This window comes from Gorilla gorilla, chromosome 15, assembly GCF_029281585.2.
Source record: "Gorilla gorilla gorilla isolate KB3781 chromosome 15, NHGRI_mGorGor1-v2.1_pri, whole genome shotgun sequence".
In the NCBI taxonomy this organism is placed as follows: Eukaryota; Metazoa; Chordata; class Mammalia; order Primates; family Hominidae; genus Gorilla; species Gorilla gorilla.
Genome location: NC_073239.2, coordinates 68761903 through 69050260, shown reverse-complemented (window position 1 = coordinate 69050260; position 288358 = coordinate 68761903). Strand labels below are relative to the sequence as shown.

At 40.9% G+C, this 288358-nt stretch overlaps 3 protein-coding genes across 13 annotated transcripts; 1 reads left to right on the top strand and 2 right to left on the bottom strand.

Annotated features, from left to right (window-relative positions):
- Positions 1-28744: 28744 nt before the first annotated feature.
- Positions 28745-92564, top strand: NID2 (nidogen 2). 2 transcript variants are annotated; one of them, XM_031001694.3, is made up of 22 exons: positions 28779-29312; positions 29916-30221; positions 37112-37344; positions 43154-43455; positions 43537-43896; positions 54534-54683; positions 55114-55359; positions 56615-56815; positions 58487-58717; positions 67683-67826; positions 68521-68649; positions 70043-70186; positions 77219-77338; positions 78096-78329; positions 82101-82322; positions 82929-83098; positions 85678-85807; positions 86314-86485; positions 89395-89552; positions 90688-90811; positions 91502-91614; positions 91877-92564. In XM_031001694.3, exons 1-22 carry the CDS (start codon positions 29085-29087, stop codon positions 91885-91887), a joined length of 4128 nt encoding a protein of 1375 aa, XP_030857554.3. In that variant the 5' UTR covers positions 28779-29084; the 3' UTR covers positions 91888-92564. The 2 variants fall into 2 exon arrangements, with proteins under 2 accessions (XP_030857551.3, XP_030857554.3); XM_031001691.3 differs by having other exon boundaries at positions 28745-29312; positions 43154-43896.
- Positions 92565-92669: 105 nt separating this feature from the next.
- RTRAF (RNA transcription, translation and transport factor) lies at positions 92670-107896 on the bottom strand. The gene is made up of 8 exons (XM_031001695.3): positions 107624-107896; positions 105887-106011; positions 103508-103607; positions 98753-98839; positions 97537-97625; positions 95474-95542; positions 93120-93168; positions 92670-92997 (listed from the first exon to the last, which is right to left on the bottom strand). Exons 1-8 carry the CDS (start codon positions 107682-107684, stop codon positions 92843-92845), a joined length of 735 nt encoding a protein of 244 aa, XP_030857555.1. The 5' UTR covers positions 107685-107896; the 3' UTR covers positions 92670-92842.
- A 19680-nt stretch (positions 107897-127576) lies between these two features.
- GNG2 (G protein subunit gamma 2) lies at positions 127577-250435 on the bottom strand. Of its 10 annotated transcripts, none has more exons than XM_055361514.2 (5): positions 250201-250435; positions 223516-223725; positions 219926-219966; positions 146637-146752; positions 127577-130821 (listed from the first exon to the last, which is right to left on the bottom strand). In XM_055361514.2, exons 4-5 carry the CDS (start codon positions 146721-146723, stop codon positions 130693-130695), a joined length of 216 nt encoding a protein of 71 aa, XP_055217489.1. In that variant the 5' UTR covers positions 146724-146752; positions 219926-219966; positions 223516-223725; positions 250201-250435; the 3' UTR covers positions 127577-130692. The 10 variants fall into 10 exon arrangements, with proteins under 10 accessions (XP_055217489.1, XP_030857657.1, XP_055217486.1 ...); XM_031001797.3 differs by lacking the exon at positions 223516-223725 and adding an exon at positions 156748-156896; XM_055361511.2 differs by lacking the exons at positions 223516-223725; positions 250201-250435 and adding exons at positions 156748-156896; positions 236795-237019.
- Between the last annotated feature and the right edge of the window lie 37923 nt (positions 250436-288358).

Genomic DNA, 288358 nt, shown 5'->3' with positions numbered 1-288358 from the left:
TGCTTCTAGAGGGTTTTCAGTGAAACTTTGGGTCAGATGTACCATGGTGCAGATTGTCAGATACGAACTGAGGATCCTAAGCATGTTTACTGGGAAGCATGTGTCTACAGTGTGTGTTCTGGAACTGCAGAGTAGTATTTGTGGTTAAGAGTACCTGAAATGGCCCTTTTCAGTGTAGTTGTAAGGCTGATTTTTATTGAGGTCATTGCATTTCATGACTGGGGTCTGTTTGAATATATTTGGTCTTCTAAATTTATATCATGTAGTGAATTCAGCAAGGTACCTTTTGGAGGTGCAGCTCACATCTGTTGGATTTATGACTACGTATCCTCCTTATCATATCTGACAATACCAGAATGTTCCAAATGATATCTGATATCTGTCAGAGGGAGAGTCAAGTGTATCTCACGGGGCTATATGTAACAATTTTATACAGTGAGAATTTATGGAGATTTTGACAGATCTCATTAAAATGGAAAATGGGGACAGTTTTGATTGTAAAATACCATTAGCTCATTTTATATTTTTAGAGCTTTGGGAATAATATGTCAATGACATTTCTTGAAATATTTTAACTGTAAAGTGAGTTTTTTTTAAAAAAATACAATTTTTTTCTGTTTTATGATTATTAGAGATGAGGCAAGATTTGATCACCTATTGAATCTCTCAGCTAATTTCTTTTCCACCCATAGTTTTATAAAGTCTGAACCAATTTCACCCTGATTTTGTCACTTTTTTTGGCATGTAGGTATAAAACATAAGCCCTTGAGACAGGGCTTGGAAAGACATCAAATGGTTTGAGAAAATTTTGCAATTGTCATTATATTTATATAATGTAAATATATAAATAGTTATATATGAGTACATCTATTTATTATGAAATCACGTTGAACAGCTATAATTTAATGGCAGTAACACCATTAACAACTGTACATTTTGTGTAATACAGTTGACCCTTGAACAACAGTAGGGTTGCGGGGGGCTGACTCTCTGTGCAGTTGAAAGTCTGCATATAACCTTGGGCTCCCCCAAAACTTAACTACTAATAGTCTATTGTTGACCAGAAGACTCACCGATAATATCAACATAATTTGTATGTTACATGTATTATATACCACATTCTTAACAATAAGTTAAAGAAAATATTAAGAAAATCAAAAGAAAAAACATATTTACTATTTATTAAGTAGAAGTAGATCATTACAAAAGTCTTTATCCTCATCATTTTCGTGTTGAGCAGGCAGATGAAGAAAAGGAAGAAGAAGGGTTGGTTTTGATGTCTCAGGGGTGGCAGATGCAGAAGAAACTATGTATAAGTGGACCCATGAAGTTCAAACCATGTCATTCAAGGGTCAATTGTAGTTGGCTGGTGTATTTTCTTTTAGAATAAGCTTTAGTCTTAAGTATTGAGATTTTCTTTAGATGGTAGATTACTTCCAATAAGTAAACAATTTCCTTTAAAAATTTTTGATTGAGGTGCCCACAGAAGTTAGAAAAATCCTTTGTTTTTTTTTTAACTAATATGTCAAAATCATCAACATTAACTTAGACCTGTCTTAATTGTAGCATGCTCATGTCAGAGATACGTGAAAAGAAAAAGCTATTGGTAATAGAATATTTAGAATATATTGTTTAAACAGCACAGCATATACATTGATTATTCTTAAGGTATTAGTGACCACCAAATAGTATCATATTAGGGTTATCATTAGGGTTGAAGTGGTCAGTCAAAACAGAACAGGGCATGATTAGAGCAGATGTTGGACATTGTGAGAGTCATCTAAACTAGGAAGAGAAGTTAGGGTCTCTGGATTTAGATCAGAGCAGCATTTAATCAGTGTGTAGGAAGCAGACAACACAAAAATTTTATAGGTGACAATCAACTGGCTTATATGCGCTTGTCATTGCTAGGATTCCTGCATCAGATAAACATGGTCGATAAGCCTTAGATGAGGGCTCAAGAGGAGCAGTAAGGTAGGTGATGGGTTCATGATAAGTTTCTGGTTTTTAATAAGTACCCTTAAAATTAACATTGTCTTTAATGTACAAGTTGTGAAAAGGGGTTAGCATAGTTAGAAATAGCCAAAGTAAGGGGTTGGCCTAGTTTTCACTTAAGAAAGAAAAATGCTGACTTAGCTTCTGGATCCCCACATCAGGCATTGACATACTTATTTCAGTCATTTGCAGAGTTGATAAAGCTAACTGAAGTATGAATTTCACGAAACATACCTTATTATTTTCGTATCTCTCCTTTCATAAGGTTAGGAGATAAATCTTACTGGTTACCCTGGGACCATCTGGAAAGCCTCAAAGATAGTTTAGATGTAAAAGAATCTTAATGTTTAAAAAAATACTTACATTTTGGGCTCAAATTTAGGAAAGACAAAAATAGGGAGCTTATATGCATTGGTGGTGCTTTAGGAATAATGATACAGCATCTATATGATGATTTGTAATGGGGAAAGTCTACAGCCAAGGACGTTAGTTAGGAAAATATTGCAATGGTCTAGGCATGAGGTGATGAGGGCCTCAACAAGAATCTGGCATTGAGAATAGACAGGAAGGAGCAAATTGGCAGCAGCAAATGAAGCAAGGACTGGCCAGATTTAGTGACTTCCTGAGAGAGAAGGCAAAGGAGAAACCAAGATGACTTCTGGCTTTTTAAATCCCGGGTCATTGGGAGGAAGAGGGGAACCCTGAGCAGAAATAGGGATATAGTGTGGTAGAGCTAAAGTAGGAAAATTAAGGAGGCAAGTCAGATATAACCTGATAAAGGAGGAAATAGAAGGAAAGATATGTGTGTTTCTACTCATTCATTCATTCACCATACCACCTCATTCCATAATAAATCTGAAACCATTTATAGAATTACATAGAATATAAATAGATGAGGGAATTGGTAGATGAGAAAGATAAACATAGGAAATATCAAATCCAGATGTGATATTAGCACATAGTTTTGCACACTGTAGATTCTATATGCATGTTACTGGAGTTATGGTGTAAATTTGGCTTTAGACTTCTTAATGACCTGTGCAGACACAGAAGCACAACCCATGGAGGATTGCCAGTATTCGTAAAAATGAATCTGCTGTTCAGCAGGAGCATAGCTCTTCGTGATCCTGAAGCCTATATATTTTCCTCTGCTCACAGAAAGAGGACACAATGATGTAACAGATGATGTGCTCTCTTGTCTAACAAATCCTACAGGGATTTGTGATGGAGTAAATTTATAATATTTAATTTATGAATGTTATTTCATATATTAACCAGCCTTTCCCACCCCTCTACTCCTCAAGAGTATTTTGGCTTTGCTCACTCAGTTTCTTCTCCTCCTCCACCATTTGAAGAAAATTATGCCTTTGTGGGCTTTTTTTTTTCTGGATTTTGTTGATGACTAATTGGGAAGAAAGGGAAAGGGATTGAACTAAGGCTGGGAGAGGGGCCCCTTAAAGAGTTTTTGGAGAAGAAGTTGGCTTGGAAAAGTCAGGAGGCATGAAAAAAGTACAAGGAGAATAAAATGACTTTCAGAAACAATTATAATATTGGCTATATGTCTCTCTCCCAGTGTTTGAAAATACTCATCAGGGATTGCATTATTTTGAAATCTTAGCTGGATGCTGGAGTTTTTTCTTGGACATAGGCACCACTCTAAGACAGGAGGATGTGGGTCCTAAACTCATGATGAATATATGAGGGGGCTGAATAGCCAGGTTGAATAGTAGACCTATGGTGCCATACTCTAACTGTGTGTTAGACTTAAACCATCACTGCAGATACGACCAGACAGCATCACTTTATTCTAATGGTTAAGCCAAGAGCACAGTTGGTCTTAAAGCTTTGGAACAAGGGCCAGTCAAACTTAATACTTTATCCTTTTGGAGTTGTAAGCTAAGGGATAATACACTGGTGCATGTTCACTAAACAGAGGTTGTTTCATTAGAAAGAAAAGAAAACAAAACAAGAATTCTCATGAAATGGCTAACTTGAAATTGGTTTCCATGTTAATATATATGAATGCCTACTCTCTCAAGAGGCACAGGCCAATCCCCACTCTGCTTGGCTGGTATTGTCCCAGCAGCACATTCAATGCTAAGATATTTTTTCAAGTGTAGGACATTTCTTTGTGAGGGCTGCAAAACATAAGTGCTCTTAGTCTCTCCTTCTCCTGCCTTCACTCCTCCTCAAAGAAGATTCTGGCTTTGGCTGTTTAGTTTTTCCTCTTCCCTTGTTTTCTAGGCAGGATCCTATGGTTAGCAGACTAGTTCTTCTGGGTTTTATGATGAAGAATTGGTAGGAAAGGAGGCGGGGTGGTGTGATGGTTAATTTTACATGTCAGCGTGACCAGCTAAGGGATGCCCACATAACTGATAAAGAGTAGTTTCTGCATGTGTCTGTGGGGGTGTTTCTGGAAGAGACTGGCATTGAAATCAGCAGACTGGATGAAGAAGATCCCCTTACCAATGTAGGTAGCCATCATCCAATCCACTGAGGGACTGACGAGAAGAAAAAGGCAGAGGAAGGGTGAATTTGCTCTATCTGTCTAAACTGGGACATCCATCTTCTGCTCCCATTGGACATCAGCACTCCTGTTTCTCAGGCCTTCAGACTTGGACTGAATTACACCACTGGCTTTTCTGGTTCTCTGGCTTATAGAAAATAGATGTGGGACTTCTCAGCCTCCATAATTGCTTGAGTCAATTCTGATAATAAATCTCTCTCTCTCTCTAGCTCTCTCTCTCTTTGGTCTCTATAGAAACAGAAAAAATAGACTATCTATATCTATATCTACCTAAAAATATGGAAATTCTATTAGTTCTGTTTCTCTGGAGAGCCCTGGCTCATACAGGTGGTGAAAGAAAATGGGTGAGCAGGTTAGGACAGGTCAGGAATTATCCCAGAGATTTGGGAGTTGAGAGACTCTGAAGGAAGTGTGGTGTATGATGGTTGAACACATGTGACATTTTTTTCTGGTAGTTTCATTTATTACTTTTTACAATGTTATTGAGGTATAATTGATATACAATAAATCACACATATTTAAAGTGTATTATTTGATAAGTTTCTATAGTAGGGATTCATGAAACTATCACCACAATCAAGATAATGAATTACAGATGAGATTTTTTTCTTTTTCAACTTTTATTTTAGATTTAGAGGGCATAAGTGCAGGTTTGTTACTTGGGTATATTGCATGATGCTGAGGTTTGGGGGTACAAATGATCCCTTCACCAAGGGATTATCATACCCACCAGTAAGATTTTCAACCTGGCCCCTCTCACCCTTTCCTCTCTAGTTGTCTGCAACGTTTATTGTTGCCAACAGATAAGATTTTAAGAACTATTACTGTGTGGCTGGGCGTGGTGACTCGTGCCTCTAATCCCAGCACTTTGGGAAGCCAAGGTAGGAGGATGGCGTGAACCCATGAGTTCAAGACCAGCCTGGGCAATATAGTGAGACCCTCATCTCTACAACATTTTTTTAAAAATTAGCTGGGTGTGGTGATGCTTGCCTGCAGTCCCAGCTACTAGGGTCCTGAGGTGGAAAAACTGCTTGAGCTTAGGAGGTTAAGGTTGCAGCAAACCATGATTATGCCTGGGTGACAGAGTGAGACCCTGTCAAAAAAAAGAAAAGAAGAGAAACAGAAATATTGCTATGAAGTGTGTATTTCCTTCACTGTGCTTAAGAAACATAAGTTATATGTCTGCATTATTTTGAAATTACTTTTTAGTTGCTGAACTATGTTTCTTTTACTAGGATGCCACTCAGATTCTGGAACAGTGCTTCAGTAGGGTTACCTTCTAATACAGAATGTATATGGCTGTTTCTTTAACATTCTTTCTTTGAAAATATAACCTCAAAATGTAATTTTGTGGTTGACAGATGGCTTGGGAGGGAGAAGGAGGCATAGCTTTATAGCCATGGTTGCTAGACAGCTTGCTTGAGCCAAGGACAAAGTTGCTAATCTCCGATAGAATGAAGGATTATATGCCATTTGGCAAGCTCCATTCTTGCAGCTGAGCTTTGGCTAAGTCTTGGACTACAGAGTGTTGAAAGCTGTAATATTTAGCAAAAACTTGGAGTTGCTAATAAAAGCCAGATCCAAATGCTTTAGCAATCAATAGAGTCAAGGGTAAGATTATGATTCTTTGACTGAAATTAAGGAGCCTGACCAGAATAGTTGCCTGGATGAATGGCTACCCTATCTCTGCATGGCAGAACAAAAATAATCTTCAGGAAACATTTCTGGGTCTACTCTAATGCATAGGTATGTGAGCAATCGAGACTGTAGGATTCCAAAGTTCTATGACACAGAAGAGATTATTTAAATTGAAAATTTTTAAAAGAAGATAATATTAACTTCCCCCCAATGTTTTTGCAGAATTATAGATTGGATATTGAAAACATGTGCCAAAGATGATGAATTTCATTAAGACTCATTCTTAAGTCATTCCTTCTGGCAAAAATTTATTAGCAGGACTAATAATCTATAATCTATAGTAATCTATAAAGACTACTCCTAGTATACCACGTAAAACCATATCCTTTGCACAGAGAATATATTTCCATTCTTGATGGCAGGCTCATTTAGTTCAATCATTAAAATTTAGGTTTAAAAGAAGGAAATCTGAAACATCTCTCTTTTACAGTGCTTCAAATGGTTGGTTATCTGATCAATTAGAAGATCAGTCCTATTAGCCCTGACCTTCAAGGACCTACTGAGATGTAAGTTTTTTATGAATATGATTACCTGCATGGGGTGAGGAAAGGGTTAGTACTGAGCTCATCCAAATAAGCACTCTCTGACTTGTGACCATAGAATCACACATGAAAGAAAGGCCAATAACAGCTGTAAACAACTTTTGTCATTCCTATCTTCAGAAGGAAATGGAGGGCAGGGGAGGTGGCAGTCGTAGGTGTTATCAGACACCTTCAGCTGGTCTCACCAGGTCTTATTCAAGTCCCACTGTGGGCACCAGCACTGGCGTGGACTCAGACAGGTTTTGCACAAGCACACCCTGACAGGGCCCCATCCTCTCTACATCGTGTACCCTCTTGACCCCAGACCCACAGCCTCCTGAGTTACCCAGAGGCAGGGCAAACCCCTACTCTGTCCTCAGATAATATGCAGCCTGGAAGTGCAGAAGGCAGTAATGCCCCATGGGGTATACTTGGCCAATGGAAGATGGCAACTGATAGACAAATTCTTCACCCTCTGTCCTCATCTTAGACACAGTTTATATAATGGCTTTTTTAAAGGTCTGATGGCACAAGATTAAGGCATCAGTTGAAATCAATGTCAGAAAACTCTATAGAGAACCCAACCATTGACTTTCCTTCCTTCCCTGCATCCCTCATTCCTGAGATTACACTTCCCAACAGAGTAGTAAGATAGAATGCAGCTTCAGTCTCTGCTTTCTCTGCTGAAACAGTAGAGTGGCTAGACCTAAAATCTACTGGATCCTTGTAGAAAATAGATGTTTAAGAAGTTGAGGTTTATCATGTATAAAGAGAAAATTTACACAGAGTTTAGAATAGACATATAAGCCCAGGCAAGGCAAATTAGACCTGGAGCCAGACCCTGGGGTCCAGCCTGTGCATGGGGATAAGTGAGTCCAGATGAGGTTGATGTTGGTGGAAAATAGAAGAGGAGCAGTGTTGCCGTGTGGGAATTTGGTTCAAGTTAGCCCAAAGAAGTAGAACTGCAAAGTCAGTTCAGAGATGGAGGCTCCACGTTTAAGATCTTGGTAATGAAGAGTTCCAGTCACTGGGTGGACTGGGAAAAATTGCATTTGGGAGGAAGTAAAAAAACATCTGAGCTGCAGACATAGGCTATGCAACCTCAGAAAAAGGATTTCACCTCTTGGGGTTCTATCAGTGGAACAAATCACAATTCTAACATCCTGTCTGTCTTTCTGCTTCCATAGTAATGGGGCAGTGGTGGTGCAGCTCATGGTACGGTACCCAGGGAAATTGTATGTATGAATGAAGGGGCAGCTGCCCACAGAGAATCTTGTATTTTACCCTGCTCTGGGGTACATCAAACACATTATGTGCTCTTGGCAGTCCTTCCAGCAAAAGGAGGAGACAGATGGTAGGGATAAAGAGGAAGTGGTAGAATTTCCCCAGCACTGGAGGACCTTCCAGGGGCCATCCCTCTCACATCTTTCCTTCATCAGCTATGGGGTGTGGCTTCCAGACTCCACCATGTCTGGTCTCTTTTTTTCCTGCTGCGTATTTTGCATGGCCTGGCAATGACTGAGAAATAAATGGCTGACCCTTCCCCTAACTGCCTAGTTGGATTGCCTTGAGCTACTGCAAGGGGCCAAGGGCATCAACAGGAGATGACCAGCTACTCCCTCAATGACAAGGGAACTGAAGAGGCAACTTGGGGGTGGACAAAGAATTCAGCCCTGTGGTTGTCTGGGCTATTCCTGCCATACAGTGAGGGGGACCTCAGGCCTAGGTCCTTCATTCACAAATTTTTATATTTGAGCATTATTTATTTCTCTGTGTTCTGTGCCCTTGGATATTTTGAAGGTATTTTGAGATGTAGTTTTAGCTACATTTTTTAAAAAAAGGATGAAGGTTTTAAGATATTCAAAGGAGGAAGATTCTGTTGTTGGCGTTGTATCAGATTCTTTTCCCTAGGGGGAAGACTGCTGTTGAGGCAGGGTGGGGTGTGTTCAAAAAGTTTGTAGCATGTTCTGGCTTTGGGCCCAACATTGTTGAAAAATGCTCAGAGGAGATTCCCAGAGCACTTGAATTTTGGCTTTAAAACGGTCTTTGTTTAGATGTTCAAATTTGTTTAAATATTTTCTCAAACAGAAACAATAAAAGAACCCAAATAGAATTTTTTTCCCCACAAAACAAATTCTTTCCCAACCCAGGCAGTCAAGTTCACTGTGCAATCATATTCAGGTCTTCATCAGTACCATGCAAAAGAAGCGAAATATATAGGATGCCCCTAAGACTTAAACTACTCCAGATTGTCTAACAACAATAATAGTAACCACTGTCATCCACTATTTGACATTAATATTTGCTAGGTCCTGGTCTAAGTGTTTCAAATACCTTACACCACTTAATCTTTCCAACAGGCCTTTAAACTAAGTACCACGAGCCCCATCTTATAGTTGAGGAACTAGAGACTCAGAAGACTAGAGGAGCTTCTCTAGGGGGTACTATAAGTGTCAGAGCTTAGATGCAAACCTTGATTTGTTTGACTTTAGACCTGATCTCTATCAGTGGTGTTCTCGGGAATGTTTAACAATCAGCTCTCTGGGTAGGGAAGGGGAGGCCTGCTTTATAGTGTTTGCTGGTTTCCCATGGTGTAAATATTCCCACCATGGTTGATTCAAGCTACCAACTTGACTTCACTGAACACTGAATCGGAAAGAAATGCACAAAACTGACTCTGGCTGGTATCAGATGCTTCTAGCAAGCCACATTGTACCTTCCATATTGTCATCAAATACACTTTGGAGCCTGGAACAACTGGTGTCACCTACTGTTCGGTGGAAAGCCCACAGTCCCTCTACTATTTGTGTCTTCATACACTCGTTCTTGCAGGGTATTTTTTGGAACACTGCTGCTGAGCACTTAATCCAGTTGGGCAAAGCCTCAAAGGCTTCCCGGGCATTTCCTCACTTGATTTTCCCTACAGTCATTTTGAGGAGACAGCTCATATTTTTCTGATTTCAAAAAATGAGGAAACGCAGGCTCAGAGAGGATAAGTGATTTGATGAAGGTCACACAGCACACAAGTGAGGAAGGTCTGGCTAGACTAAGGCTAGACCTGAGTCTATGAACCCTGTAGATGATGAAATTTTCCAGAGGGACTGAGAAATGCATAGGAGTTGGAGAGAAGTAATGTTAGTCAAGTAAGATTGGAAAGATTGGAGAGAAATGAAATTTTATCTACATAATGCCAAAAAATAATACATCAGTTGCCTGTAGCTGGGTGGTAGCAAATGTCAGAGGATTAGCTGTGTTTTACTTTTTAACCTGGATATTCTGGGTAAAGCAATCACAGTACAGTAGAAAGAATATGGAGGGATCCAAAGGTCTGGATTTGAGCCCATCCTCATTCACTACATATGCATCCTCAGCCACTTGGATGTGTCACTTGACCCCTCCTGGCTTTGACTATCTCATCTCTAAAATGGTTGAACAGGCTGGGCACGGTGGCTCACACCTGTAATCCCAACACTTTGGGAGTCTGAGGCAGGAGGATTGCCTGAGCTCAGAGTTTGAGACCAGCCTAGTCAACATAGTGAGTCCCATCTCTACTAAAATAAAAAATTAGCTGGGCCTGGTGATGCACACTTGTAGTCCTAGCTACTTGAAAGGCCAAAGGGGTGATTGCTTGAGTCCAGGAGTTCGAGGTTGCAGTGAGCCGTGATCACACCACTGCACTCTAGCCTGGGTAATAGAGTGAGACTCTGTTTCTGAAAAAAAAAAAAAAAAAAGGTTGAACAACTGCCAACTGAGACAATGAGTTTATGATCCACGTGTTTGTAATATTAGGTTTTGGGGTTGAACAGACACAGCTGAATGAAAGGAACTTCTTTCCTTCACAGCCATTGAGCTTTAGAAAAAATGTTAAGAGTTCAGAATTAGCTCAATTTACTGTGTACTATGGGGGTTTATGATTTTAAAAATTATACCTGATTTTTGAAATTTTCAAGGGCTTTTCAAATGTGTCCCAAATAATTGTTTTTCATGGAACTGAGAAATTGTGAACTTTTGGATAAGTATCTGGAGTCAGTCTTCTCCAGGAGAACTTGCTCCAGCGGTTTTATTGTTTTTTAGATTTTTTTTCGTTCTTGCTGATCTTAAGGTTAAGATGGACAACTACCTGATGAACTAAAGTATTTCCCCAAGTCCCTTCTTAGTACTGTCATCTAAAATTTACTCTGCATGGAAATGGTAAGCGCATCTCGCTGCAGACTTATGAAACTTTTCTCATACGTCGACACATGCAAATCACAGGCACTATTGGGTTAAGACTTGACATTTAAGGAATTAAATCCTCTACATTCTCCTTTGACCAGAAGGAATGTTGAGAAAGAAAAATATGGTTCTGTTTCTGCATAGATGTGATAAAGTCTGAGACTCGCAAAAGAGCTTAAGTAGTACAACTTGTGTGAGAAGAATTCTTTGGGTGCAGTTAGTATAAACAAAGGGTCCTTGACACGAACAGAGAACTAAGCAGCTGCAAAAGATTTGCTTAGAACACCAAAGGATTAGATACTCTTAAGAGAAAAGAGAGAGAGGAAATACCCACTAAGGTCTCTGATATTTCTTTTTTCTTTTCTAACTCTGTATAGCCTTCTAGGATTAAATATGCTTATCTATGGCTAAAAAGACCAAAAGAATCTTCTACTTAAGAATGAACATTGTTAGTATTTTCCCTTTATCTCTAAATTTAAGTAAGCATACGGACCTAAGGTTAAGTCACTAGAAAGACATAAAATAAATATAAAAGAGGACACTGATAGTACTTTGACCCCCATGAGAATATTATGAGAGTCAATAGGAGTGATTGATGCAGAAAGAAATTGCCTTGAAATGAAATATACCAGAATCAATTTGTTTAATATGGAAAACCCGGTGGAACAATAATACATTTATGACAATAAATTTTGGGTATTCTTGCTATTTCTGATGATAAAGCAGCTACTCATATTCCAAGTTTCTTAAGATATTAACATAAAATTAACTGGAACTTACTTCCAGTAAATTCCACATAATTCCACATAATTCAACTGATCACACTTTTCTAAAATAGTCCTTATTGCTGCAACACAATTTTCAGCTCAAACCTGGGATATGTACAATGCATAATTTCATCATCAAGTTTGTACACTTCACATATTACTGGAATATACTTGAAATACAACTGCTATTACACTGAAACATATGGAATTGTCAAAATGTGACGTTTGACCTAAAAAGCAGCAAATTTATGTTCTACTGGAAAATACAATACAATAGACAATTGAATAAAGCATACAACTGAATACAGGCATACCTCATTCTACTACACTTCACTTTATTGAGCTCTGCAGATATTATGTTTTTTACAAATTGAAGGTTTGTGGCAACCCTGCATCGGGCAAGTCTATTGGTGCCATTTTTTCCAACAGCGTATGTTCATTTTGCATCTCTGTGTCACATTTTGGTAACAACCAATATTTCAAACCTTTTCATTGTTGTTATATCTGTTATAGTGGTCTATGATCAGTGAGATTTGATGTTACTACTGTAATTGTTTTGGGGTTCCACAAACTGCATACATATAAGACAGCGAAATTAATTGATAAATGTGTGTATGTTCTGGCTGCTCCACCAACAGGCCATTTCTGTTTCTCTCCCTTTCCTCCGGCCTCCCTATTCCCTGGGGCACAGGTATATTGTAATTAGGCCAATTAATAACCCTACAATGGCCTCTAATTGTTCAGGTGAAAGGAAGTGTCTCTCCCTTTAAATCAAAAGATAGAAATGGTGTAGTGAGGACGGCATGTCAAAAGCCAAGATAGGCTGAAAGCTAGATGTTTTGTGCCAAACAGCCACGTTGTGAATGCAAAGAATTGTTCTTGAAAGAAATTGAAAATGCTACCCCAGTGAACATATGAATGATAAGGATGCAAAACAACTTTATTGTCCATATGGAGAAAGTTATAGTGATCTGAATATAAGGTCAAACCAGCTACAACATTCCCCTATGCCAAAACCTAATCCAGAGAAAGATCCTAACTCTCTTCAATTCTGTGAAGTCTGAGAGAGGTGAGGAAGCTGCAAAAGAAAAGGTGGAAGCTGGCAGAGATTAGTTTATGAGGTTTAAAGAAAGAAAATGTTCCTATAACATAAAAGTGCAAGGTGAAGCAGCAAATGCTGATGTGGAAGCTGCAGCAAGTTATCCAAAAGATTTAGCTAAGATCGTTGATGATGGTGGCTACACTAAACAATAGATTTTAAGTGTAGACAAAAGAACCTTCTATTGGAAGAAGATGTCATCTAGGACTTTCCTAGCTAGTGAGGAGAAGTCAATGCCTGACTTCAAAGCTTCAAAGGGCAGGCTGATTCTCTTGTTAGGGACCAGTGCAGATGGTGACTTTATGTTGAAGCCAATGCTCCTTTAGCGTTCTCCAAATCCTAGAGCTCTTAAGAGCTATACTAAATTTACTCTGCCTGTGCTCTGTAAGTGGAACAACAAAGCCTAGGTGACAGCACATCTGTTTACAACATGGTTTACTGAATATTTTAAGCCTACTGTTGAGACCTACTGCTCAGAAAAAAGATTTGTTTCAAAATATTACTGCTCATTGACAAGGAACCTAGTCACCCAAGAGCTCTGATGAAGATGTACAAGGAAATGAATGTTGTTTTCATGCTTGCCAACACAATAGCCATTCTACAGCCCATAGATCAAGGAGAAATTTTGACTTTGAAGTCTTATTATTTAAGAAATACATTTCCTAAGGCTATAGCTGCTATATATAGTGATTCCTCTGATGGATCTGGGAAAGTAAACTTAAAACCTTCTGGAAAGTATTTACCATTTTAGATGCCATTAAGAATGTTCATGATTCATGAAAGAAGGTCAAAATATCAACATTAACAGGAGTTTGGAAGAAGTTGATTCCAACCCTCATGGATGACTTTAAAGAGCTCAAGACTTCAGTGGAGGAAGGAGCTGCAGATGTGGTAGAAATAGTAAGAGAACTAGAATTAGAAGGGGAGCCCGAAGATGTGACTGAATTGCTGAAACCTCATGATAAAACTTCAGTGAATGAGAAGTTACTTCTTATGGATGAGCAAAGAAAGTAGTTTCTTGAGATGGAATCTGATCCTGGTAAAGGTGCTGTGAATATCATTGAAAAAGGAGTTAGAATAGTCCATTAACTTAGTTGATAAATCAGTGGCAGGGTTTGAGAGGACTGACTGCAATTTCGAAAGACATTCTACTGTGGGTAAAATGCTATCAAACAGCATCTCAAGCTTCCTTTTGTGAAAGGAAGAGTCAATCAATGTGACAAACTTCATTGTTGTCATATTTTAAGAAATTGCCACACCAACTCTAACCTTCAGGAGCCATCACCTTGATTAGTCAGCAGCCCATGGAGGTAAGACCCTCCCCCCAGCAAAAAGATACAACTCACTGAAGTCTCTGATGGCTATTAGTATTTTTTAGCAATAAAGTATTTTTAAGTTAAGGTATGTACATTGTTTTTCAGGCATAATGCTATTGCACACTTAATACACTGCATTATAGTGTAAACATAACTTTTATATGTACTAGGAAACCAAAAAAATTGTGTAACTTGCTTTATTGCAGTATTCATTTTATTGCAGTGGTCTGGAACCAAACGCACAATATCTCCAAGATAGCTTATACTATAAAGTCATCAGAAAAAATGGGTGTTAATCTAAATATACAGATATGGAAAGCTATACAAGATTATTGTTAAGTGATAAAAGTAAGTTCCCATGCAGTACATGTAAAATACCACCATTTTTGCAAAAACAAATACTTTTATAAATAATAAATATTAGCATATACATGGAAAAATATGGAGGAATATACATGAAGTAGTTGCTAACAGTGGCTATATCTAGAAACTAATATAGGAAACTTTTGTGTTCTATATAACATATTTCTGTAGTATTTCAATTTTTAATAAGCATATATCATATTTGAAATAAAGACTACTTAAAAACTTTGAATACGCAGACAGCAAATAATCATATGAAAAGATGCACAAAATCATTAATAATTAGAGAAATGCAAATTAAAACCACAATGAGATACCACTACACATGGATCATTATGTCTAAAAGTAAAACATAGTGACAACCAAATGCTGGAGAGGATGTGGAGAAACCAGACCATTTACACATTGCTGATGGGAATGTAAAATTGCACAGCCACTCTGGAAAACAGCTTGGCAGTTTCTTTAACAGTTAAACATACACTTAGCATATGACCCAGCAATCCCAATCCTAGAAAAAGTGAAAGAAAAACTTATCTTCACATGAAAATCTGTACATGAATGTTTGTAGCTGATTTATTCATAAGCACTAACATCTGGAAAACAGTTCAATGTCCTTCAACCAGTGAATGGATAAACAAACTGTGGTACACCCATAAAATGGAATACTGCTCAACACTAAAAAGGAACAAGTGTCCAGGCACCATGGCTCACTCCTGTAATCCCAACACTTGGGGAGGCTGAGGTGGGAGAACAGCTTGAGCCCGGGAGTTCGAGACCAACCTGGGCAACATAGGGAGGCCCTGTCTCTACAAAAAATATAAAAATTAGCTCGGTGTGGTGGCACACGCCTGTGGTCCCAGTTATATGGGAGGCTGAGGCAGGAGGATCGCTTGAGCTCATGATCACTCCACTGCACTCCAGCGTGGGTGTCAGAGTGAAGAACAAAAAAAGGAATTCAAAAAGCTATTTGATTCTATGTATTTGACATTCTGAAAAATCACCACTATAGGGTTGGAGACCACATAGATTAGTGGCAGCCGGGGATTAGGGTGGAGTGAGGAAAGCAGAAGTACTGGTGAATATTTTAGGGTCACAGAGCCATTGTGTATCTTGATTGTGGGGTTCATTATGCATCTCTAAGTATTTGTAAAGACTCAGAATTGTACACCAAAAAATTGAATTTTAATATATATAAATCTAAAAACAAAATTTAAAAATATGCCATTGGAAGAAAAATTTAATTAATGTTTATTTTTTAAAAATGTCTCCACAAGTCTTGATTCATCCTGTACATTTTGTGGATAGAGTTGGGAGAAACTACTTTTGAATTGACAGGGGTGGTTGCCAAGTGTAAATTAACTCTGATATTCTTGCTATGTGAGGAAAGATTGGGAGTTTGGAACCATAGCTTGGAAGATCTCTATATAAATGCAAACTGTGTGTAGTGGAGGTCACGCTCAGTTACTCACCATGCATGACAGGGGGTTGTGGATGGTGTCCATCAAGGCTTGAACACCAGACAGCCCCCCCTTCACAGGTGAGGGCTCCCTTTCCCTACCCGAAGGATGGATTCATCATGTTTCTCTTAAATTCCTCAAGCTCCTCTTCCTTCTATCGAAACTGTGAATTAAAAAGGCACTTGAAGGGCAGAACCAGGGTCTCTCTCCTCTTCCAGTCTGGGGACTCTAATGCTTAGGCTCCACAAGGTAAACTGCAACGCTCATGGACAGCATGAGAATCACCTCTTTAGCAGTTAGCATCGGATTTGGCAAAATAGCCACCCTGTTCCCAATTATATTTTACCTTGCGGCAGTAAAAACAAAAGAAAACAAAAGAGGAAAAGAAAGAGGAGAAAGAAAACACACACACACACACACACACAAATAACAACACAACAGAATCTCCTGAGCCCAGGGCTGGAAAGCTGAGCTTCGCTTTGTCAAGTCCATTTTCCAGCTGAGCCTAAAAAAGAGACTGACTCTATTTATGTGGCTTATTAATGATTCAGGTCTGACAAATTTGGGTTTGTAAACAGGAGAGGCTGAATTAGACTGTCCTGTGTAAATAAGTCTTTAAAATCGCTCTGTAAGTAATGGCTGTGGTACACCAGATGTTTTTAATGAAGTGACCACTCCACAGAACAGCACCCTGAGAGTCTAAGCTGACGGGAGGGCCCTCCCCAAAGTGCCTTTTTATTGTTTTATTCCCCTTCTAGTAATAGACCAACTTTTCCCTCCTGCCAGAAAAGAACAGTGAGAAGCTGGCTTTCTGCTTTTATGAATCTACCTGTTATTCTGTTTACTGTGGCCACCAGATGCTTCAAGTAGGAGCTAAAAGGTCTTTGCAATCCCAGCTCTTAAGTTAATGCTCCCACATCTAAGTCAACTGAACAAGCGTCTATTAAGCCCTTCCTATATACTTTATGTTTGAAGAGATAATAGCCAGAGAGCTCAGAAAGAATGCATCACAAGTGCTTTGTGCTGATCTGACAGTAGGTGTTCTTCTCTCCTCTCCTCTGTTCATTCCTGGCTTAAAGTGCAACAGAAAGGGCTGGAACTCTGGCTCACTGACCACTAGCCTGTGACACCAGATATCTGGTTTTCTTCCTATTGGTGCTGTGACGCTTGAACGAGTGACTGAATCTTACTGAGTCAGAGTTTTGTCACACAAAAATGTGGAGATTAGATTACAGGATTTCTCAGGCTCCTTCCAGTACTAAAAAGCTATGAGTCTGTGAAATAAGGGAGAAAATGTAAGAAACACATTTAGGCTAAATCCATAATGATGCCCAAGGATACCTAATGCTCAGGATTCTTTCTGAGTCAACTGATAAATGTACCTGTTTATTCAATATACTGAATAAAAATTAAAGAAATGGCAAGGGGAGACAAATAACACTTGTTTTTTTTCTTTTGTTGAGACAAGGTCTCACTCTGTGGCCCAGGCTGGAATGCAGTGGTGCAATCAAAGCTCACCGTAGCCTAAAACTCCTGGGCTCAAGCGATCCTCCCTTCTCCACCTCCCAAGTAGCTGGGACTACAGTCATGTACCACCATGCTCAGCTAATTTTTTGCAAATGAAACCTTTAAATGGCAATTTAGAAAGGTGGAGATGTTCCTAAGGTTCTAGAGCATATGGCATAATGATGTTAAGTACTCAGGTTTTGAGTCAGCCCATTAAGGTTCAAATCTCAGTCTCACTACTTAGCAGCTGTGTGATCCAGCCCAGTTTCTTTCTCTGAGCTCATAAATATAAAGTGGGATAATACTACTCTCCCCAAGGAGTTGCTAGCAGGATTAAATGAAATAATGGATGCATGCCTGGGCCATGAAACATTTGATAAATGTTATATGTTACCACCACCACTACTACTACTACTATTACTACTAATACTGCTACTTATAGTGCACAGCGAATGATTACTCCAGAAGTACTTACAGCAATGGATGGTGCTGAAGGGAAGAGACAGCTGTGGTGGAGAGACCAAGGCACCTAACTTCACAACCAAAGTCCAAGGTTTTAGGTAAAGATAACACAGAAGTAAAGAATATGTTCACAATCAAAATTCCACCGTGGAAATTATATAAGGTACTGCCCCACAAAGATATTAATGCCTATCTCTTAAGGGTGTTAGAATGAGTTACATGACATAATGCCTGTGAGTCCTGCATTGTAAACCACGAACTCCTCTACAAATGTAAAGATTGTTCTAATCTAGGGAGATTATGAACCTAAACCTATAACAGCAGTCTTTCTAAAATCAGACAGCTGTTTATCTGACAGGCTGAAATACTTCACATTTTTTTTGAATGACTGGGGGTTATCTTCATGGACATCAATTACTAACAAATAGAACGTCCCTATTCATCGTGCTCTGCTGTTTTAACTTGCTTTCATGTACATGACCTCCTTTCATTCCCATGACCTGAAAGGTACAGAGGGGATTTGTCCCCATCCTGACCCTCTCCCAGTTCTTCCTTCATAGCTGCCATGATCTGGCCTTTGCTCCCATTTTTCTTTCCAAGTAGTGATTATTGGAAACAGACATAAGAATAATATCAAACACTTATCTTGAATTCTAAGTCAAAGGGTGCCTTTAGGCAAGGAAGGGGCATATTCAGGCATTTTAGAAGGCTTAATGAGCAGCAGCTGACCTCGGAGAGTCTGGAGTGTGTGGACTGAAGCAGGGATGGGTTGGAATGCAGTGGACCAGTGAGTGTCATATCATGAGAGCAAGGACGGTGAGACCTGCTTGTATTTTGGCAGTGAGAGTGAGAAGCAGGCAAGACACTCTGCAGGAAGTAAATCTATGAACTTCATTTCTTCCGCAAATGTTTATTGAACATTTACCGGGAGTCAGGTATTGTGCTAGGGGCTGGACATATATTGGGGGGGTAAAATAGACAAAATCTTGATCTCTGTGAATGTATGATTTGTGGATGTCAAGTAACTGGATGTCAACGAGATGGAAAGTGGGAAGTCAAATGGCTAATTCTAGCTTGGCTGTCAGGGGAAATAGTGGTACACTGGGCTGCACTGGAAGGCAGGAGGAAGACTGGGTTTGTGGGAAGGCTGATGCATTTGGTGTTCAGCACAATAAAGTTGAAGAACTAATATCAAAATACTTTTCTAAAATGAAATCCGTGCTGGATTAAACTAAGGTTTTGTGGCTGGCACCAAGTGACCTACATGGCGTTATACAGTGACTCAAAGTCTAATTAAAGCAGCACCCAGTCTGACTGCAAATCCACTTAGTCCTGGTCCCATATTTTAGGAGGCATTTTTCTTGCAAACCTTATATGAGAAAATTTATTGAAATAGTAGACAATGTCTTTGAGTATAGCTTTACAAGAATGTACTGAAATGTATATCAAGTTGATTTTTCTCATAAAGACCATCTATAAAAGTTGAAAGCACTACTCAGGAGGCTGAGGTAGGAGATCTACTTGAGCCCAGGAGTTCAGAACAGCCTGGACAACATAGCAAGACCCCATCTCCTAAAATAAAAAGTTGAAACTACAAAATTAAATCCTGACTCAGTCAAGGAATTTTTGGGAGTGGTAAAATAACACAATCCAAGTAAATTATTTTCTCATGATTTCACTTAATACAGAGAAGGAATATAGAGAAATGGTATGTCCCTTAGGCTGTGTCTCAACTATCAGGTGTGTCCAGGAAACCATTGTTAAGGGCTGGGTTGTGGTTAATTCCTGGCCAAATTCTCTGCCTGGTGCCTGATATAGCAATATTTAGTGTGGCTCACAGGAAGCACCGTAGGCCACAGATGTACAATAGCAGAGTTGACACATTATTGGGAAAACTTAGGAGCCTTGCTTTTTCCTTCTACTTCCCTAGAAGTAGGGCCAAGCCAGGGATCATTCTACTTCCTCACAGATGTGGGCCACAGAGTTGGTGAGATCATATTTTTCCCCCTACAAAAGTACTGAATCATTCTGACTCTTAAGGAACTTGTTTAAATGTCACTGCTTTGCCACATAAACTATGAAGACCATTTTATCTTGAAAAAATATTGAAAGTAGTTTCAACCAATCAGTACTAAAGAAAAACCCATTTATAAGGTGTCTAGAGAACAGTTGATCCCAACCTTGGCTACACTTTGAATCACCTGGGGAACTTTAAAATCTACTGATGCCTGAGTCTCACCCCTGGAATTCTGAATTAATTGGTCTGGGGTATTGTCTGGGCTTTGAGAGTTTAAAAACTTCCCCAGGTGATTCTGATCTGCAGCTATGGTCGAGAACCACAGCTGTTTCTGATGTTTGCTTAGGCTTCTTTGTGGTAAAACCATGGCATCAGCACAGAGGAGGGGACTCTTTTTCCACCTTACTTTGGCAGTGGAAATGTATCCTGTGCAACTCCTGGAGTATCTTTATCTATTAATCTTTGTGTCTGATATGAACATTCTACTTTTTGGAGGTCTGCCTATGTCAATGGAATCAAAGACTGGGGTGATTTTGTAGTCTTCACATTTCTCTTCATTTATTTGTTATCGTTGTAATTTCTGATGTTTATACTTGGAGGATTTCTGATTCATTTTGGATATCACAATCATTCTGAATGGCTAATGAACCGGGTTTCTGTACCAGAGTAATGAAGCATAACTATGTTTATGTGTGAGTGACCCCTTGGGGCCATTCATATCCTACTTCAGCTAGTACTAGTTGTTATAGCCTGAACAAGTCACTTAAATTCTCAGAATCTCATTTTCCTTATCTGATAGGTTGTTGTAAGGATTGCAAATAATATAGTGTCTACTGCATAATAAATTCTCGATAAATTATAGCTATTATTATCTCCAAATCTAGATTGCAAGCTCCTTAAGGATATGAGGTCATGTTTCCCATAAAAATTTTAGATATTTATAATTTTCTGGCATTTATGAGATGGTGTTCAATACAGATAATCCAATTCCAGCTTTATAAATGATAGAGAATACTAGACAGAACTCTTTCATCAGATTGGCAGATTTAGATGTATAGTCTAGGACCATGTTACTAAGTAAGGTAACTGGTCGATCGGAACCTCAGCTCTATAGTTTTAAGTGGTTAAGAGCCTGGGTTCTAGAATCAAACCTTGTGGCTTTGCTTTTTTGTGTGTGGTATAGAGATGGGTTCTCACTGTGTTGCCCAAGCTGGCCTTGAACTCCTAGGCTCAAGCAATCCTCCTGCATTGGCCTCCCCCAGTGCTGGGTTTATAGGAGTGAGCCACCACGCTCGGCTGACCTCCTGGGTTTGAATTCTGCCTTCCATTCTCACTGGCTTGGTTCTTGATCAAGTTACTTAATCCCCCTCAGCTTAGTTTCCTTATCTGCAAACTGGGCATGTTCCTTGGGTGAATTAAATGTTGCACATATTGCATGCACGGTGCTTAACCAGAGCACACTACATTATAAAAGTTCAATTAAGGCTTGCTATTATTATTATTGGCTTCATTCACATTGTTCTGACTCATGCATCAACTTCCAGCGGAGGTGACAGTGGCCAGCAGGTCACATGCAACAGAAATGAGGTGACACCATTTCGTAAGAAGCAAAGCATGTCTAGGAAAGAAGCACAGAAGAAGCCAAGGACAACAGCCTCTGGAAACTCAGCGGTGGCCACTACCCAATGGAGACAGCACATACTGGCGTCACTCTTGGGCAGTCACCCAACTCATTAGAAGTTGACCAGCCCTTATTTATTCAACATTGTATACGGTAGCTATTGGAGTCTTAAAGGAAGTGAAAAGTAGTACCTTTGAGGAACTACAGTCTGGGTGGGAAGAGAAGTCTTCGTGAAGAAGATGGATATTCATGTTGTATTATTAAGTGCTAAATTGTGTGATTCAGCCTGTTCTTTTAGTAGGAGTCACAAGAGGGGAGACAGCAATACTGGCCTTTCTGCACTATTCTTTCTGGAGGAAAATAATGCCATTAGCAATAACATTTTCAAACATAATTAGCAGGGAAGGTATCTCTCTGCTAACAAAAAAGTCGAACGATCTAATCCCCCTTTTTCTGCAACAATCCAAAATCTAACAAATATGTGAAGAATCAGGGAGTGGGTTATTCAGGAAATAAGTACAGGAGTTATGAAAGATTTCTTTAGAGGACTTTTTCCCTAACTCGAATCACCAAAGGTTTACTGAACAGCCCTTCTGTAACAGATAGGCACTGTGCTAAACCCATGAGATGGAGAATGAGGAAGATACAGTCCTATCCTCAAGGGGTGGCTCACATTCCAGTGACTATGTGGGACTATCAAGTCTCAGGGCATTTCTAAGGCCCTTCTCTTTTCCTGTGCTCATGGTAAAAACAGTCTGAAATAGAGAAACTGAGTAGATAAGCGGGCATAAGGAAAAAAGCAGTAAATAATGTATCATTCCATGAAAACTACCCTTGAAGACAGTGGAGGGGACAGACATAAACAGACCATTTCAGCCACATAAGTGAGGAGCTCGGACAGGGGTGTGCCCGGGTGTTGTGCATGCGCTGGGGGAGAGGTTCTCTGTGGAAGCTGGAACTGAGAGAGGCTGCCAATGTGATGTGATGTCTGAACTGAGTACTGAAGGGAATGAGAGATCATCAGAAGATGGGAAAGGTGTTCCAGGCAAGGAACAGCCTTTGCAGAGGCCCACCAGGGTCCAGCCGCTTGTGTGGGTGGTGACCTTGAAGTAGCTCATCATTGCTAAGATATAATGTGGGAAAGGGCAGAAGTTGACAGAAGCCAAGCTACAAAGGGCTTTCCCTGCTGGACAGCCTTAGCTTTCCCCAGAGGTGAGGGAGATCCATGAAAGGAACGTGTGGTGGTCAGATGTATTTTTAGACATATGTAGAGAAAGAATTGGGGGAAAGGCTCAATCGTGAGGAGTGGGTGCTGCTGCATGCAACAGTGGACTCAGCTTATAGGGATCTGTTTGCTCACATGCCAAGGAATATGGTGATGGCAGGTACTGACTGGCTTAGATACTCAGCTCCCCTCTGTGTTTTTGCTTGGCCATGCTTTTGTCCTCATTGTTGTACCTCACAGTGAGAAGATGGCTGGCCAAGCTCAAAACATCACCTCCGTGTTTAAGGTAGCAAGAATGGGGAAAGATACAACTATTCCCTTTAATCACCAACACAAAACCTTTCCAGAAACCCCCAGACTTTCATGAGATGTCTGGAAGTTAGATCAGGACTATACCAAATGGCCACCTTTGGCTGCAAGAGAGACTGAGAAAGTAATAATCTTACTTCTATAGTGATGGGGGCCAGGGAGAAGGAGGTTGGAAGTAGGGGTTGAAGAAATGAACCTATCATTTCTGCCACAAAAGCTAGCAGGTGACAGTTGGTGAGGACCTGAGATAGGCCAACGGTAATTGAGAAAGGGCAAATATTGTTGCCATGGACTAAAATGGAAAACTCAGAAATACTGAATATTGAATCTAGTTATGCTAGATGAAGACTTACGTATTGTCTCGGGGAGATGTTCAGCAGGGAGCTGGATGTTAGTTCTAAACTTAAGTGAAGGCTCAGGCCTGGGGATATATTTGAGAGTCATTAGAATATAGGTGGGAAGCTGGGCCATCAGAGGAGTCAAGACACTCCAGGACAGCATGACATGAGAAGAGCAGCAGGCCATGGTCATGCCATACATTTAGACATTGGAAGCAGAGCATGAGAAATTCACAGGAGATACTACAACAAAATGGCTGGAAAAGTCAAGGGAGTAGAGAATTTCTAGAAATGAGTGGTCAGTAGTATCAGAAGCAAAAAGGCCCAGTAAGATAAAAACAAAAACTACCTATAGGGTTTGGTAATATGATTTTGCTGTTGGTCTTTCCCTGAGCAGTTCAGTGATGGGGTTGGGAAGATTATTTTTGCAGTGGAAAGAAGGAGGCAGGAAGTATAAATTCCTTTCCAGTAGAGTTTTTGAAAGTAAGAGAAATAAAACTAAGGCAACAAATAAGTAGGGAAATTTGTTTTTTATTTTTGTGGGTAAGACTGGGCAGAGGGGATTTAGAGGCAGAGGGGAAGAGGCCAACAGGGAGGGAAGGGTTGAAGTTACAGGAGACTGTATCACCATAAGGGTGAAAGGCTTAATCATGATTGGCTTCCACCAATCTTAGGGCATCTGCCAGGGCTGAGGAAGCAACCCATCATTCCCGGGCTTATTGCACCCTTTACCTGAACAATATGGGGTTTCTAAAACCAAAAAAAAAAAAAAAAAAAAAAGAGGGGATGGCTGCTGGGAGAGGTTCCAATAGTGTCTGCCACACCAACCCTCTCTCTACTTAAAAATGTCACAGCAGAATTGCATCTGCAGTGATTCATATCAAAAGCTTGAACAGTCTTTTCATATTGCACATTTTAATTTAAATACTTTCTCACTTCATGGTTCTCCTTAGGCCTAACCTACTTTCAATTAAGCCTGAGTCTGTGAAGACATACTAACTTCTTCGAGTCTATTTTCTCTACATGCTAGCACACACACCCTGGAATTTAATGGATAGTAAAATTATGCAAAGAATCACTGTGTGCAACAAGAACTGGGACATTTTCTGCCAAGCCCACCTCCAATACAAACATGTACACACACCCATCGGTGCTATACATAGAACTTGCTCCTAAATACCGACATCCATTTGCCACACTGTGGAGCAAATATGCTTCCATTCTCATGATTAAAATAACAGGAAGTATCATCATTCTTGAAGCCTTGGTATTTATAACAACAATATAACCACAAAAAATATGTAACTGTGGAGACTCTTGCTAAGGTCTGTTGGCAAGGCATCTGGTAGCATCCTTGGCTTGATGAAAAGCCCTGTATCTAAATAATCTTACTTCTCAAGCAATGCTGTGATGTACCCTGAGGATCCAATCCAAGAAGGGTAAAAACTGCCACAGACGTCCTCTATAACCTCCAGCCTGAAAGGGGCCTCTGCCTCTTCAGCCAGTCTGGCAGGTCATGGAAATTCTACTCTTGCAAAGAGAGCTGTGGATACAAGCAAAGTATTTCTTCAGTATTTACTTTGACTGGTGAAAGAGCCACGGCAGATTTTTTTCTTTTTCCCCAAGACACAAAATGACATTTTAAAGAAGAAACCACTCTTGGTGCCATAGCGTCTTTTAAAAATAATATCAGAATAAAAGCTCAAAGGCATGTTCTCTTAAGCACAGCTGTCCAAAGCCTCCTATTTCAGGGAGAATTCAGCCACTTTATGCAGACAGGAAAACAAGACTGTTCGTTTTAGCATCTTCTCTATTGGAACTATTTTTTTGTACTCAGATTGCATCAGATTCAAAACTAGTGACATCCTCTTATGCTCTGTTTCCCCAACCAGATCATGAGCTCTTTAAGATCAGGGGCCACATTTTGTACTCCTTTATTTCTTGCAGAGTTGTGTTTGTCATGGTGTACTTTCAGGAAATTGTTGTTGAATGGATGAATGAATGAAAGAATGACAAAAATGGGAGAGCAGTGGCAGGTGAGTTGCTAGGCAGCCTGGTAAAGAGGATTACAAGAGTCAGGTCAGATTAGCAGGAAAGGTGGTGTAGGGGAAAGAATGTTGCATTCTGAGCCAGCAGACATGGGTCCTAGTCCCAGGCTGGCTTGCTTGTCTTCACTCATTCAACAAACATTTCTTACACTTCAAATGAGCCGGGCAGGCATTGCGGCAGACACTGAAGAAGGCAAAATCCCCGCCCTCCAGGTGTGGTGGTGGTGGTGGTAAGGGAAGCATGTGGAGATCAGGATTATGGGAGAGATGTGTGATAGGAGGTATGATCACGGCAAGCACAGGGCACATGGAAGCAAGGAGAAAGGGCTTCTAAATCAGACTGTGGATTCCAGGAAAGCTTCGTCCACCTGAAAGGAAAAGACAGAGGCACAAAATATAACAAAACCTTTACTTGAGCCAAAGTGAGGACAGTTGCCCGGAAGACTTAGACCCAAGTAACCCTGGATATGAGCTTCATGCCACCTTTATTACAAGCAGGTTTTTTACAGGCAGAAAAGGGGGACAGGGAGTAGGCTGATATGAAATTGTTTGTAAGGAATTCACATTGGTTTACAGAAACAGCATTGCTCACTGATTGGCTATGCACTGTTAAGCTATAGGCTATGAGTGATAGTGTCCAGTGTGACATTATTAGGTTAATGTATAGCTACTTGTGGCAATAGCAAGCAGTTTCAAGGATGAATACATAGCTCAAAAGGGGGCAGTAGTGTTACTGGAAAGGTTCCTGATCCAGACCCTAAGAGAGGGCTCCTGGATCTGGTGCAAGAAAGAATTTGGAGTGAGTCTACAAAGTAAAGTGAAAGTGACTTTATTAGATAAGTAAAGAAACAAAAGAATAGGCAGAGCAGTGGCATGGGCTGCTTGACTGATTATACTTATGGTTATTTATTGATTATAAGCTAAATGGGGTGGATTATTAATGAGATTTTTGCAAAAGATGTGGGGAATTCTTTTCTTTTCCCAGGTTCCTGAAGGAGGAGGGTTTTGATTCAAGCCTTAAAGATGAGAAGGTGTTGGCTTGAAATTGACCAAGAAATTGACCTTTTACTGTAGGTAAAAGGACTTACCTGTGAGGATGTTGTATTGGAGAATTAAAGTCTCAGCTTCAGGTGAGACTTCAGGGTGGCTGTGACGGGAGATAAATTTAGAGACATAGACGACAGCTACTTTCCAAAGGGCCTTGCTGCAATATAATTTAGTGGTTAGGAGTGGAGGTTTAGAGATCAGACAGAATTGGGTTCAAATCTCAGCTCTGGTACTTACCAGCCATGTGATAATAACTGATTTTTTTTAAATCCCATCTGAGCTTTAGTTTCCTTAACACAACGACTACCTGTTATCAGTTGTCTATTGCTGCATAACAAATTATCCCAAAATGTAATAGCTTAAAGCAACACACAGCTTCTTCAGCTTCTGAAGCTGAAGCTATAATTCTCAGTTTTGGTTGGTCTGGAATCCCACCAAAACTATAATTATAATCTAACCAAAACTATAATTCTCAGTTTTGGTGGGTCTGGAATCTGCACCTGGCTTAGCTGGGTCCTCTGCTTCAGGGTCTCTTGCAAGGCTGCAATCAAATGTCAGCCAGCGCTGAGATACCATCTCAAGACCCAACTGGGGAAGGATCCATTTCCAAGCTCACTGACATGGTTGTTGGCAGAATTCAGTTCCTTGCTGACTGTTGGCCAGAGGCTGCCCTCCTCAGTTCCTTGCTATGTGGGCCTCCCCGACATAACAGCTTGCTTCATCAAAATCAATGAGAGAGAAAGTCAACTAACAAGGGAGAAGCCACAATCTTATTTAGCCTTCTTCTCATCACTCTTGCCACACTATGTTTGTTAGAAATCACAAGGCCAGTCCACACTCCCAGGGCAGAGATTATACAGGGGAATGAACACCAAGAAATGGGGATTATTGGAGACCATCTCAGTGTTTGCTTGCCCCAAAGCTTATAGCTTAGTACCACTAAATAAATGTTAGTTATTATTATTATGCTGAATCGAGAGATAAAGTAAAACTACAGAGGGCCAGTAGTTTTATATCAGGGAGTAACTTCAGATGATGTTGGGCAAGTCAAGTCATCTGTCTTTGAACCTTCATTTCATCCTCAGTAAAATAAAAATACCTGACCCCAGAAAGAATGAGAAAATATATGTGCAAGCATAAATATATTTTTGGAACATCAAATATACAACTCTCCACTCTGAGGAAGCAAACTGCTTTGGGCCAGTTTTCCATTTTGTGTCTGCTCCATGACTCTCACAGTCTGATGTCTTCAGGTTTTTTAGCGTTTGGTCCAGTGGGCCCATAGGAATAAACACCTACAAAGAGCAGTGTGTCTCTGGAGAGTCCTTTAAGGCATTTCCAAGGATTTGCTTTTTGGTTTTTTTCTTTCTTTCGTTCTTTTTAAATATCTTTGCTTTTAAGGACCCCATGGGGGGCCTGGGAGGGAAAACAGACTATCTGGGAAATTTTAAGCTCTTGATAATAAAAATGGTAATAAAATCTCCTCCAGCTCCTGAGGCTTCGCAGAGGGGTTGTTTATGGTGGATGGGGTTCCCCTTCTCCTGCGCAGCTGGTTTCGAGGTTGTGCGGTTTCCAGTCCTGCGGAGCAGCTCAGGTTACCGCCTCCGTGGCCGCGGGGGAGGGCATCTCCGACGGCCGCAGTAATGGGCAAGAGATCAGGGTCTTCCCATCTCCGCGACTCGCCCCTTTCTGCCTGGTAACCAAGCGGGATGCCTCATCCTGCTCCCCAAACGGAGCGGATCACACACAGTAGTGTTTCATGGTCTTTCCTGCTGCGGTTTTCCCGGGGGAAGGTATTTCCAGAGGGTGGCCAAGTCTTCCCTAGCGGCCGGCCTTCGGGAGGGGGACAGAACTTAGGAGTCAGCCCTCTGCCTTCGTACAAAGGCTCGCTTCTCCTCAGGGCGTCTCTGGGTGGAGCGAAGCGGCCGAGGGGACCACGACAATGTCCCTTTGCTTCTCGGACCGATGGCCGGGCCTCCAGAGCCAGGAGCGCCCGGGACCCCAGGGCAGGGAGCAAAGCTCATACAGCAACCCCGCCACCCGCCCGCGCCCTGCCAGCCTGTTGGGGCCACAGCGCGCAGGCCAGCAGCCGCACTCGCCGCTGCGGGGTTCCCTTTGCGCTGAGCTCATCTCCTGCAACGCCGCTGCCCCAGACCTTGCGGGCCATTTGGTCCCGGGGGTGGGGCTCCTTGGGGCCGCGGGGCAGCCCGGATGAGAGGATGACCCGGGAGCTCCCTGGGGGCGGAGTGGAAGGAGCAGCTCCAGGCAGCCCTGGCCAGGAGCTTTTACCCCGCCAGCCCCGCTGCTCCAGCGGCCGCTGCCTTAGAAAACTTAACGAGAACCAGATGTGGTGGCCACTGCCGAACTTTCTCAGAGCCGGTGATTGGTCCCCAGCCGAGGGCCTCAGCCAATTAGCTTGCTGGGTGGGCCTGGAGTCCCGCCCCGCCCAGGCGCCCGCGGAGATCCAGGTTCGAGGCTGGCGCGGCGCGGAGAGTGGGCTGGAGGCCGGGGCGGGAAGCGCTGTGCAGCGGGTAAGCGCACGGCCGAGCGAGCATGGAGGGGGACCGGGTGGCCGGGCGGCCGGTGCTGTCGTCGTTACCAGTGCTACTGCTGCTGCCGTTGCTAATGTCGCGGGCCGCGGCGCTGCACCCAGACGAGCTCTTCCCACACGGGGAGTCGTGGGGGGACCAGCTCCTGCAGGAAGGCGACGACGAAAGCTCAGCCGTGGTGAAGCTGGAGAATCCCCTGCACTTCTACGAAGCCCGATTCAGCAACCTCTACGTAAGTTCAGCCCCCTCCTGGCACTTTTCCCGCAGCTTCTTCTCTGGGGTCGGTCTCACGGAAACCCTGCCTCCAGAGGGGAGAAAACAGACCCCACGCCTGGAGCCCCCCAGCACCCTTGCGGTGGTACCCGGCCAGAGAGCGATGCCGCTGCCTGCCCCGCTGCTGTAGGGGAGCAAGAATGACCTGGAGGGGAGAGCAAGAATTGTTCGCAGCCACGTACGCGTCCCAGGCAGAAAAGGTGGCGTTGCTAGGGCGGCCAGCGGGCTTTGCAGTTAGGACCGCGAGAAGGCTGTGCCCGTCTGCGGAGCTGGGGTGTTCCCTCTTCAGACCTGGAGGCTTCCTCTCCGGGGACATGGGGCTCCGGGGTTGTGAGGGGAGTGAGAAGATAGGTGAACGAGTTTTAGGGCCCCTGGACCTACTGCACCGCGGAGCTGGGACAGTCGCAAAAGTTGCGCTTGTTTCCCTGAATCCAGACTCCCTGGCCGGTGGGGAAGGAGAGAGAGGCTTTTTGCCTAAGTCAGTTCCCTTCCCTCCCTGCGCGAAAGGGTAGCGTCCTTGGGCTTGAGCGACTGTCACCTTTTTGTCCCTCTCCTCTCCCAGGTGGGCACCAACGGCATCATCTCCACTCAGGACTTCCCCAGGGAAACGCAGTATGTGGACTATGATTTCCCCACCGACTTCCCGGCCATCGCCCCTTTTCTGGCCGACATCGACACGAGCCACGGCAGAGGCCGAGTCCTGTACCGAGAGGACACCTCCCCCGCAGTGCTGGGCCTGGCCGCCCGCTATGTGCTCGCTGGCTTCCCGCGCTCTGCGCGCTTTACCCCCACCCACGCCTTCCTGGCCACCTGGGAGCAGGTGGGCGCTTACGAGGAGGTCAAGCGCGGGGCGCTGCCCTCGGGAGAGGTAAGTGACCAGGGATATTTGACTGCTGAGGAAATTGAAGGATGGGCTTAAATTCTGGGGCAGCGACCCAGGGACTGGCTCGGAGTTGTTTCTGAGCCTACTCTTGCGCTGAACCTGACGTTGGAGGCAGCAGGGCTGGAGTGGCTTGGAAGTGAGGAAAGACGTTGTCTCTAGGCATCTTCTGAGGCCCTGGCAGGTGGTCACTCCCTTGAGGAAAAAAATGCTTAGCGGATATGAGAGCGGGAGTGCAGATGTGGGAGCCCCTTTGAACATAAGGCAATTTACTGTTTGGTTGCTTATTTTTAGAACCATCTCCAAGTATACAAGTATTTCTAATTATATGTTCATTGAAGGGGAAAAAATCAGAAAATACAGATAATTTTTAAAAAGAAAACAACCACTCATTTTCCCACCACTGATAAACATTTTTCTGCGTACATTTTCAGAGTTTTTTCTTCTGCATATCTTTATTGCTATTAACCATGATGAGTTTACACTGCACATACTGTTTCATAACTTGCTTTTTTCACAGAATAGTGTATTGTAAATATGTTTCAATGTCAATACATGTATTTCTACATCATTGATAACGATGCATACTACTGTATCCTGCTACTATCTTGTATAATACAGTGGGTTTACCACAGTATGCTCAACCAGTGTTGGGCCATTAAGGCTTTTTCTGGTTTTTCATTATTATAAATAATAGCGTGAATCACTTTTTAAAAAGCTAAATCTTTGCACATGTTCTTAGATGACATTCCAGGAAGTGCAATTGGTAGGTCAGAGAGGATGCACTTTTGGTAAAGTTCTTGATAACTTCTGCCTAATTGCCTTCCAGGTGCCAGTTTACAGGTTTCTTAGTTTATAGGAGTCTCTGTCAATGTGCTTTACAGTCTCTACCTGCGGAAAGTAAAAAATCCCAGGCTCCTGGTCTTTAGTCTTGTCATCAACATTTGAAGTCCTCCAAATGGATATGAGTGGGGCCAGTGTGGCTTGGTAAATGGCAAACTGCCTCATTCCTGAAGAAAGTAAGGGCTTCCTTCTATGGAATTAGACCTGAATCTAAAATACCATACTCTAAGGGCTGAAACCATATGATTCATCTCAATTTTAACTTACGGAAATGCTTCTTCACTATAGAAGGATGGTACATGCCCCCTGTAAGAGGTGAGGTTGCTTGCCCATGTCACTGATCTCTATCTTGTAAGGATGCTGTGACATATATCTTTTGTACGGGGACTCTTTATTTTTTAATTTTTGAGAGTACATAGTAGGTGTATATATTTATGGGGTACATGGGATGTTTTGGTACAGGCATGCAATACATAATAATCACATCTTGGAGAATGGGGTATCCATCCCCCCAAGCATTTATCCTTTGTATTACACACAATCTAATTACACTCTTAGTTATTTAAAAATGTACAATTAAGTTATTATTGACTATAATAACCTGTTATCACAGGTTATAGTCACCCTGTTATGCTATCAAATGGTAGGTCTTATTCATTCCTTCTATTTTTTTTTTTGGTACCCGTTAACTGTCTCCACCTTCTCCTGACCCCTACTACCCTTCCCAGCCTCTGGTAACCATCCTGTTACTCTCTATGTTGCATAAGGACTCTTTAAATGCAAGGTTTTTGGAATTAAAACTTTTGTCTGGTCCTTTTCTGGGGTGGGGGAGGTTTAGGGTAGAAGAGATTTGTAAATTCCATCTCTCTTTTACTTTTCTAATTAAAATCCACCTGCAGACATTACCATTTGCTAGTTGGCTTCAGAATGTTTCATTAAGAAAGGAGGATCCTGTTTGGATAGGGGATGTTCTTTCAATTACCCACATTGAAGTTTCTTCCAGTATTTTAAAGAGCTCTGGGACTTGAGTTCTTGTTTTAATAGTTCTTTGGAGATAGACTTTGGCAAACAGTAATCTAATTTGCGTGAAGGACTGAGTTCTACATGGCGTTCTTAAATTTTGGCTTACTAACTTTATATTGCAAAGTTACTGGAAACTGGAAGATTCAAAGCAATGGCATCTTTGCCATTAAAAACAATTGCAGTTGGTGCCCTTTTTCTCCATGGATATTCCTGTCAGGTGTGACCAGATGTTGCACCTGATATTGCAGGAATGTCAAGGTGTAATTGTATCTGAAAAAAAAATGTGAACAAATAGTGTTTGTCAATTCAGTTAATCTGAGATTTCTTGAACTCTCATAGGTAGTTCACAGAGCAAAAAAGTTATGGTGTAGACCTTTGAAATACTTATTGATGGGAGACGTAGAGGACTAATGTTTAGCTGTGCTTTTTGTGGGGAAAGAGGAGTGGTTTTTTTTTTGTCATTTTAGAGATGGGGTTAGAGACAGCTGAGTTATACAGATCTCTGTAGTGTGGGGAATGTTTTATTTATCTGGAATTTAAGTCAGGTTGAAAGGGCTGAAAAGAATGGATATTGAGAATGAGGTATCAAGAGAGATTGTTCTGAGCAAAAACATGACCCGGGAGAAGGTTGAGAGAGCAACCTATTAGCAAAGGGGCCAGAGAAATGGATGAAGGAGTCACAGGCAGTAACATAAGACAGATGAGTGCAAGGTTGCCCGCTATGGTTGAATATTTGTCCCCTCTGAAAATCATGTTGAAACTTAATCCTCAATATGACAGTATTGAGAGGTGGGGCCTTTGAAAGGTGACTGGGTGGGTCATGAGGGCTCTGCCCTCATGAATGGATTAATTTATTCATTCATGGACTACTGGATTATCATGGAGTGGGACTGGTTGCTTTATAAGAAGAGGAATTGAGACCTGAGCTAGCACATTAGCACACTCAGCTTTGTCGCCATGTGATACCGTAAGTACCCTGGCACTCTGCAGTCACCACTAGCCAGAAGGCCCTCACCAGATGTGACCTCTCAACTTTGGACTTCTCAGCCTCCATAATTGTAAGAAATAAATTCCTTTTCTTTGTGAATTACCCAATTTCAAGTATTTTGTTGTAAACAACAGAAGACAAATTAAGACATTGCCCAATGGAGGCCTCCATGTGGGTGGAGACTGAGACATGTTGACTTGGTTCAAAGGTTGATAGTCACTGATGGAGGTGGTTGGATTTCACAGAGAAAATGAGAGGTAAAAGCAGGACTTTACTGTAGCTTTTTGACTTCTGGAGACAAGGTTTAGAAGAGGGGTGGTCTATAGCCCATCCAAGAGAGTTCAGCCTGAGTCTGAGATATCACTGTGAAGATGAAGAGAATAGAGACATATATGGAAATTGGTTAATGCTGAACCATATATGGAAATTAGAAATGCTGACGTTTTGCTGAAGAGTATCAGGAAGGATATAGTATTAGGGATGTGATAGCACTCAGCGTTTGTCTTTGAATTTTTGGCAGGATCTGTAGGATTTAGTGCAGTAAAATAAATGAGGGACAGTCCCACATGTGACAGTGTCCTACAGGCAGTGGGAGATGAAGAACTACACTAAGGAATGGAGGTTAGTGTTCACAGCAAACACTGGAGGCCAGACCCAATGATCCTAGAGCTCTAGAGGACATGTGGTCCTGAGGAAGATGACAAAGAGAACTTTGTGACCCCTATAAGAGTCACCCTAATTCTTCATTTTCATTTTCATTTTGATAAGCCTCTATAGGCAAGCCCCTTGAAGAAAAGGATGTCACTATTCTGATTTTTGGCCAGATAGCTGCAGTTAATTAAATGAATTGAAAAAATTAGAAACTCTTAGAGGGGTGTATGTTGCATGCATCAGCCTGGCTCTGATGAGTGTCACTTCAACATTGATTGGGATGTCCTGTACCTGGGAGGGAGAGTCAGGCTCTGGTTTCTGCAGAGGGCTCTGGCTTTTCTCTCTTTCTGATAACAGGGCCTGCAGCCACTCACCCTGATCCTCTCTGTGCTGCTTCTCTCCCTGTGGAGGCCCCTCTCTCCTCTCTGTGATCCTGGGGGAGCTGGGAACCAGTGACTCGTTTGTCGGGTTTGGCAGCCCATCTGAGGGCTTCTCTTTGGAGACAGAGCCTGTGCGGCTCTTGCAAAGGCTTGTATCTAGGAATGTGAGGACCTTTCCTGTTTGGAAGCCACTCAAGAAGTTTTTTGAGAGGGGGAGCCCTTCAAGACTTCATGAAGTGGGCTCTTTAGCAATTAGATGTAGAATTTTGTAGAACTGACCAAGAACTTTACAAGTGATCATTTAGTGTGTGGGTGGCTTTTAAACAGCCAAACTCTTTTGGCGTGTACTTTGGGATCATAAATTCTACTTAAAAGGAAGTTGTTTCCTTCCTCTGATATTTGCCTATTTTGGTGGAGACAAAGAAATTAAATACTTGCCACCCATAATGAGTGCTCATCTCAAGAACAGTATATAGAAGATGTTGAATAAATTTTAATTGAAATGAATTTGTTGGCTGGTTGACTGAATGAATGAATAAAATAAAGTGCTAAATGCCCAGAGTTCACAGCAAAAAGTCAGACTCTCCTCTTCACAGCTCTGTTTACTACTCTCTTCCCCCCTTCCCCATCCCCTTCAATTCTTCACAGTCTCTACAACCTCCTTATCTTATGGAATTTCTCTAAATTTAGAACCAGGATTCTCTCCTATCTCACATTTATTATGGCAGATCAATGCCAGGAGCTTTGAAAGCTTAGCTTTTTGAAATGGGGTTTTTTCTCCTTCCTCTAGTACTTTTCTTTCCCTAGTTGATTTTTCTTTATTCTGACTAATGTATAACTCTGAAGTTATTGAGTCCACATTAGTTGATGATGTAGACTATCTTATGGATGGACATGAGGCAGAACAGCCTTTGTCTATATTTGGCAGTAGTTGTGGCTTCCTAGCATTGAGAAGCTCTAAAAACATTTCTTGCTTTTTGTTTTTGGAAAAGTCAAGCTTTGCTGATGAACAATCAACAACTGGAACAATAACAAATAAACTAGGCACCTGTTACTTTGTGAATTGAATGAATGAAAAAAGCAAAGCAAGATGTTGTTTTTTCTGGATTAGAGAACTAAAAGAACTGCTGATTGTATTTTATTTTCTCTTGAAAAGTGTGTTACATCTATATTTCTTTATCCTATTAGCAAAACCTCAAAACCCTACTTTGAAATTAAACATTGAAAGGAAAAATTAACATTAGAAAAGAGCTAAAACAACTGTGGGCGTAGACTTAGAACAAAGGGAAGAGCCCATTCCTTCCTTGCTGTTTCCTTCAGTGAAATGTGATGTTCTTCTCTGTGCCCGAGTTTGTCTGTCGAGCAGAATGGAGAGGTAATGATACTTACCAGTAAATAATATTTCTAAGAGTCACATTATTTATGAAGTAAGTTGTGTTTTAAAAATACCTTCCCAGTTCCTTACTAAATTGTAAAAGTAGTGTGATTTAGTGAGAGAGAGACAGTTTCAGAGGCCTAAACATAACAGCTTTTTGAGAATCAAGCACTGTTCACAGATCTTTAGGAGGAGCGGTCGCTGAATGAAGGTAAAGGCAAAAATCTCATTTTGTTGAAAATATGAGGGTAAACAGAATGTTAAGGAGTGATCCTATAAGGACCTGGGTGTTGAATTGGCAGCTGATTCAGGCTCCTGGTCCTTCTCTGGTCTGTGTTGGCTCCTGCAGTGTTTATAACATTCACCAGCTGCCTCTGTGACACCTCCCAACCTCCACCCTGAGGTCCTGGACACACACCCCGGCTCTGTGGCCTCTACCACCTTCTCCAGTGACTCTCCTGCCATTTCAACCATGGCTGTTTCCCAGTCCTACACCGTGAGACTCTCCTGGGCAAAGCCTGTCTTTTGCTCCTTCACATCCTCAGCATCAAGCATAACATTTGGTGCTTCAGTAGACTCTTGGCTGTTTGAATTAGTGTATGAATGAATAAATGAATGGAGTTTACAAACATATAAACAACTAACCAAGCATAATGAGGTGAATGCTCACTAGAGATGCCCATAAAGGTGTTACAGAGGTTCAGAGAACAGAAATTATTCTATAAGGAATCACAAACACCTCTGAGTGGCAGCATTTGAAGGTTAGGAGGCTTTCTAGGCACAGGGAACCACGAACAAAGTGTAGAAGCATCCAAGGACATGGTACAAATGGGGACTATTAAATAGTCTGACAAAGATGCAGTGGAACTGAGCCTGGGAGGGACGTATGCAGCCAGGTTACAACTCACCTTGAATGGCATGTTGAGGAGGGGTTAAGGTGTCCTAGGGTGTGGGCTCTAGAGCTGGCTGGCCCACCACCACATACTTGCCACCTGACCTGAGGAAGACCTGTTAGCCCCTGTGTCTTTTTCTCATCTGTGAAATGAGGATAACCCTGATGCTCGTATGAAAGGGTAGATGGAAGAGGAAAGAGAGTGAGGCTGTGAGACAGTAAGGAGGCCTTTTGACCAACTAGTGCCTAACACAGTGCCTGCCCATAGTGGTCATTTAATAAATGGATGAATGAATGAATGAATGATGCAAATGAGAGATGCTGAGTGCCTAGGGTTATAAACTAGGGCAGTGACTGCAGGATGGACAAGTTAATTTTGCTGATTGCTCTTAGCTCTGAAAGAGTTTACATGGAGAGAAGTTTGAAACCTTACAAAGTATATATTTTTTAACCTATGTTTTACCAATGCGTATTTCAACTATTAATCTAAATTGACAAATGGTATTTGCAATAATAAATAATATTGCTTATGAAATTAGATTGTTAACTTGAAGAGGAAATTTTAAAGAAGGTTCTGTTTAAAAACAATTTGGAGGAATCCTGAAAAAGGGGAAATTCTTTGCACGTTATGATGCTTTGCTTGCATTCTGTTTCTTTCTTCTTTTATTTGTTTTTTACAGGATGTTTCTCTCTCTCTCTCTCTTTTTTTTTTTTTTCTCCTCACAGCTGAACACTTTCCAGGCAGTTTTGGCATCTGATGGGTCTGATAGCTACGCCCTCTTTCTTTATCCTGCCAACGGCCTGCAGTTCCTTGGAACCCGCCCCAAAGAGTCTTACAATGTCCAGCTTCAGCTTCCAGCTCGGGTGGGCTTCTGCCGAGGGGAGGCTGATGATCTGAAGTCAGAAGGACCATATTTCAGCTTGACTAGCACTGAACAGTCTGTGAAAAATCTCTATCAGTAAGTAACATTGAGCTGAAGCCCTTTCCTATTTGAATATAAGGACTTTTAGGAAGTACCTGAACACAAGTGACCATAAGACCATTACATAATATATTGGTGGCTTCTAAGTAAGGCATCAAGTCAAAACCAAGGAACTAGATTAAACCCTGGAAGGATCAAGTTCACCAAAACATAAAAGGTCCTTTATTTTGCCTGCTCTATTGGGTATAGATACTGGAAACAGAACAGTATGTGTGTGTATTTGTAGAGCCACTGAGGCTTGCTATGAAAAACATTGCTCTTGGAACCACATAAAAATATCCAGTCATAAACTGCCCAGTTTGAGGTTTTCCAGATTAATCATTTCACAGGAGGAAACATTGTGATTTAGTCTTTTGGACAGATACTGTTAAACATTAAATTGAGCAATGTAATTTGCAGGAAAAATAACTAAGATTTATAGGTTTCCAGAAGTCTGAGGATGTCTCTCTGGCTTCATTACCTAAAATGAATTGAACCCATTCCTTAGACTCATCAGTGTCTTCCCATAATGGGCATTTAATAAATAGATGGATCAATGAATGAATGATCCAGAGGGCTTACTTAGCTAGTGCAATAAGCTCTTCTGCATTTTGCCAGTACAGATAGTGCCAGTAGGATATTTATTGACTTCAGGGTTTTTTGGGGGGTGTGTGAGGGGAGGTAGGGGTGCCCTCGCTTTTATTCGTTTCCTGAATATAGAAGCCAGACAGAATACATTGGTTACTTCCTGGCCTCCTTTAACTGCTTCTTGGCTTCATTAAATCAATCCTGGGTAGGTATAGAAACACCTTACACTTTTAGCATGCCATCCACTCTGCTCGGCTACCAGAGAGAGACCACTATAGCCAGGTTTGCTTACTCAGAGCTGACATTTATTGAAAACTTACTACTTGCCAAGCATCATGCTAAACACTTTCCAGATGTTATCTTAATTAAAACTCACAAGAATTGTAGGTTAGTACTACTATTTTCCCAATTTTACAGAGGAGCTTAGGGAAGTTAAGTAAATTGCCTATGATCTCAAAGTTAAGTGGCAAAGCCAAAATCCAAGCTCAAGTCTGGAGTGCTGAACTACTTATTTTATCTTATGCTGAGTCCTTGTTTCCTTTCCCATCCTTATGATCCACATTGGGCATCTTTAGGGCTCCATCTAGGCTGCCGCTTAGTCTGGACTCTGGAGCAAACTCAGTTCCTTACTCTCCCTCCTCTGGTTCCACCCTCTCTTCTACTTGGGAGCTCATAGATTTATTATTCCATAGATTTATTATTATAGAGAGGTCACAATGGCCAAGCACATGGAATACAAAGATTTCTAAGACACTGGCCCTGCACATCAGCAGCTTGTACCCTATTAGGGTTGATAGACAAATAGATCAACAATTACAGAGCCCTGGGTAAGTGCTGGCATCTACACAGGAGACAGGAGACAGGAGACAGTGGGGCCAAAAGACCTGTGGGAAAAAGCAGTTGTGTTCCCTGAGCAGAGCCATAAAGGTCTCTTGGAACTAACATCCACAATCACATGTGACAGACAAACACACAGACAGCATTTCCACTTACCCCCTTTCATGCCTTCCCTCATTTTTATCTTTGATACTTCCCAGAAATCTCTGAATTGCTTGGCGAAAGCAGAGTAAGATATGGGGCCAAATAACTCACATATTTTTCTTTAGTGTAATCCATGCTTAATACAAATAATAAAGTACAAGCAATGCAGAATAATGTGAAATAAAAGTAAAAGTTATCCATGATCACTACTTCAAGTGATAACAAGTGTTAATGGTCCTTCTAGAATTTAGGTATATACAAAACTTTTAAAACCAAAATGGTTCTTTTGCTATGTAAGTGGTGTTTTCACATTAATGACTTCTTATAGGGGTCTTTTAGTCAGATGTCTGTCTATACTACCATTTTAAGGCTACAAAACGTTATGTCATATATGTATAAAGACAGCTTATTAATGAACATTTCATGTATTTCTGATTTTTCTTGTTATAAATATCATTGCAGTAAACAGCATAATAAACATTGCTCACATTCTCATTTCTCCCTAAAATAAATTCTTAAAAGTGGAATTGCTGAGAAAGGGTATGTGATTTAAAAGTTGTACATTTCAGATTGTCAAAGTTACTGGTCTTTTCCTTTCCGATTTTGGATCTTGTTGTTATTCTTAGGAAGAACTTCTGTACATCAAATTTATAGAAATGTCCTTCAATATAATCTTCTATTTCACTTTTCATTATTCAAAATTTCAAAAATATACAGAAAAGTGGAGAGAATAACTAGATGAACACCCAAATGTCCATCACCTAGATTTATACATTGTAAACATTTTGCCATATTCATTTTTTTGTTTGTTTACATTTTTTTCTTTTCTGTTTTTTTTTTTTTTCTTTGAGACGGAGTTTTGCTCTTGTCGCCCAGGCTGGAGTGTAGTGGTGTGATCCTGTGCTCATTGCAACCTCTGCCTCCTGGGTTCAAGCGATTCTCCTGCCTCAGCCTCCCAGTAGCTGGGATTACAGGCGCCCACCACCACACCCGGCTAATTTTTGTATTTTTAGTAGAGACTGGGTTTCATCATGTTGGCCAGGCTGGTCTAAAACTCCTGATCTCAGGTGATCCACCTGCCTCAGCCTCCCAAAGTGCAGGGATTATGGGTGTAAGCCACCATACCCGGCCTGTTTAAATGTTTTAAAGTAAGTCACAAACATCATGCCAGTTCATTGCTGAATGCCTTAGTATGCATCTCTTAAGGGTAAAGTTAGGCTGGGCAAGGTGGTTCTAATCCCAGCGCTTTGGGAGGCCAAGGTGGGAGGACTGCTTGAACTCAGGCATTCAAGGCCAGCCTGGGCAACATAGCGAGATCTAATCTCTACTAAAAATTTAAAAAATTAGCTGGGTGTGGTGGTGTGCACCCGTAGACCCAGCTACTTGGGAGGCTGAAGTGGGAGGATCACTTGAGCCCAGGGGGTTGAGGCTACAGTGAGCCATGATCACACCACTATGCTCCAGCCTGGGTGACAGAGGGAGACCCTACCTCTAAATAAATAAGTAATTAAGAGTAAAGTTATTTTCCTAGTCAGTTGTTTTCTTCCTCAAATTTGTCTCACAACTGTGAGCTCAAAGGTCATAAATTATATAGTTCATAATGTTTGTCATACTCTTCCTCTGCAAATTTAAATACGAATTCACACATGTATATTCTGAAATCATACTTTTCTATCTTCTGGAAGACAAGACAGTAGTTAATAAGTATTTATGATGTTTAGGGCCAGTGATAGGCATTTTATTTATTTATTTTTTTGAGATGGAGTCTCGTTCTGTCATCCAGGCTGGAGTGCAGTGGCATGACCTCGGTTCACTGCAACCTCTGCCTCCTGGGTTCAAGCTTTTCTTCTGCCTTAGCCTCCTGAGTAGCTGGGATTACACCAGCTACTGGCACACACCATCACACCTGGCTATTTTTTTTGTATTTATAGTGGGGTTTCACCATGTTGGCCAGGCTGGTCTTGAACTCCTAACCTCAGGTGATCCGCCCACCTTGATTTCCCAAAGTGCTGGGATTTCAGGCATGAACCACCGTACCTGGTCAGTGCTAGGCATTTTAATGTGGTTTTCTCACTTAATTCTCCTAACAACCCGGGGAGGAAGGCATTGTCATCCCATTTTGTAACCCAATTTTCCTTTCTAGAAATAAATTAAGTTCTTTCTATTACTAAGCTTTCCAAATGACCTTGGATTTTAAAATAAACTCAAATTAGTTACTTTTCCATTATGCATAATGACAAAACCCAGAAAGTGATTTATATATAATTAGAAGGTTATTTTATTTAGCTTTTATTGTCCATAATCTGTATTTTTCCACTGTTTGAAGATTTTATAGTTTCTGTTTCTAACTTCAAGAAGAAATTTCATAGTTGCACCACCTCTAATGTGATAATTAACTCAATATCCTCAGAACTTCAGGATTTTCTCCTACTGTCTTTAGTTTTCCTTATTTGCTTGCCAATAAACAGCAACATTAATTCTTATGAACTTAACAAATATGTGTAGCATATTGCACACAAAATCAGTTTTTCTTTCTATGCTTTTTTCCCTAAATTTACCACAACAGTAACCACAGCATATACATATATGTACACACATACACACACACAAACACACACAAACACACACGAGAAAGACATTTTCAAATTGTACTGAAAAATATTGTTACTATAGAAATCCACATGAACATGATGAGTACCCACCCAAATGAAGGAAGATCTTTTGTTCTTATACAATTCAGTGAAGTTTTTATTATCTTATTAGGCATGGACTGTTATTCCTCATTGACTGACTTTTGAGGAAATTCCTTTGCTTGGGAGAATGTGAGCATAGTGTTTTGTACAAATATCAGAGGAGTATACAAACAGGCATATTCAACCTAGCCAGACTCTTGTTCACTCAAGTTTTCCCATATTTTTAGAAATCATATGTAGTTGTTCTCTTTAGGGTATACCATTGACTCTAAAATAATGGGTTATTGGGATATTTGGAAACTCAATGGAGTTCATGTTCTTTTCTCATGGAGAAAACGAGAGAGCTGTTTCCAGAAGTCTTTAAAAGACTTCTAAGCTACTTTCTTATTTGCTCCTTAACTTTTTCAGTGCAAAAACACATTTTTTAGGTTTTGGCATTTGTATTTATTTGAATTTTTTTACATTGACTCACCATTCTTTGTGGATTAGGGAATTAATCAGTTTAAGTGAATAAACAATGAAATGTCTTTAATATTCTGTAGAGTAATGATAATTCAGATGCTTATTGACTGCAGTGTGTGGTATGGTTTTCTGTCATAATATAACATAGATGTGTAGAGCATGGGCTTTGGTGTTAACTGAATTCGGATCCAATTGTTTGTTATGTGACCTTCAGAAGATCAGTTAGCCTTTTAAAGCCTATTTTCTCCTCTATAAAATTGAATATGATCACCTCTATTTGCAGATTGCATTGAAGAATGTGAAACACTTGGCAAAGGGAAGGGGCATCACCAATTCCTGAAAGTATGTCGTAGTCATTTGGGTGTCAGTATTTGGTAGAGTTTTAAGCATACATTTTAAAAATGTGTTATGTTTCCAGACAAGTAGAGGAAGGATGAAACATTCCTACATTCCTTGTTTATTTTCAAATAGCCAGATTTTAGATAAACCATTTGGATTGTGGAGCAGATTGATAATTTGATGATCTGGCATTCTGTGGCATACAGCTTTGAAACATAATGTTAAATAAAAGGTAGTTCACATCAAAAGTCCAGTATGATCCCTTTAGTTACCATGTAAGTCTGCTTTTATTTGGTTTTATATACCAGTGAAAACTGAACCTGATCTTAATAGCCTTTCAGGTTTTTTGTTTTTTTGAGACAGGGTCTCACTCTGCCACACAGGCTGGGGTGCAGTGGTTGCAACCAAAGCCCACTGTAACCTGGAACTGCTGGGCTCAAGTGACCCTCCTGCCTCAGCCTACTGAGTAGCTAGAAGCACAGGCGTGTGGCACCATGCCTGGCTAATTTTTTTAGAAAAGGGTTTTGTAGAGGCAGGGTCTCACTATGTTGCCTAGACTGGTCTCAAACTCCTGGGCTTAAGTCATCCTCCTACTTTGGCCTTGCAAAGTGCTGGGATTATAAGTGTGAGCCACCATGCCCAGCTGTCTTTCCGTTTTAAAATAAGTTGTTCACCTTCTAGGAAGGTGGGTGAATGGACACTTTTGTTACATTTGTTACAATGACTGTTTCCTTTTTATTTAGACTAAGCAACCTGGGGATCCCTGGAGTGTGGGCTTTCCATATCGGCAGCACTTCCCCGTTGGACAATGTCAGGCCAGCTGCAGTTGGAGACCTTTCCGCTGCCCACTCTTCTGTTCCCCTGGGACGTTCCTTCAGCCATGCTACAGCCCTGGAAAGTGACTATAATGAGGACAATTTGGATTACTACGATGTGAATGAGGAGGAAGCTGAATACCTTCCGGGTGAACCAGAGGAGGCATTGAATGGCCACAGCAGCATTGATGTTTCCTTCCAATCCAAAGTGGATACAAAGCCTTTAGAGGGTAGGATCTCCCCTCCAGATTCTCATCTGTCCTCCCCCTTGCATCCAACACCTACTTATTGGCCATTCTATCCTGAAACAGAATCTTCCACCTTGGATCCTCACACCAAAGAAGGAACATCTCTGGGAGAGGTAGAGGGCCCAGATTTAAAAGGCCAAGTTGAGCCCTGGGATGAGAGAGGGACCAGAAGCCCAGCTCCACCAGAGGTAGACAGAGATTCACTGGCTCCTTCCTGGGAAACCCCACCACCGTACCCCGAAAACGGAAGCATCCAGCCCTACCCAGATGGAGGGCCAGTGCCTTCGGAAATGGATGTTCCCCCAGCTCATCCTGAAGAAGAAATTGTTCTTCGAAATTACCCTGCTTCAGGTCACACTACACCCCTAAGTCGAGGGACGTATGAGGTGGGACTGGAAGACAACATAGGTTCCAACACCGAGGGTGAGTGCATTAGAAAGCTGGGTGCTGAGGTTTCATCTTAACCATGCTGGTTTTGCATAGAGTTGTGATTTTTCTCTTAAGTGCGTAGGTGAAAAGTTTAGCAAAAAGAAGATTGGATCTAATTTTTAATCCCTGTGTTTCAAGAGATAGAGTAAATTTCCTTTGCCAAATAAATCTTGGCAGGCAGATTCTGTTCGGAATCTCTTGATCATTAATAATGTTTTTTTAAAATATGGGCCTCATGAAGTGAGTGGGGGAAAACTGGGTTTGTTACGCCAGCTACGCTCTCAAGTGTAATGAACTATTTCAGTTTGAAAGTTCAGCAAAGGTAAAACATTTTGCGGCTTCATACACATCCCAGTGATGGACGGGTTTGTGCTTTTTAAAGTGGTGAGTTGTGCTGGCTCAGAGGAACATGCCAGATTCATACTCTGTTGTGAGACAAGCCTAGCGCTTCCCTTGGTTGGGGAGATATGCTTGTGATGTGTGGGAGAGGAGAGCCCACAGGGAAAGAAAATGACTAAACACCTGTGTCTGTTGTCATTTCTGGTTCATGGCTATGCAGCTGTGGCATGAACCTCCCTGGAGCCTTGTCCTCATTTCATGACGCACTGATCGGACTGAGAGGCGAGGAGGGAGATGGCGAAAGCAGGCGGTGGTTAATTATCACGGACACAGGGTCTATGTCAGTCTTCTAGTCCTTGTTGAGACTTGTCATGCCAGCTGTTTCTTCCCCATCAGGCATGGAAAGATGTGAGTGGGAAACTGACTCCAGATTGTTTGTTCCAGAGACTGCTCATCTGACCTCTGATAGGAAGAAAGAGGTCAGAGGTGACTGCTTTGTTCTGAATCTCCATGTTTTTCCACCTTTTCTGTTTCCTGTCACTGTTGTGGCAAAAACATGGCTGACCTAGCAGAGAGGGCCTTCTGGGTTCTGCTCTGGTATTATCTGCAGGATATTGCATGGAGCGGTACTAATTTCAGGAGGGAAGAAAATATTTTCTGACTAATGTGGCATTGTGTAAGGATTCGAGGGGGTACATTGGTGCCGGCTTCAAGTTTGAATCCTGGCTGCCAAGCTTGCTGGGTGACCTGAAGTAACTTATGTAACCCATAAGCCTCTGATTTCTCAGGAATTACTTGGGAGGATTCAATGAGACAGCGTATGTGAAGTTCTTGGCTTCGTGTCTGCACTCACTGGTTCTTAATAAATAGTGGCTGCTGTTACTAATTTTAGAAGATTTAAAACAGTGGGAATGGGGTGGAGGATGGGTAGAGAATGAAGAATGTGCTTATTAAAGAGTTTCACAGTAATTTGTGCCTAAGGGACCACATTTCCATGAAGTTGGAGATGTAAATTTTATTGGAAGTCTTTAGAACCTTCAGATCCTTCTGAGAATCTCCAGAATTTACAGTATGAGTTTCCTCTAAATACATTTTAAGGCCAAGTATCAAAGATTTTCACAAAGGGATTTGAGGTAAAGATGCATTCCTGAATGGCCTTCTCATTTGTGGGTTGTGATTTCCTTCCCTGGGAAGAGGGTGGGAATATTAAAAAGCAGATCTATGGAGTCATGTATTAAAGGGTTAAGAAGGGACTGCACACCCTGCTTCAGGCTCTGAGAGCTTGAGATCACTGGAGTAAAGTGCAGGAGGCTTCAGGAACCAGCCATAGAGTAGAACAGAGGCACAGCTATAACCCTTGTGAGGCATGAACTATGATATTTATCAGCTGCCGGATGCAGTCTACTATAGACATCTTGGTAATGGCAAAAAACGCCTGTGAAAAAGCTGGTTAATACACATTTTGGGGGAAGAAATCTAGAAGTGTTTGAAACTTAGGCAAAAAAAATCCAGTTTTTGTTTTAAAAGAATTTAGGGGGATGTGTGAAGTATAGAAGCATGCAATTGTTAAATACTTTTGAGGGGATGCAGTGACTGTTTCTTTCACATAAAACATTGGAGGCTCAGAGGTCTGTCTGGTAAGTGTGGGCTTCCTCCGGGAAGCTGTGGGGTGGGAGTGGCAGAGACACAGAACATTGTCCGGTACTAAGTACCCAGCCATGTGGCATCTGCCTGGCTTTTTCTGCTGATGGAATAGAAAGCACATGGTTTTGGTGCTGGTTGGACTTGACCTTGACTCCCAGCTCTGCTATGTGGTTTGGGGCAAGACATATAATCTGTTTGACCCTTGGCTCTCCTCAGCTCTAAAACAGAGTTAATGAAGACCTCGTCATATACTTGCAAGAACTGAAATTGAGCTTGGGAAGCACCCTGCCCAATACATTTTAGTTTCCCTTTGAAGCTTTAGGGTAGTCATCTTGCTAAACCAAGAAATTAAGATTTAGTTAAAGGCCCAGAAAATATCACTCGTTTTTACATTTTTTTTCCCCTAGGGACTCATTTAACAGACCTTTCTTTTTGTTCAGAAGTTTAGATTTTCAGATCATATCTACACCAGGCAGGAATGTCCTGGCCACACTCGAGTTCTGTCTTCCTAGGCCACAGAACAGCAGTAGATGGATGTGCAAGCATGCTTTCTCTGAGGAGTCTTGTTTCCAGGGAGCTCTGGTCGTTTTGTTGTCAAGCCAAAAAGTTACCCAAGCACCTGCCGTGTACCTGTCTCTGACTTGGTGCTAGTGGAAGTTTTGGCTGGCATTTGCTAAGTGCAGCCTGCTGCTCTAAAGTGAGAACTTGGCATTAGATTGCATTATCACCGTTAGTCCTCAGAATTGCCCTGTGGGGAGTTCGAGACCAGCCTGGGCAACATAGGGAGACCTTGCCTCTATAAACAATTTTAAAAATTAGCCGGGTCTGGTGGTGCTCAACTGTGGTCCTAGCTACTCGGGAGGCTGAGGTGGGAGGATCACTTGAGCCCAAGAGTTCCAGGCTACAGTGAGCCATGATTGTACCACTGCGTAGCCTGAGCAACAGAGAGAAATATTGTCTGAAAAAAAAAAGTTGTCCTGTAGGGTAGGTACAATCATCCTTCCCATTTTACAGAGATGGAAACTGAGCTTGGAAATACTTAGTGACTTGTCTAGCAAGGGCAAAGACTGCAACAAAGTCATGAAGAAATTAGAGAAAGCTGTAGGGTGACAGAGAGTCAAAGGCACTGTCCAGGAGTGTCACTGCTGTTGGGGAAGTCTTTGTGAGGAAGGAGGGGCTTGAGCCAGGCCTGGGGTCAGAGTCTGAGAAGGAGAATGTGTGAAAACATTATGAACAGAGAAGTGACAAGAGCGGAGTTGCGGAGATGGGAATGAGGAGGGAGGAAGAGAGGGAGAGAGACAGAGACAAAGGTTGATTAAGGCAGTGGGGTGAGACAGTTGCCAGTGAGGGCTTCAGCTGCCTGGGACCATGGGACTGCCTGTGTTGTGAGTAGAAAGGAATGAGGTTTACCGATAGGGGTCTTAATTATTCTTAAGCCTGCTGAGGCGGTGCTATACGCAGCTTAATTTAATCTCAATCTGCATGATGAGCTAGGAGGAAGGACACCTGGCTTTCAGAAACCTCATGTAGTCCCACTCCACTTTTGGCCTTGTGAAAGGCTGCAGGAGTGTGTTGCAAGCTCAACTTCCACCCTGAGAAGAATTCAAGCAGGTTCTGCTGCCAGTGCAACCCTCCAGGTGCCAAAGACCATCCCCTGGGTGCACCTCCAGGTTGCAGAGGGTCTGTGACCAGGAGCCGCCGCCCACCCCCCCATACCTGTGAAGACACCTACATGAGGAGATTCCCTGGTAGGGCCCCTCTCCCTTCACCAGAAGTGGAGAGAGCCTGTTAGTGTCATGCCAGCAGTTGTAAAAGGCCACCCCCAGGGTCGTGATCACTGCCACCAGCATCATTACATGCCACACACATCAAAATTAAACAAACATGAAAACTGGACAAAAAAGCATTCCACTGTTTGTTATAAAGTTGGATATGGTTTTTCTAACTAGTCTGTCATTCTGAGAGATGGGAAAACTTAGAATTTTTCCTGCGGTGAAAATGACTTTTTTTTTTTGAGGTAGCAGTAAAAATTAGTAGTTGCTCCGGCTGTCCTGAGGCAGCCTTGTGCACGAAGCCTCCTGTGTCACTCTGTGTTGGCCCAGTGAACCCAGTCGACACCATGGAACCTCTCCTGTGTCTGGGCCAGGGCCTTCTGTGAAGAAGGGCAGGCCGGCCAAGGGCTGCAGACAGGTGCTTAAGTGTTTCTGGGAAAATGAAGATTGAAAGATGTCTCAGAACAAGTGCAGAGGAGAATTTTCCATTTTTGTTACGAACTCCTAGTTAGGACAAGTCTCAAGTCCTTTGGCAGGGCATTTCTTTCTTTCCTCTGATATCTCCCCACCCCATTTTTGTTTCTAATAAGGACATGAGAAAAGTTAAAAACAAACAAACAAAAAAAAAAAGAAAAAAAAGATTTAAAAAAATCTTCATGTTAAGAATCCTTTAGCAACTATCAAACCTCAGTTAACAAATCCATGACAAAATGAGTTCATTCAAACCTGGCCAGCCTCCACCCTCCTGCTGTGCCCTGAGGTGCCAGCAGACTTCTTTATGGTCTGACTCCGTGGCAGGAGCTTCCTGGCAGAGTGTGGGTCCCAGAGGAGGCCATGGACTAGAAACTGTATTTCTCAGTGTGGGCGCTCATCCACCTTCCTCTCACTCAGCTGGGAACCTGGTTAAAAACACTGATTTCCAAGCGCCTCCTCTACCTTCTGAACCAGAAACTGCATTTTTAAGCCACCTCACTCCTTCAACTCCTTCAGGCCTCTGCCCGAATGTCTCCTTCTCCCGAGGTCTTCCCTGACCATACTATTTAAAAGAGCCAGGTGCGCCTGCCCTCTCTCACCCTCTTGTCTGACCCTGCCATATTCCTCTGCACTTCAGTGATTCTGATGCCCCCTCAATTTGATGGGATTTAGAGCCAGAAGATTGTTTAATCTCTGTAGGCCTCAATTTTCTCCTTTATAAAATGGAGATATCTTCTAACTAGAATAGGAAGAAGTGCATGAAAATACACTCAAAGCCATGATAGGAAGGGACATGCAAATGACCACCGAAAAGACAAAGTGCCACTTTTCCTCGGATGTGTTCATTGCACATCTCATCTAGCTGGGATCCAGATCTTGATTCCCAGCCTTCAAGAAGTTCAGCCTCTTTGAATTTCACTGCAATTGCCACAGAAATTTGAGCAGTCACGTTGGCCGGAGGTCTGGCTTTTCTCGCCCTGGATAAATAGCTGCACGTGGGCTCAGTACCGTTCTAGCTCCAGGTCTCCCCCTTCTTCAGGGAAGGGCTATCTGGCTGCTGTGCGTCTGTATTACCTTCACTAAAGAATCTTCACGTTGTATTCTTGTGGATGGATGCCCAAGTGGGCCGTAAGCACTGAGCTCGGCTTCTCAGGTGGCCAGAAATGAGCACGAGAAATTTCCTAACATTCTACCCACCCCAGGAGCTGCTAATTGGTCAGATTAAATTTGTTAACGACATTGATGAGCAACACCTAGCTCAGAAATCCAAGGCTTGTTGTATCCCAAGCCTTCTATCAACACCAATTGGTGTGAGAATCACTTGCGGGGTGGCTAAAGTGTAGATTGCTAGGATGCACCCAGAGAGTGGAATTGGTAGGTCTAAGGTGGGCCCTCAGAATTTACATTTTTAACAGAAATCTCAGGTGATCCTGATGCAGTGGTCTCTGGAATCCACCGGGAGAAATGCAGCTCTCCGTGTGAAGGACTGCATAGTGCTGTGCTGAGGGTGTAAGTTGTTATTCACCCCTTGGTGAATTTCCTTGATGCCTCATGCTGTTGTCAGAACTGAACCCCACAAACCTGCTCCTCCTCAGTCTCCCTATCTCAGTAACTGGCAGCTCCACCCTTTTGGTTTCCCACATCAGGACTGAACGTCATCCCACATCCAATCTACCAGCAAACCCTCTCGGTTCCACCTTCAGAATATCCCAGACCTGGGCCCTTCTTATCCCCTGTACCAGCACTTCTTACCACCAAGGGACCAGCTCCTGTCTGATTTACTGTAGTTGGAGCATGTTACTCTTCTGCTCAAAACCCTTTAGTGCTTCCCATCTCACTCAGATGAAAGCTCAAATCCTTCCTGTGATCTCTGAGACCCTGCATGAATGACCCAGGCCACCTCTTCTCTCACCGTCCCTCCCACATGCCCACACACCCTTCCTGCCTGACACAGCACCGCGCCTGCTCTCATCTGTGGGGTTCACTCCCTCACCTCCTCCCGGCCTCTGCTCAGTCACCTTCTCCTGAGGTCTTCCCTGACCATGCTATTATAAAAAGAGCCATGTACACCTGCCCCCTCCCACCCTCTTGTCTTTCTGTGCTGTATTTCTTTGCACAGCTCTTACACATCCACCCCACTAAGTAATTGACTTGTTTATTGACTGCTCCTGGGGAGAACGTAAGCTTCAGGATGTGAATTTTTGTCTCTTTTGCTCCCTGCCATGTCCTCAGTTTCTAGACTAGGTACAGGTCTATAGTGAATGCTCAGTAAATATTTGTTGGATTAGTGAATGAATGAACAAAAATTGTAAGAAGCATTTACCTTTCACCTAACAAGCTGCCATTATAAATGGTAAGTGTGCAAACCTGTGTGTGCACTTGGGTATGAAGGCAGGCGTGGAAGAGGGATTATAAATGGAGGCTTGCCTTCCCCCGGATTAGGGGCTGATCCATCTTCTTTCCTTCATGTGGCTGTTATGAAGCTGAAAGAGACAGTGTGTGTTCTTGGCTCAGTAAGTACCATCCTAAAAATACAATATTCCACAAAACTGTTTAAAAAGACTCCCAGGTTAGCTTAACAGTAACTAGTTAACCCATTGTAATTACAGTTTAAGTCTCATAATAGCCTTTCATGGGAGCCTGCTCATTGTTATAACTTCTTTTTCTGTAATAGAAAAATGTAGTACAGCTTCCAATCCATTTATAAACCTTTGCATAGTTGCACTTGTAAGTTGCTGGCTGCATCGCCCTGCCTCTTTTTACTTAGATAAAAGCTATGACTCCACCTAGTTTAACTCTCCATATCTATACTGTCTCTCCTTCATCTTCTCTCTCCTTGTTTCATAATTCAGCCTTAGAATAAGAATTGGGTTGCAGAATAAGGCTTCACAAAATAACTGAAATAAGATACAATCCGAGCCTGTTATTTCCTTAATTTGTGGGCAGAACAGCGTGTAGAGTTTGGATTGATTTTTATCTGAATATTATGAAAATGGCTGCTTTATTTATTTTTTTTGAGATGGAGTCTCTCTCTGTCGCCCAGGCTGGAGTGCAGTGGTGCGATCTCGGCTCACTGCAAGCTCCACCTGCCAGATTCACGCCATTCTCCTGCCTCAGCCTCCTGAGTAGCTGGGACTACAGGCGCTCACCACCACGCCTGGCTAATTTTTTGTATTTTTAGTAGAGACGGGGTTTCACCGTGTTAGCCAGGATGGTCTCAGTCTCCTGACCTCGTGATCCGCCTGCCTCGGCCTCCCAAAGTGCTGGGATTACAGGTGTGAGCCGCTGTACCCAGCCAAATGGCTGTTCTTTAGACCTGTAGCAGATTGCCTTTTTACTTGGTGTTCAGAAGTACATTAAGAAGAAATGCGACTTCTGGCAGTGCAGGGGTGAGGAAGAGGTGTTCTGCTTATTTTAGAGATGAGGAAGCTGAAAGACACAGTTTGCACAGTTTCCACAAAGCCCCCGAGGGAGGGCTGAGGTTGAGTCCTAGAGCTTGGCGCTTTCTGCAGCCCCTCATTCCTTGAGCTCTGGGAGAAAGTCCTGATGGCCCTTAAGCCATGAGCACACTCGAGAGTGTGTGAGTCCCTCCAGTAGCTGCTTCCTTACACTTAGTTGTGAATTTCTGAGCTGGAGAAACCTGAGATTTTGACACATCCAAGTTACATTCATTTCCTTTTACTCTAAATGTTTTTTTTCCCTTTCTTAAACTAATAGACAGTGATACAGTTTTCTTCACAGCCATCTATTTTACCATGATCCATCCTGGGTTTTTTTTTTTCTGCCTTGAGTTTTATATCACTTTTCTGTTTAAGTTAAGCTTGTCACTTTCTTGTTTAAATAAAGTTGAGTCATGCCTAATTTTCTATTTTTATCAAACTGGAATTTCTTAGCCAAGTCATCAAGGCCCTATACTAAATCTTGAGTCATAACTTCATTCCTACTATGTTCTAATCAGATTTTCCACTTGAACCTACACTGTCTGTCCTGCCAACACTCAGCTTGCTGCTTTCCCAAGGATCTGCAGGCAGCACTCCAGTACCGTTCAAAAGCTAATGCCGCTGCTGCTACTCTCATTTCTTACCTGTGCTGTTTTTCAACATGCTGTAATAGTCATCTAGATAATCTTCCCTGCTTGCTTCTACCATTAAACCCAGTTTATAAAGTATGGCTCGAATTATACTTGAAGTCTGTGCTGATTAACCCCAGACACGTGATGATCCCTAATCTAGTGCTCATGATCTCCGTACTTGGATCCCATTGAAGGGGTCTTGGAGAGTAGCAGTTAAGATTCTCGAGCTAGATGTCCTAGGTTCAGTTCCCACCTTTGCCACTCACTGCCTGCGCGACTTCAGGTGCTTTAGTCTACTGTGCCTCAGCTTTATGTGCAAACAGGGGTTAAAAAATTGTCCCTGGCCAGAGTGGTGGCTCATACCTGTAATTCCAGCATTTTGGGAGGCCTAGGTGGGAAGATCACTTGAGCCCAGGAGTTCGAGACCGAGACCAACCTGGACAACACAGGGAGACCCCTCCCCCCAACCCACCCTACCAAAAAATAAAGTAGGCAGGTGTGATGCACGCTTGTGGCTGCGGCTACTCAAAAGGCTGAAATAGGAGGATCACTTGAGCCTGGGAAGTCGAGCTTGCAGTGAGCCGAGATGGCACCACTGCTCTCCAGCTTGGGTGACAGAGCCAAACCCTGTCTCAACAATAGCAACAAAAAAAGTCCCTGCTACCTAGGGTTGTTGTGCAAATTAAGAGTTGTTGGCCGGGCGGGGTGGCTCACGCCTGTAATCCCAGCACTTTGGGAGGCCGAGGCAGGTGGATCACGAGGTCAGGAGATCAGGACCATCCTGGCTAACATGGTGAAACCCTGTCTCTACTAAAAAATACAAAAAATTAGCCGGGCGTGGTGGCGGGTGCCTATAGTCCCAGCTACTCAGGAGGCTGAGGCAAGAGAATGGCGTGAACCTGGGAGGCGCAGCTTGCAGTGAGCTGAGATCGTGCCACTGCACTCCAGCCTGGGCGACAGAGCGAGACTGTTTCAAAAAAAAAAAAAAAAAAAAGGTTGTTAAATGTAAAGCTTGTATATGTTAAGCGTGATTTAAGTGTTAACTTTGTTATATTTTTATTTGCTGATGGAGGTCTTTATCTTGGTGACATTGTTACCTATAATGCTATGTCTCATTAGCTCCTTTACTTTCTGTTCTCCCTGGGAATACTGGGTAAAGATTGATCTTTGGATTTCTTCCTCCCCTCCTGTCTCCTCGTTTCCAGATAGACCTGGAACACAACTACCACTTGGTTTTTCCTAAGAGTAGGGTGGGTGTCCTCCTTCATGCCAGCATCAGTGTCTCACACTAGAATTCCATGCCATCCCTGCTCAACAGCATGCTCCTGGAGTCTCCAGCCAACTCCACCTCCTGGGGATGTGGAGGCAGAGGTGTGTGCAGCCGCTTGGCCTCCTGGTGGCCGTGCTTGGGATTGGCATATTTCCTAGTGCCCCGGAGAAAGCACCCTCCTGTCCATCCACAACCCCTGCCACACCCTACCCCCTTGGCTATTTCCTTTATGAACTATGGCATTTGCTCCAGTTTCCCCATTTCTTTGCAGCACAGATGGCCCTCTTCTTTTAATGGGCAGAATAAGTAGGAAATGGAAGAAACAGCTGCCAGAGCACTGAGTTTATCCTAGTCCTCCATAATTTCTTGGAAGATCTGCGAGTGGGGCCCAAGCTGTCTGCTATTGCGTGGAAATCATGCTTGTACCATACCCATCATAGTTAAACCCTGCCAAGGGCATAGGGCATTTTAATAGCTTGAATCCCTGTTGCTTTGCCCTCCTCTGTTCCCTTCTCCCCATGCCTTTTCTTTGAGGTAGGTGCGTGTGTTCTTTAAGACCCTTCCCTCAAAACAATCTTGGTAGCGAGACCAGCTATTATCTTTTTTAAGTTCAGTGTTACCTAAAAGAAGCATGGTTAGACATAAGACATTTGTTAGCTTCTCTATTATGTCTTCCTCTCAGGATGTGTTTAGGTTGAACCATATAAAAGTGCTGATATTTAGCCCTTTTTGACCCACAAAAATAGTGGTTTCATGAAGTTCAACCTAACATGTACTTACTGGTTTGCTTTCATTTTACTGCACTCAAACCCACGGGTGCAGCCTCATCTTAGTTCACCAACTCTGCAATGAGACCCAGCCGGGAGCAGTAAGCAATTCTTCTTGCCAGCAGACAAAGCAGGTTAATTCCCTTGGGTTGAATGTTATGCCGGTCTCTTAAACATCAAAAACTGTTTGTTATGATCTAAACTGCTTCTATGGAGCAGATGTTGTGTCCCCGATGCAGCAATGACATTGAAATCATTTAGTCCTTTTAAGGCGAGTTTGTTTTATTTTTCAGTCTTCACGTATAATGCTGCCAACAAGGAAACCTGTGAACACAACCACAGACAATGCTCCCGGCATGCCTTCTGCACGGACTATGCCACTGGCTTCTGCTGCCACTGCCAATCCAAGTTTTATGGAAATGGGAAGCACTGTCTACCTGAAGGTAATTGACTGGGGCTGGGAACTCCTGTGTGTCTATTCCTGCTGCTTACCTGTTTCCAGCTACCACTGTGAGCTCTGCTTTATGGACCAAACATCTCCACTACTTAAATCAGAGTGCTATCAACTTGCAGGTGCTCAATAAATGTGTGAGGAATGAACTGGTTTGGGCTGATTCCCAATTTGAGGATTATCCAGAAATGCTTCCTTCTGCCAGCTCATTAGAGCCAAAGTGTAGTGGAGAGAAGGAGGAGGGGAGAAAACAGACTGGAGGCAGGACTGTTTCATAGATAGATAATTGGTTGGTTAGGAAATCATTAAAGCGACTTGCTAAAGAGTGAGTTTTGGAAGTTGTCAATGGAATAATTATACCTGTGTACACCCATCTCTAGCCAGGATGATGTCCAAGCCTAACTGGATTTGCTGTCTTTTAGGGGCACCTCACCGAGTGAATGGGAAAGTGAGTGGCCACCTCCACGTGGGCCATACACCCGTGCACTTCACTGATGTGGACCTGCACGCGTATATCGTGGGCAATGATGGCAGAGCCTACACGGCCATCAGCCACATCCCACAGCCAGCAGCCCAGGCCCTCCTCCCCCTCACACCAATTGGAGGCCTGTTTGGCTGGCTCTTTGCTTTAGAAAAACCTGGCTCTGAGAACGGCTTCAGCCTCGCAGGTGAGTAGGGCCTCTGAGAAGGCCGGTAGTCAGCGTTGCTTTGGCAGTGGTGCTCCTTAGGGCAGTGTCTTTAGGCCTTTACACAGTGACAGAGGAATCACTTGTTTAATGTCCTAGAGCCACGTGTGTGTAGTTTTCTGGCCAGAGGTTGTTGGGAATGGTTTGACCTCACATCACTGATTTTTGAAAGGCAGAGATTTCGTCTAAATGTTCTCCCAGCTGTTCTGAGAAACAGGATGATTCCATTCAGAACATTTGTGTCCTCGTACCCCAATTTGTTGAAGCATATTTGTCAGGCTTTTTAAATTATGCACAGATCTGTCAAATGCAAAAATGGTACTTGGGGCACCTGGGGATGATTTTACTTCATGGGGAAGGGGTGACCTTCTCCTCCCAGCTCCACAACCTATAATAGTAAAGGCCGGTGCACCCCAGACTTGAACCTGCACACACATCACTTGGAGGTCTTGTCAAAATGTAAATTCTGGTTCAGCAGGCCTGGGGTGGGGTCTGTGATTTTGCTTTTCTACCAAGCTAGGAGGTGAGGTACCAGTGTTGCTGGAAAGGCCACCCGTTGACAACAAGGATTTAGAAGATACTTTTTGGATTCTCACCTTCCCACCTGAAAACTTGTTTGCTAGAGGTTTTATCTTTATTGCATGAAAAATAGTTTTGTGAGAAGTTATTTCTCCATCTTTAACTGCAGAGCTTGGTAGCTGTTAATAGGTTCTTGCTTTAATCAAAATTTGAATAAAACCCTTGGGTCAAAAGTAGATAAAATATGGCACACCTGGATAAATTTGTATTTCAGATAAACAATTTTCTAGTATAAGTATTACCCACATATTGCATGAGACATACTTATCTGAAATTCAGACAAAACCCTGAATGTCTTAGGTGGTAGTTTTTTTGTTTTTGTTTTTGTTGTTAGCAAAAAACAAACAAACAAACAAATAAACCTAAGTCTAGCAACCTTAGAGAAAAGTCAAGGATGTTCCCAAGAGTATTTCTCACAGAATACAAGCTTGTTCAAAGAGAAGCTGGGTGAGGTAAGGCAGGGTGAAACCATATTCTTCAATGGAAAAGTATGGGAACTTATGGAATCAACAGCTGATAGTGCTTACTCTCAGATATCAGATAATCTCCTTAGCCACGATCTCCAACAGCAGTGGAAATTGGGAGGGGGCAGTATATACTGGTAACTGTTTAAGCAAGACCTCTTTTCATCCCTGTGCTGAATGTTTTTCATCTCCAGGTGCTGCCTTTACTCATGACATGGAAGTTACATTCTACCCGGGAGAGGAGACGGTTCGTATCACTCAAACTGCTGAGGGACTTGACCCAGAGAACTACCTGAGCATTAAGACCAACATTCAAGGCCAGGTGCCTTATGTCCCAGCAAATTTCACAGCCCACATCTCTCCCTACAAGGAGCTGTACCACTACTCGGACTCCAGTATGTATAACCAGTCTTCACATCTGTAAAATGGGGATTATGCCCATCTCATGAGATAGATACAAGGCTTAAATGACTTACATGGCATGTCCTTAGAACAGTGCATGGAACATAAAATGAGCTCTATTATATTATTACTCTTATTGTTACCATGAAATATATGGTGTAAGTGAGCAGAATGGCTGCTATACACAAGAATATCTATATCCCTACCTAGTATTTTCAAATAATAAAATCAATAGCAACATTTTCCATGGGGTGGGTAGGGATGGTATAATTATATACAGTTTTTAACCATCCTACTTTCTGCAACATGGAAAAATAGTGATTATTGGAATTTATATTTATCTCAACCTTGTTTCAGCTGATGAGTTCAGGCTGCTTCAAAAAAAAAAAAAAAAATCACAGAAAGAGGCCAGGTGCAATGGCTCATGCCTGTAATCCCACCACTTTGGGAGGCCAAGGTGGGTGGATCACCTGAGGTCAGGAGTTTGAGACCAGCCTGGCCAACATGGTGAAAACCTGTTTCTACTAAAAATACAAAAATTAGCAGGGTGTGGTGGCACGCTCCTGTGATCCCAGCTACTTGGGAGGCTGAGGCAGGAGAATCATCTGAACCTGGAAAGTGGAGGTTGCAGTGAGCCGAGATTGTGCCATTGTACTCCAGCCTGGGCAACAAAGCAAGACTCCATCTCAAAAACAAAACCAAAAAACACAGAGATGCCATAATTTATTATAAAACTAATGCTAGATTTGGAGTCAAAAGATAAGAATTTATATCCTGGACTTGCCATTTAATATCTATAGGGAAAGGCCTCTTAATATCTGAGAATGTATTTTCTCATCTTTCGCATGGAACTAAAAATGCTTTTTCTATATTATGTGGTCAATGTGTGCGAAGCGTGATATGTTCTGTGAAAATACTACCTGCGTGCAGGATGCTGCCTCCATCACAGCTGCTGTTGTGCAGCCCAGCAATCTGGATTGAGTTGTGCCTTTCCTCTGACCCCTGCTGCTCCTATGCTGAGAGCTGGCAGCCTGGCAGGAGATGTAGGGAAGACAAGGGGAAGTAGAGACCTGGGCTGTGAACGAAATGGTCAGTGTCCGGATCACTGACCTGAGCTTGACTCCTAGACTCAGATGGTGAGAGAGAACCCTTTCCCTTCTCTGGAATCCTTCAGATTTACTGAAATGTGAGGTGGTGGAAGTTGTCACTTCTGTGAAATGTAGAGGATGGATTGGTTTAAAATTTAGGATGTAGAGTCAAACCAATGTGAGTTTCAGTTCCAGCTCTACCATGTAGCAGCATTGCATCTTAGGCTGCTTAACCTTTGTGAGCCTCTGATCGCATGATTTAGTGCCCACCTCACCAGGCTATTGTGAGGAATAAATGAGGCAGTATGTAGAGAGCACTGCTGGCGTGGCTGGCCCTTAGTAACACTTTTCTTTGTGTATAATAACATGGACAATTGTAGTGCCTTCTCCCTCTCAGCACTGTGGCTTTGCATCCACTCAGGTTTTTGGGATTTCCTTGCACATTTTTTCATATAAACTCAGGAAGTTCCCAAGGGAACACACTCCAAGAATTAGATGAAAAACTCTGCAGAAAAATCCACCTCACATGAAAATCTCTGTATTTAATATTTTTAAAAAATTACCAATGTGTTGCAGCTGTGACCTCTACAAGTTCCAGAGACTACTCTCTGACTTTTGGTGCAATCAACCAAACATGGTCCTACCGCATCCACCAGAACGTCACTTACCAGGTGTGCAGGCACGCCCCCAGACGCCCGTCCTTCCCCACTACCCAGCAGCTGAACGTGGACCGGGTCTTTGCCTTGTATAATGATGAAGAAAGAGTGCTTAGATTTGCTGTGACCAATCAAATTGGCCCAGTCAAAGGTAAGGTTTCCTGTTTTGTTGTTGGGTAAAAATGACATCCTTTTAAGTAGAGTTAGAATGATTCACAGAGGTTACTAAGGGTTACCTAGTGCCATGCTGTGTTACGTGCTAGGTATAAGGATGAATAGAGCAGATCCTTGCCCTTGAGTTGGAAACAGAGGCAGAAAAGAGTTTTAGGGCAGGGAACAGTGTCCCTGCCAAAGTCAGGAAATAGAGCATAGTATGTGAAGCTGGTTTATAGCAATACCCAACTGTGTGTGCCAATCAGGAATATACCTGTGAACAAGGCAGACTGGAATTAGAAGGGAGAGTGATGCTGACAAGTATTTGTTACAAGTGTGATAAGAGCAGGGCGCTGTGAGTCTAGTTTGAAGATTCAGAAAAGATGTCCCCAAGAAAGTGACATTTTAGCTAAAACAGATGAGAAGAATTTCATCCAAAACTAAGGTGGAGCAAAGAGCTAGTATCTGGAAAAACCAAACATCATAGAACTTGATGTATAACCTCCCCCTCCATGATCCCCAGAACATTATACTTAATGGTGAAAGACTGGATGCTTTTCCCTGAAGCTTAGGAACAAGACAAGGATGTCTGCTGTTGCCACTTTTATTCAATTCAGTACTAGAATTTCTAGCCAGGGTGATTAGGCAAGAACACAAAATAAAAGCCATCTAAATTGGAAAAGGACAAAGTAAAATTAGTCTCAGATGACATTTTGTGTAGAAAATCTCAGGAATTCACTAAAAAACTATTAGAACTAAAGAACAAGTTCGCAACGTTATAGGATATGCAAGATCAGTACACCAAATTGTATTTCTCTATAGTAGCAATGAGCAAACTGAAGATTAAGAAATTGTTTCAAAAAGAGATACATTTTTAAAAAGAAGTGCAGTACTTGTACATTGCATCCCACAAAACATTTTTGGAAAAAAATTTAAGACCCAGTTAAATGGGAAGATGTTCCACATTCATGGATTGGAAGACTTAATACTGTTAAGATGTGAATACTTCCCAAATTGATCTATTAATTCAACATAATCCCTATCAGAATCTCAGCTGGCTCTTTGCAGAAATTGGCAAGCTGATTCTAGAATTTATATGGAAATTCAAAGAACACAGAATAGCCAAAACAATCTTGGAAAAGAATAAAGTCAGACTTGTATTTCTCAAACTCGAAATCTAGAGTAATCAAGACAGTGTGGTCCTGGCGTAAGGATACATGTAAAGATCAAAGGAACAGAAGTGGGAACCCAGAAATACTCACATTAAAAGTCAATTGCTTTTTCAACAACAGTGCCGGGAGTGGGGAGGGATAGCATTAGGAGATATACCTAATGCTAAATGACGAGTTAATGGGTGCAGCTCACCAACATGGCACATGTATACATATGTAACAAACCTGCACGTTGTACACATGTACCCTAAAACTTAAAGTATAATAATGATAAAATTCTGATGGTTAAAAGACAAAACAAAACAAAACAAAAAACACAGTGCCAAAACAATTCAATGGAGAAAGAACAGTCTTTTAAACTATTGTTAACTATGGTGCTGGGACCACTGAGTGACCACATACAAAAGAATGAAGTTGAACCTTTTACCTCACAGCATATCCAACTCAAAATGGGCCAACAGACCTAAGTGTAAGAGTTAAAACTTTTAGAAGAAAACATATGGGTAAATTTTTGTGACTTTGAATTTGGTAATGGTTTCTTAGGTACGACACTAAAAGCACAAGCAACAGCAAAATAAACTGGGTGTCATTAAAATTTTTAACAGTTTGTGCTTCAGAGGACATTATTAACAAAGTGAAAACACAGCCCATAGAATGGGAGACAGTATTTTAAATCATGTGATATTTGTTCTAGAGTATATGAAGTACTCTTACAACTCAATAAAAAAAACAAGCTAACTAAAAGATGGGCAAAGGATCTGCAATGACCTCTCTCCAAAAAGATATACAGATACCCAATGGGCATGTGTAAAGATGCTCAGCATCATTAGTCATCAGGGAAATGCAAATCGAAACCACAATGAGATACTACTTTACATCATGTGGTCGAGTATAATCAAAAAACGGGTAATAACAAGTGTTGATGAGAACGTGGAAAATTCGGAACCCTCATACATTGCTGGTGTGATTATAAAATGATGTGGCTACTGTGAAAAACAAAATAGTGGTTTCTCAAAGTGAAACACAAAGTTACCATTTAATGGAGCAATTCTACTCCTCTATACCCAAAAGAAATGAAAACATAGATCCCCACAAAAACTTATTGGTGTATATTCATAGTGGCAGTATTCATAATAGCCAAAAGGTGGAAGCAACATACATGTCCATCAGTTGATGGACACCAAAAAACATATTAATATACTGGAATATTATTCAACCATAAAAAGGAATGAAGTACGGATACATGCTGCAACATGGATGAACTCTGAAAACCTTAAGTGAAGGTAGTCAGTGACAAAGGACAGCATACTGAATGGTTACAATTATGTGAAATATCCAAAATAGGCAAATGCACATACATAGTAAAGCATATTCATGGTTGCCCAGGGCTAAGAGATAATGAGAGCATAGGGCATTAATAGCTAAAGGGTACAGGGTTAATTTTGGGGGTGATGAAAATGTTCTGAAATTGATTGTGGTGACAGTTGTATAACACTGAATATACTAAATTGTTTAATTATGTACTTTAAATGGATGAATTGTATGGTATGTGAATTACTTCTCAACTGAAGGCCAGGCATGCTGGCTTATGCCTGTAATCCCAGCACTTTGGGAGGCTGAGGTGGGTGGATCACCTGAGGTCAGGAGTTCAAGACCAGCCTGGCCAACATGGTGAAACCCTGTCTCTACAAAATAAAACAAATATATATATATACACAAAAAAGTTTAGCCAGGTGTGGTGGCATGTGTCTGTAGTCCCAGCTACTCAGGAGGCTGAAACAGGAGAACTGATTGAACCCAGGAGGCGGAGGTTGCACTGAGCCAAGATTGTGCCATTGTATTCCAGCCTGTGCAACAGAGTGAGACTCCGTCTCAAAAAATAAAAATAAATGGAAGCAAATAGTAGTAGAAACAAAACTCTAAAACCATTCTCATCGGGCACAGTGGCTTACACCTGTAATCCCAGCTACTCTGGAGGCTGAGGTGGGAGGATCACCTGAGCCCAGGATTTTGAGGCCAGTGTTGGCCACATAACAAGACACCGTCTCAAAGTAAGCAGTGGTTCTCAAATTTCAATGACCATTAGCCTCACCTGTGAAGACTGATTTTAAAATGTTCTAGGCATATCATGTCACAGAAAGACATGCAGGAAACTTAAAAGCATGTTGCTCTGTGAAAGCAGCTAGTCTGAAAAGGCTACATACAGAATCATTCTAACCGTGACATTCTGGAAAAGGTTACACTATAGAGACAGTAAAAAGATCAGTGGTTGCCAGTGTTTCAGGAGGAGGAAGGAGAAGGATGCATAGGTGGAACATGAGATTTTCAGGGCAGTGAAACTATTCTGTATGATATTGTTATGTTGGATATAGGCCATTATGCGTTTGTCAGTCTATAGAACTGTCCAACACCAAGAGTGAGCCCTACTGCAGACTATGGGCATTAGTTAATAATGTGTCAGTATTGATTGGGGATAACAAATGCACCACACTAATGCACAATGTTAATAATAGGGGAAACTGCACATTTTGGGTGGGGGGATATGGGAGCTCTGTACTTTCTGCTCCATTTTTCTCTAAATGTAAAACCATCCTAAAAAGCAAGGTCTTTATTAAAAAATGTTTCAAGCAAGCCAGAGGATGAGCTTGTGAAGTCAGGGAACTCTACAGATGGGAAGTGGCTTTGTCAGATCAAGGGGACATTTTAATTCTGAAAACCAGGTCATGTTTTCCCCTAGAATGTAAGAGCCACACCAGGAGAAAAAAACCATCTTCCTCAATTCAGCCACTGTATTGAAACTGTTGAGCCCAGAGTTAGCTCCTCAGCGAGGTGAATCTGTAAGTGATACGCGATTCTGTGCTTTGTTATTGGAGCTGAGGGCTCTTTAAGCCTCAGCAGGCTCAGTAAAGAAGCGTTGCTTCAGCAGTATGACAAGATTAAGGTACAAGGACTAGACTCTTTTCTAGGATGCAAAAGTGACTTGTAATGAGAATCCCAAGGTGCTTTGCTTTTAAGAAACTTGGTTGGGAATGTAGGCATTAGGTGCCCAGAGATTGGATTGTAAGGTAGCAAATGAACACATGAAAATGTGAGTTGATTTTAGAGGAACATGTAAATTAGAAAGGGAAAGATTGCTGTAGTAGATTTCTCAAAGAGAGATTTAAACCTACTGGGGAGAATGGTCTTTACCTTTAAATGTCCAGGTCAGCCCTGTGTTGGGTGTAGGCATCTGATCTGTAAAAGCCACTGTTAGTGAAATAATCTCCCAGGCTATGGAGTCCCATTCAGATTCTGGAACCATTTAGGAAAAAGATGTGTCTCTGGGTATATTTTTCCTAGAGACATACCAAATGAGAGTAAGAAAGGATCAGAGAAAGCAAACTGGCAGGTACCAAGTTGCTTGTTTTCTTTAGAATTTTATGATTTTCCCTCCCACCCCAGTCAAATAATAATATCAAAGGATGGTTTACTTGGTGCCAAGTACTGTTCTAAGCACCTTACGTGAATTAACTCATTTAATCCCCACAATGACCTCTACCCACTGGTGGGGTGGGGGTGGGTTATTTGTTACCCATTTTACAGATGATGAGACTGAGGTATAGAAATGAAGTAATTTGCCTGGTCATAGTAAGTGACCTGGGTGAGCTGGGACTCAAACTCAGGCACCGGCTCCAGTACGCACACCCTTACCCCCCTCATGGCTCTGCTGTTCCACAGTGGCCTCATGACTGCCTCATAATTTAGACCAAACTTTGAAAGAGGCAGTGTGTGTCTTTTAAACCCTTTGTGTTTGAACCCTACTTCATCCACCCACAGCAGCACTGTTCATCCTACCTGAATAGGAGGGAAAAAAAGAAAAACAACAAAAAAGAAACACCCAAAAGTTTTTTCTTTCCCCTCTTGGTACACAGCAGTATCTTCCTAAGAACTGCTCAGTTTGTCCAGAGGGAACTATCATCTGGTTGGAATTCATGTGAAACAGCACAGCTGTCCACACCTGATGTGGGTGTGGTGCGACTTCCCAGGGCGAGGATGCAGAACTGGGGTGTCTTTCCCAGTGAGTAATTGGAGCCTCTGTCCCTCGGTGACTTCTCAACCAGCAGTGCCACCCCCCACCAATTGTTTGAGCTTTAAGTGTGAGTTAGCTGTTTTTTGTTGTTGTTGGTTGGTTGGTTGTTTTGTGGGGTCATAAAACACGATCCAAAAATGCTTCCTGTCCTTCCACTTCACGGGTCCTTTTGGCGAGTTGAGGAGGCTCTGGGCAGAGGGCTGTGCAGTGAAGCTGAAGGGACTGTTCCTTTAAGGAAAACCGCTCTTCCCCTTGATTAAATGAGTAAATTAGTTCCAGATCCTCTGTTAAGAGAGTCAAGCAGTTTAAGAGGGTGAGGGTGAAATAGAAAATGTCTTAAGAAGGATACTGTGTTCTTTACTTACTATAATAGGAGAAAAGCTTACAAGTCATAGAGAATGAGTCGTGAAATGGTTTTAGAAATGTATTTTAAAAATGTTTTGGGAAGCCAAGTTCAGTGAATGGGGCCCTGTGCTCAGAAGAGCTCCATGCTTGGTTTAACGCTTTGCTTTGAACCATGGGCTCCACATTTTCATTTTGCACTGGGGATTGCAAATTATGGAACTAATCCTGTCAGTGACATACATTTTAAATCAGTATTGAGTAATTAGGGACACTTTCTTCTCAATTTTAGGTAGGATAATATATCCTGTCCAAGTTTGCAAGTCAACTTTTGAGCTGAGTTTTTGTTTTTTGTTTTTTTTTTTTCTTTTAATGCCTAGCAGGGTGGTAAGCTCTTGATGTCCATGTGAACACACTAATCTTTGCTGGAATGTGCCATGGTGAAATTTTGATGCTGGAAAGTACTGAATAAGAAGGCTAAGCATTAGTATTTATAAATCAAAACATTTGACAATTACTTCCTGCTTTGGTGGGGTATGCCAGGCATTTTGTACAGAATCTTCCTAAAATGGAGAAATAATGATGGGGGATGATCACGTTCTTGTCTTACATTGGGTCCTAATGGATGAGGACATGACCTTGTCCTTAGTTATAACCTGTTGAGGACTGACTCAGGAACCTGGTCTAGGCTCAAGTTAACTCGGCAACCACAACCCCAGTGGGGTGTCTCTTTCCTGTCAGCCAAGAGATCCAGAGGAACGGACCTCCAAGGATGTCTGCATGCTTCAGGGAGCTAGGCTTATGCTGACATAGTTCATCAGGTTTAAAAAGTGCTGGAATTATTTATTGGTCCTTTGTTTTGGCAAAGATTCTGTTACTCCAGCCAACAACATTGTGGTGAACTGAGGATAAACCCATAGCCCTCCTTATTTTCAGCCAATAATACGGGAATCAATAATACGGGAATATTCCACTACAAGAATGCACTGTGGTGTTTCTTATAAAATGGGATGGAAAGAGTTTACCAGAAAACAAGGCTGTCTCAGCCAAGGCATCCCAGCTCACAGCAGGCTATGACAGGGCACTGGAAGAGCCATAATGTGGGCAGTAGGGCAGGCACGGGGGAGAATGCCAGACACCCTGAAGGACTTGGGAGTGAGTCCAGTCTATGAGGTCAGCTGCAGCAGTCAGCACTTGGGATCTAGATTAGGAGTCACTTTGGGCAAGTCTCCCCCCATAGCAGTGGGGTTGTGGTTGCCAAGTTAACTTGAGAGTATAGACCAGGTTCCTGAGTCAGCATCTGTTACAATGGAGAACAGGGTCATGTCCTCATTGAAGGCTCAGTATAAGACAAGAACCTGATTCTCTCCTGTTGTTATTTCTCCATTTTAATAGAAGATTCTGTACAAAGTGGGGTGGGAGACATGGGTCAGAAAGAGTGAAATGATAGAGAATCCAGGAGGAGGTGGTAAAATGGGTGGTACTGCCAGTGTCTGCCTACAGATGCCATGATGCTGGTGTCTGTGGGTAGTGAGAACTGGTGAGCAGGATGGGACTCAGAGGATGCTAAGCTGGCTATCAAGACAGGGCCTCAGGCACAGAAGTATGAGGCAGAAGCCTGAGTTATTACAACTTAGATGGATCTCCCTTTGTAGCAGAGATGGCTCAATGTAGAACCTGACAGGCTTAGCTGGGGCTCTGGAAATCTTTTGAGTCTAAGATTAGAGTTAATTCTAGGGACTGAGATTGAGCTAGAACCTCAAATAATGATGAACAGTGGCCCCACTGAGAAGGCAGAAGGAGTGCAGTCAGTAGAGACTGGGTAGACCTGCCAATGGGGAATTGCCTTTCAAATATGTTCTGATGGGTTTTCTTAATTTTCTTTAGCAGGATTGGCAGATGTACATATTCCTATTTCCATTTTACATGGCAGACTCGGAAGTACACAGAAGTGCCAGAGTTGATAGATTCATTCTACCTGAGCATCTGACACTCCTTCCAATACCTCTGTGCCATTGGCTTAGACTAGATAACTTCATGAAGTTCCTTCAGTGAGGGTTGCAGCAAAGCGGTGGAAAGCATGAGCTATGGAACCAGACTGCTAGACTTTTATTCCAGCTTCATCCACCTCTTCTGACTGTGTAACCCTGGGCAGGTTATTTGGCCTCTCTGTGATGCAGCAGAAGTGGAGATAGTATTTTCTTCACCATGTAGTTAGAAGGATGTAATCAGGCATCCTCCTATCTGTTTAGAACAGTGCCTCACACATAAATGCTCGATGAACATTGACTATTATGTAGAAATAAATATATGTATTTTAAGACATGGTCCTGTTCTGTCACCTAGGCTGGAGTGCAGTGGCATAATCATGGCTCACTGCAAGCTTAAGCTCCTGGGCTCAAGTCATCCTCCCGCCTCACCCTCTGGAGTAGCTGGGACTATAAGCATAGGCCACCATGCTCGGCTAATTTTCTTTGTTTTCTTTTCTTTTCCTTTTCCTTTTCTTTCTTTTTCTTTCTTTCTTTCTTTCTCTCTTTCTTTCTCTCTTTCTGTCTCTCTGTCTCTCTTTCTCTCTCTCTCTCTCTTTCTTTCTTTGAGATAAGGTCTTGGCATATTGCCCAGGCTGGTCTTGAACTCCTGGCCTCAAACTATCCTCCTACCTCAGCCTCCCAAAGTGCTGGGATTACAGGCATGAGCCACCATGCTCAGCCAAAATAGATTTCTCTAGGGAAGATTTCAGTTGTTAAGTAATCGCTACCTAGTGAGTAGATGGATCTTTGGTAAGGCTACTCCTGAAGAGTAAATACTGGGAAAGTCATTCCTGTTTAGTCTTAGAAATCTTTAAAAAGCAAGATTTTTTAAATTAATTGGATTTACCTATAAAAATTGGGAATTTTAGTAAGAGATCAACAGATTTAGAACCAGGAAGTTGGAGTCTGAGTCTTTGCTGTGCCACTTCCTGACTTTGTGAGCTTGGGCAATTTTTCCCATGTCTCACTCGATTTCCTTATCTGTGAAAATTACACATAATGGGGACAACAACTCACCACATAGAATTATCCCAAGAATCACAGGAAATAATAGAGCAAAAGCACTTTTAAACAGATGTATTGGGCGTTTTTATTCCCTGGATGCAAACCTACTGAAAGCAAGTAAAGGTACTAGTTGTCTATAGGGTAGGCAATAGGAAGCCATGCTGGAGTTTAAAACTGAAATGCAGAAAATCCACCCTAGCTTCAGATATGGATAATTTAGTAAGGTCTTCAGGTGTGTCACAAAACACAGACGTGCAGTCAGTTCCGAGGACTCCTCTATCTCCATCTGTGACATTTGCTTACCAATAGCCAGATTGTGCTTTTATTTCCCCTCTACTCATGCAGAGGATTCAGACCCCACTCCGGTGAATCCTTGCTATGATGGGAGCCACATGTGTGACACAACAGCACGGTGCCATCCAGGGACAGGTGTAGATTACACCTGTGAGTGCGCATCTGGGTACCAGGGAGATGGACGGAACTGTGTGGGTAAGAGCCATGTTCTCGTGTCTCCTTCTTGTAGCCCTTGTTTTTCCTCTGCCCTCCCCAGCCTTATGTCTGTAGAAGACAAGCATCTGTCACCTTTACAACCTCCATTGTCAATGATTTTAGCAGCTGTTAATCTGAATACAGTTATTTAAAAATTAAAGCATAGCTGTTTAGGTTTGAAAAGATGGTTTGGAGTGGAGTGGATTTTGCACCGGGGCTGTGAAAAGAAAACATCTGTTGCAGTTCCTGGATGTTTTGAGTTAAGTTTTGTAATTTTGAGCTTGTAATAAGTAGTTCTTAGACTTACCAAAAAGCACATTTTCTGATTTTCTTTAAATTTTAGACAGACATTGTGCGTCTTATATCCCCAAAAGGCAACGGTAGAAATTTCTTGATATTAAAAAAAATTGTTGGTTTTCTTCCAAGTATCCATTCTTTTTAAAACAGTTAAAGAATTCTTAGAATATTCACTTAAAAATTTATCTTCCTGTTGTGTTTACTTGAATGGCATGAAATTTTTACTATTTCTGATTATCTGCAACATGCATTCATATCTGATTTTTAAAAATTCTACATCTGCCAACCATTTGTCCCATTGAAGCATCATACTGGTGAGAAAACATTGAGTTTTTAGACCCTCCACTTCTGGGACTCTTGAATTAAGCAGAATTTTTCTCTTCTCATTTCTTCTTAGATGAAAATGAATGTGCAACTGGCTTTCATCGCTGTGGCCCCAACTCTGTATGTATCAACTTGCCTGGAAGCTACAGGTGTGAGTGCCGGAGTGGTTATGAGTTTGCAGATGACCGGCATACTTGCATCTGTGAGTTCCAAAATCATTTTCCTGTGTGGCCAAAATGGTGCTCTTTAATCTTGCTCTTTTATCTATCAGTGTTTTGACTTCTGCTATTCAGAGGCTCTGCTATATGGTTTTCTTAAGAAGACAGTTTACATCAAAATAACCCAAAGCTGGCTGGATGTGGTGGCTCACACCTGTAATCAGCGCTTTGGAAGGCTGAGGCAGGTGGATCGCTTGAGTTCAGAAGTTCGAGACCAGCCTGGGCAACATAGCAAAACCCTGTCTCTACAAACAATACAAAACATTAGCCAGGTGTGGTGGCACACGCCTGTAGTCCCAGCTACTCAGGAGGCTGAGATAGGAGGATTGCTTGAGCGCAGGAGGCAGAGGTTGCAGTGAACTGACAGCATGCTAGTGCATTCCAGCCTAGGTAATAGAGTGAGACTCTGTCTCAAAAAAACAAACAAAAAAAACAACAACAAAATCTCTCAAAGCTATGGCTCAGTTTCGGCCCTGTTTATTTTCACTGTTTTTCCCTAAATAGATATTTTTGGTGTTGAGTTATTGAAGGATGCCCACCTCAGTTGGGATTTCTGGCCCAATCATGTAACAAGATGATGAACTTCACTAGTAAACACCTCCAGCTCTTTAGATAGAGCCTGAAGTATTTTTCAAATTAGAAGAGATGGATGTATAATTCACTGATGCATGTCCTACTTGACTGGCTAAAGAGCTCCTTCTGTAACAAATTACCTCTTCTATATTTCCAGAAAATACTACAGACCTAAAAATGGATCAAAAGAACTATCCCAATTCATCCCATTGATAAAGATGGATGAGAGTAAAGAAAATGCACTCTTTAGCCAGGCATGGTGGCTCACGCCTGTAATCTCAGCTACTCAGGAGGCTGAGGCAGGAGAATCACTTGAACCAGGGAGTTGAAGCTTGCAGTGAGCCGAGATCACGCCACTGTACTCCAGCGTGGCAACAGAGTGAGACTCCATCTCAAAAAAAAAAAAAGAAAGAAAGAAAGAAAAAAGAAAATGCACTCTTTAATTCAGTGGGATGAGGGTAGAAGTGATAGGAGAAACTGCGTGTGTGTGTGTGTGTGTGTGTGTGTGTGTGTGTAGCAATTGCTCTGGAGTGTTATAAACTTTAATTGAGGACTGCTTAGGTGATGGGTTTTTGTGCTTAGTATTTTAACAGCAAATTCATACCAGTACTTGAACTTTAATAGCATACAAACCATCTAGGAATCTTGTTAAAATCCAGATTCTGAATCACTGGACCTTGGGTAGGGTCTGAGAACCTGCATTCCCTGGTCTGTTGCTGTTGGTCTGTGGATCATGCCATGAGGAGCGAGGCTCATCCTTTGCAGGCCTAAACTCTGGATGCCCTTGTCTTCTTCTCTTTTCAGTGATCACCCCACCTGCCAACCCCTGTGAGGATGGCAGTCATACCTGTGCTCCTGCTGGGCAGGCCCGGTGTGTTCACCATGGAGGCAGCACGTTCAGCTGTGCCTGCCTGCCTGGTTATGCTGGCGATGGGCACCAGTGCACTGGTGAGTAACTGCAGGTCAGCCTCAATGACTGGAAAGTTGCTTTGGATGCACATCCCCACATAGATGGAGCTCTCCCAGAAAAGACAAAGGACTTCCTTTGACTCTAACAGCCTTGTGGCTGCCAAAATAGTGAGAAAAAAGCATCCTTTGAGTTAGAAAGGGGAGCCAAGGGTGATTTCCTCTGGACTAGATGGGCGAGCATATATGGCTTCCTTGGCGGAGACGTTCCTGTAGCACTCGGGAGCTTCTAACCTTGGTTCCTTGGAGCCAGTGCAGGCTGGAGGAATTTAGGGAAAGTTGCATACCTTCCTGTTAGGCGGTCTCCACCTTAATTCAACACTTATGGTTGTGCTCTTCTGCTTTAAGTGATATTTTAAGCAATCTCTAAACACATATATAATTTCTAATTTTTCTCCTCTTTCAAAAGAGAGAACTCCACATATATAAAAAGACACATATCAAAACTTTTCTCCCAGAAATCTATCTTTAAGACTTAATGCAGTATTTTATAAAAGCACCAAACCATTTGCAAGGCTAGCCATTGGAATTTAACTTAGAAAGAATGTGTGAGGTTGTTATTTAAAGGCTAGACATAACTCTCAGTATAAATGTCCATGAAACTAGGATTAGGAGTACTTTAAAATAGAAATCATTAAATAAATCTTAAATCACAAAAGGTTTTCCAAACATACCCTGTGGTATGTGATCAGATTGAAACTCAATTTCACGTGAGTCACACACACACAGTTAGGGTAAAACGACACACTGGGGATGAGAGAATGGTGGGAAACGTGTTTAGAATGGGAAAGGGCCTGCTGGGGAACATGAACCTTAAAAGGCAGACTTTCCCCTGCTCCTGGTGTTGCTGTGTGCATCTGCCTCCATCCGCCCAGGCCCACTGAGCTGATGTGCTAAGAACAGCTTTGCAATTCCTGGGAGCTTTATACCAGATCCAAATAGCACGGGCCTCCCTCCTCCTCACCAGATGTTTGATTCTCATCCTTCTCCCATTCCTTTTTTCCCTTTGGTTTCAGCAGGATGGGCTGAGTGGACAGCAGGCTGAGGCCATGTGTTACTGACAGAACAAAGGTCACTGTGACAGCAGCTCAGCCCTCCACTTCTTTCTGGATGGGGCAAGTGCACATGGTGGTTTCTGAGCCTTATTCTTACTCTTTCCACTTGTGCTGTACAGAAGCTCTGCTGCATGGTTTTCTTGAACAATTTATGCTGAACTAACCCAAAGCCGTGGCTCAGTTCAGCCCTTTTTTTTTTCTTTCACTAAATAGATATTTTTGGTGGTGGTATTGAAAGTTGAAGCTATGGCTTGAATATTCGTCTTCTTCAAAACTCATGTTGAAACTTACATTCCCCTGTGGCAGTATTGAGAGGTGTAGGGCCTTTAAAAGGTGATTGGATCATGAGAGCTCTGCCCCTATCAATGGATTAATGGGTTATCTTGGGAATGGAACTAGAGGCTTGATAAGAAGGGAGACCTGCCTAAAATAACATGTTAGCACACTCAGCCCCCTCACCATGTGATGTCCTGCACCACCTCAGGCCTCTACTGAGAGTCCCAACCAGCAGGAAGGCCATCACCAGATTTCAACCCTTGACCTTAGACTTCTCAGCCTTTAGAACTATAAGAAATAAATTCCTTTCCTTTAGAAATTACTCAGTTTCAGATATTCTATTAATAAACAACAGGAAATTGACTAATACAGATGGTAACCCTCAGTTGGGATTCCTGTGTGTCTTGGTATTAGGCCCAGTAATGTAAGAAGACTATGGACCTCTTGAATAAACACCCCTAGCTCTAGATAAAGAGTATTTCCCAATTAGAATGAGGTAGATTTGTAATTCACAGATGTTTGTCCCACTTAACCAGCCAGGAGCTCCATCTGTCATAGATATACTGGTGAGAAAACATTGAGTATATCTATAATAGATACACTCTTTACAGATACCCTCTACAGGTATGGAGTTCAGGGTGAGGTGCCAAAGCCTGACAGTGGGAATGATGCTTTTCCTTCTTGTGGAACACATCGTTTGTTTGGTTTAACCCTAGTACCAGCTCTAAGAAATGTGAATCCACTGAGAAAAATCTTGTCTGTAGAATTTATTTAAACATCTGGCTGCTCAGATCAGCAGAGATGGTGCTTTTAAAATATTTAGTTCCTTAGCTCTCTGGTTTAAAGCAAAGAAGTTGAAATTAATTTCAGCCTACATATGATGAGTGTTAATCAGAATATTAATTTAGATTAGATGCTGCATGCTTTGATCACTTCTACAATGATTCTCTCCCTCCTTTTTTCTTCTACTTGTCCTGCAAGACTTTGATTACCTTCTGGGGTCATGTTAGGGCTCTGAAATTGACTACTTTTCCATATTGGGAATTTAAGTATTGTCATTTTTTAATTTGCCCTATTTTTGTCATTTTCAATTGCCCCTATTTTATTTCTGGTTCTCTGCTTTTAGGATTCTTTCCAAAGCCTACAAACTAAAAATATGCCAAACCCATCAGGTGCTTCCCCCAGCGTATTGGTTATCTATTGCTGTATAATAAATTACCCTAAAATGTAGCAGCTTCAAGCAATAGACATTTAATATCAGTGGTCCAGGGACCTGGGAATGGCTCAGCTGGGTCCTGTGCTTTAGGATCTCTCACAAGGCCACAGTCAAAGTGTCTGGTGGGTCAGTGGTCTCATCTGAAGGCTTAACTGGGGAAAGATCCACTCGTGGTTATGGGCAGGATTCGGTTCTTTGAGGAACATTGGATTGAAAGCCTTGGTTCCTTGCTGGTTGTTGGCTGCTTTCAGTTTCTTGCCACTTGGGCCTCTCTAACACTACAGCTTACTTTATTAATGCCAAAGAAAGTCTGCTAGCAAGATGGAAGTCATAATCACAAAAATGACATCCCTTCAATGTTGCTTTATTAATTAAAAGCAAGTTACTGAAAGGGTGGGGATTACACAAGACCATGAATACCACTAGGTAGGGACTGTTGGGGGCCATCTTAGAGGCTGCCTACCACAGCCACTTACCGTGTAGTTGTCTTCTAAACTTTCAGATTGTGGAGTAGTAGAGAATGAATGGTCATTTTCCTAAAGACCCATGCATAAATCAGGCTAGGCTAATCATGAAAGTAACTTGAAGAATAAATATAGAAATATATGTGTATGTGTGCATATTTAAAGGCATTCCATAGGGTACATGTGTCTCAGCGACCAAAGAATAGAGGCTGTATTTTGTGGGAGCTATGCATTGTTAAAGCACATGCTCTTTTACTCCATCAAACTAACAATAAGGGGGTGTGGGAGTTTTTCTCCAGCCATAGTTTGTTAAAAAACCGGCTCCCTGGAGAGGCTGCACTTGGATTTGGGTTCTCAGTCTGGTCTGAGTCACTAGCCAGGAGGCTTTTATCCAAGTAGAGTTAAATCCTCTGCAGCTTCCCTCAATCTGGAGTGATTTCAAACTTGTGTTGGTGTGAGCTGGATATTTCTCAGGCATGTTTGTCCTTTTGGATTGTTGTGACTTGGCCAGGTGCAAAAGCAGATTGTCCTGAGTTGGGACCTTCCCAGGAGGAGCAAGTGTGAGTGGAGGAAGCTGGGTTACAGATGGCCCATTACCCAGAGCCATCATTACTCAGGGGCCTGAGGGAAGATACTGACATTATTCTTTCTTGGGTTTCCTGGTGTTTTTTCTTTTCTTATTTTTAAATTTTTATTTATTTATTTTTTTTTTTAGGCAGGGTCTTACTTTATCACCCAGGCTGGAGGGCAGTGGTGTGATTACAGCTCACTGCAGCCTCAACCTTCCAGGCTCAAGTGATCCTCCCATCTCAGCCCCCCAAGTAGCATGCCCAGCTAATTTTGGTATCTCTTGTAGAGATGGGGTTTCATCATGTTGCCCAGGCTTGTCTCAAACTCCTGAGCTCGATCAATCTACCCCCCTCAGCCTCCCAAAGTGCTGGGATTACAGGCGTCAGCCACCACACCCGGCCTAGCTTCTCTCTTCTTTGATAATGAAAGCATAATCTCCATTATGTGCCTGGCCAGGTTTCCTGTTCCAAGAATGTAGGTAGATGTTGGGTATGGTATGGTAAAATCAGTGTGTTTATAGGAGGAGGCAAGGATGAAGCTTGAAAGGAAGTGGTTTATTACACTTACAGGTCTGGAGTGGGTTCACCACATGCCACACAGGGGTACAATCAGCAGGGTGCCCAATTGAACAGATTGTGCAGTAGAGAGAGAGTGGGACCTGTGGGCTGAATCCTTTATTGGGATCTGGGATGGGTTTGAGGTTAATTGATACCAAGAAATTTCACTGGGCTCAAAGGCAAGTGGGCAGTGGTGAAGGGGCGGGAGCCTGGGGGAACTCAAGGCCAGGGGTTAGGTTTATCATCCAACAGTTCCTGCTGGTTTTGCTCAGTACTGGGGCAGTGAGAAGGATGTTGAAGCATGAAAGCATGAACTCGAAGGATTTTTAACACATTTTCCAAACAGGTTCTTTACCAGCTTAATAGAGTGGAGGATTGCACTGAGATTAAGCTACCTCTCATTACCTGAGTGATAAAGGGGCTCTACGACCTCTTGAACGTTTTTGTCTTTATAGCAGTCCCTACAGACCCCTGCTAGTAATGACTAAGCATAAGCAGTGGCCTCCTTCTCCTTCTCCAATAAAGTTCCTCCCTTGCCAGGGGGCTGAAAGTCTTTCCATGTTTTCTCTCTTGACATCTGACGTCCTGTGCATGCCCAGGCCCCGGAGGGACTGGCAGGACTCTAGTCTCTATCATGGTGTGAGAGGCCCTCCAAGGAGGAGTCAGGACTGCGAATTCAGGGAGTCTCAATCTTTGGGGCAGGAATTTCTCACTTGTGATATCTTCAGTCTCTCTGGGGACTTTTTCCTCCTTGTTGGTCATTTCTAATAGTTTCTGTCTACCCAAAATTTTAGTATCTTTGATGATGCCAACAGTATCTGTGGGGAGGAAGGCTGGTCTTTCAGATTGAGTCAGAATTCTTAGGCTGAAGGTTCTAAGCACATTGGTGATTTATTTGGTAGCTCTGGGGAATCCCCTCTCTCTTTAGTTCAAAAGTAACAATAAGAAACTGCTCCATGGGCTCCAGAAATAGGCCCTGTGTCTCAGGAATTCCTGCTTCCTGTCATTGCTTGGGGTTCCTGTTACCATTAGAAGTACTTTTAGCATGCGTATTGTGAATAGCTTTAATTTCCTGCATTTGGCTGGATGTTAATTTTTACAGCTTTAGTTTTACAGCCAGTTTTACAGCCTATTCCAGGTCCAAGGTATTGGATGGTCACCAGTTTTGTCCAGCTGGGCATTTGAGTTGTCCTGTTGAAGAGGCAGAGCCAAGCTCAGGGATAATTATGATAACATTGGTTGATTTCAGGGTAACTGAGGAGCCAATCTGGTTTGTTTCTACCCTTGCAGATGAATTGATATCTGCTTTCTTGCCTTTATAGGCGAAATGATGGTATCCAGGGAGGCCAGCCACTCACCTGGGTGGAGACTCTATGGGTTGCATTGAGTTCAGAATTTTTGGGGGAGGACTCCTAGGAACTGATATATGCTGACTAAACTCCCCAGAGACAGAAGATAAGCAGAATACTTACCTTCTAATTATAACATAAGAGATTCCTCTCTAGTGAACAGAACACCTACGCTTAATGCCCAGTGTGTGTACTTAATGGTACTCGAGAAAGCACATTAGTTATTAGAGGATGACCCAGTGACAGTGTGGTCTGGACAAAGGGTGGTGCAGGTAACTCTATAAGAGGTTCCATGTGGGTCATGGGAGCCTGGGTGAGGAGCTAGCCCTGTTCCCAACCCATTCACATCAAATTTAGGGCTTCAAATATCTGTCTTCCCATGCTGATGTGTCTCTACCATGGGCTGCACCATATTGATGCAACACACTCTCATTTTCTAGGTTTCACACTGATCACACCATCCCACATTTTGGGTTTGTTTTTTTTTTTTCTATTCACACATTTTAAAGAAACTTGGTTATTACTATGGATGGAACTACTGCTTTATTTTCAGCCAAGCCTTAATCAGACCTACACCCTTTGTTTATCCTCCTTTTACTCTGAAAGACTTCCTGTCTCTTAAGGTAGCTTATCTCATCCCTTGGGCGTTAGTTTTAACTATTCAATTCTCAGAGCTGCTTTTTTTCTGCTGGGGATGGGAGGGGTGGGTGACTTGCTATTGTCGGCATATGCGGATTTCATTAAATAAAAGGAATGTAAGTTGGCTTTTGTTTGAAGTGTCAGGATTTTGTAGTTTTGAGAAATATGATGGTGAAAATTAATCCTCATGGTGCTATGTGGAGAGTGTAGGGGCCTGAATTGTTTGTACTGATATACCTGGCAAATTTAGATTTCCATTTTGTAAGTATTATTTCAAAACCCTAGATAATATTTTTTTCTTATTTCTCCTAAAAGTGGAAAGTAAAGAAAATACCTGGTTAATGGGGGTGTGGTTCTAGACAGTAAGATTCTAATTAGGCAAGACAGAATGTGCTTCTTAGCTGAAAAATATTTGGGCCTCATCTGGCTCCTTTGCATCTACAGACGAATGTTACAGGGAGATGGTGCCAACAACGAAAGAAAAAAAACCATTGTTGGATATATTTGTCTTTATTGCAGCATTGCTGAAAGGAAGTTAATGACTTATAGTCTAAAGGTTAGTTCAAAGGTAATAACTTCCTTGAATTCACTGTCAATGAAACATGCTGTAAGATGTGTTTTTTTTTCTGTGAGTGACTACCCATTTGATTTCTACACTGAACATGCTTAGTCTAGTGTGTTAACTCACATGTTCCTTGATTTTTTTTCTTCCTTTCTATTAAGCTTAGCTTTAGGTGTCAGCATTTTTCTGCTCATGCTCAAAGGTCTTCTGAAGCTGACACCTCACTGGATGTTGATCCACATATCCAAAGCCCATGCAGTCGCACAGATTGTGTGAGTGAAGTCATAGTGTTCTTTGCTTCTTTCTTCTGTTCCTGACCTCTGCAGATGTAGATGAATGCTCAGAAAACAGATGTCACCCTGCAGCTACCTGCTACAATACTCCTGGTTCCTTCTCCTGCCGTTGTCAACCCGGATATTATGGGGATGGATTTCAGTGCATACCTGGTAAGTTTCAGAGGGCCAGATTAGGCACATGAATCTCTTAGCTCCTTCAAGGATATTTTTCTATGACAGCCCACTCTTGATTTAGCCTGGTCTGGAGCCTTGGTGGATTTTCCAAGCTGTGGATTTTTTTCCTTGGTTACCTCCTGCTGCCTAGTTTACTGATAGTTCACTGATTCGTAACATTTCTGGAGGCCTGCAGGAGACGACCCACCCATCGTCCTACCTCATAGCAGCTCTGGTTAACTGCCCTAGTGATCTGCTTGACCTTGATGAGTGCAATTTGGGTGAAGTGTTGAGATCAAGCTTATTAAGCAGAGCCTTATGCGCCGGTAGCCAGGGTTAAGCCCGTGGCGACCGTGTTAGAGGAGCTTGGCTAGCTTGGTGCAGTCTCGTGAGTGCCATTGGCTTGCAGCTTCTCAGACTTAACCTGTGGGCCTCAGGGCATGAATGAGCTTTGGCTTGTTTTCTCCAGAGTCTCTTGGGATGTTGGGCAGATGCCACTGCTATCCCTCATTTTCCCCAGATGACAATAGGGAGGGGCTGGGCTGCTTTACACTTAGAGCCAGCTAGGGACCTATAGGATGAACTGGAAGAACTGGAGAGAAATGAGGTAAATAGTGGCAAGGTATTATAAAATAAGAATCTCGGGCTCCAAAATCCCAGCGCTTTTCCATGCCACGCTGTGGGGTGGTGAAGTGGATGGGTTGCAATGCCTTCTATTTCTCTTTTGTGTCTTCCTCTGCCTTGATCCTGGAAGACTCCACTTCAAGCCTGACACCCTGTGAACAACAGCAGCGCCATGCCCAGGCCCAGTATGCCTACCCTGGGGCCCGGTTCCACATCCCCCAATGCGACGAGCAGGGCAACTTCCTGCCCCTACAGTGTCATGGCAGCACTGGTTTCTGCTGGTGCGTGGACCCTGATGGTCATGAAGTTCCTGGTACCCAGACTCCACCTGGCTCCACCCCGCCTCACTGTGGACCATCACCAGGTGAGCTTAGGCCTGGGGCTCAAGAAGCAGAATGGCACTGGTGGTAGGTAGATCATAATTCCTGCCCAGACCACGCAGGCGCAGGGCCAGTCACCATCCTTCATAGCCTCTTTCCTCCTGAGAAGACTTGAATAATAATGCGTACAAATATGCATGTTTGTGTCATAAGGACATAGAGATATGCAATACATGACACATATGATCTGTTACACATTGGCCTCTTAGACCCTTGTCCAGTACAAACTGAAAGTTGAGATTGTGTATGTAGGTCAGACTGAGAACACTACCCTAGACCTGTTAGAGCAGCTTAGGGAGATCTGACAGTTAGAAGATCTGGCCAGACTGGCGTTTTGACCAGAAGGAAAACTGCCTTCCTATGTAACTATCTCGCTTACCTCTGCCTTCTGAATGGCAGGAAACAGTATGAATGCTCTGTTAGTATCAATAGGAAAAATTAGAAAAATAACACCTGCTGGTGGGTCCAGTTAGTTTTCTCTAAACTGACAATCCCAGCCCTCTGTAACCCAGCCCAACATCTCAGAGGAGGCACAGACATCTGGTTTCTGTTAGCCCATACAATCTGAGAACATGCCTGCTACCATCTAGAGCATTCCCCAGCTGGGTGGGGCATGGTGATCAAGTGCTCACAGTCGATTCCAACAGCAGGCAGATAAGGCAACTTTCTGTTCCTTGTTGAATTATTCAGGGATAGGTAAAACTTGTTTCCTTAATCATTACAGAAGAACTTTATTTAATGAAGAGCATAGGATTGGCTTGATACCGTTTTAGCCAAAATGATTCCGACACAGCTTGCTATCCAAAGATCCATTTTTACTATTGAGAAGGGTTCCATAAATACTAGTCTTGGCTTTTAATGTGTGAAAGTAAGAAGAACTGGAGAATTACCAATAGTTTTTTTCCCTTTTAATGGTGTTAACTGTTGCCCGGGTATGGTGGCTCATGCCTGTAATCCCAGCACTTTGGGAGGCCGAGGCAGGTGGATCACGAGGTCAAGAGATTGAGACCATCCTGGCCAACATAGTGAAACCCCGTCTCTACTAAAAATACAAAAATTAGCTGGGCATGGTGGCATGCACCTGTAGTCCCACCTCCTCGGGAGGCTGAGGCAGGAGAATCACTTGAATCCAGGAGGCAGAGGTTGCAGTAGGCCAAGATCATGCCACTGCCCTCCAGCCTGGCAACAGAGTGAGACTCTGTTTTTTTTTTTTTTTTTTTTAAAAAGGCCAGGTCTTGGCGGTTCTCAGATAGGTAAAAATTGGTAATGGTTTGATCCATAGTCCCTCTTTGTTTCTATTTTTAGGAAAAGATTTTAAAGGTCCAAAAAAGGTACAGAGAAATTCTATTTCCCTCATGCCTTCTCTTTGAAAATGTCTTGGTTCTAACTCCTTCTGGGATTTGAAGAAATCAGATGGTTGGGAGGTGCCTTTGGGGAATGGTTCAGAATTCGATTAAATTTATTAAGACAGGCATGTGTTAAGGACAATGATTTTAAAGGGGGAACCAAGATTTTAAATGGGGAACCAAGAGACTGAGAAGTGAATGACGAAAATAGGGTCGTGTTCTCTTGTGCGGACTTTTTCCTGCCCACACTCTCTCGGCGCTGGTTTGGCCCCAGCTGCTATCTCTGACTGGTCTCATGTTTGATGGGGTCAGCTTAAGGGGGGGTAAGGACGCTCTGTGCCCACAATTTCAAAATACTTAAACCCTTGCCAACCAGAAGCACAAGAGAAAGAAATTCATGGAGTAGCAAATAGTAATGAATGAAAGGGATGCCCATGTATGAGTGATTTGGGACACCCATTTCCCAGGAGTTAGGCACGTCTCTTTGTTTGGAATACAGACACATAGCACAGGGTGGTCCCTTAAAGCAAAAATGGATCCTTGGAGTTCTGAATGTGGAGCAGGGGTGGAATTGGGAACTTCTCCAGGGAATCCTGCAGTGTTTGAGGAAGTAGCATTTCCCTCTCTGTGTTCCTTGAGACACATTTGGCTGAAGAAGTCAGAGTCTTACCTTCTCCACAGGGTCTTAAAAAGAGCTTTGTCTTCCATGGGTCATGAGCTACAGTGACAACTAAACGGCATTCCCTTCCCCCAGTTCTGGTGAGTCAGGCAGTTGAGCTAGAGCTAGTTGGGTTTGAGCTCTGACAACTTCATTCGCAGTCTTTTGTGTTCCAAGAGGAATTGTAGGTGCTGGAACCTGATCATAATGTTCCCAGCTTTGTTCTTTAGAGTCATTGGAGGGTTTTGAGCGGAGTGACATGAAATGCCTTTATGTTTTAAATGGGCCATTCTGGCTGCTGCTAATTGAGTTTACACTGGTTTTGGAGAGAGTGAGGGCATAGAAGGGTGGAAGCAGGAAAACCAGTAGGAAGGCTGTTGCAGAAATTGCAGGGAGAGGATGAGGCTTTTTGACCAGGGTGAGGGGGTGCAGTAGTGAGAATTAAAGATATTCTAAGTGGATTCTGAAGGTACCCCTAAAAAGAGTTTTTGACATATCAAATGTGGATGGTGAGAGAAAGGAGGGTCAAGGATAATTAGGTCTGAGCAGTGGAAAAATGGAGGTGCCATTTACTCATATGGGAAAGACCAGGGGAGCAGCTGGTTTGATGGTGAAGGCAGGGGCTCAGTTTCTATTAGTTTGTGATTTCTATTATACATCTAAATGGTGGTAGCAAGTAGAGTTATTGGCTATGTGATTCTGCAGACCATATGCTTTAAGTTGCAGGAATTAAAAAGGAAGGAGAAGCACCTCCTCTTGTTTAAGTTCCTTTGGGTATTCCTAACATAAATGAACAAGTTATCTCAATAACCTTCTGCAGCAGAGTCTTCTCAGAACAACTTTGTATTTTGGACAAGCCTCAATGGCACTGTGGAAGCAGCCTGGGAGGAAACTGCTTTGCAACCAAAGCCAGCAGGACTTCAACCATGGAGTGAGCTGTGAGGGAGGGGACAAGAGGAGAGGATGCTGGAGAAAGAGGGGGAAAGGGCAACATGGCAGGAAGCTAGAACCTGCAGGAAAAGATTCAGCTTTGAGATAATCCCAGGCGCAGGGTGGCTAAAGCAATTCTGGAAACTGGGCTGTGGAAGAACCATTTTTAAGCTGTTTGCCACCATCTCTGCTATGCTTTACTACTAATTCCACTCAGTTTTACCTTTACTCCATGTAGTTTTCCAGTGGGTAGACAGAGGGCACCGTGGCGCTGGGCTTTCAGTAATACTTTCTAAGACACACACTGGCCAGTCGCAAGATGGCCCTCTCCTCAGCAGCTTCGAGCTTGAAGCTTGAAGCAAGCGGAATGAATACAAATTGACTTTAAGCATCACCTTGGCTACTGAGTCCCCAAGGATCACCTGCACAAGTGCTCTGTCAGCAGAGGCGCCCGAGGTACAGGCAGGATGGGCCTTGTGGGCCTCTCCTGGCCACAGAAGGAGATCATGCCCCTTCCCAGGCTGAGTGAGCTGCACTACTGATCTTACCTCCTCTTGTTCTTTCTTGATGTGGCTGGGCCTTGATGACAGACCCTCCTGGCAAGAAAGAAGCATCAGATGATCTATTTCTGATTCCCATGGTGGAGAAGTACTTAGAACACATTTGCTTCCCAAGTTTGGTGTCCACGGGCTTGGCTGAGACCTGGACAGTAGGAGAAGGAAGGCCAGGAGGCCAGGCATGGGGTCTCAAGCTACATTTTACATTCTGTCCTTGACTCACAATCAAAGGTTTTTCTTCTTCCCTCTTCCCCATCTGCTCAGAGCCCACCCAGAGGCCCCCGACCATCTGTGAGCGCTGGAGGGAAAACCTGCTGGAGCACTACGGTGGCACCCCCCGGGATGACCAGTACGTGCCCCAGTGCGATGACCTGGGCCACTTCATCCCCCTGCAGTGCCACGGAAAGAGCGACTTCTGCTGGTGTGTGGACAAAGATGGCAGAGAGGTGCAGGGCACCCGCTCTCAGCCAGGCACCACCCCTGCGTGTAAGCACCTGGCTGCCCCCGCTCCCCTCAGCTGTATCTAAGGCCTTTGCTAGGGATGGTGCCTGCTGTGGTGAAGTGGGGGGACATGTGGGGTCACCAGGTCTAATGAAAGAAGTCACTATGTGCTATGTTGATTTATAATCTGGTCCACACAAGATCCCAATTTGCGTTTGGTGTCTGGTTTTTGTCATTAGCAGCTTCCATAATTGGAACATCTGCAACTCGGTTCAGCAGGCAGTTACTCCCCCTCCCCAGCCCAGGGTGACAGGGGACATGTGTCACTCTGGAGTCCTAAAAGGAAGCTGACACAATGCTGGCTCTGTTTTTTTTTTTTTTCTTCTCTTGGAAAAAAAAAATCTGTTCTGCTTTGTTCTGAGGGAAGTGTTTTGCTGTCTTCTTCCCTAGTAAATGGCAGATTTACATAATTGATCCTTAAAAAAACCCTAGAAATTAGAATTTCTTTTGAAGAACATCTGGAGCACGTCTGCGTAGGGCGAAGAACTTTTGATATTTTTGGAGGCTCTGGTATGTGGTAAAGTAACTTTTCTTCCCGTCTCCCTGCCTGCCCTTGTTCCCCTTCCTGCTCTCCCACCCTCTCTCCCACAGGTATACCCACCGTCGCTCCACCCATGGTCCGGCCCACGCCCCGGCCAGATGTGACCCCTCCATCTGTGGGCACCTTTCTGCTCTATACTCAGGGCCAGCAGATTGGCTACTTACCCCTCAATGGCACCAGGCTTCAGAAGGATGCAGCTAAGACCCTGCTGTCTCTGCATGTAAAGTGGATTTCTCCTGTGGGGGGCAGGGCTGCGTGGCTTTCCCAGTGGGAGCCACCTCACAGGCCCTGTTGCAGTGAGGTGGACTGGTGCAGGGAAGTCCTGGAGGGTTTCTGAGCTGCAGCCCATCAGCATGGGCCCGATGCCACCACCATAGGACCAGGGCTCTCTCTTGCTGGGAGTCACCTGTCACTGACCAAGGCTGTGCTCTCTGGTTCCTTCATGGGGTTTCAGATAAATGGAAAAGGAACTTTAGAGTTATCAGCACATGGAGGCTGTATGGTGACCCAAGGGAAAATGGACCGACTCTTACCCTAAGTCCCCAGGGTTCTATGTCATAACATCTCCATAAAAATCCAAGTGACAGGACGACTAGTCACAAGGTATGATCTCTGCGATTTGTTGGGGACTCCAAGTGGAAGTCAGTTAATGACTGTCTCACCGTTGCAGCCCTTCCCTTTCACTTTGGTTCTGTCCCTTTGACCCACTTCTTTCCTAACCTTCCCTGACTCCATAGATGAAAACTTGAGGAGTGTGTGACGCTGGGAGAGGAGTGGATGGAGCCTTCCCCAGGGGATGTTTGATGCTTCCTGAGCCAGCAGCCTCCCTAATGCAAGGCACCCCATTTTGGGGAGCGGGTTTTCTCAAAAATGGAGGAAAAATAAGGGTGGCTGTCTCGAATGGCATCGACACAGTGGAAAATCATGATTCCATTGTTGAACTTCACACTCCAGGCACTTGCTCATCCCTAAGAAAGAATAGTACGGCATTCAAGTTTACATTTACTTCTGTTAATGAACTACACTTATTTGGTTCCAGAAAAGCTGAGAGGCAGCCAGTGTTTAGGAAGAGATGTGTTCTTTTTAAGATTCGAGTTTGTTGGGTCCTGTCCCCTCCCCCAAGAAAACTCTCACATTGTTTTGTAGAACTTTCTCTGGAAGAGGTAGAGACTAAGAAGTTGACATCACTTTAAGCTAACCCTCTTTTATTCAAGTCATAGAGCTTGATTGCCTTTCTGAACATGCCCCTGACCAGGACAGGGTGGTGATGGTAGTGGTAGTGGAACTGAAAGAAATGGGACATGGGTTATTTGCACATTTTAAGGAAATTTACTTAAACTGGGACTTTTTCTCTAACCTGAGGTTATGACATGGGTTTATCAATCCCATGATTCCCGGGTTAATGGAAGCTCATTTGAATGTGTACTCTTGCCTGGGACAAACGACCTTTCAATTTTCAAATAAAAGTGTAGTTGACCTTAGGCCCGCCCCCCATATAAGCTGCCTGTTTTTCCACTGAAGCCAAATCCCGTTTTGTACAATCTTTCTTGGCTGACTACGCTCCCAGGGGGCGTAAGTGAAGCCAAGCCCCAGGAGGCTGTTAAGCAAGGCAGGAACTTGTATGACCTCAGGGACAGCCAGCTAACCCCTGAATGTTGGCTTTGCACATCTGCTGGGCTTCTCAGAGCAGGAGCCTGGATTGGAAACTGAATGAAGCAAGTTCTGCATGGAGTTGAGGAAAAATATCAGACTCAGCATTTTTTAAATTTTTATTATTTTTTAAAAGACTTGTCATTTATTTAGCAATGAGGAGGAGAGACCTCACTAGCCAGAGGTTGGATAACCACTACTCCCTAGTTCCTTAACCCAATAAATTAGATTTTTTCCTTCAAGACAGGGTGTAGTTCTGTTGCCCAGGCTGCAGTGCAGTGGCACCATCTCGGCTTGGTGCAGCCTTGACTTCCTGGGCTCAAGCGATCCTCCCAACTCGGTCTCCTGAGTAGCTGGGACTACAGGTGCGTGCCACCGTGCCCAGTTAATTTATTTTTTGTTTTTTAGACGGGGTCTCACTATGTTGCTCAGTCTCGAACTCCTGGGCTCAAGCAATCCTCCTGCTTTGGCCTCCCAACGGACAGGGATTACAGGCGTGAGTCACTGCCTGACTACTTTCTTTAGTACAGGATATAACCAACATCTTGCCTCCTAAGAGTCAGGGGCAGGAGTATAGGTGATTGTACTTCAGGTAGAGGAAAGATCTCATTCACAGAGGAGGGGAGAGTAGATTTTGTTGGCATATAGTGGCAAATTTTATTAAGGCTCTGGGAAAAGTGCTGATGACATTGGGAAAAGATTCAGTTTTTACCCAGTAAAATACTAAAAACTTATTTTGCTTAAGGCCATGTCCTCTAATTACTGAAGGGGCTGATTTTTTTTTTTTTTAAATCATCAGTCATAATAGCACCTATTGAAGGGCTTACTGTATACCAATTACTGATTAGGACACTTTACAACCACTTATAGTATTAATTTTTATAGCAACCATATGAAGCAGGTACACTATTGGCCTCATTTTGCAAATGAGACAAACGCATAGAGGTTAAATGCCCAAAGCCACATGGCTACTAAGTGGCTGAGCCTAGATTTCACCCGAGTGCCCACATGTCCAGCTACTCTACTCTGTTGCCTGCAGGATCACAGTGCAGTGTTGCTCACTGCAGCTGTGAATGAGCAAGGCAGCTGAGTGTGAACAAAGGGGAAATGTAACCTAATTCTTCTAATTCTATGATTTGATGCACAAAGGGCTCCATAATCGTGGGAATTGATTACGACTGCCGGGAGAGGATGGTGTACTGGACAGATGTTGCTGGACGGACAATCAGCCGTGCCAGTCTAGAACTGGGAGCAGAGCCTGAGACGATCGTGAATTCAGGTCAGCAGCTTCACTCAGCAGTCTGCATTTCATTTGATTCTACAAAGTCACTTGTCTACTTTACGCCGAAGTCTCCCCTCGATTTTTCTCCACTAGGGGAGGTTAAGTTCTAGGCAAGTCATTTTATCGAGCTGTGTAAGACTAGCCCCCTCTGTAAGCAAACACCTTCATACATAAGGAATGAAATAGGTGATTCCTACTGTGCGCACTTCTTAAAAGAATTCATGGTAAGAATTCAGGGTGAGGCCTTCGTTTATTCAGCCTGGCTCTGGCACTGTGGATGCCGATTGTCATCAAACTGGTAGGTCTGCTGGTCTAGAAGCTAGAGGTAGTGGAATATGTAACAAAAGTACTTGTTTCTATATTAACCTGGTTCTTGGGGACTTAGAGACACTTGGGCTTTGTTTTCCCCTGCTGACCCCCCTGCCCACCTGACCGTTGGAGGGCTTCAGGTTTGCCCTCCATATCCTGCAAACACTCCAGTCCTGACTCTGCTTTATTTCCAGGTCTGATAAGCCCTGAAGGACTTGCCATAGACCACATCCGCAGAACAATGTACTGGACGGACAGTGTCCTGGATAAGATAGAGAGCGCCCTGCTGGATGGCTCTGAGCGCAAGGTCCTCTTCTACACAGATCTGGTGAATCCCCGTGCCATCGCTGTGGATCCAATCCGAGGGTCAGCTGGGCTTCCCTAATTCTCCTCTTACCTGTAGATCCTGATGTGAAGCCCTTGGGTTTTAAATACAATGTGGGGAAGGTCAGAACAAGAGAGTGAAAGCTCAGATGCATTCATGTAACAAAGATTTACTGAGGATCTAAGAGGTGTCAGGACCTGTTCTAGGAAAAGACAAGGTCTGTTCTTTCATGGCACTTACATTTTATTAGGAGGAAACAAGACTGGTATAAACAATATTAGTCTGTGATGTGATATGTAGAAAATTCAGATAGTGTTGTGAGAACTAGGGCTACTCTGAATCAAATGATCAGGCAAGGCCTCAGCTGACACTTAAACTGGAAGTGAAGTGGGATTCCTCTAGCAGCACATTTAGAAACCAGGGTTGACGCTCACAGTAGGGCTGACCTACATCAAGTGACATTAGCCAAAGCTCAGATACCTCTGGCTTCAGTGTTGCTGTAGCAGAAATCAAGATAAACATTTTCCCTGTCTGTATAATTGCTAAGGTCATCAAATGTGACATACAGGATTTGTTCACTGTCTCAGTACTTGTTACAATCAGGGAGAATTTTTATATCTTGAGAAACTCTTGCCATGTTTAAGTGGAGTTTCTACGAAATGAAATTCCCAGATGCCCTTCAAATCAGTAAAGAAAACCTTCAGCTTTAATTTTCAGGTAAGTGCTTTTTGACTATGAAATACTTAGTGCAGTGCCTCAAAGGTGGTTTCAAACTTTGGGTTCTACACACAGGAAAAGTACCTGTACCTTTCTCTATTCCAGTTGACTTAACAGGAATTAATAGCCCTCTTAAAAACTCTTTGCATAGGCTTGCCTTTCTGACATTTGGACATTTGGAAGGTCCTTTTTTCTTTTTTTTTTTTCTTTTTTTTGAGACAAGGTCTTGCTTTGTTGCCGAGGCTGGGGTGCAGTGGCACAGTCTCGGCTGACTACAACCTCCATCTCCCGGGTTCAAGTAATTCTCCTGCCTCAGCCTCCCAAGTAGCTGGGATTACAGGCATGTGCCACCATGCCCAGCTAATTTTTGTATTTTTAGTCGAGACAGGGTTTCGCCATTTTGGTCTCCAACTCCTGACCCTGGGTGATCCACCTGCCTTGGCCTCCCAAAGTGCTGGGATTATAGGTGTGAGCCACTGCGCCCGGCCCCTTATTCCTTCTTGGTGCTTGACCTGAAAACTGGGGAGAGCTGCCATCTTGTAGGCAATGATACTTTGGCCATGTCTCTGGAGTCTGGGGAAAAAGCATACTTTTAAGCTGAAATCCACAACACAGCCATGAGTTTAAATATGAAAGTAGAACTTTCTTATCCAGACAGCAAATATAAATGCTAAAGGACTTGAATTTTTAACAAAAAGAAAACCCACCTTGAACCAGGTTGCAATATAACACATGCAATTACATCTCCTTCAACTGTGTAACAGAATGGTTGTCAAGCCTTCCTGCATATTTCTCATTTGCTTTCTATAGATTTCACCTTTACAACTTTCTTCCTCTGGCAATCCCCAAATAATTTACACCAAATATCTGTGTGAGCTTGTTTCAGACTTATTGTTTTTGATGATATTAAATCATTTTGGGGAGGAGACTGATCAGAAGCGATGAAGCAATGATATGCATGCTATACCCTCTGGCCACCTCCACCTTAGCGCAAAGTGGAAACTGTTTTCTGGCTTTTGCTCTCAGCTTCTCTCTGCTTCATCTGTTGGGCATAAGGGATGAAATTCGCAACAGGGGAAACCTATGGTTTCTTCCTCTCCTCTCACTGAGGTTCTCTGTAGCCCAACTGATTTATTCAAAGCTTCTATAGCTTTTATAAAATAGTATTTTATAAAAAGTGCTTTCAACATTATTTCTGCTCTAACTATAAACCTGTTTGTTTCCTTATAACCTATTTCCACTTAATAGGACCATATTATTTCCTCGTTAGTATCTGTTATGAATATATTTCATTTTTAACGTGGCATTTCAAAGGTAAAGTGCTTAACTTAAAATGTTTCCATCCCTGGGTGCCAGGTACCCCTTCAAGTACCAAATTGTATTTTTGGCAGAAGAAAGAACAGTTTCCCTCTCAAATCCCTGGTCCACATCTCTTCAAGTTCCATAGTTTCTATCGAAGCCATTCCTAACAGCTGTCTTTGTTTCTATTCTAAAACCCAAGATCCAATTCAAGACTTCAACAAACGGAGGGTTTTGGGGCAGTTGAGTTAAGGGGTATCTCAGAGGCAGGGATTCTGATAGTAACTTAGTAATGACTTCTCCCACATAGTGACAATAATCAGAAAACCTTGTGATACAGGTAAAAGTGGAATATGGCTGTGTGTTAGTTACCTACTGCTGTGTAAGAAATTGCCCAAACCCTCAGCAGTGTAAGATAACATTTAGTCTCACAGTTTCTGTGAGTCAGGAATCCAAGTGTGTCTTCACTGAGCTCCTCAGGCATGGCGTCTCTCACAAGCCTGCAATCAGGTAATGGCCAAACTGCAGTGATCACAAGGCTCAGCTCGGGGAAGACACAGCCCAAGCATGCTCACATGGGCTGCAGGCACGACTAATGTCTCTGGCCAACAGCCCTCAAGGACATCAGTTCCTTGGCACACGTTCCCCTTTACAGGGTAGCTTGCAACATGGCATCCAGCTTCCCTCAAAGGGAGCAAGAGAGAGCCCCTAAGGCAGAAACCAGTTTTTTGAGACCGAATATCGGCAGTGATAGCCTATCACTTCTGCTATACTCTATGCACTAGAAGAAGCAAGACACTAATGCAGCCCAAACTCAAGGGGATTGCTTAAGGCTATAATACAGGAGGAGATGGAGATCACTGGGGGCTGCTTAGATGCTGCCTACCACAGGCTACATAGCTATTCTTTTACAATCTTGATTTTTAACTTACAGCAACTTGTACTGGACAGACTGGAATAGAGAAGCTCCTAAAATTGAAACGTCATCTTTAGATGGAGAAAACAGAAGAATTCTGATCAATACAGACATTGGATTGCCCAATGGCTTAACCTTTGACCCTTTCTCTAAACTGCTCTGCTGGGCAGATGCAGGTAATACTACTGATGGAATGCAAATAGATAACCTCTCATCACAGTGAATGTGAGCACTAACAGATTTTACTACAAAATGAAATCCCATCACTTAGATCTCCTTTCTTTGGTCTGTAAACTTTTAAGTACTATTAAATGTCTTAAAATGAACTTTCTGGGGTTTGGGTGGAGGGAAGGATATATATCAAGCAGTAAGTTTGTACTGCTTGCCTGACCATGAGTGCCTGGCATATTTTTAACAGTTAAAAGAATTAGCCATTGTTGAATTGACAAACTTAAGTGAAGTTATTCTTATGTGGGGAGAGGGTCGCTATAACTTAACTATAAACATCTGTTATAATGCTAAGGACATTCTTTGAAAAGCATTGTAGCAGGGTAGCTTCCTTCAGTAATAACATGGGTATTAGCAACCTAAATTTGTTTGCTTTTATCAGCACAACTGAAAAAATGCTGTGTGTCTAGTTCTATACTAAAGAATATGAAAAAGACTGTTCTTGAATTTGTAATCTAATAAAAGGGCCTAATGTACATAGGTCACTTTTATAACCCAGTTGTTTAAAACAAGTTACATTTCTTAAAAGGATTTGAAATTTAAATCAGGGCTCTATGAGAAATGTGAAACTTGGAAATTCTTGAATGGTTTAGCTACTGTAAAAATTTTTAAGACTGATTCCTTTATATTGAAATATGAGTTATGTTACCATTTTAGTCACTTTTTTCCTCCTACCTAGAAAATATTTTAAAAATACTAAGGATTTTGGTTAAAAGGTTGCCTCAGTAATTATAGACATAGCTTACAAAGGGCAAGTATTTACCCAGATGTTATAATTTATAAGCTAAGGCTTGAAATCACACAAATTATAAAAATAATTATGTTTAATGCCCTACTTTGGCAGAAACTTACCAGATTTCAGTAAATGCAATCCTGTCTTCCAAAAAAGGATTGAAAGTTTGAATCTCTACTAAAAACTGGAGACTAGTAATAGGACAGGTAATTTTACAGTTGCTAATCTATGACTGCAATGGAAGTAAAATATCCTATTTCCCCATTCTATTACTGTGTCACTATCACTATGTCACTATCATTTTTGGCAAAGCAGCTGAAGGACCTCATTTTCCCCCTTTGTTTTAAAAGGAACCAAAAAACTGGAGTGTACACTACCTGATGGAACTGGACGGCGTGTCATTCAAAACAACCTCAAGTACCCCTTCAGCATCGTAAGCTATGCAGATCACTTCTACCACACAGACTGGAGGAGGTGAGCCCCACAAATTCTGGACAAGCCTGAAAAGGCCAACTGTTCCAGAGGACACACCACTTGTTTTACCAAAAGTCAGTACCTGACTTGACTCATTAAGCCCTCTGAGGCTTTTGTTTCATCACCTCCTCATTTGGCAGATAAGATCCTTCAAGGATGTTTTTTTTCATCCTTTCATGTTTTTGAAATCATCCTTTTACTTTACCCAGAAATCGAATGGTATTGCTCACATATAGCTTAAAAAGTAGCAAAGGTATTTGATAATTAACTGTCTCAAAAGGGAGCATATTAATCTAAATATGTTCTTTAGAGAATAAGACTACCCTTGATACCATGAGCTATATTACAGGGCTTAAGTTGGCTTTTGACACTGTGGACATATTGTCTGAGGGACCGAAAAATACTATTTAGAGTAGTTCTCAAATGAGGAACTGTGGAACATTAAAGTCTAAGCCCTTTACACCATGCCCTACAAATTGATAGCTCATCATGTGATTCTAACATGCAGCTAGAGATGAGCAATGGATTTAGAGCAATGGTCTTCAAACTTCAGTATGGCTTTAGCATCAGCCCTTGGACAGAGAAGGCTGCCAGAAATTTTCCTCTATTGCAACTGATTTTTTGTAGCTAACTTCTTTATCTATCTAGTAAATGACTCTCCCTGAATTCACTCTTCCTTTCTGTTACCAGGGATGGTGTTGTATCAGTAAATAAACATAGTGGCCAGTTTACTGATGAGTATCTCCCAGAACAACGATCTCACCTCTACGGGATAACTGCAGTCTACCCCTACTGCCCAACAGGTAAAAAGTATGCTTTAGAAAAGTATGCTTTAGGATGCTCCTTTAAATTAGCAGGGTAGAGAAGGGATATATATGGTATTTGATTACCCCTGCTGCCTGTGACACTGCCACCATTGCCTTCTTCCTGCCCTGAGGGCCAGTCTTTACTACCTTAAATCTACCTAGTTTATACACAAAATGCAAAGATTTGCTGTTGCAACTTGGTTACAATATACTCACTACTCACCCACCACCCTGTCCCACCCCTGCTCTTCTCTCACAGGAAGAAAGTAAGTACAGTAATGTAAAGGAAGACTTGGAGTTTACAATCAGAACCTGGACCCTAAAGAACAGTGACTGCAAAGGCAAAGAAAGTAAAAAAGGAATTGGCCATTAGACGTTCCTGAGCATACAAGATGAACATTTTTTAGTGCAAAAAGACTTGTGAAAAGCTGATACCTCAATCTTTACTACTGTATTTTTAAAAATGAAGGTTGTTATTGCAAGTTTAAAAAGGTAACAGAATTTTAACTATTGCTTATTAAAGCAACTTCTTGTAAACATTTATCATTAATATTTAAAAGATCAAATTCATTCAACTAAGAATTAGAGTTTAAGACTCTAAACCTGATTTTTGCTATGGATTCTTTCTGGCCAAGAAATTAAAGCACATGTGATTAATATAAAAATACAATCCTAAACCTTGACAGTTGGAGAAGCCAATGCAGAACTGATGGGAAAGGACCAATTATTTATAGTTTCCCAACAAAAGTTCTAAGATTTTTTACCTCTGCATCGGTGCATTTCTATTTATATCAAAAGGTGCTAAAATGATTCAATTTGCATTTTCTGATCCTGTAGTGCCTCTATAGAAGTACCCACAGAAAGTATCACATTTATAAATACCAAAGATGTAACAATTTTAAAATTTTCTAGATTACTCCAATAAAATGTTTTAAGTTTTCCTATGACTTAAGGATCTATATTGTCTCTAAGACAAAGTTGGGGGTTGGCATATATGCCTTAACCACAAAGGAGAAAGGTGATTTATGCAAACATACAGTACATAATAAAAATTCTACTTTCCTAAACTTTATTAAAGAAAAAAGCAATGGTGGTAAATCTCTAGCACATACCCAATTTTCTGGGCTTCCTCCCCCGAGAATGTGACATTTTGATTTCCAAACATGCCAGAAGTGTATGGTTCCCAACTGTACTAAGTAGGTGAGAAGCTGAAGTCCTCAAGTGTTCATCTTCCAACTTTTCCCAGTCTGTGGTCTGTCTTTGGATCAGCAATAATTGCCTGAACAGCTACTATGGCTTCGTTGATTTTTGTCTGTAGCTCTCTGAGCTCCTCTATGTGCAGCAATCGCAGAATTTGAGCAGCTTCATTAAGAACTGCATCTGTTTTATGAGAAAAGAACACTGCTTCAATACATAATTTTTACATTTAAGGCCATTTATTTATTTCCTCCCAAGTATTCAGTCTGTAAAAAAATAGTTTGAATTTAAACAAAATCACTTACCTCCTGTGTCAAAACCAAGAATATGTTTGTCTAAAGCAACAGGTAAGCCCTTTAAAAAAAGACAAAATGAGAGTATTTATGGTTAAGAATAGCATCCTTTCCTCACCTGAAACTGAAAAGCACCTAGCTATTCTGGTGTCTTAACTCTTTTAGCTGCATGGGCAAGGGAACTAGGAATTTTGTTTATATTTGCTTTGGTGATGATTGTGATTAGCGAGTTTTCCCTATTTCAACCGGTTAGGGGGAAAAGTTAAGTTAACCTTTAAATGTACCAGGAAGCTCTATAGCTCATCCAATCCTTTAGCCCAGGCATACAAAACAATATATCCTTATTGCAGCAGTGCCTTGTCATTACTGCTATGGAAGGCAAGTTGAGCCAGGCTGTTACTGTCTTGTCTTATTTTGGCGACAGTAAGCAACGGTATAAATGGCAAAAATAGTACCTTATATTCCATTTCTGAGCACATTAATTTGTCTTTACAAATTGTACGAACCTTTCAGCCAGCATGGTGTTTGCCAAGATTATGTATAATTATGTATAATTTAACTTTCAAGACTTGACTTGGAAGTTACTGAAAAACTAAACCACTCAGCACCTATGGACATACTAAAGATGGTGACTATGGTGATGCCAAACTTCACAGAAACAAATTCTAAAATGAGGACAGTCTGTACTTCCTGATTATATAAAATCACTGCCAAGAAAAACACACTACCCGTACTTTCAATCTTTCAATGTTACAACCTGTTACTATTCAAATGCTTTAGTCACTGCTCAATTCTTGCCTTATCTAGTAATGTAAATCTACGTAGGCTCTGTCTGCTTTAAAACAGCTAACACATGTACGTGTGAAGAAACCAATGGGTACGAAAGCACAAGTGAGCAAAATTAAAGAGCAGAATTGTACTGAGTGGCTTTATATGTTCATCTAGTACCAGAGGCTCCACTTTTTTTTCCTTTGCCAACAGGCCACCAAGCTACCCCTGAAAACTACCATATGCCTCAAATAGTAGTTATAAATGCTTATAAGTACACTAGACTGTAAGAACTCCACTAAATTGTTATAGGCTGGTATCTTTTGAGATGACACCAAAATTAAAATTTGGAGCATTAAAAATAACACTAAATTTTACTTTACAAACAAGAGCAAAGAGATTTGGCTAAGCCTTTACTTACACTGCCTTCCAAAGCATAGTTTTGCTGAAGGAATGAATGAATGAATGAATGACTTTATTACACCAGAACAATTTACTGTCTGTTCTATAGTGTGGGTGAAATAAGCTGATCTTTAATCCAACTTCCAGTGGCTCGATTCATATACAATGAGCCAGTAAGAACCTTTAAAAGAAAACAGTGTCTTTCAGAGATACTGCCCTGGCATTAGTAACCTTTTAACACTGCTTGGCCTGCCTAAAGGGGCTGGAGGACAAAAGGCATTGGGAGATGGGGGAAGGGCACAGGGAGGACAAACAACATAGTTGTGCCCAAGGCATTCACTACAACATCATTGCTGCAGAAGGCAGGTGTTATCAGACACTGCTGCTGCTGACCTGAGGACAGTCTCTCCACCGCTGCACAGCCAATGAAACTTTAGGCATATTTGGATTTCTGATATAATCTAAAAATATTCCATATTTTCTCTTTAAGGGGAAGGTAGTCATGGGATATAGCTTTTCTCAGCCTACAAGGTAGGACTGAAAGATACCATTTCAGTCACCTGTACCTTGAACCTTACACTCCAACAGAACCCCGTCCCTTCACCTGGGCAGACTGACAAGCTCATGCAGACATCCACGCATGGACCCTTCTCCCCACCTACCGTAAGAGCACAGGCTCTCAAGTCAGACTGCCTGAGCTCAATCACTTACCAACTAGGTGACCTTAGCCAAATTACTTTCTCATGTTTTATGCCAGGAAATTGAATAAAACAAGAATTTACTCTGAAGAAATAAGAGCAAGGATAGAATTTAGATAGAAAAAGAAAACTAATTTGTAGTGAGGTGTGTTCCTTCTTCTCCAGCATGAGTCAAAATAATCCAGTAAGTTTCATATGGGTAACTCATTTTAAATAAACTTCAGCGGGCCACAAGCATGATTTGTGGACTGTGCATGAGCTATCTGTGGCTTTTTTAAGGTACAAAGTGAGAGGAACATGAAGTTTTTCACTCAAAAATGACCCCCTAGCCACTGAATACATTCAATTTGCTTTAGGAAGCACTGAAGTAAGCTATCCTTTCTCTAAGTTGTAGAACGTAGAATGGATATCTTAAACAGATACATGCAAAGTTTAAAATCATGGCCATATCAGAAGAAATGTTCATTAACAACTTATTTAGGATTTATAGAAACGTACCTCTTTTGTTTGATTTGCCTTAGCAACTGCATCCTGTGTCAGGCGCTCCTGAACCAAAATTCGAATTGCCTGAGAAACCCAAAAATATTTTTACTTTTTATAGGCTGTGTACCTGTCATCCTTTCTTCTATGAGCCCAGAGAATAAGGTTGCTCATTTTGATGAAGTCAGAATTACCTAAGTTCATTAATAAACTCCCCATTAAATTTAAAAAAACCCACTAATCTAACGTAAACTTTCACACTTCTAGTATTTTAATAATGTCGAATGGTGCTTGCAACAATTAAAACCATTTTTTGAATAGGTAATGCACATGACTGGTAAAAAACAACTTTAAATACAGCAAGACACATGGTAAAAAGTAGGTCTCCTTCCTACCTGAGCCTTGCGATCCCCTACAGATTCCTTACCCTCAATAAAACTGCGAAATGACGAGCATGCTTAGCACGAATACACATTTTTGACACAAAGGGTAGCAGATCATACATACTGTCTTACACTTGGCTTTTATCACTTCACTCTAGTAAAATATTTTCTAACCTTTCAAAGGACACCGTTGGTGGTTTTAATCACCAAGGCATTTCATTATGGTAGGCATGCATGCAAGTATCCATACACACTTAAAAATCAAATTTTAAAAAAATGGAATTTTAATTAGGAAGATGACAATTACAACTCAAAAATAAGTGTGAAAACTTAAACTATAATTTTTAAATAAAAAACCAAATGCTATCTTTGAAAAACAGAATTCAAACAATGTTTAACAGTTATTGCAGATGTTATTAAATAGTCTGGTTGCCAAACAGTTAATATACTGATGCTTGTACTTGGCAAACGTACTAAGATGTTTTCCATATTATGTTATTGTTTGAATGCCTCTTAAAATAACTCAAAAGGGACAAATGTGCAGCAGGACTAGAATTTTATAGCATTTTGTTGTAGTTGATTTATACTTTATCCCCTTGGGTTTTGAAGTCTAACAAAAGCATCCCAAATACACTATGCATTGTCTGACTCTCCTCTCACTTACTTTATGATTAAAGCTGACATGATCACTATAGAATAGTTCCAAGGCAATTTACATAATCGTCGGAATAAAGAACAAGCCTTTGAAATAGCTAAATTTCACTAAAAACATTTTTGTCTTTTGGCATGCAATCTGGATTGAGAAAATCCAAGTTAACATTCAGATTCAGTATAGAAAATTTTAATAACTTAGGAATACAACAGTCTTGTTAAAACTGACATTTAATAATAAAAATCTAAAAAGCACGGTAAATTATGGCTTAATCTCTTCTGGGTAGAGTGAAATTTATCACAAAGTAGTTTACATGCACAAGGTCTAGTTAAAAGCTTTTAATCTCTTATAAAATTTCCAAGTCTGGTATCTTAAGTACCACTCCCCTGATCCACACCACTGTACTTTCACGATTACTAGGAATAAATCTTCTGAAGTTTATGATTTCTCTCAGAAACAAGAGACCTCTTTCAGATTACTGGGATCCCTGAAGTATAGTTATGAACTGAGTGGCCTATCTAGCATCGGGGACAGAAAGATTCATTTCTCAAAGAGATTTTGGGGTTATATATTTTTGACCAAATTCACCATTACTCATTTGGCATTTTCGACCATCTTAACAAATGCAGACTATGAATCATTAAAAAGACTAACTAAACAGAAGTAGGGTAATGTGGGAAAAACAATGGACCACAGGGTTATAGTGCTTAAAATCCTGGCTCTGTCATTTTCTGTGTCATCTTAGACATTATCCTCATTGAGTCTCAGTTTCTTCATATGATATATATTTTTAAAAAGATATTAGCAGCTGTCTCTAGGATTGTTGGCAGGATTGAATGAGAACATCTTTGCAAAGGATTTAGCATAGTGCAGGCAGAAAACAGAATCCAAATCAGATAAAACCATGAAATCTACTTTATGTTTCATATTCTTCTGTGTATTTTAGTCATTCAACCATAATTTTAATATCAATAGTTAATATTTAGAAAATAAAGACTTTTTCTATGTGCACAGTTTCTGTCAAGAATCAAGAACATGAAGCTGACCTTAAGCATTACCAGGTAATCATCATGACGCTGAATCTGAAGCAGGTTAGCCAAAGCCATTACACCAGCCTTAAAATCAGGATTATTTACTATAAAAGATTAAAAACAAACAAAAACTCACAACCCTGCAAACGTATAATTACAAACATATTTGTGAACATACAAAAACATTTTTAACTTTTCGGTAGCAACAAATCTCTTAGTTTTTAAAACTGCTACTCACAAGAGAAAAAACAAAGCCCTGTAGACTATCAACAATTAAATAAATTGGTAAGATAAAATGATTTTCCTATTACTGTATGAGACAGTCCCCAACTTAGGATGGTTAGACTTGTAATTTTTTGACCTTACAATGAGTTCAGTGGGATGTAACCCTAGTGCAAGATGAGGAAAATCTGAACTTACAGTGGTTCCAACTACAATTTTTCAGCTTTACAATGGGTCTTCCGGGGTATTAAATGCATTTTTGACTTATGATATTTTCGACTTTGGGACATGATCTCATCCTAAGTCAAGGAGTATCTGTATTTCATCAGCCAAACTGAATAATCCAATAAATGACTAATTTAACTCACATTATATTTGTCCTGTAACTTTTTCTGCAAGGCTAAATTATACAGCACTTTTAATTAACACTTCTTCCCAAGGCCATTAATTTTAGTACATAGATCCCCTCAATGGATAGTTTTCCCAAAACCTTCTCTCTAAGCAGCAGCTCTGGAGTGTCCAAGAGGCTCACTCATTCAAAAGGGTTAACTCCTAAATTATAGGTCACAATGAATTAGCCAGTGAACAAATATTTTACACATCATAATTTAGGTAATTAGATTCTTCATATTTTTAAAAAGGGAAATTACTAAAAGATATCCAGGACTTAAAATAATGGAAAATTTTACCACTTGTCTGATAGAGTCATTGGATTAAAAGAAATTTATACATTCAAAAAGGCAAACAATGACCCCCATGATTAAATACAAATCAAAACTCCAAATTACTAGAAGCAAATCAAATCAACATTCAGATATTCAAATGCAAGGGGAAGGAGAAAGCACATTATAAAAACGTTATAGGGAATAAAATGTTAACATAAATGCTGTCTGCATGGATCCTTCTAAATTTACTAAAACCAAGTAAACCTGGACTTCATTCTTCAAAGAAAAAAACATTTAAGAAACCAAAAATGTTGATGTTCAATGTTATTCATTTATATACTCACCATCCAAATTGATCAATGGTTCTGCATTTTTAGTTGCATTGTCAGCAGTTTTTGAATTATCAGGTACTAAATCCTTGTATTTTTCAGCTGTAAAAACAGACAAAAATATAATTTGTAGAACTGCAACACAAGGTAAAATGACTACTGCTGTTTACCAAATTTAACTGAGCCAAAATGATTACAGGTTGAGTTTCCCTTACTGGAAATGCCAATAATTTCCAATTTTAAATTTTTTCAGACTTTGGATTATCTGCATATATAAAATGGGATATTTTGGGGATGGGACCGAAGTCTAAACACAAAATTCACTTTTATGTTCAATGTACAACTTATACACATAGCCTGAAGGTAATTTCATATAATATTTTTAATAATTTTGTGCATGAAATAAAGTTTGTGTTAAGTGCTTATGTGTGGAAATTTCTACTTGTGTCCTCATGTCGGGGCTCAAAAAGTTTTGGATTTTGGAGCATTTAGGATTTCAGATTCTCGGATTAGGGATGCTTAACCTGTATAAGCATAAAACAATTCATTCAATCAAGCTTAATTTTTGCTATAGAAAATGTAAAAAGACAATGTAACTATCTTTTTGATTAAGCTAAAGCAATTACTGGACTATGTGACACAAATATCTTTTCATTAACATTTCTAAAGGCAATCATTTCAAACATGTAAATTTTAGGAAGGTAAAAATCTGCTTTTACAGCTTCCTCTGAAATCTGGGGTAGAAGAATGGGAGGAGGGTTAAGTATAGGTTACGTAAGATTAAATACAAACTCATTAAAAAGTACGCTTTCCCCCCATCTTCTTTTGAATGCTGTACATAAAATCCAAAAACCTTGCTTTCCCCAAAAAAATCAATACATCAAATACACCATCATATACAAACCTCAAACTTATTTCATGGAAACTTGATATTCAGAATTCCAAAGGTAGATTTTATTATTTTCATTTGAAAAATAATACTTAAAAGGAATTCAAAAATAAAAACACTTATTAATAATTCACTAAACTTAATGTTCAAAATGGCATCTTAGGCTATACAGTGCTTATGGGATCTGTTAATGAAACGAGGAAAAAATAAAAGCATAAAATTTAAGTCAGAGTTAAAAAGGCTTCCACTGGCCAAATCTGGAACAGTATCAACAGCAAAATACGTGATGACAGAAAGGATTATAATCCATTGAGTAAAATAAAAATCCATATATCTATACTGATTTAAACAAGTAAATTAGAGATGGGAAAACTTACAAGAGAAAGCCAACAAATAAATGTAGAAAAAATGATGAAATTAGAGAACACCTTTTGTCAATTAACATAATAAATGATTGAGGCAAGAATCATCATATGGTTGCTAAAACTAGTGGGGGAAACTTGAGGCGCAAAAACATAATTGATACAGTCTCAAAGTACCTCCCCACAAGATATATTTATTACAAAGAGGAAAATAGTAACTTTACAGTGGAGAAACCGTAACCTAGCGATCAAAGTAACATAACTAGTAATGGGACATATCGCTATCACGTATCTCCTAATATGATGCACTAAAAAGAACACATCACTTCTGTGTTACTCCTAACAAAAGTATAAACCCCAAATCTAGTCATGAGGAAACATCATATAAATCCAAATTGAGGGACACTCTACAAAATAAATGTCAGGGTCATGAAGCACAAATAAAGACAGGAACTGTTCCAGATTTTAAGATACTAAGAGAGATGTAACAACTAATGCAGTGCATAATCCAGGATTGCTCTGGGTTATTTTTTTCTGTCGAGAGAAGTGGGGGGTTTGGTAAAATGTGAATAAATAATAGTATATCAAAGATAACTTCCTGATTTTGATCACTGTACTGTGGTTATATAAGACAAAGTTGTTTTTAGGAAATGCTCTTTAAAGTGTTTAAGAGTAAAAAGGAATCATCTATAATTTACTATCAAATGGTTTGGGAAAAAATGGTGTGTGCCTCTGTGTAGAGAGAAGGATGAAGCAAATGAGGTAACATGTTACATCTGTAGACTTGAGGTATATGAAAATCTTTGTACTATTTTGTAATTCTTCTATACATCTGAAATTATACATTTAAAAAATTTCAGTTATTAATCATGTTGACAAGCTACCAAAAGCTTCAAAAAATAGTAGAGCACAAATAATAAGAACTCACAATGGTTTCAGCAAATTTTAAAATAAGTAATAACTTAAAAGTCAAGGAGGCAACATATCAATGTAAAACCACAAAAGAACATCAGCGCCTCCTACCGATTAGAGACAGTATTATTTGACCAATTTTCAAGTCTGTTTTTGCAATTCTGAATTTTAATAAACAAAACTTGTTTTCTAGCTTAGACTTTTAATATACTTTTGATACCATTCACCTTCAAGTATATGTTGACTTCCTTTTTCAATATTGAAAAATTTACATTCCACACACAAGCTTCTTTTATTCACTAAAAGAACATGCTATTACTGAGAAATACATGTACTTACAGTCAACTGCAGGTATACATGACCATATGCATCTACCATTGAAGGTTAACGGGTTATAAAAATGGAACAAATAGAATAAAACAAATAAACTGAGATGTAAGAATTTGGGAATAAATGAAAAACACTTTTGATAAGCTACAAATTGGCTCATATACAGTTCCTACCAATCCAGAGCAGGGTAGATAAAAAGACCTTGTTAAAGGCCCTAAAATCAATACTACACTAAAGCCATAAGGCTTATGAATACATGTATTTTCTAAAGAAAAAAAAAGTTTTTTTTTTTTTAAATTAAATGGAAAAGTAAACGAAGTCTCAAATTGAGCTTTCCTTAAGATTTTTGCTATAAGGCTTCTGAAATTTAAGTCTGAGGCATCAGCAAAAAATTGGCTGATGCTCCAAATCAGTGTATGTAAACACTCACATATACTGCATTTGCCACACAATTACTGAAATTGATAAGCACCTGTTGTGTGCAAGAAACTATGTCAGGTACTGTGACAGACACAATATTGACCTGTACCCCCCAAGATGTCCGTGTCCCGATCCCTGGAACCTGTGTATGTGTTACCTTACATGGCAAGATTTGCAAATATGATAAAATTAAGGATCTTGAGATAGGGGATTATCCTGGATTATCCAGGTGGGCTCAGGAGGATCAGAGCCAGAGACAAAGTTATGACAATGGAAGCAGAATCAGATAAGAGACTGGAAAATGCTATGCTGCTAGACTTGAAGATGAAGGGGCCAGAGTCAAGGAATTCAGGCAGCCTCTAGAAGTTAAAAAAGGAAAGAAACAGATTCCCCCGAGAGCCTCCAAAACGAACCTCCCTTGCTGACAACTTGACATGAACCCAGTGGGGCTAATGTTGGCCTTCTCGTTCTAAAATAATAAATTGTGTTTTCAGTCACTGAGTTTGTAGTAATTTGTTACAGCATCAATTGGAAGCTAAGAGAGGTACCATGTAGGAATCAAAGCTGAATATCAGCTTACAAATTACTGGGACGAATAAGACATAGAAACAAAATGAAAGTGGTTAATGACTTAAAAGGTATAGGGTTAAAAGCTATGGAAGTTCAGAGGGAAATTATACTGCTGCTAAGACATAAGACAGCATATGAGATGGATCTTAAAAAGATGGGTAGGATTTAGATGTGTAGATAGAATGAAATGGTATATTAGCCAAGGGAAAAGTGTGAACAAAGAAACAGAGGGGGAAATGGGATATAAACAGGAAACACTATTATTCTAATTTAGCTGGGATGTCAAGATGTGAATACAGGTTGGTATCAGTCATCATTAACTACCATGCTAAGGAGCTTAAAATTCTTTTTATAGAAAATGGGAAATTAGTGTTTATGGATATGTATGTTTATTAATATGAATATGTAACTGGAACTGTTCTTTGGAAACAAGGAGTAAGTGGCATCCTAAAATAGATTAACGTTACAGAAAGTTAGCTTGGTTGGCCATGCAGTTAAGAACAGAAGGTGACACTAATGGGAGATATTATAATACTCCTGGCAGAAAGTGACAAGAGCCTGAATTAGGATTATGCCAATGGGAATGAAGATACAACAAACACGAGAAAAAGTCAGTGTAGGTGGGATGAAGGGAAAGGGATAAGCCAAGATATAAAAAGGCTTCCAAAGTAAATAATTAAGAGGACTGTAACTAACCGAAAAACACAAAATGCAGGGGATGCAGATAAGATAATCAAATCTTGCATTTAGATGTTGGCAGTCCTTTCAAAATGAAATGGTCTAATAAGAGAAAACACAAGTTTAAAGAAAAATTGTTTTTACTATAGGTACTAATATTCAGAAGCTTCCAACCATAGAAGTATCTGTGCTAAGACAGTAAACATAAGTAATATATTCTGGCCTATAGAGTATTAATGTATATTGGCATTAGACATGTTTCAGTCTTTTGAGAAATTACCTGCTGCAACAACACTTCAAAGTCCCATCAATTCTGGGACACTAAAAACAATTTAATTTGAAAGGCTAAGGTGCAGACCATATTATCAAAGTAGTGTTACTCTGTGAGAAGACAGTCAATTAGCCTTCTCCAGAGGGCACCATTTCCAAATTCTAAAAGAAATATATAAACACCAATGAAAGACAATAAAAGTGCTTTTAACTTGTGATAAGAATGAACCAAAGGTAAAATAGTACTAGACAAAACAAACTGCAAAGTTCCTTACATTTTCACACTCCCTTTCCCATCTTTCCTCTCTCTTTAAAATACACATTCCCCACAAAACGTACCATTATCTCCATATTCAAGTCTAACAGCTAAACCAAGAAGCCAGTCAATAGCTTCTTGTCGATCTTGAATCTTGAAAGGACAGTTAACATCTCTGAGATACTGTGAGGGGGAAGAAAAAAAAACCACCAGTTTCATTATTACCATAAAGTCACAGAAAAAAGAATGGGAGAGTTGAAAGAGACCTTAGTTTGGATCTCTAACAATTTTTTAATAACATTACTACACTTTTGATGCAATTATATAACCCAACAGAAGGGAACATTTAAGTGTATCATCTTAAGAAAAAAAATAGAATACGACAACTTCCTCATTTTATAGATGAGAAAGCTGAGGCCTAGAGATTGACACTTGCCAAGGGTTACACAGCTTACACCTGGGACTAGAATCTAAGCTTTCTGATTCCTAGTCTCAATATACATAGAGCAATTAACTAAAAAGAATAACTTTAAAAAGGATATACAATAAATCATTATCTATCTAAACCTTAACTTTCATATTATGGAAATGCCACTGAAAAGAGTAGCCATGTAACATACATGTAGGGTGTAACCAAGTAATTTAAATAAATGTCAGAAGCTGTATATTCAAATAAATGTTGCATATAATAGTATTATATGTAACATTAATTATATGTAACATAAGATTATAATAAAATCAACTTGAAGGATAATAACTGTTTAGGTTCTGATATGTTGAAATTATTCTGTCATTCCAGGTGTTTCACATCAGAAATGTGTGTGTGTATATGTATATATATACACACACATACATACATATTTCTTTTTTTTGAGACAGAGTCTTGTTCTGTTGCCCAGGCTGGAGTGCAATGGCACAATCTTGGCTCACTGCAACCTCCGCCTCCTGGGTTCAAACGATTCTCCTGGCTCAGCCCCCTGGGCAGCTGAGATTACACACATGCACCACCACACCTGGCTAATTTTGTGTTTTTAGTAGAGATGGGGTTTCGCCACGTTGGCCCAGCTGGTCTCGAACCCCTGACCTCAGGTGATCCACCCATCTTGGCTTCCCAAACTGCTAGGATTATAGGTATGAGCCACCATGCCCAGCCTAGAAAATTTTTTATATTCTCCAAATACCTTTCTACATGTTGAATTCTGTATTGTCTTGTACACATGAATAGACCATAAAATGTAATATAAACAAACATAAAATCCTAAAAATATACTTCAAAGTTTTAAGAAGTCCACTGAAAATTTTAAAAATATTTTCTAAGAGCAAAGGAAAAGAATACAGTAGTATTAATAGTAGTAGTATAGAGGCATTGGCAGTAATAAGCTTATCACACTTGCTATGCGCCAGGGACTTCTGTGAACAGTTACTCATTAAAAACAAAGCCACACTTATGAGACAGGTACCATTGTTACCCTCATTTATTGATGAGAAAATTGAGACACGGAAAGGTTAATAACAATGATGTAATTTATACAATCCCTAATTTATAAAATCACTGATTCCAGGGAGAAAGTACCTAATCACACTGCTCTAGCAAATGAAAAACTTAGCCTTTTTCAAGAAAAATATCTCACTCATCAAATATAACTGATGAAAATGTTTAATGTAAGAAATGACACTAAAAGGATTTTTATTCTAATCTGAGAATTCTTTTTTATGCAAAAGTGTTACTAAAACTAAATCAATGGGAAAATGATTCAAGGCACAAAAATATGATATACCAGAGATCATTTAAGGACTATTTCTCTAGCATACAACAAGGGATATCTGTTTACATTAAATATAAGCATAAACACGACAGTCTTAGTTTTCAAGCATCTCAATAATGTCTTTTTTTGAGACAAGGTGTCACTCTGTCGCCCAGGCTGGAGAACCTCAGCCTCCCAATTAGCTGACACTACAGACGCATGCCAGCACACCCAGATAACTTTCTATTTTCTTGTAGAGACAGGGTTTCATCATGTTGCCCAGGCTGCTGTCAGAACTCCTGGGCTCAAATGATCTGCCACCTCAGCCTCCCAAAGTGCTGGCATTATAGGTGTTAGCCATCACACCTGGCCAATGTCTTCTTTTAATATAAGAAATAGCACTGTGTTTAACAAAAATTCTGATTTGGGCCATAAAGGGAAAGCGAAATATTTACATCATTATTTATTTAAGAAACTTCATGTTTCTAGAGAAAACTATTTCTACCTAATACTGAAAGCTTGGTAGGAAGACATAAAATAATTTGCTCTAAAAGCAAAAGACACATCTAAGAAAAAAGCAAAATCCCTGAAATCCAGCTTTCCTAACACTGATCATTATCATTTTTTTCTTAAAAGAAGAAAGTAATTTTAAGCTCATCTTCATACGATTTTTCAGACAAACTCTCTGTATTTTTACTTTACTTCCTAATTCATTACCTTTTCAAAGAACTTGGGCCAGTCGCTGCTGTGGATGTTTCTTAAATTACCTCTGTCTTCAATCTTGTAGTGTCTGATTTTCTGGTCTTCAAGCCAAACGATGAAGTTTCTAAATTCTGTTTCATCTGCAATAAAAAATATCACATAAATAACTAGAAGCACTACATAAAATACCTCCTTCTCAGGTATATGTTCAGATATATGTTCTTGTGGAATTTTCTTAACTTCAAAATACTAAATTAATTGAACCAAAAGAGGGAGTTGAAAGTACAGATTCTGGAGTTGAAAGTACAGATTAACAATGATCTGTTCAAATCCTGGGTCCAGATACTGGTTGTGTGAACTTGGGATAATCACCCACATTTTCTGTGCCTCAGATTCTTCAGCTACAAAATGAGGGTGCTAAAGGAACTTACCTCATAGAGTTATGAAGATTAAAAGAAGTTGTTTTATTTAAGAAGTTTCTTAAATAAAATAAATACGGATAAAAACAGTGCCTGGCACATAGTTTTGCTATTTAAGTGTTACATATTAATATTCCAGTTCCTTTGCGGACAGAAAGGGGAAGGAGGGCAAGGTTAAATTTATAGCAAAGTAATAAAGTAAAATATATAACAAAATAATAAGTAAAAGAAATTAAATGACAAAAAAGACACTGTGACAACTCTTGTCATGGAATGTTAATTGCACATTAAGTGCATAATTGGTTCGTTTAATCCTCCCCATACCTCTTTTGAGGTAGGTAATATCCCATTTTACAGATAAGAACATTGAGACTCAAAGATTCCAATCCAGAACAAGGCTCTATTGTCACTGATACTTTTTTGTTAAAGTAGAAAAACAATAGATTATAATTTGATATGCTTCTACAGGCGATCAACAAAACACTGTCATCCTGCTTAGAAATTATTTTCAATTTGTGAGTCAAATTCAAGCTTCCATTATAAGGTCTTGAGAATTACACAATGGTCTGAGTATCACAAGTTATACTTGATCACTTTCAAACTTACCAGTCTATCACAGGCCACAACTATACAAAGGAAACGAGTAGTGGTGGGTAGCAGTTTATTTACAGTGAGTAGCAACGTTATCACTTTTTAAAATTCTAATGCTGTAAAATCCCAAATACCTTTGTATTCACAATTCAACCTTCCCACTCATCTGCTATTAACTTTTTTGCAACACCACATAACACAACTAGCCCGTTACTACACGCGCTTACACTCCCACTGTGATCGGTCCTGATTTCATTGTGTACTGTCTCAAACTGCTCAGTGGGTTCTGATTGCTTCCACCCCTCGTCCCTTTAGCTCCTGGCAGGCAGTGAACTAGTCTTCAAGTTACTCAGCACCTTCCTCAGAATCCAGCACCGCGCTGGCCCATAATTAGCAGGTGCTCAAGGTATCGCCTAATTACCCAGGGAACCATGGAGTTGAATAGTGAGTGAGAAAGACGAATGCTCTCCCTTTTATGTACAGAGAAGGTAGTTACGTGGTGCTTGGAGTTAAGCAAGTGCAGAAAGTAACATGCCGAGACAGGAGTAGGTGAGAGGGCTTTAAAGGCGGGAAGGGGCGGCGAAGAGCCGAGGTACGTGGCGACCCAGAGGAGAGGGGCCCGGAGGCTGCCGGCGGAAACCAGGCCGCCGAGGGTCCCGACGGGGAGGTGGGGTGCGGGCACTGAGGCTGGGACCTCCGCCCAGGTCAGGGACACGCGGCCGGGCCGAGGCCGCCGCCTCACCTTTGCAGTTGAAGCCGGCGGGGTTGTGGTAGTCGAGAGCCGTCAACTTGCGTCGGAACATGGTCCCCGCTTCTCGCTCTGGTCCCCCGGGCCTCGGCCGGGAGAGAAGAAGCGAGGTGGAGCGGGAGGCGCAGGCACCGGCGACGCGGCGACGCGGCGACAGGGCGGGCAGGCGCTGAGACGCTCCGAAATGACGGCGGCCTTCGCCAATCGTGGCTTAAAAGCGGTGGCCGCCGGCAAATGCCCACCAATCGCGGCTCCGGCTGGGGAGGCGGGGCCACGTCGGCGCACGTCGACGCTCAAATAAACTTTATTGTCAGCTTCCTGGTTGTACAATAGGCAGAAAACCACTGGGAAGCCACTTTCCTTTCTTTCTTGCTATAGCATGCAGAGAATAGTATATGTAGGCTTTTGGTATTCGCTGTACCTCCCGTTGGATTACAGAATTACTGTTTAGTGTTTTGAGTGCATTCATTCATTTTATTACTCCTCCTACATAACAGGTGCTCTTCTAACACTGGTAATACAAAGACTACAAAGCAAGGTCCCTATAGTAAGATGCTTTCAGACTAGTTGGGAGTGATCCACAGGTAAACATGCAATTGTTAATACGATGCGATCGTTCCAGATATCCTCAGCCAGAGTGAAATCTGAAGCCGAGATCGTCCCTCACTCCCCCTCACCCTCAGTCACAGCATCCAGTAGGTCACCAATTCCTGCCATTCTGTCTCTCCTAACTCTCAAATCCCTCACCTCCTTTCGGACCCCACTGATACAGCCACAAATCAGATCCTCATCACTTTTGCTTACTCTAATTATCTGATTGATTTCTTAGGGCCAGTCCTGCCTTCTCCAAACCATTCCTCCATAAAGCGATGAGAGAGATTTTTCTAAAGCAAAAACCTGTACATAACTTTCTCTGCTTATGTTTTAGTGGTTCCTGGTTACCCCCTAGAAGTAATCAAAACTCTTTATTGTATTTAAGATCTTTCCTGATCCAGTCTCTACTTGCTTTTCAGACAGTGGAGAGAGAGCAGTGAACAAGACAGACCAGGCCCCTATTTTCACGGAGTTTAAAAGGCTAATGAGGGAAACAATAAACAGATAAGTATAAACTAAGGCTTGAAGATGGTGAGGCATTCACCATGCAGTCAAAAGGGTAACCTAGTTTGAGGGAAGAGGATGTATAAAGGCAGGAAATGAGCAACAGCATGGCCCAGAGGGACTAGAGCTTATAGGGGCTGGAGGGTGAGAGGGAATGACAGCTGATAAGACTATAGACAAAGGCAGGGGTCTGATAAGGAAAAGCCTCTCATGGCAAGCTAAGGGAAGCTACTGAAATTCTTGGGGGTAAGCCAACTATGTATGTTTCATTTCATTTCACTAATTAAGATTTTAATTAAACACTTAGGATCTGAGGAGCATACAAATGAGTAAACTACAGGCTCTATTTTCAGGAAGTTTAAGTATAATGACAAATATAGATGTGTAAATAAATACTTATAATCTGGAGTTAGAAAGAGTAAGTGAATTACAAGAAATATAAAATGTACTACAAAGAAGTACAGGCCAGGTGCAGAGGCTCATGCCTGTAGTCCCAGCACTTTGGGAGGCTGAGGTGGGAGGATAGTTCAAGCCCAGGAGTTTGAGACTAGCCTAGGCAACATAGTGAGACTTTGTCTCTACTAAAACTAAAAAAAAAAAAAAAAAAGACAGAAAGAAAAATTAGCCTGGCATGCTGGTGCGTGCCTGTGGACCCAGCTACTCAGGAGGCTGAGGTGGGAGGATCACTTGAGCCTGCAAGGTTGAGGCTGCAGCGAGCCATGATCACACCAACCTGGGCAACATGTAAGACCCCATCTCAAAAAAAATAATAATAAAAAGAAGTACAGAGGCTAGAATACAGCTTTAGTTTTAAGGGGGCACTGTAAGATAATCTGTATTTTTCAATTAGGGTGCTTATAGAGTGAATCAAGAAAATCAGTTCAAGAGTGTCTCATTTCCAACAAAATTTGATCAAAGATGTGGCTATAATCTCATATTGTAGTGCATGCTAGTTGTATAATTAATGAAATACTAACCAAAAAATGAAAAAATGAACCAATCATGGAAGGGAAAATAATAAGTACTTACATATAAATAATAAATTAAAAAGGGGGAAAAATACAATTGAAGACCATGAATTTCTTTAAAAAAATAAGGAAAAACATCTCTTACCATTTGTTTTCTGAAATTGACCTTTCAAGGCAAAAAATGAAATTGTTTGCTCCTGGCCTAGTCTTTCCACTTCAGGGTCCCCATTGTCAGCAACTTAAGACTGTCCCTAGTCATCAGCCCTGGCCACCACCAGGAGTGGGGAGGTTGGAGGAAGATTCAGATGATGCAGAATGCTAAAGGGACTCATCAGGGGATACTTGAGCAGGGGATAAAGCAAACTTTGGGAAAGAAGTATAAAATAAATATTAATCCACTTTTTATGTTAAAACCCAGTTATCTTTTTTTTTCTCTGAATTTGAAGGAGTTCTTTGACCTATTCTGAACGGAGTGCCCAACAGTAAGTGAATCTTACATAATTCCATTTCTGAAGACCAAGCCCTCTGTATACTTCAAGAAAAGGAAACCAACTTTTTTGTGTGTGTGTTTTCATAAGTACCCAGTGTTTAGCTCCCACTTATAAGTGAGAACCTGTGGTATTTGGTTGTCTGTTCCTGTGTTAATTTGCTTAGGATAATGGCCTCCAGCTGCATCCATATTGCTGCAAATTTGGACATAATATTTGTTCTTTTTATGGCTGCATAGTATTCCATGGGGTATATGTACCATATTTTCTTTATCCAGTCAGCCTCTGATGGGCATCTAGGTTGATTCCATGTCTTTGCTATTGTGAACAGTGCTGCAATGAACATGAGAATGCATGTGTCTTTTTGGTGGAAGGATCTGGAAATCAACTTTTATTATCAAATGACCTGAACTCCAATCTAACAGTTGATCATAGGTTTGACAGGCTATTAATTCATCTGTTGAATTGTTCAGTAAAGTGTTTAGAGTGTCAATTACATGCCAGGCAATCTTGTAGGCATTTTGGAGTCATCTGAGAGCTTAAACACAACAACCCTGACCTCAGGGAGCTTATCATTGGGCAAGGGAAGACAAACAGTACAATAATAAATAAATACATTATTTACTATTCAGAAGGTTCTAAGTACTATAGGAAAATTATAACAAGGTAAGGGGGGTAACAAATAGCGGTGGGGATATAATGGGTGTTGCAGTTTTAGACAAGATGGTCAGGTTGGGCCTCATTGAGACAGTGAAGTGTAAGGAAAGCCTAGAAGGAGGTAAGGAAGTTAGCCACACAAATATCTGGGGAAAGAGATTTCTAGATGGAGTACTCAAAAAAAAAACCAAGATAAGAATGGTTTTTATATTTTTAAATGGTTGAAAAATCAAAAGAATAATAATATTTTATGACATGTGAAAGCTATATAAAATTCAAATTTCAGTGTACATAAATAAAGTTGTATTGGAACACAGCCATGCCCATTTGCTAACTGGCTGCTTTGGTGCTACAAGGGCAGAGTTGAATCAATGCAACATAGACCACATGACTCACAAAACCTAAAATATTTGCAAGGGCATATATGGTTGCAGAAACGTAGAGGTGGCATTTCAACGGTATTGCCAGGGCAACACATTATCAAGAAAGACAACCAGTCAGAGGTACAAGTTGCTCTTTGAAGGACAGTTTCACAACTTGTAACAACTTTTAAAGTCTTGGCAGTTTTACTAGAAGCCTTTGTTCAAATTAGTCTTCCGAAAACAGTGAACAGAACAAGTTGGTAATAACCAGGAATAGCCACAAAAGTCTCTACAGTGCACAGAAAAACAGGTTTTATATTCTAATGAACGTTATCAATTGAACACCCCATGAAATCAGAATTTTTGGAACAAGTTGTATAATGCAGAAAGGTCTCTCTCCCTGGGGAAGCCTCCCGATGAGCGAACATCTCCTTTATCTCTTTCTGAGACTCTTTATGTTAAATATGAAAACTTGCTGCTTTTTAAGGTCAAGCTCTGGAATTTCATGATTTAGCATTAAAAGCAAAATGGCAGGGCAGTAGAACTCAATTTTATTGGTAGAAAACGAATAGGAATGAATAGGAATTTATGTAGTCATGCAAACAGCATAAAGCATTCACCTTCCACATCTAATACTGCAGACGAAACACTTGCCGAACAGTGAAAACAACACAGAGGACAATAAAGCCAAGAAGCACAGACAGGCCATTCCCAAAAATGTCTGGTAGGGAGCTAGATGCAACTTTTCTGAGATGTGATCCAATAAAATCTATTTTATACTTGAGCCAGATTTGGTTGGGGTTTTGTAACTTACAACTGAATAGTTTTAACATGAGGACAGATCCCAGAGAGAAAGGAAAGAAAGATCCATGGACTTGGTGGGACTTAACATAGGATGGGAAGGAGGTGGATGGCTTAAAGGAGGTTTCTAGAAGGTCACCTATCAGAGATGTGATGAGCAGTGAATTCTTGCATAGAAACAGGAGCACCGGTAGAAGGGAACCAGTCTGGGGAAGCTGAAGAATTAAGTTCTGCACATGTTGAAATCGAAGTCCTGTAGATGTAGCCCATAATCACTGCTGAAATGTCAGGAATGAATGTGAGTGAGTGGATGAGATGTCCATTGAGGAGCCATCAGCATAAAGTTGTAGATGGAAACTGTTACAGTGAGCTCCCTGAGGAGACGGGGAAAGAAAAGAGGACTGAAGACTTCATCCTAGGAAAACCCAGTATTCATATTTAAGGAGTAGGAGGAAGAGTCATGGAATATGGGAAAAGTGGTTGGAAGGACTAAGAGAACAAGGAATATACAGCGTCCTAAAACGTGGAGAGGAAGGGGTTTAAGGAGGCAGGGTTGGGGGCAGAGTAACAGGGATCAACATTTGGGTGATAGGATTATGTGGATTCTTCCCCCAAAAGTGACAGAAAAGCCACCTCTGAATGCTTGAAAGCCGGTAATGAATAAGGCAGAGGTTATGGTGTCATATGATATTGACCAGCATAGAGTCAAATTTAGATCACCTACTTTACAGATCTCCCATGCATATTCCTGTTCTCTCTTCCCTTTCCCTAGTACCTCAGTGACCCCCACCAGGCAGAGTTGCTAACTGAGATGCCTGCAAAGGCCTGACCTTTCCCTTTGTTTCAAATTCTTGAGAACTAGTCTTTCTCCAAGATGCTAGGAATTAGGGGCTGCTACTGCAGGGACCTTAGAGGGCTGGGAAATCTCGTTCCTCAGAAATCCTTTGACCAACTTGTAGAAGGTATTGTCTTGACAGCTGAGTGCCAAACAGCAGGCTTTACTTTAGGTTCAGACTTGCCAGGGTTCCAAAACCACAGCACTGAGTTCAGCCTGCCCGCTGAAGAAGGGGCAGGGGATGGTGAACTCCTACAGATTTGCCCTGATCCTGCCATGGCTCTCAGACCTGTGAACATTTTAAGTAAAAGTCTCTTTTGATGAAGAATACAAGATATTCTATCTTCTACTTCAAAGTCTGACACAACTATTGTGTGTTCATGACATACGTATTAGGCCACTCACACATTGCTATAAAAATAGTTGAGATTGGGTAATTTATAAAAAAAGAAGGTTTAATTAGCTCACGGTTCTACATGTACAGGAAGCATGGTGCTGGCATCTGCTAGGCTTCTGGAGAGGCCTCAGGAAACTTACAATCATGGCAGAAGGGGAAGTGGGAGCAGGCGTGTCACATGGCCAGAACAGGAGCAAGAAAGAGAGAGAGTGGGGAGGTGGAACACACTTAAATGACCTGATCTCGTGAGAACTCACTCCACTATCATGAGGACGGTACAAAGGGGATGGTGCTAAAGCATCCACGAGAAATTTGCCCTCATGATTCAGTGGCCTCCTATCAGACCCCACCTCCAACATTGAGGATTACAATTCAACGTGAAACTTGGGCGGGGACAACATCCAAACTATATCAACATCTAAAGGCCTAGGTAGCTCACAATGAGTCAGTTAAGGAGGATGTCAGACCTGGGTAAAGAGCGAGGGTGGAGAACATTCATTCATTCATTCAGCATGTGCTATGTACCATGGTGGACACTCAGGATATAATGATGAAGACAGACATGATCCTCCCCTTCATGGAGGTTACAGCCCAACAGGGAGGCAGGAAACAGCAAGGCAAAGGAGATGGAGGTAAACAGAAAGGGACCTACGTTAGATAGGGTGGTCAGAGGAGGCCTCATGGAGGAGGTTACATCTAAGCCAGCTATCAAATATGAGCTATTACCGGATTTCCCAATGGGGAAAGGGCAGAGCATGAACAAAAGCATGAGCAAAAAGGCCCCTTGTCAGCAAGGGTTTGCTTCTGCGAAACTGAAGGAAGATCAGGGAGGTAGGAGGGTGGTGAGCCGGGGGTTGGGTGTACTGGTGTTAAGTGAGGAGGGAGGCCATGGTGTGGAGTATGGACTTTATTCCATGTGCATCAGAAAGCCACTGAAGGTTTTAAGCAGGAGTGACAAGCTGTGGCTTGGGTTGTAAGATCCTTCTGGGTACTGTGTGGAGAATACAATGGAGCTGGTGGAGAGTGAGAAGCTGGGAGACCAGTTTAGGAAGCCATTGCAGTGGTGAGGTGAGTGGGAACGGTGAATGTCAGAAGCTGTTGCATTGTCTGGTGTAGCATAATGGATTGGGGGGATTATCCTTTGCAAATTACACTTTACTCTCTTTTCAGCCATTATTGTGGGTGATTGAGACTCATCCATATGAACTATTCACCTTCGTACCGCCCGTTTACAACTAAGCATTGCTGGAAGAGCTGAACGGCCGCATGGATCATTTTTCAATTATAGAAAAATAAATTCTAAGCCTGAGAGAAAAAGTGCATAAGAAAGAAAGGGAGGAATATAGCTGCTAGCAGACAAGACATATACTTCCCAGCTCCACCACTGTGACTCTTTTAATTCAAAGAGATTTTTCAATTTTCCAGTGAGATTCTGGCCTCAATTCCTGTCCTAGGCTCAGAAAAAGCACAATAGTTTCTTTATACATCTTTTCTTTTAAAAAGCTCCCTGGAAAATATTGTAAATATGCTACTATATTGAGGTTTGATAATAAAGGGAAAAATTTTGCTCTTTATACCCATTTCTACTTGAACACCTTGTTTCTCTTTATTTCTCATGTTTGCTGGGTCATTCCTACTTTAGCGTTGGCGAGGAAGAGCAGCAGCCTCCTGGGAATTTAGTGCTTGGTATCTAATATTCAGTGCTGGGTGTGGGTGTTAGCAAATGCTAGAGAAAAGAAATCTCTGTCATCCTTCCCTTTCCAGCTGTAATCATGTAGAGTTTCCCTAGTGGCATTGGTGGAACCTGAGACCTGACCTCACTGGTCCCACTAATGACTAGGTAGGAATAAATAATTTAGATTGTTAATGAGGGTTTGAGCTATTTCCCCAATGAGCCCAACTTTCTGGCAGCCTCAGACTTTAGAGCTCAGTGGAGTATGTTTCTAAAGCTGCTGCCATTTTCACACCCTTTCCTCACAGTTGGGAAATAGTTGGAATTTGGTTTTTAAAAAAAGTATGGATCTCCTGGAGATGGGCAGTCTTTGATAGCACCCTGGGGAGTAAAGTCTGTCCTAGGCTGTTCATTCATTCCAGGCATTGCTAAAGGAAGTAATACAAAACAGAGCACACATGGGAACCTAATTTCTGATTTGAACTTCTTTTCCACACAATTTATAAGTTAAATCGCCATCAATCTGTGATGAATCCATTATGATCTCCTTTTTCAGGAGTTGTGCCTAAATTTGGGGGTACTTCTGACATTCCAAGGAATGAGTGGTAGTTAGCAGATCACTTCCATGTCCTTGTAGACCCACATTGGTGTCCCCTGGGCCATTCTCACCTCTATCCACTCTTTGGTTCTTGGTGCACAGGTTTACAGGTTCTCTGTGTCAGGGCTGTACTGCTCTTAGTCATACAGGAAAGTCCCACTGCTCCCACACTATCCAAGTGACAAGAGCTCCATCGCCTCAGGAGCCCGGGGGACACTGATCCTCTGCCACAGTGTGGCCTGTGAAGCTTGGCAGCTCAGCCTCATCTGCTTACCTAAAGGATGGCAAACATGGACCCAGCTCTCTGCACTGCAGCATTGGAGACCATGTTTTCAACACATGAACTTCTGGAGGATGTTCAAACCATAGCAACTCCTTTTGGGGATCTCATAGACCAGTGGTTCTCAATGCTGGTCCCTTGAGTGGCAGCAACAGCATCACCTGAAACTTGTTAGAATTGCACATACTCCAGCCCCAGCCCAGGCTTACTGAATCTGAAGCCGTAGGGTTAGGCCAGCAATCTGTGTTTTAACAAGCCCTACAGGTGACTCTGATGTGCTCAAGATTGAGAACAGCTGTCGCAGAGAACTTTGTGGGTTTCCTTGTGCTGACTTCTACACATGAATTCCTAACTTGGGCCCATTCCTGGGCCACTGCTCCGTCCTTCCTCCCTTCAGGACCATTCATTTGTTTCTGCTCAACCCCTGAGACCTTAGCAACAGCCCAGGCACACCCCTGCTTCTGCAGCCTGCACAGCAGGATCCCCCGAGAGGCAGCCTTCATTTGGAACAATTTCTTTCCCACTCCTGTTTCCCAACCTTTCGGGCACTGAGTTGACTAAATTCGGAGTAAGAAATAGGCCAAGTCCTCTGTTCCACAAAAACTAATTACCTTCTCTGTCCTCCTCGGTCCTACTCTGTGAGGTGGGGGAGTTCTTTTCCTTCCTTTCTCAAGCACATTCCTCTGTGTTGTCCATGGCCCTCTCTGCTGGGCAGGTGGCCCCGAGACGTTGGGACAAGCTCATGTCCCAAGATAGTTTTCTGGCTCCTCTGACAATCTCTGGCCCTAGAGAGAGAAGCATAGGAACATTGAAGCTGGCCAGCTTTCATCAACCACTGATGCTGCAGCATGAGCATCACAGTTTTCCCTAGGGGGTGTGTGTCTCTACTCTTGATTTATGCTCTTTCCTTTGGTTATTTTAGCTTTTCCAGGGATTTTCCATGCCTTCCTCTTTCTCCCTGCCTAAACATAAGTGTAAACCCACTTGTTCAATCCCCACCTCTCAGAGAAGCTCCAATTTTGCATTTCTTGGGCTAGCCCCATTCTCTACCTCACAGCCAACATGGCTAAAAGTCAATATTTCACCCTCCACAATAAACCCCCTTGTTCTCTTGCATTTCCCTTGATCCTTTCCCAGCCTAGTGAGTTCCCATCACCCTTTGAATCTCAGTTTTGACTTCAACCATGTGCAGGTTTCCCTGACTTTTCCCCACATCCAACCAAGGCTGGGCACTGTCCACTGTGCACCTTCAGTAGCTTTTTAATGTGGGCCTCTGCAGAGCTCCTCCCCAGCTGGGGCAGGATCCCAAGGGTCTGTCTCTCATTCACCTTTGCACCTTCCAGCCTAACATAGATGCTCATGTCAAACCAGTATTGTAGCAGCCTAGAAAGATCATCCCTTTTCCTAGTGGGCTACCTTATAGCTGCAGAGCTGCCATGTCCAAACATACCGAAAGAGGTATAAACACACTGAAAGAGGTATAAACACACTTCCAGTCACCCCTAACAAAGCTGGAAGCCCAGAGCGGGCCCAACATTTTGTACTAAGTCACCAGGGCAATGGCTACACTCACATCCTATTCACAATTGGCCTCCTAGATGACATTCACCATCTTATGAGGCTGAGAACCCTAACCAGCTATTTACTATTTCATCACATTGAAGACCATAACTTTACTAGTCCAGAGACTCCTGCCCTGGAAGAGCCAAGTTGCAAATCTTTATGCTTCATGGGAGAACTTTCTGGAAAGTCTCAAGTCATCAACAGACAGTTTACATTCCTAGATTCACATTCCCTTGATGTGTCCACCAATCCTAAACTATTATGTCACAATCCTTACCCAATTCTAATCCAACCTCCCTCTCCTACATTAAAAGATCTCCCTTAAACCAGACGTCAGTCTTCATAAATAAGACCTTGTTTTCCTCCTATTGAGACTTCCTTATGGTGGAAACTATGCACTCAGCTTTGCCTTATTATCAGGTAATTTGGGGAGCCAGCATGCAGCAGGGCATTGCTTACCTAGGCCTTTCCTGCTTACCTAAGGGATTGTTACTTTGCATTCAAAGGTTTGCATTCAAAGGGAGTTTTGTTCTCTCAGCGTCTTCTACAGTGAAGAAGTTCTACATCTTGACGCAGTAATGCCTATGTACTCGAAAACTCGAACAGCCATGGAGACAATAGCCAAAATGCTTTCGTCTCTAGATCAAAATGACCTTCGGCTTCTGGCTGCAAAGAGCATCTGCAGACGAAAGACGCGATGATGTGGCGCCTTCTGAGAACTGACCAGCAGAGGGCGCTCTTGAGAAAGAAGAACGATGTGCAAGATTGTTCCTGTCAGGGATGGCAAATTCCACACAGGAGGCACCACTTAGCTGTAATTATTGTAATGAATGGTAAAGGCAAGTGGACTTCCACAGAACATGAACCAGAACAGCCATGGAGTGATAGCGGTGCCAACTGCGGGAAACCCAGCGGAGAACCTTCCCAAAGTGGTATTCAGGCTAGGACTTCAAGCCTCTAGTGGGGTTTGGCCTTTTTACCAAGTCTCCTGAAATAACAGAATTTCCCCAGTAATTCTGAGCCCTGTGGCCTTTAGGACATGCCATCTTGAAGTCGTTCTGAACTACTCACTCTGTGGTTTCTGAGAAATTATTCTGAAACAGAAGGTCACTCTAAGCCAGAATTGGCAAACTTTTTCTGTAGAAGGCCAGATAATAGATATTTTCACTTTTGTAGGCCATACAGTATCTATGACAATCTTGCAAATACAAGAACTATTTGGCTGAGTAGCTGGAACTACAGACATGTGCCATTGCACTTGGCTCGGAGTTATCTCATTCTGATTCTGTGGGAACTCAGTGCCTTTCCTTGCCTTTGAGCTATTTTGTAACTGTAAATTGTAGATAACTGATAGCAATGGAACAGAATTCTTGTTTTAGACATGCAACTGAATCCTGTCTAGTGGAAGCTCAACTGACTTGTCTGCCCTTCAGTAAAGAAGCCAGTTTTGCATCCATTTGGAAATTCATTTCAGTATTCCTGATCTTTAAATGTCTCTTTTTAAATTTTTGCTTTGACCAATTGTAACATCACCCTGGTTTCCAAATCTGTTTTAGAAAGCTATCTTGGGGCATGAACCTTGTAGCTTAAAAGCAGGCACAGAAGACATGAAACTAATGGGTGTGACTGTATTCTAATGAAAATTTATAGACACTGAAATTTGAATTTCATATAATTTTCATGTCACAAAATATTTTTAAACAATTTTCCATGATTAAAACAGTAAAACCATTATTAGCTAATAGGCCATCTAAAAACCAGCCAAATTTGGCCCATAGGCTGTGGTTTGCCAGTTCCTGCTCTGAGCCAACCCTCGGCACAACTTCTCAACTCCATCTGTAATGCCCATGTCTCTCTGAGAGAATACCTTTATAAATTCTTCTTCCTAGACTGCCTAGAAATAGTTATCCACCAAGAAAGATGAAGGAACCAAAACATCTCTTTTAGGTCCTACCATGTCTATTACTAAGCAAAGTGCTGTTAAAAATTCTGACTGAGTTATGGGGTTTAATAAAAACACATGATTCTCAAGGGTCAAAATGACTGCTCTTTCTGGTGTGAATACTAACTGCATCATGCATTTCTTGCCAACGAGGAGTCCCTTTGCTGACTTCGCACCAGATTAAGGGAGAGCGTGAAGGTGGAGCTGGATCTACTGAGGTTTGGGCCCTCAAAACAACCTTACCGGTTGAGATTTTGGACATGGGACTTAACTCTCTAGCTTCTGTTTCCTATTCTGTAATGTGAGGGGATATTATTATCTGATAGGGCTTTTGGGAGGGTGTTAAGAGCCAAAACACGGTAGGCACTAAATTGATGTTAGCTTTTATTACCCAACAGATAGAGATAAGCCCTAAGAAATGCCATGTCTTTCTGTGAGAAAGAGGTGCTCTTTAGTGTTAGTGATGGGATGTAATAGGAATGGATTGTAAGATCTTGGAGAACAGGATACAAACTAAGTTCTTCTTTTTTCTGAATTACTTAGCTTAACTCAGTGCCTGGCACCTGAAGTGGTCTCAAATGTAAGGAAAAACCTGTACTTCAATAGAAAACAATGCATTGTTTACAGTATTACTCTTCCAAGTTATCTAATTCTTTTTTTCTTTCTCTTTTTTGTTTTTAGAAACAGGGTCTTGCTATGTTTCCCAGGCTGGACTGGGCTCAAACGATCCTCCCGCCTCAGCCCGATCTTCCTGCCTCAGCCTCCTGAGTAGCTGGGACTACAGGCATGAGCCTCAGCACTTGGCTCGGAATTATCTGATTCTGATTCTGTGGGAGCTCAGTGCCTTTCCTTGCCTTCGAGCTATTTCATAACTGTAAATTGTAGATAACTGATAGCAATGCAAAAGAATCCTTGTTTTAGACATGCAACTGAATCATGTCTAGTGGAGGCCTAACTGACTTGTCTCCTCCTTTGTGAAAGAGGCCAATTTTGCACCCATTTGCAAATTCATTTCAGTATTCCTGATCTTTAAATCTCTTTTATTTATTTTTGCTTTGGCCAGTGGTAACATCTGCCTTGTTTCCTTATTAATAATGAGTTACAGAAAATCTTTGACATGTGTTCATTTAATACCTATGTGAGAGTCATGATTTCACTTTTGTTTTTGTGGAAAATTGTCTTTCAATATGCTGTTTAATTATGAAATTGAATTCAGGAACGTTTTCCTAGAAAACATTCGAACACGGTCCTAGGGAATGACCTAAAACACTTCTATGCTGCCTTTTTGAATCATCTCCTCTTTCCATTTACGTTCTACTCATGACTCTGCCACTACATTTCTATATAATTTTGAATGGCACTTCAACTTTCCCATCTGGAAAGTAGGGAGTGGAACTGAAAGGCATTCTGTAAGACAGCAGTTCTCAAACTTCATGGTCTAGGGACTTCTACACTTTTGAAAATTATTGAGGACCTCCTAAAATTATCAGGGCTTTGGCTTATGTGGGTTGTGGCTCTTGTTATTTGCCATATTAGAATTAAAACTGAGAAAATTTAAAAAATATGTATTTATGAGGCTGGGCATGGCGGCTCACGCCTATAATCCCAGCACTTTGGGAGGCTGGGGTGGGTGGATCACAAAGTCAGGAGTTTGAGACCAGCCTGGCCACCATGGCGAAACCCTGTCTCTACTAAAAAAATTCAAAATAAGCTGGGCATGGTGGCCTGTGCCTGTAATCCCAGTTACTCAGGAGGCTGAGGCAGAATTGCTTGAACCCGGGAGGCAGAGGTTGCACTGAGCTGAGATCATGCCACTGCACTCCAGCCTGGGCAACAGAGCAAGACTCCATCTCAAAAAAAAATGTATTAGTTCATTGAAAATAACAATAACAAGCCCATTACATGGTAACTTAAATAACATATTCTTATGACAAATAACTATATTTTTCAAAACAAGAAAATATACAGTGGGAACAGTGGCATTGTTTTACATTTCTGCAAATTGCTTTATTGTCTGGCTTAAGAGAAGACAGATTCTTGTATGTGCATTTGCATTCAATTTGTTGTGATATCAATATGTAGCCTCTAAAATATCCAATTATGTTAATGAAAGAAGGCAAGTAAAAAAGGCAAATAACATCATAATAATATTATGAAAATGGTTTCGAACTTGCAGATTCCCTGAAAGTGGCTCAAGGCCCCTCAAGAGTTACTGGAACACTCTTTGAGAACTGCTGTTATAAAGTAAACCAAGATGACCTAGAGGTGGGAGTAGTGATTTTTTCATGATGGGCATGCCAGTACATCATGCTGGTCCCTTCTTAGAGTGACAATTGGCTTTCCTAAGCATTCCGGAACAGCCTTTCCTTGGGTGCGCACATAGGCAAGTGTGTGCATGTGTAGCAGCATCTGTTGATCTGTGCTGGGATTCTGTGTTACAAGCTTGAGTGGGACATCATATATCCCCGGAGTAGGGACAGGAAATAGATTGACGGTGGGGGAAGGAGATAAGCTCCATTCTTTTTTCCCAAAGAAGCTCTGAGTGAGTCCTTGAAACTGCATTTGCAAGGGCCTTTGTCCTAGAATTCTTTCTTGATCCTTTTCTCAAACCACGGCTTGGAGAGTGAAGTCTCTGGAAGCTTCTACTCTTACTCAGATGACCCTGCTTCTGACCCTTGGAGGAGGGTCACTGGGCTCTGAGATGACAGAGAAGCAGGTATTGGAAGAGTAGTCAGTAAAGGAAGAGAGTTTTCCTTCCTGAAAATCCTGAAGAAAAAAAAACACTCTGTGCCTTCCCTGTTAGAATCACTCTTCTTGTTCTTCCTTGCACAGGCTCCTTGATACCAGGAAATATTTTCAGTGCAAGATGAACCTGGAAGCTACTGCTGATACTTTCTAGGTACCAACTGACCACTGTGAAGAAAAGGTAAATATTGACATGAGCTCACTGATTTCTTCCTTTTAGAGAAGTAACTCAGAGATTTGAAGTTTATAAATAATCCGCTTATTCTATAAATAAGAACAGACTCAGAGCTTTTATTATCACCTCCCTTTTATGTACTTACACTCCAATTTACACCATAAGATAATAGTTAAGAATTAAATCTTTGGAATCGGGACAAACCTAGGTTTATATCCTTGGTTTGCCACTTCATGGCAATGGGAATTTAGAGAAATGTCAACCGTTCTAAACCCTAAATTCCTCATCTATAAAGTAGGGGTGAGTTACTTTGAGATCCCTGCAAAGCAGAGCCTGAGTCAAGGACCTGGATGCAGGTAGTTTATTAAAGGTAGTGTTGAGGGTGATCCCAGAAAGAAGCAATGTAGGAAGAGAGAAAATGAGGCAGATTTAAGTGAGAAAAACAATATGGCATATTATTGGGCTGGTTACTGTTGTGGCTGATTGAGGACTGAGCATCCTCTTAGGGATGCTCAGAGAAATCATATAAAATGCATCCAGAGATGTCCCTCTGAAAGGGTGGGAGCCTGAGACTTTTCTCCAGACTCATCCCTCATTGGCTGAGGATTGCCCCAGGGGCACCAATTTTCACTGGGAAGAATGAGCTTGCAGAGAACTCTCCACTGCAGCTGTGGCTGAAATCAGCAGTGGATTGTGGATGTGTCATGAGGCACAAAGCTATCTGCTACAGGAGATAAATAATGACCGTGTCCTAGAGTTAGTGTGAAAATTAGATGAAGTGCTGTCTATGAAATGTCTAGCATTGTGCCTTGCGCAAAGGTAAGTACTAAGTAAGTGTTCACTTTATTGTTGCGGCTGCTGTTGTGATCATTATGATTATTATCATTGTATGTTCATGAGTGAGAGAGATGAGTGAATATATGACTTAGAGGGTTCCAAGAATGACATGTAATCTGCAGTCTATCTCTTCTATGCCACAGCCTGTATGATGATTTACCATGACCAATGGCCAATTGTTGTGATTATTAGGGGTCATTACACTACTTTTACTTTCTCACCCTCTTTTTGATGTTTTGTCAAAATTTGGGCTCAAGGAGAAGGCATATTCTGTCAGTTGTTTGTGATGGAAAAAAGGTTGCTATTATGCTAGAGCAGCACTGTCTAATAGAACCTTCCACGGTGATGGAACTGTTCTATATCTGTGCTGTCCAAAGATAATAGCCACTAGCTGCATGTGGCTTTGGGCACTTAAAACATGGCTGGTTCAGCTGAGGAACCGAATTTTTAATTTTATTGAAAGTTGTAGTTAATTTATATCTAAATGTAAATTGCCAAATGCACACACAGGGAAGGGCAATTAGAGATAGTGTTCCCAGTAGATAGTGGAAGGGCCCCTTCCCCTGGGGCTAAAATTAAGGTGATGCAGCCAGCAATGTATTTCCTGCAGCCACTGGGCCTGAAGCCCATGAGATCTGACTTCCAGGTTGGTGCATGGTGGTATCACCCAGGCCAAAGGGCTGCTGGCTGAAGACAATGTCCCCATGATGTTGTGAAGACATGGAGCCAGTAGAGGTTGGAGGGGGAGAGGTGATGACCTCCACTCAGCTTTGGCCCATTGTTTTGTGTGCAGAGTCAATTGCCCACCCCTTTGCAGGGGAGAGCTTCATTCTCAGCTGCCCTACAATGAGGGAAAGATTAAAGAGAAGCCCATCCACCTAGTGTTGTCTACTTCCTAAAGGTTACACTACCCTAGAGACAAGATTCTTGGACGGACACGGTGGCTCATGACTGTAATCCCAGCATTTTGGGAGGCAGAGGCGGGCGGATCACCTGAGGTCAGGAGTTCGAGACCAGCCTGGCCAACATGGTGAAACCCTATCTCTACTAAAAATACAAAAATTAGCCAGGCGTGGTGGCAGGCAGCTGTAATCCCAGCTACTCAGGAGGCTGAGGCAGGAGAATCCCTTGAACCCGGGAGGCAGAGGTTGCAGTGAACTGAGATTGTGCCACTGCACTCCAGCCTGGGCAACAAGAGTGAAACTCTGCCTCAAAAAAAAAAAAAAAAAAAAAAAAAGATTCTCATTTAAGTATGATTAACTCCAGCATCACCTCCTCTGGCTGGTCATCACTTCTACCCTCCCTTTAGCTTCTGTGTCCTAGAATTGACCACTTTGGTAAATGACTATTCACTTGTCTATTTTCTCCATTAAACCACAAGCTCCGGAAGGCAGGTGCCATGCCGTCTACCCTAGCACAACGCCTCAAACACAGTCAAATACTCAACAATACTGACAGCAAGGGCAACAGGAGTGGAGAGAGGAGAAAGGTTCATATTTCCTGAAGTCATTCATAGACCTCGTGGAATTCAAGCTGAACCTTGACAGAAAAGCAAGTTTAGTTACTCAAGGAGTTGTGTAATGACATTCCAGAGGGGGTAACATCAGAAGCAAAAGGGGGGACTAGCCAGGCATAGTGGTGGGTGCCTGTAATCCCAGCTACTTGGGAGGCTGATGCAGGAGAATCACTTGAATCCAAGAAGTGGAGGTTGCAGTGAGCTGAGATCACGTCACTGCTCTCCAAACTGGGCAACAGAGCGAGACTCTGTCTAAAAAAAATGTAAAAAGCAGCAGACAGGGAAGTGGGATGAACTCACAGCACACTGAAAGAGACAGGATGAACTGGAAAAGAGGGTTTGGAAGGCAAGATGGGATTAGCCAAGTGGGGCCTCTCGAGGGCCTTGAGAGCCAGGTAGTTGAGATTGGATGTGATGTGGTTGACAAAGAGCACCATGAACCAGAGAACCTTGGGTTTCTGAACATGGTGAAAGATGAGGTAACATCAATAAATCTCTTAAGATGTGGTTGGCATCAGTTGTTTTTTGCCTTTAACTTTCAATCCTGCCTCCTGTAGCAAAAGGACTTCAATTTCCTTAGAACCACTGTTCTGCCCACGTGGCCCAGTGACTCTACCTCTATCCCTAGGTCCAGGGGTGGGCGAGCACAGGAACCAGATCTAGCCAATAGTGTCTTAGGAAGGGTTCCAGGGATATAGCCAGAGGCTTCTGCTAGAGCTGTTGTTATCTTTCTTCCTTGATCACTAAACTGTTGAGATATAAACCTGGGCCTGCTGACACCATCTTGATGCTGTGGGGCAAGAGTCTGAGAATTAAACCAGCACAGAGAAGAGCCTAGCCAAGGGATGACAGGGACATTCCATGACATCCTCTAAGCATCTGGATCCAGCTGGGCTTGAAGTGGGACCTATTTTGGGGCATTAGGTTTCTGTCACTTGCAATCAAAGAAGTCCTGACTAATGAATACTCAGGGTCAACTGGGTGAAAGTGGGAGGAGATGAGCATCAGAATGGCCATACCAGCTGGTGTGATGGGAATTCAGACATGAGACACTGAGGGTCTCAACCAGGGCGTTTGGGGGCTAGAGAGAAAGGGGGTGAGTTAAGAGGTGAGCAGGAGCTATATAGCGGTTTCCTTTCTTCGAAGGTTGCTGTCAAGTAGTGTCTAATGGTTCTTTACCACCTCTGCCTTCGTGATGCCCCTTTACCTCTTTCATTTTTCTTTTCTTTTCTTTTTTTTGAGATGGAATCACGCTCTGTCACCCAGGCTGGAGTGCAGTGGCGTGATCTTGGCTCACTACAACCTCTGCTTCCCCGATTCAAGCAATTCTCACGCCTCAGCCTCCCAAGTAGCTGGGATTACAGGTGCCCACCACCACACTTGGCTAATTTTTGTATTTTTAGTAGAGACAGGGTTTCACCATGTTGGCCAGGCTGAACTTCTGACCTCAAGTGATCCACCTGCCTCAGCCTTCCAAAGCGCTGGGATTATAGGCGTGAGCACTGTGCCCATCCTCTTTCATTTGTTTTTAACCATTTTGTGAGATAAATGAATCAGGCATTCTTGTACCCACTTTAAAGCAGGAGAGGTCAAAGGACTTGCCCAAGGTCACATGGGAGCGCTGGGGCCTAGTTCTGGTTCTCTAGTGCATGCTAATGCTTGAGCACAGTGTGGACTGAGCTCCCCAGGCCCCGTCTTTCTGTTGCTTCATTGTGGAGATGCAATACCCGACTCCCGGCTTTTCTTATGACTTCCAGAGAGAAACAGCAGTAGTTCTTGCTGAGGAAAGGCCCAGGAGCCCATGGCCTTCTTCATTAAAATAAATTCTGCCTGAGTCTCCTGGTTCTAAATAGAAGAAAATGTAGATTTGGGGCAGAACCGAAGGGAAAGGGATTTCCCTTGGCAAATTATTTGCAATTTGTGGATTGGAGCTGACCCAGCTCTAATTCCCTCTGTCATTCTAAGTGCCATCTACAATGTGACCAGCTTATTAAAGAATGAGAACTGGAGGCAGTCCTCCCACAGGGGCTCAACAAAACAGGAGCAGAGTCACAGCCCAGCGGCGTCTTCCTCAGTGTAGCATGTCTAGCTGCTGGCTAGATTCTCACCCTTCAGTTACATGTTCATGCCTAGGCAGCCACTTCTGGGGGCTGTGGGAAGAAGAGCAAGAATATTTATGAGTTGTTTGTGCCTTTCCTTTGGCAGTATGAAAAGCTAGCTGTCATAAATACTGTAGTGGTCCTCAGACTATAGCATGTAACAGAATGCATGTTCTTGAGTCACTGCCAGGGATTCTGAGTTCGTGGGTAGCTCAGGATCCGCTTTGTAAAGAGGCATTCCAGGTATTAATACTCCTGAAGCAAGTGGTCCATGGACCACAGTCTGAGAAACACTGATGTCAGTGGAGCACTAGTGTGCAGACTCCAAGTGGCCCCCTTCATCCGTGGTTTAAAGATGCTGCTGTTGCTGGCACAAGTCCCAGGAGATCCAGTGTTTCCTTCTTTACTAACAGGGTCTGTTACTGGCATAATCTGAGGAACATTCAGAAGTCTTTCTTGACTAAGAAGATCTCCAAGGAGCAGCTGCATCTAGAGTTCTAAGGACTTAGCTTCTCCTGTACTCCTTTTAAATCACAGATAGCTACAGAGAACAGCACTTCTGTTGTTCAGTTTTTATTTTTCATAAGGGAAAAAGCCCACTGTGGCATACCTGCAGCAAGTGAAAGTGTAAATACAGCTCCTCTGTCTGCATACTCCACCCTATCAGAGCCCTGGGCTCTCCTCACAGCCCCCACATTTCTCTGTCCCTAAAGGCTGTATCCAAGATGTACAGACCTAGTAAGAAATGCTTTTAGAGTGTCAAGTGAGTTTTTTCTTCTTTCGGACATCTCTATTAACAAAATCCTAAAGAAAATCAATGGATTCTTATTTCCTCATCCATTCATACCATCAGATCCTTCTCAAATTGACCACAGAATCAGTGGCCTTCACAATGAAATTGACTGCATATGAAATGAATCTGAAAATTCCATTTATTAAAACACATACATTGTCCATGTGGGATGAAAATGTGCACATCACATTCAGGTTTTCCTGCTTTAACAGTTCTGTAGTTCTCTCTTTGAAACACACACTCCACAGATCTTATATAGGAAAAATGTGAACAACTTTTGGGCTGAAAAACATTAATGCATACATAACAATTCATCATTGCCAAGAGCAGCTAGAAGCAAATATTTAGGAAGAAAGACAAAGAAGTATAAAAATTCCTAAAGACAGCATGCTTTATTTTCTCTAAATTCCATATGTGACTATGAGCGTATGGAGAAATCGTTTGATTTTTAAATTTATTGTTTTGTCCTTGGTAGGCAATCTCCTTCAAATATTATTAGCAAAATCAGACATAGATCAAAGTATTTATTTGCATCTTCTGATTGAAATTAAACAGTACTTGGTTTCAAATGTTTTAAAAATAACACTTTTTAAACTGGAGTTGATATTGAGGATCATGTAAAATTGTTCTTTATAGACTTTGCATTCTAAATATGAAGTTTATTGTTACTACTAATTAGTTAATTCCATGGCAGATTTTCATTACTATCGAATATATTATATGCAGAAACTAGGGCCTTAAATATTTAAGCTGACTTTTCCTATTAGTTATTCCTTAAGATAAAATTATGCTGGTGAAAATGACTGTTGAATTTCTCAAGAAATTAAACTCTTTAGAGGCATAAGTAATCGAAAGACTTTTTCCCCTGAATAAGTACAAATACCAAGAAGCCAAAACTCATATAAAGATTTTTGTATTATAATTCCATACTGTAAGACATAAAATTATGAAAAAGCCAAAACATTTTCCTTAAAATGCTCCCTAGAAATTGTAATTCCATCTTAATTGCTCCAAAGATCTAGATTTACATGGAAATATAAAGAGTCCTTCTGAGAAAAGGAAATGCTGTGAATAGTGGAAATCGTCTGGGCCTTCTAATGATGCCTCAGTCACCACCAAAGAGTGTTTTATTCATTCATGCTTGTTTTCATGTGACCACATACTCAATTCGTGTTTTGGCCCATGTAAAAACTGTGATATGTTTTAGCTTATTCCATAGTGTTACTAAGCTAATTGTACAATGCTGTAGTTTAATAAATACTCTGCTGTTTTTTTCACCCCTAAATCTTCATGGGCGTCCTAACTGTAACAAAAACCCCACAATTTGAACAGAAGAACAGAAGCATCTGGTTACAGAAGTGCATTCATACATTTCACAAATGTTTCAGTATCCTCTTCTCCCCGACCCCAGCATGAGCTTTAATTGGATGTATTTATTCTTTCACCAGCATGCCCATGAAGGAGCTAAGGAAAACATTTACCAAGTCTGTTTCAAAATCTGTCCTTGGCATATCAAACTTTTTCTCTTCCTTTTTCATGCTTTTTTTTTAAAAAACAGGAGAAAGCGAATAGAGAGGAAAGAGAGAATAAAATTAATTGGGAGATGGAGATGATATTTGGGGATTTGAAAGCAAACAAGATGTAAGAGAGGCCCTCTTTGACTGAAAATTACACAGAAAAAGGTGATCAAGGCTTCCAGGGCCTGCTGTTACTGATGGAGACTACAGCTACAATGAAAAATTAGTCTCACTACCATATCTTGGGGAAGGAGTGCTCTAGTTGCAAGGAATTTGTAAATAAAGGCCGAGAGACTCTAACAAACAAGATGGAGAACAGAAACAAAGATTCCATTAAAAAATTTGTTAAGTGAAAAACCAAGACCATCTCAGTGGACAAAAGAGCCAGAACTCTTCCTGGTAGAGCCGGCTGTGGGGACCGTACCTGCCGCCCAAAGAGTGGTGATTTGAGGTCCTTCTCCCTGGAGAGTGAATAGCTGGAGTTCTGAGAATGGTCACCTTCTCTGGAGCTGTGGGTTTATTTCTTCTGATACTTGAACAAAGGAGGGCCATGGTTTTCTTGTTAAGAGCACAAAAAATGTTCTTTTAATCTAGAATGTCCATGATTCAGGGAAAGAGGGAATTTACTCATACTCATGGCAAAAGCATTTCCCAGCTCATGGTGAATCCTTAACTCTCCTGCTTGGTGACAGTTGTGCTGCCCTGGGTCCTGGATAAACCAAAATGCTTTGGATTCTGGAAAACGTATTGAAGAGGCATTTATACCACTATTAACTAGGAGGTATTTTAGGTGTGGCTAAGGCTCTGAAGTAATCTCAGTTTTCAAAATACTGAGATTTTCTTTCCTCTCCAGGGTCTTTTCCCTCTCATTTCCTTTCCCAGCTTTAGAGTAAAACAACAAAACTTCTGAATGAATGTAACATAGGGACATTTTCATGCAATATTACTCAAAAATTGTCACAAATATATGAAAGCACCAGTCACAACACAGGATTTACTTTTACTTGCAGAATCAAAGCTATCATGTACACATGTTAGGAATAGTGAAAAGAGAACACAGACAACCGGCATTTTTTGTCGTTGTTACCATGAGGATACACCATGGGGAACATCTTCCTAAACATTTTGTGTGATCATTCTTAGAGTTCAATCTGATAGACCAGTCCAGCCTTATCTCCACACTACTCTAATGGGGAGGGGTGGAAGGAGGGGTGGAAGGAGGGGTAGAGGAGAAGGAAGAAAGAAAAAGAAAGGCACAGTGACTATACATCAATGCCATTAAGCTGAATTGCATCTACACGGGACAGCTCAGCTTATCAAAGGGTATTCTAAAGACAATATTCATTCCAAGAAGGTCACACATATCTTACCTCAGTACAGCTGTCTGTTTTAATTGTTATTTTTTAAAATATGAAGCAGAAACATGAGGATTTTGGGGGGGGGGACTGGGGGATAGCAGAAAAGAAGTGACACCAATTTTATTTTTATATATTCCCCTCCTCCAGGCAGTTCGTCAGAATCAGATCTCTTAACTCAGGATGTGGATCGGCTTGCATTCTCATAAAGGGGACCAGATCTTTAAACATGCATAGCCTGGATTTTCCAGAATGGTTCTCCTCGCTCTCTTCAAATGCCGTGGACTAGAAAGGTGCCCACTTTGCTAAAAACTCTACATCAATGTCCCAGGAGCCCGGAGGCTCTTCAGGCCCCTCTCAAAGACTTAAAGGATGGCACAGAAAAACTTCTTCTCCCTAAACGGGTTTTCTGAAGCCGGAACAGGGGTCAGGAGGGGGTCTTCCTTGGCATGTGCTTCACAGTAGGCCATCAAATCTGCAGCTGCCTTGGACACCTGGAAAGGGAGACAAAAACAACCAACACTGGAGTCTGGTACAGTCAGTCAAGGCCCAAGGCTTTAGAGCCCAATGTCCTGGCATCAAATCCTTGCTCCATGAAGCAAGATACTCAGCCTCTAAAAGCTTCTGCTTCCTCAGCTGCAAAGAAGAAAGTTGATGACACTGACCTCACAGGATTGTTGCCAGCAAGTCTGGGACTAGGTTAAGGTGAGTGAGGCACTTAGGGTGCAGAACCGAAGGAGGCACTCGCTGGCAGGGGCATGCAGGTGTCAACCCTGCACTTCCATAGCCCCGCAGGTGGCTGTCTCCTTCATTTTTTTTTTTTTTTTTTTTTGAGATGCAGTCTCGCTCTGTTGCCCAGGCTGGAGTGCAGTGGCTTGATCTTGGCTCACTGCAACCTCTGCCTCCTGGGTTCAAGCAATTATCTTGCCTCAGCCACCCTAGTAGCTGGGACTACAGGTGTGTGCCATGGTGCCTGGCTAATTTTTTGTACTTTTGGTAGAGACAGCGTTTCACCACGTTGGCCAGGCTGGTCTTGAACTCCTGGACTCAAGTGATTCACCTGTCTCGGCTTCTGAAAGTGCTGGGATTACAGATGTGAGCCACTGTGCCCGGCCCTCCTTCACTTTTGTGCTCCGATATCTCATTGCCCCACCCTAGTCCCAGCCCTGGTAACAAGGGTTAAATGAAAAAATCCCTGTAAATCATTTAGTGTCTGGCACATAGCAAGCTTTCCACACAGGCTAGCCATTATTATCATTTTGTAGTCGTGACTCTCTGCTTCAGGAATTGTGCTAGGGATGCCTAAAACCATGTCAATTTCCCTTTATAAGCAGATGCATCAGGAGATATATCTATGTATACACACACTATATAGAACATATTTTTATACTTCATATATATTAAAATTTATACCTGTGACTTTAACCAAGCATTGTGCCCTTTAGTGATGTTTCACTGGGAGGCCGTCACTGATTCTGGCGATGCTGTCATTTCTTACAACATATTTGTAGCTGCTTGTTACGAGTTCCCTGTAGTACCTTCCTTCAACCATCTTCACCAGAGGAAATTTTTACTACATTAGAGGGTGGATTTAGTTTCAGGAAATAAACTAAAAGTCATCTATAGCTACATCTGGGGACTAGGTAAATGATCAACCTGGGGAATGCCATTTGGGGTCAAATTTTTTTACATAAAATAACACATTTCCACGTGAAAGCAACACCACTGTACTACTATGAACGCCTTTCAAGTAACTACTGAAAGGATATCAAAGCAACTACTGAAAGGATAATCTAATTTAAGATTTGGGTGAATTATATTATTACTAAAGATAGTCACTGCCCCTTCCTACAAGAGGGACATACATGCCCACATGATGACATCAGACTTGCCCAGTGACATAAGCTTGCTCTGGCCAGAGAGATGTGAGCAGAATTTATGTGGATCAATTATGGGCAGAAACTTTAGGAGCCAATGCACAGTTTGCCATGTCCCTTCCTCTATACCACTTCGTCCGACTGAAATAATTTATGAGGAACCCTCTTAATTGATGCAGAGGTTTTAACAAATGGCATAGTGGCAATACCCTTGATTTGTTTCTTGTCCCAGGGCTGAGTTGATTAAACCTTTGTCACTCCTGCCTCAGCCTCCCGAGTAGCTGGGACTACAGGTGCATGCCACCATGCCTAGCTGGTTTTTCAAAAATTTTCTTGCTATTTTGCCCACACTGGTCTTGAACGCCTGACCTCAAGCCATCCTCCCGCCTCACCTTCCGGAGTCCTGGGATTACAGGTGTAAGTCACTGTGCCTGGCCTTTGTTACTTAAGGCTACTTCAACTTTATGATTTACTGGTTGGGTAGAGAAATCAGTTTCCTCTTCTCATCCCATAAACCGTTGAATTTTTGGGGTCTCTGTTCCCTTTGCCACAGAACAGATAGAAGCAACATTCCGGACAGAGGCTGCTCCATCTGCCAGCATCCCTGATGAAGGTGACATGATGTGGAGTGGCAGCTGATTTATGATTGACATGTGGTAGGAGTGAGAAGTGTGCCTGTGCTATTGCAAACCCCTAAGAATGAAGGGTAGGGCACCTTCTGTTACTACCACAACATCTAGCCAACCCTAATTGACATGAAGAGGTACAGGTATTGGTTTGTGTATTTGTTTCCTCTGGCTGTCTTGAACAAGTCATCACAAACTGGGTAACTTAAAACAACAGAAATTTATTCTGTTAGAGACTAGCAGTTTGAAATCAAGGCATCAGCATGGTTGGTCCCTTCTGGAGGCTCTGAGCGAGAATCTGTTCCATGCTTCTCTCCTAGTGCCTGGCGGTTGCTGGCAATCTTTGGTATCCCTTGGCTTATAGACATATCACTCCAATCTCTGTCTCTATTTTCACATGGAATTCTCTCCTGAGTGTCTGTGTCTTTATGTGGCATTCTCCTCTCTGTGTGTCCAAATTTCCCATCTCACCAGTTAGAGTTACCCTAATCCAGTATGATTCCTCTTAATTTGATTACATCTACAAATACCCTATTTCCAATTAAGGTCACATTCTAAGATTCCAGGTGGGCATAAATTTTAGGGGACACTAGTCAACCCAATACATGATACGTATGTAAAAATCAGTCTCACTTTTTAATAGACATTACAGTACTTATAAAAATATTTTTATTTTATACTTATTTTGTTCGACATTGAGTTAAATTTCCTCTTTTGATCTTCACAGTAATCCTGAGGTAAGAATTATTATCCTCTTTTTATAGATGAAAAATTGAGGCTCAGCAGATTATATAAGTTGTTCAATATCATAGAGCAAAGCACACAGCAGAAAAAGAACTTGAACTCGAATGTGTTGCCATTAAGCCACAGCCATCTGCATTATAAACTACTCAAATGTGGGCTTTGTTCCAAAGGTTGAAATTGAAATTCTTTATGAAATGCTTCTATGACAAAATGAAAGGAAACAGCCTGTTTATGTCTTAGCTCTCCCACATGAAAACAAAGGACAGACTTTCAGACTGAATTGAGATCACTTTTTTTCTTCGTTCTTTCTTCTTGTTTGAGCGATAGTCATTGTTACACCAAACAGGAGCTTAGCTGTTAGGCAGTGGAGACTGTAAATCAGTGATATCTAAAACTCATTTGTTACGAAGAGAAGCAGCACCGTTCATCCCTACCCGTTTGCAACACTCACATACAACTATGTAGCATGAATATTCAAAATCTTTTTATGATACAGGAAGTACTATACTAGGAAAATTTAATAACTTAGAGCTGCTCATATCTTTATATTTGAACATTTGATTCTGAATGGTTTCCTTCTTAAAATATATTATGTGTTTTATCTTGTTTCCTCAACAAGATTGCAATCTCCTGTGGGCAATGCTCCAACAGTGTCAGAATCCCAGCAGTAATTAGAATAATTGCTAATATTTATCAGCCCTTGCTATGTGTCAGAACTGTGCTAACCACTTTACATACGGTATCTTATTTAATCCTTACAACAACATTATGGGTCACAAGCTATTATCATTCTCATCTTAAATATGTGAAGTGGAGGCTTCATTAAGTGTTTGCCCCAGGTCCCACAGCTCCTGAGCTACTGAGTTGTGAGTCTCAATGTCCCTGACTTAATCTTCATGAACATTCCTCCTTTCTAACCTGTGGCTGTCTTCCTTGTCCTTTGCCTTATAATGAGTCACAGCAATAGTCTGCCTAGCAGATCTTTCTGCTTTCTGACAATCCCTGCTAACATTTTGCACACAGCTTCTTCTACATTCCTATGCCTACTTCTTCCATGAAGATTTCCCCAATAACTCCAGAAAATCTCTCCCTTTTCTGTCCTGTTGATTCTTCCTCCAAAGATATCTCAAATTTGGCTCCCTTCCTGTTATATCTATTGCAGCTACCCCAGTTCATACTGCAGTCTTCTCTCTTTGTGATTACTAAAATAACTTTGTAAATAAAGGCAATTAATTTGGATTACCCCAGGGTTCCACAGATCGAATTCGGGGGGTGGTATGTGAACTTCAAATAATACAAAAAATTTACATCTTTATTTTTCACTAACCTCAAATGGAAATATAACACTTCCTGTCATTATAAATATAGACAACACACTGCAGTAGCCCTAGCAGTACATGTGACTTGGCCACTGATAGATACCAGATACTTTCAATCACATTATATTCATTGTAGACACCTCAACATTGCATTTATGTTCATCCACCTTATGATTGTAGACCTATTAGATCTTACATAATCAGTTAACAAAGGAGTACCTATGTATAACTACATCACATATATTTTTAAAAATTGATATTTTAAATATTTTAAAGAATATTATTTAAAATGTTTTACAAAAATATTCTAATGACCCTCATGTCAATATAATTAGTTTCTTTTGTAATTTAAAAACATGATTCTAAGAAGGAGACCATAGGCTTGAGCAGACAGACAAATGAGTCAAGAGCACAAAAATGTTTAATTATCTCAGTTTTAAATGACTTCCTGTGTTCATAACTATGCAGGAGTAGTATTCTCCATACTGTAACTAGAAAGATATTTTAAAAATACAAGTGGATTCCTATCATTCTCCTATTTAAAACCTTCAATAACTTCTCATTGTAATTTGTAGAAAACCAAAACTTTGTAAAACAGCCTGTGGGTATTGCATGTTTTGGGCTTCCCCCTCTCTCCAATTTCATGTTGTAGCATTCTTCCCTCTCAAATATCTCCTTTACTTTTTGAAAGCTCCAAGTTCCTTTTTGCCTCAGAGTGTCACATATTCAGTATCCTAGAATATTGTTCTCTTCATCTCCTCAATGGGTTGGCTTATCGTCTTCCTTCAGAAGTCAGCAGAAATACCACCTCCTTGCAGAACCTTCACTGATCGCCTCATCCACAGTGACTTTCCTGATTATTTTCTCTCAGAGTACTTTCTCACATTCTTCTCTTTCACAGAAATTATAAATTGCTATCACAGTTTATAATTACGGACATCGTTTGTTTATTTGCCATTTAATATTTGCCTTTCCCTTTAGGCTCTGGGCTCCACGAAGGCAGGAACCACACCTGTGTTATTTACTACCGTATAATCAGTGCCTGACACATATTCAACACTCATAGTAATTGCTGAAGGAGTTCTCAAACATAATCTTCTTCGACAGATATTTCATGCAACGAATATTTACTGAGCATCAAATATGCCAGGTGTAGTCTGGATACTTGCAATAATCAGGGAACAAAATATACAAAGATGCTTGTCCCTGTAGAGTTTATACAGCATTCTATACTTCCAATTTTGGCTATGACAGAGTAATAAGGGCCAACTAAACTCTCCTGCCTTAAATTAAAAACTGGGCAGAATATATGAAGAAATAATTTTTAACTGTTAGACAATAGGCAGCACAGAGGAGTGATCCCTGAGAGAAGGGAGATAAGATAAATTCTACAGTTGCCCCAGCTTACTGCCTGCCACTGCACAGGGAGGGAGTACCCAGACAGAGTTCAGCAATCTCCCTGAGTTGAGGAGAGAATAGCAGAGAAGAAAGAATTACACTAGGGGAGAGAAAGCTCTTAAGGCCTCTGGAGGATTCATCTTGAGTCTTTAGCTGAATACTGATTGGCACATGCGTAGGAGAAAACCACTTGGGGCTATGCAAAGAATATCAGGAAGGAGCAAGTAAAACAATCCTGGAGATCACATAGGGCCAGAGTAGAAAGGCTTCCCAGCACACAAGACATTGAGTAGAGTCCTAACAAAGTTATTACTTCATTAGTGATGCCATATAGCCCCAGGTTAAATGTTGTGGACCCACCTATCGAAGTTGAAAAGTTGAAAAGTAAGTCTTGAATAGATCAAAATGTTTCCAAGTAACTTAGCTGTTATTTTAACAATTGTTAAATACTTTAACAAAAGTAACAATTGTTATTTTTAAACAATTGTTATTTTAACAATTGTTAATATCGTCCACATGATCAAGAAGGTAGAATAAATCAACACATGATAAAAAGACATACAGAAGATATAAAAAGGCACAAATCAAATATGTAGACATGAAAAAATACAATGAGATGAAAAATACAATCAATAGAATTAGCAGATTTATAGACATGAATATTGTTAAAATAACAATTGTTAATATTGTCCACATGATCAAGAAGGTAGAATAAATCAACACATGATAAAAAGACATATGGAAGATATAAAAAGGCACAAATCAAATATGTAGAGATGAAAAAATACAATGAGGTGAAAAATACAATGAATAAAATTAGCAGATTAGCCACTGTAGAAGAAAGATTAGTGAACTTGAAGATAGCAATAGAAACTATCCAAAATGAAGTGCAGAGAGAAAATAGACTGAAAAAAAAAATGAACAAAACACACTGAGATAGGAGACAACTTCAAATGACTTAATACACATATAATTGGAGTCCCTAAAGAAGCAGAGAGATATGGGGAGTGAAAGATAGAGAAAAAATATTTGAAGATATAATGGCTGAAAAATTTCCAAATTTAATGAAAACTGCAAATCCACAGGTTCAAGTAACTCAAGAAACCCCAAATGAAGAAACATAAATCAAACGACACCAATGCACAGCATAATCAAATTGCTTATATGGTATTTGAGTGGGAGAATGGTGAGAATAGGCAATGAAACATAGTGGTTATATAGAGAATGCTGGAAGGTAGTAAGTTCATAAGAAAATAAAAATGTAGATCAGGGTAAAGGGGATTGAGAGAGTGTGTTGGTGATGGTAGGGAGGGGTCTGGGGAACAGGTTGCAATAGTTAAGCTTAATTAAGAAAATAATCAATCTTTTGGTAGAAACTTACAAAATGAAAGTTACAATAAAATAAATGGTGACCCATTGACTTATATTCTAACGAAGCACTCAGAATGCTGTGTTGTGAACAGTACTCTATGGGAGTCAAGGGTAGAAGCAGAGACCACCCTGGAGGATACTGCTTTATCAAAGTGAAGGGCAACAGGGATTCAGAATAGAGTAATAGCAGTGGAGGTGGTACAAAGTAGTCTAATTCTGGATAAATAGCATTTGAATGTAGAATCACCAGGATTTTCTAATGGATTAGATGCACAGTATGAATAAAAAAGGAAAATTAAGAATAACTCTAAGTTTTTGGACCAAGCAAATGAAAAATGAACTTGCTGTCAGTTGAGCTGGGTAGGGCTATGGCAACAGACTTTTGGGGGTGAAGATCAAGAATGCAGTTTTAGACAGATTGAAACTGAAATGTCTATTAGTGAGATGTAAGATGCTGGAGTTTGAGATAAATAATTGGGCTACAGCTATACATTTGGTAATCAAGGTCCTAAAGATGGTACACTAAGCCTTGGGAACTAATAAGATCACCAAGAAAGTAGAGCTGAGTAATGAATGAACCCTAGGACCCTTGAATGTAATAAGTTGGAGAGCCTAAGACAAACCAGAGGAGAATTAAAAGGAGTAGCCTGTGAAAGTAGGCATTACTAAGAGGCAAATAAAGAAAGTGTTTCAAGGCACAATGAGTCATCAATCATGTCAAATGCTGCCAAGACATCAAATAAGATGAAAACTAGTAACTATTAAATTTAGCAGTCTGGAGTCATTGGTGATCTTGATGAGAGAAGCTTCAGTGGAATGGTGGGTGTGAAAGCCTCATTGGAATGGGTTTAAGAGTAAATGGGCCTTCTGCTCCTTCTTCTTCCTGGACAATTCAATCTTAAAATGATTAGGTAGGACCAAGCAAGTTAGGATTTTACATTAGCTCAGGGACTCATGATGGGATATCAGAGCTGAAGTAGGATAAGGAGAACATCTACGCAGGGTCCAGCCTGGTAAGGAATATAGGAACCTGAATGAATGTGCAAGGCATCCATGTGGGGAGAGGAGGCCATGGAGTGGAAGCTTGGTTCCCTACAAGACAGTGACCAAACAAGGATAAGGGGAGCCAGGTGTCTCACTGCAGGTGAAGGGAGTTATAAATACGGAAAGTAGAAAACTGGAATGAACCCTGCAGTGTAGGGTAGGAATTGGTGGTGTCAGTGAGAACTTACGGTTGCATATACACATACATACAGATATAGAAAGAAATATAAATGGAGGGGGGGATGGAAGAGAGAGAGACAGACTGATTGTATGACTGTATTTTCTAGCTCTATCCACTGAGAGGTCCTGGGGGCAGCAACACTTCAGCAGTGAGCACATTTGGCATCTAGATCTTGGTTTCTAAATACCATTCTCAAAGGAACCAGGAACCAGTGCTCTTTGGAAAAAAGGATGATTCCAGGACTGGGGCAGGGAAAACAAGGGGAGCTTAGAACATGTTTCTGTGCCAAAAACTGAGAAAGTGCTCAAAGAATGAGGGCAGCATGCCAAAAGGACACAATAACCACTTTCAGTCTGTGCCAACGGAAACATCAAAATACATGATGATAGTAGCAGACTGTACACAACTGAATGAAAGAGGAAATTCCTTCCCAAATTCCAAATACTTTTTAACTTCAAAAAGAAAACAGATAGGTTTGTGTGGAGAAATCTGGAAAACACATTAGTCAGGTAGTGAAACTTAACATTACCAGTCAGTAACAATTTGAGATAATGTCCCACCAATAGAATACAATGAAATGAATACTCCATTAGCTCTATGATATTAATGCCAAAGTTTTGTTACCTGAATTTAATTATAATTATCTGAAAAACCCAAACTGAGTGACATTCTAAAAAATAAATGGCCTCTAATCTCCAAAAGTGTCAAGGTCATGAAGGTCACGGAAGTCTAAAGAACTGTGCCAGACAGGACAACTCAATGCAATAAATGATTCTGAACTTGGTCCTCTCGCTAAAAGGGACATTACTGGGATGATTTGCATACTTAAATGGGATCTCAGGATTAGAAGGTAGTAATGGGTCAGTGTTAATTTCCTGATTCTGATGATTGTATTATGAGTATGTAGAAGAATGTCCTTACTTGTAGAAAATACACATTACAGTATTCAGAGTTGACAGGACATCTTTTGACAACTTATTCTCAACTGGCTCAGGAGAAAACAAAATTGTTTGCACCATACATGCAAATCTTCTGTAACTTTGAGATTATTTCCAGAATAAAAATGACTTTGCAAAAGAAAAGGAAAAGAGAAATTAGAGATGGTGGATATAGATATTTTTTTCAAAGTCATACTGCAAAAAATGTAAACAATTGAGGCCGTTGCTAGAAGGGGAAGTGGAGGGATTGAGAAAAAAACCAAATTTTATTTAAGATGGAGAAATAACACCATGTTTGTATGATAATGGAAATGATGTAGAGAATCAAAAACTGATGATGCAGGATAGACAGAAGGTGGAAGAATAAACTGCTGGAGGAGGTTTCTTGGTTAGAGGGTGGGATCTACTGCACAAGTGAAGGACTTCACTTTTGATCACAGCAAGGATCTCCCCAGATTAGCAATTGCTGAAATCCTACTATCCAGCATCCTCACCAAACCAGACTGGGACTGAGAACCAGGAAGTAAGGAGTTGTGGGGGTGGCGGGGCGGGGCAGGTGGTACTCTAGACAGCTTCAATGAAGGCCACCGGACTGTGAGTCTAGGCTCCAAAAAAACAGGAGAATTACTCTAGAAAGACTGCTTGACAATGCCAAGATGAAGCAGTTGTCAGTAAGGATAAAAACCAGATCCCCAAATTTAAACAGAAGGTAGAGAAATAATCCATCTTCATTACATCTGAAATTGAGACACGTCTTAAAATTGATGTTGCAAAATGCTTGCAAGCCATCAGGCAAAAAAATAAGCACAGACAGGCTGTCATTGCCTATACACACGGGAAATTGCCTGTGTATTAAGGGTATCAGTCATAAAATCATGGCTTTAGTTGGGTTGCCTGCATTAATGGAGCCATCTAAGGTTGACTTAACTTTAATTTGTGTTTTAAAAGGATTTCAAAGATTATACTGGATGGAGGCTTGAGATGGGAAGTGTGTATAGAAAAACAATCCAACTATTTCCTCCTAATCTATACTCACACCACTCTACATACTTCTTTTATGATACCAGATGTGTAGGTTTTCCCACACCAAGCAATTCTCTGGCCCACCTGTGTGTCCTACAATTTAATTCAATTCTGATACTATCTATGTGGAGATAGAAACAGATCCCACAGGTAAGAGCTTAGTCTCACAAGGCTGCCCCTGCCCCATTTCAAATACCAATAGCAAGCAGTAGGCCCCCAGGTTACTCACAAGTTCTGTCCAACTTGGCTACAAATCAGAGGTTCCCATGACTACCTCTTCAGGTTGGATAATTTGCTAGAGTAGCTCACAGAACCCAAGAAAACAGTTTACTTGCTATTTCCAACTTATTGCAAAGGATATTTTAAAGGATACAAATGAAGAGTTGGAGAAAGAGATATATAGGGTGAGGTTGGAATTGGCCTAGAAGGAGGATTGTATTCCATTTTTCCTAATAAAATTGAACACAAGCATTTTAGGGAAGGGATACTCTCAGCTCAAATGCTGGAAAAATACTTAAAATGTCCTAAACCTAGAATATATGTCCTCTTTCTAGTTCCAAGCATGGCATCTAACTGGACCATTTCTCACTACAGGGTTCCATGAAGTTCAATTTCAATCTATTATCATAATCATCATAAAGATGACTTAATCATTAGAAATGTCCATATTTGGCTCACTAATTTATACATATTTGTCCTCATTGTGAAAGTCAGTCTGTTCTTTTTATATGTTAAAGTGTTGTAAACAGAAGGCACACTATAAATGCTAGATATTATGATCATACAATGATATGAAACAATTTATCTTTCTTTAAAATGACTAATTCCATCCTTTTAAAAAATATTTAATTTGACTTCCCCATTACCACAGTTTTATTTGTCCAGTTACATTCATGCTTGGAATCTCCAAGTCCATAAATGTAACTGGGAATGTCATGGAGAATATAGTAATGTTTTGTTATATGACACTCTTAATATACAAATTTAAAGCTGTCTACTGAAAAAAGCTTTTACAAAACGCTTGTGTACCCCAGTACCATGAAAGATGCAAACAAGTAGACAACATGGTCTTTGAAAAGGACTATGTAGTCTAGGTGGAAAAATTTATTTGATGAAGATGAAACTAATTAGTAAATTGATTAGTAAATATGGTCAGAATAGAAAAAGAGATTCATGAACAAGTAGGAACTTGAGCTGACCCCTAAAGGAGGAATAAGATTGGGAGAGGCAAAGAAATAAGGGGGAAGGGTATTCTCAGTGAGAAACCCAGAATAACCAGAGAGGGGACACTTTGCATAGCACACTTTTAGAACGATAAAAGGAATCACTTGGAAAGGTCTGTTGGGAGTATATGGGAGAAATGAGACATTTTTCTGTGGGGTCAATTTACGGAGCAGCCAATTAGTTAAGAAGCAATCATTTTACCCATGCTCTTGCCTTGCATCTTATATCTTTTACTCTTAAATTGACATTATTTTTCATAATATTAATAGCATCTCCTGTCAAAGAGCATCTTTCCAGCTTACAATGATTCCCATTCCCATTCCCATTCCTCTACATGGGCAGGTTAATTCCTAGGGGCTATGTCTGTATAATGGAGTTCAATTTGAATGTCAGTTGATTGAAGCTGGAGACGGCTCACTCTTGCTGGAACAGAGATGGCACTCTAGGACTACGTGCTATGGAGACTGAAAAGGATTGAATCAAGCCATCTCTTTTTTCATGGAGCTGGAACTATGAGTTGTGATCCTGGGAACCATGGGCAGCCATCTTGTGCCTGCTATATGGACCTGGCCGCTAAAAATCCCTTCTTCCCAGGAAAAGGAAGAGGCAGACACAGAGAGAGGAGCAGAGACAGGTGACGGAGCACTCGCAGTTCTCAATGGCCTTCCAGTTCTCACTTCCACTGCCTATCTAGCCACATTTCTGCTCTTGGATTGAGACATCCTGTATCTTTTATAATCAGTACCTCTTTCTGCGTAAGCTAGCTTGGTTTAGATTCCTATTATTAGAAACTCAAAGAGTCCTAATACAATGATGAATAAACAGATTTACTGAAGCCCTGCTGTCCTTTACTTTTGTGCATGTTCCCTCCTCTTGTGCTCTAAGGACAAGGTTTCTTTCATTTTGTCTTTGGTCAGTGTTAGTGTGAGTCTATTGCTGTTTCATTCATCCAGGTGTCACAGTCCACAGCCCCTCTCTCTCCCTTCCCCTAACTCTCTTCCCAATTTCCTTTTATTTCTCTTTACCCTCTGTCCTTGAATGAAATCCTAACAAAGAAATACAAAGAGGCTGAGAGTATAATTTATATATGCCCGAGGCTTATGAACAGATAATTGGTTCACTTAGCCCAAATCTCCCAGGGTCCGTGATGTAAAGGGATAGAAAACAAGAAGGCTTAAAAAACAAACATGCTACTCATGTAACTATGTTATTCATAGAGTAGGGCTACTCTATGCAGCATAATTCATTCCGGGGGTCACATGAGGGATAAGGCCACCGCCTGCTTAAGGGACCCTCAACAATTTCAATTCCAGCTGTGTCCCCAAATCCTCCTCTTAAGAGTCCTATTCTTTGCCACCTCAGTTGCAGTAGGTTCTGCCAGACGTATATAAAGCCATTTCTATCCTTTATAGCTTGAAGAGGTCACTACTCTCACTGGAAAATCACAAGCCTGGGATCTTCAGAGAGAAGCCCCTTCCTGCTGACAGGATCATGTATGGAAAGTAGGTGGAGAAGCCTGAATGCTCAAAAGCCTTGAAAAGACTTCTAAAGGCAGATAACCAAGCCCTAAACCAGCTAGCTGATAACCGTGTCAACACAGTCAACACTTTATCCAACTGCTCAACTAAAAATAATCTGTCACTTCACCACAGCAAGCCTGCCTGGCTCTGAGGTACAGAACAAATGCTGAAATACAGGATGCTGCTGTATTTCTAACAATGTAAGGTCCAATGACATCAAGTGGGATTCAGAGATTTGAATGTGAAGATCACCTAGGAAGGCAACTACTCACACCCAGTTTATCAGGTTCATGCTTTGCTTCTTTTTTAGTATTGATTTATTTGTGTCTCTTCAAAGGGCAATCAGAGTGTGGTGTTGGCTTCTTTCTGATGACATTTGGTAACTATGCTTCTTGGATATCTTGTTTGCATCAATAATAGGCCTTGTTCAATTTTTTTGTAGTCTCCAACTAGGTCAGGGATCTTTGAGAGCAAGAATCATGTTTTTGTCTATCTCCATCTCTTTAGAACCTAACAAGCCCTTGCAATTTAGAAAGCTCTCAGTAAAGTATTTATTATATAAGTAAATGAATGAACAACTGAACAAACAGCAAAAATCCAACCTTATGATGAGGGTCTAGGAAAACTTTTTAAAGGACCTAATAATTTGATCTGAATCTTTAATGAGTCAATGCAGTTAAGTGTTAAGTAAAATAAGGTAAGTAAAGCAGCAAGATAGAGGGGCAAAGGAGACTGGATGTTCTAGGCATTTGAAATTCCCATCAAAAGAATTAAAAGTGGTTCTGTATGGCATGCAGAAAAGAGAGCAGGAATGAAGCTGAAGAGATGACAGAGGTCGCAGGAACTTTGTATACACTGCTAAAGGGCCTGAATTTTATTTTACTGGTGATGGGGAATCATGAGCTGATTTTCAATAAACAGGAATGTAATTAGATTTTCTTTTAGAACATTATATTTGGAAGGAATATGGAAGGTAATTGATGGCAGGATGGAGATGTGTTCAGATGGAATTGCAGACAGCAAATAGGAGCCCCTTGCAGTCAGTAATTCAGGTGAGGGATGATAAAAGTCTAAACTATTTCTGAAAAGCTCTATTTCTATTATCTTTCTTCTGCTGTCAGTTTTCATCACCCATGAGCACATCACATCCTCCTTCAGGAACAGTAACTGGGGATGCTGAATATTTACAGAAAACATCAACCACAGTAAAGCTTCACAAACTTTTATCATAGTTGGACCACCTCAAAAGTCAAAGTGGTATTTTCCAGAAGGCCCATGGGCAGAACCTCCTCTCCCTCAAAAAGAACTGAATGACCCTTTCTGATTTGACATTCCATGGGCCACCTTACTTCTCTCAGCAGGTATTGTGCCCACCTGTCGCTTTGTGCTTTTTCAGCAAGAGAGTGAAAAAGAAGAAGCAAGAAAAGAGAAGAGGAAGATGGCAAAGGAGCAAGGTAAGGTCGCTTTAGTGATCTCAGTCATGAAGAAAGAAGAAGAATTAAGGCTGCTGAAAGAAGAGCAGGAGCTGATTAAATCCTGTGGTCCATTACTAGGCATCAAATTTTACAAAGGAGATTTAGGATAACGGGAAAATGTCCATGGGTATTTGCTCATCTTACTTGTAGAGAAAGAAGAGCTCTCTCTTCACTCTCTAGCACATACCTGATGAGACTTAGCAGAAGTAAACTCTTTCCCATAGGACAGTGGTTCTCAACCTTGGCTATACATCGGAATGAACTGAAAAATTCTTTTTAAAAAATACTGATGCCTGAATCATACCCCAGGAGATTCTAATTTAATTGGTTTGGGTGTGGTTCGGTAATTGGTCCTTTTGTAGAGCTCTCTGGGTGTTGGGAACGCACAGATGAGCTGAGAACCATCGCTGTAGACCAGGGGTCAGTGAACTTCCTGTGAAGCACCAGAGAGTAAACATTTTAGCTTTGTGGGCCATATGGTCTCTGTTACAACCACCCTACTCTGCTGTTTTAGAGTGAAAGCAGCCATAGACAATATGTTAATGAGTGTGTTCTAATAAAACTTTCTTTATAAACATAGGCAGTGGGCTGGATTTGGCCCATGAGCCAAATTTTATTGACCCTGTCAGACTCCAAAGGACAGCTGGATTGCCCAGGTGCTGAATTAGGTATGGAGAAAATAGGAAAAATATTCTAGTTTTAAAAGGGCATTTGGAAGAAGGTTGTAGTTTTAGCTTAGTGCAATGAGATATGTTTCTGAGCTGCATTTCATAGAATTCTTGGGTAAGGCATTTTACTTCTGGGGCAGTAAAGTTTTGATGGTTAACAGAAATTTACTTTGCCACCATGCCATAGCTATCTATTAATAATGACAGCATATTGGCCAAGGTTTTCATCTGAAAACTACCAACGAAGGGTCTGAATTTAAAGTCTTGGTTCCAGATGAATTATCCCCAACTTACAGCAAAGCTGTCAGGTTAGGTCTGGGGAGGGAGAGGAAAAAAAGAAACACATAGACTATGAACTTTCATTAAACCTCTTTGTTGTTTGACTTCTTAGGGAGGCAAGGTGTGACTTTTGTGTTTGCAGGAAAAAAATTCAATAAAGTATAAAGAAGAAAAAACTTATAACGTGCAAGGATAACCAGAAGGGTTAGACCCAAAATATGGACATTTAGCCTTAGAACCTGAACCAGGACAGAAAAAATTAAAAACCAAATAAGAAAAAGGTTTCCATGAGGACAGGGAGGGGGAACTAGTGCGCTGATATATTTTATGTGTTCTCTAATTTCTCTCACTGGAATTTAACCATGAGCCTGTTTTGCTTTTTTGTTGTGTTGTGTTGTTAGTTTTTAATTCTACATGGGAAAGAGGATCTAATTTATTCTATTATTTTATGCTGGAGAAGGGAAAGACACGTTAGAAATGAACTTCTGCCTAATCTTTAAGATGCTCTCCTGTCATTACTGGTTTTATCCCTCTCTAGGAAAGAGTGGTCACATGACAGATGACTGCAAATCATGCGCCTTAGACTCACGCTAGATGAAGTGTGGGGTTAGACCATCCTCACCTTTATCCTGTCGATATTGGCTTCCATCTTAAGCTGCTCTACCAGCTTCCTGGCTTGTGCTATGCTGGCGGTGTTGTTGCTGGCCATCGGAGTGCTGGATAGATCTTTCAGAAACACTAGAAAAGAAAACAAAAAGAAGATTGTACCAGAGAATTCATGAGCCAGCAAATGTGCAAGTTCATCGTAACTAGGGGATCTCAAAGCAGTGGCTGTAGCCAGGCCTGGCTTCTCCAGCCCTCTCCATCCTTGGTCGGTATTACCTCTGACTGGCAGGCAGACCAGAGGATGAGGTTTGATTTTCCAATTCTCCCTACTTCCCCATCCCTTCTTCAGAGAAAACACACACACACACACACACAAAGAATATTACCAAATGTTCTCCCAATGGACTCAAACCCTATCCTTCTGGTTAACTGTGACCACCTCAGCGTATTATACTACAGAGACACTATAGTGGGAGGCTTGGCTTTTCAGTGTCACTTAATCCAGCATTGCTGTAAATAGCCATTCCTCCCCACTCTATTTGAAACTAAAGTTTGAGTCACAACGATCTACTTTACTCATAATTCCTCAGGGACACATCTATCATGCCAAGTGGGAGGGATTGCCATGCCTAATCTCTAAATATGACAATTAGTTCACCAGTGTTATTCTAAATGAAGTACAACAAACTTATTAACTGATTTCTTTTATAAATCTGGAACATAAACAGTTTGAGAGTAGAGTTCTTGGCTGGGCATGGTGGCCCACACCTGTAATCCCAGCACTCTGAAAGGTCAAGGTGGGAGGATCCCTTGAGGCCAGAGTTTGAGAGCAGAGTTCTGTTCCTAGGCAGATTGTGAGATGGTTTCTTTGTCTCTGCCATACCTCTTTCTCCATGTGTGCTCCCCACCCCTTTCAAATCCTATCCCACATTCATTTCTCTTCTTATCCTTTCTTGACACACCATCTCACTTTATAATTGTTGTTCATCTTGGAAAACACCTTATTTTATTCTCGATGCTGATGCCCATTTCCCCCACATTCTGAACAAATCTTACTTTGTGTCAAGGTGTCATATACAATTTTAGGACTATCTGTGTAAATATGTTCCTTGAGATCACTGATATCCTATCAGATAAAGCAAAACCTAAGTGCTTTGATTTGACTAGAGTGCATGACCCATGAAACAGAAACATTAAACACTGCCTCGTCAACACTAATGGAATCTTGTTCTGAAGATATTATATAAAAAATAATGACTTCTGCTAGTTTTGGACAATCTTTTTACCAAAGGATGAAGTAAGATCAGGTTACTTATCTTAAAAAGAAAAAGAACACACAGAAAACCTGGAAAACAAAGAATAACCCATAACAAATTCTGTACATAGATTTTTTTTAACCTACCAACTAAAATCAACAAGTAATTATTGTCTTAATGACCAAAAAGCAAAAGTCTATAAATTATCTCTTTTGGTACTTATTTCTTGATATCCAGTTCTTCAAGACAAAAGAAGAAATTAGGTATGACTCTCTGTAACATACAAATCCCTTCATGGAGAATATTATGTTAAAGAATACCACAAAATAAGCCACCCAACATCATTTACAGAATAAATTGGAGGATAATTAATTGTTCCCTCAATTTCTTTTCTTTTCTTTTTTTTTTTTTTTTGAGACGGAGTCTGCCTCTGTCGCCCAAGCTGGAGTGCAGTGGCGCGATCTCGGCTCACTGCAAGCTCCACCACCCAGGTTCATGCCATTCTCCTGCCTCAGCCTCCTGAGAAGCTGGGACTACAGGCACCCGCCACCACACCTGGCTAATTTTTTGTATTTTTAATAGAGACGGGGTTTCACCATGTTAGCCAGGATGGTCTTGATCTCCTGACCTCATGATCCGCCCACCTCGGCCTCCCAAAGTGCTGGGATTACAGGCATGAGCCACCGCGCCCGGCCATCCCTCAATTTATTTTCAAAGAGTTTGGAGACAATAAAATGGGAGGGAAGATTGAAGGAATTTTTGAAGTCACAGAGATCTCTGAACTCTACTTTTACACATTTGGAGATCAAAGGAAGGAGAATTGCATGGAAAAACAAAATAATAAAAGGAGACTTTAACAAGTATTATTTCATCAGCATGGTTAGAGACCCAATCATCGCAGCCTCACAGGGAAATTACATGCTCCACAATTAAACAAACATCTAACAGCCTAGGAAGACTTCATAGGGCCAAGATACAGCGTTGACTTATTCAGAAGGGTAGCCTAACTCTTCTATTCATCCAACATTGGATGCAGCCACAATCTACAAGCCCCTGGATGCTGTTCCGTGAAGCTAATGCTTCTGCCAAACTGGAATTCATTCATCACGCTGGAATGCAGACTATCACAGAATTACCAAATTCTTATTGGGAGATTTCAGATTCTGGCCAGTGACTCTTCTGCCCTGAATCTACACCAGATTACAGGGTGACCTGTGGCAGAGATCACAACTTGCCTTCTAATCCTTCTTCCTTTCTTCTTCATTAGTAACGACACTTTTTTTCTTAGTGGAGACCACAAGAACCCTGAATTTTAGCTAGGTGTATTTAGCTGAAAGATACATTCCAAGCCTCCCTTGCAGCTAGGTATAGTTACATAACTAAGTTTTGGCCAATGAGATATAAGCAGAAATGTTCTTGAAGGGAAGAGGTATATGCCTTGTCTCTCCTTCCTCCTGCTACTGGCCTGGGAGGCATCTGCATTGATCACAGAAGTCCATCTTGAACCTCTAGCATGACTGCTACACTAGGGTGAACAGGAAGGATCTGAGTCCTTACTGACTTTGTGGAGCCACCATGCCAACTGTGAGATGGTTACCTTTGATGTGACAGAGAAATAAGTGCCTATCTTATTGATGCCACCATTATTGAGCGGTTCTCTGTCATTAGCCAACAGACCTGCTATTAACTGAGTAAATGACCCATTATTGTCATTCAAGCATCAAGGAAAGTCTGTGTCTCAATGCCTTTTCATGCTCCCTGGGAAAAGCTGTGAGTTGCTTGAGGAGGCTGAGATAGAGAATATATTTGTTCTATTGCTGCTGTAACATATTACTACAAGTTTAGGGGCTTAAACAATAGAAATTTATTATCTTATAATTCTGGAGAGCATTAGTCTCAAATGGGTCTCACTGGGCTAAAGTCAAGGTACAAGCAGGGCTGTGTTCCTTTTTGAGGCTCTGAGAGTTCACTTTCTTTCATTTTCTAGCTTCTGGAGGCTGTCAACTTTTCTTGGCTCTTGGCCCTTTCCTCCATCTTTAAAGCTGGCAAAGGTGAGTGGAGCCCTTCTCATGTCACATCACTCTGACCTCCTCTGAAGTCACATCTTCCTCTGACTGACTTCTGCCCACCTCTTCCACTTTTAAGGACCCTTGTAACTACATTGCGCCCACCCAGATAATCCACGATAATCTATTTTTAAGTCAGCTGATTAACAACCTTAATTCCATCTGCAACTTTAATTCTTCTTTGCCATGTAACATAATGTATTTCTAGGTTCTGGGAATTGGGACATGAACATCTTTGGGGGGCTGTTATTCTGCCTATCATGGAAGAAGTCCTCTGTATAGGCAGGGAAGGGAAGTAGGGAGGTGGGAAATTGAGATGGGGGAAAGAAGAGGCATGGGGCAGTAGTCTAGAAATGCAGGAGGGGAAAACTCATTTGAAACCTCAATGGACTTAAGAGAAAAAGTAAACCTAGGCTTTGTTTTGTGCTCCTAGTTTTAGGCAGCTACACCCTGAATGTTCTTGTTTAACTGTACGAACCAGGCAGAGTCGAGCACCACTTTTAGAATCAATTAGTGCATTTTTCCCTTTTTTTCACATCCAGCTGATTTCCCGTAAAAGCAATGAAAAAATTCCCTCCTGAAGACTGAAAGAATTGTAAAGTAATAGGCCAGTGTTCCAAAGAAGTGTTTATTTTCCTAAGAGGTGACAGTGGCATTTGGGTGAAGGGTGAGATTCATGTAAAATGGATACTGGATCCATTTTGGGTTTAGAATCACGCAGTGGAGGATCTCCACAGGCCAGAAGCTAAAATAGGAGCAAAAGAACGACACCAGAGAGTAGAATCAACTGGTGAGGGAGTAGGGCTGGAGGAGACACAATGGCATCCAGTGTTGGTGAGGAGAAAAGAAGAAGATGACCGCAACTGGAAACACTGGGGTGGAGCTGGAGCAGCGTGAGGAGATTGTGAATTAAGCCATTTACACCCGTCTCTGAAACTGTACACATTTTGATGCTTCATTCCTTTCCACCCAATGGTTTTTTATTCTTTGTGATCAGTCTCTTCCTTTTTCTCTCTCTTTCAAACTGACCGCAATGTAGAATGTACATCTATATATTCATTGGAATTTGCTGAATTACCTCCTATGTTCTTAAGATATTCTCTTTCTTCCACTTTCTTCATACATCAGACAACATCTGAATATTAGTTGTTAGTTGCTTTTGATTTGCCCACATCTATTTTTCAATCCATGACCGTGGTCCACAATAGACAATCTTCCCCACCTCTACTGTGAATCACGAAATTCCAATTTTGAATACTATGTTGCTGGATCATAATTTTCTGAAGCTCATTTCCTTGTAGACTTTTTGCTCATGTTGTGACTTCTGCAGAATTTGAGGGTCAAGCAAACGAAACATTACACCCCAAGACGTTAAATGCATGCTGTTCTAGAACAAGTATTGGCTTTGTATATGTTCAAAAAGACAACATATGTGCATCCATGCTTTCTAGCTGTTTCCTGAAACACCAAGTGATGTACCTCTATTCCAGGTTTATCTGAATTTGTTCAAACCTTATAAAGCCAACTATTGCAAACAAAACAAAGAATCTTAAACAAACAAACAAACAAAAAACGCAATGTGAGAGGAAGAGGAGAAAACCCATTCCGATGTTTAAGTGTGCAAATAAGAAAGAGTTTGTCTTCTAAGCTTGAGGTATTTGGATCCTGCATCACACACACACACACATACACATACACATACATGCACACATCCCTCCATTTATGCTAAAAGAAGACCTCTACACTGATTCATTTTTCTTTTTTAAAAAATTGTGATAAAATGCACAATATAAAATTACTATCTTAACCATTTTTAAGCATATAGTTCAGTGGTATTAAATACACGTATACTGTTGTGTAATCATCACCACTATCCATCTCCAGAACTCTTTTTACCTTGCAAAACTGAAACTCTATACCCATCAAACAATAACTTCCAATTCTCCCCTCAACCCCTGGCAGCCACCATTCTACTTTCTGTCTCTATAAATTTGACTACTTTAGGTATCTCACAGAAGTGGAATCATATAGTATTCATCTTTTTGTGACTGGCTTATTTCACTTAGCATAATGTCTCTAAGGTTCATCCACACTTGAGCCTATCAGAATGTCCTTCCTTTTTAAGGCCGAATAATATTCCATTGTATGTATATACCACATTTTCTTTATCCATTCACCTCTTGATGAACACTTTGGTTGGTTCCATGTTTTAGTTACTATGACTACTGTGAATAACGGGGTCCAAACATCTTTTAAAGACCCTGCTTCCAATTTTGGGGGGTTATACCCAGAAGTTAAATTGCTGGATCATATGGTAACACTTGTTATTTTCCGTTTTTTTTTTTGTTTGTTTGTTTTGTTTTGTTTTGTTTTCATAGTAGCCATCCTAATGGGTGTGAGATAGTATCTAACTTTGGTTTTTATTTGCATTTCCCTAATGATTAATGAATTGAGCATCTTTTCATGTGTTTATTGGCCATTCATATTTCTTTGTGGAGATACCTATTCAAGTCTGTTGCCCATTTTTGCATTGGTTTTTGTTGTTATTGTTGTTGAGTTTTAAGTGTCTCATATTTAGGATATTAATTCTATATCATATAAGTGGTTTACAAATATTTACTCTTATTCTGTGGACTGTCTTTTCACTCTGTTGAACTGTCCTTTGAAGCACAAAAGTTTTACATTTTATGGAGTCCAATTTGTCTATTTTTGCTTTTGTTACCCATGTCTCTGGTGTTATATACAAATTCAATGTCATGAAGCTTTTGCCCTATGTTTTTTTTTAAGAGTTTTATAGTTTTTAGCTCTTATGTTTAGGCGTTTGATCCATTTTAAGTTCATTTTTGTTCACAGTGTTACGGCCAACTTCATTCTTTTGCCTGTGGATATCCAGTTTTTCCATCATGATTTGTTGAAAAGGTTGGTCTTTCTCCACTGAATTATGGCCTGGATGTTTGTGTCCTTTCCCACATTCACATGTGAAAGCTTAACTATTAATATAATGGTATTTGGAGGTGGAGCCCTTGGGAAGTAATTAGGTCATGAAGGTGGAGTCTGCATAAATTATATTAGTACTCTTATAAAAAGAGAAATGATTTCTTCCTCTCAGCCATGTGAGTAAACAGCAAAAAAATAGCCATTTCCAAATTAGGAAGAGAACCCTCACCAGGACCTTATCATGCTGACATCTTGATCTTGCACATTTAGCCTTTAGAACTGTGAGAGATAAATGCTTATTCTTTAAGCCACCTTGTCAATCGCATTTTTTTTTGATAGCAGCCCAAATTCAGTCAGACAAATTGTCTTGGCACCCTTCTCAAAAATCATTTGACCATATATGTAAGGGTTTATTTCTGTGCTCTTTATGCTATTCCATTGGTCTATATATATGGATTGTCCGTCTTTATGCCAGTGCTACAGTTTTGACTACCATGGCTTTGTAGTAAATTGTGAAATCAGAAAGTGTTGAGTCTTCCAACTTGTTCTGTTTCAAGAATGCTTTGGCTATTTGGGGTTCTTTGAGAACCTATATGAATTTTAAGACAGATTTTTCTATTCTTACAAAAATATTATTGGGATTTTGAAATGGATTGCAGTGAATTTGTCCATTGCTTTGGCTAGCATTGATATTTTAACAGTATTGTCTTCTAATCCATGAACATGACATGTCTTTTTCCATTTATTTATGTGTTCTTTCAGTAATTTTTTAAAAATTTTTGTTGAATAAGTCTTTTACCTTCCTGGTTAGTTCTTAAGTATTTTATTCTTTTTGATGCTACTGTTAATGGAATTTTTTCTTTATTTCCTTTTCAGCTTATTCATTGTTAGTGAATAAAGATACTACATTCACTGATTCTTACTGGAGAAGAATGCTTTTGTCTTCTACCTTCACATGAGTTTTAAAGTAACTGCATACAATAAGAAGTCTTCTTGAGGAAAGGATGTTGCACCTTGTGAACATAATGGGGTCAATAAAAAGGGTTGACAGAGTCCCATTAGATGCTTAGGCAGTTTCAACAGGGAAGTACAGACACACATCATATATTCTTTGCTAGTGTCCCTTTTTCATTTTGCATGTAACCCAAATTGTGCAGAAGTTTTTTTAAGAGAGAATAAAGGTTTGAATTCATTAACCACTGAAATGGCTTTAAAATAAATATGCTGAGAAAATCATGTAGACAAAGCTTCAAAACATACATACCTCTTAAAGACAAATGACAAAAAAAAAAAAAAAAACCTTTTGGTTAAAAAGAGGGTGATTCATTTCTACACACTACTCCCCCTCACCCCATCGGCCTAGTCTTTGGTGATGCACTGTGACTTGTGATGCCCTGGAATTTACCTTTGTAGGGCCCACACTGGCTTTGGGGCCACCAGAGGACCACCCCAGAGGCATGCCCAGCAGTAGACTTCACTTTTTCTAGGAGTTGATGGGGCAGAGGTAAATGGAGGCAGGGTAGGTTCTCTTGGGGAAAATCGATTCCTGAAATCACTTCTGGCATCTCAGAACATTTCTGGAAATCAGCTGGGGTGATGATCAAAGGTTGGATAGTGCTAGAGTGACATTCTTTGGTACAACAAGCTGTTGTGAGCCCAGTAGTTGCCAGCACCTGCCAAGTACTGGGTCACATGGCAACCATGGTATAGCATGGAATACATGTGATTACACTTCTTTAAATTTGAATGGGAAAATTTTCACACCAAAGGTTGATTCTTTAAGAATTCTATAGCCAAAATGTCTTTTAAAACTTCTAATAATCTAACCGGGTCTGGTGGCACATGCCTGTATCCCAGCTACTTGGGGGTGCTGAGAAGGGAGGATTGTTTGAGTCCAGGAGTTTGAATCCAGCCTGGGCAACACAGTGAGTCCCTGTCTCTAAAAAAAAAAAAAAAAAAAAAGAAAGAAACAAAGAAAGAAAAAGAAAAAATAAATAAAATTCTAATAATCAGAAATTCTAATAGGACTCAATCTTTTCTCAAGGTCCCATACTGGACTCACTGGCAGTGGTAACCAACCAGGAAGGTACTACCTCTTATGAGGCTTTTGGAAATGTGTGGGGTTGGTTAGGGCTATGACAATAACTGGGGGTGCTACTGGCAGTTAGTGTGCAGAAGTGGAGACTCTAATGCCTTGTAGTATGCCAGTCAACAATGAATTGTGCTGCTCAAAGGCCCATAGTACCCCCAGTGAGAAATATTAAAGGATACCTAAAAAAATAGCCATAAAGCCATCATGAAAAATCTGCTCAAAGAAAGCACTCCATGTGCAAACTTTCAACTAACTGGGTTTTTATATTCTTATGTCTTATAATCCCTATTATTTTCTCAGTGATGATGAATAAGTGTTAAGCATTCATAATTCTCAGCAATATGCTTTATGGATATCTGGTCCCGGCTTATCTAAAACAGAGCAGAGTCTCTTTTATGCAGTCTACTGACAGAATGAGATTATTCCGGGTTATATTTGCCAGTAAGCAAAAAAGATACAAATAGCAAAAATCCCTGGAACAATTATAGGAATTGTGTATAAGAGATTGATAGAATTCTGAAAGAATGCCCTAATTATCCCACCTGAATTCCAGACTGAAGAATAATACAGAAGTAATTTTATTCTTTTCAACTGATGAGAGGAGTATAGTCCCCGTCCCACCCAACCAACAAGAAACATGAAAAATAGGCCTGTTATGGAACAATAACCATTAGAGGAGATTTCATTTTCTAAAAACACATTCAGCACTTTAATTTCTTTCAGAATGAACTTTTCTGTTAAGAAACCATACATTTTCTTGTCATTTAGGCTTAGTAATAAACACACAACCCCTTATTTCTGTGGCACAAAGATAAATAAATAGTTTGTTAATGGGTGGAGAGTGTGTAGGTTAATTGTGGAGGATTCCATCCTTTTCATACTTCAATGGTGTTTTTCAAGGATGGCATCCAGACAGACTTCCCTAAGGCCTGTAATTTCCATTACAACTGTATGTTTCTCAGGACTGTGTTTTGGTATTTGCAGTAGGTGCTGAGAGATTTTGTGTATTTACAAGTTAGGATTACATTGGCAAAAAAAAAAACAATTTTTCTGTCTAGAATACAAATTGGAGGTTTATAGTCTCTCAGTCACTTAATATTTTTATTATTCTTGTTTGTCAGTCAGCCACATCTTTGGTGATTGTTTATAAGTCGCTTTTGAATTAGCAGACTAATTTCACGATGTTCCAACTTAGAATTTGTCAGAGCTTTTGCAATTAGTCATCTGGATAAATGTCTTTGTTAATTGCTCATACCATAACCCATGTTTAGTTTGGTCATTTTTGCCAGTCACTTTTTTTGATCCTTACTCTAATTTATTCTGCAGCAAGTAAGTAAACCATCATCAAATTGATATTATATATACTAACATATGCTATATTATATACTACTAAATGATGTATATATACACACAACATAAAATTGATATTTATATACATTAATTAGATTGGTATATATACTAATATTAGATAATATATACTAAAATACTGTTAATATCCATTCCTCTAAAGGGCTTTCACAAACAGAACTCTAGTGAACTTATCAATAGTGGCTGCAATGTGAATTGTGAATCAAGTAATAATTGCAAAATATCGGCCTGCCAGGTTTCAGGGTCGTTGTTTGTCAGGCACCTTTTTCTATTGCCAGTTCATCACTTTGACCTGAAAATACTAAAATAGCATATTTCAATCTCTACTAATCAGCAAACACTAATTTCTTTTGGCTTCTCAGTCACTAAGCAGATTTTAAATCAATCAAGATTTATTGGGACACTTACTGCTTTTCTCTCAACTCTTACAAGCCCCGGAGGATCTGGGTTGGAATCCACCTTGCACACTCAGTCACTCTTTCCCAGTCATGTCTTTCAACAATTGGGAAGTCACAAAGATCTTTTAGGTGTCATGATGTCCTGGTTTCCTCATTCACCTTTGTTCATTTTCGAGCAGCAATGTGGAGGTTTGAGATGAAGAACAAAAAAGGAGATGAGAATAGAGAGGGTGCGGGCAGGTGTGTGTAGGGTAGATGTCTATACCAACAGGCATGGACTAGCTTGGAGATAAAGGGTATGGAATAATCTTGAGCCCCCCAAGTTTGCATTTGAAGAGGGGAGGGCAGGGAAGGAACAGGAAGATATCCAACTGTGGATAGCCTCAGGGGGTTCACAGCGGGGCCAGACACAGAGAGCTGGACTCACTCCATGGCGCTGGCTAAGATGAAGAATGAATTTGTCAACAAAACAAAACAAAACAGGAGCCTTCCAAGTGCCTCCCCACTCCCTCTGTCCCCACTCCTCTTCTTTTTAGTGCTTCTCATTTCCAGAGATTAGATTTTACAGGCCAAAAGCTTTGTTCTTTCATGGAGGACCAGGAACTCACACTAATACGAAGATTTGCTTATGGACCAAGAGCTTGCCACATGCCAGGAACTGGGCCAAGGGCTTTAACGCATTATCTTGTTTCATTCTCACAACTCAAGGGAAGTGAGCGATGCATCCCTTGTTGAAGGAAATTGAGGCTTAGATTAGGTCAGCACATTCGTCAGAAGGGTGTTTCGGCAGCACTCTCCCCAGGGAAAGATTTTCTTTCAGTTCTTCTCAATTCACATTTTCAGAGGCACCAGACTGATCCTAATCTGGGGTCTATGGTATATTTGGCCGTTTTCACATACATAACAGCAATTTTATGGCCTGTATGGCCACAAGGAGAGCAAATGCAAATGAGGGCCAGTGTGGAAACCCCAACAACCAAACTTGCTGTGGGGGTCAAGAAGGAAGAAAATAACCCAAGGGAGCAACCTATTGACAGAGCAACCTAAAATCCACTCTGGACTATTTCCATGCGGTTTCACTGGGAAGTTGCCACTTACCAAGTGGGAGAGAGACAAAACAACGTATTTCTTCCCTCAAATCAGCATGGGAGCCGTCTATGCTGTGTGGGTGGAGAGTAAGACACAACATGGCTTCTCTGTCTCACGCAGGTGCCAGAAGCCATCATTTGAAATGACAGCTCTCTGCTTTCCAGTAAACTGCTGGTTTTGAAAACATTAACTTTACAAGATGCAGCCTTCCTCTGGGAAAGAGGGTCATTGGTTAGCTGTTTCTAACAACCCTGACAAAAAACAGAGTCCTCGAAAAATGACTTCAAAGTCATGGATTTCACAAATTTTGTAAAATGAAACGAATAGGCCATGTTGCAACTTTAAAATGACATGTAAGCTTTTAGTTTTTATCTGAGACTTGGATAAGGAAACAGCTTGTATCTATAAATGGGAGCTGGCATTCTTAGACGCTAGGTGGGCTTTGTTCACTCCAAGGAAGAAAGATTAATACTTTGAACTGTGCATGTTGGATTTTTTTTTTAATACAGAAGCCCAGATCATGAACCAGTAGGGTTCCAACAAAAGAGAAATAATGAACTAGTTTCCATAAAAATAGCTCTGTTAACCTATGGATGCCTAATACTCTGCAACAGCAGGCAAGGGGGATCTGACAGGCAGCAGCCTTCTGCCTCCTTGCAGGAAATTATCTATTGGTTAATTAATTTCTTTATTAAAACGAACCACTCACACTGCTTCCATCCTAAATCCTCAGTGTCTCTCAAACCTTAGGCAACCCCTGTAGTTCAGGGATACTACCCTGGTGGAGCTTCCTTGCCATTGCTTAGATGGTCTCTTAGGCTTCCAAAATCATAACATGAGAAATCCTTTGGTGAACAAAGGATGCTGAGCTCCCCAAATAGGAACTGGACCTCTTCCACCCCCTTGTGTGAAATTCACTGTTTGCCATCACTGTGTTATCTGGGGATATTTCTAGTGGTACAACTGACACTAGGTATAATAGTGAGAAAACATGTGCCAGGAGACAGAAGAGCTGGATTCTAGTCTGCTCTGAAACTCCCAGCTGTTTTACAGTGAGAAAATGATTTAATCTTTTTGGGCCTCAGTTGCTCAGCCTTAAAGTGGGGATAACAACTATTGGATTGTACATGCATGCCTAATGTTTGTGACAGCACATTGTTAATTATGGAGTGCTATACAAGGAGTGGGAATGAACAGAAAACAATGACCACCACTGTTTATTGAGCAACTACTAAACAGTGTGACCTAAAACATTACATGCATAATCTCCATTCCTCATAACAAAGAACATGAAGAAAGAATCATGAAAAGAATGGCAAAGGGAAAAATCTCTGGATACAACCAACTGTAACTCTATTAAGCAAGAACTTCATGAGCAATCCTAAGCGGGGGAAATTTTTTGAGGGAGGGTTGGTAAATCCTTTTTTGGAATTTCTAATTTTCATGAACAACCTATTAAAGAGATGGTGACTATTCTAAATTGTGGTTTAAAATTCATTAACAAGGATTTACTGCATGCTTAATGTGTGTGACCCAGAAGTGCATGCACATGTTACAATAAGTTTCTAAAGAAACCAGCCACTGAACGAATGTGAGAGCCTGTGCGTTACCTCACTAATTCTGGAAGACACTTTTCATTGTTCGTTAAGGCTTCCTGTGGCCACAGAATAAACTTGCAAGCCTAGCACCTGAGGCTTCCATAATTGGCTGCTCCCTTCTCCCCTTCAGGCCTGTATCTTATATGGAAAGAGTCAGCAGAGCACCTGTCTCCTTTTATCAGCTTAGTACAAGGAGGGCTGGTAACACACTTGTTTCCCAATTCACTTTTAAAAAATATTATTTCCCAATTCACTTTTTAAAATTATGTATTTCTTTTGTAAAGAAATACATAGCCATTTTCGGAAAACTGAAAAGCATAGAGATTCAGAAAACAGAAATCTTCTACAACCCTAGCACCTATAGACAACCGAGTTAATCTTTGCAACAATTTTTCAAGTGCTTTTTCCCACCTTGGAGTGCTTACATTTTTGTGTCTAATATCATGCAGGGAAGGAAATATTAACTAATATACATAATCATCTGTGGGGCCCCGCATAAATGCTGACCTTTTGGGAAGATTTCTCATGATCTACACTGCAAGATTTACCACCCTGCTCCATTTCCTTTAGAGAATGAAGTTATTTTAATTTTTCCGCATTACTCAAGTGTCAAACTTTATTTTCCATCTTTTAAGGCTATTATACATCTCTGATAATGTATAGCACAGAGCCACTTTTTAGTCTTTCAATCAATACTGTTCTTAAAATGACTTCTCTAGGTACTTAAAATAAATTGCTATGCCAATATCCCTTTGACAATAAGGAGTAGAGAGAAAATGTAAGACATTAAAGATAAAGGGACAAGCAAACTTTCCTTTTACGTGCTCACCAAGGGCATAGACAGCTATTGCCCATGCTGATAGAGAAATACCCTGGGTTGTGGGGAGGAGAACCAAGAAAAGGGCCCTTTTTACAGAATGGCTGTTTATTTGGGTGAAAGGAGCTTGTTTGAAAAGTTGACTTGATGACCAGGAGTTTATCTTACAGATATTATTTTTTAAAGTCAGTTTTATCAAGATATAATTTATATATATTAAAATTCACAGCTGGGTGTGGTGACTCACGCCTACAATCCCAGCACTTTGGGAGGCCGAGGTGAGAGGATCCCTTGTAGCCAGGTGTTCAAGACCAGCCTGGGCAAAAAGACCAACCTGTCTCTACAAAAAAAAATTAGCCAGGCATGGTGGCATGCACCCTATAGTCCTAGCTACTCCAGAGGCTGAGACAGAAGGATCACTGGAGCCAGAAGTCTGAGGCTGCAATGAGCTGTGATCATGCCACTGCGCTCCAGCCTGGGCCACAGAGTGAGGCACTATCTCTAAAAAAATAAGAACTAAAAAAAAAAAATCAATGGAGTAAAAAAAAAAAAAAAAAAGTTAGTGTGCCAATGGAAGAGGTTGACAACCGTGTATATATAGTTCCTAAGCTACCATGATTGCAGAAGCTATTGTAAGAAGCTATTTAGCCACCTCTGCTGCTCACCTTCTTCCTTTTCTAGCATACCCTCATAGAATGAACAATTTTGAGACCGGTCCCCAGGTACCAAGAGCACTTCCAAGAAAGGAAAGGCTGTGAACTTGACTGACCTTACTTAATGTATACCATGGAGTACACAGAGTTCTTAAATCTAAGTGTTTAGCAGGACCCAGAAGTATCTTGCAGAACCATCTATCCAAAACAGAAATCCCTTTTATAACCACTGATTTAATACACTTTAATCACTTGTGATACAGGTTTAGAAAATTCCTCCCAAAGCATGGAGCCCAGAGTGGCACTGTGTTTTATTTAACAAGTTTGGTCCAGTTCTGGCGGTCCCTGGAGACTCATGAGAGGAAAGACTCTCCAGGATGGGGCTTGACGATTTTTCTAGGAATTAGCAAGTTAGAAAAATGGCTCCTCTGCAAATTTATGCCACTGAGCCTTAAGGAGAGATTAAATATGAGGCATTAAAAAACCCACTGAACCATGACTCTGATTTTGCAAATAAAAAACTTAAGGGACAGAGTGATTATATGAATTGCCTCAGAAAACATAGCTCTCTCTCTCCTGCTCTCTCTCTGGCCATGTGACTTGCCTGCTCCCACTTCACCTTCCGCCATGAGTAAAAGCTCCCTGCAACCTCCCCAAAAGCCGAGCAGATGCCGGTGCCAGACTTCCTACATGGCCTGCAGAACTGTGAGCCAATTAAACCTCAAAGAAAAGAAAAGAAAGAAAAAGAAAAGAGAAAGAAAACATAGCCATAACACAGTGTCAGAACAAAGGACTTAAACCCAGGTTTAAGACACCTGGTTAGATGCACTTTTCACTGTCTTGAATGTTTCTAACATTTTGCCATCCCCCCAGATTGGGAGCATTATTAAGGTTTAGGTTTCTCACTAAGTTGCTTTTCTTCCCTTCCAAATGTAGGGTCACTACTAGAGAAACTCTGTTAGGAGAATGGATGGGTGGGAATGTGTGAAATAAAAGTAATATCCTACTGTCCCTGTTGACCCCTCCCCTCCCTATGGTGATCACTACTGATGAGGCATTCTGATGTAGTAAGCTTAAAGAAACTGGGCCGGGCCGGGCGTGGTGGCTCACGCCTGTAATCCCAGCACTTTGGGAGGCTGAGGCGGGCGGATCAGGAGGTCAGGAGATCGAGACTATCCTGACTAACACAGTGAAACCCCGTCTCTACTGAAAATACAAAAAAATTAGCGGGGCGTGGTGGCGGGCGCCTGTAGTCCCAGCTACTTGGGAGGCTGAGGCAGGAGAATGGCATGAACTTGGGAGGCAGAGCTTGCAGTGAGCCGAGATTGCGCCACTGCACTGCGGCCTGGGCGACAGAGCGAGACTCCGTCTCAAAAAAAAAAAAAAAAAAGAAACTGGGCTGGAATTTCCACCTCAGTTATTATTTTCGTGCACTGTTTTACAGAGACTAAAAAGCCTGCAAATTTGACTACAAAGGCTCCCTGATTAGTGTGTGAATAGTATTTGCTAAGAACGTCTCTGCACTTTAATAAAATAGGTTTAATATTGTACAAAGGAAGAAACAGATAATTGTGTGGATCTCCAAGGAGTTTTTTAGAGGAGAGCTCTTTTTTATAAATGTGGTATCTTGTGATGAAAATGTGAAGGGAAAGACAGAGGGGCATGGAAGTAGCAGAGACATGAAGATGCTTAATGAACTGACAGTCCTGGCACCCCGAGGTCTGAACCAATGTTCACATAGAGAACGTGGGAGTCAGTGTGGGGTAACATGGAGGGTACTGAATGCTGAGGCTGAAGGTCTGGCTTTGACTTTCAACTTTGCTGAGTGATCACGGATGAGTCATTTCCCCCCTGGGCCTCAGTTTCCCCCTCTGTAAAGTGAGAGTGCTGAGATAAACGACTGCTTGATTCCTTTCTAGTTCTTTGTGCCAGTTCAAGAGGTCGATTGTAGTTTTATTCCTATCACTGCATCAGTGAGTCCCACAGCTCTGGGACTCTCTCAGTAGAGTGAAGTTTCAGCCCATATTCCAAAATGAAATGTAAAAGGAAAGTGGATGAATATGCAGAAAAGCCCAAAGACCCCAGTTGGTTGGAAAGGGGATTTTAAGCTTTTCATTCTTGGGTGTCCATTTCCTGGCTTTCAGGATCACTCTCACTGTGACCTGACACTAGTGATTCTTTGACTCTAGCAGGACTTCCATCTACTGAGCTTACTGCCTTTTCTCCGGCCCTCAAAACCCTCATGCCCTCACGTGCTGCTTTACCAGGCCTGGAGTCCGTGGCCTATCATGGAACCACTCCCTTTAAACTCAGCAATCCTGCCTCTTTCTTTCTCCATCATACTGGCTGATAAAATCCCCAGTCCTGGTCGGATCCAACTCTAAACCTATTCCGGAGCAACTACAGTGCAAAATAAACACACATCATGAAAGCTGGTCTCATTTAAAATTCACAGATATTAACTTCAAGTGGATCCTCAGTGCTATCCAGCTTTCCTTCCACATTTCCTGAGTCACCTTCTCATGATTTTCACACCTTCCCTTCTCAGACCTGTGATACCTCCTGTCTCCTCATCCTCATTCTCAGCTGGTGAGCTCGCTGCTTCTTTCACTATAAAAATGGCAGCAACAAGAAGAGAACGCCCATATTCTCCCATGACCAACTTACCTGCATCTGCATTTCTGTCTGCATAAGCTCTGCCTTCTCTTCTCTTGTGGTAAATGAACACTCCTGCCCCTGTCTTAGGGCAGCCCCTTCACTCGAGCAGTGGCTCTCATTTTCTTTCGCTCACCAAAGGACTCGATTCTTGCAGTTTTTTCCTGGTCCTTTCTAGCATCATTAATTTTGTCTCCACCTTACTAAAGCAATGCCATTGGCATATAAACAACTAAAATATCTCCCATCTTAAAAAATAAAAAGCAATAACAACAAAAATAAAACCTGTCCCTTGATTCTGCTTCCCTGTCCTGGCCAGTATCCTATTTTTCTGCTTTCCTTTATAGACAACTTGAAAGAGTTGCCTATCCTTGCTGTGTCCACTTCCTCTTCAATTTTTCTTATATCCAGTATAAATAGTTTCCCCCAGCGCCTTTCCTGAAACGACATTTGTCCAAGTCACCAGCAAATCCAACTTCCAGTTGGCCAAATCCAATGATCACTTCTCAGTCCTAATCTTATTTGACCCCTGTCTTGGTTTGCTGTGGCTGCTGTAACAAATTCCCACAAGCTGATGGCTTCAAACAATGTAAGTTTATTCTATAACAGTTCTAGAAGCTAGAGTTCGAAATCAGCTTCACTGAGCCAAAATCAAGGTGCCAGCAGAGCCATGCTCCTGCCAGAGGCTCTAGGGAAGAGTCCATTTCTTGCCTCTTCCAGCTTCTGATGGCTACTGGCATTCTTTGACTTGTGGCCAATTCACTCCAATCTCTGCTTCTGTGGTCACGTGGCCTTTTCCTTGCCTTTTGTCATCTCCCTCTGTCCTCTCTTATGAGGATACTTAGGACTGGATTTAGGCGCCCCCACTCCACCCCCCAGGATAATCTAGAATAACTGTTCCATATCCAGAGCTTTAACTTAATCACATCTGCAAACATCCTTTTTCCTTATAGTTAACATTTATGGATTCTAAGGATTAGGACCCGATACTTTAGAGATTTATTCAGGCCACTACAACCTCCCAGCAGTATTTAACACAATGGATGGCTTCCTTTTTCTTAAACAATTTCTTCACTTGACTTCGGTGATCTGCTCTTTCTTATTTTACCAACCACAATTATTTTTATTTTATTAATTTATTTTAGAGACAGAGTCTCCCTCTGTCCCCCAGGCTGGAGTGCAGTGGTACAATTATGGCTAACTGCAGCCTTGACCTACTGGGCTCAAGTGATCCACTTCCCAAGTAGCTGGGACCACAGGTGAAAGCCACTACACCCAGCCCAGCCACAATTTTATTTCCTGTTTCTATGAGTTGTTTGACTATTTTAGATAACTCATAAAAGTGGAATCATACAGTATTTATCTTTTTCTGACTGGCTTATTTCACTTAGCATAATGTCTTCAAGGTTCACCCATGCTGTAGCATGTGAGAGGATTTCCTTCTTTTTAGGGCTAATAATCCATTGTGCATATATACCACATTTTCTTTTCTCCTTTTTTTTGAGACAGAGTCTTGCTCTGTTGCCCAGGCTGGAGTGCAGTGGTGTGATCTTGGCTCACTGCAAGCTCCACCTACCCAGTTCACACCATTCTCCTGCCTCAGCCTCCCAAGTAGCTGGGACTATAGGCGCCTGCTACCATGCCCAGCTAATTTTTTCTATTTTTTAGTAGAGACGGGGTTTCACCATGTTAGCCAGGATGGTCTCGATCTCCTGACCTCGTGATCCACCCACCTCAGCTTCCCAAAGTGCTGGGATTACAGGCGTGAGCCACCGCGCCTGGCCCACATTTTCTTTATTCATCCACTGATGGACATTTGGGTTGGTTCCACCTCCCGGCTATAGTGAATAGTGGTGCTGTGAACATGGCTATACAACTATCTCTTTGAGAGCCTGCTTTCAATTCTTTTGATACATACCCAGAAGAGGCATTGCTGAATCATATGTTCTATTTTTAACTTTTTTGAGGAAACTCCGTACTGTTTTCCAAAGCAGTTGAACCATTTTACGTTCTCACCAGCAGTTCCAATTTATCTACATCCTCACCAGTACTTGGTATTTTTTTGTTTTTGGATTCTTGTCTTGCTTTCCTGTCATTTCTTTCTCAGTCTCTCTTCTTGGTTTGATTCATCTCCCTGATCCCCAGGTCTCAGAGTGTTTGCACTTTATTCTTGTATGTTGACACTCACCCCCCTCAGTGATCTCATTCACTCTCATGGCTCTAAACGCTCTTTCCTTGCTTACATCTCCCGATTTTGTATCTTAGTTACAAATCCTGGCTCTCACCTCTAGGCCCATATATCCACTGCCTACTCACCCTCTGTATGTGAATGAGCACCTCTCACTTGACATGTCCCAAACCAAACTCTTCTTTTCCAAACCTGCTCTTCTTACAGTCTTTCCCATATAGCAGTCAATGGCAGCTCAATTTCTTCTGATTGCTCAGATTAAAAACTTTGAGAGTCTTCTTACTGCTTCCTTTTGCTTCACATCTCACCTCCAACCTACCAGCAAACCCCTGGACTCTTCCTTCAAAATATAATCAGAATCCAACCCCTTATCCTCGTTCTACTGCTGTCACACTAGCCTGGCCCCCTATATTTCTGTATTTCTTTTCTCTTTCTTTCCTGTTTTTTTGTTTTTGTTTTTGTTTTTGAGACAGAGTCTTGCTCTATCACCCAGGTTGGAGTGCACTGGCATGATCTCAGCTCACTGAAACCTCCTGGGATCCCGGGCTCAAGCAATCCTCCCACCTCAGCCTCTCTAGCAGGTGGGACTATAGGCGCATGCCACCACCATGGGTTGGTGCCATCCTCGCACTAATGAGTAAGTTCTCACTCTGAGTTCAGGTGAGATCTGGTTGTTTAAAAGAGTGTGGGGCCTCCTCTCTCTCTTCTCCTCGCTCTTTCTCTCTCTCTCTCTGATGTGCCTGCTCCCCCTTCACCTTCCACCATGATTGGAAGCTTCCTGAGCCCCTCACAAGAAGCAGATACTGGCACCATGCTTCCTTACAGCCTGCAGAACCATAAGCCAATTAAACCTCTTTTCTGTATAAATCACCCCCACTCATGCACTTCTTTACAGCAATGCAAGAATGGAACAACACAAGTGATACATTTAATAGTGAAAGGTCGCCTTCAAGGACTCATATTGTATCTTTCTGTTTTGGAGAGACACTTCTAAGGCAAACAAGAAACCGATTTTGCAGATGAAGAGACAATAGAGAGATCAGGTGACGTGACCAAGGTCAAAGATGATGACCAGGAAGCCGAGTTTTGTGTCTCTGAGAACAAGAGCTTGCACTAAGAAACCCTAGGAAACAAAGTCCTTTTTCATGCTAGTTATTTCCTGTGAAAATGACTAGTTTCGTCTGTAAAGTAGGGCCAAGGATAGAGCTCTCATCTGAAATCATTTTGCTTTGATAGTGAGTATGGATTAGTCAGGCTGCTGGTTACTATGTCCCTCCTCACCAAGAAACGTGGATGGGCCGGACAAGGCTTTTTTGTCAGTGGAATAAAGCAAAGCTGACGCTACTAAGAGAAATTAGCATGTTCAGACTATATTTGCACAGTGCATTAACCAAATATGCCAAAAGCAGCACACACAAAGGAATTGGAAGACCAGCTCATGCCTGCTTAGGGCATCGTTTGCTTGGCTGAGAGTTATTCAGTGTCACATGGCTTGAGGCTAACATGAATGGGCCACCTTACAGAGAGGGAGTGGTGATTGGTACTCTGCACAGAAACATTATGGAATTTCTAGAAATAGATGTTTTTATTACCAGTGAACTTAAAATTAAGGTGATATATTTTCTTTTCGCTGACAGGAACAGATAATGTCATCCTAGCAAATAGTTTTCTAGAGGCACTGATTCTCCTATAAACATTTTCATTTATCTGTCTAACTGACATCAGAGCAGCCTGCGCCACAACTGTTGCCAGCCTCTTCTCTCAACGCCAGCCTCATATTGTCCTTGTGTGTTCCACCCTACCAAGGGTAGACGGATCAAGAAAGCTCCTGTGGCAAACGGATTCAGTTTTATTTCATCCTAAAAAAAATACTGTAATGTCATGAAAAATCAAGCCAAAACTGAGGAGGAAGAAGAGATAGACACGACTTTTAGTTTTAACACTTGTCTATTCATTAACCCCACCCACCTCCAATCACTTTTGGCTCCGGGTACATACGGCTTATATTTATGACTAATGCCTGGTATTCTTTCTTTACCTTGGGCCTTGCTTGGAGGAGCAAATCCTGCTGGAGCTGCTAGAGGGTTCTGTGATTTATGGATACCCATTTCAGAAACCCTGTGTGTCCTGAAAGGCTGCTTAGTGCCTCTTGATTCTCAGCATCCTCGCATTCTTTTCACTTCTGCAGCAAATGTTAGATGAGTCATGCAGATATGAACTGCATCCACCATTGGGGGTAGATAGGAATGGGATGAACAGAAACAGTCCGTGGCCCCATTTCAGCAGCTATTTAAAATAGCTGGAAAGGAAACAACAAGCAGCCCTGTATCTAAGCCAGGTTACTTGCTGGCTGGCCCTTTAACTGAGGTGACTCCTGATTAAGCAAATGAGTCTGATTCATTTTACAGAGGTCTAATTAATACTTTACCATTAGAGAGTCACTTCAAATTCCCAGGATTTGGTCCTACAAACCCAAAGATCAGTAACCTCGGTTGCTTGGGAAATACTTCTTATTCCTGAGCTTCACATACAGATAAACGACAGAACAGAATCTTTAATAAAAGTCTTTAAAAATGCTTAAAGTTATAGTTCGGTGAGAACAACGAAAGCACATCATTTATTATAGACTACGGCTTAGTTCTCACTAGTTCTTGTGATGGTATGGAGGCTAGAAAATGGCAAACACCCGGCCAGGCGCGGTGGCTCATGCCTGTAAATCACAGAACCCTCTAGGCAGCTCCAGGAGAATTTGCTCCTCCAAGGAAGGCCCAAGGTAAAGAAAGAATACCAGGCATTAGTCATAAATATAAGCCGTATGTACCCGGAGCCAAAAGTGATTGGAGGTGGGTGGGGTTAATGAATAGACAAGTGTTAAAACTAAAAGTCATGTCTCTCTCTCCTTCCTCCTCAGTTTTGACTTGATTTTTCATGACATTACAGTATTTTTTTAGGATGAGATAAAACTGAATCCGTTTGCCACAGGAGCTTCCTTGATCCCTCTATCCTTGGTAGGGTGGAACACACAAGGACGATATGAGGTTGGTGTTGAGAGAAGAGGCTGGCAACAGTTGTGGCGCAGGTTGCTCTGATGCCAGTTAGATAAATGAAAATGTTTATAGGAGGCTCAGTGCCTCTAGAAAACTATTTGCTGGGATGATATTATCTGTTCTTGTCAGCCAGAAGAAAATATATCACCTTAATTTTAAGTTCACCGGTAATAAAAACATGAAATTACAGGCGTGAGCCACCGCGCCTGTAATTTCCAGCACTTTGGGAGACCAGGTGGGTGGATCACGAGGTCAGGAGTTCGAGACCAGCTTGGCCAGCATGGTGAAACCCCGTCTCTACTAAAAATACAAAAAAATTAGCCGGGCGTGGTGGTGTGCGCCTGTAATCCCAGCTATTGAGAGGCTGAGGCAGGAGAATTGCTTGATACCAGGAGGCGGAGGTTGCAGTGAGCCACGATCTTGCCACTGCAGTCGAGCCTGGATGACGGAGCGAGACTCAGTCTCCCAAAAAAAAAAAAAAAAAAAAGAGAGGGAGAGAGAAAGGCAAATACCCAATTGAGACTTCAGAGGAGACTTGGTATTTCTAGGAAGTGTTTTGGGGTCATGACAAAAACCTCAGGATTCTAATTACACAAGGGGATCAGCTCATGTTTTCTTCTCATTTGCCAAAAAAAAAAAACAAACAAACAAACCACCAGAAGACTTTATTTTTAAAATTTTCAGCCTTCCTTTACATAACAGAGCACTGTTTCTAAACATCTAGGTAGCCTTATTTAATCTAACTGGGCAATTGAACAGAAATCCTGCCAGCCCTCTGGGCCTACTTTCTTTTCAAATCTCAGTGTCATCAAACGATTTCAGGCTTGCCTATTTAATGTACCAGGCAGTGCTTGGAGCTAGGGATAAAACAGGGAACCAGGCACAGCCCCTATTTTTAGGAAGCTTACACTCTAAAGGTAAAAACAGACCCATAAATAGGGAATTTCAACATGGTGTGATTTGTACTAAGATAGGAGAAAGCCCAGGGTATGGTGGAAACACCTAGAAGAGGCATTTTTTTGTTTTTCAGAGAGAAAGAAAATTTTAGTTTATAGTACTAATGTGAAATATAGCAGTCTGTTATATCGAATAAGAATTTTTCTCCAGCTAATAAATACAAAGCTCAGTGCACTCCCTCAGTTAGCAAGGAAGTGCTATAAGTTGATTTTCGATCCTTGGCAATCTGATGAAGATAAATTGGAATCAGAATTTGAAGCAATGACATCAAGAATCAGACCTGCCTGACTTTTGAGGTCTCCTGTTATTTACTGTTATTCACCCAATGAGTCTTAATTGAAGTAGACCCACTGGCCAAATAACAGTAAATAACAGGAGACCTCAAAAGACCTGACTTTTGAGTAAATAACAGTAAATAACATGAGATCTTGACTTACAAAAGAAAACGTGAATTGGAAGAATTTTAATACTACTAAATGAGAGAATGGGATCAGAGTAAAGAAGTGTGATGACTGTAATTCAAAATGACATCAGCTTCGGATAAGTAATAGAAATTTGATCCCAGACAAAACTATTTATCATGTTGCTGGACTGACTGTCCACTTAAATGAAATTATCTTACCAAATGGAACTGCTAATGGCGAGGAAAGACAAAACATTGTTGTAGGGCTTTCTCCTTAGTTCAGCTAAAAACGGGGTCCTTGTCACACAACCATGAAAAATTAGGCTTGCAGACACTTTGAAAGGTGAGGACAGGGTGTGTTGGGTGGAAAGAAAAAAAAGGGAAACAGGGACCCTTAGCAAAGCCACAGTCCTGCTAAGAGACTTCCATTCTCACAGACTGAATCCCAGGTTCCACATCGGAAAAGGGAGAGGCCAGGCTCCTCCCCTCTGCAAAATGGCGCCAACTTCCTGAGGCTCCACCCCAGCGTGCGCTCTGCCCAGTGCGCAGGCCAGTAGGGAGTCTCTTTATGCTTGGCTGTCTCAACATGAGAAGGCAAGTGCATGTATCAGTGGTCATTTTGGGTTTCTCACCGCGTGCTGAGCACCAAAAAGGTGGCCTAGGTTCCTGGCCTTCTTACTCTGACTCCTGAAAAAAATTAGTCCAAAACTCATTCTACAGTCAGATATAAACTTTTTTTTCTTACACACGAGTCTACTTTTGTCCATAGTTTCTATGACTTGTTTAGAAGGGAAGAGATGGAATATTTGTGAAAGTTAAGATCTAAAATCTGCTTTTTGCTTTGTTCTTCATGACTTTTTTTCCCTAAATAAGCTTAAATGTGCCTTGGTGAAGCTTGGTGTTAGAAGCAAACATAAAGTCAAACTGATGATTTCAGGAGATTTCGGAAGACAGAAAAATGACATCATCAGATTGAGAACTCATTAAATACTGTTTCTTTAAAAATTAAAGTGGACAATTTTTTTAAAAATTGGACACTTTACCTTCTCAATGTCCCTAGACCTCTGTTTTCTCAGTCATTTGCTCAGCTTAAAAAAAAAGAAAGAAAGAAAGAAAAGAAAACAAATTAAACACAAAAACAACTGATCACTTCCTTGGAGCCTTTTTCTCTTTGGCCCTACTTCATCCTCACCTCTCCAAGTATATTTAAGACTTCAGGCCAGGGGCGGTGGCTCACACCTGTAATCCTAGCACTTAGGGAGGCAGAGGTTGGTGAATCACTAGAGGCCAGGAGTTTGGGACCAGCCTGGCCAACATGGTGAAACCCCATTTCTACTAAAAAAAAAAAAATTACAAAAATTAGACGGGCATAGTGATGCATGCCTATAATCCCAGCTGCTCAGGAGGCTGAGGCAAGAGAGTCACTTGAACCTGGGAGGCGGAGGTTGCAGTAAGCTGAGATGATGCCACTGCACTCCAGCCTGGGTGATGGAGTGAGACCCTGTCTCAAAAAATAATATAAAATAAAAGACTTCAATGTTAGTTCTTACATAAGAGAATTTGAGCAGCAGGCCCTCAAGAAGGCAGTATCCTCTGATTTTCAGAGGAGCAGATTCTGAGCGCTTCCTAATTTGTGCACATTTTAATTATCTTTACCTACAATGGCTATACCATGGGTTGGGAAGAGGTTGGCCTCAAAGAGGCCCAGAATCTATTCAGGTCTATTGTCACCTGAATCCTCTGCCATATACTAAGTGGTCAAGTTACTTAAACATCCAGTCTCAGTTTTTCAACTGTAAAATGGGAACATTTTTGAAAAATTTTAACTGACATATATGTTATATTGTATATGTTAATTGTATTATGTGTTATATTATTAATTACATGATTGGATATAATAATTCATGGGGTACACAGTGATATTTTCACACATGTATACAACATGCAATGATCAAATCAGGGTAATTAGCATATCCATCACCTCAAACGTTTATCATTTCTTTGCATTGTGAACATTCAAAAATCCTCTCTTGTAGCTATTTGAAAATACAAAATCAATCATTGTGAACTTTAGTTACCCTACAGTGCTATGGAACACTGGAACTTATCCCTCCTATGTAGGTGTGATTTTGAATCCTTTATAAAATGAGAGTTAAAGAATATACTTCTTAGGGTTACTGTGGGGATAAAAGATGGTTCATGTCCAGTGCTTAGAATAGTGCCCTGTACACAGTGCAAGCTTAACAACTGCTGTGTGTTATTAGGATGATGAACACAAAAGCAGAGATGACAGGCAGCATTGTCAGACGTGCACGAGGACAGGATGTTTTCTAGATGCTAAGTGAGACCAGTGTTTACTTCCAATTATTTACACTTTCAGTAGATCCTGGCTTTGGAAAATACCATGCTCAGAACTGTAATATAGTAGTACTGTGTCTCAGTCTATGTATTGCGGCTTGCCGAACAAGTTAAGATGAATCTCATCATGGAATTTTCTCCTTAGAGCAACTTAGCTTGTCAAGGGCTGTTTCTTCCTCAAGGTTCCTCTGCTGAATCTCAGAGCAGAAGTTTGTTGTGGCATTGACTCTCTTCCTTTTCCTTCTTGCCTCTGACCTGCTGTATTATACCTTCAAATAGCAAAGACCCTCACTGAGGTAACACATATGGGCCCAATCTTCCTAAATGTTTTATATTTCAAAACTACCTCTCCCATCCCATTCTTCTCTATTAACTAATCTCAACTCAAATGAATGAGCCTAATGATGTACTACTAATTTCAGGTAAAATGATTGGTAGTGATGACTGATATATAAATAGTACTTCATAATTTAATAGGGGTCTTCCATGTGTAGTATGCCATTTTGACTTCATAGCTATTCTGTGATATTTAGGTGGGTGTTATCATTCCTATTTTCAGATTAAGAAACCGGGCTCAAGTGAATTAGCTGGCTTGCTCTAGTCTACAAAACTGTTAAGGGACCTCAGTTAGGAACCCAAAGCTTCTTCTGTGGTCTGTGAAGCCAATCTCAATATGATGTTAGTTGCTTAATTTATAAGGTATGAATGACCAATAGCTTAAGCCTATCAATAAATATGCACATTTAAAAAGAGACCTGAAAAGGATCATAATTTTATAACTACAGAATGAAGACTGGGGTAGGAAGTACGAATTCCAACATCTCTGAGCAGAGAATCTTTCTGAGTTTTGTTGCCCGTTCCTGCTGACCCACATGATCAGCCCTAGGCAGAGGTGTCCCAGAGTCTGTTGAAGCTAAAGCTGAGTCCACCCCTACCCCCAGGGAATCTGGGATCCTTTCCTGTCACAAGCAAGGGTTGTATTCCATTTTTATCTTAAATTCATATACATTTTACATTCTATTCCATGTCTATATACATAGTTTTAAATAAAATAAAGTGAAACTTTTACCATATTAATCTTGGCACATGGTTGCAATTTCTCCATTTAAGAAAGTGCTAAGATAGCATGAAATCCATTTAAGGTCAGCCAAACAAATATTTATTCATTAAATCAAATGAACATATGTCTGTGTATGTGTGTGTATTGTGTGTGTGTATATATATATGTGTATATGTGTATATATATATACATATATATACACATATATACACACATACATATATTTGCCAATACAGAATATAAAATGTAAACATGTATATATATATATATATTTGTGTATGTATGGGGAAAAGTGAACACTAACCATCCAATTTCACAGTTTCAAAAAATGTGAATCTCTACACCAACCCTCTTTTAACCTCTACAGTTCAAATCCAAATCTCAAACTTTCTGATTTGAATTTGCTTATCCCTATGTAATTCTAACTTAAGACCTAAGACCAAAAGGGAATCCTCTTTGAAATGCTCCCTCTCACTCTGGGCACCATCTTGAAGGTTCCAACAGAAAGGGCAACACATCAGCTTACCATGGCAGCAATTCACCAGTCCACAACAGAAAAAAGCCTTAGACAGGCTCCAAGCATTTCCTGCTTAATGCCTATTTTCTCTGCTCAGTTGTCATTTTTAAATAACGGTATTTTGTGAAAAACAAAACCACCCTGTACGTGGGAAACCATAAAGAAAGTTATTTGCTAGAAAGAACTGCCTTGCTAACAAAACGTATGTTGGCATGTTTAAAGACAGAGCTCCTGGGGCTGCCTTGAGTAAGTCTTGCTGAAAGTGTCTGCATGGCATTATATACAAGGCTTTCCCTTCTCCTCTGCCCCACCCTGCAGCCTTGGAAATTTGCAGTTGCAATCTTTGACTGGACTCTATTGAGACTTTCCATCCCCGGCTGCTCAGGAAACACATACCAGCAAACAGAATGAAAGGGCCTTTTATAAGCAGGAGTCCGTTATGTCTTAAACAGACTCCCACAGAAAGACTTTTTTGTTTCTTACTCTTCAGGAAAAACTGAGCTCCTTCTGAAAAGTCTTTGGAGAGGGAGAAGAAACCGAAGACAGGGAGAAGGCTCAAGGGAGGAAGATAGGCTAGGGACAAAGGAGGGGCAGTGGAAATTGTCAGAGAGGTTGAACTCTACTTTTCTAAGGTAAAAGCGACAGTGTTGGATAGCCGCTGGTAGGGGTAGGGGTCAGGGTGTGGTTGTCAGGGCTAAGAGGGGAGTTGGCTGCTACTACCCCTTGGAGTCTTCCCCCTCGCCCAACTACCACCATCCCCAAAAGAGGGAGTCATCCATAGCAAAAAACACTGAGAGACTCTAGTGCTCTGGTCTCCAGAAAAGTTTCAGGAAACTAGATTTTTGCTAAGTAAACTTAATTTCTTGTCTTTTTTTCTCCTTTTCCTTTTATCTAAAAAGCTACATTTTCTGTTTTACAAGATCCACAAGCAATTTCTTTCCCATGATAGCATCCTAGTTTCTCACAGAAAAAGTAGTTTCTCTCTCTTTTATAAGAAAGCATAATCTCCATTATTTCAGACATCCCCAAATCACAGTAGTCTGAATTGTCAGAGTTTTAGCTGTCAGAAGATTACACAAACACGCATATACACACAGAAAGTGGAAGAAATGTAAAAGTCTTATTAGTTCATTCTTTATTAAACATTTAATAACCACTTATAATATAACAGAGTCCAGGTGGTATCATTTATGAAGAAAATGCTAAAGAAAATAGTGCAAAGGAACAAAATGATAGTTTCAGAGATTTGGGTGTATTAAGAAATGAAGAGAAAATGATGCTGTTTATTGCAAATCTGTATGGGTTTAATTAAAACAGAATCTCTGTGATACACTAAGTCAGCTGAAGTTAATGCTTATACATTTTTAATGAATTTTTTCATAATTTGAAAAATCCTTTTCAAGTTTAATTTATGAGGTCTCATGTTGCTTAAGTAGAGCAAAAACCCATTGGCATAAGAGCATCCACCCCTCAGCCTCTGAAGTAATGGCATTGATTTCTCCTGCTTTGTTGTCCTGGCCGCAGGTGTGAAAGCATTATGAAGTAAGCACTAGTTCAATATCCTGTGTGCACCCCATCCTCAGGGGCTTAATTACCTGCCTGTGTCCTAAGGAAGAAGAGAGTCCCTGTGGGTATGAAATAAAGCATTCTATGGTTTGGGCCTTCTTCCAACAATAAAAAGTTGTGCTTTAAAACATGCCTGACACAAAGCAAGTTTGGTAAGAATTGTGGAAATGTCAGTTATTGGTTCCCAAACACTATTTTGTTTATATGTTCACTCCGGGGTCTCGAGTATTCTGCCTCTACTGGAGTCCAGGCTTTAGAAGAGGTGACCTTCTTTCAGGGAGTAGTAATAGCAGTTAACACTTCTTACACACCATAAGGCAGGCACTAAGTACTTTACTAGACTAATTCACTGAATTCTCACAACACTATGGGGTGCATACTATTTTATCTCCCATCTTACAGTTTTGGAACGGGAGGCACAGAGAAGTTAAGAAATGTACTTAGTCACATAGCTGGTAGGTGACAGAGCTGGGATTTCAACCCTCACAATCTGGTTCCCAAGTCTGTACCTTTTTTCCCTATACAATACGGCCTTTTAGGACACTGAATATGAAAGGACCTCAGAGATGACCTCATCTTAATTCTCTAATTTTATATGAGAAAGAATGAGATTCAATGAAATTAAGTGACTTATCCAGAGGAATATGGTGAGTTCTTGGCAGTGTCTGCAGCAGAACCAAAATCACTCTAATCCTAATGAAATGTGTAAACACCACACCCTTCACCCCACCGAAAGAACCAGGTTCTCCTAAGCAGCCCAGCTCCCATGTTTCCATGGCCCCAACAGTTGCAATTTATCGGCGCTATGGAAATTCATGATGTCTTGGTTGAGAAAGATCAACATCTATACTGGCAGTAACACAGGTAAAATTCATGGTGAAGGCATCTTCCAGTGCCTACATAGAATGAAATGGAAAGAGGGAATAAGAACCATTCAAGGAACATTATTCTAAGAGCTCAAAATCTCCGATGCTCACCGAGACCTTTCCATTTATAAACGCTCTCCAAAGTCAGTCTTTCCAATTGTATCTCCTAGTTTCATGGCATTCTGTTCCTATTGTTCAGAGTACTTCTGTATCATAATTTGTAATTATATTCTGCCTTCTGTATCCGTAAAGTCAACCAACCATAGATTGAAAATATTTGGAAAAAATGGATGGTTACATCTGTACTGAATATGTACAGACTTTTTTCTTGTAATTATTTTCTAAAAATATAGTATAACTATTTACTTATATTGTATTAGGTATTATAATTATTATATTGTATTAGGTATTATAAATAATCTAGAGATGATTTAAAGTATAGGGGAGGGTTTGTATAAGTTACATGCAAAAACAGTTGTCCCTTGATATCTTCAGGGGATTGGTTTCAGGACCGCTGTGGATACCAAAATGTGAGGATGCTCAAGTCTTGCAGTCAGTCCTGCGTTAGTTCCAGATATGGTCCTCAGTATCTGCAGGTTCTACATCCCACAAATACCATATTTTTGATCCAACATTGGTTGAATTCTCAGATGCAGAACCCTCAGATACAAAGGGCCAACTCTACAATATCATTTTATACAGGGACTTGAGTATCCATGGATTATGGTCTCCAAGGGGGTTCCTAGAATCAATCCCCAACAGATACAGAGGGATAATGGTTTATATCTAATTGTGTATGTGTTTAGTTCTGCTCCCCAGCTAGACAGTACACTCCATGACAGGGGCCATATCTATTTTTATTTGCCTGTAAATACCTAGAATCTGGTACATAAACAGGTGTTTGGTTAAAATTTGTTAAATAAACTTATACCAAAGCCTCAGCAACAGAGTGTTAAAAGATGATCTCCGTTTTGCCTGATAAACATCTGTTGTTCAGTGCTCATTATCTTTATTCAGTTACTGGACCATATCCATTACTAGGGCGGAACATGTTCAAACAAACAAGTCTCAATCAGCCAAAGCTCAGCTGCCTTACAAATCTACCTTTCATTCAAGGTCCAGGAACCCACTAGCTGGGACTGGTTATGTTGTCAAACCGTAATCATCAAACTAAGGAAAAAAGACCAGTCTAAAACATCAGAACTGGGGATACATGTATTACTTTTAAATTCTGAGGGTAACTCATAGTATGTGAGCTGGATTTGCTACAAAACACTTCTTCTAGGGACCTGCTTGAAAGACTAGATGAAACAATTTTTGTTTGGCATGTGCAAAATTTATGTGTAAAGAGCTATGTTTAAAGACTTTAAAGATGTTCAAAAACAAATTATCCTTTTAACATTTTAAGCATTATTCTTACAATCTTGTTTTCACATTATTGCATTAAACACTTCCATTATTATCCACAAAGAAAAGATTTTTTGAGTAATATTAAACACCACTCCAGTCACTTCTGAAATAAAGCAAAGTGTGAATTAATAGAGTTTAAATTAATGAAGACTTTCTCTAAGTTATAAAATTTAGAGTAAAATCATTAAAAGTTTTCTAGGCCAGGCGCTGTGGCTCATGCCTGTAATGCCAGCACTTTGGGAGGCTGAGGCGGGCAGATCATCTGATGTCAGGAGTTCAAGACCAGCCTGACCAACATGGAGAAACCCCATCTTTACTACAAATACAAAATTAGCCTAGCGTGGTGGCACATGCCTGTAATCCCAGCTACTCAGGAAGGCTGAGGCAGGAGAATTGCTTGAACCTGGGAGGGGGAGGTTGCGGTGAGCTGAGATCGTGCCACTGTACTCTAGTGTGGGCAACAAGAGCAAAACTCCGTCTCAAAACAAAACAAAACAAAATTTTCTAAATTCTATTTCCTTGATGATGATACACAAGAATTTCTCCAAAAATAGTAACAACTTGTTTATTTTAACCCTTTTACAATGAAGGCAATAAGAAAACAGATGCAAGTTCGTAGTTTATTTTGTGCCTAAGTAATAAATCTGCTTTAGTTTCTATTCTGTAGCTGATCTCCAAGTATAAATTGTCTTATTTTTGTGTTATATAAGTTAGTGTATTTTTTTACTTATTTTCACAGCATTAATTATTGGAAAGAAGGCCTGCAAACACAAGGCAAGTATTCTCTCATGGAGGTCACACCATAGATGAACAACTGTTCTTTTATTTTTAGAAAATATCTTTGTGTAAGTTGGGATAAATTTATCCCAAAATTGAATCCCAAATTTGGGATAAATTTATCCCAAAATTGAATCCCAAAGGGTGGATTCAACCCTTTGCCTTATTTTATCAAGACGCAACTGTAAAATCTGCTCTTTTTTTTTTTCAAATGAAGGAGGTAAAAGTTGACTTTATTTTTTGGAAAAATGCTCTCAGCTGGGACTCATGTCTACATGAGGACAACTAAGAAGCAAAATTGGCCAGAAGCAGCTCTTTGCAGAGTGGAGACAGTGCAGCTCTTTACCACGGGCATGAAGACAGCATGGTGACATGGTCAAAGCTTGTTAGGTCAGGTCACCACCTCAGCAGGTGTCTTTGACACTGTCTAATAAAAATGCTTTTGGGATGGCTTTCAGCCCACTGTTTTGCCCCTATCGCTTCTGGTTTATTATCCTGTAGCTTTTGTCTTCACTTTTGAGGGATGTAGTGAGGCTTCTTTATCAGTTTTTTTTTTTTTTTTTGGTTTGTTTTTTGAGATGGAGTCTCTCTCTGTTGCCCAGACTAGAGTGCAGTGACACGATCTCGGCGCAGTGCAACCTCCACATCCCAAGTTCAAGCAATTCTCCTGCCTCAGCCTCCTGAGTAGCTGGGACTACAGGCGCCCGCCACCATGCCCGGCTAATTTTTGTGTTTTTAGTAGAGACAGGATTTCAACGTGTTGGCCAGGCTGGTCTCAAACCCCTCAGGTGATCCGCCCACCTTGGCCTTCCAAGGTTCTGGGATTACAGGCGTGAGCCACCACACTCGGCCATTTATCAGTTTTTAATACAGTGTTTCTGATGCTTAATAAGAAAATGATCCAAAGTTCAGATTTTCCTTTGTGATTAAAATAATCATGACCTAATATCTCAAAGGAATGATTTTAAAAAAAAGTCTGATTTTTACTTTCAGGGAACAACACATCTCCCTTGATTAATCCTAAATACCTTTAATCAGAGGTAATTCAGTGTGTGCAAGATTTATACTATTTGCTGGAAGTTAAGTGATTTAAAAAAAGACATGGTTTTAATAAACTCTGCACTAGGCTAAGGTTCCAACTCACTCCCTGGAGGATGCTACGTCTCACAGGAAGATTACAGAGGCGATTGCAGTATGAAGGCAACCAGCCATGTCGTTGCTGTCTGACAAATGGGACGCGATTTTCTTGTGCTTTACACTTGGGGCTCAGTAAGTACAGCTATGGAAAAATTGTTTCTTCCCTATCCCTCTTCGTGGCAGCGGCTGGGATTCACTGGGAAGTGTGCTGACTGGTGGATATTTTGACTCCAGAACATTTGGGGACTTTTCACTATGATGGAAGAAATTTCAGAAATGAGATATCATTTTGAAAGAGTAAGGATTAGCTTAGGATGTACTTACATGCCTAAGGGCTACCAAAGGTTTAGGGAAAGTCCATTAAATCATGTTTTTCCTAACTCCTACATCCTCCCCTCTAGCCACAGTCTTGCTTTCACCAGGCTCTGCCCACCAGTGCCCAAGCCAGCCCTGAACATGCCTGGCAGTGTAGATAAAATCAGATCTCCATCAATGGGTGAGGTCTGAAATAGATTTTGCTTCCTTAAGTCTCAGAGCCAGGGACCTAGGAAACACCTGATCACCCAGATAATGCTACCTTCATCCCACTGTTTTGGCTGGGTCTTCTGCCAGGCCTCAATCTCCAGTGGCCAGACCTTCTTCTCTGAATTTTAATAAATACTATTAGATGGGAGGCTGCTTCAAAGCTGGCAGATGGCCCTGGAACCCTCACACTATCCACTACCTGACATACCCTGTCCATCACACTGCACCCCTGGGTACCTACACCAACCTGGGTATGGTCCACAGCAGCCTGGCACTGCTCCACCGCACCACAGGCAGGTAGGCCTCCCAGCACCTGGCTCTTCTACTTCTGGCTTCCTCCCCCTCAATGGCCACTGTTGAAGCTGCGCCAGCTGCAAATCTGCTCTCCCAGGAGAGAAGTTTAATTGGATTAATTTCCATTTCTTTTTTTTTTTCAGGATTATTTTCGTGGAAAATTTTTAGCACTTTGAGATGTTGTAACACTGGCATCCTAGAGACCGAAATATGAAATAACTTAGTACAAAATAGGTCCTCGTGGGAAGCCAATGTGCACGTTTTCCCACCATATTCTGCCAACGGTGCACTATTCTCAACTACTCCATTTATCTCTAGGGGGCAAATAATGGATGTGTTCCAGCACCCACTCAATTTCTGGGTTTTCGTCTAGCTGAAATAATAATAGATGTAAAATATGGCTCTCTGTCTAAAATTAGCCTCTGGTTAGACACTATCAGCTACCACTCAACACAAGGAAATTTTACACAGACATAAAATGATTACATAGGTAGAATGATGCATGATTTCATTTACTCAATCAATAATTCTTTATTCTTTTGGTGCCTACTCTATGTAGTATGTTGTACAGTAAGGGATAAAGAAACAAACAGGAATAGGCTCCTGTTCTCAAGGAGTTTATCTTTGAGGTTGACTTTTTTATTCTTTTATAGTTTTACTGTATAACTGTAATGCCTCCCGCCCTGAAAATGACAGTTATTACAGGTTTAACTCACAGCAAATATTGTTACCTGTAACCTACCACCACAGTCTCAGAAGAACCCAGAAACCTGGATGTAGCGTTCTGCAGTGTGTCTTTGTCTGGGAACAGAGTACAGCAGCTGTTTCCTAAGTTCTAAACACAGACCCATAATTCACATATGTAGGCAAAAGTGATTCAGGCTAAGTATGTGTTCCTTTCAAAGCACTAATTTAAAGAAATACCACTTTCTTTTCCAAATAGCATTTAGTCACAAAACATTTTAGAAAAATATCAATTTTCTGTTGCGGGGAAATCGTTTAAGGGCTGGGCTGAAATTCAGAGGAAGACTTTTGTTTCTTTTTTTAAATAAAAATCACTTTATAAAAGAGAACGGATGGCTTCTAACGTATCATATTTACCCATTTCCCCTCCCTAATTTTCCATTTACCCCAAATTCGATTTGTTTCCTTGCTGCCTCTTTAAGTCCCTCCCATATCCTCAGAGCAGCTTAGGTGTTTTTCGTGAATTCATTTACGCTCTTTGTTCCATTCATCGTATTTAGGGCAGTAACAGTTTACAAGAAGCAAAACACATTATAAGTTAGTCATAATTATTACACTCAAATGCATCCTCTCCCTCATAATGTAGCAGAGGTGTAATATGACAAAATAGAAGTTTCTCAATCCAAAGCTGCCATCCTTATCTGTGAACCAGTAAACTGCCCTTCACAGAAGGCATTGGCTCTTTACCTTTAAGGATGAAGCCCTTATTCTAAGAAAAGAACAAAGAAGGTTAGTGGGAGTACAGGGAAGAGACAACTGAATTGATTCTTACACTTAAGCTCTAAACGTGGCCAACATCTCTTAGTAGCTGAAGTGAAATGGTAAATACTTTGGGTTATATAGTTTTCTGATAAAGTAAAGGCAAAGCAAACTCCTAAGTAGAAAGAAATGACCCTGAACTTTTAAACTCAAGCAAGCAGTCATGGAGTGACAGGCTCTTTGGCCTTGCATGATGACAGTGTACATGACAGAAAGGCATGATGGCAGGGCATGTATCATCTTTGTCCATTTCCCCCCAGTTGAGACCCCAATCATACCATCTTCAGGTTTCTTCCAAAGTTATGCATAAGTGAGTGACTCTGGTCAGGATCAAAGACCAGTATTTGGTCTGTATTACATTTGAAAACACAAAAAAACATAAAGAACTCTTCAAATGAAATCTGATGAAGCTAATAGCCCATGAGGATCAGTTCAACAAGTTGCATCAGCAAAGACCTCTCTTTGTTACTGGATCTACCAGATCCAGGCCGCAAAGGAGCTCCCTTAGACTGCTTTAATTAGGTATTTCACTTACAAATGAATTAATTAATTAGAGATAAGCACCTGAAAGCACATTACTCATGTGGTCTAGTTAAAGCTTTAAATAGATAAAAAACTGCTGACACCTCATTACTATTAGATAATTCTACACGGGACTTAACACCCAAGATGATTTACCAAACCTCTTGCCAAAACAGCATTTATTCTAATCCCTCCCGCACCTTGGGAACCTTAGCACAAGGATCCTTCAAGAAGATTCAGGGAGAAAGGATTAGAGCAGGAGCTATGGTTACTGTGGCCTGTGTTTCTTCATCAGTTTTTCTTTCAGACATAATGAAATGGCCTGAGACGGCAGTCCTTTTCCATTCTACCTTGGTCTGGCTTGTCCGTTTTATGTTGCCTAATAACTCCATTCAATGGCACAGTCATTTCTGGCAGCCTCCAGCTAGAATCAGAGTGGTGGCAGACATACTCAAGAGCCAATATGGAATGACTCCATTCCCCCAAAAACAAGATGATTGCAATTTCAATATCTTCTGCAAAAGTAGATAAAAAGGCAAGCAAGCAAACAAAAAACCTTGAACTTTATATTGGATACAGTGACTCCCAGTTTTAAGCACACATGGAAATTCTTACCTACAGATAAAATTTTAGTGATATTCTTCCCATTGTTTTTCATATATATGAAATGAAACATATGTATGAAAAAGGTATTTGGATATATGTAACATTTATGCATATATTATATATGCAACAGATGCATAAATTATATACATGCAACATTTTCATTGTTGGTGGTCAGTTTTAAGGGAGAATATAGAGTACTTTAATCCTAATAATAGAACTTATAAATGTAACTTAAAGGAAGTCACCCCCACTCCCACAGTAACTTCTAGTTTTACAGCAGTACTAAGAGCTCTGTGCTTATTCCTTTATCTAGAGCACAGCTTTTTGATCAGCTGCTCCTCCATACAACCTCTAGACCTCCTCTCTACATCTCTGCTTCTTCCCTGATCCCAAAGGTGATGACAATGGGGGAAAGGACCATTCATCCTGTACTGCCCTCTCATCCTATGATCCCATGGCACCTGTTCTTTCCGCTCTCCCCCATAAACTTCTTTGTTTATTTTTAGAGACAGGGTCTCACTCTGTCACCCAGACTGGAGTGCAGTGATACGACCTTAACTCACTGTAACCTCTAACTCCCAGGCTCAAGCAAGCTTCCTGCCTCATCCTCCCAAGTAGTTGGGACTACAGGCACAAGCCACCACACTGGCTAATTTTCTTTTTTAAAAATTTTTGAGAAAGGAGGTCTTGCCATGTTTCCTGTGCTGGTCTCAAACTCCTGGCCTCAAGGGAGCTTACTGCCTCAGTTTCCCAAAGTGTTGGTATTACAGGCATGAGCCACCATACCCGGCCTACTTTTTAATGCTTCTATCATCCTCCAACTTATTAACTTTTAAAAAATATAAACATACATTACAGGTGAAAGAATAAAACAAGGAACACCCACATACCAACCACCTAGAGTTAACAATGGTCACTTTTGCTTCCCCATCCCTCTGTCTCTCCTGCCATTTGAAACTAGGTAGCAGACATCATGAGACTTCATTCCTGAACACTTCACAGTATCATCCCTTTGAAAGCAGAAACATAAGCTTACAGGTTCAATTAATTAATTTCTAGCCGATTTAGTGAGCTTCAGCAGTTTTACTTAAACATTTGTTTTCATTTTTCTTGGGCTATCTTCCACCTCAAAGAAACAAAACACACACATACACACACACACCCCCACCCCCACCCCCAAAACCAAGCCAGTAGCTGAAATACACGTTGCAGCATAATATCCGATGTAAGGTTTTTATAAGGACTGCCCACACAATGTTGTTCGCCTGTGTGGTGCCTTTGGCCTCATAGTAGAATCACTGACATCTTAGAAGAAAGCATCCAGGCTGGTAACCTTGTAGGGAATAGCTCTCTCGAGAATGTCAGACTTGGTCAATTATGCAATTGTTTTGGGAATTTTACCCCTGGGCACTTCTGGTTTGTCTGAAGAAGCCCAGCAGTAATCAAAGTGGACAGGACTCCACCCACAGAGGAGTTTTGTCCTGGAGATGGTGTTAGGCATCTCTGGAAAGACCTCTGCTCAACCTTCACCAACCAGGGCAGCCGTAGCAACAGCAGGAAGTGACAGTCTCTTCCTCACCTAACTGGAATCAGTGAGGGTGTAACATTATCAGGACACATTCAATATTTAGGCTGAGCCACTAGAATTAAGGGATTTTGGGGGTTGGGGTGTGGGGATGGAAGATGGGAGCAGCTCACAGTCCTGCCTAAGGTACAAGGGAATCTTAGTGCTCTCTTCCTTTTCTGGCCATTCTTACTATATCTCCCCCATTCTTTCTTCCCCATCTCCCAAGAATAATGAAAGCTAACATTTATATATGGCTGAGAGGCAGTGCAGCAAAGTGGTCAAGAGCTTGGACTCTGGGCCACACTGCCCAAGTTTGAGTCTCAGTTCTGCCATTTACTCAATAGGTGATGCTGGGCAAGTTACTTAACCTGTGTGCCTCCATTTCCTCATCTTGAAAGTGGGGATGATAACACCACCACATATTTCCTGGGAGCTTGTGAAGAGTAAATAAGTTAATATATGTAAAGTACCTAGAACAGTGCCTGACACTATTAGCTATACTTTTTTCATTTACTAAGCAATTACTTTATATAAAGCCCTTTTCATGACTCAACTCCTTTAATCTAACAATAACAACAACAACAAAAACATAAGAAAAGGCTATCAGGACGGGCATGGTGGCTCACACCTGTAATCCCAGTGCTTTGGGAGGCCAAAGTAGGCAGATCACTTGAGGCTAGGAGTTTGGAGACCGGTCTGGGAAATATAGTGAGACCCTGTCTCTATAAATGTTTTTTAAAAAAATTAGCCAGGCTTAGTGGCATACACCTGTAGTCTTAGCTACCCAGGAGGCTGAGGTGGGAGGATTACATGAGCCCAGGAGTTAGAGGTTACAGTGAACTATGATAGCACCACCGTACCCCAACCTGGGTAATAGAGCAAGACTCTGTCTCTTAAAAAAAAAACAAAAAGGTATCATTATTCTCATTCCACAGATGAGGAAAATTAAGTTCAGATTAAGTTCACTAAATTTCCAAGATTTCCCAGTCAGTAAGTGGAGGGGGGCCACGATTTGAACTCAGGCAATGGGTCTCCAAGGTCACATCTTTGGCCAATCAGCTCTGTGGCTTCCCAAGTCAGGACACAAGAACTCCAAGTTACTGGTTAGGGACTATTTCATTCTCATAGGCCTTGATAACCATTCCCTTCCCTACCCCGTAACAGAATTTATTCATATTTTCCCACCCCAAGCACACACATACATACACATGTACATAGGGTTTTTATAAGGCTTATTCCATTAAAGCATGACACCAAGCCACATTACACTTTGTTTTGCGTTGCTGCACATGCCAAAGCCGACCAATGGTATTGACAAGCCCCTGCCCCAGCTTCCAGGGCCCTGACCACATTCCCCTCTCACCCCCCAAGTGCACCACTAGACAAATTCTGAGCTAGGAGCACAGTTCCCAACTGTACACCTCTTTGTTAAATAATGGCTCAAAACTGACGTGAGTAGCAGTGATGCATTTCGGAAGTTCAAAAACTAAAGACAAAAGGGAGGAAAGTAGGTTGTTCTGGAAGCTCTGTCAGCTAATTCCATGTAGACAGGTGACCCATATTATGTCAATTAAGTGCTGTTCTAGAGGCATTCTGCCATGGGCTTTTTACATTGAACATTTTAGGGTAATGGGGAGACAGATTAAGGTTTGCTGAATGCACCAGGGCCTTTCCTTTGTAATTCAATTAACAGAACAAGACATAGACTTTTGTTGAAATCCTCCCAGGTGGATGAAAGGCAAAGTGGGGCACAGACTTTTAAGTCCATGAGGGTAAAAGTAGGCTCGGGCAAGGCTGTTCAGCTTCTGGAGTGTGTGCCATGTGCAAAGATGGGGCACAGCAGTGTTTGCCCATGAAGCCCAGGTAGACAATGAGGAGTAAAAGGTACATGGCTAATAGAGTCTTGAGACCTCCTGCCCCAGCTGAGATCTCTCGCTTCCTGCCCAGTGGCTGTCACTTTCCCCCTTCCTTCCATCCTGGACTTTTGAACACTTCCATATCCTGAATTCCTTTTCTCAAAATGCTTCCAGGAAAATGTATTGGTCCTTTATGATTTGGCTTCCAGCTCCTTCTTCAGCCTCATTTCTTGCTGTGACTCCCTCTGACCACATTGGCCTTTTTCAGTTCCTTAGCTAGCCCCCCTCTTTCCTGCCTCAGGGCCTTTGCACACATGCCATTTGTTCATTTGTTTTCTGCCTGTCATGACTCTACCAGCAACTCTCTTAATGACCTCAAATTCATCCTGCAGATCTCCGTTTTCCTGGCTTCCTGGAATACTGCTAATTTCTAGACATAAATACAGTTTCCAAATCTATATTTGTGATTATATTATTGTATATCTTCCCCACTAGACAGGAACCTCCATGTTGGTGCCTGTCTTGGTTCACAATTACATACATAGGGCTTATCATAGCTTCCGCCCCACGCTGGGTACTAAATATTTATTCATTGTTGAATGAATCCATGAATGAATGGATCAATTCCATTCTTTCAGAGTCCTGGTCTCTCAATGCATTTCTTTTCTCAGTTTGTATGCTGCTTAAAGGATCTTGAGTCTGAGGCATCAACCAAAGCAACAGTGGGATTTTCAGAAAGGAATGGTTGTAGGCTGTTGGGAAGAACTGCAAGAAGCCAGCTTTCCACAGTCCATTTCTCTTCATTTCTGGCTTTAGTGCCTTCATCAATGCACAGACAGATGCCTGAAGATGTCAGAGTTTAGCTTATTAACAAATGAGCTACACAAACTTCCTCAGTATTCATAGTCAAGGGGGAGAAGTCAAATTTGGGCCCTGGAGCTACATGCAGCTCTGAAGGGGGTGCCTCTGCCTACGAATCAGTCACTCATGGGGTCCTTTATGCAATCCCTGATGGTTGCTATGATCTTACAGCAGGCCCTTTATTTTCCTTTTTGGTCTTAAACTCCTCTGCCAAGTACAACACCATGCCTTCCTCAAAATCACAGTAAGGTATACCCAAGTCAAATGAGGCTGATTTTAGAAGGAAGAGGTTATTGGCACTTTTGTCACCATTGGAAAGAGTGTAATTAGGTACAACATTTTTAGCAGATAATTCAGAAATATCTGTTGAATTTTTAATGTCTATACCCTTTCACTTGAAAATTCACCTTCTGAAGATTTGCCCTGAAGAATTCTCACACAGCACAAAAAGATCAAAAAGACTTATGTACAAACACGATTCATATTTTATTAAAAGCTGAAGGAAAAAGCTCAATTATCCAACAGTAGAGACTGGCTAGATAATTCTGGTAAAGTTATTCTATTTGCCAGAGTCACTCAATGGAATATTACGTAGCCAGAAAACAGAATGAATTCTATATACTGACATTGAAAGATATCCATAATATACTGTTAAGTGAAAACAATAAGATTCAGAATAGTGCAGCTCTTTATTTTATAATGATAGGTAAATATCTGTTAATAACTATGGTTATATAAGAAGTTTACATGAAAATTTTGATTTCTATATTGTACCCTAGTATTATTTACACTTTATAAGTGTATTTTACTTAAATATAACAATCAAATTTACATTATAAAAGCAAAGGTATAAAAATTGTCTTTAGGCTGGGTGAGGTGGCTCATGCCTGTAATTCCAACACTTTGGGAGGCTGAGATGGGTGGACCACTGGGTCAGGAGTTCGAGGCCAGACTGGCCAACATGGTGAAACCCCATCTCTACTAAAAAAAAAAAAAAAAAAATTAGCTGGGTGTGGTGGCGCAAGCCTGTAATCCTAGCCACTAAGGAAGCTGAGGCAGGAGAATTGCTTGAACCCAAGAGGTGGAGGCTGCAGTGAGCCGAGATTGCGCCACTGCCTTCCAGCCTGGGTGACAGAGCGAGACACTCTCTTCTCTCACTCTCTCTCTCTCTCTCTATATATATAGATAGATATATAGATAGATCTTTAAAATATGACAGATCATTTTTATTAACTTGACCAAGAGTCTGTCCTTAGACATAGCACCAGACTTAAAAGAATGAAGCTCTCCATGGTTTCTAGAAAAACTAGGCATTTGGGCCTGTGGTAGCCAGCCTCCAAGATGACCTGCAATAAACCCTGCCCTGGTATTCACATCCTGTGTGACCAACAGAATAGTGTAGAAATGATGATATGGTTCTTCTAAAATGACATTACAAAAGACTGTGGCTTCCGTCTTGGGCCCTCTTTCTTGGATTGCTTGCTCTGGGAAAAGCCAGGTCATGAGCAGTCTATGGAGAGGCCCCGGCCAAGAGAAACTGAGGCCTCCTGCCTATAGCCATATGAATGAGCTTAGAACCAGATCCTCCAGACCCACTTAAGCCTCAGATGACAGCTGCCCTGGCTAATACCTTAACTGCATCTTTGTGAGGGCGCCTGAGCCAGAACCACCCTGGACTCCAGATCCACAAAACAATTAGAAGATAGATGTTTGTTGTTTTAAGACATTAAGTTTGGGTTAATGTGTTATGTAGCTATAGATAACTAATACAGGATCCAGTCAACTCTATAATTTTTAGTGCCTATTTCCCAACCTGCACATATTAACTTTATACTCTAAGCCTAGTCTCACATTGGTTCTGTCTTTATACCAACCTAAATCGGTAAAGACCAGCAACTAAAGTTAGTGTAGGGTATTCTGTTCTCTCCTCAGGAGGATACCACTAATGATGAGGAGAGGGGGGCTGAATCCAAGGGACATCACCGGGATCACAGGATCCAGAAATCAAATTTGGTTATCAAACCTTCAAATGAAAATCCTTTGGTTTGAAAAAGACTTCTACCTTTTCTATCTGACCCAATCAAATTGTTACATTATTGAGACAGGCAGTGGTTCAAATTAAATGTCACAGAAGAACACCTTGACAATGAGAAAAGGAGAGAACACTGGGAAAAGCTGTCCATTGTTTCCTTGCTAAAGGCAATCTCTGATGAAAGAGGAATGGACTCCTTTTCAATACAGGTTTAGTTTTGCTGAACACCAAATGCAGAGAGGGAAATGAATTCTCACTGCAGAAATTCTTCTGCTATTACCGTTGTTATACTTCTACTTAAGACCCTTAATTTCAATGCTTTTGAATCCAGCCATAAATATCTGTTCAAATAGTTGTAGGATGATTTATTTTCTGTTTAAAATGGTTACATGTATTTTTATATAACTAAAAAATGTCTGAATGAATCAGCAGTTCACAAATCAATGACAGGTCAGAGGAGCATGGCCAGCATGTCTGGAAGGAACCAATTTCTCCCATAGCACCATCAATTCATTGCTAGCTCGGTCCAAGGAGACTTGGCAGTGGCTGTCAGCCTGAATAAAATCCAGGAGCCGTCATGCCTGTGCCTCCAGCGTGGCTTAGTGATAAAGTCACGGAGTCCCTGTAAAAGATTCTCCAGCAGCCGGGCGCGGTGGCTCATGCCTGTAATCCCAGCACTTTAGGAGGCCAAAGCAGGCGGATCACGAGGTCAGGAGATCGAGACCATCCTGGCTAACACGGTGAAACCCCGTCTCTACTAAAAATACAAAAAATTAGCCGGGTGTGGTGGCGGGCGCCTGTAGTCCCAGCTACTCGGGAGGCTGAGGCAGGAGAATGGCGTGAACTCTGGAGGCGGAGCTTATAGTAAACCGAGATTGCGCCACTGCACTCCAGCCTGGGCGAAAGAGCAAGACTCCGTCTCAAAAAAAAAAAAAAAAAAAAAGAGATTCTCCAGCAGGCTGCATGCAAAATATATTCTACACACATATGTTCTATTTTCATGATTATAGGGAGATGCCAGTGTGACAGATCAAATGCAAATTCATTTAAAAATACTGTGCAATTAATAGCTTTCTCAACCAATGGATATTAAAAGTACATCTCTTATCCTATAATGTATTGAGATTTATAAAATGTTTTTAAAAAGAAATCTTTTCCAATTCAAAGTGTTGGGAATTGTTGTTCTAGAGATGCCAATGCAAGGTTAAAAAATTCTTATTCTTCACTAAGATATAATGGCATTCTAATCCAGTTTTACCACTCTGTAAAAGTAAAAACTCAGTAAATTGATTAAACCAAATCATGCTTCAGGCATAAATTTACATTTGCAGAATACTAATTTTAAACAAAAAAAGAGAATAGGCTCATTATATATCAGTAAGTATGGTACATAAAATGTATCACAATGTCTTCATTCCTAGTAGGTTTTTTAAAAAAACAAAGCTTAATATGAAATAGTTAAATAAAGAAGGAGGCAGGAGGAAAGGGGCAGGACCCCTGAGGGTCAGGTGGTAGGAAAGGCAGAGAGTAAAAATTCTTGCCTCATTTGGAAAGCCCAGATTCTAGCAACTTCTGTGCAATAAAGTGATAGCAATAGTCCCCTGAGTTTATTAGCTGAGAAGGGTGAAGAAGGAAAATGCTATCTGTTTCAGTTCTCTGTTGTACCGAAGGGTACCCTGTGTATTAGTCTGTTCTCATGCTGCTAATAAAGACATACCCAAGACTGAGTAATTTATAAAGGAAATGACTCACAGTTCTGCACGGCTGGGAAGGCCTCAGGAAACTTACAATAACGGCATAAGGGGAAGCAAACACATCCTTCTTCACATGGCAGCAGCAAGGAAAAGTGCCGAGTAAAATTGGGGAAAGCCCCTTATAAAACCATCAGATCTTCTGAGAACTCACTAGCTATCATAACAACAGGATGGGGGAAACTTCCCCGATGATTCAATTATTTCCACCTGGTCCCTCCCACAACACGTGGGGATTATGGGAACTACAACTCAAGATGAGATTTGGGTGGGGACACAGCCAAACCATATCACCCTGCCAAAAAATATCCCCTCTGTTGCCATGGTTGACTTCTATGGCAAATTCAGCTTCCGCTCTTTTGGAACTTGTCTTGTCATTCAGACTGAAAGAGTAAAGGTAACTAAGGTGGATCTAATGTGCCTAAATTTATTTTTATTTTTTCACTGTTAATCTAAAGGTATGGTCAGAAAAGCTCAGCCAAACCATGTAGTGAGGTATTTAGGATGAAAATTTTATTGCAATTTTAACACAGATGATCATTTTTATTTTCAAGATACTTATCTACTGTAGTTTTCATTTATATGGTAAACAGAAAATATAAACACCCTCAAAGATTGAAAACCACAGCTATCTCACAATAAAAACGTAAAACAAATATACTTCCGCAAATAATTCTTTCAAATATTATTGAATCTTAAGTGTCTAGGAAGCAAGAATAGACTTTTCTCAAGATTGGAGCCACAGTGAAAGGTAAATAGTTATTTGGGACAAACTATTTCCAATCCCTGAGTGATGGGGTGATTCAGGAGCATGGATGCAGCGAGCCAACCAAGTCAGAAGTTGCAGAGAATATAAACTCCTCCATCTCCCACAATTCCTCACACTCACATAACAAGAAACTGACACTGAAAAATATTCAATACAATGGCAAAATAAAAAATATTTTTAAGTGTAGATATATTTCCATTTACATTTATCTGTCAAGATCTGTCAGAACCTACATATCCAAACCATAATGTTCTGTGTGTCCCCAGCTGACTGGGCAATCAGGCAGACGTAGCAACTGTTTGAAGATGTCTCATATATCAATGGGCACAAAGTGCTTTCCAAAGAATAATTTTTTAAAGAAATGAAGCTGATCGACAACTTGCTAAGACACAAATATAACACCGAAAACTCAACTTGAATCTCACAATAGGTGTGGACACAAACACCTTTAGTCTTGATGTTGCGCTTGTTTTTGGAGCATGAGTGAGTCAAAAAGCTTGAAGTTTGGTATTAAAATATTTTTAATCATTGCATCTAGTTTCCCTCTTTCTCAACACTAGAGTGAAGGTGGTATATATACAGAGTAGTTACATCAGTCTGTGAAGCCCAGGCCCCTGCACAGATCATGCTGCAGCTGCCTTAGCTGGGAGTGGGTGGGCCAGGGCAGTTCATCCCAACAACATCTCCGTATGGTGCTCTGAGTAACCCCAAGTGAATCCCTCTCTGTAAAGAATTCTAACACATCCTATGCAAGATGGTAAGGCACTTTTACTATTCTTTGCCCCTCCTTTCTCTCTCTTCCTAGGTTCTGAGGCAGAGGCTAAAATTCATTTCCCAGGCTCCCTTGCAGCTACGGTACAGGTACACACTCAGGCTCCTGCCAGACCCTGAACTGGAAGCTGGTAATGTGGAGAATCAGTGATGGTACATGTGGGTGTGATGGCAGCTACTCTGGGCTTTCAGAGACTGCTGTGGCAGCAATTCCAGTGGCAGTTTTTGAGCACCCAGGGTCAGGTGTTGGCTGTGTGAGCTGTGGTGTTTGCATCCAATAGAGGCAGGCGGGGTACCTTCTTAGGATCAGCTCTGTGGTGTGATTTGAGGAGTGGGTATTCTGTCTACCCATCCTGCATGTCTGAAGATTCTCTAGCTCTCCTGAGATTCTCTGAGCATTGCATGCCTTTTGAGAAATTCCTTCTATGGTAAAGTTCACCAAAGCTGCTGACTACTGCTTTTATAAGAATGCCCATGGTGGATACAGCTTGGGAACAGAACAAAATTCTCTGAGGTTGGAGTCCTTGTTATTTGCAGCAAAGGTTATTTGATTAGGATTTGGGTCACAGCTACCCTGTCACTGTCTGAGTTCTTCCCAAACCATAATTGGTGGTGGTTTTCATTTTCTGACCTTGCAGGGACACAAGGGAAAATATTGAGTACATCTGTGAAAGTCCCTGCCATCTTCTAAGGATTTATTGTGCAGGTCTATGCTACTCAAATAATGATATTCTTCTTGATCTTAGAGGAAAAAAGGAGAATTGAAAAACTCCAGAAAAGACTGGAAATCATAGAGGTCTGGAACTGTGTGTGTTCACTGCCATAGGGAAAGTATTTTTTTTAAATAATACAATAACCCAAAAACAGATTTCTTTCTGCCTTGCCCAAGATTTTGAACATCACCAATAATATTTGAGCAGCTGTGAGCACATAAGTCCACGCCCTTGCTCAAACCACATATTAAATACAATCAATTCTTGTTATTCATGGTAGTTATGTTCTATAAATTGCCAAAAACACAGAGCATTGCATCCAGCAAAAATATGGGGTTAGGTTGCTTGGAACCTCTGTTAAACATTTTGGTCAACCAATCAACATATAACCTTGTTTTCTGTGTGCTTCTGTTTAAAAGACATCTTATTTAATATCTATTGTTGATTCATTAACATTAAACTGGAGGTAAATATAATCACTTGAAATGATTACATATGAAATATATCATTTCAAATATAAAGCATTATATTTCACTGAACTATTCGGTATGTAAATTGCTTGTAGTTTTTACTATTATAAATAGCTGTACTGTAAACAATTTTAAAGAAAGTTTTCATTTTCTTTACTATCATTTCCTGAGGATAAATACCCCAAACAGGTTGAAGAAAGTAAGTATCCCTGATTGCTTATAATAAACTAAGTAGGTCCTTTCAGAAAGTGATGACTAGCTTTCCTGTTTCCACAATAGTTCTCCTGCATTGAATTTTTCTCCTGCATTGGATTTTATTTTATTTTTCCTGCTTTTTGAGATGAGGTCTCCCTCTGTTACCCAGGTTGGAGTACAGTGGTGCAATCATGGCTCACTGCAGCCTCGACCTGCCAGACTCAAATGATCCTCTGACCTCAGCCTCCAGAGTAGCTGAGACTACAGGTGTGCACTGCCCAGCTAATTTTTTAAATTTTTTGTACAGACAGTGTCTCTCTATGTTGTCCAGGCTGGTCTTGAACTCTTGGATTCAAGCAATCTCCCACCTTCGCCTCCCAAAGTGCTAGGATTATAGGCATGAGCCACCATGCCTAGCCTATTTCTTTAATTTTAATAAATTAATAGATATGACCATATCTCATTTTTGTTTTCATTTGCATTTACTTAATTACTGGTGAGGTTGAAGAGTTGTTCATACATTGACTCAGTTATTCATTCAATTAATTAACATTTATCAAGCTCCTACTAGGCAGACCAGGAAACCAGGCCTGTGTCAGACACTGTCCCTGCCTTTGGGGGAACCTCTCCTCCACCTGTCTTTACTTTTATACAAACTGCCTGTTAAAATTTAACTGTCTGCTTATAGGAGGCTTGTGCCATCTTTTTAGCTTGAAGAAGCACTTTATGTAATATAGAAAACAAATATGTACCTATTTTCAATATCTTCCCAGTTTACTCTTTTCTTAGTTTTGATGGTTCTGTTAAATAACTATAATTTTTATATAGCCAGAAATAAGTCATACTCAAAATGAAAATATTTAATATTTAGAAAATATTTAATAATTAGAAAGATAAAATATCCATATGTGATAAAATCAAAAATATTTAAAATCAAAATCTATTTAAAATTTCTTTTGTTTGCTGAATTAACTATATCCTAAAATATACATGCTATATTATGGAGAAAATAATTTCCAAAATATTCTAGAAATTTCCAAATCATTGGTCTTTTTTTTTTTTTTTACAGATTGTTATTGTGATCTTAGTTGATGTAGCTGTCACCTAGCTAAGTGATGCTCCTGTTCAAACCATGTTATAACCACATCAATAACTTCACTGTTATACTGACAGTCTGCTCCTGGGCACACTGCAGCCTCTGCACTACTGGGTTATTATATACCTGGACGCTAATGCCTCCCAGAGGGCATATGCTCCAACTGACTCTGCCCCTGCACCCCCATTCTCCCCAACCCCCACTTCCAAAACACTGCCACCAATGCCACCTGCTCCACTGCCCGCTTTGTCATCCCTGACAACGTAGAGCAGAGGGAGGGCACTGTGCACACCTCCACTATCACCTCCTGGACCACTCAGTGGCTACTGGGGCTGTCAATATCTATGCTGGCCGTCCTCCCATGTCCACTACCCCGCCATGGTCACTCATGGGTGGCATGATAAGATGCCTTATAATCTCAATAAAGAGATACTTTCTCAGCTGGGCGTGGTGGCTCATGTCTGTAATCTCAGCACTTTGGGAGGCCTAGGAGGCCGATTGCTTGAGCCCAGGAGTTTTGAGATCAGTCTGGGCAACAAAGTGAGACTGCTTCACTACAAAAAATAGAAAAAAAAATTAGCTGGGCATGGTGGCGCACACCTGTGGTCCCAGCTACTTTGGGAGGCCGAGCTGGGAGGATTGCTTAAGCCTGGGAGGTTGAGGCTCTGGTAAACCATGATCACACTGCACTCCAGCCTGGGCAACTTTTTCGTCTCCAGAAACAAGAAAAGAAAAAAAAAGAGATACTTTCTCTTTACCAACTGGTATGAAAACATTTCAGTATGTTAACACCCAATATAGCTCTAATGGTGCATGCCAACTCTGGATATCCCAAAACAAATGCTTTATATAAAGTGATAATTCAGAAACATAATTCTGGCAGATTTAACACTTACTTAGATAGCAAATCCTAAGCATTCTCAAATATTTTAGATGGTCAATATGGCAGGGTGTGGGAACACACTGGTATCATCCTCAAATTCTCCACATTTGAGCTTTGCATGCATAGACTGAATATCTAACCTAAATAAACAAAACCCAAAGTCAGCTGATGAAAGCATATAAAGGATGGATACATTTACACCATTACTTTTATTCAATCATGACTGTTGAGCTACTCTTTCTGGCAATTAGATGACCAATAGATCCAAAATCTCACTAAGGCCAGTTGGAAAGAACTTTAGGAAAGCAAAGTTTCTCTCTGCTCTGCCCCAGGCCCATTTCTACCCTCTTGCAGAGAACATGGAAAGAAGACACAGAATTGGTTTCTGGGAGGAAAAGTATTGAGTCTGTTAAGAAAAATGTTCCAAAGCTCAGAAAGAAGGCAGAAAGATTACTGTGTGCCCTTCAATGTCATACTAGATCCTAGGTTCATCTGACACTGTAAAAGGACGCTTATTTGAATGAAAAAATAACCCCAAAGCTTATGGTTTTATTGCCCTGTGGGACATTAACCAGTTTTGAATATAACTTGGCAATCTCATTTCCGCATTTCTTCTTTCATTGATTATATATAATTCAGTCTCGTGTATTCCTGAAACCAGGTTTTTTCACTCAGTGTTTCCTTCAATGAGTTAATCAAATCTTTTACATGTGCTTGTTACATATTTGTATGAGATTTCATGTTCTTAACTTTTTCAATAAGTATATAAAAATGCTCCAAGTCACTAATCATTAGGGAAATGCAAATAAAAATGGCAATGAGCTATCACCTCATACCTTTCAGAATTAGAATTTAAAAAACAGAAAATAACAAGTACTGGTGAGGATATGGAGAAATTGGAGCCCTTGGGTACTGTTGGGGGGAATGTAAAATGGTTCAGCTGCCGTGGAAAACAGTATGATGCTTCCTTAAAAAATTAAAAATAGAACTATCATATGATCCAACAATTTCATTTCTGAGTATATATGTGAAAGAATTAAAATCAGAGTCTTGAAGACATATTTGTACACTCGTGTTCATAGCAGCATTATCTACATTAGGTAAAAGGTGGAAGCAACCCAAGTATCCATTGATAGGTGAATGGGGAAACAAAACATGACAAATACTTCCAATGGAATATTATTCCACTGTGAAAAGAATGGAAATTCTGACACATGCTACCATGTGGATGAACTTTAAAGACGTTATGCTAAGTGAAATAAGCCAGTCATAAAAATACAAATACTGTGTGATTCCACTTATATGTATGTAGTCAAATTCGTAGAGACAGAAAGCAGAATGCTGACTGCCAGGGACTGGGGGGAGGGCAGAATAGGGAGCTATTGTTTATTTAAAACAGAGTTTCAGGTTTTTAATTTTTAAAAATTTTTTTATAGAGATGGGGGTTTCACTGTGTTGGATTTTCAGTGTTGCCAGATGAAGAGCTCTGTAGATGGATGATGATCATGGTTGAACAACAATGTGAATGCATTTAATGCCACTGAACTGTACTCTTAAAAATGGTTATGATGGTAAGTTTTATGCTACAGGTATTTTACCATACTTTAAAAAGTTTATTTTCCTTTCTGTATCCTCAATTTTGAACACAAGTCCTAATTCTGTTTAATGTCGGAACTATTATTACTTCAGTTCCATCCCAGCTAGGGATGGCCTAACCCTCAAGGGAGTAGGGCTGGCTCAGAGACTGTGGCATCAGTTAGAGAGTGGCTGGAACCTGGTGGAGGCAAAGCCAGTCAAGAGCTGATGGAGGTAGGGGCGGGGGCTGAAACAGGCAGGGAGAGGGGAAAGGATCAAGTTCTCCAAACAAGCCTTAGAGCAAACTATTTGTCAGAAAGGGGTCAGGACAAGAAATATGCTGTAGAGACAGGGTGGTGTTAAAAGGGAGAGAATCATACACCAGGACATAGGTCCTTGAAGATCAGGTCAATTCCAGAGCAGAGATGGGGGTCCCAGAAAGCTCAACAAGGCACTATCAGATAGAGAGATCTTCTCACAGCTGCTCTTTCTTTCCACTTTTTCCATCTTTCCTCACTGCTGCTGAAGGGAAATACACCAGAATCTTATGGTCTTTATTAACGAGTGGTCTGGATTACCTCACCATTTGATTTCCACCAAATCCTCATGGTATTGCAGTAGGAGCACTGAAGGGAGAATTGACAATACCCAAGTGCTGTAGCTAGCTGTCAAAGAAAGGGGACAGTGCCTTGGTTCCAGGAGCAGTTGGCTGGGAAGCTCTTCCCTATGGGTGGCAGAGACATTCCTCATCTCAGAGGTTGGAACGTTACAGAGTTCGAGGGCTCTGCAATGAGTTGCACATTTGCGTTCAGTGCACATTGTACTATTTTTAGTTATTTTTAATTCAGACAAAGAGCTTTCCCTGGTCCTTTGTGGCTGTTTGTTTGTTCCATTGGGCTTTTGCTGGAGCTGTTATTTAACAGTTTCCTCTTTCTTTCTTTAATAAGTGATCTTTTTTAGCTTTGTTTCATGTTACTTGCTTGTATCTTTCACTTTTTATTAAACAGGGATGAGGAAGCAAGGGAAGAGCTCTGAGAACCATCCCATCATTTCTCCTGGCCAGGTCTGTGGTGTGCCTTCCTACATCCATCCCAATGCTCATCAGAACCATATGTCAGATCCAGCAAAATCTAAATGCAGGGGCTACTTCTACCCTTAAAATTGTTCTTGCAAGTCATTCAAAAGAACCACTAAGAAAGGAAAAAAATAATTCTCTGTCATTTCCTGTATAATTTAAATATTTCATAATCATTTTTAAGCAATAATATTAGCCTCAAAGGCAGCTTGGGGACATGGTTGGAATAATGCCACTCCAAAATTTTTAGAAAATGAGATCTGTAAACTAGTATTCATATTCTGTAACATATGTAACCACAGGACACAGGCAATTCACTTGAGAAGCCCAGGCCATAGATGGAAAGTAAAATAAATGGGAAACAATACCCAGAGAGCATGAACCCTCTAGAGAACAGTTAGGGAGTGTTAAATACATAGCCAGAGGGTTTCTCTGCTGATAGAGCCCCTTTCATACTAGCAGGCCTCCCAGTCATCTCATTTTAAGGCAGAACTTGAAAAGAATGTTAGTACTATGCAGATATTTCCCACTAACTTGCTGTAAAACATTATTCCCTCAAAACATTGTGGGGCACACAGCTGTTATGCCCCTATGGGACCCTGGCTCCAACATGGCAGAGCCAATGACAGTCTGTCTACTTGGCCATCACATAAGTTCACATAGCCTCCCATCACATAAGTTCCTTGCCCTCCCAGAACCAGGTGAGAAGGGACCCTACACTATTTGGTAATCTACTAGGAAATGAAGGCAACATTAAACATGGGCTTATGTCCCTGGAAAGCAAATTTGATCATGGATTCACCCATTTAATAACTTTTTCATCAAACTCCTCAACTTATCTCTCCTTTTTTGAAGTTACTGCTAGAATACCAGTTCAACTGGAAATTTGGTTCCATCTGTGGGGCCTACCAAGTGACACTTCTTCATTTTAACATTATCCTTTTTACGTCACAGGTTTACTCCCATGATGCCCCCACCCTGGAATTGTCCAAGATGACAACCTGCCTCCTTAGTTATGGGGGCCATCACTTCTACAGCTGCCTGACATTACAAAGTCTCATTCTTCACCTAGATGATCAAACTAAGGAAACTCATACATTTCCTAACTGTAAGTGAATGACTTGACTCTACCGTATTCAGCCTAGATTGACCTGGACTGTCCAACTCTAGTTAGTGCTAACAAAGCAGGCAGTATACAACATATATTCCTAAATTTCCAAAGGCCAAAGTTCTTCTTCAGCCCTGAGGGCTCTTGGAATATACTCCATGGTAAGTCAACATTCACTCCTGGATTGTGGCAAAAAGGACGCCACCCAAAGAGACTGGCATCTACTCTAATATGATTCTACTGCATAGTAGCATTATTCACTTGTTCCTTTTGTTTCAACACTATTCCTCCTTTACTCACTTTATTATTTGTGATGGCTGTCATCATTATATAATTCATATATTCATCTTTTTTGGCTTTATGTTATGTTCAATAATGACACATTATTCTATTTCCTTATGATTTTAGTTCATGTATTATAATCCTGCCTTATATTCTAGTGTATGACTTTTTGTTAAAGTGCGTATCTTTTATGTGGCATTTTAAAGTTTATAGCTATAATGATTGTTATATTTTGGCCATCTATCTTTCTTATTTTCGCTATTCCTTATTTTCACTTTATAAATGCCATAGTTATTAATTAAGCACCTTAAATATACTCCCTTCTAAGTAAAATTATTTCTATGTAAATCAAATCTGCACACAAACACATACAAACACAAGTCACTAAAATTATCAAATTCATATTTTGGTGATTTCTAGTTACAGCAATAATAAAACCCAAAGCTCTTAGGCTTCTTTCTATGGGTAAAAAAGAACATTTAGGCTATTGGTTTTAGTTCTTCCTCATCTTATCTCATTCTCAATTTTTGGACTGTTATTTGGAAACTTATACTTTTCTTGGGAGTCAGAAAGACACATATTCAATTCTGACTCTACAACTTAACAAAGCAAGTCACTTAACCTCTTTGAGACTATTTTCTCATCTGAAACAAGAGGACAATACCACCAGGGTTTTTGAAGACTGAATGAAATAATGTGTTATAAAAAAACTTGATAATTATAGATGTTCTCTAAATATTAGTTCCCTTCCTCTCTTCCTTTTACATTTTAGATCACAATTTTATTCTGCAACGGGTCTATGGTCTATGCATTGATCCTCCTAGTTAATGTTTTTAGTATCCCATCTTGACAGCAGGACTTCATAAGGTGGCCACAGTGTGAAGAAATTCCTGTTCTGAATCCAAAGTGTAAGGTCATTGACTATTTAGGGTTAGTGGGTATATTAGTCTGTTTTCACACCGCTGATCAAGACATATCTGAGACTGGGCAATTTACAAGAGAAAGAGGTTTAATTGGACTTACAGTTCCACATAGCTGGGGAAGCCTCACAATCATGGTGGAAGACCAGGATGAGTAAGTCACGTCTTACGTGGATGGCAGCAGGCAAAGAGAGCATGTGCAGGACAACTCTCATTTTTAAGACCATCAGATCTTGTGGGACCCATTCACTATCACAAGAACAGCACAGGAAAGACCCGCCCCATAATTCAATCATCTCCCACTGGGTCCCTCCCACAACATGTGGGAATTATGGGAGCTACAAGATGAGATTTGGGTGGGGACACATAGCCAAACCATATCAGTGGGATATGTGAAAATCTTTCTCTAGCTTTTCCAAATGAATGACATCTTGCCTGGATAATTTTTTTCCATAAAAAGAGCTGCAGATGTTGTTTCATTTCCTTGGGGAGTTCATGGTCTTAATTTCAGCTACATCTGAAATCAGTACTTGGAATATTATCTGGCCTTTTTCCAGATGTTTAAGATTTCTTCCTCACTGAAGTTTGAAAATGTTATAAGTAAACATCTCGGCATCTTTCTCTGGATGTTAATTTCCAGATTAACTTCCTAATATGTAGGCCACATCTTTAATGAATTCTGGAAATATTGTCTACCTTAAATTGTTGATTCGTTAACATTTATGTATTCTATTAGCTCAAGTACTTTCACCTATTATTTTTAAGTTAAAACATTGTGTTCTATTCTAGAAGTGGATCATTTTGGCCTGGCATTATTTATACATGTTTATTTAAGCTATCTAATTTTTTATTTGATTCTGTAGTTAATAAATATGCTTCCCTAATTAACTATTTAGTAGTTCTCCACGTAAACTCTTCTCTTTACTAGTTCTGGAAATATTCTTAATTGTATGTAATACTGTAATTTTCACTAAATGGCTTTTTATTTCCTGGCTTTAGTTATGTCAGGCAGTTTTAAAGTTCATTTTTTTTTCCTATTCTTTTATAGTTTTGTTATTTGGAATTACAACTTTTAAAAATTAGCTGAATTATTTTAAAAGTTCTTCTTTGTTTTTTGGATACTGAGGCTATGTTATTGAAGATTTTTGTTTGAGAAAATGTCATTGGCATTTGAATGGGTTTACTATGAAGAAGGCTATCTATACTGCTACTTAGGCCATTAATTTCCCAGAAGCAACAGTATTTTTACTTTAAATTCTAGTTTTTAGAAATAAGTACAGAAGTACTGTAGGTTTTGTTAAACTAACGATAAAATTCTTCCAATAAGTGAGACTCCTCTATGTACTTTTATGTACCAATAAGCTTATATCTTGAGGTTTTATCTTCAAATAAGCCTCTGTCCAACAGATAAAATTATACTTTAAAAAAAAACTGAAATGTAAATAATTAGTTTCCTTTGTTAGGATTTTACTCTTAACATCATGACTGATCTAGAACTAAAAGAAGAAACATCCTGCCTAACCACACAGAGCTCAAAGTACTGTTTTCCTCCATAATAATAATCCACAATAATATGATCCATTGTAGCAAAGTTGGAATTAAGTCAAGTGGCGCAAAGCTCTGCTTTAACATTTCTTAAGTCAAGCTTATGACATCTGTCCCTGGAGATCTGAATTAGGAACTCCTCAGTATGTTAGTCTGAGAACAAGTTTTAGCATTAAGAAAAGAAAAGCTATTTATTTTTGTATTTATCATACACCCAGCCATTTTACCAAATTTCCAACTCCAAAAGAAGCAAAAATCTTTATATATCGAGAAATGCACTTTAAAATAAAACTACGATATATTTGAATTGAGAAGCATGTTTTCCAGATGGAAACCACAAAATATAAAAAAGTCCTTTCCAATAATACATGATTTTAATGCAGTTGTAATTGGAATCTCAATGGTTGTTTTCCCCTTTTTGCAATATAACAAAATGAGTTTAAATTTGATAAGGAAAAAATGTCAAACAATAGCAATAAATGTTTGAAAAGAAGAATAAAATGGGACCCAGTTACTTTTCTAGATATTAAAACCTGAAATCAAACTATTATAATGAAGATGGTATCATTGACATTGGAATAGAAAATAAATCCAGGAAATATAATAAAAAGCACAGAAATTGATCCAAATTGATCCAAGTATATGTGGAAACAATATATGACTAAAGTAGTGTTCCAATTCAGTAGATAAAAGAGGGTTTTTAAAGTAAATGATGTCATGGAGTTGGCTGTTTGGAGGAACATATTTATAGCTCACAGCATATACAAAATATATTCTAGATGGATTTAATACATAACATGGAGAAATGTTTTTTTAAAATATTAGAAGAATATTAGGAGGCCGAGGCGGGTGGATCACGAGGTCAGGAGATTGAGACCATCCTGGCTAACACGGTGAAACCCCGTCTCTACTAAAAATACTAAAAATGAGCCGGGCATTGTGGTGGGCGCCTGTAGTCCCAGCTACTCGGGAGGCTGAGGCAGGAGAATGGCGTGAACCCGGGAGGCGGAGCCTGCAGTGAGCCGAGATCGCGCCACTGCCCTCCAGCCTGGGCGACAGAGCGAGACTCCGTCTCAAAAAAAAAAAAAAAAAAAAAAAAAAAATATTAGAAGAATAAGGAGGATATTTATATTACCTTGGATAGAGGAAATATGCCTGAGCAAGACAAGAAGCCAAAAAACCATAAAGGAAAACAAAGACATATGTGAATAAATACTTTTTAAAAAAAGAAAGAAAAAGAAAAAGTATGGCAAAGGATACTATAAGCAAAACAGACAAATGATGGGCTGGGAAAGAAATAACTGCAGCATGTAAAGTGGACAAAGTATTACTATCACTAATAAACTAAGGGTTCTGTATAAATTGAGGGAAGAGTCAAATAACCTTATAAAAACATGGGCAAAGGATTCGAAACGACATTCGCAGAAGAGAAAATGCAAAAGATCAATGACAACATATGAAAATATGCTCAACTTCACCAGAATTCAAGGGAATGCAAATTAAAATAGAATACCATTCCTCACCTATTAGAGTGGTAATTTCCAGTGATGACTAGGAGATAGAAAACAGGCAGGCTTATATTTACTAATGGGCATCCAAATTGCTACAACCTTTTAAGAAAGAAATCTAGCAATATATTTTAAAATTTAAGAGACCTAAGTGCTTTGACTCAACAATCCCCGTTTGGGATTCCACCACAGTGAAGCACGGATGTATGACAGGTTAGTTAGAAGAAACACAACCACAACCAAGGAAGACAAAATTAACATCGCTCCACAGGTGACAGTGGAGTGAAGATGATGTAATCATTAACATGAATCTGTTAGATCCACAACTACCAGCTAGGTGAATTCTGTGACATTTGTCACATGAAAGATAGTTGCACATTAACTCTTATATTTGAAAAATTTCCAGACAACTACCTAATATGCATGCATGTGATTGAACTGTATGCAATTGCTGATTTCAACTACTTTGGCCTAATAAAATAACAATCTCATAAATTGCAACCCAGCATATGTTTATTACACATTTGTGAGCATGAAGAAAAATGTGGAATGATACACCCCAAAGCATTAACATTGGTTACATGGGGGAGGAGGGAGGCAAGGGAGAAAGGGGGAAATGAGCTTCTTCCTATAGCTTTTTACTTGTAAAAACAAGAGCATGTTACATTTGTAAATTAAAAATACCTAATAAAGAAAATAAAGAAGGCCAGGCCTGGGGGCTCACGCCTGTAATCCCAGCACTTTGGGAGTAGGCTGAGGTTGGAGGATCGCTTGAAGTGAGGAGTTCGAGACCAGCCTGGCCAACATGGCAAAACCGTCTCTATAAAAATTACAAAAATTAGCCAGTCATGGTGGCACATGACTGTAGTCCCAGCAGAGGCAAGAGAATCGCTTGAACCCAGGAGGTAGAGGTTGTAGTGCGCCAAGATCGTGCCATAGCACTCTACCCTGAGGGACCAAGTGAGACGGCATCTCAAAAAAAAAAAAAAAAAAAAAAGAAAAGAAAGAAAAAAGACTCTCAGGCTCGATATTGCTTGAAAACATATATCTACGTATGTCTACGGTAATGGCCCATTTTATCAAACATAATGAAAAACAATTTATGTCCTTATCTCTTTCACCAAGACGGTTAAAAATGAGTTGTTTAAAAAAATAGAATTCCAGAATGTATTTGCAACAAAACTAGCAAAAATTAAAATTCAGAGAACTGAATGACTGTTCTGTCCAACATTTAACTGTTGACAAGTGGAGCAAGAGGAACTCTTATACTGCTAATGAAGAATAAATTGGTATAACCACTAATGGTCAACCTAATAAGGTGAACATTTGCAATGTTCTATGCCTTAGCAACTGAACTCCAAAGTATATGTCCTAGAAAAACTCCTGGATGTGAACCAGGAGACATGAACAGAATGCACACAGCAGCATCATACATCAGAGCAAAAAGGTGGACACAACCCAAATGCCCAACATGTGTAGAATGAATAAAGTGTGTGATATTTCACACAGTGGAAGAATGATACACTAATTATTGCTAGATAGCAGTAAAAATGGGTAAACTACAGCTATGTACATCCACCTGGATGAATCTCAAAACATAATGTTGGTTAAAAATCCAAGCCAAAGAAGAAGCATGATGTCATTTATTTAAAGTTCTAAAACAGGTGAAACTAAACCATATATACAGGGAAGTGATAAATAAAATGTCCAGATTATGGCTTTCTGGGAAGGAAGAAAAAGGAGGATGGAATTGGAGAGAAGCATACAGGAGTTTTTAAAGGTGGTACTTAAAAGATGGGGAATGTATGTGGGTTTGTTCTACTAACAGTCTTTAATATATATATGTATGCACATGTATTCATTATTTTGATGTGTGATATTTTACATATGCACACATACATACACATATAGACACAGAAAGAATGCCTTTAGGTCTATGTCTAGCTTTCACAGCTTTATGCCTACGAAGCTACGAAAGACCAGAATATGCAACCCCCAAATGGGAAGGAATTGTTGATCTGAAGGCTACCAAGAAGCAGATGCAAGAAAATTCTTTACCTCCCTCTATTTGCCTTAAAGTAGGACACGGATTTATTAAAGACAAAAAGGTATCCCGCCCCGTGCTCCCCTCCTTCTCTACTGGGGAGAACGAAGGCTAATCATTGAGGACAACTTAAGACCCTTATTGGCCTGGAGATGGTATGAGAGGAATCCACATGAACAAGGATTACTAACTTGCCTTTATCTGCCATTTATTTGCCTTCCCCAAAGTTGACCCACTTAGAGACTCAAAGTTATTTTCCATTGTCTTGTCACTTCTCTAAAGAATATACTGTTCTTTGCTGAAGATGCTCTATAAGCTGGAATTCAAAGCCATCTCTTTAGGAACTACTCAATCCTTGTGTGTCTCCCATGTGTACCATGTGTATATGAAATAAACATGTTAATAAACTTGTTTGTTTTTTGCTTTTTAATCTGTCTGTTGTTACAGGGGGCCATTCCAACTAAGAACCTATAAATATTGAAGAAAAACTTATTTTTATTCCCCTACAAAGCCCATCCTCTTGAAGAAGCCACTTAACCATCTTCCAGGTATATTTTGTGTTGTAGATTCTTAATACATAACTGAATAAATATATTTCTAGAGTAATACTCAAAGGAATATTGCTGAGAGCCATATTCTTCCAGTGCCAGAGTAAAATGGAAAGTTATCTTATGGAATTTTTTGTTGTATGCCAGAACTGGAGAGAATATAACAGAAAACCCAAGCTAAACACACACTGTGACATAAATATTTCCAAGTCACCTTGGGAAAATAATTTGCCAAGTTATAGCAAAAAGCAAAGGTAACATTTCTGAGTAGAGTTACATTGGTTTTACTTTTACCCTGGGTTAAGAATACCTTTCTTTCACTTTAAGATTTAAAATAAATGACACCAAAACTCCAACCTTGGCTAGTAAGATTTTCGAGGGCAGGGGAAAAAAATGACTTTTCTCAACCACAAATCTCTTGTACTCAGGAAACACTGATTTGTTGGGAATAGACCAGGTGGAGCTCTATTTCCAGATATTACAATGTTGGTCCTGATTCACAGCAGTTGAGCGGCTAAAAGCATTCTAAATAAAGCAGTGTTTCACCAGGTGAAGGAAGACAATTAGAAAGGGAGGAAGTCTGTCCTTATTCCCATCCTCCACAGCTGCCTGAAACCAAAGTTGTACCCATGACTGAATCACTACTCATTTTGATCTCCCGGCTTCTTTTCCTTTCCAAGGATTATTTTGAGTACTTGGACTTCTATTTTACTCACTCAGTTGTATCTACTGTGGTTAGGAGTTTGGTAAATAATCTGATTTAGCTAAGATGCTTTACTGACAGGATATCCTGTATCTAGTTAACTAAGTAAGGCTAGAGGAAAGAGTGATTAGATAATCTGAATGCATGTTATTTTTAAAAAGTAAAGGAAAGGACAAAAAAGCCAAAGTAGCTACAGGGCCTTTATTATCTCCAATAAACCAAAACAGTACGGCACTGAACTACCTTGTATCTGCGAACACAATTTATCTCTAGATCTCACATTTTTATTTTCTAATGCTAGAAAGTTCTACATTGTGCTCAACACCTGGAAATATAGGTACAGTACAACCAATGAGTTAAAAAGCTTTAAGTTTTCCCTTTAGCAAACAAAAAAAGGGAAATTAAATTAATGGCTGCTCTTGAATATTTATTTTTCCCAAAGTTTTTCAGAATGCTCTTATAAAATAACAGTTTTACTGAGATATAATGAAATACCATAAAATTCACTTTGAAGGTATACAATTCAGTGTTTTTAGTATAGTCACAGATTAGACTGTGAATTCTGTACCCATCACCACTATCAAATATCAGAATATTTTCAACACCCCAAAGAAGCAAACCCAAGGACCGGGCATGGTGGCTCACTATGTGAGGCCGAGGCAGGCGGATCACTTGAGGTCAGGAGTTTGTGACCATCCTGGCCAACATGGTGAAACCCCGTCTCTACTAAAAGTACAAAAATTAGCCAGGCGTGGTGGCACACACTTGTAGTCCCAGCTACTTGGGAGGCTGAGGCAGGAGAATTGCTTGAACTCGGGAGGTGGAGGTTGCAGTGAGCAGAGATCGCTCCAATGTACTCCAGCCTAGGCGATAGAGCGAGACTCCGTCTCAAAAAAAAAAACAAACAAAAAAAAACAAGCGCAAACCCATACCCATTAACAGTCACTTCTCCTTCCCCTCTTCCCTCTCTGCCAGCCTGAAACCACTAATCTACCTCCTGTCTCTATGGATCTGTCTATTCTGGACATTTCAGTGCCTGGGATCACATAATATGTAGCCTGTTGTATATGGTTTCTTTCACCTAGCATAGTGTTTTCAGGGTTCATCCGTGTTGTAGCATGTATCAGTACCTTATTCCTTTTCATGGCTGAGTAATCCATTGTATAGATACACCACATTTGTGTTGTTTCCTCCAGGTTGCTTGTTTATGATAAGAAACAAAAGCAAGCCTAGGAAGCAGAAAGAACCAGATTCCAGCTGCGTACTCAACCTAAACCAGGGATTAACAAACACAATTACTATTATATCTGCATTTATACCCAATTCTTGTAAACGGCACTACTCCTGGAGGATTTTAATGGAGATGTCAGCTGTGGTAACATGGAATTCTAAAAATTTCTCTTACACTATTAATGAGGAAAGAAGAAAGAAAATGGAATTTTAAAAAATTGAGGCTGAGGTAGGAAGATTACTTGAGCCCAGGTATTCAAGACCAGCCCAGGTAACATAACGAGACCCTATCTCTTCAAAAACATTTAAAAATTAGCCAGGCGTGGTGGTGTGCACCTGTGGTCCTAGCTACTGGGGAGGCTGAGGTGGGAGGATTGCTCAAGCCCAGGAGGTCAAGGCTGCAGTGAGCTATGATCATGCCACTGTACTCCAGCCTGGGTGACAAAGGAAGTCCTTGTCTCAAAACAACAACAACAAAAACAAACAAACAAAACAATAATTGAGTAACTGCTACTAATAGGTAAGCAGATAACATATTGTGGTATACCAATACAATAGAATACTACCCAAGAATAAAAAGAATAAATAGTTGATGCATACAGCATGGATGTATCTCAATGTAATTATATTGAGATGGAGATAGAAGGGAGAGATGATCATGGAGCATGAGGAAACTTTTGAATGAATACGTTCATTATCTTGTTTGTGATGATGGTTTCATGGGTGTATGCAGTCAAAATTCATCAAATCATACACTATGAATATGTGTTATTTATTGTATATCAACTATACCTAAATAAAGCTGTTAAGAAATAATTTTTTAAAGGAGCATAGGCATACTCATCAAATTACATACATCAAATATGTTCAGCTTTTTAAAATCTCAATTATACTTCCATATGGTTGTTTTCAACACGTGTATACATCCTAAAAAGGTATTTGCATGACTACTGTATGGAAAACACTGCCTTCATTTTGCATATATAATTTCAATTAATTTTATAGCAAGTCAAGTTATTCTCATTTTTCATACTAGGAGACTTAAGGTTGAGAAAGTTCAGTAATTTGCCAAGGTGGTCACAGTCAGTATTACGCTAACTTCAGTTCGTTTTAACCCCACAGCCCCAGCTCTTTTCTCTACACCACACTGCCTCTCACTGCTCCTATTATAGACCCAACCCGTCCCAGAACCTCCCAAGTCAGGGAATTTTCCCATCCACAAAAGAGGTTTATGCTTTAGGATAGCATTCCACATTTGTTTTGTCCATCATTTTGTGCTGCCACAAATACCTCTCCAACCAATTTTTCTGATTCAGTGGATTTATTCATTTTCACTGGATCAGAGTGGTTAATCTAGATTAGATCAAGGCAAGTAATCCTGGTCCCTGGGTCAAAGAAATGAAAATAATTCACTTGAGATTCAAAGTAAGCTGCAAAAACACCAAAAATTGGCCACTCAACCCACTAGCCAGGTATTACATTTCTTTGGGATAATAGTCATTTCCTTTGATGTCGGGAGGCCCAAGAAGGTGGCTATCTAAAGGTGCTCTGAGGTGTCCAGCTAGTTTTTGTAGCAAACTTGAACCGTAAGTTGAGGTTGACATCCCGTCTCTGAATAGGGAAAGCATAGGGTGGTTTTCTCTCTCTGTGTAGCTCCTCCAGATCATCTTTCACCACACAAACAACTGAACTCTGTCCAAATACTACCATTGTATCTGGGTCCATTTGAACATGGGCTATAACCTTGACTAAGTAAAATTAATCAAAATGTGAAAGCTGGTTTAAACAAGTTTTTGTAAGTTATCTACACTTTTTGGAAATGCTGCCATTTCCTTCATGCAAGACTTCCGTGATGAAGGTTAACTGTGCTGTATATCTTCCATTTGCCTCTCCAAATCCATTCTCCATCCTATTCCACCTGGCTTATACCCCAGGAAACTAAACTGCATGAACTCAGTAGCAGACTTCCTTGCTCTTTGCCTCCCAGTTGGGTTTGGCCAATGAGGAGCATGAGCAGGCGATCAGAATAAGTGGAAGAATCAATTCAGGTTATTTGTTTCCTGGGGTCTCTGCCTGCAGGATCATTATAATCTGGCTATATCCCTTTCCTGGAGGCCACAGCTCCACTAAGGAGGTCCTCTCCCCACTGTCCTCATACCTCAGGCCAAAGGATAATACAGGAGCCCTGGAAAACTGCATTCTCCCTTGCAGTTTTCCTATACTCTGCCCTCATCCTTGGAAACATTCTTTTTACTAAGTGCTCTTGAAATTAGCCGGTTTGAAGATGCCAATTTTTTCCAATACAGCTGGCATTTTCTGAGGGCTGAGTATGCCCTATTCAGAATATGAACTTATTCAAAGTTCTCAGTTTATATGAAAACACTGACATTCATGGCATTAATAACAAGCCTAGGCAAAGATTAACAATGGCTAGATGAGGAGTAGAGTGGTCAGACAGCATCCATTCAGCCTCACACCAGTGCTCACTGGCAATTGTGTAAGGTGAAGGCATAGTCACATAACTTATGAGAACAGTGAATGTGGTAGATACATTTCACAGATTTTAAAATGTGAGGAATGCAAAACATTTTCAGGTTGATATGTCATGCTTCTTCATGCTTATAAATTATATTTCCATGGTGACATCAACCTTTTTTGCATATGGTATTCCACTTCGATTGAAGCTTTAAGCCATTTTTTGGTTGTAATTATCAAATATAAAGAAAGAGATGCTTGCTACAATAAAAACTGCCTAAATGGCAAATCTAAGCTTTCAGAGAGGTACCATCTGTTTTTCCTCATTGAGAGGTATTATCATATATAGTGAAAAATGCTATAAAAGTGAAGTGATGCTTTTTCTGTCATGAATAAGTTATAATCCCAAGTAGATTTTGATTACTTAGAGCTTATAGCAAAGACATAAGTCCATTAAGGAAAAGATGGATTTTGATCCTATCTGAGCCCAAAACAAATACTTCCTATCTCCAGAATCACCTCAACTATTTCATTCCCATGAAGTGTATCTAAAATAGCTGCTTTAAGATTTATTTTCCTTGATGATTTTTCTTTAATGAAGCCAAAATGTTATTAATATTTAACATGAATCTGTAAAAGTCTTTTAAGTAAAAAGGCTAAAATGTTGAAATATTAATAATGACATTTTGTTTATTTTTTGTTTGGGGTGTGTGTGTGTGTGTGTGTGTGTGTTATAGAATACGGCAGGGGATAGAAAAGAGAAACCCATTGAATAAATCTAGGCCAGCAAGGTAAAAGCTCTATCCTTGTATTCATTATGGGTATTGATTAGAACTTAAAAGAGTATTTATTTGAAAGAAGGTCTCAAAAGAAAATCTGGAGGACCCTGGCAGCTTTCATTTAATTCTGTATAACATCAGATGGCTCTTAGAAAGCACTCACTTATTTTCCAAATAAGTGGTAATTTCACTCTTTCAACATTTCCTAACTCAGTGTGACATATCAGTGAATAATACCATCTTACATTTGTGTCATATTTTACAATTTATACAGTATATTCCTATTCATTATCTCAATTGATATTTACATAGTTCAGATATAGTCAGGGTGAATATTATAACCTCCATTTTACAGATGGGGAAACTAAGGCCTGGAGGTATAAGTCAAAACTGTTTTAGTCACAACTTGAATTAGCTGGGGCAAAACATGGGAATGTATTGGCTCACATGGACTGGATTCATGGACTCCAATTATGACTGGGCTCTCTCCTTCTTTCCCTTCTCTCTCTGACTCTCTCTGCCTCCCCTCTGTGCATTGGACCTGATTCTGTCTACAGACTGAAACACAGCTTTCCATGATTCTTACTGCCTTGGGACCAGAAAGGATGAGACCTCTCCTCTCAACTCGAGTTGGAAAATTCCAGAGGAAGAACCTACTGGCCCCTGCTGATGGCAGGCCCACCCTCTGAACCAACTATCGTGGTCTGGTGATGAAATACTGAGGCTTCCTCAGCATGGGTCAAGTCTCCTCCCCTGTGGTCAGTATTACCTAAACAACCTAAGAAAATCGGAACAGAATAGCCACTGAGGAGACTAGGAGGACAGAGCCAGCCACCTTAACTTGTTTCTACTGCCTTAAATAACTTGTCCACGGGGCAGAATCAAAACAACTGCCCAGATCTTCAGTCTGCACCCGTCTCCTTCACTTCATAGCCTTTACTGCAGCAGCCACAGAGGTGTAACTGTGCCTCTCTTTTCCTCACAGTTACCATGTGGTCTGGCTCAAGGCTAGTTGGAAAAGACTCGATTCTGTCTCGATTCTGTCACTTTTCAGCTGTGTGACCCTAAGCACATTACTTAACCTCTGGGAACCACAGCTTCCTCCTTTGTAAAATAAACAGTTCCTGCGTTGCAGGGTCATCTAAAGGATAAAGGGAGATAATATACCCCAGATGACTTAAGAACTACATTAAGGTTTATTACTTAAGTTCCGCATATAAATGTTAACAGAGGCTAAAACTACACATTAACATCCTTCAGCTGTAGTTCTCACTACCACCAGCCCTCTCTGTTAGCATCACTTTGGTTCTGACATTTTTTTCTTTCAGTTTTAAAAGGCACATTTTAAAAAGAAGCATAATAGTGTCTCAAAATGTAAAACTTAGCTCAGAAGAAAAGCTTATAAACAGATGGTTCAACGGCACTTGTATTCACCTTTTTGATACAGATTAACCAGGAGATGAAAAATCTCTGGAAGAGACACAAGAAACTCTCCACAGTGGTTACCTCTAGGGACTGAGGCTAAAAGTTGGTGGGAAAGAAACGCTTTTATTTTTCATTTATGCCTGTCCCTACTACTTGAATTTTTAAATATTTCACATATATTGTTTTTTTTCTGCATGAATTTCTTTCATAATTAAAAAAACCTAACTAAAATCATAATTGTCACAAAAAAGGATCATATACCAGTTATAGTACACAGTATATAGTGTATGCTAGTTATAGTATACAGTATATAGCAGTTATAGTATATAACTGATATAGTGTCTGGTACATAAAAAGCTTTCAATAAGTTTGTGCTTATTGATCAAACTAGATATCCCTAGTTACCACCTAATCAGCTAAAATAAAATCTAGTTTTCATCTCTATGAATGTATATTTTTCCATGAATCATATTGTAAGAAATGCTCATTACCATCTGCCAAGGATATGATTTTAAACTCATAAATTCACACACCAAACATGAAACCTCCTTTTCAAATTCTCAATTTTAAACACAGTACATGTGGCTACCTCTCAACGCTGTTACTGCTCTTCTTATAAGCTGACTTCCTTATTAACATTGGAGGATGCTGGGCTTCTAGGAAGCATACCATTTTACAGTTGCGGGTTTGCATGATATTTTCTAAGAAATTAAAGGTTACATGGCAGCATATGCCAAAGCTAACAGAGAGATTTAAATAGTATTTTTTTAAAATGATGTAAATGGCTAGGAAGTTTGAATGCTATGCACTGGTTAAGTGCTATACTGGTTGCCTAGTTACATCTCTGCAGAAAGGTTAAAATGGTTGTCTCTAAATCTAGAAGAAATTTAAAGTCCTAAAGTTTCGTAGTTAAGCCAAGGATTACCTGCAAACCCCTATGCAGTCATGCCTTGAAACAAATCCCCGTCAGGTAATGGTGCTTGGGCATGTCTTAAGGAGATTGTTAATAAAAAGTATTTGTATATATGAAATTTGTTACCTTGCTCTCATTTCATTAAAGTTATTACATCTGGACTGTTCTTTTTTTTTCTTTCTTTTTTTTTTTTGAGATGGAGTCTCGCTCTGTCGCCCAGGCTGGAGTGCAGTGGCACGATCTCGGCTCACTGCAAGCTCCGCCTCCTGGGTTCACGCCATTCTCCTGCCTCAGCCTCCCAAGTAGCTGGGACTACAGGCATGGGCCACCATGTCCAGCTAATTTTTTGTATTTTTAGTAAAGACTGGGTTTCACCGTGTTAGCCAGGATGGTTCCGATCTCCTGACCTCGTGATCCGCCTGCCTCGGCCTCCCAAATGGACTCTCCATTTTATCACTACCAATTGCAGTCTGCTACTATAGGCTATTAAAAAACCTTCCAACCTAGCTGATGCAAATTCTGTCCCACGATAGGTGGAAGAAAGTCCAGTATTTTAAATTTTTAAACTTAAAAACAAATTTTTACTGTGACCAGCTCTGCACAGTATAGGCCAGTCTACAACGTAGTAACAAAAACTACACATCTTAAGAATAAACAACTAGTATCTTAACTCTCAGAGATGTTCCTCTTTTACCCTTCAAGGGTTTCCTAATTAATTCTACCTTGCAGACACTATGACATCCAAATATCTGTTCCCAGTAATGGAACAGAATAGAACAATTTTATAACAATTTTGGTGTAGAAATTTAACATGAGTGTATTAAAACGGATTCACACTTTTTCCAGAATTTGAAGGTAGGAGGAAACAGTCCTTTTCTTTTTTCCTCTTGAAGTTCAATCGGCATATTTTGTTTTAAATTGAGGTAAAATTCACATATAAAATTAACCATTAGCCATTGTAAAGTGTACAATTCAATGGTATTTAGTACGTTCACAGTGTTGTGCAGCTATCACTGCTAACTAGTTCCAAGATATTCCATCACCCCGGAAGGAAACCCTGTACCCAGATAAGTAGTTATTTTGATCATTATTTACATTTACTCTCTAATTTCTCTTTGAAAAAGAATAAAAGAACCTAAGTTTAAATTACAGCATAAGAACTTGATGTGTTTTCATTTCTTCTGAAACTTGTTGATTCACAAAAATTGGTAAAGATTTGAAGCTGAAATGAGGCTAGTCTTAGCAAAATGAAACCAGGATTGAAAGTCCTGGAAGGAAGAAACCCAAAAAGAGATTGAGGAAAAAATAAAAATAATTCACAATTCTGTCCAGGCCCCATCCTTGTCAGAAAGCCAGATTCTACTTCAATGACTGTTAGTGCTAAATCTTTTTTGGAAAGAAAAAGAAAAGAATTGAAATAGAATGCTTTGGATCTACCAAGTAGGAAATTTTGGAAGACAGGAAACTATTAAATATGTTAAAAAAAAAAAAAAAAAGAAAAAAAGAAAGTCTTCCAGCTCCTAAAAGTCAAATGCCTATTCTAGGGAAGCTAATTTATTGTTCTTTCAAGTACAATTACAGCTCTCTTTGCTTAGTCCTAATGATTTAGAGAATAAAATTCTCAAAATAAAAGCCAAAGAAATGTAACGGATGAGGCCCCAGGACCTTCAGCTTCCCTGATTTCTCAGTGTGGTTTTGCTATGGATGATGCAGGCAGAGTACTGCAGAAGCAGTGGGGAAAGGCCCAGCAAGCGTCTTTACCCAGATGTAGCAACTTTACATGGGGGTAAGTGGCTCATGCTCCACCGCTGGGAGTCAGGAAGCGCCATGTTCTTAGAACCAAATGAGACTCCAAGACATGATCCACTCCAATCCCCTCCCACTGGGCATTCAAGATAGTCTTCCTAATATTTACCTCTTCTTGAACAGTCTGTGCTATCTCTTAGGGGGGAAAAGTTCGATTTTGCTCTATGAAAGGCAAGATTAAAGCTAAGAGAGCTCTGTGCTGCATTGGCAAACTTGGATTTTATAACTTCCATGCAGGCTGACTGCTGAAAAAGATTCAGCGAGGTCCTGTGGTCACCTCAGTAACAAAGTTATTAAAGCTTCCATCATCAGAGGCAAAGTGCAGGAGCCTGCTGGTAACACAGGAGAACTGAAAGGGCAGCTAGGGCTTGTGACTATAAACGTGGCTGCTGCTTCTCAGTTCTGAATCTCAGGGGTTTTTTTTTTTTTTTGTCTTTTTAAGCTGGTCTGAACAAACATGCATATATGGCTACAGATTTTCCAAAAGGGTTGGATTAACCCCCATTTTCAACCCAAATATTATGGGTTATGGTCATTATTTGGTTCACTCAAAATTTATATTTTAACAATGCATCAATGTGACAGCTACTTTCTATTAAGAGTCATTTTGTTAGACATCTGGAGTGACCAACTGTCCTGATTTGCCCCGGATTCTCCCAGTTTTAGCACCGATAGTCTTGTGTCCCAGGAAAGCCCTGTCTTGGCAAATAAGGGCAGTTTGTTGCCCTGATGCTAGCTCTAGGTTTGGACTTCAGGTCTGTATTGCTGAAGTGTCTAAAAGTGGATTTTAAGAGGACTTGCTACAAAAAAAAAAAAAAAAAAAAAAAAAAAAAAAGCTGAAAATTTTTAAATCTTCACCATAAATTTCCAGCCATATTCTACTCAAAAGATGATTTTTAAAAAATAACCCAGTGATCTATTTCATACACCCGGCAAGAAATGGTTTCTTACTTTGTGGGGATAACTTAATGTATGGAGGAAATTATACCATACCTAGAAATTGGCTATAATAAATACCACTGTAGTGAGGTTCTGTATTATTATGTTATTTTTTCCTCCAATTTCCACATTTTAAAGCCTAATAAATAATACATAAAATAACAGCCAGACATAACAGCATAAAATAAAAACCTCACATTTCTTTGGTTCTGTTCAAGACCTTGTAAACTGTACACTGTAGGCAAACCCTCCAGAGTTGGAGAAATCACAAAAACAGCATACTCTCTAGGGGCCATACCTATAGTACCCAAAAGTCTGGGCAAGAAAGGAGCCATTGGACTTCAACCGGTCCCCTTGATCCAATGCCAGACACTTCAAGAAAACCAAAAGTCTTCAGTACCTGGACCTACAAAATGAGAACTGTAGAGTCAAGATGAGAATTGGCTTCATCAAAGTTGGAAACCTTAATGTTTTAATCCTATATAATTAGACATTAGATGGTCTGCTACCTGAAGCATTTCTACCTTTCTGAAGAATTAGTCTCTTTGACTTTGTAGTAGGCAGAATAATAGGCCCCAAATATGTTCAGTCCTAATCCCAGGAACCTGTAAATACATAACCTTACAGATAAAGAGATTTCAAAGATGTGATTAAATGGAGGCCCTGGTGATGAGGAGATTAGCCTGGCTTATCCAGGTATGTTCAATCTTATCACACAGATACTTAAAAAATCAGAGAACCTTTCCTGGCTAAAAATTAAGAAGATGGGACTATGGTAGAAAGACGCATGGAGAGGCAATGCTACTGGCTTTGAAGATGGAGGAAGCTCTAGAAGCTGTAAAAGGCAAGGAAATAAATCCAACCCAGAGAGCCTTCAGAAAGGAACACAGTCTTGTTGATATTTTGCTTTTAGCCCAGTGAAATCCCTATAGAACCTAACCTATAGAACGGTAAGATAATACATTTGTGTTGTTCTAAGCCACTACGTTTGTAATAATTTGTTACAGCAGCCACAGAAAACTAATACACCTTTTATCACAGTTGCTGTTCAATAATGCCTTGGTGGTATTTTGCTTCTAACTTCAATATTTGACCATTACCTCATGTTTAATTTTTTTCCATGTATATACTTTGAAAACTAAATTTAGCCCTAGACCAAATATACTCAAAATCCCCCTGACAGTACAGAACAATACTTCCTTTTACTTGTCTACTTCGTTCAGCTTCTTGCGTTTGTTAGCACAGAGACTACTTACATAAGGAACTACTGAACATAACTGAAACCACTGATTTTGTATGAAGGAAAAATGCTTTTAGGTGAGTGGAATATGCCAAATAACCTCTTTAAATTTGCGTGCAAAGACACGGTAGTTCACAATGTTCACAACGTCTCCCTAGAGTGCTCTGGATGTCACAATGACTGGAAGATGCCACAGCCTTTTGTGAACCAAGGACAGGGATACCAAAGATGATAATGAAGAATTGTCCCATTGGAGGTGCCAGCAAACCCCATTGACAAACTCTGCTTGGATTGATTTGAAAAATTTAAGCATACTTATTAGCATGACAGAAATCGACTCAAAGAACATCAGATGCTTATAAAAGAGTCATTATTAGTAACATTTGATGGAATATGGGATGTCTCAGCCCTCACCTGAAAGACATTAGGTACTTAAATTCAAAAGAACTTGACTATAGGGCAGCAAAAGCTATACATGTATAGGTCAGTACATCTCTGACAGATCACCTCATTTGGAGATATCCAAAGTCCAAATTTGCAGACCTTATAAATATGAGTTGAGGAAAATTGATCCTCTTATCCTAAGGAAGGACTGATACCTAGTAAACATGAAATAAATACCTGCTGAATGCATAAATGGATGGATGACTAGCTCCAGTAAAGCAAGTCAGGTTATGAGTAGGTTTTATTTTTTTTAGCATTTGCTGTATCCCCTAAACAGTTATGTAAATAAACAATTAAAAGCCCAACAATTCAGCAAGCGCCCATAATCCAATGGGGAAAGAAGAGAAGTAGGTAGAGGTAGAAATGAAACAATCCCAGCCACGAGTTGACAACCATTGAAATTGGGTGATGGGGATGTAGGAGTTCATTATATTATTCTCTCTACTTTGGTATATACTTGGCATTTTTCATAATGAAGTTACATTTTAAAATGGTGGGGGAGGGGAATCTAAGTCATTGACTAGAGAAAACTGTGTATCTTGGAGTGGGCAAACACGTTATCACCTGTCTAGGATTACAGTTACCTTTCAAGTCTAGAACAAGATTCAAATGCCAAAAGCTAAGTAAGCTTCTTCAAGATGAAACCCCAATAGCATTAGATTGACCTCTTGTTGTTGTTGTTGCTGCTGCTGCTGCTGGAAAAGCCCTTACAATGTTTACAACCATCTGTTAAGAACAGGGTTTACCTTTCTCTGACCTAATCAGCCTCATCTGAGGCTTTATCTTGCACAGGGTATGCCCTCAATGTCTGCCACCTATTAATCATGTTTGTGCCGTGAGGATACATTCTGTTAAGACAGCAGCCTCAAAGGCTCTCCAACTCAGGTTTTTAGAAGAAAATGAAAAAATTCTGGATGAAAATCAATTTTAACTATCATTAAAGACGGTCATTTTTTCTTTAAATTCTGAAGTCATGTCAATATTGATAAGGACTCTATGACTGTTTCTTTCAATAAAACATCACATGCTTTCACCTATAGACCACTTAACATTTTTTTTCCTCTTTAAGTTCTGGTTAAATTCAAGATTTTAGAAGAAAATATTTTGGAATTCTTACCTCTTCAGTTCCTAAAGCCTGAGGCTCACTGGCAGATCTGGCTGTTGAGAAAGCAGAGAGAAAAACAAATTTTTTAAGAGGAAAAATAACGTGATACACAAGAGCTGGATAAGTAGAATGAATGAAGTTTCTGAAACAGGGGTGGGTGGTAATGGCAATATAGTTATAAGGGCAGGAGGTCTCTCACAGGTTTACATTTCAGAGCCTAGAAATGAACCTTTTATTAACTCTCTTTCTTTTAAGAAATAGATTTGTGAAATTGGAGTCCCTTTCTTTGTGAAATCTCCTAGCATGCAAGAAAACATGAAAACACAAAGGCCACTTAGGAACCTAGAGGAAGCAGAGTCCTTGGTGGGAGAGGCTGTATACTGATGGAATGAATAAGAACAATCTTTCCTCCTGACCTAATCTAATTTCCTCCGAGCATGACCAAAGCAGCAGAGACCAACACACTCTTGCTCCAGGTATTAGGGACAGAGTTTGAGTGCATACAGTTTGTGTGTATCTGGCCCTTTAGGAGGGTGGAGAGGACACGTTGGTGGTTATAAGAGTATCTTTGGCACCCACAGCTTCTATAGGCTGTTTAGAAGTAGAAGACACCTATGCCCTTAGCCACTAATGACCTCTGTGGCTATCAGGCAGAGTGGCCTATGTTTGTCCAGTGCCGAGTGTGGTTCCTACGGGAGAAAGTTCCTATGTAGATGAGCTTCTTTATTCCTGAAAAGCTTTAGAGCACTCAGCTCAAAGGGAATTGCTAAAGCCTCAAGGAACACTTTCCCATTCCTATTTTGCAGTGTCTGAGAACAAAGAGATATCTCACATCTAGAATAGTATGAATGAGGGTGGAACTCAAATTCGCAAGGGGTTCTAGGGCCAAACGAACATCAGTGTCTCCAGAGGCCTCACATTACTTGAGACTGGCCTGTGTGCTACAATCTCAACCCAACCAATTATATTCCCAGACTACCCTAGGGGCCATATGTTTTTAAATGGGCTAAAGTTATTAGAAAACCATTATCTCATGATTAATGACAGCAAAAAGAAAAAAAAAAAGCCAAGGGCTAAAAACAACTTATTTTCAGAGAATGAACCCTTGGGTAACAAAGACTAGGTGGGACATGCAAAATAAGCCTGTTCAAGGGGGTTCTGGGCCTGGCACTCATTTGTTATTGGTGATAGTGGAAGCTGGCACAACTACTCTGGAAAGCCGTCTGGTCCTGTTTATCAAGGGACCCAAATATGTTCTCAGTCATTGTTTTAGTGATGCCACTCCATGACTTTAACCAAAACAAACCCACAATGTGGACAAAGAAGAATTATCAAGATGTTAAGAAATAGCCTAAATATCAATAATTCAGCCTATTAAGTAAAACAGAAACTCCACATGATAAAATTTTAAAACAATGAATACAAGAAATTTAAATGGGCCAGGTGCAGTGGCTCATGTCTGTAATCCCAGCACTTTGGGAAGCCAAGGAGGGAGGAACACTTGTGTCCAGGAGTTTGAGACCAGCCTGGGCAACATAGCGAGACATATTCCCTACAAAAAAAGTCAGTAGTTAGCCAGGCATGGTGATGCACACCTGTGGTCCCATCTACTTGGAAGGCTGAGGTGGGAGGATAGCTTGAGCCCAGGAGAGTGAGGCTATAGTGAGCCATAATCATGCTACTGTACTCTAGCCTGGGTGACAGAGTGAGAGTCTGTCTCGGAAAAAAAAAAAAAAAGAAAAAAATGTTTAAATGATGAAAAAATGCATTTTATATTCTCTTTTTACTTAGCTTTATTTTAAAATTAATAAATGTTGTTACTTTAAGAAGTAACTTAAAATAAGGTTATTTTATTATAAAGTAAAAAGAATGTAAAATGCATTTTTGTCATTTAAATTTTAAAGTAAAAAATATAAAATATTATATATAGTGTAAACTCAACAATTTTCTAATATACATCTTTACATATATTTTTTCTAATATATATTTTCTATGTCTTAATACATTTTTCTAATATATATGCACTAACATATGTATTATATACATAAGTTGCATTATATAACACATTTTCTAGTATAATTATACATAATATCTTTCTGATACATAAAGACTGGAAGAAAATACATCAAAATCTAAACAATATATTTCCTCTGTTCAAAAGAATAACAAAAGTGGCAGAAATTGCTAGATATACCCCAACATCTGCTCTCGTCTTCTTCCATGGTTTTAATAGAATTCTAAGCTAAGCACCTACATATCAATAATAGCTACTTTCCCCAACCTCCCTTGCTGCTAGGTATGCAGTCATGTGACAAAATTCAATGGTACAGCATCAAAAGTGGTATGTGTAACTTCTGGGTCAGGGCCTCCCCTTCCAACTTCTTCCATCCTGCTGGTTACAGCAGAGCCTTTGTGACAAGCCACCTTAGACAATGAAAGCAAGTGAAACCTCATAGGAATGATAGAACAACAGGATAGAAGGAGCCTGGCTCCCTGCATGATCTTGTGGAGCACAGCTACCTTACCAGTCCTGGGCATCCACGTCTGGATTGTTACATTAAAAAGAAGTAACTTCTAACTTATGTTAGCCACTGTGAAATCAGGCCTCTGTTACATGTAGTTCAACTAACAATTTAATTAATAGATGGAGCCATTTTTATTTTTTCTTTCAAATTTTCAATAATTTCCACATTTTTCAATAATCAGTATGAATTACTTTGATGATCAGAAAAAAACTAAGTTAAGTTTTGTTTACTAATGTTAAGAAAATTAAATATAGAATAAAGTTTGGGCAACATGTACCTTCTTTCCACATATGAGAGGAAAAACGAAATCTATAGTTTAAAAAGTTCTGCTTTAAAATCTGATTGAGGCATATTCTAAGCAGTAAAACTTTAGTCAATGCATTATAATTATTCATTTCAGAGGATACCCGACTTTTTTTTTTTTTTGAGACAGAGTCTTGCTCTGTCACCCATGCTAGAATGCAGTGGTGTGAACATGGCTCACTGCAGCCTCAATTTCCTGGGCTCAAGAAATCCTCCTGCATCAGCCTCCCAAGTAGTAGCTGGGACCACAGGTGTGCACCACAACGCCCAGCTAATTTTTTTTATTTTCTGTAGAGACAGGGTGTCTCTACCTTGCCCAAGCTGGTCTCAAACTCAGGGGTCAAGCAATCCTTCTGCCTCAACCTCCTGAAGTGCTGAGATTACAGGCATGAGCCAAATACACCCAGCCAGACTTTTTTTTTTTTTTTTTTTGAGAGGGAGTCTCGCTCTGTCACCCAGGCTGGAGTGCAGCGGCACAATCTTGGCTAACTGCAACCTCCTCCTCATGGGTTCACGCCATTCTCCTGCCTCAGCCTCCCAAGTAGCTGGGAGTACAGGCGCCCATAACCACACCCGGCTAATTTTTTGTATTTTTAGTAGAGAAGGGGTTTCACCGTTAGCCAGGATGGTCTCGATCTCCTGACCTCATGATCCGCCCCACCTCAGCCTTCCAAAGTGCTGGGATTACAGGCGTGAGCCACTGTGCCTGGCCCCAGACTTCTTAAAGTGAATTTAGAAACAGTCTTAAAAACAGATTTGTGTGTACACTCATACCTTTAATTTAAGGGTGCTATTGGTTCTTCACATGGAATCATACTGGATTTCTCCTACAGTAATTCCACTGGCCCAAGAATTTGTACGTTTTGATTTTATTTTCCCCTGGAGTAGTAATAGATTTGGCAGAGCTCACATAACCTCCCTGGTCTCCTTTGTGTCCCACAGGCCTGCATTATAAGATGACTGTCCAAGATAAAGGAGTCGTACCTAGTCCATAAAACAGAGAAAAGATATCTTGCCTACTTGGGAATCAGATCTGAAACAATGGCCTCATTAAAACTAGCCTCTAACCAGATTAGAATAATATGCTGAGATCATTTAAACCTGCAATAATGTTCATCAGCAGCATTTGGTGCCTTTTAGAGGATCATTAAAACCTTGTGCATAGGCACACAAGACACTCCACAAAGTTGACCTTAGAGACTTACATGAAGTCATATATCAGAGAAAGAAACTATTTTTCCCCTTTTTCCCAAGAGAATGCCAAATGATCCTTTTCTCCCTTGTGAACCACAATATCCAACACTAATATGGCTAACCTATATTCAATAACAAAGGCAGGATGCCAGGGTTTCTTCACTTCCCTCTCAGAATGACTGTGCCAGTGCATTCTTGAGAAACCCCTTCACTCTCTCCTGCAGTAGGCAAATTGAAGCTAATAGTCAAAGCTCTGAATTCTCAGTTTCTCTCCCCCTCTTGCCTTTGCAGGAACATAAGCAAGCCAACTCAACAGGCCTAATTACCATGGTAACAACATGCACCGTGATTATGAGTGTGTTTGTTTTTTAAAATGACTCACAGATTGTTCCCCCAGAAGCCCCAGACACACGGGTTTCTGACTGGTTTATAAAATCCATCTGAAGTTTTCTTGCAAATATCTTGTGCCTATTATCATAACTGGTGTGATGAAGAGAGATTCATCAAATCAAATATGCCTTTCTCCTTAAGGATGAAAAAAAACCCATTTTGTTCCTTAAACACTCCAAGATTAATCAATTTAAACCTCAGGTTTATAATGAAATTAATTTGAGTTTGTACACTGGAGATAATTAATCTGTTCCTAATTTAAATAATTAAGGTATTTCATAATGTGGTTTTAGAGACCCAAATGAAATAATCAGGTGAAATAAACTGTAGTGAAAACTATAAAATAAAACAGCCTAAATCTGTGGGTACATGACCACATGTAAAGTGTTATAAAAGAATAGATGTCAGTCTTAATACCAAGATGTTTTTAAACAAATCTACAAAACAACAGCATCTATTTTTAAAATGCAAACATGAAAGAGTCCAGACATTTGGAGAACAGTGCACTGCTTCCACTCATCTATTCAATAAATATCATTTTAGACCTTCTATGTACTAAGCACCATTGTTTATAACTGGAACATCACAATAGGGCTTAGGGAAGACTATTTTCTCATGGGAGGCAAAGGCCATGGGCATGGCTCAGCGCGTTATCTTCTCTTAGGAAGCTCCTTTGCTTCACAAGGCACCATTCTGGGTAAGGCTGACAGTGAGAGGGAACATTACCTAATGATTATACCAGGCCTGCAGTTCAGAGTCCTAACATCGGCATCACAGTGGACTCCCTCAAACAACAAAAAATAATAAAACATATATATGCTAGTAATTTTGGTATGTTGATTTCTTCTGTGTGAAGTGGAAATAAACCCAATTTTAAAAGAAATGTAAGTGGAATTTATATAAATCTATTTCGCTTAAATCCCTCGATGCTAACATATAATACATTACACACACACACACACACACACACACACAAACAAAATAGTCATTTAAAATTATTGTATCCAAATAGCTACTGTACTGTAACCAAGAATATATTTTTTCTCTACAGTTTGAAGGGAACACCAGAGAGTTTCAATCTGTATAGGCTAGGTTATACTGTGGCAACAACTCAAAAACTCTCTGGCTTATTTGAGCAAAGCTTATCTCTCACTTTCTCTCCATGTCCACTGCGGTTTAGCAGAGATGATCTTTGTGTTGTCTTGACAGTATGACCCAGACTTAAGAGTGCAGAGAACACTTCTATCCTTCAACCACTGCACTCACCTGCCGGTTCTTATGGCTTCTTCCAGGAAGTGATGCACCTCACTTCTGTTCACTTCACCGGCCAAGGCAAGGCATGTGGCCACACCTAACCAAAGCAGACTGGGAAGTGGAAGCCTATCCTGAGCTGGAAAGGAAAACTGGAGATATTGATGGCTAAGCACATGGATTCCTGAACAAACAGCACAAACCCAGACTATACTTCATGAAGTCAAAACGACATCCGACAATAATAGGCTTCCTTAGGGGATGCCTTATTCCAAGGTCTGAGCACCTATGATTAATGTTGGGCCATAACAATCACTTCTGCAGAATTTGGTGCAAATCCCTTGGATAGAATAAAAGATACTCTACTGCAGATTTGTGGTAACAATAAGTTATACTAATAATATATTTATTTTGAATAATTACACTACAATTCAGGCACCTTGCTAAATAAACATTTCACATTTATTATGTAATTTTCTCCTGTCAGTTTTGTGAAGTAGATATTATCTTATTTCCCATTATAGATGAAGAAACTGAGGCATAGAAAGCTTAAGCAATTTGCCCAAGTAATTCTGACTCTAAACCAATGTCCTTTAACTACTACACTCTCCTACACGTTGTCTTTGAATGTTACTTTTCTACACTTCAGTATTTTATGATTATTTTAAGATGAATAAGAAAAGACTAGTTGGACCTTTTTTTTTTTTTGCCTAGGAATTTTCACCTCTACTTAAATTTTTCTTATTTTAATTTTAAAAGTCATAGAACTATTTAATATCAATTTTTTTCCAAAGAAAAAATAAAAATGTGAATGAAATGCCTTAATGCCCATACACAGCAATGTTCCCTAAACACAACCGTCATTCATGAGGTTTAAAAAAACGGCAAAGGATCAATTTAATTCTCCCAAATAAAGCCTTTAAAATGAAAGTGAGGGTTTTTTTTCGGTTTAAATTTTTTCACAATTTTTCTTATATGGTTCTAACATAGATCAGATAAATATTCTCCTTAAACAGAGCTCTGTTGGCAAAGTCTAGAATTAACTTACTTTCCTGTTTAAAAATGCAAATCTAAGAGTAGGAAGCACTCCGTCATTTATTTTAAAAAGTACTCCTACCATTAATGCTTAGTCTGTTATGATGAACATGCACAGAAATACATCTTAGAGACAAGTAGTCAAAACACTGTAATAACAGCAATTCCACTGAAATTTCCCTTTTTCACTATTGCTGCCTCACGTGCATAGCCTCTGAAATATAATGCCAAAGTAGGAAGCAGCAACCATAAAGAGAATGCAACAGTAATGGAACTGTATATGCTGCCTCCGGAGCTGGAAAGTGGAAACTATTTTCTAAATAACTCATAATCAGAAATTCCAGAGATGATCCATTCTTCTTTACAGGTACTGTAATCAACAAAATACCTACCTCTCTAGAGAAAACAAGGTTTTCATTTAAGTCTGACAGATACTATACACAGAATGCTTGGCGTCTCTAGCTCATTACTTGGCCCAGGGTAGATTTTTATATAGACCAAATTGATTTAAATGACCAATCAGGAAAATGCAATTTAATTATATATATATTTTACAATGCAGAAATGCAGGGCTGGTTGTCTAAATTAAATGCCATTCTTATTGCTTTATAGGACCTGATGTATTTCCTTCTGGAATATTTTGTTTAGAAGGTTATTCTTTACTTTGCCTAGCTTCCTCCAGTCTGTGTTTTTCGCCAGGATTCTTCCTCTGGCCTACCTAGATCATTGCTAACAACAAAAACAAGTTTTTTTTTTCTTAATATTTTCTTTTAGGTTCAGGGGTACACGTGCAGGTTTGTTATATAGCCAAAAACAAGGCTTTTGTTTGTGTTTTTCTCAAAGGGAAATGCATGGAAACTCTATTCAATTCAATGTTGTATGATATTGCTCAGTTATTTAACCTTTTTAGTCTGGATATCTTCACTTATAAAATGGGAATAATAATAGTGGCCAATTCTACTGACTGCCTACCCACTAACCCCCTCTTCCTTGCTAATAGAACAAGACCCTTTTGCTGGGGTCTGATGACTTTGTTCTTCAGAGAGGCTGGGCTGCTCCATGGCCTCGGGAGGAAACTCTTAAATTAGCCAATCACAGTGGTTCTGTCTGCCTACTTACTCATACATATAGCATGTGAGTTGTGAGTGGAAATTCCACTGGACACAGATTTTCTGTGACTTTAAAGAGTCGTGGCAGGGCAAGGTAGCTCAGGCCTGTAATCCCAGCACTCTGGGTGGCCAAGGTGGGTGGATCTATTGTGCTCAGGAGTTCAAGACCAGTCTGGGTAACACGGTGAAACCCCATCTTTACTCAAATACAAAAATTAGCTGGGCATGGTGGCACTCACCTGTGGTCCCAGCTACTCAGGAGGCTGAGGTGAAAGGATCAGCCTCCCACCTGCAGGCTGAGGCTGCAATGAGTCATGATCATGCCACTGCACCCCAGCCTGGGTGACAGAGCGAGACCCTGTCTCAACAAACCAGAAAGAGCCACATAAGAAATCTGCCGCCCCTTGATATGCCTCTACGTATTGAAATATGCCTATAATTCCAAAATTGTAGACGCCATGTCCACACAGTGAGGGGAAATCAACCTGCTGAAGGTGTCACAGTGGGAGGAAGGGAAGAATCCAGGTTGCTAAGGACATTATCCAGCTACCACATAAGTAACTCTGAAGCTACCCTCCTATCAGAGGTCTTGCGATCAATTTCCTATTGTTTACGCCATTTTAGTAGGACATTCCTTTATCAGCAGCCAGAAATATCCTGATAGAAAAATATTGTCCTTATTTCATAGGGTTATTTTTAAAACTAGCTAAAGTATCCAGCACAAACTGAATGCCTAACAAATGTTCATTCTCAACTTAATTCTTGACATATGTTAGTCTTCACTTATTCAAACTAGTTAGTGCTTTCTTTACTCTGTGTGGTCTGAATGACTCCTCTAGGAGGCTTTCCCTGGTTCCCCAAAACAGGAATAAGGGCAGAAGTCATTGCTTTCTCCTCTTTATTCAAATAAAGATAATATCAAGTACCTAAGGTTATTTTAAACAATAAGAATGGTATTTAATTCAGTCTAGTAGTGTAGTGCTGATTGCAGTGTAGAGAAAAAAATGTAATCAAACAGAGTAGTCTTCCTGACTGTGTAAATCAATTTGAACTAAATAAAATCCAACCCAGATCAAGTAATCAACACAGCAGCCAAGTGTTCTGCATTTGGAGTCCACAAAGTTTATTGAAAAGCTGCTTTCTGTAGGGAAAAGACATATTTTGTAGATTACAGAACATGTATGTGAAGAAGGACACATTTCCTCTGAAATCTCACCTCATTCTTATTTCAGAAAGGCACCTGCACCTTCTGCTCAAAACCTTCTCCACAAGCCCCCTTCGCCCCAATATCTTTACATGGCTGACTCCTCAGCATCATTTTGGTCTCAACTCAAATGTCACCTCTTCAGAGAGGCCTTCAGGGATTACTCAACAAAGTAATCTCCCAATTACCCCTGCCAGCATAGGCACAGTCCCACCATTCACCCTGTTTCTACTTCAATCCATCAAAGCACTCACTACTACTTGACATTTTCTTTTATTGTAAGTCATTCCTGTCAGTGGTTCCAATCCTGGTTGATTCTGATTTAATTACTCTGAGGTGAGGTTGGGACATGATATTTTTTTCAAACTACCCTCTCAGTGATTTCTAATGTGCAGTTAGACCTAAAAACCACTGGTTTATGTGTTTATTGAGTCTCTCTCAATACTCAAATGTAAGTTTCAAGAAAACAACTGACCAATTTTGTTCATCCTAGTCTCCCTGGCATCTTGACGAGCACATGGCACATTGCAGACATTAGGACTTTGAACACATTGATTAATTCTATTGTAATTATATTTCTGTATTTGTCTGTTTTCCCCCATGAGTTTGTGAGCTCTTAGAGGACAAGTACTATGTCTAGCCCACTCTGCATCAAAAAATGAGTCACTCAAGAATGTTCATTAAATAAATGAATGATAAACAAACTGCATTGTGTGGTATAAGGAAGACAAAGATGAAACCAGATGTGACCGCTGTCCTCAAAGAGCTTGGAGTGTGGTCAAAAAAAAAAATTATGCAGATTGCTGTTATACACACTAGAATGAGCTAGATGCTGTGATGAAAGAACAAAAGATTTCAGAGGAGGCATTTTTTTTTTATTGGGGAAAAAAGGGAAGAAACCAAGGGAGGCTTCATGAAAGAGGCAGCATTTGAACTGAGCTTTACAGGACAGATGGAATTTGGTTATTCAGAGAAGTAAGACTGTGGGGACAAAGTATGGAAGGGGAAGCAGGAACTAACTTATCCCAGGCAGAGAGAAAAGAACTCAAAAAACAACTCAGCCCAGCTGGAGGTTAGGAGGGCCTCAACTAAGACACCGGCTATAAACATGGAAAAGAGTCAGTATCAAGATATTTTCCCAATCACAATTGCAAGGGGCTATGCAACTTCCTGCAACTAGAGGTGCTTGGTGAGGCAAATAGTGAAGTTGAATTGTCATAACTGAGGTAATGATAAATGGGGTGTCATTAACAGTTATGAAATCAGGTGAGGAGCTGGTTTTGAGGAGTGGGAAAGGTGATGGTGAGCACAGTCTTGGACATGTGAGTTCCATTTTCTGTGGGTTGGATGTTCTAGTGAATTTGCAGGCAGCTTGCTGTACAAGCTGAGAGAGGAGGTGAATGATTAGGATGCTTAATCAGATTTGGGACTGACCCACACAGCAACAGTGACTAAAATCACAGGACAGAATTTGATTAGGGAAAGGGAGAAATTAAATGGCCAAAGACTCATATCTTGAGAACACTCATATTTGGGGAGCAGGAACTGAAGTTAGTGAAGTTGGAGCCCGCAGAGAGGTAGGAGGAGATTTGTTTCATCTACTTCTTAATTACTTTGTGTGCATATGGAAAAACTAAGCATGTTTACAGGGAAAGAGGAAAGGACCAAGAAAGAGAAGAAACTAAATATGTAGGAAAGACAGAATTATTGTCACAACATAATCCCTTAGAAAGTAAAAGGGAATTGAATAGAGAGTCCAAGTAGAGGGTTTATTCTTGGCTTGAAGGAAAGATGATGTTAATTTGACTTAGGAGGAAGAGGAGAATGAATGATGTGAATGATGCAGATGTTTCTGTCCCCCTACATACCCATATGTTGGAACCTGATCCCCAGTGCAATGGTATTAGGACATGAGGCCACCTTTGGAGGTGATTGGGTCATGAGTATGGAGTCCCATGAATGGGATTAGTGCCCTTATAAGAGAGACTGGAGAGAGCCAGCTGGCCCCTTCTGTCATGTGGGGACACACAGAAAGTGCTGTCCACAGCCTTCGCCAGACATCAAATCTGCCAGTACCTTGATCTTGGACTTTCCAGCCCATAGAAGTGTAAAAAAAAAAAAAAGATTTCTGTTGTTTCTGGGTTATAATTTGTGACAGCAATTCAAATGATCTAAAATAAAGGAAGACATGGGGAAATTCTAAGGTGGTAAGAATGAGGTTGAGGAAGTCTGTAATATGTGCCTTCTCAGAAAGACAGAAGGTGAGGTCACGTCTAACGCATAAAGGCAGTAGGGACTTGGTTGAATGGTTTCCATTGAAAATGCACAGGACAGAGTGAAAAGTGAAATAAAAAAGGAAGAAGGAAAGAATTTTGAAAGAACAGCAATGGCCTTGCGGAGATGCAGTGAATCTAGAGTAGAACCAGTCAGCCCAGTTTTCAGCCCCTCTCCTCTACCTCTGAGTGCTGGGTTCCTGGGAAGAGGATCAGGGGAATGCCTGACCCCACACCCGGGCTGGCCAGGGAGCAAGGGAAGGCCAGGGAACAGGGAAGAAGTGGTCAAGAGACTGGTTTTTCAAAGCTTTTTCATTAACAGCTTGACTGTTTACACATATTTGCCAAGAGATAAAGGGGCTGATCCTGTCTTATCTCCAGCCTCTGTATACAGTGGTACCACTTCTAAGAAACATGTTATCACTGAAGTTTGAGAACTGAGCTCCCTTTTTTTTTTCAGTGTTTAACGAAGTCCTCTAGAGATTGTCTGAACACTGACTCCCACTAAATACAACTTGTCTTTAACATAAGAATTTTCAAGAACCATATATTTACAGATATCTCTAATACTCTTACCTGAAAATTTAAATCTCTATTCCACAGTGGCATCTTTTACACCTGAACAAGTTTGTACACAGAAACTCCATATTTACATAGGGTACTAAATGTAAACAGTCTACTCTTTTTTTTTAAACAAAATATTTTAGTCTTACAAACAATTTTAAATGTGACAGCATATAAAGACTTTGCCCTAATATGAGGTAAGTGAAATGGAGTTGTAACTGGGAGGTAAGGAATTAATGAACTGTTTAACTCTAAATTCCAGGCCTATTTTATTATCCCTTATGAAGAGGTCGATATAGGCTAGGTCACCCCCCAGATCATTTTTAGCTCTACCCTTATAGCATGTCCTAGGCCAGGGACTAAGTCCTTTATAAATTTTTTATTATATTTTTAATTGAAAAATAAAAATTCTGTATATTTATGGGGTACAATGTGATGTTTTGATACATATATACCTTGTGATGATCAAATCAGGCTAATTAACATAGTCATCATCTTGGGGGTGAGGGTGGGAGGGTGGAGACTAAATCTCAATACAGCTCTGAACTCTCCTCTCCCACCCAGATCTAGTAAAGACAGGCACCTGGCTTCTCCCAGTAATTGTAGAATGAATAGATGTGCACATTAAATAAAATTAGGGGTCATTATTTGCAAACTTCCCTCCACCCCTGGCCCCCAGCACATGGACAAAGTGCATTACAGAAAGTTAACATTAATTATTCAGGAGCTCTTCAAACCATTTAAGGTCAACGTCTGACCCCACATCGTAAAGCTCAGATACTGTTGCTATTCAATAGGGTCCCTGCTAATTGTTCTGCCCAGCTCTCCTCAGCCTCACTATACCCTGCCTCACCAGTTTAAGGATTAGGAGTAAAATCTGTAGTGGAAAAGGAAACAGAGGATTCATTATTTTTTAAAGTGAAATTTTGGTTAGGATCACACTTCATAGTAGAAACTTGTTGTCTCAGAAACTTGTATTGTTTAACTACTGTAGCCCCTCCCCACAAGTTACTGCTCCCCCTTATAAAGGATTTGAGAGCAATTTAGTACTTTAGTTTCTCCCCTCCCTTTCTGACCATGATACCTACTGAGCATTTTTCTCTAATGAGGGGACCAGAAAAGCACTGAAGAAACAGCTCTCCAGTGCCTCCGCAGTGGTAGCCTGGTCTGAGATTTGACCAGCAGAATCACTGGTGTGACTGTCTACAATAAAGGTTTGAATTTCACTATCAGGTTCTGGACATCACCAACTAGCAGAAGCTATGCCCATTTTCTTACTCTGTCCTTTTGATTTCAAATGTTACTTTTGAGAGGAGTATTTTATTTAAGCAGGGATAATACTGTTGTATAAAGGAGGTTAAATACGAAGATTATGATTATGATCTAATGACACATTATGTTAAAAGATCCCGCCATTTGCAAATGTCTCTTCAAAAATTTGATTAAAAATTGGCAAATATTCTCAACACAGTATTTCTGGGGAAAAACATCCGCAAGGAATATGATAGACATTTTTCTAAGAAGATATACAAATGGCCAATGAGCACAAGAAAAGATGCTATCACTAATGATTAGGAAAATGCTCATCAAAACCATAAAGAGATACCACTTCATACCTCTTAAAATGGCTATTATTAAAAACATAAATAAAAAATAAATATTGATGAGAATGTGGAGAAGTTGAAATCTTTGTTCATTGCTGGTGGGAATGTAAAATAGTGCAGCTGCTATGGAAAACAGTATGGCAATTCTTCAAAAATTAAATATATAATTACTATGTTCCATCATTTTCACTTCTGGGTTCCCAAAAGAAGTAAAAGCAGGGACTCTAACAGATATTTGTACACCCGTGTTCATAGCAGTATTATTTACAATAGCCAAAACATGGCCCAAGTGTCCATCAAAAGAGAATAAACAAAGTATAGTCTATACATTCAATGGAATATTATTAAGCTTAAACAGGAAGGAAATTCTAGCACATGCTACAACATTGATGAATCTTAAAGACATTATGCTAAGTGTATTAAGCCAGTCACAAAAGGACAAATATTGTATGACTCCACATATATGGGATACTTGGTCACATTCATAGAGACAGAAGTAAAATGGGGGTTTCCAGGAGCTGAGAGAAGGAGGGAAAGAGGAGGTATTGATTAATGGGTATAGAATTTCAGTTTTGCAAGATAAAGACAGTTCTATGGATGGACGGTGGTGATGACAGCACATCAATGTACTCGCTACCACAGAACTGCATACTTAAAAAAATAGTTAAAATGGGAAATGTTATGTTATGTATATTTTATCACTATAAAAAAAAGTCTCCCTAAACCTGTGAGGCAATGGTAAAGGCCAAGAATATGCTAACTTTTCCTTATGCCACCAAGGAAGAAAAAAATAACATTTCAGTACCTTCTATGTAGAAATCACTCACTTATCCGCACACAAAAGCAAAAACAAAGCAAAACAAAAACTTTGATTATGTATTACTAGCCCTTCTTTACAATGAAGAAACTGAGGTTCCTAAGTTAATGTACCAAGGTAAGTAGTAAGAACCAGTGATAGGTTTCAAAGGCAGATCTGCCTGGCTCCAAAACCTGTGTTCTTTTCACTCCACAGTGTTTTCTCCTACCCACAGAAGTCTTTTATGAACAGGCTTTCTACTTTGACTATACAGCTTTTAGACTTAAAAGTTGGGCCTGCTTTCTGAAGCAGGCTAAACAAAGTCAGTCAACCAAACACATTCACTACATGTCCACTATATGAGGCCCAAGGCTGGCAATGAAATAATGGAGTCATGTTTCCATTCAGCCATTGGCCATATGGCAGAAAAAAAAAAAAAGCACAATTAAAATTTCTGTGTTGGCCTACTCCTCAAAAGCCAGTGAATACCCCAGGAAAAATCATTAAGTCTTTCAATATTCCATACGGCCAGAATAAGTGGAAATAGTTTCATTTTACAATGTAGAAGCATATTTATCTTTTTCCTAAACATTCTACCATCATAGTTACTGATCTGCTGTTACTCACTAATGTTCTGCTTCAAGCTGGAATTTAACGATTAAGAAATGTTTTGTGCTGTGCAGAAAATAGGCACCTCTTAGTTGTTTTCAGAAAGATAGCAAGGCCCTCTCGACTCTACTACACCCGTAGGGCAAGGTTTCATTTTCTTACTCATGTGTGAAACACACACAGAAGAGTAATGCAGATTGTCTGTGCCTCCCCAAACAAAGTAGGGTGTTGGCATTATCTAGTGAATACAGCCTGCAGAGGAGTAAGTACCAAAGGGTAAGCCTGTCCTCATCCATGCAGCTCAGGTTGCCAACTTTTTACTTCATTTCATGATGCACAGCTTGATTCTAGAACTCCACTGGGTCATTCTGGATCGAAGATCTATCCTAGGTCTCTTCTCTAAGAAGATGATCTTTACATACTTCCCTTTAGGATGCAAATAGGAAGCGGAACTGCAAAATCCATGTCACGACTTGTTTTGCCCACAAGTTTGATTAAATTCAGTGAATCCTTCAAGGAGTTCCATGGTTTCAATACTAGCAGTACTTTGTCTCTTAGGCATGGTGCAGGTTTACTTTAATGAGCAAAAAACCTCTGAGAAATAGACATTTTTTTTTCTTTAGTAGCTATAAAAGCTTCCCATCTCTCAAAATGTGCTGCTACTCCACAGATTTTGAGAAGCCATATCGATTTCATAAAGATAGCATTAAAAATAGCCCTATAGCTCTTAACAAGTGAGAACGATGATAAAGGAGGAGGCATATACATACATACACTCTCAACTAGCATATTTGGTATCTAAGAACCTATGTTTCAAGAATTTATGAGTGTCAAAATCTTGACTTTTTTTTAATTTTTACTCCACTATAAGCAGTTTTTTCTCTTTCTTTTGAAAAATTATCTCCTTTCATTATAGAAACTCCAGAAAAAAAACCCTTTTATCAATGACTACTTACTGCTTAACTGTACTTTCTGTTGAAGATTAAAAAGGTTAATTCTTTAAATCGTGCAGCATGAGGGTATTAAACTCTCTAATATATCCTGTCAGAGGAATCTCACAATCTCAGTTCTCATCTGCTAGACCTATTTAGTGTACTTTTACATATCATTCATAAATATGAACAAGTCATAGACCCAGGCTCTCATTAAGAACATCCTTTGCTCAAGAAAATCAAAGAATAAAAATCATGTTCTGGTTTTACTACTTCAGTCTATCTACCAGATATTTGCGTAAGGAAACAACCCAGCTGCACTTTTTTATTTTGTCCCTCACTGAGGCTAACATGCACCTTGACCTAGAGGTGAATAAAATGCTTATAAACATAAAATCCATGCATATGCTAGTATCTGATTCTGGACAAGTTACTGGCCTTAAACCCGCCACGCTCCTTTGAACAAGGATGCAACTTTAGGATAAGACCTACTGGCAAATGATAGCTGTGTCTGAGGTTATCCTGAAAGCAGCTGCACAAGCTGAGGGAGGAAGACACTGTTTTTTAATGGTAAATACTGCCCCTCACATACGCAATTCAAGCCTTTGTCGGCAAAATCTAAGTACAAAAGAATTTAACTCCCCCAAAAGCCAAATCACAGCCATTATTTTTGCAAATCAGAAGATATCCCAGTGCAATGTGTAAGAAAGAGAATGCAATTAATATTTTACACCACTCACTCCCCTAAAACAAGGGGACTGCCGGGCTCCGATGACCAGACCACGGCTTCACAGCCCCAGATGGATTTCGACTCAGCCCTGGTTTTCCTCCGAGAGAACTATACAGACAGCTTCTTGTATTTAGCATGTTGGCCTGTTTAGTCATCAAATCTAAGCACTGATGATGAGGTTTTTTTAAATCAAATGTGTCATAAATGTGGTCATTCTCAAAGACCCTTCCAAAAGAATCTAATCATTTCCCCTAGTCCTGAAGCGATGTCTCTATCATCCCTTAGAAATCGGACCTTAAAACCACAGGCGACGGTCGTTTTTCTCAATTAAAAACGAGCAACATGGAAAACGTTTCATTTACCTTAGCTCCCGAGGCTTGGTCAGAGGAGCGTGGTTTTCCCTTCTCCGGAGCTGATCTGTGCAGGCGAGCTCCGGCGCAGCCCAGCCCAGCCCAGCCCAGCCCAGCAGTAGTAGGAGTTGCCCACGGAGCGCGGCGGCAGCGTTGTGAGTATGTGTAGCGGCGGCTGCAGCCCAGGGACTAGTCCCCACCCAGCTTTGTCTTCAATCAACGTTCTTTCTACAGGAAGCAGCGCATCTCCCACTTCCTCCTCTTCTTGGTAGCTGTTAGCGGCTTGCTTCTTTTCCCTCTCATTTCCATGTCAGGGCTTACTCTGGTGGTTTTGTCTGCTCCTGGGCTGCTGACAGTGATTTGACTTTAATCCCCCTTCTCCCTTTGTTCAAGTCCCTCTGGTGCTGTCTGTTCCTTCCTTCCCCTTTTCTCATCCCCCCACGGTCACCTCCACGACAGCTTCCACACACTGCTCAGTCGGCCCCCTTCCTGGCACATTGCCTGCTTTTTTAGCCTGAACTTGGCTTGTTGCTATTGTTGTTCTTGCTGTTGTTGTTTCTACTGCTGCTGCTGTTTTTTTTTGGGTCAACATCCCCTGCCCAGGTTCTGGCCCCCGAGATCCCACACCAGCCTCCACTGTTCTCCTGATTTACTGTGGTCCCCATCAAGCCAGCTAGCTGGGAGCTTGCAGCTTGCAGCTTCTCACTGCAGCATTTTTCTCTGTGGCCAACATTTCAAAGGCTTCATTTCTCCAAGGTCCCACTACCACTGAGATCTTAACCCACATGCTCAGAAAAGAATGGCCCTGATAAGTATTCTTATGGGGCACGGGAACTAAACCAAGTTTGGCAATGCTACCTATAGGCCTAATAGTGAGGACTATTCCCAAAAGATTCTCATAGATGGGAAGGAATGAGGTGGTGCTGAATGCTGCACATTCCCAACAGAGAAACTGAATACTCCTCTCCCCATTCCACACACACTAGTAGGGCTGAAGGACCCTCATGATCCTCCAGTCCCTTCCCTTCATCTTAGGAGGTAATATCATAGAACCCACCAGGGTAGAGCCTGCAAGCTGGCTGTCTGCCAGAATTTCAATCCAAATTGCCATTAATGACTGTATGAACTTGGGCAAATTATTTAACATCTATGTGCCTCAGTTTCCTCATCTGCAAAACATAGTTGATGATAGTCATGCTCTACATTGGAAATACGAGGATTAAATGAGATGGTATACAGGTGCTAATAATAGTTCTGGGGATATAGGACGTGTTCGGCACATATTAACTCTTATTATTTTTAGAGGATGTTGGGCCTCACATTCAGCAAGTGATTTCGGCAGTCAGCAGCCGAACCCTCACCAGTACTTGGTTTTCCGATTCCTCACTATTAGTATGTTCACAACTGAGCCCAGATGCTTTAATAACAATTTATTCAACGTGTGAGTCATTCTCCCCCCAGTACTAACACAAGGTACTTTGGGGAAGCTACAGATTAAACATGAGATGGGGGAAAGGGAATCCTGTTCTAGTGTCCAGGCAACACTATGGAGTTAAAAACAAAAACAACAACAAAAAAAAACACCTCTTCTCAGGAATCAGTGCCTGGAAAGCTAATCTTGCCAGGCAACAGTTAATTCCCCAACTCCTCCTTTTTAATCCAGTTTTGCCTTAATCCTCCAGCAAGTAAACTAACAGGAAATGTTAGAAATCTAGGACTGATGGAGAATAACTCTCCAGGTGAGCCTTCCAAACACATCGTGAGGACCACAGCACGTTAACCTAGAAAGTACAGAATTTAATTTCTATGAAATGTTCTGAGACAGTCCCAAAACACCCTTTGTTTTGAACAGTTTGCTTATTTTTTCAAGGAAATCTTTCATCAAAAAGGACCCTGATGTCAACTCACTCACACCTGAAAATTACAAAATGGATTGATTTAAGATTGAAAATGAGCAACTAGCTTTGATCCACCAGCAGATAGAAATGCAGTAGTGAGAAGGATTGGGCATGAATCCACCAACATGTGAGTTATCTCCAAACCAGGAACCCTTGTGCCAAAGGTTACCAGGAACTTTTAAATGTAAATTTAAATATGCATGATGCCAAGTCTAAGAAAAATGAGAAGCATGTTATCAATGGTTGGAAACAAGACTATGGTTAATTTTAGACAAGTAGGTTCTGGCATAAACTCTAGATTCAAGTATAGTAATTTTTTGTGTCTTTTTGTTTCTAACTCTCTCTCTCTCAACCATCCTCCGATGGTTGGTATTTATATTTAAGCCTATATAGGTTGGTATTTATATTTAAGCCTATATAGGAAAACCTCTTTCAAACAATAAAATCTCTAGGAATTTTGCCTGCTGCCTTCTAATCAGTTCTTCCATCTCTGGCCCTTATAAAACTCACAGTAGGTTAATCGCCAGTGTTAGGAGGTGCCAACAAAACTCTATACAAAGCTAAAAACTAGATTTTAAGACCTCTCTTTCATTAATACCTCATTGCTTTTCAACTGGTCCTAATAGCCTCTTTTTCAGGAGAGAAAAGTAAAGTGTGGGGGTATAGCTTGGCCAGGATAGATTAATCCAGTTTAGAGCTCTTAACACAAGTTTGCATACCAAGTTTGCAAAGTGTTAATTTCTTAGGAAAATGACATCTCACCATTAATAGTTTATGCATCAATTGCTAACCATGAGCCTATCCCAGTACATTTTATCACTGGGTAAAACAAAGTCTGTAAAATACTCTAACATTCATGCATGGCCGTATTCGCAGGCATTAATACGTTGTATTTCTTACATCTACTGGTAGCAGAGGTTGGGTAATGAGGAGGACATAATTTTGGCCTGATGTCTCTCCTATGTTATTGAGCTTTCTAGCTGGATGTTCCTTGGACTTATGTTTAATAATCCCCAAATTATGTACTATACCTTCATCCAAAGCCTGTTCCTCTTTCTATATTCTCCATTTCATTTAATGAGGAATACAAACCAGTTGCCCACATCAGGAATATAAGAATAATCCCAAAACCTTTTATCTTTGTTATCCCAATCTGATTTAAAGTTCCTCTTCCTTTCATTCTCACCACCAAACTATCTCCTTGCCTAAACCCCTCCTCTCTCTTCCTCTTGCCACTGTCTTATTTTACAAATGCTTTGGTTTTTTCTGTGCAATTACAATACTTTCTACTTTGTCCTCCTACCTCCAGTCTCTCTTCGAAGCCATCCCCATCAGAAGCACATTGCTGAGATGGAGAGTTGATCAAGTCACTTTCCTACTATAATTCTTCAGTATCTTCCCCTCCAGGTTGCTTACAGGATATATGCCTTAATTCCTCTGCATGGCATACAAAGCCTTCTGTGATGTCACCTGTCCACATTCTCACCTTAGGGCCTGTCGCAGCCTTGTATCCTACAACCTTCACAACAGGTTCCTGATGGGGCTGTGCTGCTTTCTCCCTGCATCTTGGCACATGCTATTTCAGTTGCCAGAAATGCCCTATCCCTTCCTCTATTTTGCCTGCTAGTAAACCCCTACTTATCCTTTAGGACTCAGCTTTTCTCAGAAGCCTTCCCTGGCCGTGGAAACTAGGCAAGTGCTTCCTTTTCTGTGAGTATGACTGGTGCCTTGCCTCTACTTCCATTTCAGCACTAAGGCCATTATTTTCAGGTTTTGTTAGATGTGCATCTCACCCATTAGCATTTGGGTCCATTAAGGTTAGGTCCACATTTGCTTGTCACACAGCAGGTAGTCAACAGATGTTTGTATAATGAAAAGGCATCATTGGCAGAAATTCCATTCCTTTGAGTGAGGGGAGGAAAAGGAAGTCTCAAAAATGAGAAGTTGGTCATGGGGTAAGAAAGAAAATCCCTCCCTCTCTCTATATATATTTTGCAAATTTTCTATAGAAATCCATGGCACATGCACACAAAATTCTGAATATTTGTTATATGGGCAAGCCTAAAAAATTCTGGGACAACTCCTAGTTCCATTTCTGCATTGAACTTCTTATAAAGAAGCATAGTCTGGCAACAAAAAAGTAATTAGAAAATAAATATTAAGGCTGGGCTCAGTGGCCTATGCCTGTAATCCCAGCAATTTGGGAGGCCAAGGCAGGCAGATCACTAGGTCAGGAGTTCAAGACCAGCCTGGCCAACACAGTGAAACCCCATCTCTACTAAAAATACAAAAATAAGCCGGGTGTAGTGGTGCATGCCTGTAGTCCCAGCTACTCAGGAGGCTGAGGCAGGAGAATCACCTGAACCCAGGAGGCAGAGGTTGCAGTGAGCCAAGATTTTGCCATTGAACTCTACTTGGGCAACAGAGCAAGACTCCGTCTCGAACAACAACAACAACAAAGAAAAGAAATATTAAAAAGAAAGCTATTCTTTATTTGTATCTCTGTAGGAACTTTAAAGAGACTGATGAATAAGCTAGAAACACTTCTCACATCCCCTTCTGCACTCTCAAATCTTTGCCACATTCCAACTGTCCCAGAGCATCTCATATGCCAAATCCCCAAACTCTTTAATCTCTCTGCAATGCTGTACACCTCCTTCTCTCTCCTCCCCCGCCATGCCCAGCTAGTTCTTTATTTTTTCATTTTTTATTTTTTTTGAGACTGTCTTGCTCTGTTACCCAGGGTGTAGTGCAGTGGCACAATCTCAGCTCACTGCAACCTCCACCTCCCAGGTTCAAGTGATTCTCCTGCCTCAGCTTCCCGAGTAGCTGGGATTACAGGCGTGTGCCAACCCACCATGTCCAGCTAATTTTTGTACTTTTTGTACAGATGGCGTTTTGCTATGTTGCCCAGGCTGGTCTTGAACTTCTGACCTCAGGTGATCCACCTGCCTCAGCCTCCCAAAGTGCTGGGATTACAGCCTAGTTCTTTATTTTTTGATTGACTTGCCTTCTGTGGCTGAGCCCTCCCTACTTTTTCTTCCCTGTCTCAGCTTTGGTAGGTAGGTCTGTTGGTCAGTCAGTCTCTCTCTCTCTCTCTCTCTCTCTCTCTCTGTTTCCTATCAGAAAGGAGCCATCAGCTGTGCCAGCAAAGCCAGCCCTTGAGTGCATGTGTGGGCTGCAGGGAAGAAGGAAGAGTAAAATGGGAACAAAAAGGTAAATCCATGTAGTCATAAATCTTGTCCACTCTTATACATTGATGGTACATTTAATGGCTTGCTTAATTGTTCAGCTGAATAGTAATCAAGAATAAATAAATTACTGAGCTGTTATTTTATCACAGAAAAGCTAGAATTCCAGGCATTTCTTGGATCAGCTAAAGGGAAAAGAAGCCTCTTTAAAGAATTCTTCAAAAAGATATAATCATGATCTGATCTGTGTGTCACAGGATCATTCTCTCCCTCCAGACATCTGAGCCTAAGCCCAGCTGTTAGGAGCCAAGAAGACTGAATCATATTTGGCTCGAAGAAAGTCAGGGGGTGGGTGGGCAGAACTAATCTTTCTGGAGAGAGAGTGGCTGGCCTTCACTAATGAAAAATGCCAGTCTCTGTCTCACAGCCCAGCACGAAAGCTAGTGGGACAAGGGACATGAAGAGTGATAGCCAACTCTTTCATCAGAGAGAAATGTGTTGGAACCATGAGTTCTCTCCTTTTGCTCTGGGCACAGCCAGTAGTGCGAAGCCCCCTAGATCCTTCTCTGATATTGCCTGAAATGTCACACATATATGTATACATGTGTGTGTTGCATATATACATACACTCCTGGGGAGGCTATCGGTGATGAATGAGTTAAAGATGCTTGCTTTCCTAACCCCTCACGAGAAAACAAACATAAATGTTGATGAGGAGAGGAAGGGGATGGGTAAGGAGGCCAAGAGTAGATGGAGGTTGGAGAAGGGGGCTGGAGGAGGGCTAACCATGAAGCCTGAGGTCTTACTGAAGAGGACAGTAGCACAGAGGAACACAGGCAGGGAGAAGGCAAAAGACGGGAGGGAGGCATAGCCAGAGCTGGAAGTAGGTAAGAAAGAGCCATGGCCGGCCGGGTGCGGTGGCTCACACCTGTAATCCCAGCACCTTGGGAGGCCAAGGTAGGAGGATCACTTGAGGTCAGGGGTTTGAGAGCAGCCTGGCCAACATGGCAAAATCCCATCTCTACTAAAAATACAAAAATTAGCCAGGCGTGGTGGCGGGTACCTGTAATCCCAGCTATTTGGGGGGCTGAGGCAGGAAAATTGCTTGCAACCCTGGAGGAGGAGGTTGCAGTGAGCCAAGATAGCACCACTGCACTCCAGCCTGGGCAACAAAGCAAGACTCTACCTAAGAAATAAAAATAAAAACAAAGAAAAAATTTAAAAAAGAGCCATGGAGGCCTTGCTGTGGATACAAACAGTTGTGCCCAGGGAGAGTTTGACCAGGCTACTAGGAACAAGGGCTCCACACTCCCCAAACCAGGGCTGCCTTGTATGTTTCTGAAGTTCTGGTCTTCCCATAAGCAGAAACTGTTCCAAACCCCTCCTCCACCAGCAGAAGTTGGAGCTGGGCTATTGACTGGGGTCAGGTGAAAGAATTTAAACCAAATGTGTTACTACCATAAAAACAGAAACAGTCATTCTGCGAAGTAAAACTTGTTGCTTCCACAAAGTCCCTGAAGATCAATATAGACATTCAGGGACAGGCTGGGCATGGTGGCTCACGTCTGTAATCCCAGCACTTTGGGAGGCCAAGGCAGGCAGATCACCTGAGGTCAGGAGTTTGAGACCAGCCTGGCCAACACGGTGAAACCACATCTCTACTAAAAATACAAAAATTAGCCTGGTGGTGCACGCCTACTTGGGAGGCTGGGGCAGGAGAATCACTTGAACCTGGGAGGCAGAGGATGCAGTGAGCCAAGATAGTGCCACTGCACTCCAGCCTGGGCAACAGAGCGAGACTGTCCCAAAAAAAAAAAAAAAGAAAAAAAAGAAATTCAGGGACAAAAGGAAATGGGCAACAAGATCAAGAAGAGGGAGTTAACAGTGAAGTGTGACAGAGGTTAGAGAACACTGTGCACCCACAAAGCCTTGGAAAAATAGTCCTTTAAAAGGAATGTCAGAATTAAAGAATACAAATCTGCAAGATTAATATCACACATGTAAGTCATTTTGAAGTATCTTGAAAGAAAAGCTATACAATAATAACTCCAATAATTTATAGGCAAGGCAGAAAGGCAAGACTTAGTTTTTCTGTGCCAAAAATGTAGACCAGACAGCGTGATCTATTTTGTCAGTAAATAGGTTGGCAAAAGAGGATAGGAAATTAAAGGAGCTGTTTGAAGGCATTTTTCTTTATGTCTTTGTTGATTTCCCTACTGGAAGGGGTTTTCATAAATTTACTTGTGACCTTCCTTGGCTCCTCTGGCTCTATTCTGTACCTAAGTTTTCAGGTTCTCATTTTGAATTTTCTATGACAGAATTTCATGAACAGAACCATAGCAGGGGAGGGAACTATGGCTTGTGAATGTGTCCCTTCCATCAGAGTCCACTAGAGTGTGATAACTAGACCTGCCACTCCCTGAGGGCAAGGGCTAGGTCTCGCATCTCTGCATCTTCAGCACCCACCTCGCAAAGCACTTGGTACATTGCGTGCACTCAGTATTTGTTTGTTAACTTTAACTGAATATAAACAATTAGGTCCTATGGAAGAAAGTTATGACCACTACTGACCATTTTGAAAATACCAGAACATTTTATAAAATCAGCTAAAAATCTAAGAGAATGAGTGAACAACTACTAAGGCTGCTTAAAATATTACCAAAAATGTCCCCAGAAATCAAAAAATGAGAAGAGGATGTAGCAATGGGGGGAAATGTGATAGTGATTTTGGAAAAGGAAAGACCCTGAAGTTACAGACCAAGTAATAACATTAAACCAGCAGGAAAAGAAAAATCTATTCTTTACGTAGATGATAATGAAGTCCCACTATATGTAGAAAGCTCTTATGAAGGAAAGTGTTGTCAGTTGATTGCTCTTCTGGCAAATCTGTGAACTCTGAAGGTACATTTGCAGTGATGCAAAACACTTCTCATGAAATGTTGCTAAAATGATTTCCGTTACTTTAGTAAGAAGCTGTTCAACATTCTTTAAGTATTACTTGTATGATTACACAGGGAAATTTCAACAGAGAAGAATTATGTAGTATAGAGTACAATTGGAAGTCTCAAATTATTGACTTGGCAAAAATAATCTATAATTAAGATTCCTTAGCGAATTACTATTTTCGTGCAGTTTTATAAAGGAAAATGACTAAGCTAGGGACCCCTCCCCTGCCCCGACAAATTACCACTTCTTCATCCTGGTTATAGCTCTTATCACATTGTATTATCATTGCATGTTTACCTCTATCTTCAACCACATGTGAAATCCTAGAATTCGTAGGTAATGTCTTACTTAGTCTTGTATCTCTGGTGCCTTGCACAGTGCTCAGTGCATAGGACACAGTAGGTGTGCAATAAATCTTATTTGCATATATGAATAAAGGCAAAAACATGACAAGTAAGGTCCAGAGATTCATTTTAGGAGGAGGAAGATAAGTCAAGTTTCTGTAGGGCTCTTTTTAATTTTTAAAATGTTAACAAAGTCCTATAGTATCTGTTAGTATGGCAAGTTTGTTCATTATACATTATTGTTTATGATTTTCTTTTCCAATGAAAAGAGTGAGTTACATGCTCAAGATCAGTTATGGTCACTGATTCCTTCCTAGTTCAGAATACTGAAATTTACCCAGACCACAGCCAAGTCATTTATTTACTGTTAAAATATTTACGTACATCCCTCACTGCTAAATTTTTACATCTAGAAAGTAGATTTGCATAAACTGAAAATTAACAGCATAATATGACTTAAGTAAATCCTGCCAAAATTCTAGCAACACACTTGGTGCAGAGCTGATGTAAAAGTGGAAAAATGACATTACCTGCACCCTTATTTAAGGATTACATACATCAATGGTTTTGTATCTGAAGGACGTGGCAGCAATAACCACAAATACTATAGGCAAGAGAGAAGAAGGTTGTTCATGCCCCACAGCTGAGAAGGCACCACTAGAGAAAAGATAAGATTTTAAAGAAGAAATTAAAGTGTTCAGAATGGACATATTTGCTTAATCTATTTATTAGTGAGACAGACTCCCATTTCATTATGGAATAACTGTCTAAGGAAACTCTTCAAAGACTCACCATCTATGACAATCATCAGATAGGAAAATAAAAACATCTTTCTACCCTTAAGTCTGTAGGAAAAGAACAATTGTGTTCTTGATCAGGCAGGGTCTTGATGGTGCCTGATATACAGTAAGCACTCACTAAATCTTTGTCAAATGAGTAAATGAACTCCACAAGAACAATAGAAACTCACTGTTCCCATTTATGATATAAGTAAATGATGAGGTTAGCATGTACTTTTAGTATAAGAGTCAAAACTGCTGCTCCAGTACCATTGGGTCAAAAGCTGATGGTGATACAAAGTGCATCTTATGATCAGAGCATTTACAATGAAGACTTTTGTGTAGATTTTGTGTAGAATGATGAGTATGCATATGAGGAGCCAAGTTATATCTTTTGACACCAGATTATCTCCCCGCTCCAAGGGAACCTGTTTTATAAGCTAAGGGGCTGGTTTCTCCCACTTGGTATCTGGAAATGTGTTAATTTATCATCAGTTTCTAGGGCTGATGGAGGACAAAAATCATCCTTCCACCCTCTCTAGATTTGGGTGCAAATGTTCCTGAGGCTGCCTTCTTTTTGTTATAATCAATTAACTGGGATAACGTTGTGTACATAAGCTCCACGGTGGGTTGGCATTGCATATGCACGTGATATGCTTTGGATATTTGTCCCCACCCAAATCTCATGTTGAACTGTAATTCCCAGTGTTGGAGGTGGGGCCTGGTGGGAGGTGTTTGGATCATGGGGGTGGATCCCCCATGAGTGGCTTGGGACATTCCCTTAGTGATAAGTGAGCTCTCACACTGAGTTCACAGGAGATCTGATGACTTAAAAGTGGGTGGCACCCCCCTCCCACTCTCTCTCTCTTGCTCCTGCTTTTGCCATGTGATGTCCCTGAACCCTCTTCACCTTCTACCATGATTGTAAGCTTCCTCAGGCCTCCCTAGAAGCTGAGCAGATGTCAGCACCATGCTTCCTGTTCAGCCTGAAGAATGGAGAGCCAGTTAAACCTCTTTTCTTTATAAATTATCCAGTCTCAGATATTTCTTTATAGCAATGCAAGAACAGCCTAATACAATGGACTCTACATGTTCCCCAGTGCCCAGAAGAAATGTTTTTCTGCTTGTAATCTGTTCTTTTCCTCTGACCGTCAGTAACCATAGGTCAGCAAATTTTTAGCCTCATATGTGCCACAGAAGACAAGAAATTTTCACTGGTACAGTTGGTAGATTTCAGGAATAAACAGAAGAAAGAGAATAAGGAAGAAGATTAGGAGGGAGGGGTTTATTTTTTTTTTTCATGAGAGCTGTTTTTTAAATAAGATTGCCGCAAAGAGAACTCAAATGGGAGCCACATAAACAGGCAATTTTAACAGCCACATAAGAGGCAACTTACTTTAAGAGGAAGAAATATGAAAACTTGCTTCTAAAATTAAGGGGGGGGGAGTGCAAAAAACAAAAATAAAATCTTCAAGGAACAGCCAAATGAAAACAACAGAAGCTGAAGAAAGAGAAAGGACCAAGAAGCAACTATGCTATTTCCAAAACTCGCAGAAACAAAGTTTTAATTCCGTGATTAGTATTAGTCTTTTTAGGGATGGAGTTGGGTTGGGAGGAACAACTTTTTGGTTTAAAAAGGATGGGGATATTACTGGAATTGGCCATTTAAAAGCATTTATTTTTTATTAGGCAGGCATGGTGGTACCCGCCTAAAGTCCCAACTACTTGGGAGGCTAAAGTGGGAGGATCACCTGAGCCCAAAATATAGGGGCTGCAATGAGCTGCAACAATCATGGCACTGCACTCCATCATGGGCAACAGAGTGAAACCCTGTCTCAAAAAAAAAAAAAAAAGCATTTGCTTTGTATCTAAAAGTAGGTATAATTTATACATTTGAATATACAAATATTTATTGGAAGTTTACTAGGTGCCAGAAGGAAACAAAACAGTGTTTCTGATCTCATGGATTTTATATGATAGTGAGGGAATGCAAAAATAAAATCATTAACAAATAAATATGTCAGGTAGCATTAAATTTTGAGAAGAAAAATAAAGCAGTGAAGGGGAACACAGCAGCAGGAATGCACACAATATTTTAAATTGAATGATCAAGGAAGGGTGCTGGTTATTCTCTGATCGACATCTCCTCCCTCACCCTTTTCAATTCATTCTCCACTTTGCTTTGCTCTCCAAGATGGCCCTCAATTATTTCTTGGCTTCTACTGTTCATACTCTGGTATAGTCTCTTCCCACACTGACTCAGAACTGATCTGTGTGACTAATAGAATGTGGCTGAAGTGACAATGTGTGATTTTTCAAGGCTCGGTCATAACAGGCCCTGTAGCTTCCACCTTGGCCTCCTTGAGCATTTGCTCTGGGGGAAACCAGGTGCCATGTTGTGAGGTCACTCAAGTTGCCCTGTGGAGCGGTCGATGTGGGGAGGATCTTAGGTCTCCTGTCAACAACCAGCACCAACTTGCCAGCCATGTAAGCGAGCCACCTTGGAAATGGATCCTCTACCCCAGACAAGCCTTCAAACAACTGACATTTTGACCGTAATCTCAAGTTAGACTGAGGGCCAGAAATGTTAAGATAAGCTGCTCCCAAATTCCTGACCCACAGAAACTATAAGAGAAAAAAAGTATATATTGTATGAAACCGCTGTTTTGGGGATCATTTGTTATATACCAGTAGATAACTTGTATAGTACCCAGTACTTCATTACTCCACCTCCCTCGATCTCTGATTTCCATCTGTGTTAGACCAGCGGGTAGAAAGTGAGCTCAGTGTGTCTATTCCTCAGCATTCTTCTCTGGTCCTGGTTTCCTTCCTTAAGAACCACAACTTCTTCTGGGCAGCCCCACAGGTGTCCAGGACTGCAAATCTCTGCATTCCTCCAACACTAGCCCATTCGAGCCTAGGTGTGGCATCAGATCTTGCTGTTGGTTTCCTGATCCCCACACATACCTCTGTAAATACTCCCTTCATTCTCCTAAAAATGGTGTGCCTTCTATTTCCTAATATACCCGGGCTGATACAAACATCCTCCTGCAGAAGACATTTAGACAGAGACCTGAAGGAAGTGAGAGGAGGCCTCCTAACATCTAGGGAAGAGTATTTCAACAAGTGCACAATACTCTCCCCTGAGACTGCAGAAGTTGGGTGTGTTCAGAAGCATCAAGGAGGGGTCAGCATGGATAGAGCAGAATGCACACATAGGGTATAAGGATGGGGCAGTAGTCGGGGGCTATACTTCATAGAGTTTTGTTGGTCACGGTTGTATTCTGAGTGTGATGTACAGCCACGGGGTGGGAAATGGTCTGAACAAGGGCATGACATGATCTGACTTGCATTGTGAGACCAGAATGACGCTAGCCAAAATAGAAACTAGAACAATGAGGAGGGCCTTTTGGAATTTAGAAAGATGATGTTGGCTTGGCTTAGGATGACAAATAGTAAAGGCAATGGGGAGAGATTGGATTCAGGCTCTATTTTGAAACTAGGGCTATAAGAATTTGCTGCTGACTTGGATGTGAGGGAAGGAGAGTAAGGGTGAGGAAGACTCCAAAGTGAATGGTGACTGGTGGAGCTATTTACTAGGATGGACTCAAGAGAGTGGAGGGGGCAGTGTGGAGTGAAGAGGGAAGGAAATCAAGAATTTGTTCATCTCAACTTCCAAAGAGGAAAAAGGAAAAGCGTAATCTTCCACTGTTAAAAAGGAAGATGAGAGGTAATTTTTCATTTTACAAAAAAAAAAAAAAAAAGGACCTGTATTCATAGAGTAACATCCCTATGTCCTGGCCTATTAGAATATCGCCATTAGAAGACTTTTTAAAATCAAGGAGCACATTCTCAATTTTAGTTGGAAGTGCGATCACCTCTTGGTAATTTGACTCTCCAAAGGTCAGACTAAATAAATCCAGGAGCTAAGGCCTTCTGAGGGTCCAGGGCCCCTCTTGTCTGTGATAAAACTCAACCCGCCTGTAGGTGGAAGATTCTACACCACTGAGGATTCTAATTATCCTGCCTCTAAAAGATAATCTCACTGGTTAACTTCACATGACTTTCTTTTTTTAAATTTGAAATGTGACTACCTTCAGCTCCAGGATGTGACAGGAAACAAGACTCAACAGATACTTCCTCTTTTCTTGGGACAGCACCCTTCAGCCCACTTCCGTAGTCAGGGCTACTCTTACCATAAAAGTAGAGCTGTGCCCCCACCCAAACCAAGAGGCTCACTTCTTACAAAACGTCGGTTACCTGCTTTTCCTTTGCAGACTTGAAGTGTCAGAGAATCTGCCAATTGGGGTTGACACTCCCGCTTACAGACTTCCCTCTACAGACGCTGCAGAGACCAAGTGGCATTCGTCACCTCTCCTCTGTGCTGAGGGGAGAAGGCGACGCCCTGTGCCTCATGGTGGGGTCGGCTGCATGCTCACTCCCACCCTCCCAGTCTGCAGCCTGCCTGGGGATGCCAGTTCACAGGCCTGTCTTGATGCCAACGGGCGTTTGTTGTTGTTGTTGATTTCATAATGACCTCTGTCTAAAAATTCTGTAGGCTTCCAGGAAGGGACACAGCATACCGTGATAAAATGGATTTTTCCACCCCTCCCCCCTCTGGTTACCATGGAAACTCTGAATGACTGATTTCCTGGTTGCCATGTAGATGCAGTGGGATCCCAGCCGCTGCACCACACAAAGACGTAAGAATAGCGAGAAAACAAAACAAAACCAAAAGAATCATGTTTGAAAAGACAAAGGATTGCATCTCAAGCTTTCTTCTCTCACACAAAAGTGGAGGGAAGGAAGCAATTGTAATTAGGAATGGTGCCCTTCCTGGAGTAGGGGTGCATGCACCTGTCCCACATGGGAGGGAAGACTGGAAAAATGGGAAATCCCTTTTTTGTAGCCAGGGGTGTTGGCATGGTGACGGGCAGGCAGATGCCATTCTCAGGTGGCTAGAGCCCTTCAGCACTCAGCCTGCGTTCCACCAAGGAAACCTGAAATATTCAGCTGGGTGGCAGAATTAAGTTAGGTAGAAAACAAAGCAAAAAACAGGTCGCACACACATTTTTTTAAGAATGTTCTTCTTTTTATAGTTCTAAATTTTAGAATTAAGATTCCAAATGCTTGAATTTAATATGGGGTTGAGGTTGAATTTTTACTTCTATCCAACAACTTCAGAGAATTAACAACAAATTTAGCTGCTTTCCTGTCTTTTTAAAATTGATTTGTAACAGCCTGATAAAACCACATAAGAAAAATTGATTAATCCAGGTTTCTATGGTTTTAATAACCTGGGTATTATCCATCTTTAGTAATATGTATGATGAGAACTTGTGTGTGAAAAAAATTGTATGTAAAAAACATTCTATATTACTCCAAATATATACAAAAACTAAAATGGTTGATAACTCACCTCCTTGATTTTTCATGATTATATCTGAGTCAAGTAGTTTAAAATTAATCTGTTTTTCCTTTTCCAATATCCACCTTTCTGCCTTTTGACAAATGGTTTATACATTTTAAAAACTGAATCGAGTAGGATTCACAGAGTTACTGGTGCTTTACTGTTAATTTTTGGCAGCTGAATCACAAGGTCATTTTGTAATACCTATCTTGTCAAAGGTGGAAGCTGCAATGAACTAGAGTGTCCCGTGTTTTATAGATGCTGGAGCAGTGATGTCGAGACAAAACTCTGTGCCCAGGGGACTACAGAGTACAAAGAGGATGGATCCAGCCCTGTAACTACCATTTCTTAATATTATTTCCAGCATGTACCACTGACTCATCACTCAGGCCAGCACGTCCCAAACTGGATCAATAGGTGGCACGCAGGGTAAAAAGTGCGGATGGGGAATTCAGAGCTCAAATCATTTTGCAAAATCTTAGGTTCAAGAACATTGACCAGGTTTATTTACCATGGGACTTCTCGGGACTTTTGATATTCTGACATCTGGGATGACTCTCTGAGAGGGAGTTCTACAGAGTAAGAATGTGGCGTTTCCCAAACGTATTTGGCCACTGAGTACTGCCTTCACAGAATCTCTCGTAGTTCTTCAGAGCATACTTTGAGAAATGCTGGGCAAGATTGCCTCTAAGATCTAATCATAGTTTAAAGATCCATGGATATTTATTTATTTATTGAGACAGGTCTCACTGTCACCCAGGTTGGAGTGCAGTGGTACGATCTCAGCTCACTGCAGCCTTGACCTCCTGGGTTCAGTCAATCCTCCCACCTCAGCCTCCTGAGTAACTGGGACCACACAGATGCGCACCACCATGCCTGACTAATTTTGGTATTTTTTTGTAGATATAGGGCTTCGCCGTGTTGCTCGGGTTGGTCTCAAACTCCTGGGCTCAAGCAATCCACCTGCCTCGGTCTCCCAAAGTGCTGGCATGAGCCACTGCACCAGCCTTTATTTATGATTGAAAATTACCTACTTTTAAAAAGTGATTTGGCCCATATGATACACTAATTTAGCCTATAGAGAAACAGATTTTTAAGAGAGCCAAGAGAAGAAAAACAATTCACAATAAATTCGGTGTTTTTTATCTATTTTAAATCAAAGCAAGAGCACCAAGTTGTTTCAATAAAAATTATGGCAGGAGGGCTGGGCATGGTGGCTAACGCCTGTAATCCCAGCACTTTGGGAGGCCGAGGTGGAAGGATCACGAGGTCAAGAGTTTGAGACCAGCCTGCCCAACATGGTGAAACCCCATCCCTACTAAAAATACAAAAAATTAGCCGGGCCTGGTGGTGTGCGCCTGTAATCCCAGCTACTCAGGAGGCTGAGGCAGGAGAATCACTTGAACCTGGGAGGCGGAGGTTGCAGTGAGCCAAGATCATGCCATTGCACTACAGCCTGGGTGACAGTGCGAGAGTCTGCCTCAAAAAAAGAAATTGTGGCAGGAGGTAAAGAAGAACAGATACCAAGGGCCATGGTGTGGTGCCTCCAGCTGGGAGTCAGCCGGAAACTACGGTAGGTTCTCCTGGGAAGGAACCACCAATGCTCAGGGGACCTTCTTGGAACTGAGTCCTCTTCCATGGAGGTTTTGGGGCTTCCATCTGACCATACTAACTCTTTATACAACACTCCTCTCCACCCACACACACACACACAGGGCTGTCAACAACAGCAGAGTCACCAGCAACTTCAGCACCACTGAAGCCAATGAAGAAAACAATGACTTAGAGAAACCCCTCCTCCTCTTCACTGTGACATCATGAGTAAGAAGGGGACAGTCTCAGACATAAGATCTGCCCCCTACCCAGCCTAGTCCCGCCTACCCTGGGGAGAGAGAGTTTGAACCATATATGAGATGGGAAACCAGACCAGATTGTTTTAATAAACACAAGTGACGACTTATGAGTTATGACATAGAATCAAATATTGTTAAGGGGACTGGGTCCCTAGAGGGAAAGGAGAGCCAGTGACAGGAACACACAGCTGGTAGCAGCCATTTGCAAGATAAAACTGCTCCATGTTTCTGCCTCAACAAATTGAATGTCTTCAATCAAACTGGTTATCTGGGACAGCCACGTGAACAAAGTAGGAAGGAGCAGAGCGAACTGAGAAGAGAACACACAGCCGGGAGCTGCACAGAAAGGAGATACGTTTCCTTTGCCTGAGTCACTAGGAGAGTCTTTAGAGCCACGGTGGAAACCAAGGTGGTGACCAAGGGGTGGGGAGGAGAAAGGGGGCCTTGCAGGCTGAGGCCACTGGCTGCTTGGAAGCATGAGTTGGGGCAGAGCATGGCTTATTCTGTGAGCCATGTATAGCTTGGCACAGTGGGACCAAAAGGCCAGGCAGTGTGGGTGGGGTGGACTGAAGAGGTGGGCTGGGGTTAACTGAGGAAATACCTTCCATGGCAATTCCATCAAAATGGAAACATGAGGAACCATTAAAACTGTTAGTCAAGAGGACTGATGTGACTGGGTTTGCATGTTGGAAAGACTGCCCCATGACAGTGTGGAATAGGCATTGAAAGAAAGTAGGGTTGAGGGCAGGAGCAGAGTGGACACACTCAAAATATTTGAGTTTTTTTTTTTTTTTAACTTTAAGTTCTGGGATGCATGTGCAGATCATGCAGGTTACATAGGTATACATATGCCATGTGGTTTGCTGCACCCATCAACCTGTCATCCAGGTTTTAAGCCCTACATGCATCAAGTGTTTGTCCTAATGCTCTCCCTCCCCTCACCCCCGACAGGCCCCAGTGTGTGATGCTCCCATCCCTGTGTCCATGTGTTCTCATTGTTCTATATGAGGGGTTTCTATAGCAGCTGGCAGTCAGGTGTCTGGGTATGTCTGTGAGGAGGTAACAGGGAGAGAAGAGCAAGAAAGAGGAGGTCAGCATTAATTCCAAGAGTAAGACAACCAAGTAGATGTTTGTGCCTTCATCCAGCCCTTCAACAAGTGAGTATTTGCATTAATATAGAAGCATCATTTCTTCCCTCTCCCCTGAAGACCTTTCCTATGATTTATGGAAAGGAGAGCATTGATTAAAAACACCTGAAATAGTTCAGCTAATTATAACTTAATTGGGTTGTTAGTCTCTTCTGCAGTCTTTAGCTGCAACATCTCAGCCTGCTACCTTAGTGGCAACAAGATTAACAGCAGAGTTCTCCAGAGGGAGAAGAAAATTTTCCTTCAATTCTGGCAAATAGGCCAGGTGTGGTGGCTCACGCCTGTAATCCCAGCACTTCTGGAAACCGAGGCGGGCAGATCACTTGGGGTCAGGAGTTCGGGACCAGCCTAGACAACACGGCAAAACCCTATCTCTACTAAAAATACAAAAATTAGCTGGGTGTGGTGGTATGTGCCTGTAATCCCAGCTAGCTACTGGTGAGGCTGAGGCATGAGAATTGCTTGAATCCAGCAGGCGGAGGTTGCAGTGAGCCGAGATTGTGCCACTGCACTCCAGCCTGGGCAACAGAGTGAGAATCTGTCTCAAAAAAAAAAAAAAAAAAAAAATTCTGGCAAATAACTGTACTCTGAAAAAGGGTCACACACAGGCCATTTGTGGTAACATAGGCCAACCAACCATCTTGTTAAATAAATTTTGAGCCCTGAGTAGGTCTGTGACCATGGGGGTGGGACCTCAGGAAAAGCTACTCTGGCACTGGGACAGTGGGTGTCCCAGCTTCTGAGCACTTCCGTTTGTGTGTGCGGAGCCCTGTGGCTGCTGCAAAAGAAATTCTGCCTGCCAGTCATAGGTTCCATTATTGCTGAGCACAACTTGGACAGCTGTACAGGATGTAGAAAGAAGAAACAAATGAACTGTTCTGGTGAAGACCTGGGGAAGATGCTTCCTTGTTCTCTCTACAAAATTACATGTATTAAAATTGAATTTTTTAGAAAATGTATTTCAAGACATCAACGCCAGACTAAAAGATTCTAATTGTACCTTCTTGCATGAATCCCTATGTCTAGACTAGATATTATCAGGACAATAGTCTCATATCTGAATAAGCTTTTAGTGTTCTGGCTCTGAATAGGAGGATTTTTGAAGGATCTCAATTTTATTATGATTTAGGTCAGGAGAGTGCAAATAAGCATGACATCATGGTAACCAACTAGGAGAGCTAAAAAGGAGGCCCTCTTGACAATAGGAAAATAACACACAGTGACTTAGAAACTTCATTAGACAGAATGTTCAGAGACCAGCCTGTATTCCTTGATGGGATTTTCTGGGTAGCTGTGTGTAAACAGTTAACTTATATTAAACATCTTTCTTAAATATATTAATAATATAATTTTCATGCAGTCTATTGGACACAATTTATTCTTCTTTCTTGATGGAGTCTGCATTGCCTGGAACTGTCATTAAGATCACAGTTGTCATCGTATGGCCCCAAAGAAAAGCATTTCCTTGTATCTATACCTACCTCTGTATGCTGGAAGTCATGTCTATTGCACAATAATTTCCTATTTCCTACAAAGTGATTTTTCTCATCTGCCTCCATCCTACCCTTCTCTTTTCATGTGTCTTAATGTTTTGCTTGCTTGTTTTCTTTCCTTTTAATGGTTCTGTTGAAATATTACTGTGGACTTCAAAGCCAGATTACCTGGGTTCAAATCCGCGCTCCAACATTTAATTAGCTGTGTGACTTTTCTATGCTCTGGGATTCTTGTCTGTAAAATGGAGAGAAAAATAGTATCTACCTTAGAGGATTATGGTGAGGATTATATGAATTCATACAGAACAAACAGTGCCAGGCTTTTTGTTCGTTTGTTTGTTTTTTTGGTGCAGCCTCTAAACATAGGGTTCCCAAACCTGGTCAAATATTCAGAATCACCTTGGGGAGAAATTTTAAAGTCTAGATTCCTGGGCCCCCTGCCATAAATTCTGACTCAGTCAGTCTGGAGAGGGGCCTGTTGCAGCTGATTCACAGAGTAACATTTGGGAACCATTACTTAAAATGTGGGGGTCTCCTGTGGTGCTATCCTTGTTTTTCCCTCCTATTCTCTTGCATTTTCCTCCATTTGTAATGTAAGTTTGGAGTTTTCTTTGCCTGCCAGTCATGGACCTATGTATAAATAACTACCCATCTTCTTACTTGCTAAACTGACCAATCATAGTATTTTATTGATCTTGGGTTTCATATTATGCATTTGTGGTCACTCCTCCTGGTATGATTGTGACTTCTGCTCTCGGAAAAAAATTACCAGATACGTGAAGGCTCCAATTAATCTAGATTTGCTGTGGTGAAAGGTAGTACATTGTAGCATTATACATGAGGGACTGAACCTAGCTTTAGGGCTCAGAATATTGTAAGGTAGGAGAAGCTTCAGGGATTTGCTTATCTAACATAACTAACTGATATAAAAGAAAGGAGGGGGTTGTCTTCTGGCATATAAGAATAGCAGATGTGCTAAAAGGCAGTCATTTACAGAGCTCTGAAAGGTCTGGCTACCGTCCTGGTTGCTTGACCTATGGGCAGATTGACAGAAGTACATTCTTTCTCTCTTTGTCCATTCACTGAGTCCAAAACCACCTTACACTCTACCTCAGGAAATATTTGGAGGGAACGGAATGAGTGACAATCCAGGCACAAGGCTGAGAAGCAAAATTTAAGATGCAGAGAGTTTGAGATTGGGGCACCAGTGGAAGAGGGAGAACAGAAATGAGGTATTTACAGAGGACAGAAGTCTGTCAGTAAACTGGAAAGTGGGCAACTTTGGGGACTGCATCCAGAGTGGAGAACCAAGACTGTGACCAATAAAGAGGGAGGAAGACAAATGGGCTCAAGGAGCTACTTTGGATTCTCTGTTGGAGGTAGATTTTGTGTGGAATATTTTATAGATGTCACAGGGGACATGACTGACAGAAAGATGTAACAGACACTGTACAGGAACATAAAGCTTCTTAATGATAAAATAAGGGATGAAGAAAGTTCTGGGAGTAAAGGAGAAGACAAAGTGTCATGCTCCCAGACCGAGGTACAGGCTTCCATATTCCCAGCTCCTACGATGACATCTAGCTACCGATGGAGCTACCCAGGTGGAGCAGTGATTTCACCAGACATGAGAAACTCACCTCTGCCCATTCTTACAGGTACTCTTATACCTTCTGGAGTCCTTCACAGTACCCTGGTTGCCAGATGCAAGTAATTGATACAAAACTATAACACATTTCTAATGCTTATTGCAAGACAGTCAATCAAAGACCAATTCCCCAGGAGCATCCTACAACTCGCTGAAGTTGCAAGACTGTTAGAGATCTACCCCTAGAGTTGTAATAAATGAAGTTAGACATGGTTCTGCATATATTCCAGGACTCCATATTTATATTGAATGACTAAAAGTAAAGCTGTTTAAAAAATTAAAAATGTTGTGGTACATCTTGCTCTTTTTCCATTTAAAAAAATTAAAGCATAATTTGCATATAGCAAAATTTACCCTTTTTAAAGTAGTTATGTGAATTTGACAAACACACACAATCATGTAACCACCACCACGATCAAGATATAGAACAGCTGCATCACCCCTAAAATTCTCTCATACTCCTTTGCAGTTAACTCCTCCAACCCCTGGCGTCTGACAACCATTGATCTGTTTTTATCTTGTGAAAGGAAAATAAATCTTGGGAACCCAAAATCACTAAGCCAAAGAGAAAAGGCAAGCTGGGAACTGTGTAGGGCAAACCTACCTCACATTCTATTCCCAAAAAAGATAGCTACTAAGACAAAAAAGGTAGATACCTCCCTCACAAGGAATTTCCTTGAGGACAAAGGACAGACAGAACTCGAAGTCATCCCTCTGCTCATTTTGGAAACGCTAATCAGAAACTCAAAAGAATGCAACCATTTGTCTCTTAGCTAGTTATGACCTGGAAGCCTCCTCCCTGCTTCAAGTTGCCCCACCTTTCCAGACTGAACCAATGTTCATCTTACCTGTGTTGATTGATGTCTCATGTCTCCCTAAAATGTATAAAGCCAAGCTATGCCCTGACCACCGTGGCCATATGTCATCAGGGCCTTCTCAGGCTGTGTCACAGGTGTGTTCTTAACTTAGGCAAAATAAACTTCCTAAATTGACTGAGACCTGTCTCAGATATTTTGGGTTCACAATCTGTATAGTTTTGCTTTTCCCAGAATGTCTAATACATGGAATCATTACAATAGGTAGTCTTATGGGCTTGAGTTATTTGACTTAGCACACTGTAATGGAGATTCATCCATGGGGTGTACATACTACGGGGTCACTTATTGCTGAGTGTCTTGCATTTTTATTTTTTTTGAGACAGGGTCTCACTCTATTGTCCAGGCTGCAGTGCAGTGGTAGCACGATCACAGCTCACTGCAGCCTTGATATCCCAGGCTCAACCAATCCTCTCACCTTAGCTTCCTGAGTACCTGGGACTAAAGATGTGCACTACCAAGCTGGCTAATTTTTAATATTTTTTGTAGAGATGGAGTCTGTATTCGCTAGAGTTCTCTAGAGGGACATACGATAGATGTATATATAAACGGGAGTTTATTAGGGAGTATTGTGCTTTAACATATGAATGCTGCTGTATCTCAATAAAAAATTTAAAACATTTTTCTTTTTGTCAATATATAATTTGTAGCAAGTGGAACAAGGACTTCCTAAGTAAACAGATCTGGGTAATCATTTGTTATGTCGGATTTGGACACATTTCTTGATCTCCTTGATTTTCAGTTTATCTGTGTAAATGGGATTAATAACCCCCCCCTTTTTTTTTTTTTTTTTGAGACAGAGTCTCTCTCTGTTGCCCAGGCTGGAGAGCAGTGGTGCAATCTCGGCTCATTGCAACCTTTGCCTCCTGGGTTCAAGCGATTCTCCTGCCTCAGCCTCCTGAGCAGCTGTGATTACAGGTGCACGCCGCCACGACTGGCTAATTTTTGGCCATGCTGGCCAGGCTGGTCTCAAACTCCTGACCTCAGGTGGTCTGCCCACCTCAGCCTCCCAAAGTGCTGGGATTACAGGCATTAATAAATACTTTTCAGAATTGTGTAGATCTCATAAAATAATGAATATTAAGTTCTGCCATACAATATGCATAAGGTACTGTTAACAATTATACAAAACTTGGAAATTAGCAAGTCTTTTCAGTGTCAGTGGGGCTTGTGTGTAGACCTGAGGGGGTGATTTATCTGATTCTCCAGGTGGGTACTTTTGTTTGACTTCCTATTTACTACTGACGAGGATATTTTACAACTCTCAGTATAAAAGTTAACTCATAGGAGCAATGCAAATAATTCTCGTCAAAGAGCAATACAGAGGGATAAAAATATCTTGGTTGGAAATATCACTCCAAGGTTACACTATTATTGCCCTCTGGACATGAACCAATTTTGTATCTAAATTATGAATCTTATTCAAACATTCTTCTTTTTCAGCCTCTATAAATACTTCAGTTTTTCCTGTTTCAACTGCCTGCTGGTTCCCTCATTAACAAGTTAAAAAACCTTTGACTTGTGCTCCCTTTATATTTGAATGAGTCATACTTTTTTTTTTTTTTTGAAACGGAGTCTCACCCTGTCACCCAGGCTGGTATGCAGTGGTGCAATCTCAGCTCACTGCGGCCTCTGCGTCCTGGGTTCAAGAGATTCTGCTGCCTCAGCCTCCCAAGTAGCTGAGACTACAGGCATGCGACACCGCACATGGCTAATATTTTTGTATTTTTCATAGAGACAGTGTTTCACCATGTTGGCAAGACTGGTCTCCAAATCCTGACCTCAGGTGATCCACCCGCCTCAGCCTCCCAAAGTGCTGGGATTACAGGCATGAGCCACCACCCCTGGCCGAGTTATATTTTAATTTTGTATCTGGCAATAATTAACAGAGTGCTTTGCTCATAATAAGTGTTTGATAAACTTTAGCTTTTATTCTCATCCCAACTTTTTTTCTCCCTATATCTAGGTATGGGAAACAATATTAAATGAGGTATGTTTCTTTCATAACTGATTTTCCAGTTTATTTTTATTTCATCAACGTTAAGATGAGATCAGGCCGGGTGCGGTGGCTTATGCCTATAATCCCAGCACTTTGGGAGGCCAAGGCGGGTGGATCACCTCAGGTCAGGAGTTTGAGACCAGCCTGGCCAACATGGTGAAGCCCCGTCTCTGCTAAAAACTACAAAAATTAGCCAGGTGTGGTGGCAGGTGCCTATAATCCCAGCTACTTTGGAGGCTGAGGCAGGAGAATCGCTTGAACCCGGGAGGCAGAGGTTACAATGAGCCGAGATCATGCCACTGCACTCTGGCCTGGGCAACAGAGGAAAACTCAGTCTCAAAAAAAAAAAAAAGAGGAAGTCACTTAAAATCATAATATTGAAAATATTTTATTGTTTATAAAAACAAACTTTTAGTGATAGGTTAGCATTAAGGTTTTTTTATTGTAAGGAGCAGGAATAGAGAATCCTATAAATTTGCCTTATGATTTTTTTTTCCAGGCACATTTAAGGGTGTGTAGAGGAGAATGGAGTAGGGGAAGGAGAAGTACATTAGACTTAATAGATTTTGGTTAGGTTATGCAAAACCAGTGGTAAATGGCATACTGGTGCTTGCTGGAGTTGTGGTGAGGGGAGAGGACACTAATGAGGCAGGCAGTATATTAAAAATTAACAATAAAACTTCATGTGACTTTTTATATTTTTAAAAGCATTTTCATATACATTATCTTATTTAACCCTCAAAGCAACATCATAAAATATATTCTTATGTTGCATATAGAATACTGGCACAAAGAGTTCAAGGCGACTCAATGAATTAGTGACTTTTATAGAACAGAGACCACTTCCAAATCTCTAGTGCTTGCCCTGTGATACTGCATGACCACTACCCTAGCTACTGCTATGCATTGGGTGTTTTCATTCCCCCACTAATTCATATGTTGAAGCCTAAACCCCCAGTGTGATGGCATTTGGAGGTGAGATCTTTGCGAGACAATCAGGTCATGAGGGTGGACCCTTCCTGAATGGGATTCATGCCCTTATAAGAGACAGGAGAGAGATGATCGTGATCTCTCCTCTGCCAAATGAAGGTACAATGAGAAGACAGCCTTCCGCAAACTAGGAAGAGAACCCAGACCAAACACTAGATCTGCCAGTGCCATGATACTAGACACCTCAGCCTTCAAAACTGTGAGAAATAAATTTCTATTAAGTCACCCAGTCTATAGTGTTCTGTATAGCATCCCGAACTAAGACACCTACCAAATCTATTTATAATATATGTTTCCCTGTAAAGCCCTTATCCTGAAACTTCTAAGACTGGACATTTAAAGCTTCCTTAAAGCATCTCCCAGCAAAAGACCTGAAAATTAGTAATAAGACTAATATTTACAATGGAGGAGAAAAAGAAAAATATAGTTTTTGCTAAAGTTTTCTGCTTTGTTAAATGTTTACATTTGTTCTCAATTCTAAAAGGAAGACACTTTGGGCTTTGGGAGCCTCAAAAATTTGGGTCTTTTCTTTATTGAGAAGTTGTAGGTCAGGGGAGCAGTGGATGATCCTGTAAGTTTACCTTAAAATGGCTTTCTAGATGCATCTGAGTGTTTGCAGAGACACACAGAACATGGGATTCAGGAGTGGGTTAGACTTCGACGTGCTGGGTCAGCATATCTCAAATCAAAGGTAGGGGGTGGTGTGGGTTTTTGCTGAAGTTGAGAGGTGGGGAGAGGCAACTGGGGAGGACAGTTTGCAAACAGCTATCTTATTTACCTGTATAGCCTTGGACCTCTGAAATATTACAGCTAAAGACAGCTGGGAGAACTGAGGTCTGAATATAAACAGTAATGTTTCTCCTACTCAAGATGAAACAAATGAAGTTAGAATGTAGGTTTAGATGCTAAAAGAGTCAAAAGCCTAGATGCCCAGTCTTTCTCTTCATCTCCTACTTTCTGGCCCTTTATGCCTCTTCTGTGATTCAATTAGTTCACTGCTGCTTCTTGCTTCTTACCGTAATTGTTGACTCTCAGCTTCACTCTTCACCTCAACTGAGCTGGGGGCCATTCATAAACATCAGGTTAACCTAGAAGCTTTCTTTTGTCTCCTCTTTTGCTTGTTCCTCAGAGAGGGCACGAAAGGAGCTGAGCCACTCTCCGGAGCCTAATTCTACATCCTTCACCTTCTATTAAGTTACATTCTGCTACCTTAGTTAAGACTCTGCTGACCTTTAGAGCCCTCAGCTCTTTTAGCACCGAATTTTTGTCCTTATTCATTTATATAGAAGCGGGGTAGACATTTAGGGTATCTTTAAACCAGGTATATAATAAATTATTCTAACTCAGAGCAGGATATAGCACAAATAAATCGAATGCCCTGAAGGGAATGGAAAAGAAAATCTATTTCCAGAATATTTGCATTCTATTAACAAGTACTTCAGGTCAGGTACTCAACAACTTTGCATGCATTATAGCACTAGATGTGTTCCCAAATTCACTTAGGTGACATCTCCAGTGCTTTTCTTCTTACTTATGGAAAGGATTCTCCTGGAAAGTAAAAATGGCTTTAGCAATCTCAATATTGAGAGGGCAAGTGCCTATCCTTACCCAGGACCCAGTGGCATTGGTATCCACGGAACACAGGAACATAAGACAGAGGCAGCTGTCTTCTGACTTGTCATTCTCTGGAGGGAATAACATTAGCACCTCGCCAGCCTTTCATCTGCCACCTGGACCCAGCACTTGACACTTGTCTCCCAGCTGGTCGACAAGCTCTGTTTTCTGTCACCAAGGAAGGCCTCATTTCCATGTGGCTCTGACCTCGGCAGGGGAGTCCGTGGCAGGCAGAAGCCAGGCAAGTGCAGGGATGGAAGCCATCACAGTGCTGGTATCCAGCCACCACAGCTCGGGGGCCAAGTGCTGAATGCCTTGGGGCATTCTGGGGGAACTTCAATGTGTAGGTAAGGAGGCGTCTGCATCGCACTAGTTAATAGACAGGAATCCTCTGAGACAATTCCAGCTCTTCTCCTGCCAGCCTTTAAAATGCCCTTCTTCCCCCATCTCCAAAAGCTTCAATATGTTATATATTTCAAAGGCAGTTACTGAATGAAGGCAACATCCCACCAATCATTTTGTCTGCCTTTGTTTTTTTTGGTCTTTTCTAGAAATTGTCTAGAGAGCAGGGGCCATGTTTACTAACTCAGTTGGTATTGCATGATGAGGCTGTCTCAAGGGCAGTCTGATGCTATTGTTGAATGGATCTCAAGACACCTACTGTAAGCTATGGAAACACTGTATGACCCCTACCACTCATATGGCCACCAATATCACTGTAAAGGAGAAAGCAAGTGGCAAAGATAGTTGGTGGTTCTTATGTGAAAGTAATTTCATTCATCATCGCAGCAGATGGCACACAGCAATACTGCTGTGATGAACTGGTTATAGTGACAGGTGAGTGATAGTCTATAGAATGTGGACTCCCAGGAGCTTTTCTAAAAATCAGTATTACCATTTCTATGCTCCTCAAGTAATCACATCCTTCTATTATATCTGTTACTCCACAAATTATAATCCCTTTAAGACTTCTTGAGCACTGTTAAAAATTCCTTAGGATGGTCCACATTAAGTTTTATCTGGCATCTCCACCTTTTGAAGAGGCATCTGGACTTCTCCTAAAGAGTAAGTGTAATGGAGCAAATGTTATTATTATATATTTGTATTCACAGTCTTACCCTACTCCAGGTTCTAAGGAGGACTGTTTGCCTTCTCCTGAAAAGATAATGGGTTGCCAAGAACTAGATGAACTAGCAGACACCTAGAGAGGGCAAAGTGATTTACATCAGAAGAAATTCATGAACAAAGAGGGACTGGAAAAAAGTTGAAAAAGGAAAAAGCCCATTAAAGATGAAGATTTCCATAGAATGTTTAGAAGACAGATTTGGGGGTGGTGTGAGAATTGCTATGAAGAGGTACCGGAGGTAGATTTTCCATGAAATTCTCACTGGTACTGACTCCCTCCAAGTCCCTCAGACCTGAATAATGTGTTTACATATTCATTATATATCTTTCTTCTTTTCAGAGCACCTGCCTCCCCCATCCCCTGCCCCTGCCAAATTGTATAAGCTTCAGGCCCCATAAGCTTTAATCTTGACTGGATCTATAGAGAAATGAGTTGTAAGGTTGAGAAAATTTTTCCAATCTGTGAAAGGCAAAATAGATGATTGTGTACCTTCCTTGTTATGCGAAGATCTTGTCTAGTAGGCCTAAGAGTCATCTGAATTCAGAAGTGTGTAAAATTCTCTGGCTTACTAACAGGTATTTTTTAGACCATTTTTGCCTATTGCTATGCTCTGTGTCTAAAACCCCTTAATTTGTATATTGAAGCCCTCATCTTCAATGTGATGGTAACTGGAGATGGACTCTTTCAGAGGTAATTAAATTTACATGAGGTCATGAGGGTGAGGCCCTTATAATGGAATTAGTGCCCTTATAAGAAGAGACACTAGAGAGCTTGCTTTCCCTGCCTGCCTTGTGAGGACACAGGGAGAAGGCAGCCATCCAAAATCCAGAAAGAGAACCCTCAATGGAAACTGATCATGCTAGCAACTTGATCTTGGACCTCTCAACCTTCAGAACTGTGAGAGAATAAATTTCTGTTGTTTAAACAACCCAGTCTATGATATTTTGTTATGGAATCCCAGCTAAGACACTGAGAGAGAATAATTTTTGCTCTATAGCGATGCAAATTATTTCTAAAGTAGAAAAGATAACCCCAAAGATAGCAGTTTATTGCCCTGTAATAGTTTTGTATCTAATTAGCAATCATATTTCTCCATTTATTTTTGCTTTCACTGACTATATATATATATACACACATTAAATTCTCTTATCATCATTTGAAATAGCTTCGCCATCTTTTTTCTTTTTTTTTTTTTTTTTCCCCCTTGTAACAGGGTCTCACTGTTGGCTAGGCTGGAGTGTCAGTGGCACAATCATGGCTTACTGCAGCCTTGAACTCCTGGGGTCAAGTGATCCTCCCACTACAGCCCCCCGAGTAGCTGAAACCACATGTGTGTGCTACCATGCCCGACTAATTTTTGTATTTTTTGTACAGACAGGGTCTCGCCATGTTGTCCAAGCTGGTCTCGTACTCCTGGGCTCAAGCGATCCTCCCACCTTGGCCTCTCAAAGTGCTTGGATTACAGGTATAAGCTGCCAGCCCAGCCTCCCCATCATTTTAACGAGTTAAAATAAAACTTTGATACATGTTCACTATGTATTTGTATAGGAATTCTCTTTTTAAATTTTGAAAATAATACTTTTGACAGTGAGAAGAGAATCTTTAGGAATTATGCTGCATATTGTATAATGTATTTCACTTTGGTATCACTTTATGAGACTTCTTCAAAAATTTTATATTACTTTTTAAATGTTAGACTGCGATTTATTTTTCAAAATAACACTATGCTGGCATTGGTCATGAAGTAATTCAGTTATAGTAGGGCTTCTCTAGTGATATCAAGTGTGTTTTGTTTTGAAGTCCACTTCCTTACAGACCATGAGATGAGAAGGAAAAAGTGCCAGATAATTTCTAACTACAACAAAGAAATGAGCTTTTCCCTTCCTTCTCTCAGAATTGGTTGCTCAAACATATAGCTCTTTCATGACCCCTTTTTATTACCATAGTTCTCCCTATTGCTGGTGGTTTCTGATACCGACAGTCTAGATTTTATGGATCAAGGCTGTCCCCCTTGCTGTCCTTCTCATTTATATCATCCTTTCATGTGAAAAATATGTATTGAGCACAGTACATGTGCCAGACATTGTTCTAAGTACTGGGGCCTATGCAGTGATCTATACAGGCAATAATTCCTGTCCCATCCTCCTGCAGATTATATTCTATTGGGGGAGACATATAATAAACAAACAAATACAGTATGTTAGATAATAATTAGGTGTTGGCAAAAAATGTTTTTAAAGGGCAGGAGGCTAGAATGTGCTAACGCAAAGGAGGAGGAGGCTTATAGTAATATTAAACGCAGGGGCCTCTGGGAATGTGACATTAAAACTGTTCGAGTTAAATAATTTTTGGAGTTGGGGAACTAGCAAAGCAGATCTGGAGGAGGAGCATTTCAGGCAGAGAACATGGCAAGTATACAAAGGACTTGAGACTGGAGCATGCCTGGTGCATTTGTGGGTTAGCAAGGAGGCCATCGTGCGGCATGAGCAAAGGAGAGAGAGGCAGGACACAAGGTCAGAGACAAATAGGGCGGAGAAACAGCTCGTGCTGTCAGGTCTTGTCAGCCATTTTAACTATTTAGCTTTTGAACTGAAATTTTGAGTGAAATGGACAACTTTTGGAGGACTTTAGAGGAGGAACTACATAATCTCATGTTAGAAAAGGTGCACTTTTGCTGCAGTAACGAGAGTTGACTGGAATGGGGACAATGATGAAAGCAAGGAGGCTTATTAAGAAGCTATCTTAGTAATTCAGGTCAAAAACATTGGCAGCTTGGACCACAGTCGAAGTGGTGATGAGAAGTGGTTAGCGGCTGAATACATATTGAAAGTTGAGCCAACAAAGTTTGCTATGGATTCAATGTAGAGTCTGCAAGTCAAAAGAAGACATGAATTGACTCTGCTTTTTGGCTTAATTAGAAGGATATAGAGCATTTTTATTTGCTGAGCCAGGAGACATGCAGGAGAAGCAGACTGAAGGTAAGATCAGGAGTTCCACTCTGGACATGATAAATATGAACCATCCAGTGGAGATGTCCAATAGGCAATTGGCATTTGAGACTGGAGTCCAGGTGAGGAGTCTTTGCTAGAAATATAATCTTGGGAGTTATGAGGACAAAGATGGTACTAAAAGCCATGAGAGGAGATGAGCTCAATAAGGGGGTATAGATAGAGAAGAGGTCCAAAGACTGAGTTCTGAAGCTCTCCAGTGTTTTGAAATCAGTAAGATGAAAAAGAACCAGAAAAAACTACAAAGGAATGGCTAATCGTAGAGAAGGAAACCCAGGAGAGTTAGGAATCCTGGAAGTCAAAAGAATCAAGCACTTCAAGAAGTAGGGAGTGAGCTGGGCACGGTGGCCCATGCCTGTTATCCCAACACTTTGGGAAGCTGAGGTGGGCGGATCACGAGGTCAGGAATTCAAGACCAGCCTGGCCAATATGGTGAAACCCCGTCTTTACTAAAAATACAAAAATTAGCCAGGCATGGTGGTGCATGCCTGTTGTCCCAGCTACTAGGGAGGCTGAGGTAGAAGAATCCTTTGAACCCAGGAGGCGGAAGTTGCAGGGAGCTGAGATCGTGCCACTGCATTCCAACCTGGGCGACAGAGCGAGACTCTGTCTCAAAAAAAAAAAAAAAAAAGAAGTAGGGAGTGATCAACTAGGAGCATAGGTCAAATATGATAAACACTGAGAACTGAACATTAGGTTTAGCAGTGGATGTCTCTGGTGGTCTTGATGAGAGCAGAATTGGAGTGGTGGAGGTGAAATCCTGACAGGAGTGAGTTTAATGGAGAATGAGAGGGAAGGAATTGGGGACAGTGTAGATTGATACTTCTTTTTAAGGGATTTACTCTAAAAGAGAGCAAGGGAATGGGTCAGTGGAGGGCAATATGGGATCAAGATAGGGTTTTTATTTATAAGGATGGTAGGAAATAGCAGTTATGCAAATGCAGATCTGTAGTAGGAGATGAGTTCGGTTTAGCCAGGATGGGGGTTGACACGTGAGTACCCTGGAGCAAAAGAAAGACAAGTAAGATGAGGACATAATGATGATGAGCTCTGGAATCTGAGCTAGGTAAGGAGGGAGTAAGTGTTTGGGGGCCTTGTAAGGGATAGTGAAAAGGTGGTATGATCAATACCTTGCAGGTGTGTCCAAGAACTGTTGAATTTAAAGAACTTTTGGGAGTTGGGGAGATAAGCTGGAAAGCCAGCAGATCATGACTGAGAAGGTGCTGCTGTGGATGGTAACAAGTCTAGGCTATACACCTGGGAGTGGACAGCTGAGGCACAGGAGGGCCAGGTCATTGGAGGACTGAAAGGCTAGGTAGGTAGGAGGATGCAGCTATTTGGCCAGCATGTACCTTGCTGCCTTACTGAGGTGTTCACAGCTGGTGTCTGTTCTACCTATCAGTGCCTTTGCTCACTTGTTAAATATTGTGAATATCATTCCTGAGCAACAAAGAATCAAAGTATCATCACTGTGGACCTTGGCATTCCCAAGAATGGTGACAAGGGGGTTTGGGGAGTGTGATGGTGGAAGAGAGCTAATATCTTAAGAGACAGAGGGCCTGTCACGTCTGCACATCAAACTGCCAGGCAGCAGGGAGGTAGTGGGGCTAAGCCTCTGCCGTCCCCAGCCTTGAGCCCCTGGGGTGTTCCTGAAGGGTGAGGGCAGGGCTATAGGGGCAGGAGAAACCAAGGAGAAGGGTTTCTGGGGAGGAGAAGAGGCCTGAAAATAGCAGAGTCAGAAACAAATTTCACCAGCTTCACAGTCCAGCCTTAGACCAACCCAAGCAGCTTGATGGGTCTGTAAACTAAGCTACATCTTGTGGCCGTTAGGATACCTAATTCATACCTGGGTAGAATGCATTCCAGAATCCTCAGTGTGGCCGTGAGTCAGACATCATAAGCCAACCACAGCCCAGTGAAAACAACATGTTTTCTTCTGCTTTTGTGATTATCTCCTTGTTGTTTTGTGATTATCTCCTTGATTTATTCCTTCCTCCTTTTTTCCTCCTGCCCCCTTATCAGTCAGAGCTAGGATAAGCAATATCAAAAAGTTGTCAAGGTTCTTCTGGTCCTGCTTTCCTTTATGATAACAATTGTGCCCTGGAACCATTTTCAGGCAGGCACAGCTCCCTGCTGGGGGAAACAATCCGGAGCTCAGGCAAGTAGGAAAACTTCCCTACTGAGTGAAAGCGCTCACCGCAGACCAGGCTCTGCCACCTCCTGTTCACCTTGAGGTGGCTTCCCCAGTCCCTGCAGCTTCCCTGCCCAGCACAAAGCAGCCTTGCCGGAGACTGTGGCTTTCACCACACGGTGACTCAGCTCCCCTGGGGATGATGGCAGGACTGTCTGCAAAATCAGCCACAGTGGCACCAAATAACTCGTGTTGAGGAAGCTAGTCAGTTCTACCGAGGCCTCTCATCCCGAGAATCCATGGCCACTGCCCCCAAGGCATATGGTGCTTGCCTTCCCCCAACCTTCTACAACCCAAACATCTATCCTGGGTTATTCTCTCATCTTCCGCAGCTTTATGCTCCCTCCTAAGTCCTCCCACTCTCAGACTCTCTCTCCAAGCTCTTTACTCTTTCCACCATTCCCTCAGAGAATAAACACTTCAACGTTTTCCTCTTTGCAGTATCCTTCCATCACCATTTGTTGAAGCCTACCTTTGCCTGAAGGTACACCGTCTCTTGCTTCTCTTTCCATTGGAGGCTGCAATTTCCCCTGCATGCCCCTAGACCGGAGGCACAGGTTGGGCTCAGGAATCACTCAGCTCCACGGTGCTGCTTTTCCACTGCGTGTAATTCTGGGATATGTAAACATATACGTGGATGAACATCCAACACACTAATCACAGCTTTAATTATTTGACCTCTAGGCTCAAAGCTGAGCTAGTTATAGTCTGGAACTGTATGATATCAAAAAATACCACTCCTAGCTTTCTCACTACATCTGTTCTCAGAGGGATCACCGGGACCAGGATTCCTTCTTTTTCTCCTAATTCAATGATTGTCCAACTTTAGCAGGTGTCAGGATCACCTGGAAGGCTTGTGAAGGCAGATTGCGGAATCCCTGCTCCCAGAATTTCTGGTTTGATAAGCCTGGAGTAGAGCTCAAGAGTTTGCAATTCTAACAAGTTCCCAGGTGATATTGATACTGCCAGTTTGAGGACTACACTTCGAGAAGCACTGTTCTAGTGTATGTGCCCAGTATTTTTCAAACTTGTCTTCATGTTAGAATTACCTGGAAGGCTTTAAAGAGTATTGACATCTGTGCCCGTGCCCTTCTCCTAGGGATTGTGATTTAATTCACCTGGGATGTGGCTTGGGCTTTGGAACTTTTAAAAGATCCCCAGATTATTCTACATACAGATAAGTTTGGGAACTGCTGCTGTCACCGTCTAGCCTCCCTTCCTTACCTGCCCACCTTGAAGGGTGTGGTGAATTACCTGAACTACACCTCTCACCTTGTGTCAGCCTCGCTCCTTCCCCCAGGAAACTTTGGATCTGTGTCAACTTATCTTCTCATTGCTCCTAAGTGCTAGACATCAAGCATGGCTGGAGAAAACCTCATAGCCACCTCATTCGGTGCCTAATCCCAGCTGTGCTTATTTATGAGTCTTTTAACCTATCCTCGGTTTCTCTTTTCTCTCCTTCACTGATAATTCCAAAACTTCACCATTCTAATTCACCCTTTTGAACTCTTCAGCTGACCTCATCTCCTACTTCAGCAAGTAACATTGGTCCCATCAGGTGTGATTTCTTTCTATATTTTACTCCATCCAAATAACTAGTTTATCTGTAGCCACACCCTTTCTTCCCTCTTATCCCTTCATCTCAGAGAATGAGGTGTTCCTGTTTCAGGTCAATGCCTCCATTCTGCCACCCGCATCACTGCACTCAGCATGATTAATGGCATGTATACAGTTGTTCTCAATATTCACGAGGTGGGGGATTGGTTCTGGAGACCACCCCTGCCTCCCAACCACCAACACCAAAATCTGCAGATGCTCAAGTCCCTGATGGAAACTGACTTAAAATTTGCATATACTCTATGCACATCCTCCAACGACTTTAAATAATCTCTAGATTACTTATAATACCTAATGCAAAGTAAATCTTATGTAAATAGTTGTTATATTTTCTTTTCAAAATTTGTATTTTTAAAATTGTTGTCATTTATTTATTTAATATATATTTTTGATCCCTGTCTGGGAACCCACAGATAGGAAGGGCCACAGTACCTTCAGCCATCCGCTCTTGCTGGCTCTGCATGCTCTCCTGCAACCCTCAGCCTCACTAGACTCTAACTCTCCCCCTTTTCCTATCACCCTCTCATATACATGACAGCATCATTTCTCAGTTCTTGCTGCCCACTGATGGCTGATTCAGAAGGAGGAGTAAATCCTTCCAGATGCCTCTTTTAAAGGCTTTTTAATTTGGTATTCAGAATTAAGATCTTTCTCTCTCTCTTTCTTGCCATGTAAAAAGGGGACTCTGCTCATGCTGTCAACAGCTCACTTCTGTTTATTTCTGGAACCCAGCTTCTTTGCTCAGTATGCTAGGCACTAATGAGAAAGTTGCCCCAGCAGCATAAAGCATTATATTAGTGATGCTTTTGCTTCCAACACGTATTTACCACTCAACAAAGGCAGGCACATAGCTCTTGTCAGAACAATGAAAAAGCAACAAATCCATCAACCCTTTGGGAAACCAGTTGTCTGGGGATTTGAGGGTCTCCCATCCACATGGTGACAGCTCCAGCAAAGGCAGGAAAGAAAATCACACATACACACATAAAGGAAAATGACAAAAACACAAACAGGAAACAGAGTACAAGAAGGAACAAGGCAGAGAGAAGAGTGTCTGTGTAGTTTTGTCTGCTCAACTAATACAGTATAATAAAATTTTGTATAGGAATTGTACTCACATTATTAGTACTGTGGCCCACCTGTCAGATTAGATCTCCAGTTCTAGGTGATATGTAGTGGATTTCTTCCACTGTGGCTTTGAGAACATTAACATTAGTTTAAAACAGAGTGCTACCATTTCTTCTTTTTAAAAACATTTCAACTTTTATTTTAGATACAGAGGATACATGTGCAGATTTGCTGCATGGGAATGTTGTGTGATGCTGAGGTTTGGAGTACGAATCCCATCACTGCTGTTGCTTCTATTCAAAATACAAAGTAGGGCTCGGTGCGGTGGCTCACGCCTATAATCCCAGCACTTTGGGAGGCTGAGATGGGCAGATCACTTGAGCCCAGGAGTTAGAGACCAGCCTGACCAACATGATGAAACCCCATCTCTACCAAAAATACAAAAAAAAAAAAAAAAATTGCTGTGTGTGGTGGCGCACACCTGTAAGTCCCAGTTCCTCAGGAGGCTGAGGCCAGAGGATGGGTTGAGCCCAGGAGGTGAATGTTACAGGACGTGAAGGTTACAGGAGCCGAGATTGCACCACTGCAATCCAGCCTGGGTAACAGAGCCAGACCCTGTCTCAAAAAACAAAAACAAAATACAAAGTAGGTCAGGAGAAATAACTGAGATAGCTTAGGTATTAATTTTCCTCATAGTATATTTAATAGTAAATATATTCATATAAAATTATGTATTATACATATTATAATATTAAATATTGTATTTATATAAAATTTCTTATTTTGACATAATATAGAAACAGTATCAAAAGCATGATGCATAAAAGAAATAATAAATTGGACCTTATCAAAGTTAAAAGACTTTTGTGCTTCAAAGGACACCATTAAGAAAATGAAAGGATGGACCATAGACTGAGAGAAAACATTTTCAAATCATAATCTGATACAGAACTTGTATTCAGAATATATAAAGAACTCTTACAACTCAATAATTTAAAAAAAACATTTTTTAAGTGGGCAAGAGATATGAACAGACATTTCATCAAAAAAGATATAGGAATGGAAGTAAGAGCATGAAAATATGTTCAATATCATCAGTCATTAGGATAATGCAAACAAAAACCACGATGAGATGCCATTCTACACCCAGTAGAATGGCCATAATGAAAAAGACAGACAATACCACATGTTGGTGAGGATGTGGAGGAATTGGATACTTTGTGCATTGCTGGTAGGAATGTAAAATGATACAGCTTCTTTGAAAAACAGTTTGGTGGTTTCTTTTTTTTTTTCTTTTTTTTCTTTTTTTTTCTGAGACAGAGTTTTGCTCTGTCACCCAGGCTGGAGTGCAATGGCAAGATCTTGGCTCACTGTAACCTCCGCCTCCTGGTTTCAAGTGATTCTTCTGCCTCAGTCTCCCGAGCAGCTGGGACTACAGGTGTGCACCACCACACCTGGCTTTTTGTATTTTTAGCAGAGACGGGGTTTCACTATATTGGCCAGGCTGGTCTTGAACTCCTGACCTCATGATCTGCCTGCCTCGGCCTCCCAAAGTGCTAGGATTACAGGCGTGACCCACTGCACCCGGCCTGGTGGTTTCTTAAAAAGTTAAACAAACTTATTGTATGACCCAACAATTCCACTCCCAGGAATTTTTACAAGAGAAAAAAAACACCTGTACAACATAAAGACACAGATGTGAATGTTCATGGGAGGATGATTCATCATAGACCAAACTGGAAACTTTCCCAATATCCATCAGCTGGAGAATTGACCAACAAAATATGGTAAATCCATACAGCAGAATAATATTCAACAATTGAAATGAAAAAACTACGGATTCAGACTACAACAGAGGTGAACGTCAAAAACATTGTGCTACGTGAAGGAGGCCAGATATACAAAACAGCATATCGTATGTATGATTCCACTTACATGAAGTGTTCAGGAAAGGCAATTTGTAGAGACAGAAACAGGTCAGCGTTTGCCCAGGGCTGGGGGTGGGAGCCAGGATTTACTACACACAGGCGTGAGGATACATTTTGAGGTGACAGAAATGCTCTAAAGCTGGATTATTTTATTTATACCTCAATAAAAACTATTTTAAAAAGTTAACAGCTCACAGTTCTTTAAATCACCAGTGAACAAGATTTCCATTTGTAATCACTATTTTTAAAACATGGGTAAAGACAACACTCTGAGAGAAGAGGCTCTTGGGGGCTTTGAGTAGTTCATGCCAGTGGTCAACCTGTGCTTGACCAGACTGCTACAAGAAACTGGCTTTAACACCCAGACAGAGAAGTCTGCATTTCTCTGTTCTCACTTCTTCCCAAGGTGAGAAAAGCCAGGGACCTGGACAAGCCACAAATCAAAACAACATTCTTGAAAAACAAGGCAGCTAACTCATTTTTTGCCTGGTGCCAGTTCATTTTGCCAGCATATATGTTATTATAATTCAAGCTTGCCTCATTCATCCTTAAGGGTCATCAGACAACCCAGAATGAATGCAGTTGCAGTATTTTCTTGTCAGGGATTGTACTGAAAGGTGCGTGTGCAGCACCAACACCATCCTCTGCACGAGCATCTCTCATGTGCAAGGCAATGAGCCAGGCTTGTGGGCGTGAGGAGGTGACACAGGCTCTGTGCTCAAGGAATTTGTAACCTGGCTGGAAAAGCAAGCTGAGAAATAGTCATTAGGAAACAACTAGTAAATGGTAAGAAAATGTTGTAAAATCAAGTTGAAAACCTCAAAATGTAACACAAAGGAGTTGCACTACAATATGGTTTGAGTTGCTACCAGCTTGAATATTCTACCGTTTTTTGGAGAAAAATCTTGGTTGTTTGTATAGGCTGTGTAGCCACATAGGCTGTGGCTGGGTAACTTAAGGATTTGTTATGTTTCTGTGACAACTACTTATTTAGTGATGCTTTTTGGTCTGTTTCATAAATTGCATGAATTAAAAGATTGTTTCATTTCTAAGTCAAGATCTCATCAGTAAAGCTGAACCAAGGTGTGTGTGTGTGTGTGTGTGTGTATGTGTGCGTGTGTGCAGCTGCAATATATTCTGTCTCCCTCTCTCTTTTCTTTTTTTCTTGTATGCCCTCGGTTCTGCATGGCAATGCTGATATTATGAGAAATAAAGTCATTATGTTATAACTAAAAAGGGAACAAGGTAAATTTCCCAGGACCATGCATACTGTAGCTTACCTTGGCCTACCAAAGCAAAGCAGAGGTCCTTGGCAAGTGGTGCTAGGTCTTATACTTGAGTTTCCAGACAAAATCCAGATCTGTTAACCAAAGGCAGACAAACGTCACATGTCCTGACACTCTTGGTCTACACCCGTGGTGAAAGAAATGGCCTCATTAGTGATTCCTCTCCTATTGAAAAGTCACCCCGACTTTTGAGTAAACTTATGAACTGCACACATTAATAAGGCAGCCTAGGATTTTGCAGACAAATTTGCATTCCATTTATAAAAAGTTTTTATATTCTTTAAAACATTTAGCAATTTGCAGAGAAATGAGTCATTGTTTAACACAGGGTCAGGATTGAGGTCTGGGTATGAAATGATGCAAATTAAAATCACATCTTCCCCATCTGCTCTCTCTCATTCCCATCTCATTGTATTTATAGACCTCCAAAGAAATGTAAGTGTCAACATCATATCTAGGCATTGGTAAATCAGTCTTTCATATGTGTGAATGCTCCTGGGCCTGAGAGATTCCATAACCACACTCCTGCTTTTTCTATTTGCACCTGCACCAGCCAAAGATATTTCCAGAAATAGAATTCATTCCTGCCACCAAGGCCTAACTCATACTTGGCCCACCCTCTCCCCACCTCCTGGGATGCCATAGCCTTCACTCATGTTCTAAATTACATTATAAGGTTTACTTCATCAGAAACATTATTCTGGCTTCCTTTTAGCAATCTTGTCTTGAAATGCAATTCAATGCAAGATATTATAATGTTATAAAAATGATGCTCACCCAACTGCTCAACTCTCAGGAAAAAAAAATCAAGTTAGATCTTTTTTTCACATGGCATGCCAAAATAAACTCAAGTGGATAAAAGCTTTAAATGTAAAAGTACAACAAAACATAAAAATAGTAGAAGGAAAGGGAGCTAAATATTTGATTTATGGATGGAGAGGCCTTTTCTAAGGTTAAAATCAATAGAAGAGATTTATGGATAGAGAGGCACTTTCTAAGGTTAAAATCAGTAGAAGAAACCATAAAGGAAAATATTGGGTTGACTACATAAACATTAAAATCTCCTATATATAAAAATAATCATTAAGAAAATTAAAGAGTAAACACTAAGCTAAGAAAACATATTTGTGAAAAATATTAATAAAAGTTAATGTTCCAATATTGAGAACTTACATAAATCATTATGGAAAATGCTTAACAGTTCTATAAAAAGTAATATCCCAAAGGGCATAAATAATTTATTATATAAAGCCAATTTATAAATGACAATTTAAAAATGCTGAAGTCTTCAATCACATTTTAAGTGAAAAACAAAAATTAAAGCAATGGTCAGATGGGATTTTTTTTTAAAGATTTGTAAGTCAGATAGTAACTTCCTAGTGTTGGGGGAGAGTTCAGTGAGAAATACCTTCTTCTATGCGGTGAGAGGACAAACTGATAAAAACTTTCTGGAAGGCATCCATCTATTTTGACAATATATATCAAATGCCTTTTAAATATTCACATACTTTGACAGATTAATTCCACTACCAGAAATTTACATTATGAAACACAGACATGTATACATAAGGATGTTATTTACAACAACTTGTAACAAATTGGAAACAGCCTGAAAGTCCAACGTTTGAGGAGTAGTTGAATAAACTATGGAACAACCATAAAATGGACTTTTATACAATTATTACAAGTTATTTGGGAAATATTTTAAACTGCACAAGAAAATGTTTCTAATTTCATAATGCCTGAAGGAATCTGCAGCAGTATAAAATGTAGTTCAGTTATGGAAAATGCATTTTAGAGAGTATAATAAACTTGTAAAATATTAATAACGGTACCTCTGAGGAGTGGGATTATAGTTGTTATTCACTCTTTATGCTTTCTGTATTTATCAATTTATCTCCCATCCATAGCCACCTGTTTTTTAAGAAGGAACAAAAACATTTTTCATAATAATACAATAAATATTTAACAATATAAAAAAATTAGGATATTCTTAGCAGAAAAGCAGGATTCAAAATAAGTGTAGACCAGGCACGGTGGCTCCTGCCTGTAACCCCAGCACGTTGGGAAGCTAAGGCAGGAGGATTGCTTGAGGCTAGAAGTTGGTGGCTGCAATGATTGTGTCACTGCATTCCAGCCTGGCCAACAGAGCAAGACCCTGTCTCAAACTAATAATAATAATTAATGATAATAATAATTGCAGTATGACTGACACATGAAATCTATACATGGGAGATTCTGGGATGACTCACTGGCTTCTGGCTTATGAATGCTGGTTTCCTTTAAAAAGAGAGAAATTCCATTTTGGGGTGAGAGACTGTCTCCTGTTTTGACCATGTTGAGTTCGGTGTACCTGCAGGATATGTGAGTGGAGATGTCTCAAGTTGTGTAAAGTTTGAAAGACAGAGAGAGAGAGAGAGAGAGAGAGAGAGAGAGAGAGATCTGGGCTAGAGGCAAAAGCAGAGATGTGAGCTGTAAATTTGAATGAAGGACCAGATAGAACGTAGAAAGTGGAAAATGGAACCTAGAGCTTTAGACAGGGCTCAAAGGAAAACAAGCATTTAAAGAAGAGGTGCCTGATAAGAAACCCCCAAAGAAAAAACACACAGGGGAGAGTGGGGTGCAGAAGTCAAGGCAGAGAGAGCTGCAGTTAATGGTGCCAAGTGCCATGGCGAGTGCAGAGAATAGAACTGAAGTGCACTGCGGGGCTCAGAGCATCTGTTAAATCTATGTGAGGAGAAAACAAGGCAGGAAGCCAGCTGGAGAGATGGGGAAGAAGACAGGGTTGCGGGGAAGGTGGGGTGTTGGGATTGTTAAGGTCCAGGCATGTTCCACTAAAGTCAAGAGGAAACCCACCATTTGCCAGGGATTAGGGTAATGGTATAAAGGAAAGACATATATATTTTCTGCCCTGACTGAATTTAAAATGTTATGAGAAACACAGGAACACCTAAATAATGACCTACTTGTCTATCAACTTCTTCCAAAGTTAATTTATGGTCACAAAATGTAAAATGTCAACGGAATGGCGGCCAGCAACAGATGCCTGGCCATCTGAAACCTGAGCTGAGAGCCCACCCAAACTCACATAATGTCATTGTCAAAGAGGTGCTGTCCTCTGTCACATCCAGTCACACCTCAACTGTTCTGCACCAGACCCATTTAATACTCTCTATCCCCAGCCGCTCTGGATCCCTGCCAGGACAATATTGTCATCCAAGAGCTCTGTCTGACACATTGATCTGTGCTCTGAACAGAAAAGTGGTGTCCACTTAAAGGACAAGTAGACACAGATCTGCTCATTGCAGGTGTGCCTGCCATGATTTCTGGAAGCTTTCTTGGAGCTGAAGTGAGCCCAGTAATGCACCCAGGCTGTGACACAGCAGGCAGGTAGACAAGATGTAGGTGTGGGTATAGGCAGCTGCAACTTCCCTTCCATTGTGATGCTTCTGAGCGCCCGTAATAGTCATTTGCATACTGCTCTTGGTACTGACATCGGGTTGTAGTTGTGGGGTATGTTTTTCCTTCCCATGTAAATAGTTGGCCCTTGTAAGGAAGAGAAATTAAATCTACTTTTGCACATGCCCCTCAGATTCCAGCACATTTTACATAGTGTTGTATACAGCCCATACCCCTTTTCCCCTTTTTCCTGCTTTGAATCCAGACATGATGTATGAACTTGAAGCCCACCTTGGAACCACAAGGTCACAAGCATGAGGGAAAGGTCAAGAGCCCCACCACGTTGCTGACCATGACATCATCAAGCCACTGAATCTGTGCCAGCAGCGAGCTAGGGCAATAATTTATATTATGAGAGAGAAATAATTTTTTGGCTTAAGCCACTTGTAAGTCAGGTTTTCTGTTTCCTGCAACTGAATGTAAGCTACCCAGCCAGCATCCACTCCCCTGACTTCCACACTAGAAGAACCCCAATTTGTTCAGCACTCCATGCCTTCTTCACTCAGCTAGGTGCCTCAGGTGACACTGACCCCATCTCTAGCTTGGGGGTGGCACTGATGGCCAAGGGTAATTTAATTTCATTTTCCTTGCCAGTATCCAATTAAGGAACCAATGAAGCATGGAGGGAGGATGAAACCTGATGGGCATCAGGGACAAGGTTCCCATGATACAGCAGCAATAAGAGTCTCTTTCGTCTTCCTGTGGGTATTGTTGTGTCCAGCTGGAACTGTTGCATCCTACTTCCCTGAGGACGAGGCTGACGTAAAAGATGGTGGGGTGAAGAGGCAAAAATAAGCTGGATCCTTGTTGACATTCTTGCTCTGTGGAATCAGCCAGCCTTGATGCCTGTCTAGCCCCTGCATGTCCTGTTCTGCAACAATGTAAATTTATTTTTATTTATTTCTTTTTGAGACAGGGTCTTACTCTGCCTGGAGTGCAGTAGTATGATCACGGCTTACTGCAGCGTCAACCTCTTGGGCTCAGCCGAAACTCCCACCTCAGCCTCCCAAGTAGCTGGGATCACAGGTGTGCACCACCACACACAGATAATTTTTCAATTTTTTGCAGGGATGGTGGTCTCCCTATGTTGCCCAGGCTGGTCCCGAACTCCTAGGCTCAAGCAGTCCTCCCAAAGTGCTGGGATTACAAGCATGAGCCACCACACCCTGCCGAATTCTTTATTTTTTAATCCAGTTCAAGTTGAAGTTTTTGTTACTCACCCCTGAAAGTATATTTACAGAAAACGAAGATACAGAGAATGGTTTAGCCTAAAATGTGTCCTGAAGCAAATGTTCATTTTACCCTGGCCAATCTGACCCAACTAGAAAAATATTCTGATTTATTAAACTTGTGTCCCTAAGTAGGGTACAGAGATCAAGCCAATAATCACAGATTATCTTCCCTCTCATGGGAGCTTAGGGTAAAGGAGCCAATGAAAAATAATATTCTTGCTTCCGATAAGACTTGAGGAAGAGAGAACAGTGGATTATTTCATAATAGGAGCTGGGGCTGCTGCAGTTGGTATTTCATAGGCTGATACCCTCCATGCCCTCCAACCCTCTCCCAGTCCCTTCTGGGACTATAAAGGTAAAGACCCCTGTGCATGGTCTGTGGTTGGCAGGAGCCATTGTTTCTGTGTCTCTGAATAACTTTGTCCCAATGAGATGTGGCAGGTTTATTTAGCTGTAAAAAGGACTCAAAACTATGTGTTTAATGGATAAGGTGGTGGCCGGGGGGAGGGGGAGGGGGGGCTTAGCAAGTGGCTTAACCCATTGTCTTAGAAATCGCTAAGTACCATTTCTATCTCTTCTTCTGTCCTCCCTCCCCAGTTATATCCAATAAATTGTCCTCTTTTTCTTATCTAAGTGCTCACTGTAGAATATGGCTGAACTACGCAGGTGGTCCAGGGAGACTTGGAGCAGGCTGTCTGAGGTCAATGAATAATCCCAGAAACACATCCACAAAACTGAGCCAATACTATAAGCACAGAACATTTTTAGAAGCTGTGGGACAGAGGAAGGCCCTTAACAAGATATTGCTTGGGGACCCAGAATTTAAACATTCACCATTGGCTCCGGTCATGCAGGCTGTCACATGCTCCTGAAAAGATGGCTGCGTGAGTCCTTCATCATTGCTACTGATACGGGAGGGGGCAGGGAGGTGCTGGGTAGAGAAGGATGGGGTCCCTGGCCAGGGTTCCACCCCCAGGCCTGTGCCCACGGACCTAAGTGAGGACAGGCACTCCTGTTTTCATGCCCAAAAGTTGCATTTTCCAAGACCATCCTGGCCCGCCACAACCCCCGGCCATCCCATGCCCATAGAAACCCGAGAGACCCTAGTGGGCACATGCACAAGCAGCTGGGCGTCGAGAGGAACACACTCGCAGAAAAACACTAGCAAGCCGTCGACGGTGGAACCACGCAGACGCGGAGGGAAATTTGGCAGAGGGCAGTCAGAAGAAAGCCCAGCCACTGAGCGGCCTGACTCCAGGGGAAGACCCCTTCCCACTCCATCCCTCTTCCGGCTTCCCATCCATCTGCTAAGAGCTACTTCCACCACTCAATAAAACCTTGCACTCATTCTCCAAGCCCATGTATGATCAGATTTTTCCAGTACACTAGGCAAGAACCCCAGGATACAAAAAGCCCTCTGTCCTTGCGATAAGGCAGAGGGTCTAATTGAGCTGATTAATACAAGCCGCCTGCGGATGGCTAAGCTGAAAAAGCACGCTGCAACACACGCTCACCGGGGCTTCGAAAACTGTAAACACTCAACCCTAGACGCTGCGGTGGGGTTGGAGCCCACGCTCCCTACTACCTGCCCGTCTGCATGCTCTCCCTAGGGGTTTAGGCTGCAGGGCGCGGAAGAAGCGAGCCACTCCCCTTGTCACGCCCTGTAAGGGGGATAAGGGAACTTTTCCTGTTTCACTATGACAAATCCTTCAAAAATGAACTTGCAGCATTTCAGAGGTGTAGCCATGTCTGTCACCTGCTCACGGTGAACCTGGAGTGCATGTTCCCAGATAAAACCATCAAATGCCCACCTTGCCTTTAAGGCTCTCTGGAAGATCTGCCTTCTTAAAGGGCTGATATTTACTCTAATTTTCTACTTGCTTAATAAGCAGTATTATAACCAAACATGTATTCTTTCAACCCTGAATGTTCTTTATCCCAGGTGATTTAAACATTTTCACCTTTTGCGAGATGTGTTCATCTTCTGTGAATGTCCAGAGTCCAGCATCGTGAAGCATCGCCAAACGCTCAACACATGCTTGAGGAATAAATGGATGAATTGCGTGGATACCTGTAGTGGGAACTGACAGGAGATTCTTTTTTAATATGTATGTTCTGCACATTTAAGGCAATGTATCTAATGGAGATTCTAGCTTAGAAATTTAATAAGAAACAACATAATGATGGGCAGCGGGGGGGTCTGAATGCTGAAACTAGAAAGATTTTCAGTCTCAACTATATCATCATAAATAAACACTACTGTTTGTTGTTTGTCCTGCATATAGGACTGGGAGGCATGCTGTTAGGTGCTACATATATGACATTGTGTTTGTTCTTACAATGACCTTATACTATATATATATGACCTTATACTATATTCTTACAATGACCCTTATATTATACATATATACTATATACATATATATAAAATAATAATACGTATAATAATGACCTTATACTATATATATACTATATATGTATATATAGTTGTAATTCTTATTCTAAATAATGAAGGAAGTTAAATAATTTTTCTGCAGTCACACAGCTAGAAGTGGCATATATACATGCTTGACACTTTATAACCGTCTTAGTGTGCCCAGGGTACCTTTAAGAAATTTATCGGATCTGGTTCAGGCACAGTGGTTTATGCCTGTAATCCCAGCACTTTGGAAGGCTGAGACGGGAGGATCACTTAAGCTCAGGAGTTTGAGACCAGCCTGGGCAACATAGCAAGATCCCATCTCTACAAAAAATAAAAAATGAGCCAGGCATGATGGGTCACACCTGTAGTCCCAGTCTACTTGGAAGGCTGAGGCAGGAAGATCACTTGAGTCCAGGAGGTCAAGGCTGCCGTGAGCTATGATCTCACCACTGCACTCCAGCCTGGGAGACACAGTGGACCCTGTCTCTAAGAATAAATCAATACATAAAATAAAAACTAAATTTATCAGCTCTGAAAGAAGACACAGAGTAGGGAGGGTTTGAAACCAGGTGGATGCGATCCTCCCACCTCAGCCTCCTGAGTATCTGGGACTACAGGCGCATGCCATCACACCTGGCTAATTTTTATATTTTTAGTAGAAATGGGGTTTTGCCATATTGGCCAGTCTGCTATCGAACTCCTTGCTTCAAGTGTAAGCCACCATGCCTGGCCAAGAGTAATTTTTTTTTTTTTTTTGAGACGTCTTGCTCTGTCACCCAGGCTGGAGTGTGGTGGCGTGATCATGGCTCACTGCAGCCTTGACCTCCTGGGCTCAAGTGATCCTCCCACCTCAGCCTCCCAAAATCCTGGGATTATAGGCATGACACCATACCCAGCCATGACAGCAATTTTATTTAATCTTCATAACTCTGGTTCAACAGGTTTGCTCAATAGACCTCATGCTATGATTTTTTCTTTCACTCAGAATGCCCCTCTATCTCACCACCATAAGCCTAAATCCTCCTCTCCCATTAATGTTAGCTCAAATCCTACTCACCATTCTGACCTGACATGATAATTCTAATAGTATGATTGAGCCCTTACGATGTGATAGACTCTGTAATAAACACTTTATTACTTAATTTAATTGCCAAAACAATGCTATATAGGAGAAACTACTATTAATCTCATCTTATAGTTGAGAAAAGTAAGTTACGAGCAGTTAAATAGCATTCCCATGCTCACCTAGCAAGGAAGAATTAGAAGAGGAGAAATTTCTTTTTTTTTTTTTAATAGAAAAAAGCCTGGAAATAAGTACACTAAATTAAGAGAGGCTAGCTCTAGATGCTAGAGAAATATATGGTTTTTATTGTCTTCTTTATATTTTTCTTTATGTTCTATTTTTCTACAGTAAGGCTGTATTATTTTATAATAAGAAAACCAAAAAAGCATTCTCCACTAAAAGGTATTAAGGCTTTTTGGCAGAAATGGCTAGGTTCAAGTCTAGAGCAGGTAGAGTACAGGTGAACCTTGACATCTTGTTGTTCCAGAAATTAAGGAAATACTCAAGAACTAATGGGATCATGTCAAAAGTTTACAGGAAGCAGCCTGAAGAGCTCCCATTAGCCAAATTTGGAACAATTAAAGCATCAAAAATAATAATGAGTATAACTAATGCCAACATATTGACATAACAGAAAAAAAGAAAAGAAAGAAAACATGCTGGATAAGAAATGTGAACTTAGATAGAAAAATAACCATTTGCAACCCCAATGTAATAACTGATTAAGGCAAGAAGGGATCAATGAATGCCATGAATAAAACTACTTACCAGGTAACAGGTGACAGGCTGCAGAGGGACCAAATAATATTATTGTGCAGAATAGTTATTTATTGCAAAGAGAAAGACTCTCCTATAACAAGGAAGAGATGTGACAGATCCTGTCTTTGCCAAATGTCTAAAAGTGATAAATAAAAAAATACACATTTTTTTTATTCTGAGGCAGGGTCTCACTCTGTCACCCAGGCTGGAGTGCAGTGGTGTGATCAAGGCTCACTGCGGCCTCGACCTGCCAGGCTCAGTCAATCCTCCCACCTCAGCCTACCAAGGAGCTGGGACTACAGGCATATACCATCACACCCAACTAATTTTTGTATCTTTTGCAGAGGTGAGGTTTCACCATGTGGCCCAGGCTGGTCTCTAACTCCTGGGTTCAAGCGATCCTCCTGCCATGGCCTCCCAAAGTGCTGGAATTATGGGCATAAGCCACCACACCGTAGCCAAAACATAAAAAGAATATTATTCACTTAAATATTGGAAGAAAAAGGTAAAGAGTGGAAAGCAGTTGTCATCGGGGAACAGGCATCAGGAGAGGTAAGGAGGGGAAAATCAGCTTTGGGTTTTTTTCATTTATAAGTCTCTAAATACAAATCAGTTTTAAGTATGTGCATATGGTATTTCTTTTTTAAAAGGTAATAATAAAAGAGCAAGTGAGAAGTATTCTGTAAATCAAGAGAACACAGCTTTTGGAGAATAAGGTAAAGTTAGCCGAGGCCTTGCATTGAACACTGGGTTTCTCAAAGGGCAGGTTGTCAGACCTTGGTAAGCGCAAGCTTGGAGGAAACTCAAGAAAGAATGGGATAAGAGAAAATTGATATTGCTTATGTTTTCAGTTTTGATGAGCTTTAGATGCACGGAAGTTTTAATTCCAGGATAGTGAAGTGTATCCATTTCCTCTGTGGTTTGTACTCATTTTGCTTCCTCTTTAAGAAAGCATTCCTGCATTTTCTTCTGGAAGTTATTGTCAGCACTTTGCTATTAGTTTAAGGACAAATAAATTTGTTAAAATGAAAAAATTTCGTTTAAAATTTAAAAAAATGATGACACAGACTTTCTCTGCCTACAGTTTTCTGACGTCCTTGGACAAAAGATCAAGCCATTTTTCCTCAAAGAGGGGATATCTGTCGAAAACAGCTGGCCCTGTTTCCAGCAGTTTCACATTTGTGGAGTCAATCAACTGCAGATCTAAAATATCTGGGAAAAATAATAACACAACAATAAAAAAATACAAACAAAATACAGTGTAACAACTATTTATATAGCACTTACATTGTATTAGGCGTTTTAAGTAATCTGGAGATTATTTAAAGTATACAGGACAATGTGTATAGATTATATGCAAATATTACACCATTTTATATCCAGAACTTGAGCATCTGTGGATTTTGGTATCCATGGAGGTCCTGGAACCAATTCCCCTTGGGTACTGAGAGAGGACTATTTCTTTTTTTGAGCTGTCTCATGGGGTAATTTGAAACAGCCCTCTAGACAGCTTGAAATATGCAAGTATTTATTACATTTTTATGGGATGATAGTTCCCTTGAAGGAAAGAACAAGAAAGTATATTCCTCACTGATTATCAAACATTTTTATTCATGTAACTAACTGCTAAATTGTAACTTAGAGTTACAGAACTCCTTATGGTAGCTTAACACCTTGCTACTCAAAGTGTGGACCATGTACTAGTAGGCCAGCCTCCCCTGGGAGCTTGTTAGAAATGCAGAATCTCAGGTGCCACCCTAGACCTACTAAATCAGAGTCTGTGTTTTAACAAGGACCCCAGAAAATTCCTATACTCATTGCAGTTTGAGAAGTGCAGTCTCTTTTTTTTGACAGGGTCTTGCTCTGTCATGAGGTCATGGCTCACTGAAGCCTCTATCTCCCAGGCTCAAGAGATCCTCCTGCCTGAGCCTCCTGAGTAGCTGGGACTGTAGGTGTGTGCCACCACACCTGGCTGATTTTTAAAATTTTTAGTAGAGATGAGGTCTGACTATGTTGTCTAGGCCAGTCTTGAACTCCCGAACAAAAGGAATCCACTTGTCTTGGTCCCCTAAAGTGTTGGGATTACAGGCATGAGCCACTGTGCCAGGCTGAGAAGTGCAGTCTTAACCCATAAGACAGAGAGGTGAGCAGGAGGTAAGTCTCAACAATTTAACCATTTTTTGAGCACGGTGGTTCCTAAACTTGTCTGCACATCAGAATCACCTGGAAAGCTTTAACAACTACAGATGTTTGAGTCCCACCCCTAGAAACTCTGATATGATTGGTCTGGAGTACAGCCTGGACATTGAAGTTTGTTTGTTTGTTTGTTTGTTTGTTGGTTTAGGGCTTGGGTCTTGCTCTGTTGCCCAGGCTGGAGTACAGTGGTGTGATCATGGCTCACTGCAGCCTCAACCTTCTGGCTGATCCTCCTGTATCAGCCTCCCAAATATCATGTGTGCTAATTAAAAGAATTTTTTTTGAAGAGATGAGGCTCTCACTATGTTCCCTAGGCTGGTCTTGAACTCTTGGTCTCATCCAATCCTCCCACCTTAGCCTCCCAAAGTGCTGAGATTACAGCAGTAATACCAACATTACTGGCCCACCATGCATGGCCTGCCACTAAAATGTTTTGTGTTTGTTTGTTTTGAGGCAAGAACTTGCTCTGTCCCCCAGGCTGGACTGCAGTAGCGTGATCGCAGCTCACCGCAGCCTCAACCTCCTGGTCTCAACAATCCTCTCCCTTTGGCTTCCCAAATAGCTAGGACTACAGGCACACCACCATACCAGGCTAATTTTTTAATTTTTTGTTGAGATGTGGTTTCACCCTGCTGCCCAGGCTTGAAATGTTTTTAAACCTTTCCAGGTGATTCTAATGTTCAGGCAAGGCTGAGAAGCACCGCCCCTGAAAACCTGTAAGTTAGAAATGATTTCAGCTGCAAGCCATAGAAAAACCAAGTAATGGTGGCTTAAGCCAGTGGTTCTTAAACTTTGCTGCGCATTAGAGTCACTTCAGGAGATTTTAAAAATTGTGATGTCCAGACTGGATCCCAAGGGGTGATGATTGAACTGGGATGGTGTGTGGTCTGGTGGTAGATATGTGCAATCAGGTTGGTTTAACAATTCTGTGACACTTACCAATACCCTGCTCTTCTCTCCCCTCTGTCTTCTATTGGATGGAATTCTAGCTGGGATTCCCTATCCCCGTGGGCAGCCGGTGTGCCGTGTGTTCTTGCCAATGGAATGCAAGTAGAAGCGTGTGCCATTTCTGAGACGCCCCATAAAACATGTTAGGCGGGCTCCTTCATGCTCTCTTCTCCTCTTCTTTCTGGAATGGCGATGGCCAAAAGAACCTTGGAAGGCATAAACCGAAGACAGCTTTTACCATGAATTATTTCAAGAAGATGTGAAAAAGATCCACCCCTCAACCTGACACTCCCAACCTGGACTGTTACGTGAAAGAGAAATAATCATGTATTTGTGTTGCTTGAGCATTTAGCCATTTAGTAAAAGTAAATGCATCAGACATAATCCGTTTTTATCTTTGCATTACTCCTGTGAGACAAATATCATTATATCCATTTTACAAATGAAGAAGCTGCGATACAGCAAGGTTCAGTAACTTGCCCAGAGTTACACAGCTAGAAGGTGAGAGAAGGGGTTTAAAGCTAAGGCTTTCTTATTTCAAATCCCAGGCTTTTAACCACATACCATGTATTCTCCCATGGATTTTTGAAAGTAAAAACATCATAGTTGGAAAAAATGAAGAGTTGATACAGAGAAGGCTGATACAGAGAAAGCAGCTTACATCTGTGTCTTGAAGACTGAATGTTTAATTCTGTATTCAGTAGCTTGTTGCTCCATAATTGTCAGCTGCATCTTTTTGCCTCAGCAATCAGGTCTCCATCCCTCCTTCTCTCTCACATCTGCTCTGTGTGCCCACGTGTCTGATCTACATGCTGCTGCAATGTGGGTCTTCCTAAAAAACTATCTTCTCATGTCACTTCCTCCTCGGACAGCTTCAGAACCTACCAGTTAAAGTTCAAATTCCTTATCGTGGCACGGAAAGCCCTCCTCACCTTGCCCTGCCCTTACCTTCTGATCTTTTCCTACACCATCTCTCTGTTTCAGTCAAATGTGCTTAATTCACTTTACTAAGCCATAAACTTTCAGGGTAAGAAGGAACTTTAAAGTCAAGTAATTCAAACCATCTGTATCAGTTAGCTATTGCT

Excerpts from the sequence above, each read along its gene's own strand:
- NID2 (XM_031001691.3), top strand. The coding sequence starts at position 29,085 with ATGGAGGGGGACCGGGTGGCCGGGCGGCCGGTGCTGTCGTCGTTACCA. Across the intron at positions 37,345-43,153 it reads TCTGTGAAAAATCTCTATCA|ACTAAGCAACCTGGGGATCC; the intron begins GTAAGTAACATT and ends CTTTTTATTTAG. Across the intron at positions 58,718-67,682 it reads TCAAATTGGCCCAGTCAAAG|AGGATTCAGACCCCACTCCG; the intron begins GTAAGGTTTCCT and ends CTACTCATGCAG.
- RTRAF (XM_031001695.3), bottom strand. The coding sequence starts at position 107,684 with ATGTTCCGACGCAAGTTGACGGCTCTCGACTACCACAACCCCGCCGGC. Across the intron at positions 106,012-107,623 it reads CGCCGGCTTCAACTGCAAAG|ATGAAACAGAATTTAGAAAC; the intron begins GTGAGGCGGCGG and ends TTTTTATTGCAG. Across the intron at positions 103,608-105,886 it reads GGCCCAAGTTCTTTGAAAAG|TATCTCAGAGATGTTAACTG; the intron begins GTAATGAATTAG and ends TCCCCCTCACAG.
- GNG2 (XM_031001797.3), bottom strand. Across the intron at positions 130,822-146,636 it reads CCAATATCGACAGGATAAAG|GTGTCCAAGGCAGCTGCAGA; the intron begins GTGAGGATGGTC and ends CTCCCTTTCCAG.